Raw genomic sequence first — 288,358 nt, 5'->3', positions numbered from 1 at the left:
AGGACAGCCAGAGTGCCCCTGAAGTGTGGAGGACACACTCTCGCATTTGGAGAGCCTGGCCTATGGCCTGGAGAGGCCGGATTGAAGTCAGAGACACTGGAGGCAGGAAGACCCTCGGCTCAGGGGGCGGGTGGGGCTGAGCTGGGGCAGCAACAGCGAGAATGGGGCAGATGGGCTGCTCGGAGGAACACTTCTGAGACAGACCAGGCGGGACTGGGGCTGGGTGGCTATGGAGAAGGAGGGAGGCAAACAAAGGGTGTGGGAACATTCTGGAAACTGGGAGGACAAAGACACCCAGGAGAAGAGCAGGTGGGGGAGACAGTGAGGTCCTTTACAGGCACTTTGAGTCTGAGGCCCCGTGGGGCAGCCAGGAGGAGCGTCCAGGAAGAAGGTGGGGTTACTTGGGTGGGAGTCATCAGGGTGAACGGAGCTTCAAAGCTGATGATGGGTGAGGTCACCCACTAGAGGTGAAGTGAGGGGGGAGAGCCTTCACTCACACTGGGTGTCCCACCCAGACCAGACCTCTCCCCTGCATACCGTCACACACTTTCTCTCCTCCCCACATCCTTGACTGGGGACGGGTTGGGGCGGGAGGAGATGGATGGGAGGGGAAACCATCACTTGTCCTGCTGTCTGTCCTCTGAGAGTCACACAGTCATCTGGAGGAGATCTGTCCGTCTTGTCTCTGGTGAACTTCCAGGTGTCTTGTACATGCTTGAGGCACTAAACGTGAACTAGGCCAGGTGATTCTGGTAGTGTGGGGTCACGGGATGGAAGCGTCCAAGGGAGTGAGGTTTGGGGGCTCTCCTACCCCCACCACACCCCACACTCACACATCCACCTTCCTGTGCTCCCGAGCGAGGGCACAGAGTCCCACCTACTGACAGTTAGCAAGTTGCCTCACCTTCATCTATACATAGAGGTGCCAATAGTACCTAATAGAGAAACAGGCTCTAAAGGGATCACACAGATAAAGCCCTAAGGAATGAACGGGAGATGGGGTCAAGCTGTGGAGTGCATGTCCAGACAGACCCTAACTGGACACCGTTTGAGGGTGACACAGACTTCCATCTCCAAGTCTGTACAGTGGGGGTCGGAACTGCACGCAGTCATGTGAAGATTGAATATGCAAAAGGCCAGCACACAGTGGGCTTCCTATATGGTAGCTAGAAGAAGGGTTGGTGCCTCCTGACCCTCCTTCCTGGACCCGAGCACTGGACGGACTTCTGGGGTGTCGCCCCGACCTGGTCTCAGCTGGAGGCTGGAGCAGGAGGCCCATGGGCTCGGTCGCAGGGAGAGCTGAGTTGTGGAGCTGGCTCTGGCAACAAAAGGTATTTGCACCAGATAATGGGTAAAGTGTCTTGTTATTCCATTAACTTGTGTAACAATGACTGCGGCAGAGAGAAGGGAGTGCTGGAAACCCACAGGGTGGGCAGGAACTAGGATCGCTGATCAGCAATCAGACGGGGGGCTTCCAGGGGCCTGAGAAGCCTCGACAGGAGCTGCAGCAGGTGGCCTTTGGGCAGAGGGGTGTGGGTGAGGCTGGGCTTCAATCCTACACCCTCAGCCCCAGCTTCAAGGCAGGAGACCCAGCCAGCGGCAAAATCAAAAAGCACATCCCTGGCACCACCTCGCCAGCAGTCGGCGGCAGGTCACAGGAAGAGGGAAGAGCAAGCACAGAGCCCTGGGTTGGACTTGACCAGCATGTTCAAGGACAGGAAGGAGTCCTGTGTGGCTGAAGCAGAGTGGGCAGTGGGGATGGTACCACCTCAGGATGGAGAGGACTGAGGGACAGGGTGTATTGAGCGACGCCAGCCGTAGGACTTGGGTTTGATTTTAAGCACTACGGCAGGCCCTGGAGGTTCAAAAGCAGGGAAGGGAAGTGATCCAATTTAAATTGTTGAAAGGCCTCCTGGAGGCTGGTTGGGGATGGATTGCAGAAGAGCTGAGAGGAGGCTGATACAGCATCCCGGCGTGAGCAGATGGGGGGCAGTGAGGGTAGCTCTGAGGTGGAAAGAGACAAATGGACCAGAATTGGGTTCTAAAGGTCAACAATTGTCGTAAATGGATAAGGGGGTGAGGGAAGGAGGGGACAAGGATGAAATTAGATTATGGATGTGGGTAAAGGGTTTATTTAACATGGCACCTTGCATATAGTAAGTGCTTGATAAATATTGCCCATTGTAAGAGCAGAAAGTTCTGCACCAAGCCCAACCTGCCACCCAGACCCCCCCTGCCGACTCTGCTGGTGGAGTTTCTGGTCTCAGTTTCCTGGGTTGGGTCAGATGACCTCTAAGGGGAGAAGGAGGATTCTCCACCCTGGCAGGGTCGGGCAGTCATGCTGTGCAGTAAGTGCAGTGGCAGCGTGAACACCGGGCAAGGACTTGCCTGGACTTGCCCAGGGTCATTGGGCTTGCTAGAGGAAGAGAAAGACCTGGAAACCAAGTCTCCTGACTCTGAAACTCCCCTCTGGGATCTGAAAAGTCAACGATTCCCAGGTATGAATTCCAGCAGCACCTTCCCCCAGCATCTGCTGAGAAACTGGCTCTGAAGTTCATTTCCTGACCGTTCTCTGGACCCCAAGGCTTCAGCGGTACCAGCAGCCCAGCCTCAGAGCCTTTGTGTTTGCTGTACCCTGTTCCCCAGCCTTCCCATGACTGTCCCTCACTCTCTCGCCCCAGCAACCCTGCAGAGGTCTGCTGCAGAGCAGGCCGGCTTCACAGTCTACAGGATTTCCCAGTGCTGGGCAGGTGCTTGAGCAAACCCAAGGGTCAGGTCATTACCATTGCCTCATCCCCTTCCACAGCCCACTTGGAAGGACTCCCCAGCCCTATGCCAAGAGAGGCTGGCACAGCTGCCAGCACCCACTCTGTGGTACCACCAGCCCTCGTGTGGGCTGGCCCTGGCCTCTGGGGGCGGAGCCACACAGGCTAGACCCACCTTTCCTGCTGGCTCACAGCCCAGGCGGAATCCCCCTTTCTTCCTTCTTGCCCAGCTCGGATGTGAGTCAGGAAAGGTCCCACTGACATTTTTCCTCTCTCCTCCTCCCCAGCCCACGAGGGCATGAGCAAGCACAGCCCTATATGGCAGGGAAGAGAGGTGGAGCCAGCTGGAGCCAATGCCCAACCTGCCTTGCCTGGTAAGGTCATCCAGGAGCTCCAAGCCAGTGGGCATTCCTTCCTCCTACCTCTGAGGCTACCACCTTATGCTGGCCCCAGACTCAGGATATGGGCTTTACACTTAACCCCAGAGCCGTCCTGGCCTCACTCAGGGCCAAGTTCAGACAAGAGGCAATCAGGGGCTTAAGTGGCTGCCAGAGAAGGCTAGCTGTCTAGTTATTAAATGTTAAGTGGCGAGAGCCTAGGAAGGTATAATTGCAAATGAGACTTTGAAGCAGATGTTCCCAACAGCTTGGACCAGCACTTGTAGTTGGGACCAAAAGGGGATTGCACATCACCAAGCCAGGCTGCTGGCAACTGCCCTGTGTTTACTGGGCACCTGCTGGGTGCCAGGCTCTGAATTGGATGCTGCAGGTAAACATTGACCAGACATGACCTCAGCTTCAAGGGGTTCCTCGTCTAGTAAAGAAGACAGACAATGTAAGCAAAGACCCATAGCCTAAGGTGGTAAGTTCTGGGTCCCAGGGAAATACCTGTATGGGGTTGGAGAATAGAGGTTTCAGAGGAGAAATTGTGAAGGATACTTTCAATCAGTTAGTCATTCAACAAACATTTGTGGAAAACCTGTGTGCCAAACGTTGTTGTAGATTCTGGGAAATAAAGTATTACATAAGTCAAACTTTTTCCTTCATAGCACTTACAATTGAGTGGGAGCTTGCGCCCCATGGATGAATGAGTTTGCACCCTGAAGAAGAGGCAGAGGGGAACAAGCCCATGCCAAGATTTGGAGGCATGAAGATGTAAAATAGATTCAAGGTGAGTAGGGAGTTCAGTGTGGCTGGTCACACGTGGGAGGGAGAGATGGGATGGCTAGTAGTTGGGGCCTGAAAAGCTGCCACGCCAAAGAGTTCGACTGAGTCCTGGAGTTCAGAGTGAGTGGAGTGAGCCCCCTCAGGGACCATCCATGGCTCCCAGGATCCCTGGGATGGGACATAATCTGACCCTTTAAGCTGTCATCTTGAGAAGCGATGAGAGGAAGGAGACACCTCAGTGGACATCCTGGGGAGGGTGGCTGCCTGGTTGGTGCCCACTGCACCCCAGACTGGGTTACTGAGCCTCCACCGCTGAGGCCATCAGAGGAGCCCCGCCCCTAGGCTTTCCTCACACCTGCAGCCTGTTACACAAGTTCCTGAAAGGCTGAAAACATTTCCTGGGAACAAAGGCGCGTTTGTCTCAGATCCTGCAGAAGGTGGAGGGGTAATATGAGCCCAGACCATTCAGGAGACAAGTCCTTGCCCGAGGGAAGATTCCAGTTCAACATCCCCAAAAACGTCCCAGCTGACTGGGCCTCTCTCTCCACTGCTCTGCCTGATGTTGGGGGGGTGCGGTGGGGGGCGGTGTCAGGGTGGACTGGATGAACCTTCAAAGTCATTCCCTGGCCATGATTCTATACAAAGAAAAGCAAGAGAAGGGGGAGGGAGAGGAGAACAACATTTGAAGATGCTAAGATCCCAAGAGGATTAGAGTTCTTGAATATGCTTCTGAGAGTCTAGAGTTGCATGAGGCTGAGATTCTAGAATCCTATAGATGGAAAATTCTAGGATTCTAGGATCCTGTGATTCTAAGACGCTAGGTTGATTAGGGGAAGGAAAATGTCAGCCATCGTGTCCTCTTAATGAAAACCATGCATCTGGAGAGAACCCCAACCCTAACTCCAAAGCCAAGGAGGCTTGTTTTCCCCTTTCTGCCTTTAAATTGCCTTCTCACTCCTCCTCGGTGCTGCTCATCTGCATACCCCCCCCCCACACACAGTCCCTCCTCCAAGCCTGGCAGCCACACATTTGCCATCTGCATGTAACCCAGTGATTAGCGCAGCCCAGCCGAGCAGGGCAGGAGGGGTGTGGAACCCTTGCTGCCTGCCAGTCAGACGGCCTTAAGTCGACCAGGCTTCAGGGAGTTACCGGGCTCCCTGAAATGGCTGAGCAGGGGAGGGGAGACACACTCATGCAGACACACACACACAGAGCGAAACACACAAAGAAAGGCCCCAGGCACACAGGCACACAGAGACACAGAGAGAGACATGCACACCACACGTGGACATCTACAGACAGCACACACTCACACATGTGTAATACACACAATGCGAACAAACCAGAGGCAGACACACAACCCTACAGTGACACCCCCCCGAACACACAGACATGCAAAGACTCAGAGAAAGACATGTACAGCACACATGGATATTTGTAGTGCAACACACACACACACACACACATCCATAGAGACGCGCCACAACAGTAAAACACACAGTGGCAACTCACACATACACATATGTACAAACACATGCAAACAAACGCAAACAAATAGATGTACAATATATAGATGGACACACTCCCAGGAGGACACAGCACTGAGATGTTAGTATACCCTCCAAATGAGGAATGACAGGAATGTCACCCTTCCCATCCCCCTCGCATGTCTCTGCCACTCCCACCCATACATGGGACATTATTGAAGGCCTACCATGCACACAGCCTAGCTTTGGGCCCTTGGGAGACTGCAGAGCTAAGACACATGAAGTGGGAGGGAGCAGTTCAGTTAGGTTGTGGGAGCTCAGAGGAGCTGAAACACAGGTAGGCACCGAGTTCAGGAAACTGTTCCCAGAGCTGTACAAACTGGATTGCCCATAAAGGTAGTGAGCTCCCCACTGCTAGTGGCAATCTAGTGTAACAGAGAGGTTTGCATGTCAGATGAGAGAGGGAGTGATGGGGGAACTGAGGACTTTGAAATTCCTTCCAGCTCTAATAATCTCTATTTCTATCAGTTCCACCGGACTTTAAATCTGTCATCTTCAAAAACGTTTTAATCATATTCCCTATCAGTAAAAACGTTTTAAAAATGCACCCCAATGTACATTTATTTGTGTATTTTATAAATGTACTATATACTTTTAGACTAATATATACTTCATAGACAGACACGAAAATAGAAAAACTTGAACTAATAAGATCAAAATACATCTTTTTACACACCTTAAAGAACAGGCAGAATTAGAGGGAGTGATGCTTAACATTTATTGAGTACAGCAGGGCTGGAGTGTGGACCCCAGCAGGCTGGCTCTGGAGTCCGTTGCTCCCCCCAAGCTCCCAGGGAAGGGGTGGGGCTTGCCTGGGGCAGGAAAGAGCCATTGGTTCTTGTGAGCAACAGTTACAAGTGTCAGGCCCTCAGGCTCAAAGGACACCCCAAGGATTTAGGCTTGAAACTGAACAGCAGGTAGGATTCTCAGGCCACGGGCACAGTTGGGCACCTGCTACTCAAAGTGTGGTCCGTGGACGAGCAACTACAGCTTCACATGGGAGCTTGTTAGAAATGCAGAGTCTCAGGCTCCACCCGGACCTACTGAGTCAGAATCTACATTTAACTGGGTTAAAGTCTGGGAAGCCCTGGCTGACGGTAACCTCCTCTGGTCTGTGATCCTACCCATTGGGATGAGGGGAAGCAAGTTCACCCTTGGTCATTCTGGGGACTCCCTCCTCTCCAGAGTTTGCTCAGTTCCAGAGTCTTAGTGAGTCCCAGGAAATCTGAGGTGGTTTCCAGGAATCTGTCCACACTGCTTTTCCTGTAACTCCAAGTGAAAGCTGCGGGCCTTGCCTTGCCTGTGAGGCTGTGAGCCCTGCTTCCTCTCCAAGCTCACCTCCCCACCCCAGCCCACACAGCTGCCCATGTCCTTGACCGTGCCACCCCAGGGTCTTTGCACCGGCTGTTCCTTTCATTTTGTCGCTCTCCCTCTCACATCCTTCAGGAAACTCCATTCCCTGAGCAAGACCTTCACTGCCGCCCTGCACAGGATAGCAGCACCCCTCACCACCATCAGTCTGTGTCCCTCACCCTGCTTCCTTTTTCTCAGCAGCTACCGCTGCCCACATGGCATGCAGGGTATTTCATGACTCATGCGTTCATTTTCCCATCTCTCCCACTAGAATGTAAATGCCTCCAGCACCCAGCACAGCCCCTGGACCAAGGTAGCTGCTCAACAAATATCTGTTGACTGAATGCAGGCCATGAGAGTTGTCCCACTCCAGGGGTCCGCTAGCTCAGCAGCGCTGTGGGACTACAGAGCCTGTGTGGCGAGGCCAGAGGCCTTGGAACCCAGGTCTGGCCTCCCAGGGCCACCAGGAGGCCTGCCCTGAGGCCTTGTCCCGCGCCCCATTCCGTCGGGGGAAGGGCAGCACCCTCTCCCGTCTGGGACCCACCAGCAGCCACATGCAATACATCTGCCTCCCTCCAGCCTATCCCACTTCTCTCTGGCAACTTCTTCAAGTTTCAGACTTTACAAAAACCAAGAAGCTCTTACTCTCGGTACCCTTCTGCCAAATCCCTACGAGAGCTGTTTATTAAGTCCCAGTATTTGCTTGAAACTGGGGAGAAGAAACACTAGGAGGACAAACACAGACTAATACCTTCCAATTTGGCCTGTTAGCATCTAGGTGGGGAGACTTTGGGTCACCCTGTTTCCCTCTCTTCCCCTCAGTCTTCTTATCCATTCCATGGGGACCATTATTACTTTCTTTCTGGTCAGGGAAGAGGGTGGATTGTGGACAAAGATGAGGAGTAAAGGATTTGGTATCAGAAGATCTGGGTTCATCACCTTGCTTCCACTGGCCCGATATGTCACCCAGCAGTTTCTGCCTCTCCTGGAGCCTCTGTTTGCTCATCTGTGCAACTGGGTAGACATAAGTGGAACGAACTCCAGCTGGGCAAGGCTGACATGCAAGCCCAGTCTTTGCAGAGCATGGCTGTGAGGCTCCCATGGGGTAAGAGGCCAAGGAGCTCTGGAAATGAGTTCTGGGCGGACCTCCATCCCACCGCCCTCCTCCCTCCAGGGGCAGTGGCAGCGTGGTACCCGCATGGACACCCGCTGCCCTGAGGCCACAGTGCCAACTCATCAGAAGCTGGGAGCAGGGAGCATGGTGTGTGTTGCTTCACCTTCCCCTGAGAGCCAGGCCATTTCCTGCCCAGGGACAGATATTTCCTCTTGGGAATAGGAATGAGGCCAGCTGGAGTCCTGGCCTCCCCGCCTAGGAAGGAAACCCAAGTTCAAGGAGGACATCTGTTTCTTGAGGAAACTCAGGCCAAGCGGGGGCAGGGGGCAGAGGAACCTGCACCCCTCAGGGGACCCGCCAGCGCCTGTGGACAGAGCTGCTCCCTGTCGGGCTCCTTTCACTCTGTCAGCAGCTGGTGCTGGTGCGGAGGCCCCACTCTGCACAGACAAGTCTCCAGGTGCCGGACAGCAAACACAGAGACCCGCATGGAGCTCGAATCGGGTGGGGGAAAACTCCAGCGACCAAAGAGTATGTCATAGTTACATAGCACCAAGAAAAATAAAGTGGGCTGCGGGGTAAGAAATGATAGGACACTTTCAGAAAGGGTGGTCAGGACAGGCTTCTCCCAGGAGGGGACATCTGAGCAGAGACACAATGAAAGAGACGGGGCAAGCCGGGTGGTTAGCTGGGGAGAGTGGGTTCTAGGCACAGGGAGCAGCAAGTGCAAAGGCCCTAAGGCGGGCACCTGCTGGGTATATTTCTGGAATACGGAGAAGATGAGTATGGCTGGAGTGGAGCGAGCTGGGGGAGAGGGGGTAGGCGAGTTCGGAGACGGAGGAGTGGGTGAGATCACAAGGGGCCTTGTAGGTCACACGGAGAACTTTGGGGTTTATTCCAAGAGATGAGAGGCAAGGCTTTTGGAGGTTTTGACTGAAGGAAGGACAAGATGAGGAGTCCAGTGAGAGACAGGAAACCAGTGAGGAGATGGAAGGAAGCAGGTGGGAACAGAAGATAATACGGGTGGTAAGAAGTGATCAGATTCTGGCTCTCTTTTGATGGTTGAGCCAAGAGGATTGGCAGGCAGGACTGTGAGTGGGGCGGGGGCGAGGAACAGAGGGTTCAAGGAAGACACGAAGGTATTTCGCCCGAGCAACTGCAGGAATGGAAGAAGATGGGACAGAGGCACGTGCCAAACCGGCTTCTCACTGCCGTTTGCACTCTCCCTCTCTCTCTCTCTCTCTTTCTCTCTCTCCCTCCCTCACTCCCTTTATATCCATTAATCCTGCCCTCAACCTGTTTCCAGACGAGGAAATGGAGGCTGAGATCCACCCAAGACCACACAGCTAGTGAGGGACAGAACCTGGAGTTGAAAGCACGCCTCCCAGCCACCGAACTGTATTGTCCCATCACAACTGGAAAGAGACTCATCTGCTGATTCATTATTTCATTCACCAGATACTTTCATGCCTGCAACACGTCAGCAGGCCTGGTGCTCAGGCACCACAGAGAGGCCTGGAAATCAGCAAGCCCTTCCATGGTGATGGAGACCCAGGGAGTGTGCTGTGGGGCTTCCAGGCTCATAGCAAAGTACTACAGAAGTCAGAATGTGCAGAGGTTTGGAGCAGGGGCTGGGGAATGAGAACTCCTGGATTCAAAGTCCAACTCTGCAACTCACAAGCTGTGTGCTCTTGCACAAGTCCCTTAACCTCTCTGCGCCTCGGTATTCTCATCTGTGAAATGGGGATAAGAACTGTGTCCACGTAAGAAAGTTGGAGTGAGAGGAGCGTGAGAGAATCCACTGAAATCCTTCCGGCCTGGGGCTTAGTTAACAGTCCTACATTTTAGCTGTGATTAGTATTATCATCGGGCAGAGTCAGCACTTGAACACAGGTCCCCCAGTACACGCTGAGCCAATCAACTCTGTCTTGATGCCACCCTTGCATCTCCACCCTGCAGGGGACCCCCACCCAGAGGTGTAGGGGGAGGCTAGGCTCTGCACAGCTGGGCTCAGCTTCAGGCAGAGCCAGATCCCCAGAGCTTGAGAACAGTGTTTAGGGCCTGGCAGTGCAGTCCCACCCCTGACGAGCTCAGGCGAGCTTCCTGCCTGCCTGCCTGCCAAGTCGCTTAGTCGCTGACTTCCCCTGGAAAGCACTAATTACAGCACAGCTCCCCCAGGCCCTGGCTCTGTGATCTGTCAGAGCCCCGCAGCTTTGGGGCAATAGCTGCAGTCTCTGAACCAGTACTGTTGCCCCCTCTGCTTTCCCCTGGGCTGGGAGGACAGAAAACAGAGGGATAGACAACAGGAAAGCTGAAACTGGGCTCACAAAACAGTCCCACCCATCCATTCAGTGGTTCTTTGAGAACCACTGGACCAGCAGCAGCAGCATCACCTGGGACCTTGTTAGAAATGCAGATTCTCAGATCTTACCTGAGACCTACTGAATCAGAAACTCTGGGGGTGGGGCCCTGGGATCTATGGTTTAACAGTCCTTCCTGGTGAGGATGATACCTGCTCAGCTCTGATTCCTGTTCAGCTCTGGCCGGAAGGTGGGGGCTGTGGAAAGGTGATTACAAAGTAGGGTGCGTTGAAGCACAGGCTCAGAGAAACTCCTTCAAATCCAGACTCTGCCACGTCTTAGATGTCTTACCATGTGATCTTGGGCAGGTCACTTTTGTAATTGAATAGATATTTACTGATAACCTACTGTTCACTATTAAGGCCCTGGGGCCACAGTGCTGGGAGAAAACAATGACAACAGCCAACATCTTTTCCCAGATTAACTCATTTCCCTTACAAGAGACCTTTCAGGTCTGGTTCCATCAATCCCTGAATCTGGGTAAGTGAGGCACAGATGGGCACAGTAACTTGCCCCACAGCTGGTCTGAGGCAGTGCTGGGGTTTGAGCCATAGGATGTGCTCCCACAGCCGGGCACTGGGCCCCAGGGCTAGGCTGACCCGCAGCTAGTTAAGGAGATGGACAACATGCAATGCAGATGCACAACGCTGGCAAGCTGTGATGCATGCAATGAAGACAAAAGAAAGAAGGGAAGGAGGTAGAGCACATTGGGGTGGGGGGAGATGACTTTTATTTATTTATTTTTATTTATTTTTTTTAACATCTTTATTGGGGTATAATTGCTTTACAATGGTGTGTTAGTTTCTGCTTTATAAGAAAGTGAATCAGTTATACATATGTTCCCATATCTCTTCCCTCTTGCGTCTCCCTCCCTCCCACCCTCCCTATCCCACCCCTCCAGGCGGTCACAAGGGAGATGACTTTTAAAAGGGTGGTCTGGCAAGGTGACCTGTGAGCAGAGACCCCTCTAAGGCAGCTTAGAGGAATTATGAGTACCCAGGTGTGGTTTGAAAATGTCGCAAAAATATGCCTGGAAAGCATAGTAGATGCTGAAGAAATGGGAACTGTCGGTACTATTTGGAGAACTGAGCTCGAATCCTAACCGGCTTGGTCACTCACTAGCTGTGTGTCCCAGGTCCCGAGCAAGTCGCTCCATCCCTCTGAACTGCAGTTTCTGTGACCTCTGGAGATGACCCACCTAGAGGTCAGAGAACAGAGCCAGGTACAGTGAGGACAGTCCCTCCTCCGACCCCCCTCCCCAGCTCCTCTCCGGCCCCTCAGCAGCTCCTCTCCGGGGCGGTTGGTTCCCCATCCAGGCTGCCCAGGAGTCCTTGCTGGTTTTATTTTTATTGCTCTGGCTCCACAGCTGAGGCCTCTAACTCCAAATGGCTCCTCTTGCCCAGAAAAATAGGTCGTTGGCAGCTCCAGCCTCATGACAGGCTCCACACAAAGGTGGCTGGCGGGCCTGTGTGCTGACGCCAAGCCCAGGGTGACGGGAAGCGAGGAGCAGAGCCCACAGGGCTGGTGCCCGGCAGCACTGGGTTCCTGCAGGTTCCTGCGTGCCCTGGCAGTGACCCTGGTCCAGTTGCTTTCTGTCCCTGGGCTTGTTTCCTCACCTCTGGAGACACAGTGGGGTTGCTAAGGCTTCAAAGACATCAAAGGGCCTGGTACACACGGGGCACCATCACCCCACCTGCGGAGGCAAACTCCAGATATGCTTCTACCACAGTTGCTTTCACATTTGTGCCACCACTGACCCCTCGAGGAGGGGTAGACCTTGTTATTCCTATTTCACAGACGAAAAGACTGAGGGTCATAAAAAATTTTTCCCCAAGTCCAATGAGTCAAATAGGCAGTCTTGACTTCAAGGCCCTGACCCTCCCCTCCACACACTCATTCAAATCTTTCCGCCGATGCTGGACAACAGGGGAGGGATGTGGGCTGACCTCTGGCTGCTGAGTGGAGAACAGACAAGGGTGGGAAGAAGGAGCCCAGGTGGGAGATGATGGAGGCTCAGACCCAGGTGGTAGCAGGGAGGGGTGAGGGGTGCTTTGGTTCTGGATGTGGAGGGAAGGTCCAGCCCGGGGATGTGCTGACACATTGCTCCAGGGAGTGAGAGAGTTGAGGACCGATGCCTGGATGGAGTCACCTCTGGCTCCAGCTCACATTTTCCAGGTCTCTGCCCAAATATCACTTCTTCTGAGGCCTCCCCTGACGCCCTCCTCTCTCATTAGCCCTGGGCCCCTTCCCTGCTTTATTTACCCTGCAGCCTACCCCCATCCCACAGACCAGCTATTTTAGAGACTGACTTGCTTGCCCCGCCAGAACGTCAGTTCCTTGGGGTGGGGTTTTTGTCTGTTTTTCCTAACTGCTTCATCCCCAGTGCCCAGCCCAGTGCCTGGCACACAGCAGACGCTCAATAAACATGGATAAGCGTGTGAATGAATGAGATAGGTGCGAAGGCAGTTTTATTTTAATCTGGGGCAGCCCAAGATGCCTGCTATGAAGGGGGCTGATTCACCTCAATTATCAGCCATAACCTGTGTGACCTCAGGCAAATTGTCCCCCCACCTCATTATATCCAGCTGCCCACTGGTCTCAATGACCTCCCAGCCCTGACAGTCAGCCACGGGTGACTTTTATGTGGATGCTGGGTCAGGAGAACAAGGCCAGGGCCCCCACCTGGGGCGGAGGTGAGGGTGTTGGGAAGTCCTGCTGGGCGCCCTGGCCTAAGGTGCTGCATATAAATAGCAGCTAGTTCCACTATTATCCTTCCCTAATCCGCAGTTTCCTAATCCCGGGCAGGTTTGTGTGTGTGTGTGTGTGTGTACAGTGAACAGCAGAGCCTTCTGGAAGCCCAGGCCAGAGGCTGCCTCATCTCTGACCTTCAGTAGCGGCCCCGGCCCCCACTTCCACCCACATGGATTTGGGGGATGGATTTTCCCAGAAGCCCCACTGGTCACCTTCGTGGTCTCAGTCACATGTGGCCTTGAACAGCTAGAGACTCCCTACCCTCACCTCAGATACTAGGAGGATCCCAGAAAAACTCCTCACTGGTGTCCTGATTCCACACTCCCTGCCCTCCAGCCCACTCTCCACTTATAGCCAGAGTGGCCTTTTAAACACATAAGTCAGACCATGCTTAACACCCGCCAGCGATTTCTTTCCTGCAGAATAAATGCAGGCGCTTTACCAAGGCCTGCAAGGCCACCCAGCTGGACCACTCTCCCCCATCCTTCACTCGTTCCCCTCCAGCCAAGCTGGCCCCTGGGCCTTTACATGTGCTGGTTCCTCTTCCTGGAACAAATCCCCAAATCCTCACCCTGCTGTCCCTCTTTGTGATTCAGCTCCCAGCTTCTCCGGAGGCCTTACCCTTATCTAAATGAGTGCACCCTTCTCACTGTGTAAGCTCGACCTTCTGTTGTTCATTAATTATTTCTGCTTGTCTACCTATCTGTCTCCCCACTAGAATGTAAATTCCTTGTAGACAGGGACATGGCGTGGGTCACTGCTGTACTCCCCCACCCAAAGAAAAGAAAATCCCCTGGCACTTCAAATACTGCCCAGGTCCCTGTGGGTTCCCAAGGACTGCTGTCAAATGCTTGACTTATTTATCAAATGCTATGTGGCACTTGGTACATGCCAGGCACTTTTTAAAGTGTTGTATAAATATTAATTTATCTAAACCTCACACCAGTCTTTTTAGGTTGATACTCCTGTTGGCCTCATATCAGATGAGGAAACTGAGCCACAAAAATGACAAGGTATTTTCTCAAGTCTACACAGCTCACAAGAGGTGGCTGGCAGGATTTGAACCTAGGCAGCACCCTGCCTGCCTCCTTGTCTTAGCATCATACCAGGACCAGGCACTCGACAGGGAGGCTGGGGTAGGGTCCGGGGAGGCGGGGGAGAAGTGGGGGCTGTCACTGTACAAAGATCTTTAGCCTGGGAATCAGAAATTCAAATCTGGTTTCTACCCAGGCCTTGCTGTGTGGCCTTGGGCAAGTCCCCTCCCTCTCTGAGCCTCAATCCCCACACAGTTTATAGAACTGGCCTTTCTCCCACCTTGCTTCATATCTTCCTAATGGCTTTTTGAAGCCAAACGGCTACTGTTATTTACAATTAGCAGAGGGTCTTGGTCTCCCTTCCCTTCCACAGTCTGGAGCCTTCTTTGGCCAGGTGACCAGAGGATTCCCACCTGCTATCTCTGGCCTGGCTGCTATTGGGTACACAGCTTTCCCTCAAAGAAGGGGAGAAACAGAGGGAGAGATTGAGAAAGGGAGAATGGTTGCTTTTTTCTCACCAGCAGGCTCTGTCCTGTCTCCAGACCTCTGGCCCCTGCTCTCCTCCCATCCCCTCATCTTCCTCACCACCGGCCATCTTCCTGAAGCCCAGGCCTTCAAGTTCCCCCTGGCCCCGCACCCCTGCCTGGGCCTTCCGCACCCCTGAATCAGCCATCCTTGACAGAGAGGAACCTCCCTAAAAGAGCCCACTTGCCCAGGGAGGCCCGGACCCTTCCCTTCGGGTTTCCTGGCCACAGCCCCTCTTCTACTCCCTCTCCTCCCCGCGAGCTTTTCCAGGCGGTACTGAAGTCCTTCCTACACACACGCTATTTTTGTACCATCACTCTCTCCTTCCTCCCCCCTTCCCCCTACCTTCACTTACTTCCTGCTTTTCCTTCACCTCGGCCCAGCTCTGAAAGAATCGGGGCCCCTCTGGCCCTCACCCACCCCGAGAGGGGCCTTCGGCTTTGGGGCACAGGAGCAGGGCCACTGGGGAGGGGCGAAAGGCAGGCTCCCCCTTCATTCACTCCCCCGCTCCTTCGCCGCCTCCAGCCTCCCGCGGCCGGAGTCCGGAGGCGAGGGGAGGCCGGCCGCAACTTCCCCAGTCCACCTTAAGAGGACGATGTAACCGGCTCGCGGCGCTGACCTTAGAAAAACAAGTTTGCGCAAAGTGGAGCGAGGGGCCCGGGCTCTGGGCAGCTCCGGCGGCTCTTCCACCGTCTCGCAGCCCTCGCCGGCCCGGCGGCGCAGGTCCGAGCCCGGCTGGCCGAGGGAGGGGGCGAGGGGGAGGCGGTGAGGGGGAGGCGGTTCGGGGCCCGGGGCCGCCGCGCGGGCTTCTGAACTGGCATATTGTCGGAGCCCGGGCTCGTCCAGTCCTGAGCCGAGAGGGGCGCCCCCGGCGGGGGCCGCAGCCTGGGCCCGGGCCGGTGTGCGGGGGTGCCGGGGCCGCGCGCGCCGCCCTCCCTCCCGGGGCGCGCAGCCGGCGGGCGTTCGGCTGAGGTGCCGGCCGGGCTGGAGCCCCGCAGCTTCCCGCGCGGCCGGCGGGAGGAGGGGGAGGGGAAGGAGGGCGGGGGCCGTGGCCGGGACTATGGGCCAGAGGAGGCGAGCCACGGCGCCGCAAGGAGCCCGGGCGGGGCAGGTGGGCAGCGGCGGGGGCGGCCGGGCCCGCTGCCCCTCGCCCTGCCCTCGCGTCGGTCCTCCCTCTCCCGCGCTGTCTCGATCTGCGCGCCGCCTTGCTCACTCCGAGCTCGCTCGCTCGCTCGCTCTCTCCCCCTCTCTCGCCTCTCTGTGTCTCTGGCTCTCTGCCTGGCTCCCTTGGGTCTGTTTCCCTCTCCTGCCGCTTCTTTCGGGCCGTCCCTGGCTTCGTTTCTCGCGTGCTTGGGGTCTCTCCCCCTCTCCGCCTCTCGATCTCTCCGGGGGGCGGGGGGTTCTCCGAAAATCGCGGCGCTAACGGCGGCTCCTAAGCCGCTCCAGGCGCCCGTACCGGGGAGGGGGGGGGGACCCGGCCGCGAGGAGAGGAGAGGGGGGAGCCTTAGTCATTTCCCCGCTCCAGTCCGCGCCCGCCCGAGCGCGCACTCACGGCCGCTCTCCCTCCTCGCTCCGCAGCCGCGGCCCATGGAGCCCGCCCGCCCGGCCCCCGGCCGCCTCAGGCCGCTGCTCTGCCTGCTGCTCGCTGCGTACAGCGCCTGGTCAGGTAAGCACCCCCACCCCCCACCGCTGCCGTCCCCAGATTGCGGGTTCAGGCCTCTCAGACCGCCACTCGGCTAATGTCGAGCAGTATGGGGGAGAGGTGCCCGTAACCAGGGTTACAGATGCGGAAACTGAGGCCCAGAGAGGGACAACGACTTGCCCAAGGTCACACAGCCAAGGATGGAACACAGTCTCTCTCGACTCTGACTGTGCGACACTATGCTGGGCACCAGGACAGCCCCAGATGAGTTGGTTCACCAGCCCCTGCCCAATCTGTTGGCGGAGGCAGGCTGTCAGAAGCTTTCAGAGCAAGGCGCCCCTGGCTTCTCTAGAAGCTCTTATGTTTTCCACATGTTTGACTTCAGGGTCTAAGAGAAGGGGCAGAGGTCCTTCCAGTACTGACGGGATGGAACAGAAGCAGGCTGTTGCAATTAGGGAAGAGTGAGCTATCCCTCTTGTGCGCAGAGTAAAACAGTGTTAGTATGGGGGAGAGAAAGGAAGGGAGGCCAGGGTAACCCTGGGGTGAGCTGCTGCAATCCACAGGTCCTGATGTGGAAACACGGCGGATTGTCCCCGTGGTTGCCAAAGCCTCTTGCTGGATGGTCGTGCTCCCTGCTGCTCTCCGGCCCCTCCTCCTTCCTCCTCCCTTCCCCAGGCTTCCAGGCAACTCCCTGCAGCTCAGGTGCTCTGTGGGGCTGTTACCTGTGGCTCTGAGCGTGTCTTTTTGTTGGCCTACATCAAACACCTGGCTGTATCCAGCAGGCGGGCTCAGAAGTCTACCGTGTGTTCACCAAGGGGTGAGGTCACCATTCAGGAGCCCTGCTTCTTAAAGGGGTTTTGCAGCACCCTGAGTATCCTGGGAGGGGGTGGGGGGTGGAGAAACTGCGTTAAAGGAGTTGTTGGAGGGAGAATGGGGATCTTGTTTTTTTGGCTCCTTGAAGCCGTGTTGTCAGCAGAGGGGTCTCTGCACCTCCCCTCCCCTGAGGAAGGAGGTAAAGATGAGCTCAGTATGCACCTCCCCCCTCCTGCATTTGCCTAGAGACTGGTAACCATCTGATAGCTGTGAGAAACGGAGAACTAGCAAACAGTGGGTGGAGGGAGTGGTGGGGGTGGACAGCAGCTTCTCTCTGCCCCACAGTTTCCCCTGATCCCCGGAACCCACGCAGCCATCCCCCCACCTCCCCTCTCCCAGTCTTTCAATTACAGTTGGGTCCTCGCTGGACAAGAGGAGGTCCTGATAGATTTCATGGCTCTCTGGTGAGCCGGTGGCATCTCCGATCTACTCCTTCCTGCCTGAGCCGGCCATTTACACCCAGCAAAAGTCCGAGGCCCTGCCCTGCCGTCCTTCCTGGCCTGGAAGTGCACGAGGGTCTCTCTCAAGCGCTTAATTTTCCTGAAGCAGGGAACTGGGTCCAAGTTAATTTCTAAATGTCTATTCCAGACCCTTCTCTAACCAGGACCCCGTGGTTCCATCCCTGGCAAATGAGGGGTGATGCTGATTAATGAGTGGGCAGCTGCCTTTCCCAGGGCTACCTGGGAACACCAACACCCTTCTCGGGAGGAAATTCTCCCCGTTTTGCCTATAAAAACAATCTATAAAATGGTAAAGTTTAGGCCATAAAACTTCTGTTCCAATCCATTCAGTATCAATAGCCTGAAAAAGTGGGAGCAGCAGACGGGCAAAGATTAACTTGGAAATAAATAAATCTTAGGAGGTAAGAATAAACTTCTTGGTTGAGGGTGGTGGGGAGGGGGTGTCACCGCCAGAGGTCAAGCATCCCAGCATCCTTCACTCGGTTCTACAGGGTCCCGGTCACCCTCGCCCGTGGCATGGAATTCACCTGGTCTGGCTGAAGGATGGGCCTTCAGACCCTTCTCCCAGGGCTCCAGGCATGGGCTTTATGACAAAGCACAAGAGAGGCAGGACAGAAGGGCAGGAAGGTAGAAGGAGGCAGTTGTGCAATTTTCTAAGAAAATGGATTTGTTTGCGAAACTCAAATGTCAGGCTTAGGAAGACAGCTTTGGATTGAATGACTACTAGTGTCTCTGGCAGAACTGTCAGCCTGGGCAGTGTCACATGACTGCTGTGGCTTCACATGATCACTGTTTGGAGGGGGCTGGTCATGGGAATTATCTTGGTTGGGGGAGACAGGGAAAGAAGTTTCTAAAGATTGCTCTCAGCACAGATGCTGCCAAAGGGAAATTCTGAAAAGAGGCGGCGAAGTCACCAACCTGTGTTCTTGGAGCCAGCGTGAGGCCTGTTTCCTCAAACAGCTTCACCGAGGGAGATTGTGAGGCTGGCAGAAGGGCAAGGGGCCGGGGTGGGGACAGCTGGGCAGCCGGATTCTGCAGCACAGCAGCGGTGCCTGACACTGAGCCTGCAGGCTCCTCACTTTGGCCCCACCTAGGTCTGGCGACCTCTCGGACCCCTGCTGAACAGACTTCAGATAAACCCCCATTCACTCCTCGCTCTGACTTGGAGAAGGCCAGGCCAAAATGGGGGTCAGGCTTTGGGGGACAGCTGGCCCTCTGCTGAACCTCTCACCTGTCGGAAGAGCGTAGCATGCTGGTGACTCCTCTGTACTTCCCTAAGTGGTGAAGTTCATCTCACTTCCTGTTTCACAAGAAGAGAAAGGGGGGCGGAGTGCTTGGCCCCAAAGAACTCAGTCTGTGGAAGGTCCTTTAAGGCCTTGGTGTTCTCTGGGTACTTTCTTGCCATTAATTATTCCTTTACCAACCCCGTGGAGACTCGTGGTGTGATTCATCCAGCACGTATGAAGTCCTGATGGGAACCGTGTGTTGAGAGAAGGGAGGAGAACCAATGTTCCTTGAATGTTACCTGTATTCCAGGCTGTGTGCTGAGCGCCTCATCTGCGTAATCCCATCAATCAGCGAAGCAAAGCATGAGTTGGCTGTTATCCCCATTTTGCAGATGAGGAAAATAAAGTCCAGAACTGGGGAAGTAACCTGTCCAAGCAGTAAGTGGTAGGGAGCCTGGATTTTGAATCCTGGCCTCATGGCTAGGCAGCCTTTGAGGGAGGAAATTCAATGACTTAATCAGGGTTACTTAGTCCAAGCTGAAGAGAACCAGAGGGGCCCCCACCCAGCTCAGACAGAGGTTTGTGGAAGGGTTCCTTCTGGGGCAGAAGTTGTTAACTGAGCCATGGTCATTTCTCTGAAAGCGCCCAGAGGATGCAAGCACTGGCAGCCCCTTGGTCCTCATAAACGACAGCTCTGGGAGCAGTGTGGCTCCCATCAGAGCCCCCGATCTGGACAGCCGAGCTCTGGAGGCCCCAGAGCTGGAATCTTCCTCCCTGCATCTTCCTGGTGCCCTTTGCGACAGATGGAGAGGGGGTGTGTGAGAGGAAGGCAGTCTAAAACTGTTGTACAGATCCCACACACGCTCGCTTGCTGCTTCCAATGGCTCCGTGCGACAGATTATTTTCTTATTTGTAGTCCTGGACTGATGGAAGGTGCCCCCCCGCTCCGCCTCTTTTTAATGTGCTCAGATTTCTGGTCTGTCAACACAATTCTAATCATGTCACTCCCCTGCTCAAAACTGTTGAGTGGGTCCAAGTTTTCTTTTTTTAAAAAAAAAAACCTACAACAAGGCCTGGGCTCCCTCCCTGACAGGCCCTATTCCTCAGCTACATGTTTTCCAAAGAGCTGACCTGTTGAGATGCTTCTAAACGACCAGGCTTCCTCCCTGCAGCCAAAGCTTTCCTGGCAGCTCAAGTGCATTGGCATCTAAGAGGCCCTGAGAAGGCCTGCAGTTGTAGAAGCCCCATCCAGGCCTTGTTTGCTCCAGGGTTCCCTAGACATATGAACAAGAAGCATTGGGTTTGTTTAATGCCCATTAACACGCGGCCTAACCCAGTTTGGTAAATGCCTTCGTACAAATCCACACCCTCAGCTGAACTTTCTCATCTCTGTGCCTTCACTTATGCTGTTCCTGCCACCAGAGATGCCCTTCCCTGTACGTCCCTATCTTCATATGTCGGAATCCTACTCAGCCTTCCATTTGTGCTGCCTCATGTTCCGTGGGATCTCTTCCTCCTCTGAACGTTCACCCCAGGATTTATCTAAAGCTACTTATCACTTTCCCCTTGCTTTATCACATATGAGTGCATGTTTAACTCTGGTTCACATAGTGGTTCTGCATTGTAGCCTCTCCACATACAGACACAGCATACCCTACTTGGACAATTTATTGAGCTCTGTGTTTCGGTTTCCTCACCTGTAAAATGAAGTTGACATCAACAACTGTATTTCAGACACTAAGTCAGCCAACCCATGTATAACACTTGAAGCCATGCCTGGCAGGTAGTAAGTGCTCAGTACCAGTTTACTGCACGTTACGTTCAACCAGTGTTGTAATCGTCATTGTTTCGTTCTTTGGGTATTCTCATCTATGGGAGTGGGACTGATGTTGGAAAGCACCCAGCACAGCTCCTTGCACACAGTAGGTGCTCACAGAACAACAAAAGCTGTTGAGAGTGAACACGAGATTGGCACTTTTCCCTGTGGCTTTTGTGCGGTTGGGGAGGACAAGTTGCGCAGAGACCGACCAGCTGGTGTGATGGAATAGTTACTGGGACTGAGCGGCCACCATGGGCACAGCCTGCCTCTAGGTGTCTCTGTCCGGATCCACAGGGCTGGAATTGCCGATTCCTAGACCAGGAAAGCAGGAGGGGGCCTGAGAGAGCCATCAGTCAGCACCTCTTTGTGCAGCTGAGAAAACTGCAGCCCTGAGGGAGGAAGGGACCGGCCAGGCTCACACAGCAGGTCCCTGGCAAGGCCTGGGTGGCATGCCAAGCCCCCTGTCATCCAGGCCAAGGCTCTTTAAAACTGAGCTGTGCTGGAAGTTTCCATCGTTAAAGCTAGAAATCTGACAGGATCCCAAATTCCCTGGAAAATACCAAAGTAATAATAATGGGAAACATTGTTTCTGGCCACTTACTGGGCTCAGCACTGGGCATGTATGATCCCAGTGGGACTCACAGTTACCCTGGGTGATGTGCATGGTTGTAATCAAATCCATCTGACCAGTGAGGAAACTAGGCTCAGAGAAACAGAGCAACTTGCTCAAGGCCACACAGTAAGTGGCAGAGTCAGGATGACCATAGCACCCATGATGTACGCTCACTAGGCGTCACCTCGCCCTGACAGGTAGAAACACTGAGGCCCTGGGGTACTGGCGTCCTGCCCTCTTGGCACTCCTCGCATATTTCTGTCAATCAGTGTATCCTTCTGGGAGGCAGAGGCGGCGGGTGTTCCCAAGATGTGTTTCTGTCCCGTACTGAAGAAGGAATCATCTGTTTTCACAACTGAAACTGCTTTTCTGTTAACTTGGGCGTTCCTGGGACAGGTCTTTTGATGGAGCCCTCCGCAAGGTGGATTTTCCCTGCCAGGTGTCCTGCCAGGCCCTCGGTCCAGAGAGATGCAGAACAGCTGAGGTGGAAGCTGGCCATTCTACAGAATTGGTTCTTTGTGTCTGTGAGATTTCCTGGCACGTCCGACTGGGGGCGCAGAGTGTGAGATGGCTGCAGAGTAAGCCAGGAGCTGAGGGAGATCAGGTGCCCAGATCAGGGGGAGTTTGGAAGCCAGGAGTGAGGGATGAGCCTTTAGGCTAGGGGCCCGGAGCCGGAGCATGTGGGTGACGATGCCACGGTGGGTTCTAGTGCCCTCATTCTTCAGAGCCCACATTGTCCTCCAGAAGTGGCGGCCCATGCTGGAAAAAAGTAGTGCATGGTGTGCTAGGGACTAGCTGAGCTGTGAATGTGTGCTGCCTCTTCCTTATCTTTTTATTTTGGAAAATTTCAAACGTTTGCGAGATGAGGAATGGTGTGAGGAACCCCAGCTTCAACAGTCATCGGCCATTCATGTTTCACCTGCCCCTCATTTTTCTGGGGGTGGGGGGAGGAGGGAGGATTGTAAAGCAAATGGTAGACATCAGGCATCATTTCATCCATCAATGCTTGGATGTGTGCCATTGTCTACTCCTTACAGTGAGCCAAAAAGCATAGAATCCTTCATCCCCATTTTATGGGTAAGGAAACTGAGATTCCCCAAAGCTGAGTTGGACTCCTCCCAAGGCCACATAACCAGTGAGAGTTAAATAAAGCTGGATCCAAGGCTTGGTTTACTCAACCATTTTTCTGTCCTTATTATGGTCATTTTAATCACAAATATTCATTCAACAAATATTTTTGAGCATCTATGTGCCAGAGGTGGCTCTAGGTGCTAGGGATACAACTGCAAACAGACAAAAATACCTGCTCTCATGGCACTGACACTAGTGAGGAAGGAAAAACAGACCCAAGTAAACATTATGTCAGGTGGAGACAAGTGCCGTGAAGAGAACTAAAGCAGGTCGAGGGAATAGAAGGTTGAGTGGGGAGAGAGGGAGGGCATCTCTGAGGAGCAGAAGCCTGCATAAAACTGAGGGAGCAACCATGAGAATATCAGGGGAAGAGCAGGCCACACAGAAGGAGAAGCAAGTGCAAAGGCCCTGAGGCTGGGATGGGTTAACTGTGTTCCGGGAATAGCCAGTGAGTCTGGACTTAAGGGAGATAGGCAGTAGGGGAGTTAGGAGAGGTCAGGGCCAGACCAAGTAGGATCTGGTTCACTGAGCACTTGACATTGAACATGTGAGGTCATGTGGTATGATCACTACTCTGTACATCATCTCATTTAATTCTCACCACACAGTTCTGTAAGATGGGAACTGTTATTATACCATTGGACATATGAAGAAAGAGAGATTCAGAGAGGTGAAGTGACTTGCCTAAGGTCTTATAAGTGCAGAGGTAGGATTTGCGCTCAGACAGCTTATAAGTGCAGAGGTAGGATTTGCGCTCAGACCACTAAACACTGTAGTATCCTCATCACTGCTTTCCTGTTTTCACTCTTACCCCCTCCAGTTTCTTTACCCATAGCAGCTGGAGTGAATCAAATCCTCTTTGTCCTTCTCCAAACTTTTCAGTGGTTCCCACTCTGCCCTTAGAATAAAATCAAACTCCTTACAATGATCCATGAGACATGGCATTTTCTGGACCACATCCATCTCTCCAGCCCCAACCAGTACCACACTTGCCTTCCTCCATGGGCTTCAGCCACAGCAGTCTTCTTTCTGGCCTTCATATGCACCAGCTGCTTTCCTACCCCAGGGCTTTTGCACTTGCTGTTCTCTCCTATTGGAACACCTTCCTTGGTCTTTGCATTTTTCAGGTTTCAGTTGCAATCTCACCTCCTCGGAGATGCCTTTTACAACTGCCCCATTCTAAAAGTGGTTCTGCTTGTTATTCTCTATCGTGGCACCAAATTCGTTTGCACTCCTAACCATTTCTATATTTGTTTAATTATTTCAGCCCTGTCTCTCCCACTAGAATATAAGCTACATGAGAGTAGGAACTATGTCTTATTCACTGCTGGGCCTCCTGGGACCTTACACAGGGCCTGGTAACAGTAGGCAGATTAATACATATTGGTTGAATGAAGAAAGACACTCATTTTAAAAAGGGAGCTCAGAGCCATGAGGTCACACAGGCAGTAACCCTGGTTGGAAAGCAAACCTGTGCTCTAACCATTACACAGTCCTACCTCTGTAACGGGGGCCATGACCACACTGCAAATCCCTGCCTATCATGCTGAAATAGGGATCCCTAAAATATCAGGAAGCACAAAATATCAGTGCCAGCTGGGATGGAGGTAGGGGCCCAGAAACCCTGGGATTGGTACTTAAACTCTGGCTATATAGAACAGCTTGCCCCAGTGTAGACACCCTGGTGAACGAGCAGGCAAACCATGAAACATGACACAGTTCGTGCTACGCCCTTTTGGCCTTGATTTGGTTTGGAGGGCCTGACTCGGTGCCAGCCTCCCCCAGTGGGTCCTTCATTGCACAAGGCTGTGTGGTGCAGTGGGTGAAGTTGTGGGTGGAGTCAGACTGCTCCGCAGCCCTGTGACCTTGGCCAAGTGGCTGTACCTCTCTGAGCCTCAGTCTTGCCCTCTGTGAAGTGGGGGTGATGACAGCCTGTGTTGCCGGGTCCCTGCGGAGGCTGGTGAAGCCTGTCGTGCTCCTGATAATACCCGTGCTCAATGCTCATTAACCATCATTACTATTACTGTTATCTCTGTGTGGTCACCATTTTATGGTTGGAGCTCTACAGAGCAGGTGGAGGTCCTGCTCCATCACTTACCAGCCAGGACTTGGAACTCACTACACTGCCCCTCTGGGCCTCAGTTTCCCCTTCTGTGAAGTGGAGGCTCAGCTTGGCTGCTCTCCTGCTGGTCCCTTCCAGCTCAGATGCTCCAGCCAGGATGCCTCTCTCACCCTTCATCTTGATGGTACCCCAGACCCCCTCTCTAGCAGGGGAGGCAGTGGAGAGGTACCCACTTTGGGGCACATTCCTGAGTGAATCCAGCATGTGCTACTTCTTGGCTGTGTGCTCTGGAGCAGGTGTCTTGCCCTGCTCTGAGCCTCAGTTTCCTCATCTGTAAAACGGAAATGCTACCACTCTTTCCTCCTGCACAGGGACTGTTGAGGGTTAAGGGAATTAAGAGCTGTGGAAAGTGCTTTTGTGAACTGCAAAAAGCACTATAAAAGGCATCAGCGGATAGTGTCAGCTTGGGGAAAAATCTTGTCCGGAGACTGTCTGCTGTGGGCAGCAGAGTGTGCTGAAACCTTGGCAAATGTCATTTAATAAATGTGCGTTCCTTTTAAGGGGGCCGTTATCTCAGCTGGGAAAACGTGTGTGCGTCCTTGATAGCCTGAGAATCCAGAGTCCTGAGCCAGAGGGGACCCAGTCACAGGGCGAAGAGATTGCACGTGACTGACCTCAGTGTTTTGAGTCCTGCCTCTCAGGTCTCAGCTTCCTTACCTGTAGGAAGGGGCTGGTGACAACAGCACTTGCTTCACTAGGCCGTCATGACAGTTAAATAAATGAGGGCTCCCTGTTATGTGACCTCATCCACACGTTGTACCCATGAGGCCGTGGCCGGGCAGCACCAGGGCCTGTCCTAGAGTAACATCTGGGCCTGGAGGTTGGAAGGACACCCTGGGTGCTCAGCCTCTCCAAGCCTCACTTCCGGTCCTCAGCTTCTCCCTCTGCAAAATGGGGAGGTGGGAAGGAGGTCCTTAGGTTGTCAAGGAAGTGGATGGTGGGTGTTAGTGCCCCTGCATGCTCTCCCAGCCTCACCTGGCCCCCACCAGGCCTGGCGAATATGAAGGGTGCTTACAGCACACACGTATCCATAGTTCTTTCCCTGCTGCTTTGCAAAGAGGGCTGCGCTGCGAGCATTTCTTCATTGCCTCCAGATCCCGTCCAAACCTAGCAAATGCTCACCAGGGCTCTGACCCTCCCCGCCCCCCCGGCCTCCCGCCAACAGCGCATATAGCCTGCCCACAGGTCCAGCTCCAAGGGGTCTTGTGCAGACATTGGGGCAGAGCTAGTTCTGCCTCAGAGAGAATCCTTAGCTTCTCAGGCTTAAGGCTGGGATCCTCTGTCATCCTCTTCATCCTTAAATATCCACTGCATGGTGACACGGCCCTGCACGAGTGCTTCCTCTGTGCCAGGAGCAGCACTGAGCTCTTTACACACATTAGCCTGTTTCATCCTAGAAGAGCCCTAGTGTTATTATTATTATTATCATCATCATCATTCTCATTCTACAGATGAGAAACCAGAAGTCCAAAGGGGTTAAGACACTTCCTGTGGTCTCATGAGTGGCAGAGTTAGAATCCAAACCAGAACATGCATTCAACAAATGCCAGGCACTGGTATAAACCTGAAGGAAACTGCAGGGAACAAAACTAAATCCCTCTCAGAGGGCTTATAAGTAAATCTAGGGTAGGGAGATAGATGCTGATGAAACTGACAAATGCTTGTCATATGTCAGGTGATATGTATTGTAGATACAGGGTGATATGTGTTGTAGAAAAATAAAGCAGAGCAAGGGACATCAAGGGGGGTAGTGTTTTATATACCACGCCAAGGAAGGCCTCTTAGGCCAGAAGGAGGTGAGGCACCCAACATGCAGATATCTATGGGATGAGAGTGCCAGGCAGAGAGAATGGCAAGTGCAAAGGCCCTGAGGTGCGTAGAGAATCTGGCATGGTTGAGAGCAAGACTGCAGGGCCCTGGGGGCCACCGCAAGGATCCCGGGCCTCACTCTGAGTACAGTGAAGGGTGCAGGAGGGTTTTGCACAAAGGAATGATGTTACCTTAGGTTTTAGAGGCTCCTCTGGCTACAGGGAGGATACATGTTACACAGAGGTGAGGTGGAGCAGGGAAGCCGGTTTGGAAGCTGAGATGAGGATCTAGGTGAGGGACGGTGGTGCAGTAGAGGTGGTAGGGAGAGGTCAGAGTCTGGCCAGATCTTGGAAGGTGAGGCAGCAAGCTCTGCTAATAGTTGGCTGTGGGTCAGGAGAAAGATGCGAGTCGAGGAAACGTACAGATCTCAGGCCAGCTCTTCCAACCACTGAACATTTGGCCTTGGGGAGAGAGACGATGGTACCCCCTTGTTTACAGGTGAGAAAGTGGAGGCTTGAAGAAAAGTGACTCTACCAAGTCACTCCACTAGGGCTGACATATAAAGGTCTTCTGGCCCCAGAGCCCAAGCTATGGACTATCCTGGCACCTTAGGAGTTTACCTGCTGCATGGAAGGGGCTACCAGTGTCTGCCCTTTCCCTGCAAGGGAATGGACAGTACCCAGTTCTCTGAGTTGCTTGGAGTGGGGGTGAAGGAGAAAGTACCCTGGGCCCACTGGGCCCTCCCCCACTTTATTCACAAGGCCATGTGTATCCTCTTTTGTGCTGGTTCCAAGGCAGGTGCTAGTTTCCACCGCAGAACCTGGGGCATCTCCGCCCAATGGGTACCAGTAGACTGCTCCCAGTGATGACCTGCTGTTCAGATGGTAACTGAAGCCATCCTTTCAGGTGCTAGGTTAGCCCAGTCCCTAGCCCTTCCCCAGCTTGCTCACAGCCATTGAGCATGTCCCAAAGACTGTGCCCTGGTCCCTGAATTGTGGCAAGCCCTTTTCTCTCCTCCTCACCTTTGTGCAGAGGAAGAAAAGTTCCACCTTCTTGAGTGCCTTCCCTTCTCCCCAGCCTCTGTCAGCTTTCAAGATGCAGCTCAGGGACCACCACCTCCAGGATGTCTTCTCAGATCTCACCCATCTTCCAATACCGTATCCCCAAGCCTCTTCTTGCTCACTGATCACCCTGCACATGATCATTGCCTGTGTCCGGGACTCTGCCCCGCAGTGGTGGGGATCCGTCTTACTTGGCTCTGTGTCCTGTGGCATCTAGGACAGGGCCTAGCCATAGAGTGAGGTTTGAAAGGGCATGAATGAATCGTTCTGACTCCAGAGGAAAACCAGTGCCCCAAGCTCCCCAAATGGGAACTGCAGAGTCTACACAGCCATCACCCATGCAGCCCCCTCCTGAATGCATCCTGGGGACCGTCTGCCCCACCCAGGGTCATGAGCTTCAGCAGGGCATTTCCAGGCTGGCTTCTTTACCACTGTGCCCTACGGCTAGCACCCAGTCAGTAGGTGCTCAGTAAAGGTTTGAGTCTCTGGTCAAGGGCAGGACCCTGTGCCGGGGCCATGCAGCACTTTCCCACCAGGAGCCAGATTTGAGGGAAGCATCTCCCCTGCCCTCCTTCCTCTCTCACCACCCTGTATGTGCCAGGCATGTTCACCACTGGGTACACTCACACACTTGGGTGCATGGACACACGGTGTACACAGACAGTGGTCTCCACACACGCTGGGCCCCTGCTCCCCAGCACTTAAAGCACACACACCCTCACGTTCACACTCATGTATACACCATTTCCATCGCACACGTGCCCTCCCTGCGCGCGTGCGCGCACACACACACACACACTTGTGCGCACATCCCGCTCCTATCCTCCCCTACCCACACACATATTCTATGCACCCACATGCTCACACCCCTCCCCGATATCTGTCTGTTCACACCTTAGGTGCAGACAGACCCTCTCATGCCACCAACAGGTTCACACCCACATTCAGATACTCTCCTGGGCACAGTTCATGCCCTCCTCCTGCCCCTGGTCCCTGGTCCTCTTCTGACACACTTCTGAGCTGCACCAGAGCACGTTCCTGCACATACGAGCATCTTGTGCACATGCCCACCCATGCACATGTGTGTGAACACTTGTTCTTGGCGCACTTGTGCACTCGTGTACCCGCTCCTGCATCTGCCCTCTTTCACTCCTGTGTGCATACTCCCATCCACACTCCTGCACTACACACTCTCGTACAGAGACATCAGAGATACCAAAGGCAGCACCTGATGAGGTGCTGCTGTGTTGGGGGGATAAACCAGCAGCCCCCTGAGGATGGCCGAAAACGATCGAGGTCAGGAAAGGGGGATGCTGAGCTGTCCCAGCTGTGGGGGCCGCGGTGGATGCCATCTTGGGATGCTGAGCCCTGGGCACTGCCAGACCTCCGGCCATAGCCTCCCAAGCCCCAGGCTCCTTGAGTTTGTGGAAATCTGAGGCGTAACCTCCAGCCTGTCCCCAAGACCCCTGCCCTGGTGACCCACTGCTTCCAGGAGCAGGCAGGCTCCCATGCAAGTGCCAGTGAGCACCCATCAGGGAAAGGCTGGCTCTTGGGAAATGTGCATTTCAGCTTTGCCTCTGCATCTTTATGAAGCAGGAGGAATCACACCCAGAGATCACAGTGGCCCTGTTTCCCTCACGGCAAGTTTCAGTTCTAAGTTGATTTGTTTGTTCCATTAGAAAAGCACCCATGCTTATTTTTTCACTTCTGATGAAATTGTTTTCATCTTTTCTTTTTTGTTTTTTTTTTGCGGTACGCGGGCCTCTAACTGCTGTGGCCTCTCCCATTGCGGAGCACAGGCTCCGGACGCGCAGGCTCAGCAGCCGTGACTCACGGGCCCAGCCCCTCCGCGGCATGTGGGATCTTCCCAGACCGGGGCACGAACCCTTGTCCCCTGCATCGGCAGGCAGACTCTCAATCACTGCGCCACCAGGGAAGCCCTCATCTTTTCTTAATCTCAAAAACTACACATGATTGTTGTACAAAAAAAAAATCAAATATTTTTCCAAGTCCAATGGTCAGGTTTCAGTCCCCATCTTATTTCATCTCTCGCACCCTCCTTGGCCTATTCGTGGAGGACAAAGTGGGCGCGGTGGGAGGAAGCAGGTCATGGGGAGGGGGCAGGAGATGGGGTCAGAGGTGCCAGCAGGAGTCCCTGTCTAAAGGGTTGAGGCTCAGTCCAAATGTAGCATTGGAGTTGTTTCTTTAAAGTCTATCTTGTCTGCTCGTGTGCAAGCCCCATGAGGCCAGGACACAGCCGTTCTGCAGCCCTGAGCTGAGGGCCTGGCTCACAGCAGATCCTGGTAATTCATCACTGTCCAGCCATGCTGTGAGCTCCCTGCATCCTGTGGACAGAGTTCCTCGTACAACAAGTACACGGGGCAGTTCCACCCACTGTGCTGACTTCTTCCATTAGATAACTTACGTGTTTTATTTCATTGCTTAATATTCTTCCAAAAGCAACAAATGTTCACTACAAAAAAGAGAGAGACTTCAATATATTATTTGCTATAAAATAGAAAATATGCCTATCCCCGTGTCCACCCTGGTCCACGCTGGTCCCATTTCCCAGTCGTAACTTACCTCAACATTGTGATGTTAATCATTCTAGGCCTTTTCTCTAGACAATTAGATCAGTCAGTCTGCAGATGTTTATTGAGCATCTATTCTGCGCCAAGCACTGTATTTTCTTATTACCAAATGGGATACTGTAAATATTCTTTAATAGGCATCCAGTTTAGAAAATCTGAAAATACCCAAAATAGAAGGAAAAAAAGGAAAAACCCATTAGATTCATGATCCAAAGAGATTCATGATCCAAAGAGAGTTGTGTTTTATAGCTTTGTATTGTACCTTGCAGTTGTTTATTTATACGTAGTTTTAGTTTACAATGCCATGATCATACTGAAAGCAGTTTTCCTGCTTTTTCATTGCACAAGTAACACAAACAGAAGACGTAAAAGCAAAATCCCTTGGAAGTCTACTACTCACAGTTAATTACTACTAATCTTTAATGTCAGATATACATTTTTTTCAAAACTAGAAGTTTGGGATCACACTGAAAACATCACTCAGGAACTGACTCTGATCTTGTAGTCTATTTCTGTGTCCATAATTATAATCCTTACATGTAGGCTTGGTCATCATGTGAGTTCATCATCAGGGGATCAGCAGCCTCCTTTTCTTGGAAATTAGAATATTTCCAATTTTTTATTTTTATAACAACACCTGAATGAATGAAGCAAAATGTTTGCGCATATCCTTAGTAACCTGAGTATGATTTTACATATTTATTCACTCATATTTTAACAACATCAGAACGTTGATCACAGTTATCTTTGATGGTATTCTATGAGATTATTATTTTCCTTTTATACTTTTTTGTTTTCTCTAAATGCTTTGCAATAAACAGATTTTATTTGCTAACCACAGTATCATTTAAAATTATGCCATGCAAAAATTTCCAGACTGCTACAGTTTCACAGTGATGGTTTTTTATGGCTGCCTGTAATTCCATCTAGTGGACAGGCTACTGTTCACTTAACCTTCCTCTGTCATTGGCCACTTGGGTTTTTTCCCAACTTTTTCAAGATCATTACATGGGAACCCCACTCCATATCCGGGGTCATGTCCTCATGGAACAGCCCAGCAAGGGCTGGAGAACAGGTTTCACACCTGTGGTACCTCCTGCCACACTGCTTTCCCAAAAGGATGCGCCACTCTCCACTCCCACCAGCATCATGTGACGATGCCCAGCTGCCCTCCTCTCCCAGAGACAGTTCAGGCTGCTAAACCATCGCTTTCTCTGCCAGGAGGGCAGGAGAGAGCGGGAAATGGGTTTGTCAGTGATGCCAGCGCGATGACCCCAGGCCCAGAACCGCGGGAGTGATTTTTAACAAGGCCGATTCCCAGAACAGAACCTGCCGAGAAAAAGAAAAGCAAGCAAGCGAGGGAACGACTCTGCTGGAAACACACACACACAAGCAGATTAAAATAATATTTGGCACTTCTGTCGCACTTTTAAAATTCTTCAAACGCTTTATAAACACTAGCTAATTAATTAAGCCTCCTAAATCTGGCTGCAGTTGGTAGAGAGAGCTTGAGAGGAGCTAAAAAAGGCGGGGCGGGGGGGGCGGCCCCACACAACTCCAGATTTTATTGTGGCCTCCTGGCTGTGACTGCAGGCCTCCGGCTGCACAAGAATAGCCCTGCCCCAGCCGCAGGCCTGGCTCCGCACCTCCTCTTCTGCTCCCGCCTCCCTCGCCAGCTGCTGCCTCACAGCCCTGTGCGGTGGTATTGATAAGGATAATAATAACCACCATTGACGGCGTGTCTATGGGCCAGGCACAGTCCCGGGCTCCAGGCTCGCCATCTCCCAGACCTGCCTGTGACAGCCCCTTTAACAGATGAAGAAAGAGCCTCAGGGAGAGGATTTGCCCAGGAGCAAGTGAAATCCCTCCTTCCTTCATTAATGCGTTCATTCAACGTGTATTTATCAAGGGCCCGGTGTGTGCCAGGCAGTGTTCTAGGTAGGGGGCTGGAAACACTTCCTTGTGGATCCTTCGTCCTGCTTGGGGGGAACATGACAGTCCAGAGAAAATCAAGTATGTAATAATGTATCTGTGGTAATAATGGGAACAGAAACTAAAGTTTAACCAGCACCTGTGCTGCAGGCACTTATGTCCAGCTGTGTCCTCATGACTGTCTCGGGGGTGTGGGTGCCAGTACCCCACTTCGTGGGTGACGGAGTGGAGGCCCAGGGAGGGCGGGTGCTGAACTGGCTGAGGGTGGACCGTGCTCTCACGCAAGCCTGCTGGCCCCAGCGCCCGTGCTTCCTGCCGGTGGCGTTTCTAGTCCAGTCTCCAGTGTAGACGCAGCCCTTCGGGGATGGTCCTGCTGGGTGCTCGTGGCAGCTCTTGATGCTGCCCGGGATCTCCCGAGGTCCCTGCCTGCCCCTGTGGGCCTCCTCCGTGTGCCTCTCACACACCTGGTCAACAGTTCTACCCCAAGCCCCTGTCCTCTGCAGACAGCGGTTTCTTCCCTGCACCATGAGGGTCAGGCTGTCCTCAGGCTGCCACTCTGCATTTTCACTCACTGGCCATGAGAAACGGGCAATCCCTGGCATGGGAGTCAGGGCTGGGACCACAGGAAGGGGATGAGAGGCCTGTCCCGAGGCCCCGGGCTTACCTGCAGTGAAGGAGTCTGTGGCTGGGTAAATTCACAAGGTCTCTCTCCAGCTCAGCCGGAGGTGAGGGGCTGCTCGGGGCATCACTGCAACCCTGTCCAATGTACAAGGCAAGGTGGCCTCGGTCAGGACAGGACAGGGTCACATCAAGGGGCAGTGGAGCAACCAGGCAGAGACCAGTTGGCCCATCTGCACCTCTGCCAGGCTGCTGCCACTCCGTGTCTCTGTCTTATTCTCTCTTTCCCCCCGCCTCCTTCTCAGTCTCTCACTCCATCTCTGTCTGTCTGCCCCTCCCTCTGCCCGTCTCTGTGGTTCTCTCTCTGTCTCTCTGTGTGTGTGTATGTGTGTGTTTCTCCAAGGTCTTCATGATCTGTCCTTTCTGCCCACCCCACACCTTGTTCAGAATCAAGGCCCTGGCTGCACCTCACTCCAAGCATCTACAGCACCTCTCACAGCATCTTCACCAGGCCTGTCCATCTTCCTCCTGTGTCCCCCTCCCTCCCAACCTCCTCTACTGGGAGTCCCTGTTCATGTGCCCCAGTCCTCTCCAATTTGGGGCTCGGGTCCCTCCCCACCGCCAGCCTCTAGGACCCCTTCCAGCTGTCCAGCCTGGGAGCCCTGGAGGCCCAACCTGGGTCCAGCCCCTGTGTGTCCCAGCACCCAGCCTGGGCCTGGCCTGAAGGAGCATCAGCGAGATCTGGTGGGAGTGAAGTTTGAGCAGCTGACCCTCCTCATTTATTCATTGTGTGATGACAGTAGCTTTCCCTGTGCCCAGCTTGGTGCTAAGTGACTTCTGCGTGTGATCTCATTTTCTTTTCAGAACACGCAGAGACCTGAGGGTGGTCTACCCATCTTGTAGATGAGGAAACTGATACTAAAGCAATGCATAATCAGGTCATGGGTGAATAAAAAGTGAGCCAGGTCTCAAACCAGTTCAGATGGCTCCAAAGACCAGACCCTTCTTTTTGACACTGTCCTGGCCTAGGCATGTTGTTTGTTCCTACCAGAGATCCATGGAGAGGGGCCCATAGTAACTGACAGATAAGGAGACTGAGGCTCAGAGGGCAGTAAAGGGACCTGCCCAAACTAAAGGTATCAAGCAATATCAAGTGTGCAGTTGTCGAGCGTACTCACAGGCCTCCCTGTGGGATCTTCACGGTCGCCTGAGTGATAGCCAAGGTCACACAGCAATAAGCCTTGAGCCGGGACTCACACCCAAGTCCTTGTACTTCACAAGTCCACGGCCCGGACAAGCCCCAACTGCTGAGTACTTTTCCAGGGCCTGCTTCCTGAGCCAGACCCAAAACAGAATCTAAACTCCTTATGGAGCCCCCCCGCACACCATGCTGCCACCTACCTCTGAGCCTTTGCCCAGGCTGCTCCCCCTCTCAGGAACACTGTGCCCCTTTCTTTATTCCTGGTAAATTCAGATTTGAATTGAGAGCCCAGTTCTGACTTGCAGAGCAGGCTCAAGTACTCAAACCTACTCGCTGCCACATCATTTAAGCTCTCTGTGCCTCACTTTCCTCTCTTGTATTAGGGTCTCACGTTACAGGCTCGTTGTGCAGGTTGCATGTGATACACGTGCAAGGTGCTGGGTTCAGGTGTGGCTCATGGTGCACTAAGTCAATGAAAACTGTTGTTGATAAACACTTGAGAAAACCTACAGGATCACCTAAGGATGAATAAGTAACTGGATTGTGTTTCCCTCCAGGAGTGGCAGGTGAGGACGAGCTGCAGGTGATTCAGCCTGACGGGTCAGTTTCAGTTGCAGCAGGAGAGACGGCCACTCTGCGCTGCGACGTGACCTCCCTGTTCCCCGTGGGGCCCGTCAAGTGGTTCAGGGGCACAGGGCCAGGCCGGGAGTTAATCTACAGTCTCAAAGGAGACCCCTTCTCTCGAGTAACAACTGTTGCAGATACTACAAGGAGAAACAACATGGACTTTTCCATCCGCATCAGTAACATCACGCCAGCAGACACCGGTATGTACTACTGTGTGAAGTTCAAGAGAGGAAGCCCTGACGTGGAGGTTAAGTCTGGACCAGGCACTCATCTCACTGTGAGTGGTGAGTATGGCCTGGGTCTCTTTTGTCCCCCTGGTCTGTGACAACAAGTCAACAAGAATGCCCTCCATCCTTTGAGAAAAAAGAAAAAAAAGAAGGATCAAGTGCAGCAGTGGGTGTTTATATCATGATCTGATTTCACTCCCTTCTACAGATCAGGGAGACTGAGGCCTGCAGAGGTTGTGCTACTTGCTAAAGGCCCCACAACTGGTAAAGCTGGGAAAAGTCTGGAGCCCCAGTCTGCCTGGCTCCACAGCCCTTGCCTTTTCCATCCCATCTAGCCCTTTTGTTCCAGGGCTGAGGGAACTGAAGGTCTGAGCGACTTGCCCCGTCACAGCCCAGGTATCACCTCTTGCCTCCAGAGAGTGCTCCCCTCAATGTGGCTGAGTCTTCTCTTTATTCAGCACCTATTGAGCACCTACTGTGTGCCAGGCCCTGCTCCAGATGTTGTGGAAGCAGCAGTGAACAAAACAGACAAGGCTCTTCTCCCGTGGAACTTATGTTCTCTCCCCTTCCAAAGAGAAGTCTATTCAGGGCAGGGTTTCTTTATTTCCTCTTCAGAAACATCGCACTGAGAAGAAATTCCTAGAGGCATAGGTTCAGTGTTTACTCTGATGGCCCGGGCTAGAGGAGATGCCCAGAGGTTGGGTGTTTCCTGAGGGTCTGTTGGGAAAACCCTCCTGTGATTCAGGGACCGACTCACAGAGTCAGTGAAGGCTCCCAGCAGAGCTGGGTCATCTCAGAATGTCCCTCCCCAGGGAAGAGGTTCCCCATGTGGGTGACTTAGGGGCTGCCCCATTGAGGTAGCAAAGGTGCTCATTTAGAGTTTTCTCGCAAGGACCCTGGATCCTCTTCCTAACTCCTGAATCCTGGACTGTGACACAGGGAGGACCTTATACACCATCCAGTGCAACCCACAACATACACATGGGGAGCCTGAGGCCAAGACGTGACAGGGACCTAGACCACAGTCACATGGTCAGTGAGGGAATCCTTCCAGAACCCAATCTGATTCCAGGCCAGACTCCTTCCTGCACCACCATTGGAACTGGTTTCATGGAAGAGCCTGGCACATAGAGGGGACAAGGTTGAAGCTCCTTGAATTAACCATTGAACAGGGAACCTTTACATAGGTTTCCCCAAGGTTCAGAATGCCCCTCACATTCAGGCCCTGAGGCCCGAGGTGACTGGGAACCTCTCCCTATTTTTAGCCACAAATCCCTCATCCCATATCAGCACCTGGAGCTGCCCAGTGTTTCAGCAGCTGCAAAGCACTCAGCATATGGAGACAGCGTCTGTCAGTCTTTTGTTGACAAATATCAAGTTGTTCCCAAACTTAGGATATTAGAACAGCACTGCAGTGGATAATCTTGTCCTGCATCACTGTACTCAAGTGGGAGATGCCTGCTGGAGGTGGCATTGCTAGATCATGGACTATGTGTATTTTAATTCGTGTGGATATTGCCAAATTTCCCTCCTAGATGTGGTAGCAATCGAATCTCCCCATTACCCCTGGACGTAGGGAAGGCACCTTTATCCTGACTTTGCAGCTCTTACTAAACTTCCCAGCTGGTGGTTCCCTTGCTCAGCCAATCACAGCTAGTAAGTGGCTCCACTGCCACTCAGATCTGCTGCCTCCCAGGAGGCTGTTCGTCCTCGTCCCCAGGCCGCCTGCCCAGAGGATTCCCTGGATGAGAAGGGAGCGAGGGGAGGGGACGAGGGAACAGCAGCCTGACAGACGCTGACTCTTCCTCATGGCCTTTTCTCCCTATAACCAGTGCTCAGAAGGAAGGGCTGTCTGTTTTCCCTTCTACAGATAAGGACACTGAGGCTCAGAAAGGGATGTGGCTGGTGAGCAGGTAGGGGAGCCAAGACTGAACCCCCAGCGTCCTGACTCACACCCTGCTCTCTGTACCCCCACTGTGCTTGTCAAAGTGTAGAGAAAGCTTCAACCCTCTCCTATAAAATCCTGTATTGTTCTGTTCTTCAGTAATAACTATGAGAAGAAGTCCCGTGTGAGAGGCAGGACTACCTTTACAACCAGATCAGACAGATACTACAGTGTCTTGTGATGTCCTGAACATGTTCCTAAAAGACACACTTAAAAGCACCAGGAATCTTTTTTCCACCATTGTTGCGATCTTGCTTCTTCACTAGGCCTCATGGGGGAGCAACTCCGGGAAGTGCAGCGTGGACAGCACAGAGAGGGGCCAGTGCAGTCCCAGCAGCACCATGAACGCCCATTCCTGGCTCTGCAGGCCGAGGATGAGGAGGGGGAGGTGCTCCCTAGAGGGCGCTGGGGGCCCCGCGTGAGCAAGAGTTCATATTCTAGACTCAGGTGTCAGGGGCCCATGTCTTCCCTGTTGCTACAGGGTCCCCAGGCCTGGGCACTCAGAGGCCACTCCTCCCGGTACTTGCTTGAAGTCAAGAATCTCAGAGGGAAAAGGGGAGGGTGGTGGTCAGTGTGGGGCTTGTGAAGGTGGGGCGCCTGCTCTGCTGATGGCCATGAAAGCTTGGATGTGACAGGAAACACTTCTGGGACACAGTGGGCGGGTGAGGAGACAGTCCCTTAATTTCTCTCAGCCTCAGTTTTCTCATCTGTAAAATTGTGATCATCATGGTCTCCTTTCAGTAGAATTGGAAGGATTTGAGGTGCTCTGTCTAAATCACCAGCACAGAGTAGGGGCCCCCCAGTCGAGGTGTTTTTTCAAGGCTGTGACCCAGTTCCCTGTACTGGGCCCCATTTCCTCACATGTAGAAAGAGGATAATCACACAGCTTTTGCATTATGTCCTGAGGGTACAACGACCTGGTGACAGGACAGCCCCTCAGGGAGCGATGGTGCTGGCCTCCCAGGCTGTGTGATCTTGGGCATATCTCAGTTCCCTCTAGTCCTCAGTTTCCCCATCTGTGCAATGGTGGTAATCACGCTGCCTTTCAGGGGTCTGTGATGACTGAAGAGGATCTAGGAAGCCCTGGATGGAGTGGGTTGGGTGTCACTGAGCTCAGTGCACAGCAGTTGAGAGCCTGGGCCGAGCCCCCCTGCCTGGGCCTCCATCCCAGCTCTGCCCCGTCCCGGCTGTGGGACCTCTGACAAGTCCCTCCCCACACTGGGGCTCAGTGTCCTCGTCCATCAGTGACAGCACCGCCCCTGCAGAGCTGCTGCAGGGACTGAATGAAGGATACATGTCAAGAGCTTAGAGCAGAGCCTGGCACCCGGAACGTGTTCCACCAACGTGAGCTCTGATGTGCTGAAGCCAGAGGACCTCGGATGGGTCACTTTCCCTCCAGGACTAAGTACAACTGGAGTTGGGGTGGGGCTGGGTGCCTTCCAACCTCAGCTGCTCATTTGAATCACCTGGGAGACAGTGAAGAGCTCCCGTGACCCTATCCCCACCCTAGAAATTCTGATTTAATTGGCCAGATGTGGGCCTGGGCAGGTGAGTGTTTTAACTCCTGCAGAGGATGCTGGTGCCCAGCCAGGACAGAGGAGCCCTGATCTACATGTTCTCTGAGGTCACAGAGGGAAGGCTGTGGTTTTTCCCTGACAAAGGTGGGTCCCCCGTGGTGCCTGAGTTGTAAGAACACTTCTTCCGGGTGTGGGTGCTTCAGAATAGTCCAGGACAGTGACAGCTCTTAGGAGGCCCAAAGAAGTCAGCCTGAGTGGAGAGGCAGAGACATCTCCCCGGTGAACTCATCTGGGCTGAGAGGGGCTTCCTGTGCACTCAGACCACCCTGTTCAGACCCGAGCTTCATCTCTGGGGAAACTTTCCCATATTTTAAACACGTGTGTGTGTGTGTGTGTGTGTAAACAGGTGCTAGAATCCCTGTAGACCCTCTCTGCTCAGCCCAGAGCCCTCCTGTCAGTACACCACAGTGACACTGACCAAGTCTAACGTGTTCCCTCCTTTCAAAATGCTTCCAGCTTCTGTAAAGGGCTGGCCTGCAGGAAAATGCCTATGATCCCTTGTGTGTTTTGAAAGCCGGTTCCCCCAAATTTTTCCCTGAGGGGATTATTTTTAAAAAGAGGGAGAGAATCATAATTTGGTGGTTTCCTGCTCCTCTATTCATGTGGATTTTTCATGGCAACTGCAGGGAACAAGATTTGAGACTTTCCTTGTTTTTTCCATAATACTTTTGTTTTGCCTTCTTACTTAGAGAATAAATACATAGTTTCAGACCTAGGAATGACCAGATCTTATGATTAAGATGTTATTGTATTATTGATTAAGCAACTATATGCGAGGCTCTGTGTTTTACATACATCCTCACTCATCTTACCGAGTGGTGCTTTATCCACTTTGTCTAGAATCAGACACTGAGGCTTAAGTAAAGATCAGAGACCCTAAAATCAGTCAGTCTTGTGTGCAGTGAGATGAGCTCTGACCTTTCCTCGCTGGGTGCCCTTGGCCAGCTGCATCCTCCCTGAGCCTCATCCCATAAATGGGGCCACTCTTGAGCTTCCCTCTCAGGACTGATGTGGGGAATGAGAGAGCTGAGGTTCCTAGAGGAATCAGCCCAGCACCAGGCTCCCCAAAACTCTCTGTAAGTGCTAACTGATCACAGTGTCTGCTCCCTTTACTTATGTCCAGGATGCTGGTGTTTCTATGACTTGATTTATTCAAGTAACACCTCCTTACTATGTCCTCAAAATGTCTGATGAGTTTTAGGAAGCAGGTTAAATATTTACAAATGCAAATATTTATAATAGTTGCTGTCTGCCAACTTTTACAGGAGGTGTTACGTAATAACGAACAATTTGGAGACACCCTAGAGGACCCTTCTACAGGGAGAAACTGCCCTCACTTTTTTTTATATATATAAATTTATTTATTTATTTATGGCTGTGCTGGGTCTTCGTTTCTGTGCGAGGGCTTTCTCTAGTTGCGGCGAGCGGGGCCCACTCTTCATCGCGGTGTGCAGGCCTCTCACTATCGCGGCCTCTCTTGTTGCAGAGCACAGGCTCCAGACGCGCAAGCTCAGTAGTTGTGGCTCATGGGCCTAGCTGCTCCGCGGCATGTGGTATCTTCCCGGCCCAGGGCTCGAACCCGTGTCCCCTGCATTGGCAGGCGGATTCTTAACCACTGCGCCACTAGGGAAGCCCCTACCCTCACTTTTGATTTGCTGATTTGTGTACATTTTCAGGACACAAGAGGTGCTTCTGCTGCTTCATAGGCCTGTGTCTATGTCTCTTCTGATTTAATAACAATTAAGAAATTAACCGCCTTTGGTTTCTTAGCACTCAATGATCTTTGTTTCAACCTAAAACTGACCCAGGAGAGGAACCCAGATTCGAAAAACATCCCTTTGCTCCCTTCCTTTCAAATTCAAGGATTGGCACATTAGTCCTACTGGAATATTTGTGGAAAGAATGAAAACTATGCAGTAAATTCATAGATACCTGAAGGGATATAAATACAGTCTGGGTTAAAGAGGGATCTGTGTTTGTTTAATTTTGAGAATCATCTTGTGTTTTACTCATAGCAAAAATGCTCCCACTGCCTGATTTAACCCTCACTGCAGCCCGGGAAGGGTAATGCCTGCTGTCCCCTTTCACAGACGAGGAGCTGGGAGGTGCCATGGCCACAGCTCTCGTTGGACGGTCAGCCTGGCTCAGCTTCCATGTGGTCCCGCTATGACCCCGCTTCCCCTGCATTTACTTCTGTGAACACTTCTCCGAACTTACCTAAGTTTTCCAGGGGGAGCCCAGCTAGGAACAGTTAATAGGAGAGTGAGACCAATCGGTACTTTTGTTCCTTTGCCCAAACTGGTGGGAAATCACCTGGCAGATGTAAGAAGGTGGACTTTGAACTCAGGCCTGGAATTCGATGTCAGCCCTGCCCCTGACTCAGAGTCACCTCTGGGAACCTGTGTGTCTCCTCTGTCAGATGAGGATGATGACACTGCCCTCCCAGAACTATTTGAGGAATTTAAAACATAATATGTGTGGTGGTTCTTAACTGCGTCACATTTTCATCATTAGTGATGATAATTACAATCATGTTCATCATTTATAAATGTTCCTTTTGTAGCCAAACCCTCTCCTCCTGTGGTATCAGGACCCACAGTGAGGGTCACACCTGAGCAGACAGTGAGCTTCACCTGCAAATCCCACGGGTTCTCCCCCAGAAACATCTCCCTGAAATGGTTCAAAAATGGCAATGAGCTCTCAGCCTCCCAGACCGACGTGGAACCGGAGGGAAACAACGTTTCCTACAGCATCTCCAGCACAACCAAGGTGGTGCTGGCCCCGGGGGATGTTCGCTCCCAGGTCATCTGCGAGGTGACCCACATCACCCTGCAGGGAGACCCTCCTCTTCGTGGGACAGCCAACTTGTCTGAGACCATCCGAGGTAGAAGCCCCTCACGCCAGCCTAAGCCCGCACCTGCCCTCAAGGCCCCAGCCCCTTCCTCCTCCCTGCTTTTTGCTCCAGGCCTCAAATTGCCTGGAATCTACTTCCTGACAGTCCTGCCCCATCACCAGGCTCCTAGATGAGCTGGTCACTAACTACCGTTTTAACGGCAGCTGCCAGGTGGACACCCATCACGTGCCAAGCACTGTGCTGAGTAGTTTCCTTTACTTAATAGTTTCTCCAACTACTGAGCACCTACTATAAGCCAGGCCCCTATGTGCTTGGCGATCTCATATATTTTGCTGCAGTTATTATATTCCAACTGCATGCCAGGGGCTGTGCTTGTAGATGACACACATCATTAACCTACTAGGAGCCCAGTCCTCGAGCACCTACTGTGCGCCCTGCAGTGTGCTTATGATTTCATTTCTATGCAAAGACACCCCCGGTGTCTGAGCGCCTGCTGCATGCCTGGCTCTGTCCTCTAGTGACTCCCTTGCTGTGCTGGAAGCTGTTATCCAGCCCCTCTCCTGTGACCTGCTGGTTCCATAAGGTCAGAACTTCTGCCTATGCTGTTTCAGTTCCGCCTACCTTGACGATTACCCAACACCCCAAGGTGGGGAACCAGGTGAATGTCACCTGCCAGGTGAACAAGTTCTACCCCCAGCGCCTACAGCTGACCTGGTTGGAGAACGGAAATGTGTCCCGAATGGACATGGCCTCGACCCTCATAGAGAACAAGGACGGGACCTTTAACCAGACGAGCTCGCTCCTGGTGAACTCATCTGCCCACAGGGAGGCTGTGCTGCTCACCTGCCAGGTGGAGCATGACGGACAGCCGGCGATCACCAAAAACCACACCCTGGAGGCCTCTGCTCCCCAGAAGAACCAGGATGCAGATGAACGTATTGGTGAGGCCTCTACTCCAACTGACCCAGTTCTTTACCTTTTTTATTTAATATGAAAGGTAGTAATTCATGCTTATTATAGAACAATCTAGAAGTGAATAGATGTAAAGTAGAACTTTAGAGTGAGTTCCCGCCCCCAAACCCCACACCCCCAAGAGTGACCACTTGTTAGAATTTGGTATATTCTTTACAGATCTTTTGACGTAAATATCCATGAAAGAAAGAAAGTAGGGAAGGAGAGAGATCGTCCAGTCCATAGCGTCCTACCTCTTGCTTTCTTTCACTAACAATAATTGTTTTCACCATTCCATGTCTGCCCTCCTCCCTCCGGCTTGCTCTTTCTTACCTGGGCCTTGTCTCCCTGGCTGCCATCGCAAGGGTGCCCCACTGGGAGTAGGGATGGGGGCTTCAGGGTGTCTGTGGCTTATCGCAAGTAAAATCAGTGCTGCACTGAATGTCCTTGTACATATTCTGTTACATGCACAGCTATTTCTGTGGGACGATTCCCAGGGAACATTTCTAGGCCCATTTAAGGTGATGGTGATGCTGCCACCCTTCTGGGAGAGTGAAAGGTGTCAGCCCCCATCCAACCTGTTGTCGATGTGTCTCCCTTCTTTCTTCAAAACGGCAGCACCTAGTTGGCGTTTTGGTACCACTGTGGAATATTCCATCACCTGTACGCTTGTATGTAGCGACCCTTTGAATGGATTAGAATAGAGTCCATTTCCTTGCTTCGTGCATCCTTGAAGGAAACAGCTCTAAAGAAGCCTTGGGCCTGTCACGGTGCCCTTTGGTGCCACCAGTGGCTGGTTTTCACAGGATGAGCCCTGCCCCTGGAGACAGGTTGTGTGGATCCACTCCGCCTGTCACAGTCTTGCTGGGGAGCTTGGACAAGTCAGTGCCTGTCTCTGGGCTGCTCTGCCTGCTTCTGGCAATGTTGAGGGAGGTGACTCTGGTGATCCCCCAGCTTTGAGTCTCAGCTGCTAGGACCATAGCTGTCGCAGCATTATAGCTTCAGTGCTGGGTATGCAGTAGACACTCAGGAAATACTTTTAGAAAGAATGAAAGAGTGAATTAGCTGGTTGATGTGCGAGCTTAGTTTAGTTAGTGAGGTAATCCTCAGAGCTATCCAATGAGGTAGAGATTACTATTGGCCTCAGTAACATAAGCCAGTGTGTGAGGGGGGCTTAAATGACCTGCTCAAGGTCACACCACAGAGGGCAATGATTTGAACCCACGTGTCTGAGACCTGCTCCTGGCCTCCCACTGTGCCCTCATGTGGGGTCCCCTGCCTGTGCCCGGCGCCACCCCTGCCCTGTCTCCGTGTCCCATGTCCTGGGCTCAGCACTCCTAGGCCCAGGCCCTGGGCACGGACCAGGGCACAGTCTCGGGGCTCTGCATGTCCAGACGCACGTCCAGCACTCCTCGCCACCCCTGCCCCCTGCGCTGTGTGATGCCCCAGCTATGATTAGGAGCTCGCTGTGTGGCCGCCCCACGGCTCACTTAGATGAGGAGGAACATATGTCTGTTCCTCGGGAGGGAGATTCCCACCCATGCCCTGCAGCTGGGCCTCTCCGAGGCTGACGGCAGCGTTTCCCCCCTGTTACCTCAGCACGGTTTTTGCACTGCCAGTGGGTAACCCATGAGGGGAGGTGTGTGCAGACCCATGGACGTGCCCATGTGGCCTGAAATGTCTGAGCCAGTTGTTTTCCGTTAATGAAGCCTGCCTCGTGGTGAATAGGGGCAGTGGGTTTTCCTTTTTTTTTGTTTTAAATTTTTCTACAAGAAGCCTCTATTTTGTGTGGTCCTAGACAAGGCTGACAACTGGAACAGTATCTTCATCGTGGTGGGCGTAGTGTGTGCCCTGCTGGTGGCCCTGATGATCGCCGCCCTCTACCTCCTCCGAATCAGACAGAAGAAAGGTGGGTGCATCTCTCAGTTCCTCCTCATGAGTTTGCCCCTGGGCTGTCCTTCCCAGAGGGGGAGACCTCATGCAGTTTAAGCCATAAAGATGTCCAGTTACTCCCGGTAACAAGAAGTCCAAAGGTAACAGTGCCATGGCTGTGTGGGCCCTTCACCAGGCTGGAATCTGGGGGGGTCAGCACCCCCGCAGCCATCACTGCTCCAGGCCTCACATCCTCATGGGACCACTACCAAGGTGGCAAGCAGGGAGATGCCAGGGTGGCAAGAGGGCCTCAGGGAGGAAACAGTGTTTCCCAGGAGCCCCGGGCAGACTTCTGCTTTCCCCTTACCTGTCCAGGTTACATGCCCGGCACCCTGGCAGGAGGCTAGAAGGGAGTGGGGATAATACCACAACTTACTTCTGAGGCCGTTGGGAGGATTAAATGGCTGACTGTGGGTACAATGTTAGTAAGATGCCCAGCACACAGCAAGTGCTCAATAAATGTTAACTCCTGTCGTCAGTATTGTACATGAGCTGGAAACGTGAGCCACCTCCCTGGAAAGCTCCCTTCGCTGTGGCAAGGTGTGTGGCCTTGGACTGCAGCAGGAGGTATAAGTTCAAATCCAGGACATCGTCCCCTTGTTTGCATGCTCATGCATGTGCGTGGGCAAGCACATGTGTGTGTGTGTGTGTGTGTGTGTGTGTGTGTGTAGTTGTTGCTGTAGCCAGGCCTCTGACTCTAGAGTCAGAAAAACTAGGGTTCCAGACCCTTGTTTTACGCTCTAAACAATTTGGCCTCCATTTCCTCACCTGTAAAATGGGTGTGGCAGTGCCTGCCTTGGAGGCTAGTTATGAAACAAATAAGCTCATGTGAAACAGCAGCTCTGACACATTCTCAGACCTAAAAGGATACATGTTCTCTTTCCCACTCTTGAAGGAGACTATTTTAAGCCAGTGTTTCTGAAACTTTTTTGGCTACAAGTGATAGAAATACATTTCATGTCTCAACCCAATGCACACACACCCCATCTATAAAATTGGAACTCTGATATTTTCCTTTTTGTCATATTTTGTACTATATTCTTTTAAAAATGCTGGTTTTGACCCACCACGTGCCGCAGCTTATAAAGTGCAAAGTGTGGTCCCGAGCTGTGCTTCTGCACCCAGACCTCCAGGCAGAGCTCAACGGGCATGTTGCGCATCAGCCACGCACCCCTCCTGCACCCCCTTTCCTCTGGTCCCCAAGTTTCCCTCCCCGCTGGGCTGGCTGCAGGGACTCAGCTCTGAGACACTGCCTGAGCCTCCAGCTCCTGTCCAGGAGGGCTGGCGTCAGGGCCCGCATCTCTGGAATCCAGAATGATGCCAGATGATCTACAGGGTGGTTTCCCTAACATTCCTGGCGCCCCCGCACAGGAAGGACTCCTCCTCAGGTGGGGAAGCAGGGTCCGTTGCCCACCAAGAGTGACAAGCCAGCCCTTGGATGGAGCGTTCACGGTGTCCACTAGTGTCCCAGTCCCCTTTGGAGCCTCATCCCTGGCCTCCACGTCAGGCTCCGGCACATGTGAGCTCACTACCATGGGCCTGGGCATCAGTGACCCAGTGTTCCGGAGGGGGAGGGGGGTTGGAGAACTGCAGATGCTGGTGAAGGCCACCCAGCCCTGAGTGGTGCGTCTGCTTGTGTGCAGAGCCCAGCTCTCACACATAGGCTCTAGAGACAGTGACAACTGGCCCTCAGTCAGACCTTCTGATGTGCCAGGCACTGTTCACAGACCTAACCCCACTTTACAGATGAGGAAACTGAGGCATGGGAAAGTTATAAAACTTGCTCAGGGTCTCACAACTGGTGAGTGCTGAGGCCAGGATTCACACCTGGACAGTGGGTCTCCAGGGACTTTGTTTGAGACCACTCTGCACTTCACCTCCATCCTAATGAGACACCTCTTCTCCCTCATTGGTCCCTGGAGGTATCTGCCATCCTCTACCTCATACTCACAGTGAAATATCCTAATTTCAACTCTATCACTTACCAGTTGTGTGACCTTAGGGAGTCATCCAGTGTCCTTGGTATAAAATGGAGATGATTGGTCCCATCACTGGACTCCCTGAGATGACTCATGACCCAGCACTTGGCAACCCATCATCTTCCATTCAAATGTTAGATGCTGAGCTGCAGCATCTAACTGGTGTCACTCACCTAAAAATCCAGTACCTGCCCAGGCACCAAGCGTTAATGTGGCAGTGAGAATTCTTGCATTGTGGCAGCCCCCAGCCTGTTACGATGTGGTGCAGAGCACATTTGCCTGTGCACGTTGCTTTTTAATTACAGTTTTACAGCAAAATGGGAGTCAACTGGTGGCTGATCCCCAGGGCTTCTCTGTGGGATGCCCCATATCACAGGCTTAAAATCTCTGAGCCAGATGGACCCTTTCTTTCCTCCCAAGATCCTTTTTTGGAAAGTGGTGAGATGAAAATGGATGTCCAGCCCAACCCTGTGAGTTAAAGCACTGAAATCCAAGCTCAGAGAGGGAAAATGACCCACAGAGGGTCACACAGCAAGCGAGTCGGTGGCAGAAGTGGGATTCCCATTTACTCCCCTACCTAGCAGACCTGCTAAAACCTGTTCTCCAGCAGTGAAGGGCCCTGATGGGGACCCAGGCTTGCTGTAGGGTCTCTGGTAAGGTGTGTGATGGATGGAAGTGAGGCTCAGACAGAGGTAGGGCAGTTGACCCCTCCCAGGCTGAAGGCTGCTTTGGGATCTGACCTTTGGCAATTCCCAGAGATGGGAAAGCAGGAAGACCCAGCTCACTGGTCTTCCTCCATGGAAGATAATGGGCCGCCCACCCCAGTGGGGTAGACATGGGGTTTCCTGTGGTTTAGAGGTGATTTCAATAATTCCTCCCAACATCCTTGGAGGTAAACCTCTGCCTCCGCCCCTACACACACACACACACACACACACACACACACAAAGTTACGTGAGCAAAGTGTGTTTCTAGGTTAAATAACTGGCTTTTGTTTCTTCTCTCTTTCAGCCAAGGGCTCCACTTCCTCTACAAGGTAAGTGCATCACTGGGCTCGGGTGCTTTTGTAGTTATTTTGTTGTTTGCCTCCAACACTGCAAAGCATACTGCACACCCACTGCGCCAGTCAACTATTTCTTTCCTTTATAAGCTTCTCACCAGGTCCATCTGTAATTACCACCTCAAATGAGGGGATTTGAGGGGATTTCTGCACACAGAGGCACTGATTTCTTGCTTGCTGTCCACAGACAGTGAGACCCTGATCAAATCCCATCTGGACTGTGGCAGAAAACGCCTGCACATTCTGCCCCCGAATCCAAATTGTATACTCTGCTCTTTCCTTCGTTCACTAAATATTCATTGAGTGCTTTGGCACAGACGGCCCTGGCAATGCCGGCATGAGTGGGATAGAAGCATCTGTGCCCTCCTGAAGCCCGTGACCTGGTCAGAAGCTAAGCCGATGACATGACATCACAGATGGTACATTAGTTTGTTGGTTCGCATTATCGGTGGTTTTTGCTGAGTCTCTACTGTGCACCAGCTCTGTTCTGAGCACTCAGGATACAGCAGTGAACAAGAGTCAGTCTGGGCCTTCATGAGGCTCAGATGCCAGTGAGAGAAGCAGGCAGTAAGCCTGGAGGCAAAACAGTATAATGCCCCGTCAGGTGGTGACGAATCAAACACAGCAAGGGGATGGAGAATGCGGGGCAGGGAGGGCAGGGGCAGGGCCTCCTCTGAAGGGGACATATGAGCAGGGACCTGGAGCTGGGGACCTGTGAGGGGACACCTGCTGGGCGAGAGAGCAGGCGAGGCAAAGGCCCAAGGTGGGCAGTACTGGGAGGATACGGGAGGCCAGCCGTTGGAGCAGAAGGAGTGAAGGGACAGGAAGGGATGAGATCAGGAGGTGCAGGCCCACGTACCTTAGCTGTGGCCCATGCAGCAGATGGGTGACTAATCCAGACTTTGCAGCTTTAGGGAAGGCCCCCGACATTCACCCCAGCAGAGTAGAGGCAGCGCCCCATCATCTACCACGTGAATGTACCTGCATGGAAACATGAACGTCCACACCAAGGACGATAAATACAAACTATAAATAGCTTCATGTTGGTTCGGGACAGGTTTTGCCAGCAAATGGGTTTTGAAAATCTTCTGATATTTTTAGAGCTTTGTGGATTTCAGAATTGCAAAGCAGGACTGAGGATCTGGAGGGGAAGCCAGGGGTCTAGGGCCTGTGGCTGTTAGGACTCAGGGTTTTACTCCCGGTTGGATGAGGAGGCTTAGGAGGGAGATGATCTGACTTTGTTTTAAAAGCCATCACCCTGACCACTGTGTGTGGACCAAGGTAAAGGAGGTGAGGGTGGAGGCAGAGAGGCCAGAGAAGAGGCTGCTGCAGTTGTCCAAGCAGATGGTGGTGGCCTAGACCAGGGTGATGGGATGGGCTTAGAAATGGTCAGATTCTGGATATATTTCACAGGTAGAGCCAAGAGAACTTGCCGATGGATTGTAGGGTCAAGGACGATACCAAGGTTGGGGGCATCGGGGTGCTGTGTCCTGTGTTGGGGACCACAGATGCAGTGGGGAAATACTAGGCACTGCGGTTGCACACAGCAAGAGCATCTGACCTGTCTGAAGGGCCCTAGGAAGCACTATGTGTCCCTCCTGCCCCACAGCAGGAGTCTGTGGTGCCCTTGGGAGAGAGCCTTGCTTTCTGCTCTGACCTCCGCAGGTGGCTTCCTGCTCTGAGCCCTGGCCAGCCTCCCGGCTTCCCCATCCCTGAACAAGCAGAGCCACCACTCCAGCAAAACCAGGCTCCTCGCTGCCCCCAGGGAAACATGCTTCCTGTTGCCGGGCCTTCAACTGTCACACTTCCCACCGAAGTACACTCTTTCTCAAGGGCAAGGCTCAGCTTCCGCCCTTTGCCTAAAACCCCTCAGGGGCTCCCTGTGGCCCTCGAGGTAGTCCAGATGCCCTCCTGAGGCCCTCAAGCACCTCGTGGTCCAGCCCTGCTGCGCTGGACAGTTCTACTCCCAGCCACTCCTGGGGCTCACATTCCGTGCCTCAGCCAACGCTGCCCCCCTTCACCTCCTCCCTCACGCTGCATCCTCGCTCTCCTCGCCCTGTGCGCTGGGCCTCTCCCTGAGGTGTGCTCCCCACCCCTGCTCCTGAGCCACCCAGGGTCTGCACAGCTCCAGGGGGTGGCAGTCACGGCCGGCTCTGAACAGCGCCCCCTGGAGTTGTGCCACATGGAAGCTAGTGTAGGAGCCCCTCCTTTTACCTGGTTACCTCTTGCTTTTCCTTCTGGGGCTCAGCAAGGGTGTTACCTCCTCCAGGGACAGAGGCCCCTCCTGGGAGCTCTCCTGATGCCCCTGGATGGACACCCCGGTGTGTCCAAGTTGTCTCTGCACTTGTCCCCATAGTATAACCCACCCCTCTCGAAGGCAGGGGTTACTTCCCTCACGTTCACCGCTAATTGCTGCTGAACTTGGCACCATGCCTGGAATGGAATGGGTGCTCAGTAAAGGTTTGTTGAATAAATGAATGAACAAATGCCGTCCCAAACCACCATAGCAATCCCCGATCTCTAACTTCCTGAATCCCTAAAACTCTCCCTGTCAGTGGCTTCACAGCCCCAGATGTGGAAGGATCTCTCTTTTTTGTTTTGTTTTTATTGTTGTCACTATTTTTTTACATGTCATCTCCTCAATTAGACAGTACATTTCGGGAAGAAAAGGGGTGTGTCGATAATAATAATGACAACAGCATCAGCGGCTAACGTTTATCGGGCATTCACTGTGTTCCAGGCACAGATCTATGATTGTACCTATATTAGCCCATTGGTGATTTAATTATTGCAAAAATCCTATGATTTACTCTTGTCCCAGTTTAATTCAGCAGAGGTTCTGGAACTTGAGTGTGTAGCAGAATTCCCTGGAGGGCTTGTTAAAATGCAGATTACTGGCGCCACCCCCTGAGTTTCTGATGCGGAATTTGTATTCCTAACAAGTTCTCAGGTGGCACTGATGCTGCTGCTTCCGAGCTGGACTTTGAGAACCCCTGCTCTAGAAGCTTATTATTGTCCCCATGTTGTGGTTGAGGAAAGTGAGGCTCAGAGAAGTCGTGAGACCTTCCCAAGGTCCCACAGTTAGTAAGTGCTGAACCTCGAGTCAACCCAGATTTCTCTGACGCTGAAGCTGAGGCTGTTCATCACTGATGCAGTGCCTCTTGCTGCCTGTTTCTTCTTCCCCAGAGAAGCCAGCCGTTTTCTGCCTGTTTTTTATTTTTCCAGCATGAGCCTACCGAGGGAGCCGTGAGATCACTTGCTCCCTTTCATCTCTCTAAGCCAAAGCGTTAGCTAGTGAGCGGTAATGGTGCTTTCCCGTGCAGCCGCCAGCTTCAGCTAGGCTGACTGGGATCAGACGCTTTCCAGAGGACATTGGCATGGGTAACAACCCAGCACCCCGGGAGGGGGCGGAGCAGGGGAGGGGGCAATGCCACCACTTTGAGCTCAAAGGGCCCATCAGATTGCAGGGCCAGTGGGGAGACTGGCTATTTCTAACTCCCTAGGTTAGGACCGTACAAGAGAACGTTGTAATCTTCCTCAGCTCAGATGAGAGAAAAATGTGGCTCTGCTCCCTTAATTGGGCACTGGGGTTCATTCGGTCGGCCATTTGTTCACTTGTCAGACATTCACTGAATTTATTCTTGGAATATTTAAGGCTTCCCTGACTCTTTTCATTTATTCATCTGGATTGAGCGCCAGGCCTTAAGCCGGGGGATTGCAAAGAGTAGCAAAAAGGACACTAGCCCTGGTCTCGTGGCACTTTTGATCCCATGGGAGAGATGTTCATTCATTCAGCAAACATCTATGGCATGCTAATGGCGCACCGGCCCATTACTAGGTGTCAGGGCTCTGGTGGTGAATGACACGGGCCTAGTCCCTGCCCACATGGAGCTAGTGGTCCACAGGGAGGCAAGTTACCAAACAAGCTAGGAGGTTAATACACGATGTGCTGCAGGCACTGACTAAATAACACAAAGTCAGACGCAGAGCAGAGGTTGGGGGGGCAGGGGGTGGGTGTGCGGTGGGCGGTCAGGGAAGACCATCTAAGGAGGGGACATTTAGGAGACAGCTGAGGGGCGAGAAGGCTCTAGCCATGGGAATATCGGGAACAAGAGTAGACCAGGCAGAGGGAATGGCCAGTGCCAAGACCCCGAGGCAGGAGCAGTTGGACGTGTTCACAGACCATGGAGGAGGCAAGGGGGCCAGAGCTGAGTGATCGAGGGTGGAGACAGGATAGAGCATTGGGTGAGGGCACGTCACGCAGGCCAGGCAGTCAGGACTCGGAGACGGATTTCACTGCGTGGTGGGAAGGAGTTGAGGGTTTTAAGCAGAAAGATGATATGACATCGCAGATGCATTTTACATGTGGGGAGTGGAGTGCAGGCAGGGCAGGAATAGAGCAGAGACGCCAGAGGCTCCTCAGAAATTTAAAACCTGGATGGTGGTGATGACGGACTGGAGGGGTTCGATATGTACTTCGGAGGCAGAGTCGACAAACCTTGCAGTGGATTAGACACAGGTTTTAAAGGAGGAGGGAGGAGAATCGGGGGTGATTCCCACTTCCTTAGCCGAGCACAGGGATGAGTAACAGCAATGCCGTTCACTGAGACAGGAGGGACCGGAGGAGAGACAGACATGAAAAATGGATAACTGCTTCTGTTCTGTAATAATTGCTCTGAGAGAGGAGCCCAGTGTTCTGAGAATGGAGTTTGGGATTCAGTGAAGGTTTCCCTGAGAAAGAACTATTTGAAACAGCTCTGAGGGAAGAGAAGGAGTGAATCAGATGAAGAGGCAAGGAGGAATGAGTGTGCAGAGGCCCTGGGGCAGCCTGATTGTCATTCATTCCAAGTCAGTTTTGAGCACCCATACCTATGTGGTGAAGAAGCATGGCAGACAGCCAGACACACAAACCAGATGGGAAAATATGCAAGAAGTTTGAAATTGTCATGGAGGGGCAGCCCAGCCAGCCCAGCACTGTCAGAGCCTTCCCAAGGAAGTGACAACATAGTTGAGTCTTGAAGGATGAGCAAAGGTTAACCAAGAGGAAAAGTGGTTGAGGGGGTTCTTCAAGGCTGTTGTTGACATGTAAAGTGGGCCACATCAAGTAGCCCTTGAGAAATATTGGGTGAGTGAATAAGTGGGTGAATGAGGCCGAGGGAGTTAATGACCCCTAGGGAGGTCAGCCAGGGACAGACTGCACAGGGCTTACGAGCAGGGCGAGGCATTGGACTTGAACCAAAGGCAGTGGGAAGCCAGACCCGTTGGAAGCAGGAGGGGTATGGATGGAGACTGAGTGAGTGATGGTCCCCTCCAGACGGTGTCCCTGCTCCTGGAGGGCCGTTGCTTGGCCACGTGGGACCCGTCCTGCCCCAGAACTGCTTTCTGAGCCAAGTGCTCATGCCAAATCCATTAATAACCCCACTGCCAAGCCCCATTGCTCACTTCTGACATGATCCAGGCTAACATCCCCAGAGTGGCCAGCTTGAGAATTTACACAACTCCTGCAGAGCCAGTGGCTCTGGTTTGCTCACCACCTTGACTGTGACCCTGCAGTGAGCCAAGCCACGGCCTCCAATTACAGAATCAAGTGCTTGAAGAGCTTCTTTGATTAACCAGAACACTTGGTCCTTCTCTTTTCCTTTCTTAGTGGTGACTTAGATGTGTATAATGTAGAACATTGGGAAAACATGGGAAACTAAAAAGAAGAAAAAATACCACCCAAGGACCCCTGCTGTTAACATTTTACTATGTTTCCTTCCAGTGTTATCCACACATTTTTCATAATTGAAATCATTCCACAGAGAATTTTGCTTTTATACTTATCATTTTAATGTGATTTGTAATTTAAAAAAAAAAACTCCCTCATAAACCTTTTAAGTCTTTATCTACAAATCTATCCTAATTTCCTTAACCAGTCCCAGTTGGTGGAGCTGTGAGGTGTAAACCTTCCTCCCCCATCGCGTTCTGTGGTAAATGCCTCTGTGCATAAAGTTTTTTCTATATTTTGAATCCCCCCCCTCACCCGGCCAAGTGTGCGATTATGAGTCAAAAGATGAGGACAACTTCCAAGCTCTTGACTTTGCCAAGCAGCTTCCAGAAAACGTTGTCGGTCGGCCCCCCCCACCAGCAGTGTGTGAACCTGCCAGTTTCACTGCACCTTCCCCAGCACCGAGTATTATAATTTTTAAAGATCCTTGATGATAAAGTAGGTTAAACAAAAAAAAGGTAGTACATGCTGAAAAGCCCTTTGGTCCAAACATGTGATAAGCAGTTGTGTTTCTGTTGGGAATCGCTCATCCACGTCCCCCACCCATATAGGAAGTGGAACCTAAGTGTTATTCTTACCCATTTGCATGAGCACTGGAGATAGTGAGGGTATTTTTATCTGTGCGTCTCTTTCCTTTTTAGGTTGCATGAGCCCGAGAAGAACACTAGAGAAACAACCCAGGTACGGTGCTTGGTGAGATGCCCTTCCTGGGAAACAGGAACAGGCTGGGACAGACTCTCCCAGCTGGAGCAGAGGGAGGGGGGCACTCAGGAAAGCAAGGATCCTCCACCCCTGGCACCCGCCCACCCTGGCGAAGGAGTCTTAATTTAGAACAGGATCTGCAACTCCTGTTGATGCAAGGAAATCATACCACCGAGAGTCTGTCCCCGCCTGTCTGACTCAGTGCCAAACACTGCACAGCTTGGAAGGGCACCGTCCACCATGTGTTCTGTCTAAACGGTGCCCTGGAGTCGGGCTTAGTGTTCATCACGCCATCCAGCCTCCGTGCACGTGCCCAGCCAGTCCTTCCACAAGGAGCACCCTTGCAGCCCTGTGCCGCTCACACGGGGTAACGCACAGCACTGCGCTGCCTGTGCTGGTGGGAAGACCCCATGCCGTTAATGACCTCATGCAAGGGCACACTCCCTTGAGCTGGCACTTTCGCCCCAGCATCACTGAGGGGATTTCAAGGCACCATGGCTGGCTTGTCTCCAAGAACTCTGGCCCTGTCTGCACCAGCTGACGCTGTCAGACCTTGGAGGCAGAGGGCTCCTCTGAGCCTTGTAAGGAGACAGGCCCTACCCTGAACCTGGAATGAGAACATGGCAGCTGTCCTTGACATTTTCCTGGCAGTTGTCATCGTCGTATCTGTAGTCTGTTGAAGAGAGTCAGGGCTGGTGAGAGGCACGGTGCTTCGAGGCCAAAACTCTCCTGACCCAGCACAGCCCCACCCCACCCTTCCTGCCTCCAGCGGGTCCTGGGCATGAGCTCAGGTGGTGATTAGAAATCCAAGACCATTTCCAGTCATGGGACAGGAAGGCCTTCTCCCCCGTCATTTTACTTTCTGGGCCTTTCAAAGTCAAAGTTCTTTCTGGAACTTTGCAGGGAAAGAATGATGGTGAGAAGAGCACTGAAACCTATACAGAATTCAGTCAGTTGGGACTTCCTGAGCCCCTACTATGTGCCAGGCCCTGGGCAGTGAGCAAGGCTCTTGTGGAGCTTGTAGCCCCGTCACTAGGACTCCCAGTGCTGTGGGCCGTCGGAGCACAGCTTCAGAGGCCAGCAGACCTTGGCTCTTTTCTGGCTGTGTGACTTTGACCGAATTTAACTTCTCTGGCTCTCAGATGCTTCACCGTAAAATAGAGTAAATAATTCCTACCAAGCAGAGTTGTGTTAGGGCCTAAATCGGGTGATCCATGTGAGAGCAGGGCGCCTGTCAGCTGTTGGGGACTGAGGTTGTTTTTGTGCATCAGGTAGGATCATGGGCGTTGGTAGCTCCCCTCCACGTCTACAGCGCAGGTGCCAGGCACAGAAGGAGCAAAGTATGTCATTCATGATGGGTAATTTCAAGGCGGCAGTTGTGTGTAATAAGATGAGCATGTGGGAGAGGTTCAGGTTTGCCAGGTGGCAGATGACAGCTGACACGTGCTGAACATATGTGCACTTGGCATGAGCCAGGCTCCGTCCTAAGAGCTTTACCTGGACCATCTCATCGGATCCTCCCAGTGACCCTGGCAATAGATACTATTATTAGACCCACTTTACAGATAGGGAAACCAAGGCCCAGAGAGGCTAAGTGAACTGCCCAGTCCCTCAGCCAGAGAGAGCAGAACCAGGATTCATACTCCGACTTCTGCCTACAGAACATTTACCTCCTGTTCACTGCTGGCCTCATTCTCACACACCCCTGTCTTCTGTCCCCCAGTCCCCAGCTTCACTAGAAGCGGGGCTGAAACTGTTGCCATCCATTTATCCATCCACCACTCGTTCATTCGTTCATTTAACATCCATGGGGCTTCTTCTGTGCCAGCCTTGGTTTCTGCATCATAACAGATGCCTAGTGAATTTTTGTTGAATAAATGAGTGAATAAGTGAATGTCTGCTTCCACTGGGGGGTCAGCATCTTCTCAGACCTCCAAACAGGCACAGACAGCCCTAGGTGGCGGCTGCTGTGATGCAGAAGCACAGACTGAGGAAGCACAGAGACAGAGCTCTGGACCCAGCTGAGAGGAGGGTCTTAGGATGAAATTGACGGGGTGGATTGGGTTTCATTACAAGAAGAAGGAGGGCCGGACACTGTAGGCAGAGGAAAGAGCATCAGGAAAGGCAGGCGAGAACTGCAGGAGGGGGTGACGTTGAAGCAGGGACATGAGGCCACTACACTGACGGTTAGGAAGACCCTTCAGGCCATGTGAGGAAGAGGCTGATTGGAAGGGCATGGCTGGAGACAGATGACCTTGGCCGGAGAAGAGGGGGCATGAACTAGGGCTGAGCCGGTGGAGGCCAAGAAGAGACAGAAGCAACCAGACTTGGTACCGAGGGTGAGTGGCTGGGGGCTCCAGAATGACCTTCTCTCCATCTCACTTAGATCCAGGACAACAACGACATCACATATGCAGACCTGAACCTGCCCAAGGGGAAGAAGTCCACCCCCAAGGCCGACGAACCCAACAACCACACGGAGTATGCCAGCATTCAGGCCTGCCCACCACCTGTGTCCGAGGACACCCTCACCTACGCCGACCTGGACATGGTCCACCTCAACCGGAACCCTAAGCAGCCAGCCCCCAAGCCTGAGCCATCCTACTCAGAGTATGCCAGTGTCCAGGTCCAGAGGAAGTGAGCAGGGCCGTGGTCATCTCTAGGATCTGTCCCCATGAGCCTTCCTGTCCCGTTGCGGGCAACCTTGATGAGGACAGCCAGCCCAGTTCCTGGAGGGCCAGGGTGGGACAGGACCCAACAGTGAGGGTAGCTCTTGTCTCCCCAGCCCAGCTGGCTCTCCAGCATTTCCACGGGAGCCATGGCCCCTCTATGTGGCCACACATGGAGGCTAGTGTTGCCAGACTAGGCAGGGAACCGACCTGGGAGCTGGCCAGAGCCATCAGGGGTGCAAGAACTCTCACGCCTCTGTCCATCAACTGTGGGTCTTTGTCATGGTCTTGGAGACCACTGACTGCCTCCTTGACACTCTGCAGCCCGATCTTCCAGAGTGAGGAGGGAGAAAACCCACCTCCTCGTCCCAGCACCACCCACCTGGGGCTTTGGGGAAAGTTTTCCCTTTAGATCGAACTGCCCATCCATGGCGAAGAAGCTGGACGCGCATCCCGAGACTTGGTGCCGTGGCTGCCAGCAGTCCCGGTCTCCCCTCCCTGCACTGACCAGCCACAAGCCCCGGGGAGGAGAGGACCGTCTGAGGAACTCCTCCGCCACCAAGGACTGAGACAAAACGCCCCTCCTCCTCACGGCCCTCGAGACCTGGAGGACCTCCTACGGTGATACTCCACGTGGCCCCACCTCTCCCTTCCATACCTGAGCTCGCTTCCTTCAGCAAGCACTAACTCACAACCTCTCGCTGTGGACGCCTGTAAATTATTGAGAAATGTGAAATGTGCAATCTTGAAACTGAGGTGTTAGAAAATTTGATCTGTGGTGTTTTGTTCTGTATTTTTCTTAAAACAACAGCAGTGTTATCCTGGCTCTTTGTCATGTGTTGAAGTGTGTGGTTGGGTCTTGTGCAGTCTAAGGTTGAACGGTCGGTTGTCCTGGAGGGATGCTCTTACAGTGGAAACTGAGTTCCTCCCAGTCCCAGAGGCTTGAGGGTGGGGAAGAAGGTTCCAGGTTGGCTGCTTCATGGAGACACTTAGCCCTCTCTCCACGAGGCTGGTACTTCTGCCTTCCGAGCCCCCAGTGTGCTAAGTCTGAACCTGCCCATGCTTCTCCAGGCTGCCTCCTTCTCCGTCTGGCCAAGACCCAATGCCTCAGTCTGCTCACCTGTAAAGAGGGGAGCGGAAAGATGCCATCCCTCCCCTCCATCGCTCACAAGCACTTTAGGGCCATGCAGGGTAGGAAGCTGTGCCTGGATGTTTTCCCCATTCCAGCTCTCTGAGCTCATCTCTGAAGGTGGAATCTTCCATTTCTGCTCCCAAACCCTGTCGAAATCAAACTGGAACAAATCAAAGACAGCCAGGAGGACTGGGTAGCTGTGACGCCAGGAATGACCTACCTTCTGTCCCTCTGTCAAGAGGTTGGGCAGAGGCCGTGACCCTGTTATCCTCGGACCCCGCACCCCTCCATTTCAGTGTGGGGGCCTGGCTGGGCCCAGGGCAAGAAGATATTGCAAGCCCTGTTTATTCGGTCTTCACGTGTAACTGATCAGCTCTCAGAGCTGAGATGCCAATCTTCACTGCCCCCTGGGTCCAGCCATTTGATGCCCGAGGGATTCCTGGCTCACGCTGTCAGAGGCAGAAGCTGAGCCATGCTGCCCATCAGCAGGTCCTCCAGGTGGAACTCGGGGAGCCGAATGCAGACCCAGCTCTCTGGGGGACAGTGATCTGTTTTACATGATGGCATGCAGGAACTGGCTGAGCCAACAGGCCATGTGGGCAGCTCTGGCCCCACAAGCCAGAGCTTCTCTGTGGCATCTAGGAGCACAGTGGCTCGAGCTATTTCCAGATTCCAAAAGCTTGGCTTGTAAACCTTGATCTCCCTCTCTTCTGCCCAGAGACAGCACACGCATGTGAGCACACACACGCACACACACAGAATTTTAAAAAAATGTTTTCTTGGTGCCATTTTCATTTTATTTTATTTTGAATTTTGGAAGGGGAGTAAGGAAGGAGGCCAAGAAAGTCACGTAGTTTAGCTTCAGCCCGGCAGCCTGGAGATTCCCATACCTTGTGAACCGAACCCCAGGAAAAGGAAGCAGTCGAAACAACAGTATGGAAGGAGCATGGTTTCTGGAGTTTATTTTCAAACTGCGGGGAAGGAAACAGGCCCTATTTTGTATATAGTTGCAACTTAAACTTTTTGGCTTGCAAAATATTTTTGTAATAAAGATTTCTGGGTAACAACGGCCCCTCTGGGTGTTGAGTGTCCTTGTCTCTGTGAGTTTGTCCCTGCGCCCACGAGCCTGGGAGAAGATCATGTGGGCCCCAGGGCTTGGAAGTGACTTCAGCGTTTGATCCTCTCTTGTGTTTTATAGACACAAAGACTTTGTTTCCCCTGGCTCAGAGGGAGTCAGGGTAAGGCCACCCAAACACCTGCTTGAGCAGAATTCCAACAGAAAACCAAGTTTGAATCCCGGCTCTGCCACTTTGTAGCTGCGGGAACAAACCACTCACCTCTCTGAGACTCAGGCTGGTCATTGGCACAATGGGGACAATAATACCCCCTCTAGGTTTAGTGTGGGGATTAAAGGGGCTAGGGTGCTCGGCACATGGCAGGCCTTCACTAAGCGTTGGGTCTTCCTGCCCTAAACATTGCACAGTGGGGTCTGGTCACCCCTCACCACCTGTGGGATCTTGGACAAGCAGGTCACCCTCTCGGGGCACTTTCCTCCTCTACCAAATGTGGAAGCTAATGCTTGTCCTAGAATAACACTGCCAGATGATTCATGTCTCGTGCTAGTATATAGTAGGTGCTCAATAAATGTTAGTTTCTTTATGTCCCCTCCATAAGAATATTAATAATATTAATGACAGTTATATAATGATGGCAACATGACATTCATAGTTAGTGCTTACTGTGTGTCGGCGCTTTGCACTGATTAACCCCTTTATACCTCACAACGCCAGGTAAATAATAGTACTGACCTTGTTTATAGACAAGGCACAGAGAGGTGGTGTAACTTTTATGGGGTCACACAACTAATGAGTGATGTTGCTGAGACTCAAACTCTAGCTGCCAGCTTCAGAGCCCAACTTCTAGCCACTGAGTTAATATCAACACATTACATATGGGCACTGACTCTGCAAAATTATTAGCAGTAATAATAGCTAATGCCTGCTGTGGTGAGTAATATGCCAAATGCTTTACAGTTATTAACTCATTTAATCCCCCAACCACTATGTGAGGTAGGAACTCCTATTATCCCTGTTTTACAGATGAGTAAACCGAGGCACAGAGAAGCTAAGTCATTTCCCTAATGCCCCATGGCAGAGCCCAAGTAGTCTGCCTCTTCTTTCTTTCTCTTTTTTCTTTTTTCTTTGGCTGCATCAGGTCTTTAGTTGTGGCACGCGGGATCTTCGTTGAGGCGTGCAGCATCTTTCGTTGTGGCGTACAGGCTTCTCTCTAGTTGTGGCACACAGGCTCCAGGGCGCATGGGCTCTGCAGTTTGTGGTACATGGGCTCTCTTGTTGAGGTGCGCGAACTCAAGAGTTGTGGCTCGCGGGCTTAGTTGCCCCGCAGCATGTGGGATCCTAGCTCCCTGACCAGGGATCGAACTCACATCCCCTGCATTGTAAAGCAGATTCTTTACCACTGGACCGCCAGGGAAGTCTCTCCATCATGTTTAATTCTCCTAACTGTCCAGTAGTGGTGGTGGCTGTGCCCATTTTGCAGAGAGAGACAGAAATTTGAGGCTCAGAAGTGCACATGACCTGGCCAATCTCACACAATGAATCTTTAGTCAAGCTGGGACTTGCACTTGGATCCACAAGCCCACCCGGGATCAGCCCTGAGCCCTTGGCCTGGTCCATGTGACCACACAGAAGGCAAGGAGCTTCCTGCTGCGCTCAGAGAGGTCACCTGCCTCACCCTCCAGGACCTTGGCTGTGACAGAGAACTCAGCTCTCCTCCCTTGGCCCCAGCTTGTGAAATACATGTGCTGCTTGCAGGATGAGGTGTTCCAGGCATGAATACAGGCTGAGCAGGTGGGGAAATGCCTTCGTTCTCTGGGAAGGCAAGAGCGGGGGTGCCGACTGCACATCCAGGCGAGGAGACCCGGGGATGTAATTCACGCAGCACCTGGGCCTCACTTCTCCACAGCCCGTATCTCTAGGGCTGAGGTTGGCAGGCGAAATCTAAGTTCATGGGACCCAAGTGACCCTCTCCCTCCTGCCGGGAAATAAGTTAAGCATTCGGCATTTATCAGGCACTTCCTGGGTGTTCCTTGTGCAAAGGAGAGCGATAGGACCGCCGCAACCTGCCCCCATCCCTGAGGACCCGTGCTCTCCCTTCTGCAGACCTGCCCACTTTACATTATAATCACGAAAATCTCTGCCCCTTCTCAAGGTTCTAATGCCCAGCTGTAAAAGCGACTGCGTCTTCTAGCATATTCACACCAGCCAAGATTGGATCCACGTTAGTTTATTTTATTTAGTTTTAACATAAGCCCTTACACGTATCAGAAAGTCTCCTAAACTCTGTACAAATATTAACTTATTTAATATCAGTTCACTCCAGCCTCTTAACACACCTGTAAGGTAGGTCCTAAGATTATCCCCGGTTTAACAGAGAAACTGAAGCGCAGAGAGGTTATGAATTTTGTTCAAGAGCCACTGTCCCTCTGGACAGTGGTGCCACTGTGGGTATGGGTGGGCATTGGACGGGCATGATGGGGACAGGGGGTTGCTGGAGAGACAGCAGTGGCCACATACAGGGTTGGGGTGCACTGGACTCTATTGGGAGCCAGGAAACATCATGCGGTCTCAGGGTGGTCTCGCTCCCTTATCCGGTCACCAGCCAGCCAATGTACCCTTGGGCCTCCCCGGGGTTCAGCCTGCCACCACTGTGGTCCCCTCTGTCCCCCCCTTAACCATGGCACTGTGTTTGACTGGAATCTGGGTCTGTTTTCTGAATACAGGATTATGAAATTTAAAATGCTTTCCAAAGAGACATGGACCCCAGATGTTCAAAACCAGGCAACAGCTTGGTGACAAAGGTCAGAGGGGGGGCTATCCTTGGAGGACGTAGTGAAGGGGAGAAGGCCTAGGGGCCCTCTGGGGGCCCTCTAGGGGTGATGGGATGCTGTTTCCCCACCTGAGTGGTGGTTATGTGGGGACTTGCAGATATAAAAATCCATCAAGTACATACTCAATATCTGCATTTCTCTGCATACAAGATATACCTCAGCGTTTTAAGAAGACTGGTGCCCTGGTTCCCTGGGGATTCAACCCCACCCCCAACTTTGATGCCTGCCCCAACCTGACACTTTCTTAAGATGGAGCCCATGCCTTATCTTTTGTCCAGGAGCTCAGCCCAGGGCCTGGCCCAGGTGAGATATTAGGGAGCATTGCTGAATTCCTTTGAAAGATAACATCCAGGTGACCTCAACAGCACGAGAAACAGTGAGGAACCATTTATCTGTCATCACTTTGTCTACTGAGGCTCCCTTAATTACACCCCTCCTTCCCTCCTCACCCTGCGCCCAAAGCCCTCCTCTCTCCACCCAGGGGTGTCAAGACAGCTGCGCAGTCCTCACCCTGTGACCTTGGGCAAATGCCTTCGCCTCTGAGCCTCCATTTGGTCCCCTGTGAGATGGGGGAGTAGTAGTCTTCAGCTCAGGGGGCTCCAGTGAAGGTTAGATAGAGAATAGATCAGCCCTTTGCAACAGTGTGGTGCAGATGGCAGTCAACACGCACGCATATTCACACACGCCCACTCACACACATATACCTTCACACACACCCACACCCACATTCACACCCCCACTCTCACATGCCCCCCACACAGATTCACACACATTTATACACACAATCTCTCTCTCTCTCACACACACACACACACACACACACACACCCCAAGGCCAGGTTCTCAGAGGAGCTCAGCAATGGTGGCTCTCCTCTCCTGGCTGAAATGATTTCATCGAGTCCCTCCCTCCCTCATTAGCCTAGGATGGCTCCCTCTTACCAACTTTGGGGAATCCAACACCCCAGCCTGGTTTCCAGGGTCTCTTCCTTACACCCTACCTGGTCTATTTAAGGCTACTTCCTGCTCTTCCCCAGCCAGGCTGGTCTCCCTGTCCCAACAAATACCACATGGATCTGCCTCTGGCTGCCCTGGCCCCACAGAGAGTCACCTTCCCTTCCTCCAGTGACTAAGTACCACCCCCAACCAGACCATGAGCTCCCCACACCAGATCTTCATTTCCTACCTTTGGGATCCAGCCCCTGGGAGAAGGGGGACTGAAGCCCACAGGATTACAGGGAACTGAATTCTGTATTTCACTGAAACTTTACTTCCTTTGCAGATGGGTGCTATGATGTCCATTTCACAGATAAGAAAATTGAGGCTCAGAGAAGTGAAGAGATAAGGTCAAGATCACTCATTCAGCCAATAATTATTTCTCAGGCTGTGAACCTGGCCCTGTGCAAAATTCTGAGGATACAATGTTGACAAAAGATGACCATACCCTTGTGAGCCCATGAAGGGTGAGGGAGCCAGAGCTCCTAGTAATAATCCTAACACTGCATGAGCACCACTAGAACAAGGGGGTGTCAACTTGACATTTCAGGAAATGATAAAACATGACAAGTACAGAATAGCAAAGTCAAACTTGGGTATATATCCCAGAAAACTAACTGATCCTTTAGTGGGCCTTTTAAACAATGCCCCAGTATGGCAACGAAAGGAAGTGCCACCTTCTTTGCCTTATTTCTGAGTTTTGGACACTTTTTCCTATTAGGAGAAAGTACACAGGCCTCACTCAACCTGCATAGGGCAGAGAGGCTTCCTGGAGGGGTAATTCCTGAGCTGAGCCCTAAAGGATGAGTAAGAATGAGCCAGAGAAAGAGGGTGTGGAGGCACCGGTGCAGGCTCTGCCCTTCCCCGTGGGGGTTGGCCCTGTGTTACTCTCCCCATCACTCCCTCCACCGGCAACTCCAGCCTCCCGACACTTCCTGGCAGGAACCACAGGGCCTTTGCACATGCTGTTCCCCCTGCCTGGAACACTTGCTACGTCTTTCTGGCTTGTCTTCCAAATCAAAGATGGGCTGAGTTCCTTTGTTGAACACCACGGTAACAACCTGTCCAGAGCTTCTCCGTTGCAGCCCTGGTCACAATTTGTAAGTATACATTGACCTTGTGGTGACTTAACACTCCTCTCCTCCACTGCCCTGGGAGCTGCCTCAGGGCAAGGGGGTGCCAGCTTTGCTTACTAATGTAACTCCTGTGCTCAGCTCACAGGCTGTGTCCAATAAGAATTTGTTGGATGGATGGGAGGAGGGATGGAAGGATGGGAGGATGGAGGGAAGATGAATGGATAGATGGATAGATGCATGGGAGGATGGATGTCTGGATAGGAAGGAAAGAAGGATGGAAGGAAGGGATAGAAGGAGGGAAGAAAGGTGGGGAAAGAAGAGCATGCACAAAGGTCCCGAAATTGGAGACCGCACGGCACCTTAGGAGAAATAAAAGTGCCCCAGCTGGCAGGTTTGGAACTAGGACTCAAACCCCAGTCCGTCTGATTTTCCCAATGAGTCACTCTGCCTCTCATCATGATCCAGGGTTCAGAGCGATCACTTTTTAAAAAATTGATGCACGCTTCCCAACAGGCAAGGAGCCAGGGACCCTTGTCTGAGCCTTTGATGCCTCATCTGGGGAAACTGGTACCACACTTGGAAAACAGAATGAGAGATTGCAGGATCTTTCTCTGCCCTGAAATTGGGCAACCCAAGCACAGCTGGCAACTGGCCCGACGTGGAGAGCTGGTGGGGCTTGGCCGCTCAGCAGACGTGTCCTCCTGGCCCCACTTCAAGGACGACAGGCCAAACCTTCGTGGTGGAAGGGGCTGTTCCCAGGCGCCCGGGCCTCCTGCCCCCGCAGGCCCGCTCGGGGCAGGGTCAGCTGGTGTGGCAGCCGGCCGCATGGATCTGGGCCACAGACCTGTCTCCAGAGTGAGGCCGGGTGAGAGTTTAATGGTGAGAAGGCGATGGCCCGACTGAGGCTGTCGGCTCCGTTCTGCCCTGACTCCTTCCGTGCCAGTAAATGGAACCCATGCACATGCAGATGAAGGCATTACAGCTAATATTATGTGCGAGATGCAAAGCCTCTTGGGCAGCCAGGCCGGGAGCTGCCATTACTGCAAGACCTTTCACTGGAAAATTTTTCTTGGGGCAATTAAATCTTCAGCTGTCTCCTTGCAGGGAGTGCCAGCTTGCATTTTAATTATCCTTGAAAGAGAGAAGTAGGGGAAAGGACACAAGGAGAAGAATTAAAAAATAACAGTGTGCTTTATAAACACAGCCATCATCTCACGGCTGTGCATCTATTCAGAGGGCCCTCCCCAGTCGACCCCGCAAAGCCCTTGACCCTCTGGGCTCCAGGCTCCTGGTGACGTTGGAAGGGCCCCTCTCTGGGGACCAGGGGGAGGTGGTGGGAGAGCATGGCTTGAGTGCAGGATGCAGGGTCCTCTGTGCGGGGATCGGTGATGCGGCCACACTACTCAGGGTCCTGTTTCTCCTTCACCGCATTCTATGAGGTGGAAATTATTAACCTCATTTCACAGAAGAGGAAACTGAGACTGAGAATATCACTGGTAATAACATGAGTTACAGCAATAAAAAGGAACAAACTACCGATATACACAACAGCATGGATGAAAACACATTGAGAAAAAGGAGCCAGAGGCTGGAGCACACACTGTAAGACTCTGTTTATATAAAGTTCCAGAACCATCAAAACTGAGCTATGGAGACAGAGAGCAGACAAGTGGGGGCCAGGGGAGAGGGGGTTGACCGAATGGGCAGAGGGAACACTTGCGGAGGTGGGATTGTCCTCTGATTGAGATTGTGCTTACATAGGTGTATATATATCCATCAAAACTCATCAAATCGTATTCTTAAGATGAATGCCTGTTATTGTTTGTAAGTTACACCTTAATAAAGTTGATTTAATAATAAAATAATACGAGTTAATATTTATCTAGACCTTACTCTGTGCCTTGCCTTATTGTAAGTGCTTGCCACGTGCTGAGCCATTTATCCTTCACGCTGATCTGTGATGTAGGCACAGCGAGGGCCCCATTTCCCAGATGAGGAAACCGAGGCAGAGACGTTCAGAAACTTTCCTCAGTTGATGTGACTAGTAAGAAGAGGCAGAGCCTGGGTTCAAACCCAGACAGGCCGTCTCCGGAGCCTTATCGCCTTGAAAGCGAAGTTCAAAGTTACCCAACTAGTCCTAGAAGCAGGATTAAATCCCAGGGCCTTCAGCTTGAGCACTTGCACCAACCATACTGGTGTCCTTGGTCTTCCCTGAATTTGCCACACGTGCTTCTACCTCAGGGTTGTTGCCCTTAGTGTTCCTTCTGTCTGGAACGTTCATTATTTCCTCCCAGTCTGTGTCCAAATGTCACTATATCAGAAAGACCTTTCTTTATTCTTGACAGATGCCAAAACATGTAAAGACCTCCCGAAAATTTATCTATTGATGCCAACATATTTTTAGGTATTATGTTGTATATGCATTTTTGGAAAGTGAAAGGAAAAATTAAACTCTGTATTGTAATTTAAGCAATTAAAAATAACTATCTTTTATAAAGTTCAGTTATGCTAGGTGAATAAGTTTTAAAGATGTGCTGTACAACGTAGTGCCAATTGCTAACAGTATGGTATTGTGCACTCCAAAAAACGAAAACAAGAGGACACAAGGGAACTTTGGAAGGTGTTGCATATGTCTGTTATGTTGATTGTGGTGATGGTATCATGGGTGTTTGCACATGTCCAAACTCATCAAACTGCCCACATTAAATATGTGCATTTCTTTGTATATCAATTAGACTTCAATAAATCTGTTAAAAATAAATAAATAAATAAATCCCAGGGCCTTTCCAACATGACAAAACTGGCAGAAGGGGGCAATCCATTTATTCGAGAAATATTTACTCAGCACCTACTGCAAGTCATACTGTGTACACAGAGAGAGCAGCTGACAAGGTCCCAGGCCTTTGCGGGAAATGGCGGGGGGTGGGGGGAGGCATGAGGGAATCACCAAATAATTACAAAAATAGACGTGAATTTGCCGCTCAGAGGGAAGGTGCAGGAAACCAGATGCACAGTCCAGACTGGGAGCTGCCCACAAGCACTCCCTCACCCGTTTGTGCAGAAGCAGCTCTGCCCGGCAGGCAGGCACCAAAGGCCTGAGCCACCTGCTCCTAACTCGAATTCCCTTTCAAGCTGTGTATTCCGCTGAGGCAGGACAAGTTTTAGAGTCACATCTTTCAAGAGATGCAGCAAAGGCCCTTTGAAATTGACTGCCCCGCTCTTAGCACCTTGTGCCCAGAGCTCAGCTATGTCAAGAATGACCCCTGCGCATTCCCCTGGCTGGGCCACCCAGGGAGTCACATTCCAGCACAGTGGGAGCAGCTCGATGGGCGACAGCTGGGAGCCCTGGAGCCCCATGTGGACAGTGGCCTTGAACCAAGTACCCAGGCCCTGGGGAGACCCTGTGTGGCCTTGGATGCAGGAAACGGAACAAGGCTTTCAGGCAGCCAAGGTCAGGTCTGCTTCCCCAAACATTCATAACATTTGCTGTGACCTACCGTGTCTTGAGGCCCCGAGCTGGGCACTCTGGCGACATTATCCAATTGATTATTCTCAGTAGCTCTGGCCCACCACCCTGGGTTCCCAGGTGAGCACCGAGAAGGGAGCTGACTTGCCTGAGATCACACAGTGCCCTAAGAAAAGCATTGACATCTGGGCCCTTTGCCTGGCATCCCAGGGTCTCCTGAACCTCAACTCACCCCTCTCCGCCCCCTGAAATAATCACTCTACACCCATTTAGTGAATATATTTTTGGAAGTCAGACTCTGGATTCATTTTCTGGCTCTCGACTTTCCAGCTGTGTGATCTTAGGCAAGTTTCCTAACCTCTCTGTGAAAGTTTCCTCCTCTATAGAAAGGTGCCTAAAACTGTGCCTACCCCAAAGGGTTGCTGTGATGATCAAATGAGACAAGACAATGTAAAAGTGGTTATGACAGGGCTTCCCTGGTGGCGTGGTGGTTGAGAGTCCGCCTGCCGATGAAGGGGACGTGGGTTCGTGCCCCGGTCCGAGAAGATCCCACATGCTGCTGAGCGGCTGGGCCCGTGAGCCGTGGCCGCTGAGCCTGCGCGTCCGGGGCCTGTGCTCCGCAGTGGGAAAGGCCACAGCAGTGAGAGGCCCGCGTACCACAAAAAAAAAAAAAGTGGTTATAATGGGCCCAGATGATAATTAGCCCTCAAAAACTGGGAGCTATTCTTATTGTATAGGCTATTTTTTTTTTTTTTTTACATAAATGGGTTCATATCCAGCTACTTTATACACTTGGGGCAGGCACCTTTCCAGGTAACACATAGAGATATACTTCCTTATTGTAAAACTTCATAGTGTTCTTTTTATTTTTTTTAATTTTATTTATTTTTTATACAGCAGGTTCTTATTACTTATCTATTTTATACATATTAGTGAATACATGTCAATCCCAATCTCCTAATTCATACCACCACCACCAAACCCCCACCCCACTTTTCCCCCTTGGTGCCCATATGTTTGTTCTCTACATCTGTGTCTCTATTTCTGCCCTGCAAACTGGTTCATCTGTACCATTTTTCTAGATTCCACTTATATGCGTTAATGTACAATATTTGTTTTTCTCTTTCTGACTTACTTCACTCTGTATGAAAATCTCTAGGTCCATCCATGTCTCTATAAATGACCCAATTTCATTCCTTTTTATGGCTGAGTAATATTCCATTGAATATACGTACCACATCTTCTTTATACATTCATCTGTCGATGGGCATTTAGGTTGCTTCCATGACCTGGCTATTGTAAATAGTGCTGCAATGAACATTGGGGTGCATATGTCTATTTTTTTTAACATCTTTATTGGAGTGTAATTGCTTTACAATGTTGTGTTAGCTTCTGCTGCATAACAAAGTGAATCAGCTATATATATACATATATCTCCATAACCCCTCCCTCTTGCATCTCCCTCCCACCCTCCCTTATCACACCCCTCTAGGTGGTCACAAAGCACCGAGCTGATCTCCCTGTGCTATGCAGCTCCTTCCCACTACTTAACTATTTTACATTTGGTAGTGTATATATGTCCATGCCACTCTCTCACTTCTTTTTTTTTTTTAATTATTTTACTTATTTATTCATTTTTGGCTGCATTGGGTCTTCGTTGCTGCACGCAGTCTTTCCTTAGTTGCAGCGAGCGGGTGCTACTCTTCATTGTGGTGTGCAGGCTTCTCATTGTGGTGGCTTCTCTTGTTGCAGAGCACAGGCTCTAGGCGCACGGGCTTCAGTAGTTGTGGCACACAGACTCAGTAGTTGTGGCTTGCAGGCTCTAGAGTGCAGGCTCAGTAGTTGTGGTGCATGGGCTTAGTTGCTCTGTGGCATGTGGGATCTTCCTGGACCAGGGCTCGAACCCATATCCCCTACATTGGCAGGCGGATTCTTAACCACTGAACCACCAGGGAAGCCCTCACTCTCTCACTTCTTCCCAGCTTACCCTACCCCTTCCCCGTAACCTCAAGTCCATTCTCTAGGTCTGTGTCTTTATCCCTGTCCTGCAACTAGGTTCATCAGAACCATTTTCTTGTTTTTTTTTTAGATTTCATATATATGTGTTACCATACGGTATTTGTTTCTCTCTCTCTTTTTTTTTAAGGAATCAATGTTTTTCTCTTTCTGACTTACTTCACTCTGTATGGCAGACTCTAGGTCCATGCACCTCACTACAAATAACTCAATTTCATTTCTTTTTATGGCTGAGTAATATTCCATTGTACATATGTACCACATCTTCTTTATACATTCATCTGTCAACGGACACTTAGGTTGCTTCCATGTCCTGGCTATTATAAATAGTGCTGCAGTGAACATTGTGGTACATGTCCCTTCTTGAATTATGGTTTTCTCAGGGTATATGCCCAGTAGTGAGATTGCTGGGTCATATGGTAGTTCTATTTTTAGTTTTTTTTAAGGAACCTTCATACTGTTCTCCATAGTGGCTGTATCAATTTACATTCCCACCAACAGGGCAAGACGGTTCTGTTTCCTCCACACCCTCTCCGGCATTTATTGTTTGTAGATTTTTTGATGATGACCATTCTGACGGATGTGAGATGATACCTCATTGTAGCTTTGATTTGCATTTCTTTAATAATTAGTGATGTTGAGCATCTTTTCATGTGCCTCTTGGCCATCTGTATGTCTTCTTTAGAGAAATGTCTATTTAGGTCTTCTGCCCATTTTTGGATTTTTTTTTTTTTTTTTTTTAATATTGAGCTGCATGAGCTGTTTATATATCTTGGAGGTTAATCCTTTGTCCACTGATTCGCTTGCAAACATTTTCTCCCATTCTGAGGGTTGCCTTTTCATCTTGTTTATAGTTTCCTTTGCTGTGCAAAAGCTTTTAAGTTTCATTAGGTCCCATTTGTTTATATTTCCATTACTCTAGGAGGTGGGTCAAAATAGATCTTACTGTGATTTATGTCAAAGAGTGTTTCTCCTATATTTTCCTCTAAGAGTTTTATAGTGTCTGGTCTTACATTTAGGTCTCTAATCCATTTTGAGTTTATTTTTGTTTATGCTGTTAGGGAGTGTTCTAATTTCATTCTTTTACATGTAGCTGTCCAGTTTTCCCAGCACCACTTACTGAAGGGGCTGTCTTTTCTCCATTGCATATCTTTGCCCTCTTTGGCAAGAATATACAACTAATTATAGTTGGATAGCTGAGCATAGGTGCGTGGGTTTATCTCTGGGCTTCCTATCCTGTTCCATTGATCTATATTTCTGTTTTTCTGGAAATATCATACTGTCTTAATTACTGTAGCTTTATTGTATAGTCTGAATTTAGGGAGTCTGATTCCTCCTGCTCCATTTTTTTCCCTCAGGATTGCTTTGGCTATTTGGGGTCTTTTGTGTCTCCATACAAATTTTAAGATTTTTTGTTCTAGTTCTGTGAAAATTGCCATTGGTAATTTGTAAGGGATTGCATTGAACCTGTAGATTGCTTTGGGTAGTATAGTCATTTTCACAATATTGATTCTTTCAGTCCAAAAACATGGTATATCTCTCCAACTGTTTGTGTCATCTTTGATTTCTTTCATCAGTGTCTTATAGTTTTCTGCATACAGGGCTTTTACCTCCTTAGGTAGGTTTATTCCTAGGTTTTTTATTATGTTTCTTGTAATGGAGAATGGGATTGTTCCCTTAATTTCTCTTTCTGATTTTTCATTGTTAGTGTATAGGAATGCAAGATATTTCTGTGCATTAATTTTGTATCTTGCAACTTTACCAAATTCATTGATTAGCTCTAGTAGTTTTCTGGTGGCATCTTTAGAATTCTCTATGTATAGTATCATGTCATCTGCAAACAGTGACAGTTTTACTTCTTTTCCAATTTGTATTCCTTTTATTTCTTTTTCTTCTCTGATTGCTGTGGCTAGGACTTCCAAAACTATGTTGAATAACAGTGGCAAGAGTGGACATCCTTGTCTTTTTCCTGATCTTAGAGGAAATGCTTTCAGTTTTTCACCATTGAGAATGATGTTTGCTGTGGGTTTGTGTATATGGCCTTTATTATGTTGAGGTAGGTTCCCTCTATGCTCACTCTCTGGAGAGTTTTTATCATAGGTGGGTGTTGAATTTTGTCAAAAGCTTTTTCTGCATCTATTGAGATGATCATATAGTTTTTCTTCTTCAATTTGTTAATATGGTGTATCACATTGATTGATATGTGTATATTGAAGAATCCTTGCATCCCTGGGATAAATCCCACTTGATCATGGTATATGATCCTTTTAATGTGCTCTTGGATTCTGTTTGCTAGTATTTTGTTGAGGATGTTTGCATCTATATTCATCAATGATGATATTGGTCTGTAATTTTCTTTTTTTTGCAGTATCTTTGTCTGGTTTTGGTATCAGGGTGATGGTGGTCTCATAGAATGAGTTTGAGAGTGTTCCTTCCTCTGAAGTTTTTTGGAAGACTTTGAAAAGGATGGGTGTTAGCTCCTCCCTAAATGTTTGGTAGAATTCACCTGTGAAACCATCTGGTCCTGGACATCTGTTTGTTGGAAGATTTTTAATCACAGTTTCAATTTCATTACTTGTGATTGGTCTGTTCATATTTTCTATTTCTTCCTGGTTCAGTCTTGGAAGGCTATGCTTTTCTAAGAATTTGTCCATTTCTTCCAGGTTGTCCATTTTATTGACATAGAGTTGCTTGTAGTAGTCTCTTAGGATGCTTTGTATTTCTGCAGTGTCCGTTATAACTTCTCCTTTTTCATTTCTAATTTTATTGATTTGAATCCTCTCCCTCTTTTTCTTGACAGCTAAAAGATTTATCAATTTTGTTTATCTTCTGCAAGAACCAGCTTTTAGTTTTATTGATCTTTGCTGTCATTTTCTTTGTTTCTCTTTCATTTATTTCTGCTCTGATCTTTATGATTTCTTTCCTTCTACTAACTTTGGGCTTTGTTTGTTTTCTCTTTCTCTAGTTACTTTAGGTGTAAGGTTAGATTGTTTATTTGAGATTTTTCTTGTTTCCTTTTTTTTATATAAATTTATTTATTTTTGGCTGCATTGGGTCTTTGTTGCTGTGTGTGGGCTTTTCTCTAGTTGCAGCGAGCGGGGGCTACTCTTCTTTGTGGTGTATGAGCTTCTCATTGTGGTGGCTTCTCTTGTTGCAGAGCATGGGCTCTAGGCGCACAGTCTTCGGTAGTTGTGGCACGCGGGCTCTGGAGCCCAGGCTCAGTAGTTGTGGCACATGGGCTTAGTTGCTCCACAGCATGTGGAATCTTCCCAGGCCAGGGCTTGAACACATGTCCTCTGCATTGGCAGGCAGATTCTTAAGCACTGTGCCACCAGGCAAGCCCCTCTTTTTATTTCTTGAGGTAGGATTGTATTGCTATAAACTTCCCTCTTAGAACTGCTTTTACTGCATCCCATAGGTTTTAGATTGTCGTGTTTTCACTGTCATTTGTCTCTAGGTATTTTTTGATTTCCTCTTTGATTTCTTCAGTGATCTCTTGGTTATTTAGTAACGTATTGTTTAGCCTCCATGTTTGTGTGTTTTACGTTTTCTTCCTTGTAATTTATTTCTAATCTCATAGCATTGTGGTCAGAAAAGATGCTTGATAGAATTTCATTTTTCTGAAATTTACCAAGGCTTGATGTGTGACCCAGGATGTGATCTATCCTGGAGAATGTTCCATGTGCACTTGAGAAGAAAGTGTAATCTGCTGTTTTTGGGTGGAATGTCTAAATATCAATTAAATCTATCTGGTCTATTGTGTCATTTAAACCTTGTGTTTCCTTATTAATTTTCTGTCTGGATGATCTGTCCATTGGTGTAAGTGAGGTTTTAAAGTCCCCCACTATTATTGTGTTACTGTCAACTTCCTCTTTTAGAGCTGTTAGCATTTGCCTTATGTATTGATGTGCTCCTATGTTGGATGCATATAATTTATAATTGTTACACCTTCTTCTTGGATTGATCCCTTGATCATTATGCAGTGTCCTTCCTTGTCTCTTGTAACATTCTTTATTTTACAGTCTATTTTATCTGATATGAGTATTGCTACTCCAGCTTTCTTTTGATTTCCATTTGTATGGAATATCTTTTCCCATCCCCTCACTTTCAGTCTGTATGTGTCCCTAGGTCTGAAGTGTGTCACTTTTAGACAGCATTTATATGGGTCTTGTTTTGGTATCCATTCAGCATGCCTGTGTCTTTTGGCTGGAGCATTTAATGCATGCACATTTAAGGTAATTATCGATATGTATGTTCCTATTACCATTTTCTTAACGGTTTTGTATTTGTTTTTGTAGGTCCTTTTCTTCTCTTGTGTTTCCCACTTAGAGAAGTTCCTTTAGCATTTGTTATAGAGCTGGTGTGCTGGTGCTGAATTCTCTTAGCTTTTGCTTGTCTGTGAAGCTTTTTTGATTTCTCCATCGAATCTGAATGAAACCCTTGCTGGGTAGAGTCATCTTGGTTATAGGTTCTTCCTTTTCATCACTTTAAGTATATCACACCACTCCCTTCTGGCTTGTAGAGTTTCTGCTGAGAAATCAGCTGTTAATCTTATGAGGGTTCCCTTGTATGTTACTTGCTGTTTTTCCCTTGTTGTTTTAATAATTTTTCTTTGCCTTTAATTTTTGTCAATTTGACCACTATGAGTCTCAATGTGTTTCTCCTTGGGTTTATCTTGCCTGGGATTCTCTGTGCTTCCTGGACTTGGGTGGCTATTTCCTTTCCCATGTTAGGGAAGTTTTCAACTAAAATCTCTTCAAATATTTTCTTGGGTCCTTTCTCTCTTCTCTTTTATAATGCAAATGTTGTTGCATTTAATGTTGTCCCAAAGGTCTCTTGGGCTGTCTTCATTTCTTTTCATTCTTTTTTCTTTATTCTGTTCCACAGCAGTGAATTCCACCATTCTGTCTTCCAGGTCACTTATCCGTTCTTCTGCCTCAGTTATTCTGCTATTGATTCCTTCTAGTGTAGTTTTCATTTCAGTTATTGTATTGTTCATCTCTCTTTGTTTGTTCTTTAATTTTTCTAGATCTTTGTTAAACATTTCTTGCATCTTCTCGATCTTTGCCTCCATTCTTTTTCTGAGGTCCTGGATCATCTTCACTATCATTATTCTGAATTCTTTTTCTGGAAGGTTGCCTATCTCCATTTCATTTTGTTGTTTTTCTGGGGTTTTATCTTGTTCCTTCATCTGGTACATAGCCATCTGCCTTTTCATCTTGTCTATCTTTCTGTGAATGTGGTTTTTATTTCACAGGCTGCAGGATTGTAGTTCTTCCTGCTTCTGCTGCCTGCCCTCTGGTGGATGAGGCTATCTAAGAGGCTTATGCAAGTTTCCTGATGGGAGGGACTGGTGGTGGGTAGAGCTGGCTGTTGCTCTGTTGGGCAGATCTCAATGAAACTTTAATCTGCTTGTCTGCTGATGGGTGGGGCTGGGTTCCCTCCCTGTTCGTTGTTTGCCCTGAGGTGATCCAATGCTGGAGCCTACCCGGGCTCTTTGGTGGGGCTAATGGCAGCCTCTGGGACGGCTCAGGCCAAGGAGTACTTCCCAAAACTTCTGCTGCCAATGTCTCTGTCCCCGTGGTGAGCCAGAGCTGCCCCCTGCCTCTGCAGGAGACCCTCCAACACTAGCAGGTAGGCCTGGTTCAGTCTCCTATGGGATCACTGCTCCTTCCCCTGGGTTCCGATGCACACACTACTTTGTGTGTGCCCTCCAAGAGTGGAGTCTCTGTTTCCCCCAGTCCTGCTGAAGCCCTGCAATCAAATCCTACTAGCCTTCAAAGTCTGAGTCACTAGGAATTCCTCCTCCCGTTGCCAGGCCCCCAGGCTGGGAAGCCTGACATGTGGCTCAGAACCTTCACTGCAGTGGGTGGCCTTCTGTGGTTTAAGTGTTCTCCAGCTTGTGAGTTACCCACCCAGCAGTTATGGGATTTGATTTTACTGTGGTTGTGCCCCTCCTACCGACTCATTGTGGCTTCTCCTTTGTCTTTGCAAGTGGGGTATCATTTTTGGTGAGTTCCAGTGTCTTCCTGTCGATGAGTGTTCAGCAGTTAGTTGTGATTCTGGTGTTCTCAAAAGAGGGAGTGAGAGCATGTTTTTCTACTCCGCCATCTTGAACCAATTTAGGGACACACTTTTACTAAAAACTTATTTGTTGTTTATCTGAAATTTAAATTTAAATACAGGGCGTGGGCATCCTGTATTTTATCTGGCCATCCTATCTTCATCCCCCAGTAGATGCTTTTCCAGGGAGACCCACATACTTGAGTCTCTTCCACTTGCCTGACGCGACAAGAAGAACGTTCCTTTTAAGCACTCTATCAGCATGTGAGAGCCCTGGAGGATGGAGTGGGGCAGGCCGAGATTAGTCCTGGCAGGGCTCAGTTTCCCCCTCTTAGGCTACAGTGCGAAGCTGGGATGTCCCCACAGAACCTCAAGTCCATACACTGATCATCGCCACCTACAGGATAAAGTCCCGGTACCTTAATTGTGCATCCAAGGGCCTAGGTTCTCACCCCACCTCACCTCCTGCCCAGCTTACACAACCACCTAGGATCTGATATTCCCCAAAGACGATCTCTTCTCACCTGTCATTCTTTACCTCTACTCTTCTCCCTGCCTCGAATGCCTCTCCCTCCCTTGAACGCCATTTAAACTCCTATTGGCCCTTTACCGCCTCCTCCCAGAAGCTTCCCTGACAACAGCACTTCAGTTCTCTGTCCCTTTTGGCTTCTTTCACACCTTGATTCCAATGGAATCACTGCTTATTTGTGTTTAATATGGCCTTAAGACAAAAGAAAAGATGAATAATTAAGTAAGGCACCAGTGGCTCAGTGGGCTCGTGTATGTCCCGAGTGGATGGGAGATACAAGCAGGAAACTGCTCTCTGGGCCTTAGTCCCCCAGAGTCTCCCATCCTACAACTATCTGAGGATAAGTTTTAGACTTTAAAGATAAGTGTATTTTGTTTCTTTTTAAACTAGCAGTATAGAATGAGGAATCTGGCAGACCAGACTTGCCTAAATTCAGACTCCAGCTCTGCCACTTACTAACCTTGAGCAACTTGCTGGCCCCTCTGTGCCTCAGGCTCCTCATCTATAAAATGAGTGTAAGAAGAGCACCAACTTCATAAGGTGGTTGAGAGAATAAAACAAGTTTACCACATATGATGTGCTCACATCATTACAACCTCACGTTACACCAGGCCCGTGAACTCCTGGGAAGGAAGAGCACCCTCTCTGGGGCTGTGGGAATAACCCGACCATGCTGGACCCAGTGGGGGATGATGTGTTGGGCTCCAATCTGTTGTCTCCTAAGGACATGTCAAGTGTCATGTTTATGATGCTTGATCTTTGCTCCACTGAAGAGCACCCTCAGAGTAGAACCAGTGGATAGCCCTGGGCTAGAAACCTCATTCTGCCATTCCTAGGTGTGTAACCTTGAACAAGTCACATCAGCCTTGTTCATTTCACCTCTCAATAGACGCTGATGCCCACCTTGCAAGGCTGTGAGGAGTCAACACCTAGGCTAATACATTAAATACCTTGCTGCTTTGTTATTTTACTATGAGTAGTAAATGGCTGTTATCACACGGGGTTGCATTTTCAGTTTACACGTGGTTCCTCACCTCCCCCCACCACCACCCCTGACAACCTGGGAAACTTTGGGGACAAGCATTAGTTCCAATTAGCCCAGGTTTCCAAGGTCAAGTGTGTACTCAGAATCAAGGAGGCATCCACATATGTGGAAGGAAAGAGGGAAGGAAGGGAGGAAGGGAGGGAAGGAGAGAGGGAAGAAAAGATCGACCCCTTTCTCCTTCAGCCCCAGGCTTGTCTGACAGGCTTTGATCAGAGGAATGGATCAACAGGCCCCGTTCATTCTCATATCTCTTTCTGGAATCACAACTTAGGTTCGTAGCTGTCTATTATTATATGGTACAGTGCAGGGTAATTATATGCTGTGGTATAATTTGTTATAACTTAGGCTAAGGCCTATAACTGTGTAATTTATTATTACACAGTACAGTGTTGAATAATACGAAGAGTATGTAATTTATCTCAGGCTTATGAGCCTAACCTGTAATCCAAATGCAGCACACAGCCTCTGTGGATGAGTTAATGTTTCTAAGGAAACTTCAGCTTAAAGATTTCTTCATTTCTAACTGCTTTCCTTGGTTTCTCAGAACTACTCCTGGCCGTAAGTAGCTAAGTTCCTGGGACTGTCTGTTTTGAGTGCGGCTGAAATCTCAGGCAGCCCTGGGCCAGGCTGAGTGGGATTTACACATCAGGTCATAGAGAAGGAGGCCCAGGGCTGTCGTCCTGCCCACTGAACACCAGGAGGCCACCACTTGCCCAGGAGGGTGCCGGCCGCAGGTACAGAACCATGGTCAAAACCCAGTTTCCTGGGTCCCCAGCAGGACCCTTGGGCTTGCAATTTCTCTATGCACTTATTTGGTAACTATTCTTTTTTCTGTTCTCAGAACACTGGGAATATATCATCGACCCAGAAAAGGCTTCCGGAGCTTGAATTCTAGGAGTTGAGAGCTTACATCTCAAAGTTTCTCAAATTGTGGTCCCTGGATCTGCACCATCTGGGAGCTGTTTGGAAATCCAGAACTTCAGCCACCTTGATCTGCTGAATCAGAGTCTGCATTTTAACAAGACCCCCTGGTGATTCATACGTAGTCAGGATGCACTGCTTGAATTTCAACATGATTTTGGAAAACTATTTCCTTCTGTATCTCCCCCCACCCTGCAAATATATACCCACTCACTGAGCTTTAAAGAAGAGTTCCTTCTCCCTGGGGACATTTTTTCTTTTTTATAAGAACACGTCTTTTAGGCTTCCCTGGTGGTGCAGTGGTTGCAAGTCCGCCTGCCGATGCAGGGGGCACGGGTTCGTGCCCCGGTCTGGGAAGATCCCCACATGCCGCGGAGCGGCTGGGCCCGTGAGCCGTGGCCGCTGAGCCTGCACGTCCGGAGCCTGTGCTCTGCAACGGAAGAGGCCACAGCAGTGAGAGGCCCGCGTATCGCAAAAAAAAAAAAAAAGAACACGTCTTTTGCCTGGTCACAAATGTTCATTGTGAAACTTCTGGAAATAACAAGAACAACAAAAAAACCCACAAAGAAGAAAATCAGATCACCCAGAATGCCACCATCTAGATATGACGTTGTTGATATTTTAGGGACTAATTCATCATTTTTTTATCCATACCCATACATTTTTAAAATCCAAACTGCAAGGAAAAGTGGAATAGGGTAGAACCTGAAAGGCTTTGCTCAGACACACATTTCTGGGCCCCACCCCCAGAATTTCTAATCAGAAGGCCTGGGAATTGGCATTCCTAACAAGTTCCAGGTGATACGAAGCTCCTGGAGCAAGGATCACATTTTGGGAATTGACTCTGAGATCTGGTGTCAGGGGTTGGACCCCTTCACTGGCCGCCAGCCTGAGGGGAAGTCAGTCGGCCTCTCCATGCTCCAGCTTCTACCATCCACAAGGACAGCACCTGCCTCAGAAGATTATTGTAAGGACTAAACGGGTTAATTAAATAAGTAAAGCACACGGGAAGAATTAATTATGACTAATATGTGTATACTTTTATAATTGAGTTTTCTTAACTCAGAAATTGTTCATAAACGTTTTAAAGTCATTCTTCTGCGTATTTGTTTTTAAAGGTTGTGGGGTTGTTGTTTGAATGGATGCATATATCAAGTCCCCAGTTTTCAACTTTATAATATAAATAGTGCTGCAATGAGCATTCTCCTGGATAAATCATGGTGCACCTGTCCGATTATCTCCTTAGGATAGAATGTTCTAGTTGTGAAATTGCTTAGTCAAATGGGATGAACATATTTAAGACTTCTGATAAACTTTGCTAAATGGCCTTCCTGAAAAATAATACTGAGTTATAATGTCAGCAGCAGCATATGAGAGCATCTTTGTGTTGTTTTTTTAATTATGCTAATATTTTGTTTGTTAATTTGAATTTTTTTTTTTTTTTTTTTTTTTTTTTGCGGTACGTGGGCCTGTCACTGCTGTGGCCTCTCTCATTGCGGAGCACAGGCTCTGGACACGCAGGCTCAGCGGCCATGGCTCACGGGCCCAGCCGCTCAGCAGCATGTGGGATCTTCTCAGACCGGGGCACGAACCCGTGTCCCCTGCATCGGCAGGTGGACTCTCAACCACTGCGCCACCAGGGAAGCCCTAATTTGAATTTTTTTTGATGACTATTGAACTTGAATAGCCCCCCTCCAATATTCTAGGACTTGAAAAATTTTTTTAATCCCTCAAAGATTGTGTTTACATGACATCAACCAGCCCTTTTCCCCTCTAATGAACCGACTCCATCTTGACATCACTCCATGCTCCTCACCCCTGTGGTAGCGGAGGCCTCATCTCACGGTTAACAGCCGCCTGATTTGAATCCCACCTGAGCTGCTGGTAACATACCTCTCACTGAATAGACAGATGTGGACTAGAGAAGACATGAAACATTAAGAAAGCAAACAGAAGGAGAAAAGTCATTTGTTCCACAAAAATTTCCTCATCATCTCCCATAGGTCAGGCCCTCTGCTGAACACGAAGGGGTAGGGATGAAAGTACAGGAGTTTCAAAGTCGGAGGGGGAAGGGAAGAAGCATACGGGAAATACACAGAAAACACCGCAAAATGTAATAGTGCAGAAAGGGACAAAAGGGTAGGAATTTCACATACGAAATGGCACTGGCTTTGAAGTCAGAGAGGACCTGGGTTCAAATGCTGCTTCTTCCAACTCCTCACCTTGGGCAGGTGGCCTAACCTCTCTGAGTCTTAATTTCTTACATCTGTAAAACGTGAAGACTATTTTGAGGCTTAAATTAGTTAAAAGAAGAAGTAAAAAACCTAGAAAAAACTAGGTTATGAGTCTCAAAATGGCGCCCAGGGGTCAAATTTAGCCTGTGGAATGTGTTGTTTGCTCTATCCATTGCTTTGTTGTTGTTGTTTTTTAAATTTAAAGAATTTCTCCATCCTACTTGCCCAGTAGAAACACTTGGAGCTATACTGATTCCTTGAGAAGTGATCTGGGCTCATTCATTGACTTTCCTTCTGGCCAAGATGGAGTAAGGAGTGGAGTTTGTCCTCTCACCTGAAACCAAAACCTGGGCAAAATATAAGAAACAACAGTTTTCAAGACCTTGGACATCAGACAACAAAGGCAGTGATCACTGAGGGATAGAAAACAAAAGAGGGGAGCCCCCAGCCTACTATCTGGAGAGAGCTTTCAGACCACCATGCAGGAAAGCGGATCTAGGTGGAGCCCGGTGGTCTCCTTGAGGGAGAAGATGAAGCTAGGAGGCCAAGGCGGCTACAGTTCACGGGGCAGAGTGTCACTGAGGAGAGAGCTGTACAGAAAGAGAAAGAGGAAGTGGGAAGGACTGAGAGGAAAGAAAGGAAGAGAAAGAGCCAGCTCTGGAGATCTGCAGAGGAGCCCTCGAGTCTTCTGAGAACCGATGAGCACATTTGTATTAGCCAGGGTTTTCCGGAGAAACAGAAACAATAGGATATATAGAGAGAGAGATACAGTTGACCCCTGAACAACATGGGTTTGAAATGCACAGTTCCACTTATACACAAATTTTCAACTGTGTGAAGGATTGGCACCCCTAACTATTGTGTTGTTCAAAGGTCAACTGTATACGTAAGATGAGAGGAGATCTGTGTAGGAATTGTTTCATGTGGTTATGGAGGCCGAGAAGTCTCACGATCTGCCGTCTATGAGCTATGGAACCAGGAGAGCCAAGGAGTAATTCAGTCAGTCTGAATACCTGAGAAGCAGGGGAGCTGATAGTGCAAATCTCAACCCAAGTCCAAAAGCTAGGGGAAAAAAAAAAAGACAGGAAAAAAAAAAAGCCAAGAAGAAAGCGAGGGCCGCTAATGTCTGATGTCTGAGGGCAGAAGATGAGGGAATCTCGGCTTAAGCAAAGAGCAAATTCACCCTTCTTTCACTCTTTTGTCCTAGTCGAGTCCTTAGGGGATTGGATGTGGCCCACCTGCACTGCGAGGGCTGTCTTCTTTACTTAGTTCATCAATTCAAATGTTAACGTCTTCCAGAAACAGCCTCACAGACACACCAAAAAATAATGTTTTAACAGCTCTCTGGGCATCCCTCAGCCAAGTCAAGTTTATACAAAAAATTCACCATCACAACATGCATGTGTGGAAACTACCTGAGGTTGTGACCATCATAGGTTAACCCCTTGTCAATTTGGCACACATATAGTTAATCCCCAAATAAAGACAATAAAAGGTGTAATTCTGTCTAACATAAAATCACCCTGTATAGAACCAAAAATGCATTAATCCCTTCCACAGAAGAGGAAATAAAGTTCTTGTGTGATTTTTACTCTTCTCCTGATATCCCATAACTTAAATATTACTGTGATATAAAACTGACAATACTTAAATACTATGTAAAGTCAATACATCTTACGTCAAATGATCAGGTAATGAGAAAAGAGAAAAAAAGATATATGCTTAGTACATGTACATATACACACAAACATATTCTTAATAAAATAAGGAGGAAATATGACAAGTGGAGTCCTTATTTCTGGAACTGCATCTACTGGACCACATGGCCCGAATGGCAGGGCAGGTTGCACGGCAGCCTGGACCCACAGCAGAGTGTTCTCTTGTTCTTGGCCTCATTTAAAACTAGCAGCTTTTCAGGTCACTCAGTAAATGAGCTGGAGTTAACAGCCCCCAAAGAGAAATATGTTGCCACCAAAATCCAAAGAGGCCAGGTAGGCATTGTGCCTCTTTCTTGGCAGTAAGAGGGGCCAGATGCAGCAACTTATCCTTCACCTTAGAAGAGATAACTTGACATGCCCCACACCATTGGACCCCTAGAAATTTCATTGAGGTCGAAGGCCCCAAATTTTTGTCAAATTTACTTCCTACCCTCTGACACACAGATGTCTTACCATTAAATCTAGAGTAGTTGCTACTTCCGGCTCACTAGGCCCTGTTGGTATAATGTCATCAATGTAATGGATCAGTGTGATATCTTGTGGAAGAGAAAGGCAATCAAGATCCCTGCACACTAAACTATGACATAGGGCTGAAGAGTTAATGTACCCCTGCGGCAGGACAGGGAAGTTGTATTGCAAGCCGTGCTAGCCGAAAACGAACTGCTTCTAGTGGGCCTTCTAGGCATGTATGAAGAAAAACCTTTGCCAGGCACCAGGGGGGGTGTTAATTTGCTCAAGAAATGAAACCACATCTGGTACAGCAGCTGCAGTTGGAGTCACCACTTGGTTAAACTGATGATAATCCACTGTCATTCTCCAAGAAGCATCTCTCTTCTGCACAAGCCGAATAGGAGAGTTGAAGGAGGGCACGGTGGGAGTCACCACCCCTGCATCCTTCCAGTCCTTGATGGTGGTACTAATCTCGGCAATCCCTCCAGGGATGTGGTATTGCTTTTGAGTCACTATTTTCCTAAGTAGAGGCAGTTCCAGTGGCTTCCACTTGGCCTTTCCCACCATGACAGCCCTCACTCCACAGGTCAGGGAACCCATGTGGGGGTTCTCCAAGCTCCTAAGTATGTCAATTCCAATTTTGCATTCTAGCACCGGGGAAGTAAACACAAGACGGCTTCGGGGACCCGCCAAGAGATGGCTCTGATCTAAAACTCCATGGATCATCTGAACTTCATAAACCCCTACTCTGACTGGTGGACTGCTGTAATATTTTGAGTCTCCTGGAATTGTTGTCTTTTCAGAGCCAGTGTCCAGTAGTCCCCAAAAGGTCTAATCATTTCCTTTTCCCTAATAAACAGTTACCCTGGTAAAATGCTGTAGGTCTCTTTGGGGAAGCCAGGAAGAAAGATGAACAGTAAAAATTTTCAGTAGTGTACGGGGATCCTTCCTCAAGGTGCCCGGCCTCCTCTTCATTCGAGGGATACTGGGTCTGTAAACTGACTCAAATCTGGGTATTAACTGAGGGGCCACCACTCCGTTTTTATGATTCATGTTTGAATTTTGTTCACTTGACCTAGAACTCTTCTGTTTATACAGATAGAGCAAGAATTTAGTAGGTTCCCTACCTATTTCACTTCCAGGAACACCACCATTAACTAGCCTGGTATTGGCTAGGTCTACTCGAGTCACACTATTCTGATTCTTTGATTCTGCGGTCCACTGTGGTAACCACGCCCACCTTGTCTTTGGAGGTCGAGTATCACCACTTGGGCCCTGCCACTCCAGGATCCAATTGTTTCCACTGCATCTAGGTTTTCCAATTGGTTGGCTTCAGTTCCCACCACAAGGTCTAGCCTACAGAGGAGAGTGATCATGAAACTCTTCAAGGATGTTGGGACTCCTCTTACAAATTTATTTCTCAAAGTATTGGTGAAAGGTATGTCTCCTGGACTCTCCCAGTGTGAGAGAGTGGGTATTAATGACAAATCCACTCTAACATTCCAATTTCCCTAGGCCTCTGAACCCCTCCCTCTACATTAAATCAAAAACGGTCGGGCATTTCCAATTTGCCCACCACCTTTTGTTCCATGTTTCATCTGACCAACCAAGCAACTTGTTAGAGCTCTTCCTACCTCCCCAAACTGCAATTTTAAGTGCAGAATCTCTTGCTAAGTGAGCTCATGTCAGTAGATTTGGCCTGATCGAACTTTACATTCCTTCCACCATTATCCCATTCCTACACATGTTCCCAGGAGTTTTGTCTGTATAAATTGGAGAATTCAACTAGCTCTTTTGGGGTGTGGCTCAGCTCCTCAGTGGGTCGCACTTTGTACCTCACCTTTGGGGGCCTGCTGGAACTTGACTCTAGTTATAGGTCTGGAAGCAAAGAGGGGTGTTGGGGGTGGGTCCTGAGGAGAATCAGCATCGTCTTACATGAAAACTGCCTCCGGGGAGGCCATTATAGTTTTCTCAGGCAGTACGGGGTTAATCCCCTTAGCCAAAGGTGGAAAGGCCTATACCAAGGGGGTGGTGGGGAGGCCACTTCCACTGGCAAAGAAAACTCATTAGAATTTAGGGGTTTAATGTCCCCCCCTTCATCAGGGTCTTCCCACACTCCCCAACCCAAGTTATAGGATCCCATTCTTTCCCAATCAATGCCCTTATATTAACAGCAGTTACCAGATGAGGCTTAGTTCAACTTGCATTGTAATTCATCCAACCATAGGACGATGTTCTGCATTTGATTTTCAGGAATTTCAGTCCATTGGCTACAGGAGATAAGGCTCTCCTTCAGGGCACACCTAGATGCTCTTAGGTCATTTATGCAATGCTTGAGCTGAGAATTTGAATCCCTGAGCTCATCCTTTTCCTTCACCACCTTGACCAGTAACATTAGAAGCAACCAATCAGCGTTATTATATTCTTAGTTTTACAAAAACATTTGAAAGTATCATATTGAGAGTCATCCAGCTTTTTGCTTCTTGTAAGTGGTTGATTAGGAGTATCCAGTGTAGATACTTTGTGTATCTCTATATGCAGGTCACACCATGGACCATCAGTGCTCTCTTTACTATGAGATAGAGTCATTAATATATATAAATCTAATCATATTAGAGAATCAATTCCAGAAACCTCAGGACCAATTCAGAAAACTGGTCCTTAAAATTCTGTTCCTCTAGAACCACTCTTGGTACCAAAATCTGTATTAGTCAGGGTTTTCCAGAGAAACAGAACCAGTAGAATATATAGATATATTTGTGAGATCTATTATAAGAATTGGCTCATGAAATTATGGAGGCCAAGTAGTCCCACACTCTTGTCAACAAGCTAGAGAAATAGGAAAGCTGGTGATGTAATTCAGTCTGAGTCCAAAGGTCTGAGAAACAGGAGCACCAATTTCTGAGGGCAGGAGAAGATGCTCTCAGCTAAAGCAAAGAGAAAATGTGCCCTTCCTCTGCCTTTTGGTCTATTCAGCCCCTCAAGGAGTTGGATGATGCCCACCCACATTGGTGAGAGTGCTCTTCTTTACTCAGTCTACCTACTGATTCAAATGTTAATTTCTTCCAAAAACACCCTCACAGACACACACAGAAATAATGTTTTACCAATTTTCTGGGCATCCCTTAGTCAGTCAGGTTGACACATAAAATTAACCATCATAACATGCATGTGTAGAAACTACCTGGAGCCAGCAAAGAACCACTTTTAAAGATTATAGGGGGGTTCCCTGGTGGCGCAGTGGTTAAGAATCCTCCTGCCAATGCAGGGGACACAGATTCAATCCCTGGTCTGGGAAGATCCCACATGCCGCAGAGCAACTAAGCCCGCGTGCCGCAACTACTGAGCCTGCGCTCTAGAACATACAAGCCACAACTACTGAGGCTGCATGCTACAACTACTGAAGCTCACATGCCTAGAGCCCGTGCTTCACAACAAAAGAAGCCACTGCAGTGAGAAGCCCATGCACCACAACGAAGAGTAGGCCCCACTCACTGCAACTACAGAAAGCCTGCGTGCAGCAATGAAGACCCAATGCAACCATAAAAAAATAAATAAATTTATAAGATAAACATCACTCTGGTCTCATCTTACAAAGCTTAAAAACAAAGATTAAACTGATTCCAAGTAACTACAAACTATGGACTTTGGGTGATAATAATGTGTCAATGTAGGTTTATCAGTTGCAGCAAATGTATCACTCTGGTGGGAGATGTTAACAATGGAGGAGGCCCGTGCATGTGCAGGTGCAGGGGGTCTATGGAAAACCTTTGTACCTTCCTCACAATTTTGCTGTGAACTTAAAACTGCTCTTAAAAAATTAAGATTTTAAATATGAAGAAATGAGGTTATAGCTAAAAGGCCAACAAAGTAGATAAAATGGAATAATAAGAAAACAGGGGCAAAAAGGAGAAAGGAAACAAACAACAAATGGGACAAATAGAAAACAAATAGCAAGATGTTGGATTTAAACCCAGTCATATTAATTATCACATTAAATGTAAATGGTCTAAATGCCCCAATTAAAGGGGCAGAAATTGTCAGATTAAAAATCAAGACCCCATAATAGGCTTGGCCCCTTAAGGCACTTGAGTTTGCTCCCCTTGTAGTAAAGACTCAGGAAATGGTAAAAGCTAACTCTTACTGAACAGCTCCTATGTGCCTGGTAGCGTTTTAAGGGCTTGAGATGTATTATCTCATCTAATCCTCACAAGAGCCCCACAAGGCAGGTATTAATGTCACCCCTGTGTTATGGTTGAGGTTATAAACTGAGGCCCAAAGAAGTGAAGGAACGTGTTAAGGTCACCTCCTAGTCAGAGGTGGAGCCTGGCAGCCCCAGCAGCTGCTCTAACACCACAGTCTGCCACCTGTTGGATGTGTGGTCCCCTCCCTGTGGGGCCAAAACAGAAGGCAGGACCATCTGTGCAAGGCTGAGAACGGAGAAGACTTTTCAGCATGTGCTACAGGAATGTCAGTATAGAGTAGCGATGAGTTAGCCTTGGGAAGCAGCTGCTGGCACTTCTGAATGAAGCTTCATCTGCCACCACCTTCTCCCCACAAGGCCTTGGCTCAGATTCCAGAGTTCATCTGACTGACAGCTCAGCATCTGGGTAATCTCTGGGTGGCCTGCCCCACCCTGAGGTTGTTATTCTGCCATCAGTACTAGAGACAGGACCTCTCTGGGAAGACAAACACTTGGAAACCAGTTCCAAATGCCACAAGCAACCAGATTGTCCAAGCATCCCCAGGTGACTCAAGGTGGGCCTTTATCAAAGGTCAGCAGAGTTGCTCCAATGGCAGGATAAATGGTCCTCAGAGGACCCAGAAGAGTTATTGGTCTAATCCAGACCCAGGCATCCATAAAGATATTTTGTTCATTCTTCCATAGGAAATTTATTGAGCATCTTCTGTGTGCTAGGCACCATTCTAGGCTCTAGAATGCAGTGAGAACTGTGAAGAGGCTTTGCCTGCCAGGGCCTCACAGTCTAGTGGAGGGAGACAGACAGATGGAAGATAAATACTTGCAATAAAGCATGATGACTGGTGAAATAGCCATCATGACAAGGTACAATGAGCACACCCAGTCACAGTTTGAAGGGTGAGCAGGAGTCTTCTGGGGACACAGGGCAGGGAAAGCCATCAAAGACAGAGGGCTGGCAGCTGCAGAGGCAGAGGCGTAGGAGTGGGACATGCTGGGGAGCTTCTGGGGCTTTGGTAAGCATGGAGGGTATGTGTGAGGAGAGGCAGCCGGGCAAGCCTGGAGAAATGGAACACACCAGATGAGAAACGACTTTGAAAGCCTGGCCAGGGAGTTTGGACTTGACCCCCTGGTCTGGAACAAGGTGCCTTGAAGGGTTTTATGCAGGTGGATGACATGAGGCCATTGGCAGTTCATAGAGGCCACTCTGGAGGCAGAGGAATGGCCATGCAGGGGCTAAGAGAAGACACTAGAGGCAGAGAGAGGAGAGACAGGGCTGGTAAGAAGATGCTGGCAAAAGAAAACAGAGGTCTGAAACAGGCAGTGTCAGGCTGGCTAACAAGGAGGGTGTGGATGGAGTTAAGAGGTGGAACAGGAAGGAAATAGAGGCTTACCAGATGTGGGTGGAGAAGTGGAAGCTGGTGGGGGTGGAGGGCTGTGCTGGAGTTGATCTAGAAGGTATTTCTGCAGAGGCAGCCCTGCCCAGAGTATGACCATAGGCAGAGGGAAGGGCTAAACATGACTCTCCACTGCTGGCTCTGACATTGATCAGGAGAGGTGGGCTCTGTCACCAAGGACACTCTGGGGAGGCTGGGTTTCTTTTAGTCCTGCAGGGCTGGCCTCTCAGAGATGACAGAGACCAGAAGGGGATTAGGGCTGACAGAGCTCCAAACGTGGCCATCCTCACAACGTTAAAAGCCAAAAGTCTTAAGAGTCAATACCTGGGAGAGATGTGTGTGATTCCAGGCAGTCGGATCCTCCCTTCATTGCCTCCCTATCTTTTCCTTGGTTTATTTCTTAAGTGCCAGCCACACTTGCAGGTCTGCATTCACAAGACCTGCTCTGCCTCCAAGCATGTATACATGCTATTCCCTCTGCCTGAAATTTCTACTGTCTCCAGGATTCCCCCGCCACCAGATGACTTAGGATTCCCTCTGTGCTCTGCTGTCTCCTTGTCATAATTCTAATCACAGTAAAGTGGTGGCCTTTCTTTTTATTCACCACCACTGGATTAAACTGGGTTTTATTCACTTCTTGATTTTCAGAGTCAATATGAGGACTGAAAGGAGGGAGGTAGAGGGAGGCATGGATGAAGGGAGGGAGGAACTGATGGAAAAATGGTTGGAGGAATCAATGGATGAAAAAGTAGTTGGATGGATGGGTGGATGGATAAGTGGAGATATGGATGGAGGGAAGGATAAATGGATATGTGAGGAATAGGTGGAGCAATGGATGGACAGATGGAGAGCTATACAGTTAAGTGAATGTATGGATTAGTGAAGAGCTGAGTAAATGATTAATGGAGTAAGAGAAAGAGAAAATGATGAGTAGGGAAATAAATAAGCGAATAATCATAAAAATGAATGAGTGAGTAAATTGATGAGTGAGTGGGTGAACGAACAAGTAAATGAGGAAATAAGTGAGAGAATGAATAAATAAATAAATAAGCAAACTCTTTGCATGAATAAAATCAAAAACAAGTAGATGGATGAATGAGTTGATGAGAAAAAGTGGTGAATGAGGGAATGCCGTGGACAATCTGGGCCACCCAAGCAGTCATACCTTGGAACTGTGTCTGGTGCATAGTAGGTATTCAATAAGCATCTGTTAAATAAGTGAGTGAACCAATAGATGTTGGTAGACCAGTTGACCCAGTGCTGTGGCAAACACTGAGGCTGATTTAAAAGGCTTGGATTCTAATCCCAGCTCTTCACTTTACAGTTATGTCACTTTGAATTCATCCTTTTCCTTCTCTGAGCCTCTGTCTCCCCATCTGTAAAATGGGGTGATTGTCTTTGTCAAGGTTATTATAAAGATGCAATAACAAAAGCCATCTGGCAATAATAGGGGCTTAACAAAGATTAGGTCACTCCAGTCCCCCCACTGTTTTTGTACTACTTGAAATATCTACTGGATTTTTTTTTTTAATATTACAAAGCTCCTCTCTCACAGAAGCATGCTTTTCTCATTAGTACATCTGAGCAGCTGAATTTAACCCATAGCACCTTCCAGGATTCTGGTCTGTATTCATGAAATGCTCATCCACTCAGGCATTTCAATCTCAGTTGAGAGCCCTCAGCATTTATAGTTTATTATTGTTTCTTTTATCATAATCATTATTATCTAAAATTTCCCCCAGAGCTTCAGGCAAGGATAGGTGGACAAAATAAATTGGGCCTGTTTTTATCTTATTTTAAATTTTTAGTGGAGAAAAGATGGAATGAGTGGAGAAAGAAAAGTGCTTTGTTCTCGAGTGAGGCTTAAATTTCTGAAGCCAATTGCTCAAGCTCAGTCTCCTCTGGCGCAGATGAGAGCTGTGGCAGGCCTTATTTCCTTTGTTTTCCAGTGAGGAAATTGCTTAATCATTTGCAGCAAGAGAAAAGACGGCACTGAAGAACAGCCCATTTTAATAGGAAGCACAGAACTTTCTCATCTTAATTCTAACGACCGCCTATTTATATTAAATAGGCCCCTGAGCTCCAGTCTTAAACCCTCATTTTCTTGTCTCCTGGAGTTTGAACCACGAGACCACCTGGATGGTGGGGGAAAAAAAAAAACCCTCCCTCAACATATATTGCTCTGTCTCACCACGAGGGGGCGCTCCCAGATCAGACACAGGTGGCTGCCGTCCACTTGACTCTCTGCTGCCACCTTCTATGGATGCAGCACCTTTGCAGATCTACCCAGAAGAGGTGGAACAGGTAGCTCCTGATCCCTGAAGATCTCAGTGAAGACCAGATGCAGCTTTGAAGGCTGGAACAAGGTCACTACAGAGGAACCGGATGTTCCTTGAGACTTCCCTGGATCACTGCAAAAGATATCGGGCTACAGAGGAGGCAATGGGAACTAAATTGAGGGCCTACTATGTGCTGGGGCTTTACATAACTCAAGTCATTCACTCCGCAAACGCTGAGGGCCTTTGGTGGTGGCTATTCAGTATGGGTGGAAGCTGAGGACAGAGGTGGAAACTTGACCCTCGGATGAGTTTCGTTTGCAGGCAGCACCACTTTCCACATGTTACTAAGGAAGAAAGTGTCCCCAGCTGTGGACTAGCTTCAGCCTGATCCCAAGTGGTTCTGGAGTGTGAATTGCACCCACGCAAGGTGAGGGACTGGTCTTTTGCACCCAGGCCAGGGTGGGGGAGGGTAGACTTGCTGGGAAGAAGACAATTTTCTGGAGAAGAAGGCGGAAAAGGTAAAGTGAGTGCCTGAACTCAAAGCACTGGAGGAGGGGTGCGGCAGCCCAAAACGGGGATCTGGGTGTGGAGCCCACAGCACTGACTACAAAAGTCATTGGTGATGGTTTTCAGATTATTATTACGTCCAGGATTTGTCCCTTCCCAGGTACAGAGTGAGGAGGTGGCTCTCGGAGATGCCCTCTCTTCCAGAGCTCCTCTGAGGGCCTCGGTGGCAGCCCGGCTCATGCACGAGTATCTCCCAACATTTTCCTCTCTCCAAAGGAAAGCCTTCTGTGAAGATCCATGTGTAACCTTTGGAGAAATGTCTATTTAGGTCTTCTGCCCATTTTTGGATTGGGTTGTTTGCTTTTTTGTTATTGAGCTGCATGAGCTGCTTGTAAATTTTGGAGATTAATCCTTTGTCAGTTGCTTTATTTGCAAATATTTTCTCCCATTCTGAGGGTTGTCTTTTGGTCTTGTTTATGGTTTCCTTTGGTGTGCAAAAGCTTTTAAGTTTCATTAGGTCCCATTTGTTTATTTTTGTTTTTATTTCCATTTCTCTAGGAGGTGGGTCAAAAAGGATCTTGCTGTGATTGATGTCATAGAGTGTTCTGCCTCTTTTCCTCTAAGAGTTTTATAATGTCTGGCCTTACATTTAGGTCTTTTATCCATTTTGAGCTTATTTTTGTGTATGGTGTTAGGGAGTGTTCTAATTTCATTCTTTTACATGTAGCTGTCCAGTTTTCCCAGCACTACTTATTGAAGAGGCTGTCTTTTCTCCATTGTATATTCTTGCTTCCTTTATCAAAGATAAGGTGACCATATGTGCATGGGTTTATCTCTGGGTTTTCTATCCTGTTCCATTGATCTATATTTCTGTTTTTGTGCCAGTACCATACTGTCTTGATTACTGTAGGTTTGTAGTATAGTCTGAAGTAAATTGATACAGCCACTATGGAGAACAGTATGGAGGTTCCTTAAAAAACTAAAAATAGAACTACCATATGACCCAGCAATCCCACTGCTGGGCATATACCCTGAAAAAACCATAATTCAAAAAGAGTCATGTACCAAAATGTTCATTGCAGCTCTATTTACAATAGCCAGGACATGGAAGCAACCCCTAAGTGTCCATCGACAGATGAATGGAAAAGAAGATGTGGCACAACGGAATATTACTCAGCCATAAAAGGAAACGAAATTGAGTTATTTGTAGTGAGGTGGATGGACCTAGAGTCTGTCCTACAGAGTGAAGTAAGTCAGAAAGAGAAAAACAAATACCGTATGCTAACACATATATATGGAATCTTAAAAAAAAAAAAAAAAAAGAAAGAAAATGGTTCTGAAGAACCTAGGGACAGAACAGGAATAAAGACGACGCAGATGTAGAGAATGGACTTGAGGACGCAGGGAGAGGGAAGGGTAAGCTGGGATGAAGTGAGAGAGTGGCATGGACATATATACACTACCAAATGTAAAATAGATAACTAGTGGGAAGCAGCCGCAGAGCACAGGGAGATCAGCTCAGTGCTTTGTGACCACCTAGAGGGGTGGGATAGGGAGGGAGGGAGGGAGACGCAGAGAGAGGAGATATGGGGATATATGCATATGTATAGTTGATTCACTTTGTTATGAAGCAGAAACTAACATACCATTGTAAGGCAATTATACTTCAATAAAGATGTTTAAAAAAACAGGGTAAACTTGGGAGGTTGAGATGAGTGAGATGGGACAGTGGGGATCTGCCAGGGGCTCCTGCAGCCTGCATAGGCCCTTTGAGCTCACACACCTGTGCTGACCTGTAGGCAGTTGATTCCTTTGCTCTCGCTCTCTCCCCATCCAGTCAGTTGCCATGTCCTACCCCATCCTCTTAATGCTCCGCACCCAGATGGCATCACTGGGTAGCAAGCAGGGACTTTGGTGTTACCTGAGAAACCTCAACTGAGCTCCTGAGTAAGCTTGGGAGTTTCAGTGTTGGGGAGATTTTTTGTACACAGAAAAAGTTCCCTGTGAGTACTTGTTATTTAATTAATATTCATTGTATTACAGTAGCTTTAAAAAAAAAAGTAGTCATTCTTAAGCATTTAAGTTCAATTTACAAACCATTATTCTATTTCTATGCAGTCACTTTTAAGGGGCTTTTGATTAATGACCAATCCACTCATACTCAGTTAAATGATCCATCCTATTTGCAAACTTGGTTAATCAAATTATATTCAACACTTTACATACGACTTACTAATTTAACACATTCAATTTCCTTTTTTAAACACTTCCATTGCCTGACCTGACAAGCATAAATTTCCAGAGTACTTAAACTACTTTGGAAAATCTAATTTAAAAACTTATACATACAGTGAATCTCAAGATCTCTTACACATTCTGATACCATTTATAAATTTAGTGTAAGAAGATTTGTATGCTTCTCCACAGAAGAGTCATGAGTCTAAAATCAATTACACATTTTTAAATTGAAGTCAAAGGCTAATTTGTTCATACTCTAATATGCCAAAAGAAGTCTCTTCAATGTTATGAACACTTTGAATATCAAATACATAATGGTATGGGTTAGACTTCTAAACCTTTGCTGGGTTACAGGCATTTGCCTAGTGAAGGGACAGTCTCCCTCCTCAATGAATTGGGGTGACTTCCTTCAGTGTACTGTGCCAACTCAGGAGCAAAGGTTTCATATTGTGGCAGAAACTGCTGGATCCCAATATCCATGCTCTCCTTCCTCCTTAGAAATACAACTTTAGTTTCCAAACCAGCATTCGGCCACCTGAAATGAAGACAGTGTTTCCCAGCCTCCCTTGCAGCTAAGTGCAACCATGTGACTAAGATCTGGCCAGTGAGAGAAGCAGAAATGTTAAGTGCCAACTTCAGGAAACCTTTCTGAAAAGGCAACTGATGTGTGTGTCCTTCCCCCTCTCTTTTGTCCTTTCCTGAATCTTGCCACCTGGACGGTGGGTGTGATGGTTGGAGTCCAGCTACTCTTGGACCCAAAGGACCAGGACCCCCCTAAGGATGGTGGAGTGGTGAGCTGGGAGTATCCTGGGATAGGAGGACTTCATGGAGCAGAACGTCCATTTCAGCCTGTGGTAGATTGTTAGGAAGATCCCTGCTGTCCCGATGCCCCTGGGCAATGTGACTTTGCCCTCTTCCCATCAAGAGACAAAGTCTATTTCCCTCCCCTGAATCTGTACTGGTCCTGTGACTTGCTTTGATCAGTAACATGTGGTAGAATTGGCATTGAGTGACTTCTAAGGCGAGGCCATAGGGGCAACACACAGCTTCCACATTTGCCCTCTTGAAGTGCTGACCCAAGACCCCACGAGAGGATGAGGGTCCCAGCCGGGATCTCCGAGCTGCAGGGACGAGAGTAAGGCTGAGTGGGACCTCCCAGCCCAGGCTGCCCTCCAGCTGAGCCCAGGAGAAGCCCGTGGGAGGAGCTCCTCCAGTGCCCAGAATGGAAGAAATAAACTGGCATTGTTTTCAGCCACTAACTTTTAAGGCACTTTGTTTATGCAGAAAAGGCTGAATAAAACAGCCCTAGGCTGCCCACCTCTGACCTTTTCATGAGAAAGAAACTTTGTTCTTGTTGAAACCATTCTTGTCATGGGTCTCAGGTGAGCTGGGTCCTGATGCACCTGTGGACTAGAGGTTTACACTGGGACGTGACACCGCAGCGTCCAGGGTGACTCCCTCTGGCTGCTGACCGACAGGCTGAGCCTGTTTTGAATTGGTTGCCATGACAAAAAGGGAGTCCATTTCCTCTGAAGAGGAAATTGTCTCTTGGACAATTAGATTCTGGCCATACCCATTACCTAATTCTGGCTGACCTGAAACTACAACCCCCCACTCCAAACTCCCCGCCTTGCCCAGGAGGTCAAAGCTGACTTCCTCCGCTAATCTCCTTACAGCCTAATTAAATTCTTACCCTTGCTGTCTGCCCAGGCTTAGCTCAGATAGATATTCAGAGGCTGCCCTTTGGATTCTGCATCTCTCTCTTTCCGTGCTCTCTGCTACATCATCCCTGAAGTTGAGTTAGGCAGGACGGTGTGCCTTCTCCTGCACTGAGCCTCAGTTTCCTGATCTGTAAACAGAGACTGGATCAGACCTCATGGGGTTGCTGGGAGATCCCTGAGAAAACGTCTGCAAACACCTTGCAGTTCTCAGCCCCTTCGCTCTGTGCTTTAAGTCCCCGAATGACATTCCTGAGCGCTGGCAATAAAATCTCAGTGCTCGCTGCGGCCTGGAGGCCTGGCTGGCTCTCCACCTCCGCCACTGCACACACCACACACTGGGCTCACCCTCTTCCTCAAGCCCCTGTGTGTTCCTACCTCAGGGCCTTTGCCCTTGCTGTTCCTTCTGCCAGGGATATTCTCCCCTCAGCTCTTCCATGGCTGGCTCCTTCCCCAACCTTCAGGCCTTATTTTAGGTCTTCCCTGATCGTGTTGTCAAAAGAGCCAGCCCGTCCCATCTTATCCCATCAGAGGTAAGAAAAATAACCTTAATAATTATAACTTTAATAAAAATTAAAGCTCTTAGTTGAAAACATGTGCACACAAAAACCTGCACACAGATATTTATAGCAGCTTTATCCATAATTGCCAAAACCAAGATGTCCCTTGGTAGGTGAATGAAAAAATAAACTGCAGTACATCGGACAATGGAATATTATTCAACACTAAAAGGAAATGAGCTATCAAGCCATGAAAAGACATGAAGGAATCTTAAATGCATATGACTAAGTGAAAAAAGCCAGTCTGAAAAGACTACACACTGTGTAAGTCCAACTACATAACATTCTGGAAAAGGTAAAACTGTGGAGACAATAAAAGATCAGTGGTGGTTAGGGAGTGAAACTATCAGTATTATTCTCTATGATACTGGAGTAGTAGATACACGTTATTATACATTTGTAAAAACCCATAGAAAATACAACACAAGGAGTGAACCCAAATAATAATGTATCAATATGGGTTCATCAGTTGTAACAAAGGTATCACACAATTGCAAGACGTTAATAACAGAAAACTGTGTGTATTGGGGAGATGAAGGGGTATATGGGAACTCTGTACTTTCATTCATTTTCCTCTGTAAACCTAAAACTAAAAAAATAAAATGTATTAATTTTTTAAAAATTAAAGCATTGACAGCACTTGTATAGTTAAAATGGGGTTTTACTGTCATGATCTCATCCTCTAGAGCATGAACCCCAGAAGAACAGGAAGCTGGCCTTTAGTCCCCATGAAGAACAATGACTGAGCGAGTCAACTGACAGCACAAGGCAGCATCTGTCCCATGGAAAGGCAGAGCAGCACTGCTCCAACGCTTAAAACCCTCAGAGTAAATTCCAGACTCACTGCCAAGCGCACAAAGCCATGATCTCAGGCTACCTCAGCCCTCAATGAAAACCACTCCCTCAGCGATGATGGCCCCAGCTTTGCCACCAGGAACCCAAAGGAGAAAGTTTATAACATGCTTTGAAACCTTCTGATTCTATTAAAGGGAAAGGCTCCTTCAGACGCTCGTCTTTAACATCCCTCCATGCCTGCAAATCTTCCCTTTCTCTACCAGTCTTGGCCCCGTGCTGGTCCCTCACAATATTGTTCTTTGAACCATTGCTATACCATTTCTATTAATAGAATACGATACTGGCTTTCCACTCATGGTAGTAATATAACATTTCCTTCTTTAATCAATTCATTCACAGAAGTTTTTAAAAACTAAGTTGAGGGCTTCCCTGCTGGCGCAGTGGTTGAGAGTCCGCCGGCCGATGCAGGGGACACGGGTTCGTGCCCCAGTCCGGGAAGATCCCACATGCCGCGGAGTGGCTGGGCCCGTGAGCCATGGCCGCTGAGCCTGCGCGTCCGGAGCCTGTGCTCTGCAATGGGAGAGGCCACAACAGAAAGGTCCGCCACCAAAAAAAACAAAAAACAAAAAACAAAAAACCTAAGTTGAACTGAAGGAAAATGTTAAGTACAGGACAGTGTTGGCAGTGAGTAGCTGGGCAGGCAGCATATGGATATCTGAAGTTTGAGAAACACAACCAGGTAAATTCTGAGCATCCTTTTAACAAAGACTGATTGTGATTATATGGTTTGTTTAAGCTGATTGGCTGAAATATATCCATCACTGGGTTATTCACAACAGTAATAACAATAATATTAATAATAATGTAAGCAACTCAAATGTTCATCCCATAGGAAGGGCGGCCATATAATTGTTCATCCAGGACTCTTTTAAAAGTGAAAGAGGTGAGACTTCCCTGGTGGTGCAGTGGTTAAGAATCCGCCTGACAATGCAGGGGACACAGGTTCGAGCCCTGGTCTGGGAAGATCCCACATGCCGTGGAGCAACTAAGCCCATGCGCCACAACTACTGAGCCTGCGCTCTAGAGCCCGCGAACCACATCTACTGAGCCCACGTGCCACAACCACTGAACCCGCGTGCCTAGAGCCCATGCTCCGCAACAAGAGAAGCCACTGCAATGAGAAGCCCGCACACTGCAACGAAGAGTAGCCCCCGTTCGCTGCAACTAGAGAAAGCCCGCACACAGCAACGAAGACCCGACGCAGCCAAAAATAAGTAAATAAATAAATATCAAAAAAAAAAAGTGAAAGAGGTGCTATTAATAACAATGGAGCAAACGCACAACCTCAGGAATATCCCAGACGTGATGTTCAGTCCCTCTCCCATCAGGAAATACTTGAGTAAATTACAGTGTATCCAATTTGTGAACTATTATGATTATATAGATTTATAAATGACACTTACGAAGAATGTGTGAAAAATGCTTAAGACATATAATGCTAAATGAGAAAAGCATATCGTTCAGCGTTCAGAGACAAGCAGAGAACCCAGCCTGGGAGGAAATATGCCATAAGTGATCACAGCTATCCCTAAGAGATGGAATCAAAGGTGATATTTTTTTCTTCGTTGGAGGTTTGTGTAGAAATACGTATTCCTGACCTTGTTCCAGAAAACTCTGATTCAGCATATCTGAACATATCACTTCTTTGCTTAAAATCCTCTACTTACTCACTTGTTCTTAAAATAAAGCCTACTCACCACGGCATGACCTTCAGGTCTTGCATGATCAAGCTTCCTCTCCATGTCCCTGCTCAGCGCCCTGGCTTTCCTCTAGACTCTCCTGTGCACAGTGCTCCTCTCACCTCTGCCCAAGCTGCTCCTTCCACTGGAAACCCTCCCTGCACCCACCGACATCCCCACCTGGCCAACCCCTGCTCTTCCAGATCTCAGTTTCAAAGTGGCATCTTCAGGCCCCTGTTCTCCAGCCCTGCAGCTCCCTTTGTTACACACTCATCCCCAGAGTAACTCTTCATTCATTTTTCATAGTTACTTGCTCTACAAGGTCTTCCCTGCTGAGGGCAAAGATTATCCATGTTTGGATCCCCACCGGGCCTTGGCCCTGAGGCTCAGTAAACACTTGATATCTGAACACTGATGCTTTGCTGAGTTTTTCAAATGTTCCTAAGTGGGCAAGAGACACTGTTGTAATCTGTAAAGTCGATAAGACAATCGAATGGCAGTACTCCCTAGTGCATTAAAATGTAATCCGATTTGCAAAAATTTGATTTATACACTTTCCAATGACCCATCTTTTATGTAAAGCAAGTTCAAGGACTGTTCTCCCCTAAAGTTCAAAGCTCAGACTCCTGAGCCTACATTTTTAAAGGTTGAGATGGGTCGGGGGTGGGGAGTGTTTGCTGCGAGCTGGCTTCTGCAGACTGATTGCTTAAGTGCAACCCACCACCACTGAGAGTCCTGAGAGCTTGCTGCTGCCTGACTGTGGACCTGATGCCCATCTCTGTCCGTTAAGGAGAGAATGCTGGGCCTGGGGCCTTCCAGGAAAGAAAAGCTCCCATGTCATTCCTGATACCATGCATCCCTCACGTTCACTTTGGAGGGTACCATTTGCCAACAGGATCACGGAAAATTCCCTCATGCTCCCTGCAGCCTGCTCTCCACGTGGTAGCCAGGCTGATCCCCCTAAATCCATGTCAGATAATGTCTGTCTTGCACTTATAACCCTCCAGTGTGTCTCCTCATCCAAGGCAAAAAGTCAGGGTCCTTCCCATGGCCCATGAGTGGACAAGAATATCACATACTGCCCAAACCCGGGCACTCCGAGAACCAAGGGGGCTCTGCTAATCCCACGGGGTAACGGTGTAACACAGGACCCTGTGCTGAGATCCGGGAGGCCCTACGCGATTGGTGCCTGTCTGCTTCTGCAGCCTGTTTCCTACGCTTTGCATTCACTTGTCCCCTTCACTTCCTGACTCTTCTTTACACAACCACAAACCCTCCCTTGGGCCTTCGCACTTGCTGTTCCCCTGCCTGGAATGCTGCCCTGACCACTCATACCAGCAACTCTCCCCCTACCTCCCACACAACTCTGGTCAACTGTCCCCCCTTCAGACAGGCCTTTGTGACCCCTCTGAGTAACACCTCCTGCCCATCATCACCGGCATCCCCCTACCCTTTTATTTTCCTGCACAGCCCCCATACCCACCAGAAACATTGACGCATTCCTTCGTTTATAAAGGCGATTGGTCTTTCCCAGTAGAACGTGAGCCCCACGAAATAGGGACTCTGCCTATTCACCACTGAATTCCCTGCCTTTACCCCAGGGCAGGGTATACAGCAGGTGTTCAATAAACACTCATCAGGTTATGGGATGCATTCGAGTGAGGAGGGCATTTTAGCACTAATTACACAACAACTTTGGGCCATGGTCCCTGCATCTTCTCATGTGACCCCCCCACACTACCTGCCAGGGTAGGACTCATCACCCCCATTTTCAGGTAAGGAAGCTAAGGGTCCTTTGCTTTGCTCATCAGTTATTGACTCAGTGCCTGAAGCGGGGCAGGTATTACGTGTCAGTTCTCGAGGGGACAAAAGCCCTGATGATACCATCACATGGTTTTACAGATGAGAAATCTGTGTCCTGGAGAATTCAAAACCCATCTCCCACAGCCAGTTAGCACAGCCGGGACCACACTCAGACCCCAGGTCCCCAGACTCTCAGCCCAGGGCTCCTTCTCCAAATTCACACGCCGCATGGATCTTACCCGTGACAGGAGAGCGCTCCTGAGTCTCCCAGCACCACGTCAGGTCCCTCAGGAGCCACCCTGGGGTAGTGGGGAGTTAAGAGTGAGACAAGAGGGTATTTTCAGATGGCAAAACTCAAAGATGATTAAGGAGGAGGGGAGCCCCGGGGACAAAGAATAATGGGGCTTGGCTTAAGTTAGAGACAAGACAAAGAGGGTGGGAGTGCAACTCAGGTGCAAATTTACATATTATAAGAGTAATTACAAATCTTTGTTATCAATCTCCACTGCTATAATGGGAGACGACAGGGACCCAGCACATGAACCAGAGATGCCGAAGTGACACCTATTAGGGCACCATTGTTCCTCACACTGTCGTGGGGATTTTGTTGTCTTCAGCTTTGGGGCCTTTAATTAATAAGCCTCATCACTGGGCTCGTTGTGTGAAGGGCTTGGAGTTGGGGTGGGGGAGGGGTGATCCAAATGCAAGGGACCATGAGGACTGTCACGATCATTATGACAAGACTCTCCTCACTGGAGATGGCATAAGGCGTTGTCGTGGAGACCGGGCGCTTATTAATAACACGCTCATTTAAGGTTACTGGGATGTTGGCATCACTTAACCAACGCCTGTTCTGTGATCACTGCCCAGTGGCCTTGGTGACACGAACAAAGAACAAGAACTCCACAGGGCCTGTGATGTCTTTATTCCAATTCTTCCTCTGGCTTGCTCTCCATCGTCACAAACAGCTCATAAAAAAAGATCACCCCTCTGGGATGCTAGAAATGTTCTATATTGCAATCTGAATGGTGGTCACATGAGTGTGTACATATGTAAGAATCCACTGAGCTGCACACTTAAGATTAAGTACACTTTACAGCAGGGAGGCTATAACTTGATTTTTTTAAAAAAAAATTTTAATGTCCTTTTCTTACCACCAGGAGAATTTTGTCCTTTCTGAGCAAGGTGTGCGCCTTGCTCAGGTGACATCTGGAATAACATAATCAGAGGCACTGCCCCTCAAGAGGGGGCAGCAACAAGTGTCACACACCCCTGTGTGTCAGATGTGTCACAGACTTTACATTACTAACTCCTCACCTCTGTTCAGAGAAGTCAATCTTTTTCTCCCCATTTGACAGATTGAAAACTGAGGCTCAGTGAAGCACAGTGGCCTGCCCAGAGCCACCCAGGTAAGTGGGATCTGAGCCCAGGTCTCTGTGACCCCTCCCTGGCCACACTCTTTCCACCTTATGTGGACAACCCTCCTTGACCAAGAGAAATTCGTCCAAAAAAGGAAGTCCAGAACAATAGCGTTCTAGAATCCATAGCATATGGAGAAAATTTTAAAACCAAAAAGAGGAGTGTTTCTTATAAAAAAAAAAAAAAGGTCGCAAAGTAGTGGTCTCTGAGAGTAATGTGCCTCATCCTGAACACATTATTGTTTGTTCTGCTCAGTACTTAAAAAAAAAATTACTTGCCTACATTGAAAAAAAACCTGCAACCTAAATTTCTACAATCTTAAAAATCAAATCTGGCTACTCTAGGCCCACATTCCCCTGGTACACACCCTCCAGTTTTCCCTAGCCCACACCCAGCCACCCTCACTCAATAGGGTGGTGACCGTCCTGTTTGGTGGACTGGCATTCATTCGTTCTCCTACTGGGAACCATGCTCCAATTTTCCTCTCAAGAAGCACCCCCTTTCCCACTCCTCGTCCAGCTCCTTTGAGTTTGGTTGAATCCAACTCTGGCTCGGGCGGTGATCATGTGGTTCATTTCTGACCAATCAGAGCATCATAGTAATCTGTGCATAATGATGGGCATTAGCTCAGAATTGGACATTTGACCCATTTAGAGCCCATGAGGTGCAGTGAAACTCTAGTTGGGATTTGCTGTGAGAATAGCATGCTAGACTTGAACCTGCCTGGTATAGCCTGGAGCTGCTGTCAGCCATCTTAAAAGCATGTCCAACACAGAGGAGAGTAGAGGTGCTAGTGTCCTTATGGAGCCCCTGGATCAAGCTCTACCTGAAGCTAAAGATCCTGTCTCTTTCTTTTGTGTGAGCCGACAAATTCCCCTTTTTTGTTTTTCCTTTGCTTCTTTAACCTATTTGAGATGGTTAGGAGCCCTGTGTTTGCAAGTAATAGAAAAGCCTTCCTTAGAGAATCTCCTGGGCTAGCAGACAGCAGAATCAGGACCCAATGGGTAAAACTGACAGAAACCTAAATTTTAACCCAAGATAAAGATGGAACTTTCCAGTATGGAATCCTTAGCAGTAGCAATATGTTGTAAAGTCTAAGTCAATGAAAGTGTTCGAGCAGACTGAAATTTCTTATCAATGTGTCAATTTTGGCACAGGGTAGGTCGTTGGAGGAGATAATCCCAACCTTAGGTTCCTTCCAACTTGATCCTATGACTATCAAGGATGGAATATTCCTTGAGAAGGATTTCCTGAATACCTTAGGGAGATTCCTCCCCTACCCATGTTATCCATTATTACCAAATCCCAATTGTTTCCTTTACAACAATTACCAATATTTTAAATTTCATTTAAATTTATTTTTAATTTTATATTTATATTTGTTTACTTGTTTCTTTTCTGTCTCCCCCACTAGGCTGTAAATTCCATAAGTGCTGAGACCTTATCCATCTTATTTTCCTGTACCTCCAGCACCTGGCAAAATTACTTTGTTGAATCAATTACTTTGTTGAATGAATGAGGGAATGAATGAGGTCTCCCTGACTCTGTATTTTCTATGAAGTCACTAAGAAAGCCAGTGTCCAAGTGGAAGCCATGAGGTCTGTAGCCACTGAATCTTCTAGCTCTACTTAAAGACATCTATGCCATTTAAAGAAAGATGTCATTTTAGTGAAGGACACTGTGCCACCCATTCTCTAGAGTATTCTTCATCCCTAGCACACTCCCCCTTGTCTGGAAACACTTGTCCCTCCTGCCTGTTCAGCCAGCATAGGAGACAGCACCCCTCTTTCCTTTCCCCACTGTGTTGCTGGATGCTTGCGCTTTGTCACTGTTCCTTAAAACAATGTAAGAAAGAAAACTCTCATTTACTGAGTGCTCACTATGTCCTAGGAGCTTTGCATATTTGATCGCACCTAACCCCCACGGCCACCTTAAAAAATTGGTATTGTTCACCTTTAGTCTACAGAGGAGGGAACAAAGGCTCAGAGAGGTCAAATGACTTACTCAAGGTCAAACAGATTTTCAACTTTTCAACAAACTTTAGGGCTATGGCACCCTAAGTTTGTGCTCTTTCTTTTATCCTCATTTAGTTTTCTGACTTGAATGTGTGTGTATGTGTATATGTATATTTTTTCATTCCCCAGCTCTCTTTTCTGCAAAAGGTCTTATCACTCTTGGGCACTAAGGTGCACGTGCACGCGCACGCGCACACACACACACACACACACACACACACATCAGCGTCTTTCTTTTATTTATTGTACTGGAGGAGTTGGAAATACCACAGGCTTGCTAAGGACTAAGGAAATTCCAAGTAAATTGCAAAAGTGGGTTGTTGAAAAGCACACAAAGTAACTCGAAAACAATCTATACATTTCAGAACATCATGAGAGGTGAGGGTTGTGCATGAAGAGGTGTGCTCAGTAGCATCTTATACAAAATAACCAAACTCATGTTCATTTCCTCCCCATCCAGACCAGCTTCCTGGATCCACAAACCAAACCACAGTGCCTGGGGACAAGAGGGAGAGAAAGAGAGAAAGGGAGGGAGGGAGCGAGGGAGAGAGAGATTGAGAGATTTGAGAGACAGACAGAGACAGAGAAAGGCAGAGAGACAGAGAAGAGGACTTAGATTAAGGTCCCTGCCTCTGCTTCTGGGTCATTTGAATCAAGGGAACTCATTTGTCCTCAAGCATTTAATCATTTCATTCCTCTTTCTAGTTTTATTCCGAGGCATTAAGAGGAAAGAATCACCAGGGGAGCTAAAGAGGGCCTCTTCCTCTTTCTAGCTGTTGCTTCTGGATTCCCTGACCCAAGGCCCAATGCATATGTTTGTCCAGATGGCTTGGACTCTTGGAGGCTGATTCAGCTCCTCAAGAACACGAATGTGCTTAACCTCATCAACTTGACTCAGCGTCGGTTCATCCTGGGGTTGGAGTGTGATACCGATCAGTTTAATTTGTTTAATGAGGGATGAGGGAACTGGTCCACATTTTGAGTATGTTGCACAGAACAAATTGGTTTGCCTCGCTCCCCTCCTTGATCAATTCAGCATTCAGAAGGCGAGCTGCTCTCATTAACATTTTCCGAAAGGGATTTTCACTCCCTTCCTCTCCTGTGAGAAGTTGGACGCTGTCCAGCGTACCAACATGGACTGGAGCTCAGGAACTGGGTTCTCAAAAGGTGTGTTTCTAAACAATGTGAACTCAGAGTACAATAACTGAACACTTAACCCACTGGGAGCCCGAACTCTCTAGTGTAGGAATACCTGCTCCAATAAAAGGCAATGTTTAAGCTTTTTACCTAAAGCATGGTCTCCATTGTAGGGAGATCTTTTGAGGTCTGAGAATAAAATGTTAGGATTTTTATTTATCTATCTTGTTTTAAATTTCTACCTTTTGTATGTTTTATGATACATGCATATACTATATAAATGAATATATCTGCATGAGAGGGGGAATGCTCGTTTTTCTTCTGAGAGGGGCATTGGTCAGAATGCCTGATCATAGATCCAGAGAGATCAAGAGGTCAGTCTGGATTCCTGGAGTTGGAGAGTCACGTGAATGGGATTGATACCAAAAGCTGGTGGTGGTGGTAGTTTTAGAGTTGTAGGGCTGGAGCCAAGCGCTAAGCCTATTGGAGAGGGGAACCTCCATCCTCCCGCCTCACTGACCCAGACAAACACTGCACCCAGGCAGAAGAGAGGCAGGCTAGGTTTGGATGTCTTATAGACAATGCTGAACTGAGCGTAGGGATGGGGGCTATAGGGGCAGATGAATGCGTTCACTCCAATCTGGAAGGGCATTACGGGAAGCTCCTGACTCAACTCCACGATGGAGAGGTGTTTACACATCAAAAAGCTCTTCGTAATAGGCATTGGGGTCTTCCTGAGACCGAGTAACCACCTTGAACTGGCGCCGGAGAAAACCGCCATAGCGCTTCTGGTTGTCCCACTTGAGCTTGGGACGGACGCGTCGTAAGAATCCCCCATAGCGCTTGTACAGGTCCTCATGGCCCACCTTATCCCCATCTCCAGCCGCCTCTGAGCTCCTTTTGGGGTATTTGCGCAAAAAGCCCCCGTAACGTTTGACCTGCTCCTTGGGGTCCTCCTCATCGGAATCCAGTGTTCCAGCCTCCATGGCACCATCGTTCGGCTGGGCCCCCCCAGTCAGCTCAGACTCTGCTTCCTCCCCCAACCTGCCAGAGAGACCCCTGAGCTTCTCCGCCAGGCTGCTGCTTAGATCATTCTCCTCCGCTGGGGTTCTGAGAAGGAGCCTGTTTTTCTCCAGTTCCTTCCAGGAGGGCCCCGCATGCTTCGCCAGCTCACTGTAGGGCTCTTCCAAAGCTGCCTTGCTCTCCGAGTCTCCCTTGCCATTAAGCCCGAGGGTGAAGGGAGTGAGGGAAGACAGAAGGCCCTGGCACCTCTCCCACTCCTCAGCGGGCTGCAGGGCGGCCTGGCATTCCAGGGAGCAAATCTGAAAAAGACCCCAAAAGACCACAGTGGTAATACCACCACCATCAAACTGTCAAACTACAAGCCCCTGCCCCAGAGAGTCCCCTGTCCAGGTCTGAGAAAATTAAAAAACCACAACTAAGCCCCGGGCTGCCCACTTTAATGCTCCCAGTGGTACACAGAGGTAGGTGACTTTGCGCTCATGTGGAGGAAGAAGAAACAGACGTGGAGACGTGCAACAGCTTTCCCAAGGGCACCTGGCTACAGGTGACATTGCCAAAACTGGAGATAAGATCTTCCCATAGCACTCTGCCGTGCTCACCCATAATCTTCCACTTCTGACTCCAGAGGGAATAGTTGGTTCTCCCAACCTTTCCTAGGTGTGAAGGATGCTGCAATCACCTTATAGAGGGGATCAGAAGCAATGCAGAATGGTGGAAAGAACACATATGAGGGGATGTTTAAGGGTTCATCAAACCTGGAGGGATGATAGTATCTACTTCATAGCAGTAGGGAGGAGTTAAACGTGATGATGGTGATGATGATAACAATGACCACAAGGACAATACTAGACAGTACTGGAACTTGGACCCAGGTTCTAATGCCACGAATCACCATGTTTAACCACTGGGCTCTTTTGAGATCATATATGGGCAGCACCTGGTGCACTGTATGCATCCTAGTAAAGAGTGGCTAGAATTGTATATTCAATACTTTGCATCCTCAGTTCATGGAATCACCCCCATTTTGCAGATGAGGAAACTAAGGCTCAGAGAGGGGGTTCCAGGGTCATGGAACTAGAATTGGCAGAACTAAAGCTCACATTCTGTCCACCACACCCATGTACCTCTACTCTAGCTTGTCTGTTGTCATGGGAGAGGCACAGGGAGAAGTTTGACTCACAGTAAAGCCAGCAAGGCCAGCCAAGAGATGCTAAAGCCCCAGGAGAGGAGTCAGGCTCGGATCCTGACAACCAGATCCTGGCATCTAGGGGTGGTGAAAAGAGCTCCTTCCCTGCGAGTGACTAGATCTGGAGGTGCCTATCGGCCTGGTGGTGAGAAGCTCTGAAAAGTTCATCTAGGGCTGCTGACTCCCAAAGTCAGCACCACCTCATAAATGACACTCCTTGTTACCAGGCAACAGGCTCCCTGGAAACCTGAGTCCCAAACCTGAGTGAACCCATGGTGGTAAGATCTGGGGTGGGGACAGGAGGCTGGAAAACAAAGTCCCTGGCACCCAGGCTGACCATGGCAGGACATGCCTTGCACAGATGGGATGAGTCTATAGGACAGGCTCACAGCTGCCCAGGCCTGCTACCTTCCCTCTCTGGACTCCACACACAGATGGTCCCTTCCATCTGTGGAAACTCACAGGAGTCCCTGAAACTCACCAGGGAGTTGATGGGTTTGGGCCCATCCTGGGTCTTCACAACACACAAGGAGCACCGGGACAGGCAGTCTGCTGTGGCGGAGGGGAGCGCAAGGAGGCAGGCAGCCAGCACCAGCCCCTGCCACGCCATTCTGTCTTGGCTCTTCCTGCCGGAGAGGGAGAAAGAGGAAATGAAATCTGTGATTGCCTACTCTGTGGGGTGTGTCCTGAGCCTGCAAAGCCAGCTCCTGCTGGCAGCGCTGCACTGCAAGGCAGTCGTTCTTGTTACAGTGGGACAGTCAAGACAACAGAGGTCCAGGGAGGAGCAGTGGGTACCCAAGGCCAACGGCCAAAGAAGGGGCCTAACACGTGCTGAGTCCCTGCAACGTGCTAGGAGCTTTCCTATGTGTTCACATTCAATCTGCACAACAACTCTTAATGCGGGCTGTGCTATTAAACAGATGGGAAAGTTGAGGCTCAGGGAGGGGAAGTGATCGCTACCACAGCTAGGAAGTAGACAAAGATCTGTCAGGCATCAACCCACTCTGCCCATGCACCTGCCAGTAGACACGAGGCTATCTGCTTTTCTGCGTTCTCTGAGGTTTCCGTCCCCTTCCCTTTTCCCCTGCTCCCCAAGCTGTCCCCAGCTCAGTCCTTTCTGCTGTGGACCTTTCCCACCCCAGCACTTCTCCTTACTCCAGCCATAGCTCCACCTTCACCTGTCTCCATGCTGGCCCCCTGCCTCCAGCTCCTTCTCTGGTCCCTCCTGCCCACCTTGAAATGCCTTTCTCAGCATATCAATGCTGGGATCAGACCCATTGGGCTGGGTCAGGTCTGGCCCTTCTCCTAAATGTCAGGGACACCCTCAATTCCATCCCTACACCCAAGTCTTCAGCTCTGGGTTCCGACCACATCCAGCTACCTATAATTCCCCTAATGAATGGATCAGCGCCTGTCCCACCTCTGGCCCTTTGCATGCTAGTCCCTCTTCCTGGAAAACCCTGCTCTCCTCTTCTGTTACCTCTTGTTTAGGTCCTAGAGTAGATATTACCTCCTCCAGGCAGCTTTCCCTGATCTCCTAGGCTGGAAATGATGTTCCCCCTTGGTATTATCCCAGAAACTAGTGCCTCCTCCATTAAAATAGTCCACTACTTGGTAGTTACCTATGTAAGTCTTCAGACTTTGGTTTCATGAAGGCAGGAGCTGTGTCTTGTTTTCATCTCTGAAATACTTTCTCTGTGTTCCTCAAACATGCCAGGCTTTCCCCTACCTCAGGACCTTTGCACTTCCTGTTTCTCCATCTGTGGTACTGTGGCCTCAGATTTCCACATGGCTCACTCCTTCTTGTAACTGAATGAATTCAGTGTCCCATCACCAGGGAGGTATTTGCTGACCCCTGCGTTTAGCACAGCTTACTGGGTCTCTCTCGCATCCCCGTGCTTTCTTTGCATCGGAACACTCACCATCTCAGACTGTCCTACCGTTGGATGCTTGTCATTGTTGTTGTTTATTATCGTCTCCCCACTAGAATATTAGCTCCCTGTGAGCACAGACCCTAACTGGCATAGTCCCACTGTAACCAGCACCCACAAACCAGACCAGCATATAGTAGGCCCTCAATAAATCCTAGGCAGATGAATTAATGCTTCACAAAGAGTCTATTAAAAGCTGTCCCTTTCATACCTAGCTCCTTATAATCCAAATATCAAGATGCTGTCAAATGGGGGCACAGTGAAGAACTCCCAACTGGGAATGGGCAGTTTCCCCGAGACACCACCCGGGCATGGCTGCCACTCTCTCCCCACCCTGGTCCCTGTAGTCTGCAGCCTCCATCGCTGCTCTCAGGTACGGCTGTCCTCCCTCCCCTCTCCTAGTTCCCCTTCCTGCACACTGCCCTGTTTCCTCAGGTGATGAGGGGGGTTAGAAGACTCCACCCATGGCCCCAGGGCCCCATGCCATAGCTCAGAGCTAGTCTCAGAGCACACAGTAGGTTCCCCTCCAAAGCATGCCTGACAGGAGCCCAGGCACCATTGATGGAGCCCCTACTGTGCTTCAGGCCTTGACTGAGCCCCCGTGTCTGTCATCTCATTCATTCCTCCCCGTTGAGGAGGACACTTTCGGTTCAGTGAATTCCCCATGCACCCCCGTGAGTGGTGAAGCTGGTGTGCAGGCACAATCTTTTGGACTCCCCACACATGTGCCCATACATGACTACAATTTCTAGAACCAGTTTGATTCTCTAGCAGCTGAACCCTCCGTGAGGCCCAGAAGGCCCCATGCACAGAGCTGTTACTTGTATATTATTCTCAACCCATCTGCCATCTGTGAGAGGTGGGCATCATTATCCCCACTTGGTAGATGAGAAAGCTGGTGCTCAGAGAGGACTGGTGAATCTCCTGAGGTCACACAGCAGTTAAAGGCTCTTCTGCCTCTCTTGAGGCTGGGCTAGGTCTGCTCCCCTAAGCAGAGAAGCTCAGAGAAGAAACCTCGGGGAGCTGGACCTGTGTCCATCCACGCCTCTCTCCTTCCTCAAGTTTCTCTCACGCTCTGTCAACTGCTGAGCGGATTTGGGTTCCAGGCCAGTGAGCTGTGCCATTTATGTGCAGATACAAAGCCGGCAGCTCATGTTTTCTCTCCTATCAGTGATGGCTGGGCTGGGCTGGCCTGGTACAAGGTTAGCAAGGTCTTGCTCATCCACTGGGGAGGGGCAGCATCACCACCCTCTAACTCCTGGCCTAAAGCTTCCCGCCCAGCTTGGCTGCTACAGTAGGAAGCTCGATTTGAGATCTCATTGTCCCAGGCAAATACAGTGTCAGCATCCTTTCTTTTCATCCATTTCCTTTATATTTAATAATGATAGTTCTAGCTGATCTGATGGTTGGTGAGCACTCAGGCTGTCCTGAGTGATTCTCATGAAGGAACTCATTTATACTCACGGCAACTGTGTGGAGTGGGTACTGTTGTCATGCCCACTTCACAGATGAGGAAACTGAGATAAGACACCTGCAAAGACTCTAGAGCTAGTAAGCAGCAAAGCTGGGATTTGCCCCCAGGCAGTCTGGCTCCAGAGCCCCAAAGCCCACCTTTCTAACCATCCGGTACAGCCCCAGTCCCTTCAATGCACCTCCTCCCCAGCCTCCAGCTCCTCCCTCCTGGCTCCAGAGCCGCCTCCAATTTTGCCCCTGAGGCACCCTCCACACAAGCAGCCAGAGGACAGTTCTGAATGACAGTGTGACTGCACCCTGCCCTGTGTCCGAGTTCTCCATCCCCCCCGAGCCAGGCCCTCCAGGGCTTTCCTACCGAGGAGAGCTGCCATCGACCTGGCTCACTGTGTGCACGGCCCTGTGTTGAGACCTGTTCATATCTCAATGCAAGGGGTCCTCGTAGCAACGCCCAAAGGCTGGGACTGATATTCTCCCCACTCTGCAGTGAGGAAATGGAGGCACAGAGAGGTTACATCATCTGAACAAGGAATCCCAGCAAGGGCACAGCACCCAGACTGGATGTGAGCTCCGTCTGACCTGGACCTGACCAAACCTCCTGCAGTTCTACAACGAATGCCCCCTGTGCCCCATTGGCCCAAACTTTGGCACATGGAGCGCCTTTCTCATGCCGCCCATCCTCTCCGCTCTCCCTCTGGCCTGGCTAACCCTCATTGTTCTTCAAAACTCAGTCTCGGTGGCCTCCTTCAGGAATCCTGTCTGGATTAGGCTCCTCTTTTGAGCGCGCACAGCTCTCTGTCTATCACATAATTGCCGCTTTCTGAGGCTCCTGCCAGCTCGGACTTGGTAAGTGCAGAGTCCCTGAGGTGAAAGAGTATGTGTGTTTAAAGATGACCAGTAGGCCAGAGGGATGAGGGAGCACAAGAGAGGAGACGTGGGCAGAGGCCGGATGGTGTCAGCCCTTGCAGGCCAAGGTGGAGCTTGCATTTCATTCTAGAGTGATGGGAAAACTAAGGAAGTTTGAGTGATTGATGAATGAATGACTGAACGAATGGTGTCCCTAGCACCGAATGCAAGGTTAGAACAGAAACAAGAGCTCCACACGCATGTGTTGAGTGAATAACCAGGCAACCCTGGACCTCTCAGGAAGCCCCTTAGAATTTTTCTGGCTCATACTTTTGTGCCCCCAGAGAAATCTCACAGGTCTGCAGGGCATCTAAAACCAACACCTGCTAAAGAAATTGGCAAATGTTAACGAAACCATGGAGTGGGTGAGGGGAGGAAAGAGAAGAGGCAGATAGGAAAGGGGAGACAGGAGGGAGGGGAAAACCAGACCTAGAGAGTGAAATAAGGGGGTGGTGGGGGGAGAGGGACAGGGAGGAAGTGAAAACCAGTCAAAGACAGAGCAGCCAGCGAGAGGCAGAGGGAGAGAGGGAGGAAGAGAGACTAAAGTGGAGACACAGAGGCAGAGGAGAGAAAGTGAGCGCGGGAGGGCCATGAAGGGGGGAGACACAGAAAGAGCTAAGGCATTGGGGCGGGGGGTGGGGGTGGTCAGAGAGAAGGAAACAGACAGGAGCATGGGGGCTCCATTCCAACCTTACTTGGGCTACAGGAGATGGGAAAAGAAAGAGGCGAAATGGAGTGATAATACAGGGCCTGCAACCGAGGGGAAGCAAAAGGAGTTGAACGAATTAACTGTGTGGACGGCCTACTGCAGGCTGGGGCTGAGAGCTCTGTATCCATGGTCACATCAATCCAATAACAGAGCCTCCTCCTTGCCAGGCTGTCCGTTACCGCTTTACACGTATTATTCTAACCCTCACAACAACAGACACCCAGAGGTGAATGTTTTCATACCCATCGTACAGGGACAAGACTGAGGCTGGGAGAGGAGAAGTTGCTTGCTCAAGTCCACTTGGCTTGTTAAGTGGGAGAGTTAGGCCTCCAAATGGATCTACCCGGTCTCTAACAGAGACACATCAGCCCTGCGGTTTTCCCAAGCCATCCTGTTTCCTTCCTTGCGTAGGATAAACAAATTATTGAGCAACGTCAGATGAGCCCCGGGGTGGGGGTTGGGGGGAGAGTTTTCGCCTTTGCTGTGGGGATTAGCTTGGAAGTTGTACACGAGAGATAGCCCTGCTGGCTCATGGTCCCTGACTTGGCAGGAGCCAGGAGAAAAGGAACTTTGCTGTTGATCTCTGTGTAGGACGCGGAAGGGAGCTTGCTGGGTGAGCTCCAGGGGCAGTGAGTCAGTGCGCAAACCCCGGGGAGGGGCCAGGGTAGGGGGCTTGTGTGGCCTACGGTGAAGGAGCCTCCTAAACCCCCCCCACCCCCAGAGAAAAACCTCTCCACTTGCAGGTTTAGGAAGCGTTTCCTCAGCCACTACCTAGAGGCACATCGTGACAGCCCAGTGAGAGAGGCTGGTGCGGGAGGAGGGGAGGGTGCTTCTCCCCTCAGGGGAAAGAGCATTTTGGACTCCCCAGCCTCCATGATCCAATCCTTAGATCCAGTCTTTATAGGTACACATCCCATTGTTTCTGTTTCTCTGCAGAACCCTGATTCATACAACACCCGTCCCATGTGTTTACATAGTGTCTCGGCTGCTTTCTTGCGACAAGAGCACAGCTGAGTGTTGAAACGGGGACCACAGGGCCCGGAACACTCCAAATATTTACTATCTGGTCCTTTACAGAAAAAGTTTGCTGACCCCTTTTGTTACGTTTATAACCATTTTATCATTCTAATTACTCTAACAGTGTGGAAGCCGATTTTCTTGGGGAAATCAGAGCGGGATCACCCCCCTCTCCTAGCCTCAGTCTTCTCACCTGTCAGTGGGTTTGTATCACCTCCCGGCCGCGGTTCCTTAAGACACCCCTGGACGGCACCATTTAAAGGCCAACACACTGTAGACCCTTTCTTCACCAGGGGCCCAGAGTTCCTTGAAAGGGAAAGGCCTGCTGGCCCTCTTACCTCCTCCTGATATTTCTACATTGTAGTCGGAGGGCTCCGAGGAGCGGCCAGCATCTTTATTTAAAAACCCAGCATGGAATAATAATGGCTTGATTTAACATCGCAATTACCTCTCTGAGCACTTTATCGCATATGATTATCCCTATTTGATAGAAGAGGAAATGGGAAAAGGTAGAAATGAAGTCACTGGTTTAAGGTCACATCATGAGTCAGGAGGGAAATGGAGACAGAACTGGGACCTCCCACACCCTGGCCGTGACCCCAGCAAGCGCTGTGCTGCCGATCTGTGCCAGGCCCAGGGCCTCCCGTGGACCCTCCAGGGCAGCTTCCAGGTGGAAGAGCGGGGACCACGTGACAGAGCGCCCCAGGCCCTGAGCACCTGTGTGGCAGAGATGGGGTTCTGAGTCCGCCACAGCCCCAGTTTAGGGCACAGTGGCGGGCCTGTATCTCAATGACTACTTCCTCCTCCCCTCGGGAGGATCCGGTAGGCTGAGCACTAAGCCATTTACTCGATGGGGAAACGGAGACTTGGAAAAGCAAGATGACTGGGCCAAGAGGCCGGGCCACAGGGAGCAGGCTTAGGGTCTGCCTGAGACTAGTCCACAAACCAGCCGGAGCTCTAGGCACTGGGCTCCCCCCACTCCAGTTCACGGTCCTGAAGACAAGGCTGTTCTGGGACTTAAACCCCCCTGGAAAATACATAAAGTTCACCTTTGTGGGTTTCCAGTGGGCTGGCCAACAGAGTCCCCCCAAACTGGAAAAAAGTGTTTTTGTTAGGCCTTTAGAGTCATTAACAAAGAATGGATGATCAATCTGGGGGGACGGGGGGGGGGGGGACCACCCTGCAATTCACGGTCACGGTGTTCATTAAGTGTATTTTTGAAAGAATGTTATTTGAGAGCAAGATTCCTATGGAACTCCCACCCTTTGTTATGGGATGCGATTAAGAGATGGGGAGAAAAGCAGTGGACAGAGAGATGGAGGTGAAAAGACAGAGAGAGAGAGAGAGAGAGAGAGGATGAATGGGAAAGAGAATGGCAGAGAGTTGCATATGGAGAGAAAGAGATAAAGACGCCTAGAAAAGCAGAGAGTGAGATGACAGCCCATGTGGGAAAAGAAAATACACATGAGAAGCAGAGATGGGGAGGGGGCGAATGGGAATGAGAGGGAGAAGGTATAAGGAAGGGGAAGGGGGAGGAGAGGGGAAAAGAAGAGGGATGGAGAGAAGGCAGAGAGGAAGTGGATCTTGATCAGGAGGTTGACCTACTATGTGACTCACAAACACCAATTCCCTCCTCCCACGACCCTCTGATCTGCCCTGTGTTTCTAGTGGCCGGTGGACCAGTGGCCCAACCACATAATAACTGCTTTGTAACCTCTTGTCAGGTTAAATCAAACTGTCCAGTAATAGGCCAAGGGGCCAAATGCCTATGGGCACATTGCCCCCTGGTGAACACGCCTGCGGCCTGCAGTGACCACTCTAGCCAAGAGAATGTCTGGAAGGATTCAGGGAGAGGACTCCAGAGCCAGGAGATGTACCTCGTGGCCTTGGGCCTTTACCCTGCTGCCAGGAGCTTCCATCTGAGCTCCGGCTGGAGTGATTAATGACGTCTAACTTCATAGGACCCAGGGACACCTCTCCATCTCCAGGGCCTGATCCTGGGCTTACCTGGGTGTCTCCAGCAACGTTTACTGCCTGCCACAATGATGGCCAGCTCTGTCTCGCTGAAATCGTTTTAGCCCTTTTTCGGACCCAGTGAGATTAACCAACATTTATGGGCTGGGATGAGGGACAACGGTGAGAGATAATCAGCTAGCTGACTGCACTTTCTCAGACATGCGTTGGAATCAAGCCACCAACTATTGATCCCACTCAGAAGATGGAAGACATCTAATAAATACAATAATTGTGCAAGAATGACCCAAGAGGTGGGCCATGGGCGGGGAAGTTAGGAAGGATCGATCAAGAAGAGACTTCGAGATCCTGCGGTGGCAGCTGAAGACATAAAATCTTCTGTTGGTGTGGAGAGAAGGGGGTGGGGTTGGGAGAGGAGGGCCAGCCCCCCAAACAGAAATGTTAGACCTTAGATCATATTTCCTGGACGTAGCACACAGCATGATGGAGTGGGATGATCAAGGATGCTATCATAGGTTGGGGGAAGGGGAGGGCTCCAGTTCTGCCGCTTTGGACAGTGAAAACTAGAGCGGTCACACTAGCATTTCCTGAGTACCTACTAAATGCCAGGCCTATTACTGTATCCCATGGGAACCTCCAGTAACCTCAGGAGGTGAATGTTATTGTCCTTACTGCTCAGGGAGCGCTACTGTCCCCAGTCACACAGCAAATGAGTGGTAGGACCGGGGACCTGAACCCAGCACTGTCTCGGGTGTTATGAGACACACAGAGGTTATATGAAAATTCCCCGCTCCTCAAGAGCCTAAACCCTCCCCGCGTGTCTAGGGGATGGCAAATTTCTCGAACAGTTCCAGAGCTGGTCCCTTTGCCCACTCTGCTAGAACGTGCTGGGTACTGCTAAGAAGACTCTGAAGTATCCCTCTTCCAGCTGTAGCGGAAACATGGGATTCGCCTGCCACCCTCTAGCTCATCTGGGGCAAAGCCGTGGGCTTGAGATCCCTTCAGCAACCTCCCCCAGCAGCACAGCTCGCCCTGCTTGGGCTGCTGCAGCAGCTCCCCCACGCAGATCTCAAAGCCTGGAGATAAATGACCTGCAAAAATAGAACAAAAGGCAAGGTGGAGTGGGACGGGGTGGGGGGGGAGGGAGGGGAGAAGGTGAGGGGAAAAGAGATAGAAGGTGCAGCGATGGGAGGGGGAGCAGGGGAAAAAAATAAAGAGAAGCAGATTGACATTCTGAAACGTTTTTGCAACGGATCGTAACTGGAAAGCCTGTCAAATTAGAAAGACAAGCCTTGGTATATTTTCCCAACCCTTGGAAGAAAGACGCTAACGAAGACTTTCGGTCTGTGGGAGGGGAACTGAAATCAGATCCAATAACCTGAAGAGGTCGTTTCCTTGGGAAGCTTGGAGGCTTAATAAGGAATGTTTGTAAAGTTTGGAGAGATTCTAGGTAAAAGATACCCAGGAAAAAGTACGAGGTCACAGAATTTACTATTCAATCTTGGAGTCACAGCAGGCTTTTTTTTCCTGAAGCTCACCAGCCTTTCTTGCAAATCAAACTTTGAGATTCTATAATACTTTCTTTGAATGCGGATACCTTTACCGGTGAGAAAATGCCTTTCCCATCTGAGTTTCCTCCCTGCTTAACCTTGACTCCTCTGGCTGTAATTTACATGAAAGCAACAAGTCCTCTCAAAGTAAAATTGACAAGAAAAATCCTGCTAAGCCTGGGTCTCCTGGCATGTTGTCACTTTCTCTCCCCATTCCCCTCCCAGCAAAACAACCCCAAACTTCATTTCTGTGTAAAATTACATCATAGGAAGCCACTCAAGGCAGCACCCTGTCAGCGATTAAACACGATCCAAAAAGAATGAAAAGGCTGAACCTGGCTGTACCTTGATGTACACGATACATGGTAAATGCCAGAGCCCTGACGTCTCATTAATGTCCCCAAGCTCTTGTTCTTAAGTCCAGCGAGAATCACTGACCTTTAAAATTACTCTGATTAGCTAAACCTCTCCCTTCTTCCACCCAGGGCATCCCGTTCTCGCATGGGCACCACCATGGGGAGGCAGCCTCCCAGGGAACGAAGACCCCCACCTCCGGCCGAAACCGGGGAGTGGTCCTCTTGGGAGGGAGCGACCCGTCTGTTTAAGACAGGGCTGTACGGAGAGGGGAATTCCAAAGAGCAGTCCATCTCAAACTGATACGGCTTTTGTAAACTAGCCTCATAACTCTTATTACCTCTGCCAGATAATCAGACCCAAACCGGAAATTCCCCAGCCCAAGCTCCCACACTCTCCAGGTTCAGAGAATCAGGAAAAATAAATAAAACCAAGAGAGAGGGTTCCAACACCCTCTGGTTATTACCTGTGCTCCCCTTTGTCCCTGGGCAGCTTCTGGCCGAGCAGGTGGGAGGGTGGTGGCTGCAGGTGGCCGGAAGACCCAAGGATGGTCCTGACTCTGGTCCAGAAGGAGGTGCCAAAGGGGTGGCTGTGAGCACAGCCAAAGCCCCTTAGAATGGCAGTTCTGGTGCCTCAGCCCCGCTTTTATGGACTAGAACCTCCCCCTGTCGCTCAGTCCTTGCTCAGCACAGGCTGCTCAGAGCCAATGGGAAAGTAGCTCAGAGCAGTCAGAGACGCAGACCCCTGGGCCCTTCAACTCGAACTCCCTGGGCCCAGCACAATAGGCTTCTCTTCGTGACCGAGCGTGTGGAGGAGGCAGGCAGCCGCGCTGGGAGGGGGTGGTTTCTGGGTGTAGTGCTGTTTGTCACTTGAAATCCGGCCACTTCAGTCTTTGATGCATTTCCAGGAGAGTGTCACAGAAAAAGAGAGAGAGACGTGGGGAAGGACAGAGTGAGGAAGAGTTAGAGACACAGAGAGAGACTCAGAGAGAGAGACAGACAGACATATATAGAGACAGAGATAGAGATATAGAGACAGAGATAGAGATAAACAGACAGACAACTAGACATAGAGACAGGTGGAGACAGAACAAGATGAGAGAGTCAGAGAGAGACAGACAGACAGAGAGACGGGTGGACACAGACAGAGGGAGAGAGAGTCAAAGAAACAGAGAGCAAAACAGAAAGGTTCAGAGAGAATCAGTAACAGAGAGACTGTGTCAGATGACAGGGAGGGATACAGACAAAGCAGGGGAGAACGAGTCAGAAAAACACAGAGACACAAGGAGAGAGTCAGCTCCCAGAGATAAGGAAGCCCAAAGAGACAGGTAGAAACAGAGACAGAGGAAGAGGGATAAGGAAGCCAGGACACAAGACAAACTCAGAAGCCACACGACAAACAGATGCAGAGACAGAGGCTGCAAGAGTCCTGTGAGAAGAAAGACAAGAGGCAGAGGAAGCCAGCAGGGGCGTGCGTGGCCCTGTGTTGTGTGCTGTGGCAGCCGCGTGCATGGCTGGTGCATGCGTGTGCTGGAATGTTTTTGTGTGTACATTTGCCTGCAACCGACAGTTGACTCCGGTACATGCCTGAGCTGGTGCCAGGCACAACCAGCCCTGGCAAAAGCACAGCCCTTCCCCAGCAGCCAGGAGCTGCGGTTTACTTTTCTCTGGCGGCAACACAGAATGAATATCATGAAATCCTCCTCAAAATCTGGGCCACGATGTGCGTTTGCACGCACTCCAGGCGGGGAGGCAAACCCCCCTTGTGTGTACCTTGGCCCCATGCCAGCAGCAGCTTGAAGGCTGCACTCTTCATGGCTACAAATACCTTCCAGAAGATAGGGGGGTCTCTGAGTTTGGAAGAGAACATGCTTCTCCCGTCAATCAACAGCAGATAAGCAGTTTATGGTGGGTGGCACAGCTGTTTCACAAGTCAGGCAGGGGCTGCCCATTTCGTGGGTACCTATGCTGCATCGGGCAGTTAGCCAACCTTGCTGGGTTTAATCTCCATGACCTGGCCAGGTAGTGAATATTATTCACATTTTGCGGATGAGGAAAAAGAGGCTAGAGGGCTGAGAAACTTGCTTAAAGACACACAGCAAGTAAGTCACCAAGCGAGGATCCAAACTCAGGTTCATCTGACCCTGCTCACTCCCTCACCCTTCCTTCTCTGGGAATGTTCCTCCACCTGCCCAGTATAGCAGAGGCTACACTATTTAGGATGTGGATTTGATTCCCAGCTCTCGCTCACCAGGGAAGAGACCATAGACAAGTTTCCAGCCTCAGCTCCAGTTTGCTTATCTGTAAAATGGAGATAACAGTATCTAGATCTTGTGAGGCTGAAACAAGAGGACGTGCGACACAGCACATGATGAATGTCCCATGACCATTGGTCTTGATGATCAGTGATGTCATTCCCACTCTGATGCACCACACTTCTCCAGGGCATCGTCCTCTCTCTACACCTGGTTCATTACAAGCTGGAAGATGCGAGGGGCCGTTCACTGGGCACCTACTACGTTTCAGACACTTCTGCACGGTTCACTGTACACTCACAACAAGCAACAGGTGGTCTGCATACCGCAATGCATCCTCAAACCGATTAGGCAGCTGAAGTTCAAGGAGGCCCCAGACACACAGAGAGGGAGAAGGAGTTGAACCCAGCCCTTCGGGCCCCAAAGCTCGACTCCCACACATCCCCCTCCAGCTTTGAGATGAGGTCTCCCTCCTCCCTTCCAGAGAGGACTCTTTGGAATCTGATCTTGTCCCCCTTTCCTTCCTTGTCCCATTTCCCAGGCAGCATGTAGGGTCTGACAGGCAGAGGCAAAGACCCCAAGTACCAGGCCATGGCTGTGGCCGTGGCCGTGGCTGTGGCCCCAGTTCAGGGAGTGCCTGGCCGTACCTCAGGCCACCTCCCTTCCTGGCGACCCAGAGGGCTTGGCTAGAGAATGTTCACTGCCACCTGGGGATCTGGGAACTGGGGTAGCTTCTTAACCCCCAAAGCCAAATCCTCACCCCAGCGGCTCTCTGTCCTCCTTACTGTTCACCTCCTCTTCCCCTCTACCTCTATAAGCTCTTGGTAATAACCTCGAATAGAGAAAGGCCCTAAGATATGGGGTACCCATTCCCGGAAGCCAGCAGGCACTGGAAGAATAGAGGCATAGGGCCTCTCTTGACTATTATTCATCATAAAGAGAAGTAAAAACAGCAAGTGTAGAGATGCTGCAGAAAATCCTGCTTTAAGTCATTAATGTTTCATATCCTTCACCCCCGAGTCTATTGTCAGCCGCAAGAGCAAATGGCTCATTCACTTGCTTTTCCTTTCCTTCTGCAACGTCCTTTACACACACGCAGGACAAGGCCAGGAACAGCCTTCTCCCCTAGTCCTAGAGGAGTTCATCCTGAAGCTCACCCCCTCCAGGCTTGGCGATGCTCTGTCACGTCGCAGGCCCCACGGCAGCAGCACGTGGGATAGGAAACCACAGAACTGGAACAAACTCACTTGGACTCGAATCCCAATGCCCCCGCCGACTACCTGGTAGTGACTGGTGGATTCCTGGCCTCCCTGAGCCCCCGAGTCATCTGGAGACAGGGGGACGGCACCCGCCTAATGCAGGGTCAGGACTCACCTGAGCTCTGCCGTGTCCTCAGGGCACACGTCTCTGATTGAGATCTTGATGTGAACCAAAAGCAAAGGCTGAAGAGAAGGAGGTATTTGAAACCACCAGCCCTCAAACCGTTCTGTTGGGGAGGAATAAGGAAGAACTTGGCAGAAGATAGACAAGTGAAAAACTAAAGCCAGCTTTTCTTAAGGCCGCCCTACATGCCAGGCCCTGTTGTCAACCATTCACGGTTATTAACACACTTGATTTTCCCAACAACCCTGCAATTAGATGCGGTTCCCACCCCGCTTTACAGATAAGGGACAGAGGCTGCGTGAAGGTACGAAGTGGTGCAGCTAGAAAACGGCAGAGCCCGTGGACTCCAGGCTGTGCCCCAACCTGAGCTGTATTGCTTCCCAGCTTCTCCCCACCCTGGTTCCGTCTCATTCACAAAGATCTGTGTATTTCCTTTATCCACCTGTTGCACTGGAAGGTGGGGACAGCTGATGTGGTTCACTCGGGAGGATTCCAGTGGAAGTTAGGAATTTAGTCCCCACCCTCTGCTCAGCTTCCAGTCTTCACGCCACAGTGTGCCCAGTGCGGCTCTCAGAGGACCTGCACCAGCTGCTGGCTATGGGAGCCGCGTCTGTGTGTGGCCCCCACGGGACAGAGGAAGTCAGAAGCTGTGCTTAAGATGTAGCAATGCTCAGTCTCTCTCTCTCTCTCTCTCTCTCTCTCTCTCTCTCCCTCTCTCTCCCTCTCTCTCTCTCTCATACTCAGTCCAGGTTGGGGGGCAGATGTAGTAACAGGCCATTCCTAGAGTTATGACGAGTACAGGACTGGAAGGAGACTGGGATCACTGTGGGAACACAGAAGAAGGGCTCCCAACTCAGCCCAGTGGGGGCCTGGGGAGGAGCAGAGTCAGGGAGGTGAGAGCCAGGTGAACTGATGCAGGAGTAGCAATTGTCCAGGCAAAAGGAGGGAAGGGCATTCTGGGCAGAGGGAACAGCTCAGGCAAAGGCCTGGCAGCAAGGAGAGTTGAGGAGAAGTCATCGTTGACCGCCCTCTTTCTCTGGCCCCACATCCAAGTCAGCACACGTCTTCACTGTTTGTGGCTCCGTCGCCCGGGGCTGGCCCCCATCACTTCTCTCCTGGATGACTACCCCAGCCCTGTGTCCTCAGCAGCCAGAGAGTTTCTTTCAAAAATGTTAACTCAGATTATACTACACCCCTGTTTAAAACACTCCAGTGGTTTTCATCCCACTTGGAATAAGATCCACAGCCCTCACCTGCAGGTCCCGTTCTCTGCCCACCTCTGCTTCCTGCCCACTAACTGCTCTGTAGCCACCCTGGCTCCCTGCTGCTCCTCAGACGCACCGAACACGTTCCTACTGCAGAGACTTTGCACGTGCTGTGCCTTCCATCTGGAACACCCCTTGCCTTCCTGTTCAGTCCATCACTTCATTTAGGTTTTGGCTTCGATGTCACTTCCTCAAGCAGACCCCCTGCCCACCCTTTGCCCCAGCAGTCCTGATCCCTTGCCCAGCTCTATTTATCTTCACAGCATTTGTCCCTGGCTGATATGATACATCAGTTTGTCTGATTATCACCTGTACGCCCTGGTGGAGTGTAAACTGTGAGGGCAGGCACATTGTGATGGGGGACGTAGAACGGTACAGCTGCTGTGGAAAAAATGTTGGGTGGTTCCTCAAAATGTTAAATATAGCACCACCATATGGCCCAACAATTCTGCACCTAGGTGTATACCCAAAAGAATTGAAAATAGGGACTCAAGCAGATATTTGTCCAACAATGTTCTTAGCAGCATTATTCACAATAGCCAAAAGAGTAAAACAAACCAGCGTCTGTCAACAGATAAATGGATAAACAAAATGTACTCTACGTACAATGGACTATTATTCAGCCATAAAAAGGAATAAAGTTCTGACACTTGCTACAACACGGATGAACCTCGAAACATTATGTCAAATTCATAGTGACAGAAAGTAGAAAATAAGTTACTACGGGCTGGGAGGAAGTAGAAATAGTGAGTTATTGCTTAAAAGGCACAGAGTTTTTGTTTGGGATGATGAGAAAGTTCTGGAAATGGAGACCGATGATGGCTGCACAGCATTATGAATGTACTTAACGATACTAAATTTTACACTTAAAAATGGTGAAGATGGAGGGGGCAGGAAAGGCCTTGGGGAAGCAGGTGCCTGTTTTCCTGGTGGAGGAAAGCTCTCCAGTAGCAACGAGAAGGCAGAGGAAAAGCTGTGTTTCCTTTTCTCAGCCAAGAGTGCAGACAGATACCAACAGCTGAGCTGATGAACTGCAATTGGAGAGAACTTCCCTTTCCCAATGGGCCAAACCTCCCGTCCTCTCCTGTTTCGCCTCGGCTGGCAGCAGGACTTCATCACTGTGGCTAATAGCTTTCGCACATCTGCTTGACGGCCCTCATCCTACTGAGTCACCTCCATGTGTTACGTCATCTCATCCTTATAGCAAACCCCCATGGTGGGTGTGTTATTGCCTTCTTCCGTCAGAGGAAGACACTACACTCAGAGATGCAGTGACTCAGCTAAGGGCACACAGCCCTCAAATGGAAAAGAACCCAAGCTCAAGTTAATCTGATGCCAAAGCCCACGCTGTGAACTCCTACCTCACTGATGCCCAAGAGCAACACATGCATAAATGCCATTATTCACTGTGCCAGGCACGATGCCAGGAAGAAATGGTCTTTAATAAGCTCTCAGCAGCCCTCTGAGGGAAGCACTGTAAGTTCCACTTTGCAGGTAAAGAAACTGAGGCCCAGTGAGGTAAAGTGAGCTCCCACGTAGCACAGCACATTAGGGGTGAAGCCAGGACTTGCACCGAGGTCTGTCTCACTCCAAAGTGTGAGCCCCTCTCTGCTGTGTCACATCTCCCATGATGCTCCTCTGTCACTTCCAGCCACCTGGGAACAGGTCCTGAACCAGAATCCAACCAGCATTTGGCAAGAATGGACACCTGTTTACTGTGTTCTGAATCCTGAACTACAGGCCTCACGTTCACGACCACACACGGGGCCCCCTCTTGACCTCAGCCACAGTGCAACAAGAGGTCAGTGATGGGAAATGTTTCTGCCCAAACGAAAAAGGGAAAAGCCTTAAATCTCAAATCACTGAAACCTTATCACAGCCACCGTGTATCAGGTGCCTGCTGGGTGCTAGGTATTGTACTTTCCCTAAAACACCTCATTTATCCCTCACAACAGCCCTATGACATAGGTGTCATTAACTCCACTTTGCAAATGGGGATCTGAGCTCAGGGCAGTGCAGTCACTTGCCTGAGGTCGCACAGCCAGTAAGTGGTAGAGCCAGGAGCGTCTGCCTCAAAAGCCAGAGCTGTTTTCCCTCATCAAGCTGCCTCTGCAAAACCATCAGTTCTGAAATCCCTCCAGAGAAGCCTGGGCACCAGCAGGAGGAGAGGTCCACCAGGGGATCCCAGATATTAGACCTGAAATGAGATCCTTGATCTGAGAGCTGCCCCTCATCGCCCACAAGCTCCACCAGACACATGGTTCCTAATATCAGCTCTTAAGAAGGGAGTTTCTTTTTGCCAAAAGGCAAGGTTAAATTGCTTTTCTTCTTAATCTATGAATCTCACAGTTTCTCCTAAATCCTCTTGAACTGACAGGTTGCTACCTTTTCTGCATTCATTCCACAAAAAACGTTCCCAGAGAGTAGCTGCCAGAGGCCAGGTTCTCTGCTCAACACTGAGATGCATGGCTGAGAAGACCCAGTCCCTGCCTCCGGGGGCCGCAGTCTGGAGGGGACGACAGAAAGTAAACAGGTAATTTCAGCAGCACGTAGGAAAGTCTGAGATAAGGGTGACTGTGGAATCACAGAGGACAGGTTCCCAAGTCAGCCTGGTGGATCAGGGAAATCATCCTGGAGCTGGAGACCGAGGCTGGGTTTGGGAGACTGGGTAGGAGTATGCCGTGGTGATGGGTCAGGTGCACTGCAGAAGCAGGAGACATCCCTGGCTTTTATAAGCAAAAAGAGATTCAACATAGGGAACTGGGAAACTTTAACAGGTGTTGGCTGGGGGAGAGGTGGGTATGGAACTGCTGGAGGAGTAGACTGGGCCTCCGGGAGCGCTTCCAGAGCACTGCAGGGCCTCCAGCCACACAGCCAGAAAGCAGGCCAACAGGACGCAACCCCTGCCTGTCGTGCGTTCACGAACCCACCACCACCTTATGACCCAGGGGTCTGGAAGCTGGGGCCAGCCTCTCAGCACTCCCGGGGGTAGGCACTGGGCCCTGAGATGCTGCTGCAGGACCCCCACACCCCCACGACTACTCTGGCTGGACGAAGCGGCCAAAGCAGCGGCAAGACGGCCTCCATTTCATTCCATCACGTTGGTCGCACACAAGTCTAGCTATTGGCAGAACGTTAATTTGCACCCAGAACCCTAGCTGCACAGGAGTCTAGGGAAAATAGTTTTCACTTCTGCAGTCCAGGAAGGTACACAATAAAGAAGCAGAAGGAGGTGGGATTGGGAGCTGAGGACTGAGCAGGCACATCCGCCGCATAGAGGAAGGAAAGAAGAAAAGTGCCATAGGCCCGACGGACACATATCTCTTCCGCCCCTGCCCCCACTTCCCCCGCCCCACACCCCCTGCCTTGAGCCTTTTTGCAGGTCAACACTCCCCAGGTGGCGTGGGAGCCGCCCACAAAACTGCTGCCCCGTGGCCCACGCTGTCAGAGCGGGTAGAACCCACCAGACTAATGAATCCAAACTGTGATTTTAGTGATGGGGATACTGAGGTCCAGAGAGGAGGAGCTACTGTCGTAAGGCTGCTCAACCACGGAAGGGCCAGCCGGGCCTAGAACTCAGCTGTTGCCACCACATCACTCCGCTTCACATTCTGGGGCTCGCCCTGCCAGGGCTGGGGCTTGGCTGGAGCTGAGGCAGGTGGGAAAAGCTCAGCCTCTGGAGTCAGACCGGAGCTGTCTTCCTGGCTCTGCTCCTCCCAGCTGCATGGCCCCAGGCAAGTTACTTGAGCCCAGCTGCCTCTTCTATGAGCCGGGGCATAGTGGTAGCACAGAGCTGTGATGAGAACCCAGCTAATATATGTAAGAGGACATAGAGTAAGTACTCTCTAATGGAGCTAGTATGACTAGTTCTACAATACTCTTGTTCATTTATAAACTGCTATTATTATTATTAATAGTAGATAATCTTCCCCAGTTCAAGAGGAAAAAATTGTAAAGGTTTTAAGTGGTTTAACCTTCATTTCTTTTTCTTCTCCTACATCACAGCAGCATCAAAACACCTGCCCTGTAACTGCTTGCATCATCCTAGCCCACCGACACTTATCATTTTCCAGCTACACATCGAGATTCCTCCCCTCATAAAGGTCCTCAGAAATATACACCCAGAGACCCACAAGGATCCTCAGGCCCACACGCATAGAGTCACACCAAACACACACTGATGTACACACACACAGAGGAATGGACAGATAGTTAGACACACAAACTAACATAATCACGTACACAGATTGTTTTCACCAGCCAGCACTTCCAGACACTCTCTCTCTCTCTCTCTCTCTCTCTCATACACACACAGACACACACATAGTCACCACAGCAGCACACAAGCAAATAAACCCTCTGAGGCACACCTCACGCCCCCAGTTCTGTGGCACATCCAGGAATATTGAAAGTTGCAGGAAGGGCAGCTGGGAGGCCCTGTTTCTGACTTCCCTTTGAATAACTGGTCAGCGACAGCTCAGGGCTCCCCACAGCCCTTGTAGAAGGGCCTTTATCAGTCTAATTCCTAGTCTTCAGCCTGGGATCCAGCTCAGATAAAATAATTAATTTTCCATTATAGCCTCTCTCTCTCTGAGTCATCCTTACAAGTCCCTGGAATAATGGCATTTAAGAATGGAGCTTTCGGGCTTCCCTGATGGCACAGTGGTTAAGAATCCACCTGCCAGTGCAGGGGACACAGGTTTGAGCCCTGGTGTGGGAAGATCCCACATGTCACGGAGCAACTAAGCCCTTGCGCCACAACTACTGAAGCCTGCACGCCTAGAGCCCGTGCTCTGCAACAAGAGAAGCCACCGCAGTGAGAAGCTCTCGCACCGCGAGGAAGAATAGCCCTCGCTCTCCGCAACTGGAGAAAGCCCGCGCGCAGCAACGAAGACCCAGTGCGGCCAAAAATAAATAAATAAGTAAATAAATTTATATATTAAAAAAAGAAGAGTTTTCTGAACACCCCAAATCCGTACAGAAAAGTTCAGCTCCCTTGGTGAAGCACTTACGTGCCAGGGAGGGTGCATGGAGAAATGCAGTTTCCACATTTGAGAAAAGTAAGTGGGAGGGAATATCAGACAGCAGTGCAGTGCAGATCATCATTTAAGTAAAATCCCCGCAGGGCTCCTTGGCAGTGTTAAATCACTCTGTGCCGCTATGGAGGTGTCTCAAAACAGCTTCTCTCCTTTCTTCTGCTTTACCATTGAGAAAAACAGTGTGGAGTAGTGGGAACATGCTGGGGTTTGATCCTGGGCTCGAGTCTGATCACCATTTCTGGACTATGTAGCGTACCTCTCTGAGTAACAGCTACTTTGTCAACAAAGATTAAGAGCAAGGGTTCCAGAGTCAGACTGCCTCGCTCAGTCCCTGACTAGCTGTGTGATCTTTAGCAAATTACTTAATCTCTCCGGGCTTTAATTTTCTTACCTTTGAAATAGGAATAATAATGACACTTACCTCACAGGGTTTTTGCAAGTATAAATTAATACATGTAAAATGCTTAGGACAGTGCCTATTACAGACTCAGTGTTCAATAAGTGCTTGCTAGTATTCTTATCACTGCTACCTTCCAACATTGTTGGGAGGATTAAGAGAGATTAAAAATAAGACTGTGCCGTGGAAGAAGCAGAGATGTCAGGCGCTACCATTATCAAAGTTAGCTCTGTGGGGGACTGGTCTTTTTTTAAAAAGCCAAACATGAACTTTATGTTTGAGATCCAAGAAAAAATGGCACTGCAAGTGGCTTTGGGGTCAGACAGATTTGAGACTGAGTCCTATTTTATCCCTTAAGCGCTCTGTGACCCTGTGTAAGTTGCTTAAACTTTCCAAGCTTTAGTTTCTTATTTGTCAGATGAATAAACATTATTCTGCCAAAATCTCAAAGATGCTGATGATTGTGCAGCAACAAGGCCAGGGGTATAAAATTCCTTGCAACCTAGGACCAGTGAGGGAGGGACTCTTCTCGTCTGGTAGGATTTTGCTGGGGACTTGGTAGTCTTCTTATGGGGATGATAAGGAAATTCCAACTACTTCATATTCTTAGCAAAGATGCCTGGAATGTGCATTCCTTTCCCTGTGCCGTCTGGCAGAAAGTAGCCCACACTGCTTCACTCCTGTTACTGAACCTCAGTGGTGGGCGTGCTTTTCTAAAGTACCTATTGCTAAGGTGCAGCCCACTCTAGACCAGTGCTGTTCCTGTCTCTCAAGAGGCCCTATTGGAGAGCAGATAGAAATCAGAGGAAGTGGCTTTGCCTGAGCTTCTGCTATCTGGAGCTTCTTACTTGCCTTTAAACATTCCGGTTCCATCAGTTGACTCCTTCCCTCTTCTCCTCAGCTCCTAGAGCAAAGACTAGTATTAAACAATGATCTTTGGGGAGATCAGCTCTGTGCTTTGTGATCACCTAGAGAGGTGGGATAGGGAGGGTGGGAGGGAGGGAGACGCAAGAGGGAAGAGATATGGGGACATATGTATATGTCTAACTGATTCACTTCGTTATAAAGCAGAAACTAACACACCATTGTAAAGCAATGATACTCCAATAAAGACGTTAAAAAGAAATTCCCAAGCTGTAACGATAAAATACAAGGAATCGCATTATTAAAGCAAAACCAAAGCTGTGATATTAGAAGTCCTTGTTATTTTAAGAAGAACAAAATGTCATGTTTTTCCTTATCAAAATTTTTTTCTTACATAACTAACTCTGTGATAAACTCAGTCTGGACATTCTGTGAAAAAAAACAAAACAAACAAACAAACAAAACCAATGATCTTTGGGTACATAGTATGTACCCAGAAAATGTTGGCTGAATAAATAGTACATCACTAACTCCCACTAGCCTCCATTAATTAGATCTTTAGACATGGTGAGATCTATAAATCAGGAGCTCTAATTATCCTTGTGTCCCTGGTGGCATCCAGACTATTGTGGTTTATCCATGGCAGGTGCAGCAGTCACTGTCATTTTGTAAGTGTTTCTTCTATTCTGAGCATCTTGTTTTGTCCTCCTCAAGACACAGATGTGGTCTCTGTGCATTTACCCATCCTTTTCTAATGTCCTCTTTGATAAATCTGCTCCATCTGCATTGGCCTCTTTGCTGTTCCTTGGACATGCTATCTTCTTCCCACATCTTTTTGGTCTTCTTGTGCCCTCTGCCTGGAACACTGCCTTTCCCCAATATTTATATGTCTCATTATTTCAGTTAGTTCACATTTATGTTCAAATGTCACTCCTTAAAGAGGTCTCTCATAATCATCTTATCTAAGAGAGCATTTCCTATTATTATCTATCCTTTGCCTGGAATTATACTACACACTCATTTGTACATTTGTTTATTGTATGTCTCCCCCACTGGAATGTAAGTTCTGGGAAGTCAGTTACCTTGTCTTTCTTGTACTTGACTGTATCTGGAGTTCCTATAACAGTGCCAGACCATGGTAGGCACTCAATAAATATTTATAGAATGAATGAATGAACAAACATATTATCACTTGAAATACTGGTCAAAATGAACTCTTGGAACTCACCCAACTACAGACTGTGAATCTCAGGCCCTATGTCTCTGGTTTCCCCATAGCCAGTTCTGACTCAGATCTGCCCACATTCTTGGGTGACAGACATGGATGAAATCAGCTGGGGGAGGCATCTATGACTGATGCTTTTTCCTAGCCCAGGAATAAGCTGGAAAAGGGGCCCACCAATTTTCAACAACACTTTAAAATAGGACTTTATAGGGCTATGGGCTCCCAGTACCTCCCAGCATTGTAGAGATTATCACCCTGTGTGGTTATTAACCTATACCTGCAGTGTTTCCAGCTAGCAAGAAATGCAAGTGGGGACAGCTGGAAAAAGAAACATCAGCTTTGAATTCCAAGATATGGCAAAATGAAGATGTCACTATTAGCCAGTGAAAAGTTGGCTCATTCTTCCCCTCTCTACTCACTTCCCCTGGGCTCCATTTTCTGCCTCAGCACCTGCGCTGCCTCATATTGAGAAGCAGGAATTTGCTTTTCAGTACCACGGACAGCAATCTGCTGGCAGCCGGGAGGCAGAGTGAGCCAGAATTTGGGGCATACATGGAGCCAAACAAATATTGACTGAGCACATCCTGGGGCCAGGCACACTGGAGAATACAAAGATTTATGTGGTCTTGACCTTCAGATAACTTAATCTCTTCAGGTCATCAACATTCCTAGACTGATACAGCTGGGGCAAGGCCCCAAGCCTTCTGATACTTGAAAAGTGGGAAGAATCAAAGGGAAAATGTTTTCTTTTCCAACAATTGAATTTCACATATGTGCGTTCACATATGTCATCTAATTTTCTCACTAGACTACCACCCTCAAAGAGAACAGTTACTGCAATGTCCTATGCACTGTTACATTCCAAGTGCCCAGCAAGGTATATGGTAGATACTCAGTAGTTTTTGAATGGATGTGTGAAGGAATTCTTATAAAATCCCATTTTACTCTTTGTCTTTTTACCCTTATTTTACAGATGAGAAATCTGAGGCTGGGAAAACTACCTTCTCGTGACAGCTATTAAGTGGCAGAGCTTGGATTAGAAACCAGGGCTTCCAGATTTCACGCTAAACTGCCAATCAGAGGCACTTACTATGTGCTGGGCATTCTTGGGTCCTACAAAAAAGTTCTAGCCACAGAGAGACTAGTTCTTACCTTAACATAGACTTTGAGTAAATCCCAACCTTGAGTAAATCCCGTTTTTCTTTCTGGCATTAGTTTCCCCATATGTAAAATGAGGGAAGGAGGTTGGTGTGGACTAAGGGCTCCCCTCTCCCTGCACCCCCCCACCCCCAAACGGGATCAGGCATCTGCAGTAGTTGAGAAAGGATACCAGCAGGGGGCGTTATGAAATGAATTTGAAACGTCCTCCCCGTGCCTCAGCAGGGCGTCAAACGAGAAGTACTGTATTAATATCCCAACAGACTTCTGGCTCCTTTTTCATCTTCCTGCTATAACCAGAACTTGTGCGCAAGCCGTGCAGGCTCTATTCTTTTTAGAGTGCAACAAATGAACTTCAACCCCTCTTGAGAAGTGAGTAAAGAGGCAGCCCCAGGACACAGAGACAGTGGAATGAGGCTGCGGTGACTTATCACCCAGGAACCCACTAGCTGAGTAACTTTGGACAAAGCCCCAAGCAAAGATAACTGTTTAAATGGCTGCAGCAGCGGAAAAATCAGTTTGGTTGATTGATGTCCTGGGTTTCTAGCTAGTGGGTGGCTTCCAGCCACGGCTCTGCCTCAGCTCCCAGAATTACTCCAATAAGTGATTTGCTCATCCCTAACTCTTTCCAGGAGGCAGGGGAGGGGGATGAATCAGCTCTCTCCAAGCCTGATTGGGATTTAATGGGGGCCAGTGGGTATTTGTGCACTGGGTGGTGTGGGGAGAGGAGGAGCAGATCTGTCAGGCTTGGCAGATGTATCTGGCTCCTGCCTGGGGGTGTGGAGGAGAAAATAAAATAAGGAAAGAACTGATTGCAGAGTGAATATTTTTCAATTATTTGAAAAGAATGTGAATCAGATGTTTCATAAAGGCTGTTTTTCTAACCACATCTTAGTCACTGAACTCTAGATTTGTCAAGGATGGTCTCCAGATTGAAGAACAGTAATGGGAGGCTTGGGAGGTTTTGTTAAGGGGTCTAACTCAGTAGGAGGTATCTAGGATAATTGGAAGACAACAAGCTATGCAATTAGCCAGACCTGGGTTCAGATACTGGCTCTGCCATTGGCTGCCTATGGGACCTGGATCAAGTTGTTTAATCTTTCTGAAACTCAGTTACCTCATCTGTAAAATGGGATAATAATAACAATACTTACTTTTCCAGCTATCTGCTCCTGTATAAAGAAAAAAACACGTGAACACTTTGTGGCATAATAAATCAACCATTTTATTATACTCACAGATTCTTAGGAGGTCTGGAATTCAGACAGGACATAGCACATATGACCTGTTCCTGCTGCATGAAATCTGGGGTCTCAAATGGGAAAACCTAAATGGCTGGAGGTTGGTATGACCTGGAAGTTATTATTCACTCACATAGTTCTGGGCTGAGGTGACTCAAAGGCTGGGCTCATCTGGAACAGTGACTGGATTATTCGATGGGGTAGAGGCCTCCTAAAAACTCAAAAGTCTGGCTTAATCTTTTGAGTTCCCCAAATACAACCAGCTTTTCCAGGGATCAACTCAGGATGCATACATTCTCCTGTCATGTGTCTGCTCTGTGGTATAAAGAGAACAGATTTAAGGTTTCTCATTAGACCTGTGAAGTAATGAGTTCTTTCTCAATAGTTATATTTAAGCACAGGCTTCAGAGAGATGTTGTGCAAGAGATTTAAGTATTGGATAATGTGATCTTTAAGAACCCTTAAAGCCCTGATCGCTACTTGTAATCTTGTAGCTGTTAAAAAAAAAATCTAAGTATGGTATTGCCTCAATTTCCTCATCTTCAGAAGAGGGTATAAAGTAATGATTTCAGAGGATCCTTCCTGCTTGGTAACTACAACTGTTTTGTCAACAGCCTCCTTGTTGATAGATCCAAAGGGCCCTTTTCAGTCCTTATCTTGACTGATACCCCATAAGTATTTTACACTGCTAATTACTCTCTATTTCTTCAATCACTCACTTTCTGGACCTTCCAAGACAAAGGACTCTCCTCTGTCTCTCTGAGCACTCCTCTCATGCTCCTTCATGGGCCCCTTTTCCTTAAATGGGCTCCCTCTTTTCTTCTCTCTCTTGACACGCTCTCATTCACCACCACAGCTTCTATACCCACTAGATGCTTATGCATCAGTCAGAACTCTCATTTGAAAGATGTAGAAAGCCTGATCAAACATAATCTAGGAACTATGGGAAGTATTGGTTCACACGATTGAAAAGTCCAGAGACTGAGAACAGATTGCCCAGGGGCTTAATTTCCCCTGGACCCACTCATTCCCAACATCCCTCAGCTCTGCTTCCTCCCTTGCTGACATATTTTCAGGTAGCTATTTCTTCAGGGAAGGAAGATGGCAGCAGCATCTTCAGATCTTACTTCCTATTAGATTAACTCCAATTAGAAAGAAAGTGTGTCTCCCCAAGATGATGGGACAGAAGTATTGGATGGACCTCATTCTCATTGGCTAAATTCAGTTACAAATCTAACCCTGAACATTGAATCCCTGTGGCCAGGAGGAATGGAACAATAATTAGTTGAGTTTACCCAGGGCCCACTTGTAGAGTTGAAAGTGGGTTAGTGCCTCTCATGAGGTCCAGAGCTGGGGATGGGTTGCCAGAAGTAAACAAATGTTGAGTGGCAAAAACAACAGATGCCAAATACAACTGAAGACTTCCAAATCTATCCTTAAGCCCAAGACCCTTCTCTTAACTTTAGACCCATGTGACAAATTGCCTTCTGACATCTCCACTTGAATGTTTCACAAGTATCCCAAACTCTACATGTTCCAAACAATACTCAGTTCCCCTAGATCTTCTCCTCCATTTAAATTCACCCTAGTAGTGAATGACATCACCTTATACCAAGTTACCTAATCCAGAAACTTCAGTGTCATACTTAACTCCTTCCTTTCCCCACCCCCACATTGAATCAATCACCACATCATCTTGATCCTAGCAAACTGTTAAAAGTATGTAGGTATATTGTAATCCCTAGAACAACTACTAAAAACCCTATACAAAGAGACATAGTAAAATAAAAATGGAAAAATTTAAATGGAACACTAAAAAGTATTCAAAAGAGCACACACCTGGTTTCAGGACTTAATGAAGCTCAGTTTCTTGATGTCTCATCACAGAAAGAATTCAGTGAGAGACAAAGTGATAGGTAAGAAGTGGATTTATATAGAGAGAAACACACTACACAGACAGACTGTGGGCCATCTCAGGAGGTGAGAAAGGCACCAGCGTGTGGGGTTGTCAGTTTTTATAGGGTTGGGTAATTTCATAGACTAATGAGTGGGAGGAGTATTCCAGCTATTTCAGGAAGGGGTGGGGATTTCCAGGAATTGGGCCACCACCCACTTTTTTTTTTTTTTTTTTTTTTTCTGTACGCGGGCCTCTCACTGTTGCGGCCTCTCCCGTTGTGGAGCACAGGCTCCGGACGCGCAGGTTCAGCGTCCATGGCTCACGGGCCCAGCCGCTCCGCGACATGTGGGATCTTCACGGACCGGGGCACGAACCAGTGTCCCCTGCATCGGCAGGCGGACTCTCAAACACTGCGCCACCAGGGAAGCCCCGCACCATCCACTTTTTGATCCTTATGGTTGGCCTTGGAAAGCTTGCTGATAAAGTGAGGGGGGTGTATACTGAGGCTCAAGGTCTGGTGGAAGTCGAATTGCCGCCATCTTGGACCCATTTGGTTCTAATCAGTTTATGTCATGTCCTCGGGCTATGTCATTCTTTCAAAGGTTGTGACCTGCCCCCTTCCCTGCTGTTTCACAGTGGTTAGGACTCTGTGCTCTCACCACCCAGGTTCAATCACAAGCCGCGTGGCACGATCAAAAGAAAACAAAACACAAACAAAAATAACTGCTAAATAATCCATTGGTCAAAGAGGAAGTCTCAAGGGAAATTAGAAAATTTTGAAATGAAGGAAAATGAAACTACATCTCAAAATTTATGGGATACAACTAAAACAGTGTTAAGGGGGAAACTGTACATCATTAAATGCATATATGTGAAAAAAAAAGGTGTCAAGCCAACAATCTAAGATTCCACCTTAAGAAACTAGAAAAAAAAAGAGGAGCAAAATAAACCCAAAGCAATCAGAGGGAAGGAAATAATAAAGGTAGAAATAAAAATAAAGAATAATAAAAAATAAAGATGGATATAATAATATAATAATTAAGGCTAGAAATCAATGAAATTGAAAATAAGAAAAATAGAGAAAATTGATCAAACCAAAAGATGCTTCTGTAAAAATATCAATAAAATTGATAAATCTCTAGCCAGACTAACAAAGAATAAAAGGGAGGAGACAATTAACAATATCCAGAGTGAAGCGGAGAATAGCACTACCGACCCCACAGGCATAAATGGATAATAAGAAAATACTATGAACAACTCTATACACTTAAATTCAACAACTTAGTTGAAATGGACCAATTTCTTGAAAGCCACAAACTACCAAAACTCACCCAAGAAGAAATAGATGACCTTAATACTCTTATGTCTAAGAAATGAAATAAGTAGTTAAAAACATTCTGAACAATATGACTCCAGGCTCATATGGTTTCAAAAACTATTAGCAAATCACATATATACATCTATATATAATATATGTGTACACACACACAGGCACACAACCACACAGTAGATCTTCACCAAGTGAGGTTTATCTTGGGAGTACAATGCTCATTCAACATTTGAAAATCAATGTAATCCACAATACTAACATAGTAAAGAAAAAACCACATGATCATATTAACTAATGCAGAAAAAGTACTTAAGCCACACCCAAAATCCTCTTGTGACTTTTTTAAGACTCTCAGCAAACTAAGATTAGAAGGGAGCTTCCTTAACTTGATAAAGGGTATCTACAAAAAACTACAGCAAATGTCATAATGGTGAAAGATTAAATGCTTTCCCTGAGACTGGGAACAAGGCAAGAAGGTCCATTCTCACTATTCCTATTCAACATTGTACTGTAAGTCCTAGCCTTTGAAAAAAGGCAAGTAAAAGAAACAAAAGGCATATAAATTGGAAAGGAAGGGATAAAACTATCACTATCCACAGACAATAGGATTATCTATATAGGAAATTCCAAAGAATATACAGAAAGAAAAAGCTTCTAGAACTAATGGGTGAGTTTGGCAAGGTCACAAAATATAAGGTCAATATGTAGATTATTATTAATCATATTTCTATATACTACCAATAAACAACTAGAAACTGAAGTTTTAAAAATAGTACTATTTACAATAAATCCTTAAAAAGTAAAATATTTAGGCATAAACCTAACAAAACATGTATGGGATCTGTATGCTGAAAATTCCATGCTGAAGACCGAAATAAATGGAAAGATATACCATGTTCACTGATTAAAAGACAACATAGTTGTCAATTATCCCCAAACTAACTGCAGCAGGAATTTTTCTGTAGCTAAAGACAAGATGATTCTAAAATTGATATGAGTATGCAAAAGAACTAGAATAGTAAAAACAATTTTGATGACGAAAACAATGTTGGAGGGCTCACTTCACCCAATTTTAACATTTATTATAAAACTACAGTAATAAAGATATAGTGGTATTAACAAAAGCACAGACACATAGATCAATAGAACAGAATAGAGAGTACAGAAGAGGGAGCCACATAAATATGGTCAATTGCTTTTCAACAACGTTACAAAAGCAATTCAATGGAGAACAGATAGTCTTTTCAACAAACAGTGTTGGAACAATTGGACATTCACATGCAAAAATAAATAAATATGCAACTAGAGAAAGCCTGCACACAGCAATGAAAACCCAACGCAGCCAAAAATAAATAATAATAAATAAATAAATAAATAAAAATAATCCTCAACTGGTACTGCACATCTTATACAAAAATTAACTCAAAATGATCACAGAAGAATGTAAAACATAAGAACATTTAAAAGAAAACATAAGAGGGGCTTCCCTGGTGGCACAGTGGTTAAGCGTCAGCCTGCCAATGCAGGAGACACAGGTTTGAGCCCTGGTCCAGGAAGATCTCACATGCCACGGAACAACTAGGCCCATGCACCACAACTACGGAGCCTGCGCTCTAGAGCCTATGAGCCACAACCTCTGAGCCCACGTGCCACAACTACTGAAGCCTGCATGCCTAGAGTGCATGCTCTGCAACAGGAGAAGCCACTGTGATGAGAAGCCCGTGCACTGCAATGAAGAGTAGCCCTTGATCGCCACAACTAGAGAAAGCCCGCGCACAACAACAAAGACCCAACACAGCCAAAAATAAATAAATTTATTAAAAATAAAAAGAAAAGAAAACATAAGAGAAATGTTCATCATCTTCAGTTAAGCAAAGAGTTCATTTATATGACACCAAAAGCATGATCCATTAAAAATTACTGATAAGGATTGGGGCTTCCCTGGTGGCACAGTGGTTGAGAGTCTGCCTGCCGATGCAGGGGGACACGGGTTCGTGCCCCGGTCCGGGAAGATCCCACATGCCGCGGAGCAGCTGGGTCCGTGATCCATGGCCGCTGAGCCTGCACATCCGGAGCCTGTGCTCTGCAGCAGGAGAGGCCACAACAGTGAGAGGCCCGGCGTACTGCAAAAAAAAAAAAAAAAAAAAATTACTGATAAGGATAGAAAGCCCAGAGATAAACCCATGCACATATGGTCACCTTATTTTTGATAAAGGAGGCAAGAATATATAATGGAGAAAAGACATCCTCTTCAATAAATGGTGCTGGGAAAACTGGACAGCTATATGTAAAAGAATGAAATTAGAACACTCCCTAACACCAACACCACGCACAAAAATAAACTCAACATGGCTTAAAGACCTAAATGTAAGGCCAGACACTATAAAACTCTTAAAGGAAAACATAGGCAGAACACTCTATGACATAAATCACAGCAAGATCCTTTTTGATCCACCTCCAAGGGAAATGGAAATAAAAACAAAGATAAACAAATGGGACCTAATGAAACTTAAAAGCTTTTGCACAGCAAAGGAAAACATAAACAAGACGAAAAGACAACCCTCAGAATGGGAGAAAACATTTGCAAATGAAGCAACTGACAAAGGATTAATCTCCAAAATTTACAAGCAGCTCATGCAGCTCAATATCAAGAAAAACAAACAACCCAATCCAAAAATGGGCAGAAGACTTTAATAGACATTTCTCCAAAGAAGATATACAGATTATCAACAAACACATGAAAGGATGCTCAACATCACTAATCATTAGAGAAATGCAAATCAAAACTACAATGAGGTATCACCTCACACCAGTCAGAATGGCCATCATCAAAAAATCTACAAACAATAAATACTGGAGAGGGTGTGGAGAAAAGGGAACCCTCTTGCACTGTTGGTGGGCATGTAAATTGATACAGCCACTATGGAGAACAGTATGGAGGTTCCTTAAAAAACTACAAATAGAACTACCATATGACCCAGCAATGCCACTACTGGGCATATACCCTGAGAAAACCATAATTCAAAAAGAGTCATGTACCAAAATGTTCATTGCAGCTCTACTTACAATAGCCAGGACATGGAAGAAACCTAAGTGTCCATCAACAGATGAATGGATAAAGAAGATGTGGCATATATATACAATGGAATATTACTCAGCCATAAAAAGAAATGAAATTGAGTTATTTGTAGTGAGGTGGATGGACCTAGAGTCTGTCATACAGGGTGAAGTAAGTCAGAGAGAGAAAAACAAATACCATATGCTAACACATATATATGGAATCTAAAAAAAAAATAAAAGGCTCTGAAAAGCCTAAGGGCAGGACAGGAATAAAGATGTAGATGTAGAGAAAGGACTTGAGGACACGGGGAGTGGGAAGGGTAAGCTGGGACAAAGTGAGAGAGTGGCATGGACATATATACACTACCAAATGTAAAATAGCTAGTGGGAAGCAGCTGCATAGCTCAGGGAGACCAGGTCGGTGCTTTGTGACCACCCAGAGGGGTGGGATAGGGAGGTTGGGAGAGAGATGCAAGAGGGAGTGGATATGGGGATATATGTACATGTATAGGTGATTCACTTTGTTAAAAAGCAGAAACTAGCACACCATTGTAAAGCAATTATACTCCAATAAAGATGTTAAGAAAAATTACTGATAAATTGGACTTCATGAAAATTTTAAATGTTTGCTCTGGCAAGAGAATGAAAAACAAACTACATATGGGGAGAAAATATTGCAAAACATATATTTTGTAAAGCACTTGTATTCAAAATGTACAAAGAACTCTCAAAATTAAACAATAAGAAGACAAAAACATAGGCCAGATATTTTAACAGCTACTTTACCAGAAAGGATCTATGAATAGTAAATAAGCATATGAAAAGATGCCCAACATCAATAGCCCCTATGGAAATGCAAATTAAAACTGTATTGAGATACCATTATACACCTATTAGAATAGCTACAATGAAGGAAGGAAAAACTCAACAATATTAACTACTGATGAAGATTCAGAGCAACTGGAACTCTCATACATTATTGGTGGGAAGGAAATGGTACAGCCACTCTGTCCCTCAACCACTGATAAGTAAACTGTGGATCATATTACCACTAAGCAATAAAAAAGACGGAAATGTTGATACACATAACAATACGGATGTATTTCAGAAGCATTATGCTGAATGAAAAAAGTCAGTATCAGAAGGTTACATACTGCATCATCTCATTTATGTGACATCTATGTGGCAAAATTACAGGGACAAAGAAGAGATCCGTGGTTGTCAGGGGTTTCTGGTTTGTCTATAAAGGTGCAGCATGAGGAAACTTGGGAGGGATGATGGAGCTGTTCTGTATTTTGATTCTGGTTGTGGTTATATAAAAATTACAGGTATTAAATGTCATAAAACGGTATATCAAAAAAGTCATTGCCATTCTATCTAAATTTCTTAAAGCCTCAATAACAGAAAACTGTAGAGCAATGTCTACAAAATTCCAAACCAAAACCCCATAATTTTATACCCAGCCGTGTTCATTTTTATGAATGAAGTGGCAACACCCAGACATTATCAATGTGAGTCCAGGAAACACAGGAGCAATAAGACATTCTTGAAAATAGTACTTATTTATGAAATCCAGCCAACAAAGAGATAAATCAAAATTAAAAATTCAGGAAACAAAAGAACTAGTGGTGAGCACAGAATTATTTAAATATGTAATTAAGATTAAACAGCTCCAGTAATAATTATGATTGATTGCCAAAAAAGACATCAACATTCTAAATCTTGACAATATAAAAAATAACAAAAATTTGTAAGTTTGGGAAGAGAAAATAAAAAGAATTATATGGCTAATGCCATCATGTTTCATAACAGGGAGTAATTCCATACTCTCTAGAATAAAAACATAACTAAAAACTAATCTCTTGTGTTTTATAATTTTTTTCTTAACCTTAAAGTGATTTTAAAGTTTTTTATTTTGAAACAATTTTAGAATTATAGAAAAGTTGAAAACAATAGTACAGAGAATGTGGTATGCCCTTCATTAGTTTACATGACCACAGTACAATGATCAAAACCATTAAATCAGCACTGATATAACACTACTAACAGAACTATAGACTTTATTAAAATATCACCAATTTTCCCACTGATGTCCTTTTTCTGGTTCAGAATCCAATCCAGGATCCCATAATGCATTTAATTGTTTTATCTGGACTTCCCTGGTGGCGCAGTGGTTAAGAATCTGCCTGTCAATGCAGGGGGACACAGGTTCGAGCCCTGGTCTGGGAAGATCCCACATGCCGCAGAGCAACTAAGCCCATGCACCACAACTACTGAGCCTGCACTCTAGAGCCTACGAGCCACAACTGCTGAGCCCGTGTGCCACAACTACTGAAGCCCGTGTGCGTAGAGTCCACACTCCGCAACGAGAAGCCACTGCAATGAGAAGCCCGCGCACCGCAACAAAGAGTAGCCCCCGATCGCCACGCTAGAGAAAGCCTGCACGCAGCAATGAAAACCCAATGCAGCCTAAATAAATAAATAAATATAATTGTAATATCTCCCTAATAATTCCCTTAGAGTGATCATTAAGAAATAATATCCCTTGGGTGAAGAAAAATTACTCAAAAGTCAGCAGTTACTTAAATTTCACTTCAGTTTCTTTTTTTCTTCAAATTCAGGTAAAGTTAAATTATACTTTTATTTAAAACACTATTGCAATAACACCAGTGTCACATGAGTTGAATGATTAATATCTCAATATTCATCAGGAAAAAAAAAAAAAAGCTGATCAGATGCTGAGATGCTGTCTGAAAATCCTTATTAGCCAGAAAATAGCACAATGCCCAGGGACTATTGTAGGTGATGGGAAAACTTTGAAAAGCTTTCAGCACAGGAGTGATCAGATTTGTGTATTTCACAACATACCTGTGGCTGCCATGCAGAGGATGAACTAGAGAGCTAAACCTGGAGGAGGCGAGTTGGGAGGCTGTTATAATAAAACAGGTAGACAATTTGGAATCCGTTTGACTCTAAGTAACAGAAAATCCAAATAATGGTGGCTTACACAAAAGAAGGGTTTATTCTTCTCACAAGAAAAACAAAGGTCAGCAGTTACTGCTGTTAATATTTCACCAAGGATCCAGGCGGTTTTTGTTTGTCTTTTTGTTCTATTACATTGGCTTTTATCTTCATGGTTGTCACTTCATGGTCCAAGATGGCTCCCACAGCTCCAAACATCACATCCATGTTCAAAGAAAGAAAAACTCAGGACAGATATAAGGCTCTACTTCTATTTCTTTTACCTCCAGGAGACTTTTGCTTTCATCTCCTTGGTCAGAACTGTGTCTTCTAAGTGGAAAAGAGGCTCAGAAAGTGAGTAATCTGAGATTATACACATTACGGATGCAAACAAAATCATAATGTTTTTAGAATTGAAGAAGGAAGAAATGTGTATGTTGGATAAGCAATTAACAATGTCTGTCAGACAGGTATGAGTTTAAGAGCCCCAAACTATGTCAGTGAATGGGGCCTGGAGGTGAGCAGATACATCTGTGCGATATAGAAGACAGGAAGGGCAGAACTTGGTGACTGACTGGCTATCAGTTATGAGAAAGAGAGAGGAATGAAGGACGCCTCTCAGGTTTCTGAGTTGGTAGAAAAGGAGAACGGGGACGCTTGGACTGAAGGGGAAAATTCTACCCGCTATTTACTTGGGGTTCCAGATATACTGAACAACATTAAGAAAGTGTTCCTTGATTAATTTTAAATAAAAATCAAACATCCACCATCTAATAAGCAGATACAATAGACTAGGCGTGGTACCAAATGTTTTATATGCATTATCTCATTTAATCTTTATAACAACTCAGTGAGTTTGTTCTGTTTTGGTCACTGGAATACCACCAGTGTCCAGAAAATCACCTGACACATAATAGGTGCTCTAAAAATATTGAACAAAGGAAGAAAGAGGAGAAAAATCTGAGGCTCAGAGAAGTTAAATGGCTTGCCTAACCTGAGGTCATACATCTGTAGACTGGAAGAGCCAAGAGTTCAGCTTAGCTCCGTGCTTTTCTCCACGGTTCACAATCTTTCTGTTACAAAAAGCTGTGAAACTCCCATTTCTTCAGAGAAAATGGAACAACTGGGAAAAATGGAATCTTTTCAAGACACTGCGTGATCCAGCTTCTCAATGCCTCCCTAACCCAGTCTCCTGTCACTCTCCCCACCTTGTGGCACTCAGGTCACTTTGCTCCATTCAGTGGCTCCTAGGTCAATTTCCCCAGATGCCCCAGGATCTCTTAACACCACCTACCCCTTTTCTATAGCACTTCTTGGAGTCTATGACTAAAAAGATATTGGAATGATTATCTGTTTATTGCCTGAACTCATGCTAGAATGTAAGCTCCATGAAGGCAAAGTATCTGACTCATTCACTCTATTTATCCCCAGCCTTCAGCACAGTGTCTGGCACAGAGTAGGTGCTCAGTAAGCATTTTATGCCTGAAGGGATAGACAAATGAATGTGATGGATAGGTGGATATAATGGATGGATGACTGTAATGGATGGATGGATGAATAAACAGATAGATGGGTGGATCTTACAGATGAGGAGCCAGATGCGATGGATGGATGGGTGGATGGACGGACGAGAGGCATTCTCTCGACCACTATCCCTGAGGCTTCTCATCTCATATTCCCAGGTTTCCTGGCAGGCTGCCTCCTGCTACAGCTTTTGATTACTCCTCCTTCCTTTGCTGGCAAAGACTGCCTGGTTGGATCTTACCTGGGCCCACACTGCTGGGAAAGCAGCCAAAGAATCCAGATCTGACTTGGCTGTGCGGCAGCAAGAGGCTGTGGGCTGATGTGAATATATCCTCTCCCTGGGGAGAAGGTGGACTCAAGGCAATTACGCAGCAGAAAGGGCTCTGGAAGTAAATCTGTCTTGCACAAACAGGTTAGAGTTAAATTTGACCTGAGCCATGAATCATACTGTCAGTCTCCCATTCAACCGCATCATTGAGCCAGCAAACTTTGTGAGTGCTACTCTTTATATAGATACAAGTATATGTATTTATACAGAGGTATGTGCGCAACTGAAGCATTCTGATTAATTGTATCCTTGGTGAGAAAGACTTTTTTTCATCACTCTTTCTTTTGTGTTTAGTCAAAGCTGGTTCAAGGATGTAGAGGTGAAGGCCCTTGAAGGACTGGAAGTGCCAGGAGTGGGAGGAGAGAGCAATTCATTCAGCAAACATTTCCTGATACCGACTCTGGGAGGAGCGTTTGGGAATGGGAGTGCAGCGTTGGAGGGTATGAAAGTTAATAAGACGTGCTTTTCGCCCCCATGTTATTCAAAGTCTGGTGGGGCTGCTGACTGACAGGAGGAAGGATAGTGGGTGGTTAAGGATTTAGATTCTGAAATCAAATAGATGGAGATTCAAATACCAGCCTCATCATGTACTTGCTGCATGACCTTGGCAAGTTATTTGAAGTCTCTGAGCCCAAGCTCTCACCTCTATGGGTAAATATATATATATATATATATATATATATATATATATATATATATATATATATATATATATATATATTCTGTCTTCTGGAGTTTGAGTGAATCTGGAATAAGACAATGAATGTAAAGCCTGGCACAGAGTAAACACTCAAGAATCATCGTCATTATCGTCATAACTAAAGCTTTTTCAGTGTTCATTATGTGCCAGGGACAAAAAGCACTTATATGTAGTAACTCACTACTACTACTACTACTACTCCTACTACTACTACTACTACTACAGAGAGATATTATTATTCCCCTTCCCACAATCTCCCCATTTTTCAGATGAAAAAAATTGTGACATAAAGACTTGCCCAAGGTCACACTTCTACTAAATGGTGGAATCAGGCCTTGAACTCAGAAAACAAACCCAGATCCAGAGGGTCACAGATCCACCCCAGAATTCCTTTAGCACCCTCCTGGTACCCTTTTCTTAACTGTGATGATCCCCCTGGCCCAACTTTAAGGACAGAGGGAAAGTGCTTCTTTGACCCTTAGTTACTGTTGAGTGCCAGGTATTTTATATATAGGAGGTACAGTGCTGCATAGTGTTTATGGATTGAATCCATGCTCTTCTCTTATGTTGAAGAAAAGATTCGTAACAATAGTAATCAGATGAACAATCTAACTTGAGTTCATGGGGAGGGGAGGGGTCCTGAAGGGCTGGGCGGTAGCTGAGAACTGCCTGACCCCATAGGCACTCCAGGAGGAGGGAGGGAGAGAGGGAGGGAGGATGCACAAACACCTGGCAGCACCCCACCCCATCACCATGCCTAATTCACTTCAGAACCAGAATGTACTCCTCTCCTTGTCTCAGTGTCCACACCATAGCACTCACCTCCTGACACTAAGCCATGGTCTGGAGGGTCTCATGTTCCATCCAACCCAAGGAGCTTATCAGCTTATTCTTTTTTTATAAATTTATTTATTTTTGGCTGCGTTGGGTCTTTGTTGCTGCGTGTGGGCTTTTCTCTAGTTGCAGCGAGTGGGGGCTACTCTTCGTTGCAGTGTGTGAGCTTCTCATTGCGGTGGCTTCTCTTGTTGTGGAGCACGGGCTCTAGACATGCGGGCTTCAGTAGTTGTGGCACGTGGGCTCAGTAGTTGTGGCTCGCGGGCTCTAGGGCACAGGCTCAGCAGTTGTGGTGCATGGGCTTAGTTGCTCCGTGGCATGTGGGATCTTCCCGGACCAAGGCTCGAACCCTTGTTCCCTGCATTGGCAAGCGGATTCTTAACCACTGCGCCACCAGGGAAGTCCCAGCTTATTCTTTTAAACAATGACAGGGCTCTCCAGGTCCCACCCCAGTCCAGCAGAAACCAAACCTGTGGGGGTAGGACCCAGGCATTGGTATTTTTCTTAATCCCCACCCCACCTCCACCCCTGCCACCACCCATAACCATTTCTACTCCCCTTGAGTGGTTAACTCTCACTGGCCTTTTCAGTCTCACTTCCTCCAGGAAGACTTCCTGCTGTCATTCCATAACTCCTAGTTGGGTGCATCTCCTCTGAACTCCCGCAGCACACTTTGTGTCTACAGTATTCACACTTATTACCTTGGTGAAGTTGCGCATATACTATCTCTTCCTCTCTGAACCTTGAGTGTTACATCCATATTGTGTCTTATTATAGGCATGTGTCTCTCGAGTCTATACAAAGTCCTACCCATTGTAAAAGAGCTATAGTACCTGTGGAAGAAATGAGTGACCGAACATTGAGGATGCTTCTGGCTTTCTGCTCTTAAAAATAACAGTGAACATCTCCATAAATATGACTTTGCTTGTGTTTTAGAATATTTCCCTAGAAGTAGGGCTACTGGAACAGGGGCATAAAGAGTCAGGTGTCTCTTGTTATAGGCATATGTGTCTCACTCCACACTTTTCTCTTCCCCCTTCCTAATAAGACCCAGAATGTGTCACTCATAGAGTTTAGATGGGATTGACCCAACCCTCAATCCCTTGAGTAAATCTCTAGTTTAATCCAATCAGGATAACCTACTGCCTCCACCCACCAACTGCCACACACAGTGATGGATTCAGGGATGGTCACATGATCAAAGCCAGGCCCATCAGGGCCAACCAGACTCAGATCCACTGAATTTTCAAAATTCAGGAAAAGAAACTGAGGTGATCACATTGCTGCTGGATTAAGCCTCACCTGAAACTTACCACTCAGGTTTTGAGCTATGTTAAGTCAATAAATTCCCTTTCTTGTCTAAGCCACTTTAAATTGGATTTTTTGTTGTTTGTTTTATTTTCAAACTTACTTTCAAAAGCATCTTAACTCATGTACTACACTGCGTCCAAACTGTTTTTCAAAGAGTTGTCAACATTTGCAACTAGGCTGAAATTGTTTGTAACTTATTAGCTAAGACAGCTGCTTCTAAGAATTCAATAATTCAGGATATCGGGGGTCACAAAGACTCCAGGATTGATTCAATCATATTGCCACCCCCTCCACCACCACAGTGAGCAGTAGAATATGGAGTCAAGTGATGTCTGTCACCCCTAACCTGGAGGAGCAGGTAGATGAAAGACAAATTTCTGTTCCCAGATGGTGCTATGAATTTTCTTCTATGCCTGAAAATTTTAAGAGTAAACTTTTCCATTTTTTTTTAACATAAAACAACCCTTGATCATTACAGAAAATCAGAAAATATCTATATTTCAACTATCTACTGCTGTGTAATGAACCACTCCAAAATTTAGTAGCTTAAAATAACAATTTTATTAAGCTCCCACATTCTGTGGGTCAAGAATTTGGAAAAGGCACAGTGGGGATGGCATGTATTTGCTCCACCATGAACCCTCAACTGGGAAGACCAAATGTTGGGATTGACTTGATTGCTGGGGCAGAATTATCTAGAGGTAACTGGACTTACATGTCTGGCCTTTGATGCTGGCTGTAGGCTGGAACCTCAGCTGGGGCTGGAACACATATATATGGACTGTCCATGTGGCCTGGGCTTCCTCATAGCATGGCTGCCTCAGAATTTTTACATGGAAGCTCAAGGCACCAAGGCTTGTGTCCCAAAAAACTAGACCAAAACTTTATGGCCTTTTCTGACCCAGCACTGGAAGTCACATAGCATCACTTCCACCACATTCCAATGGGCATTCAGTCACTAGGGTCACTCCAGATTCAATGGGAGCGAACACAGACCCCGTCTTTTGCTGGCAAGGGTATCAAAGAATTTGCAGGCATATCTAAAAACTACCGCAATATTCAAGTAAAAAGAAGACAATAAGCAAAAACACAACCCTGCTCACCCAGAGAAAATCACAATCAACATCTGGGTGGCTACCTTTGCGGATATTTTTTTTATTGATTTTATAACACTGGATTAGGTTTTTTTTATATATAATTTTATTTATTTATTTGGCTGCACTGGGTCTTCATTGCTATGCGCAGGCTTTCTCTAGCTGAGGCGAGCAGGGGCTACTTTTCGTTGCGGTGCACGGGCTTCTCATTGTGGTGGCTTCTCTTGTTGTGGAGCATGGGCTCTAGGCATGCGGGCTTCAGTAGTTGTGGCACATGGGCTCAGTAGTTGTGGCTTGTGGGCTCAGTAGTTGTGGCTTGTGGGCTCTAGCGCGCAGGCTCAGTAGTTGTGGCACACGGACTTAGTTGCTCCGTGGCATGTGGGATCTTCCCGGACCAGGGCTGGAACCCATGTCCCCTGCATTGGCGGACGAATTCTTAACCACGGAGACACCAGGGAAGCCCCTTCAGGAAAGTCTTTGTTTCATCCCCTTATCTACTCTGCTTCTTCACTTGTTTGTCCAAGAGCTTTACTCACACAGAGCACTTTTAAGTTTTGTCAACATGAATAAAGACTTGGGAGCCGCAGGAAGCAGGCAAGAGGCTTACTGCGCACCTTCTGGGCAACCTCATCGGTTCTTGTTTTCTCTGTCCCTCTCAGGAGCAGAATACATTCCTCTCCCTGTCTGTACAGCAGCATAGGAATCTCCTTAGGTGGTTTAAACATGCCTTGATAAGGGCAAGTATGTGTCTGTCATCCTCCGCAGACTTATCGAAGTATTTATTTCCATACAAAAAACAGGGGAAAAAATGAAAAGAAAAATGTTCTTCCAGGCTTTTAACATCTATAAGGACAGGGGCTAATGCTGCCTCATTTTATAGGTGAGAAAGCCGAGGCTAAAAGAAATACAATAATTTGTTTGCTGTCCTACCCTCACACTTTCTCAGGAACTCTAAAAGGTGCTGCCATGGCAACACGAACTACCTACTGACCCTGAACTTGCAGCACGTCTTCCTGCTCCAGTGCCTTCCCTCATGCTGTTCCCTGTGCTTCTCACTGATGGCACCACAGTCTCCAATTCTCCCGGTATCTGCTGCACAAATAGACCCTAGCCCATCCTTCAACCTGCAGAACAGCACTCAGCCTGTAAAAGCTGGAGAGTTCCGACACAGACACACAGCCAAGTCAGCATGAAAGGTAGGAAAACGTGACCTTGAGACCGGTTCTGCCAGCACTCTCAACGCCTCGCCTTGAGAACAAGGAGCCTGGAGCAGCCCTCAAGTGGGGCACAGCTCCCTGGGGCCTGGGCAGGGATCAGCCTGTACCAAGGCTGACGACTGACTCATCCACCCAGATCCTTCCCATTTTTTCAGGGCAGGCAGTTCCTGATGCAGAGCTGAAAATTCTCCACTGCTTTATTGTGTGACTGTTCTTGGGGGCGGGGGCTTTGTGTAGATTTTTGAAAAGCAATTATGCTTATTACTGGTTAGGATTTCAGAAACCTTCTATGTTTGCTGAATGCATTAATTTGCAGCCCTTTCCATCACTCATGTTTCCTGACAGCCCCATTTTGCAGGTGGAAAAATATGCAGATGGAGAGCAGTGGAGAAAGGCTGTAACAAGAAATCAAAGACGTAAGAGAAATTCAAAGATGGAAAGAGAGCTTCCTGACGACATCATCAGTGCTTGTAGAGTTCCCAGGCCCTCACCTTGGAGATTTCAGTTATGTTAGCCAATAAATCCTCCCTTTTACTTAAAGTGGTTCGAGTTGAATTTCTCTCACTTGAAATCACAAGTCTTCTGACTATTATGCCTCTTGTATGTGTCTTTTAAAAAGGAAGTGTATATATATATACACACACACACATATACACACTAAATGTTAATATTATGTATATAACATTTTAGTTTGTTTTACAAAATAAAGTCTCATTTTAAAAAATTGAAACAAAAAAGCAAAAGAAAAAAATAAAATAAAAAATTGAAACCATACAGAACTATATAAGGTATGGAGTTGGGGTTAAGCATAACCAATGAAGCACATGCACTTCCTCTGCACCCTCCCAAATTCCCACTACAATTAAAGTAAAGAGATAAAAGAGGTGGCCCACAGGGTGGAGAGAATGAGGGAGAAGAGAACAGCAATAAAACATAGACATTATGCAACAAATGGGCAAACGGTGACTGACTCAGCCAACCTAAGAAAGCTGAACCCTGTGCAAGGCAGTGGAGAAGCAGAAAAGCCATCAGCTTTATGCTCTGGATCCCCCCAAAAGCCTCAGGAATTGGAGGTGTCATGGGCCTCTTAAAATGGGGTACAGATAGGGCAGGAAATGACAAGTTTGTAAAAAGTCTGTAAAAGAAGTGATTAGACCTCTGAGTGAGGACCCCTAGTCAGGCAGGTTAGAGGGTGTCTTTCAGGCGTGAAGCAAGAGACTCTGGCCTTGGGGGGTTCCATCCAGAAATCAGGAAGAGGCTGAGTTAAGAAAGAGATATAATCTGAAGGCTGAGGCCTCATTCTCCTCTCTACTCTGAGAGTCAGGATTTTACTCCACCAGGCAGGCAACTGGAAGGTTTCTACTCTGGGAAAAATGAGCAGCCTAAGAGAAAAGGCCCACAGGTACTCACAGCTGAGGTTCCCCACAAATAAACAGCCCAACCAATCAGGCCCTTCCCAATCAACACCTTTCTCCTATGCATTGTTTACATGTATAATCGCTTACAAAGGAGGGAAGGTTGTAATTACCCACACTGTTCTGCCACTTGCTTTCTTAATCTAATAATGTACTATGGACACAGCCCATGTCTGTACACATAAGTCTTTATGTGCAATAGACTTATATATGAAGTCTTCATGTATATGAAGAGTAGGATAGTCACACAGTCTCCAAGTATCACTGCACAGGTTACTTATTTACAGAGGGAGGGGGTTCCTGTACAATGATGAATCTGATGAACACTGCTCTAACCAAAGGGTCAAATTTGACATCATGAATGAGGGCCACTCTGATACCACACGTCTTTTTATGTGATGCACTAACAGGGACGCAACATTACTTCCAAGTCATTCCCACTAAAAACATACATCTTGAATCTAACCAGAAGGAAACAGACAAATCCAGAATGTGAGATAGCCTCCTAGACTCTTCAAAAAGATCAATATTATGGGAGGGGGGAAATGAACTGTTCTAGATTGAAGGTAACTAAAGAGATTTGACAACTAAATGTAGGGGAATTCTAGATTGGAAAGACACTAGCTAAAAAGGAACTTTGGGGGACAGTTGGAGAAATTTGAATATAGAATGTAACTTTGAATATATAATGTATAGAAATGTATTAATGAACGTATTAATGTCAAATTTCCTGAATGTAGTGCAAATATGGCAAAATATTAGCAATTGGTGAAACTGGGTAAAGGACGTATGGGGGTTTTTTGTACTTTTCTTGCCAGTCTTCAGTAGCCTTGAAATTTTTCAAAATAAAAAGCTGGTGGTTAAGGGAGTTGGCTCTGGAGTCTGAGCTACACAATGCATTTGGGAAGGTGACTCAACTTTTCCAAGCACCTTCTCTGTCAAAGGGTGATAATAATAGAACCTACCTCATGAGCCTGTTGAATTAAATGAGATGATGCCTGCAAAGTGCTTATCAGAGTTGCTGACATAGTAAATGTCAACTGTCATTATCATCTGCCTCGTTCTTTTTAATGGATACATAATTCCATTGTCTTGAGTTTCTCTTGATTTGACAGGAAAGTTATCACCCAGCTAATGAGTGCTGCTATTTTCTTGTTAGCACAAGATAAGGTGATCACAGTTTGTGCTGTCTGCTGTGTGATGGAGCAGCAGGAAGTCTTGCTCCAACTGTTGAATTTGGGTGCTTCACTGGTGGACACCTGTAGTTGTAGAGCCCCTCCCCCCACCTCCTTCGATTAATAGAAAGCCCTTTTCATCTGGGAACACATTCAATGTGGTTTGAATTGGATTAACTCTGCTTCCCCTACTGCCTCTGGGGTAGCCGCCCACCCAGGTTCAGATAAAGCTCTTTCCTCTCAGCAACAGTGGTTACTTTAAGGATAAGCATCATCTTACACAGGGTGCTTCCTGGGAAACCTTTGCCACCACGATCTGGAATACCTACAATGAACCAGAAATACAGAAGTGGACAGAGCCCAGACCTGGCCCCAGGAGACACTTGGGTCTAGAAGGGGAGACTGACAAGCTGCAGATCCAGGTCTCCAGAATCCCAGATCCCCCAAAGATCAATGCTTTTCACTTCTCTGTCATTGCATCAAATGGAGGCATCAGAATTGAACTTCCCAGAAACTGGCTTTATCTGCAAGGCAGAGATTTAAGTTTCTCTCCAGAAGATCTTGAAGGTAATTTCCAGGTAATTTCCTCCCAATTACCACTAGTTTCTCGTCAACACCATTCCCTTGGGAGGTATTAATAGAGGTGAGATGGTACTGGATGATAATGTCAGGGAACCTGCACTATTAAATAACTTCTGAAAATTCCCAAGGTTTAATGGCAATGTTTTCCTTTGAACTCCTAACTTCTTCTTTTTTTTTTTTAAAGCACTCTCCAGCTATTTCATTTTATTGTGTTCAGACCATCCTTTGACGCAAGTGGGATAAATATAGTCATATCCGTTCGTCTGATAGCAGAGGGGGTGGTGCAGTGTCACGGGGGAAAGCATGGGCTCTGGCATCAGACTTCCTGCATTCACTCTTGGCTCTGCCAGTTAGCAGCTTTGTAATCTTGGGCCAGTGACTCTGCTTCTTTGAGCCTCAGTTCCCTCATCAATAAAATGGAGTGAAAAAGTACCTGCTTAATAACATTGTGGTAAAGCTCAAGTGAAATAATGAATGCAAGAGGAAAACCTGGTACATAGTAAGGCCTCCGTAAATGACAGCTATTATTATTCTTGTTATTACCGACCGTTCGGGGTGACAGAGGTAGACAAGCAATCAGGGAGAGCTGCATGTGGTGTTAGGTATGGAGGTAGATACAAAGGGCCAAGAAAATTGTCCCTGCTCTCAAGGTGGGGAGAGAGGGAAAAGTGCAGTGGGAAGCGAAACAATAATGCAAACAATTATAAAGGAGTCCCCTATAAAATACGTTTCAAGGTAGCACTGATGCTCATACACACAGTACAGGCATCGGAGTGAGCTCTACAGGGCAAGAATGGGAACTAATTCATCTCTGGCTGGGAATCAGCCTAGAATCAAGCCCAAGGAGATGCTCAGGTGAACATAAGGACGTTTGTTACAGACAAATGTGGGTTTTTTTGCGGTACGCGGTCTTCTCACTGTTGTGGCCTCTCCCGTTGCGGAGCACAGGCTCCGGACGCGCAGGCTCAGCGGCCATGGCTCACGGGCCCAGCCGCTCCGCGGCACGTGGGATCTTCCCGGACCAGGGCACGAACCCGTGTCCCCTGCATCGGCAGGCGGACTCTCAACCACTGTGCCACCAGGGAAGCCCCAGACAAATGTGTTTTGAGAAGTGTCCTGCTACACTCTCGTAGGAAAATAACGTTAGAGGTCATGGAGTTGGCCTGATGTAGAATTCATGTCTATCTGATGCCAAAGCTCCTAATGTTTCTATGACATCCCACTGTCTTCATTGATTTCTCTCTACCTGTTCACAAGTTCTGAAGCATAATGGCTGCGCATCCTATACTGATGGAGAGGATGGAAGGGTGGGTAGATGGTGTATGGTGGGTAGATTGTGGAGAGATGGATGGGTGGTGCATGAATGGAAAGTAGAGGAGAGATGGAGGGACGGTAGGTGGATGAAAGGACGATGGTGGCTAGATAGATGTAGAGTGGATGGATGGGTAGATGGGGGCTGGAAGAATGGTAGGTGAATGAATAGTTGGATAGTTGAAAGATGAATGGATGGTGAGGAGATGGATGGACGGCAGATAAATGGACAGAGGCACAGACTTGCTTTATACGTAAAAGCTCCTGAGATATAACCTATAGGTTAAGCAGTAGCCCAGGGTGAAGTGTAACCAAGTACAGTTAGGTACTTAACAGCTCACTCTTTGTTAAAATAACAGCTACTTAATGATAACTGATAAGTACTGTAGTTCAGTACTTACTATGCACCAGAGCCTGTACTAAGCTCTTTACAGAGATCATCTCACAAAAGTCCTGAGATCATTGTAATTATATCCATAAGGAACCAGAGCTTAGAGAGGCCTGCTCCAAGGCGCACAGCAAGTAACTGGCAGAATCAGGACTCAGACTCAGGCTGCTGAAAACTCCAAGCTCCTGTTCTTAACCTCTGGGGTCAGTTCTGTGATTGACTTTTTCTTCACAAAAAAGTCTCATAGCACCAACTAGGAGTCAGGAAATATTCCCCAGGGGAGGAGACACCTGAGCTGAGTCTCAAAGGCCAGAAGAATAAAGAGCTTTTGAGATGGAAAGCACAGAGAGCCTAGCGCTGAGGAGGTGTAACAGCCCTTCCTACAGTGTGAGAGCGAAGCGGGAAAAAACATAAGCCTGGAAAGGTAGGCTAGGACCAAATCATGGAGGGTCTTGAACGCCATAGATAGAATAATTAATGGTAATATTAGTAGCAATGAATGCTATGAGACAAGCTCTCTGCTAAGTACTTTTACTTGTATTCTCTTATCTCATCCTCTCAAATATGTGAAACTAGTTGCTATAGTTATCCTGATTTGCAGCTGAGAAAGCTAAGCATGTGATTTAGTAACTTACTGAAGGTTATACAGCTAATAAGTGGCAAAGTCAAGACTTGAACCTAGGTCTCTCTGACTCCAAAGTTCACGCCCTGTACTGCCCCGTGTGAGCTTGAACTTTATCCATTCCACAAGGGTTTGGACTTCATCCTGTCCAAGAGGAAGGCATTGAAAGCTTTTAAACAGGGAAACAACCTGAAAAATGTGTGTATTAGAAATATCCCCTCCGGGACGTCCCTGGTGGCACAGTGGTTAAGAATCCATCTGCCAATGCAGGGAACACGGGTTCAATCCCTGGTCTGGGAAGATCCCACATGCCGCGGAGCAACTAAGCCCATGCACCACAACTACTGAGCTCGCACGCCTACAGCCCGTGCTCCACAACAAGAGAAGCCACTGCAATGAGAAGCCCGCGTACTGCAACGAAGAGTAGCCCCTGCTCACCACAACTAGACAAAGCCCGTGCGCAGCAATGAAGACCCAACACAGCCAAAAATAAATAAAATAAATAAATTTAAGAAAGAAAGAAATATCCCCTCTGATGATTATGCAAGTTGGACAGAGTAAGGCAAAACCGGTCTCTTCTGTAAGTCCATCTTTTCTGTGTGCCTGCCTTTGCCTAGACCTGCATCTTACGTCCCAGGTCCCTGAGCCCATTTACTGGATGGGAGGCCAAGACAACTGATTTGCTGTGTGACCCTAAGCAGGACCTGACCTCACTGGGCCTCATATTCCTTACAGGGTAGGAAGGGGCTACTCACAGATTCTTAGGGCTCTCTCCAGTTCTGACATTATTCTTCCCTCTGATGTTCTCTGGGATTATGTAGCTAAATGTGCCACTTTTAGCCATTCATGACACCCTCAAGGAAGTTGACATCTGCATTTTTTTTTTTTTGCACTATCATGGAGTGCCAATGGCTCTTCCTCCCAGTATAAAAGTGTTGTTTTTGGCCACTATTCAACATAAAGCTTTGTTCTCCTGACCCTCTGGTGTCATCGCTAGTTTGTCTCTACAGAATCCTCTTGAAGACACCTTTGCCTTCCAGAGCCACTAACTCCAAGGGGGGAGCTATTCATAAGCCTCTGACAGTATATAATTGCTGACTGCATCTAGCTGAGGAGTTGTCAGCAAGTAGCATTACACCGGAAATTGGCTCCCCAAATGCCCACAGAGGTGTCAACTGTCACTTCCTTGAGAAATGAGGAAAGTTTGCATTCCATTTAAATGTAGTCCAGGAACTAAATTGGGGGCAGGGAGGGTAGCTGTAAACCAAATGGTGAATATGTCCTCTGGCTTGTGCCCTGAAGAGTACTTGAGTAGGACTAGCCCCTCAGTCTTAGTGGAAGGGCAGATACTAAAGAGTGTGGGACAAGAGTGTGGTGCTCATGAGTGTGGGCTTTGGAGCCAGACTGCCTGGTTCAGAGCTCCGCTCCAGTTCTTACAGGTGATACAAACTTGAGCAAGTTACCTAACATGGCTGTGCCTCAGTTTCCCCATGTGGAAAATGTGGATATTGTGGGTTTAAGTGAGTCATTGTGTGTGAGGTCATAAGAACAGAGTTAAGCATGTAGTAACTGCTCAACAAAATGTTGGATATTATTATTATTAGGGTTCCAGGGGCCATCAGAGGCCCCACTAGCCTAAAGAAACAAGTATGCCATAAGGCTGTGATCCTCAAAGTGTGCTCCCATCCCAGCTTTACCAGCACCTTGTTACAAATGCAGATTCTCAGGCCCCACACTGACCCACTAATCAGACTCTCTGGGGGTGGAGGCCATGGATCTGGGCTTTACAGACACTCTGGTGACATTGATGCATGATGAAATCTGAGAACCATAATCATCCCTCCTTCCTCCTAAAACACCCCTCATGGTAACTCCTCTAAGATGGATAAACATGGCAGAGTGGCTATGACTTGGGCAGGTCTTTCCCTGAGCGTCACTTTTCCCCATTGTAAAATGGGTGAAAATACAGGGTTGTCGTGTGGAGGCAATGAAATTACGGAAATGACAAGACCTTATGGCCCATCCTACCTGTTTTGTCTTCCTGGAAGACCTTAGGAAAATGTCCCCGGGACATAAGGCTGTCCCCTGCTGATTTAGCAGTTTAGTTCACTGGCTTTGGAAACATACATATATTTACTGTAAAGAGAAAACCAACAGATAGGCGAGGCTCTGGGTGACTCCCAGCAGGTGGCTTCCTCCTCTCTAGGCTCCAGTTCCTCCCAGCCATTTGTAAACCTGGGAGCAGAGGGCCTCCAGACCAGATGACTGAGAGGGGAGGAATAGCTTCAGAATGACCAGGACTCAAATCTGGGCTCCAGCCGAGTGACATGGGCAATTTACCTCACCTCTCTGAGCCTTTCTGTAAAATGAAAATCATCATCTTCCCCATTCAAGGCTGTTGAGACACTAAATGAGATCTCTTGCCCAAGGGATTCCTACTAAGCACCTACTATGTGCAGGCCCTGTTCTGGCTCTGCAGATACGGTGATGACCAAGACCATGACCTGCCCTCATGTAGCTAACATTTTAGAGCTGGAGACAGATATTCCATGTCTAGTTACAAAGTTAATGACCGTATTACAACTGTTATGGATACATGATGACATAAGAGGGACCCAGTCTGATGTGTGGGGTTAAGGGCAGGTGAGGACCTGGTCTGAGAGCAGGTCTGAACTTAGTGGGAAAAACTGTAGCAAAAGTACAGAATCTTTAAGGCCACCTTGAGAATTTTGAGCAATAAGAAGCAATAAAGGATCAGCAGGAGCGTGAAGGGGGAGAGTGAAGTGATCAAATCAGAATTTTTCAAAGAACCCTCTTACTAAAAAAAACAAAAAAGGGCTTCCCTGGTGGTGCAGTGGTTGAGAGTCTGCCTGCTGATGCAGGGGACACGGGTTCGTGCCCCGGTCCGGGAAGATGCCGCGGAGCAGCTGGGCCCGTGAGCCATGGCTGCTGAGCCTGTGCGTCCGGAGCCTGTGCTCTGCAATGGGAGAGGCCCGCGTACCGCAAAAAAAAAAAAAAAAAAAAAACCATACCAAGTGCTGGTAAGGATGTGGAGCAACAGGAACTCTCATAGAGCTCTGTGCAAATGGTTACAACTATTTTGAAAATCATTATGTTGTACACCGGAAACTAATATGATGGTGTATGTCAGTTATGCCTCAATCTAAATAAATGAACAAACGAACAAATAAGAAAAGCAGTTTGGCAGCTTTGTTATGAAGTTAAAAATACTCTTACTGTGCAGCCCAGCAATCCCTCTAGGTACTTCCCCAGGTGAAATTAAACACATGTTCACACACACCAAAAAAATAATGGAGATGAACGTTTGCAGTGGTTTTATGTAAAATCATGAAACAATCCAGATGCCCACTGACTGGTCAGGGTGTAAATAAACCCTGTACATCCCTTCAATGCTCCTTAGCAGCAAAAAGAAACACGTCGCTGATACACATAACAACATGGATGAATCTCATAAGAATGTTGCTGAGTGAAACAGACTCAAAAGAGTACCTACTATATTATCTTATTTATAGGATACTTCAGAAAAGCCATAACTACATGGATAGAAAACAGATCAGTGGCTGCCAGGGGGTAAGTGGAGTTGGTGGGGTTGACTGCCAAGGGTCATGGGGGAATATTTTAGCGTGAAAGAATTGTTTTATATCTTGATTATAGTGGTGGTTACTTGACTGTGTGTGTTTGTCAAAATTCACAGAACTGAACACTATATAGTGTTCAGTGAATTTTATTGTTTATGAATAATAACTTTTAAAAACAACACATTTGTTACAGAGAGAGAATAGATTATGCTGGAGGACAATTAGAACACCTTTACAGGTAAGAGATAAGAGATGAAGGTGCCTGGGCTGGCATGTGGAAGTGAGGATAGAGAAGTGGGCAGACTCAAGAGTTAGTTAGGAGGGGAGGCAGCAGAAGGGTGGCATCTTACAGGATCATTCTCGTTGCTCTCTTTGTATCATTTATATGAGCCATAAGTATACATAGACAACTTCCAAATGTATACCTACAATTCCTGCCAGTTAGAACATTTTATGGCCTCATAGATTCATAAGGGGAAGGAGACAGGGACAGTCAGGTGAGTGGGCAGAGGCATCATTGGGGACCCAGTGGAACAGAAAGTCACATATGATCTCACTTATATGTGGAATCGAAATGGTGATCATTTCACAATACATAGAAATAGGGAATGATTATGTTGTACACAATATAATGTTGTATGTCAGTTATACCTCAATAAAAACATTTTCTTTCCTTCTTTCTTTTTTTTTTTTTTTTGACTGAGTCGGGTTTTAGTTGCGACACACGGGATCTTAAGCATGCGGGATTTTATCGTTACGGCGTGCTGTCTGCTCGTGTTTCTCTCCATTTGTGGCGTGTGGGTTTTCTCTCTCCAGTTGCGGAGTGCAGCCTCCAGGGCGTGTGAGCTCTGTAGTTTGTGGCACGCAGGCTCTCTCTTGGAGGCACATGAACTCAGTAGTTGGGGCACGCAGGCTTAGTTGCCCCACGGCTTGTGGGATCTTAGTTCCCCGACCAGGGATTGAAACCCACGTCCCCTGCGTTGGAAGGCGGATTCTTTACCACTGGACCACCAGGGAAGTCCCTAATTATTGTTTTTTAAAGACACACCTAAGGTGTGAACAGGGTCCTGAGTGATGGCTGCAGAGGGACAACCAGCCCCTGTTCATGAATAAGGAGACCAAGAGCACCATAGTGAGCAAATTCATTGACACTGTTGATCTTAATAGAGATTCCAGATCTAATGTGTCACCTCATGCCCCTGGAGATGTCTCTAACTGCTTACTTGGTGACTGACTAAAACTTGAACCAGCAGTGAGTGTCATCTAATGAGGTTGGGATGCCAGAGGCTGGATTTATATGCCTGAATTATATGGAGGAGGAAATTCAAAGGCATAGGGACATGAGAAGTTTTGACTGGATTTATCATGTGCAGCCTGCACACCCACCCACCAACTGTGTTCCATGAGAAGGCCCAGGAGACACTGCCTTGACTAAGGCCTCAAGAGGGGAGCACATGTGTCCCTGAAAGCTCTGTGGTTGATCTCTTTGAATGACAGATTCAACCACAGGGAATGTCACCATTGATACAGGCTCCCTGATTCCAATGAAAATGATGGGATCCTGAAGTAGCAGAAGACAAATGGCAGCGCTTAACTAAGACCAGGTGGGCACATCTATCTTAAAGGGCAGTAGGGAATGTCCCAGTAAGTAGAATGTCTTGGTCCACAGAGGTCTTTGATAATATTTAATTGATCATGGAGTCCTACGAATGAAATAGATGGGCACCCTACTAGAGAACTGTTTGACTTCTGTAACAGGAAAAATTCTAGATCTGGTAGCCAAAAATCTGGCAGTCTCGACTGTGAAGAGTCATGGCTCTCACTCAGTTTTGAAACCTATGTCAATTCACACACAAAGAGCCCTTCTATTGTAGGGGATGTGGGGTATTACTGGAGAATGGCTCTGCACTATTGTCTCAGGTACACACAGTGAATCTTCCTCTAAGCATTCCCCCAAATGACCTGCAGCCATTTGCTAGAGTGACTGTGTTAGAAGGAAAAAGAAATTTTCAGAGATTACTATCCACGGGCCCTGAACTGATGCTAATTCCTGGGGACCCAAAATGCTACTGTGGTCCAAAATGGGGGTTGTAGTGTCAAGTGATAGCATTGCAGCTCAAGTCAGACTCATGGTAGACCCAGTCTGTCCACAAATCTACCCTGTGGGTTATGTTCTCAGTTTCTAAATTTGTTATATAAATAGACATACTTGACAACTTGCAGAATCCCCATATTGGCTCCCTGAGCAATGGGATGAGGATCATTATGGTAGGAAAGACTAAGCAGAAACACTTGGCACTTCCCCTCTTACTGCTGTGGTGAATCTGAAGCAACACCACATCACTGGGGAAATTGCAAAGATGAATGCCTTTGAAATCTTGAAAAAAGTAGGAATACTGTTACTTATTATATCTCCCATTTAGCTTTCCAGTTTCTCCTATGCAGAAGTCAGATGGATCTTGAAAAATGAGATCCTAACTATTATAAACTTCATCAGGTGGTGATTCCCACCGCAGTTGCTGTTTCAGGTGTAGTATCTTTACTGAAACAATCAACACGGCCCCGGCACTTAGTAAGCAGCTACTTATGCCTAATGCCTCCCTGCACCCCATACCAATGTATAAGGACAATCAGAAGCAGCTTGCTTTTACCTATCAGGGACAACAGTCTACCTTCCCAGCCATGCCTCAAGAATACATCAATTCTTCTGTTCTCTGCCATAACATAATCCACAGAGATCTTGATTGTCTTGAGAGTCCACAAAGCATCACACTGGGCCACTGCATTGATGACACTTTGCTCACTGGATCTGATGAACAGAAAGTAACGAGTATTTTAGACACCTTAGAAGGACATATATGAACAAAGGGTGAGAGATAAAGTGTTGGGGATCCAATGGTCTGAAGTATGTCAAGATTATCTCCTCTAAGGTGAAAAACAGGTTACACTACCTTGCACCACTTACAATGAAAATAGATACAGTACTTAGTAGGCCTTTTTTGGACTTTGGAGATGATATATATCACATGTAAGTGTGAGACTGGACCCATCTAAGAGTTATCTGTAAGTCAGTTTCAAGTGAAAACCAGAGCAAGAGAAGGCTCTACAGCAAGTTTGGGCTGCGATAGAAGCCACTCTACCAGCTTGGCCTTATGATCTAGCACAGCTAATGATATCTGAAGTGCCTATGGCAAATAGGGATGCTCTGTGGAGCCTCTGAAAAGTACCAATAGGAGAATCACAGCACAGACCCCTAGGATTTTGGAGCAAATCTATGACCTCTTCCACATCTGTTCTGTTCTATTCTCCTTTTTAGAAACAGCTTCTGACTTGCCACTGGGCCTCGGTAGAGACTGAACACCTAATCACAGGACATATGGCCTGAGCTTCTCATCATGAACTGGGTGCTGCCTGACCCATCTAAACATAAGCTTGCACACATGCAATATAAATCTGTCATAAAATGGAAACAGTGTATAAGAGGCCAAGCTTGCACAGGTCCAGAAGGTACAAGTAGATTGCACAAGCAGATGTGGCTCAGACTCCTTTGACATCAACTTCTATTGCATCACCTCCCTTCTCTTAATCAATGCCTTTGGCTTCCTGGGGTGCTTTTTTTTTTATAACCAGTTGACTAAGGAAGAGAAAACTCAATTCTCTTTTTGCATACAGATGAGTATGCAAAAAATTCTGGTACCACCTCAATGTGGACAACCGCTGCACAACAGCCCTACTCATGGGTGATCCTGAGGGGCAATAATAAAGGAAAATCTTCCCAATGGGCAAAATTTCAAGTAATACATCTGGCTGTCTACTATGTCTAGAGTGAGAGAAGGCCAGAAGGATCTATATTAATCCATGGGCAGACCATATATTTTGGCCATACGGTCATGAACTTAGAAGAAACATAATTGGAAGTTTGGTGAAAAAGCAGTCTAGGGAAGAAGCAGATGAATGAACCCCCTCAGAATGGGCGCACACCATGAGGATATTTGTGCCCATATGAATGCCTCCACAAAGGGTATCCACTGCAGAGGAGGTTCTTAATAATCAGGTAGACCAAATGATGCATTCAGTGAATGTCAGTCATCCCCTTTCCCAAGCCACCCCAGTGCATGCTTAATGAGTCCATTAACAAAGTTGTCATGGAGACAGAAGTGGAAGCTATGCATAGGATCAACAACATGAATTTCCCCTTAAGGTCAACTTGGCTAAAGCTACTGCTGAGTGCCTAATCTATCAAGAGAAGAGATCAAACTGAGTTCCCAATAGACACCATTCCTTGGGGAAACTAGCCAAACACCTGGTAGCAGGTTGACTACATTGGATCTCTTCCACCTTGGAAGGAGCTGAGATCCATCCTCCTGGGAAAAGGTACATGTTCTGGATATCGATTTGCCTTCTCTGACCATAATGCATCCGCCAGAATCATCATCTGTGGACTCACTGAATGCTTTAGCTACCATCTTGGCATTCCCTGTAGTATTAATTCTGATCAAGGAACTCATTTCATAGCAAAGAAAGTGCAGAAATGGAATCATGCCCATGGAATTAATTGCTCTTGCCACACACCCTATCACCTGGAAGTGGCTGGACTAATTGGAAGGTGGAATAGCTTGCTGGAGACTCAGTTACTGCACCAGTTGTAAGTCGACATCCTGAAAGGAATGGGTTCTGTCTTACAGGATACTGTATGTGCTTTGAATCAGAGACCACTGATCCTGGTTATGAAGAACCATAAATAATAAAGAGATAGAAGTAGAAGTGTCTCCTCTCCCTATGATACCCAACAACATACTTTCCAACTCAGGAACCTTGAACTCTGGTGGTTTGGAGGTCTTAGTCTCCAGGGTGGGAATACTTCAACCAGAGGACACAAGAACAGTTCCATTGAATGATACTGTTAACCTGGCAAGCTTTTTTTTGTTTTTTGTTTTTAATTTTTTAAATTTATTTATGGCTGTGTTGGGTCTTCATTTCTGTGCGAGGGCTTTCTCTAGTTGCGGCAAGTGGGGGCCACTCTTCAATGCGGTGCGCGGGCCTCTCACTATCGCGGCCTCTCTTGTTGCGGAGCACAGGCTCCAGACGCGCAGGCTCAGTAGTTGTGGCTGACGGGCCTAGTTGCTCCGCGGCAGGTGGGATCTTCCCAGACCAGGGCTCGAACCCGTGTCCCCTGCATTGGCAGGCAGATTCTCAACCACTGTGCCACCAGGGAAGCCCAACCTGGCAGTTTTGAGCTCCTTATGCCACTGAAGCAAACAGCAGAAAGTGGGTTATTTACAGGATAGAATGATTGATCTTGATAACCAAGAGGAAATTGGATTGCAGCTAAAAAATGGGGACAAGAAGAACTATGTCTAGAATGCAGTGGATTTTCTGGGTCATCAATGTTAAGGTAAAACTATAGCAAATGAACAAACAAAAAGTAGAATAACCGGGGACTCAGACCCTTCGAGAAGGATGGTTTGGGTCACTCCATCAAATGAAGAATTTTAATTAGCTCAGGTCCTGTCTGAGAGCAAGGAAAATGAAGAATATGTAGCAAAGAAGGAAGCCATAGACATCAACTGTGAGCTCACGACCAATTACAGCCAAAGACTGTAATATGGAACTCTGCATATATTCTCTTTGCTTGTTATATATATGTGCTTATTTTTTTATTTTTTAAATTTATTTAATTAATTCATTTATTCATTCATTTATTTTTGGTTGTGTTGGGTCTTCGTTGCTGCGCGCAGGTTTTCTCTAGTTGCGGCCAGTGGGGACTATTCTTCGTTGTGGTGTGTGGGCTTCTCATTGTGGTGGCTTCCCTTGTTGCGAAGCACGGGCTCTAGGCGCACGGGCTTCAGTAGTTGTGGCATGCAGGCTCAGTAGTTGTGGCTCACGGGCTCTAGAGCGCAGGCTCAGTAGTTGTGGTGCATGGGCTTAGCTGCTCCGTGGCATGTGGGATCTTCCCAGACCAGGGGTCGAACCTGTGTCCCCTGCATTGGCAGGCGGATTCTTTTTTTTTTTTTTTTGCTGTCCGCGGGCCTCTCACTGTTGTGGCCTCTCCCGTTGCAGAGCACAGGCTCCGGACGCGCAGGCTCAGCGGCCATGGCTCACGGGCCCAGCCGCTCCACAGCATGTGGGATCTTCCCAGACCAGGGCACGAACCCGTGTCTCCTGCATCGGCAGGCGGACTCTCAACCACTGCGCCACCAGGGAAGCCCCGGCAAGCGGATTCTTAACCACTGTGCCACCAGGGAAGTCCCTGTGCTTATTTTTATATGCTACTTTATTCTTCTTATTTTTGTCTTATGTAAAATTTTAACCTTAATTTTACAATTCGGTCTTTAGGTAACAGACTTTTCCATGGGATTGTGAAGAACAATTAATATAACTAGCAATGGACACAGGGAACTCTGCTCAATATTCTGTAATAACCTAAATGGGAAAAGACTTGATACATGTATAACTGAATTACTTTGCTGTACACCTGAAACTAACACAACATTTTTAGTCAACTATACTCCAATATAAAGTTTAAAAAAACCAAACTAGCAATGGATACCATGACCATGGGGATCACGCTTCTCCTCACTTTGGGGAAAGGGTGAGAACTTCTTCACTTGTAACAAGGATAAATATATCTTATTAGATAGGAAGCTTAATCCCATTGGGAATTTTTGAGAGACAGTGCAGCACTGACACCTCAGGGTTATCCCCCTGGGTCATGGCAGACAGGGTATTTCTGCACAAACGCCCATCAGTCGTCAGTGGTTGAAAGCTGCTGGGAAGGGGATTGTTAACGTCCCAGTCCTCCCAGCCTGACAGCCTGACAGTAACAGGAAATTCTTGGGCAAAGAAATGCAGGTGTCAGCCGTCGGAAGTTGCTGAGGTGGTGAGGGCAAAAGGATACGGGTGAGGCCCTGACAGTGTCTGCTATACCGACGTTTCTTTCTCTACAAAATGGGAAGGAGAATTTTCACCTCACAGGGTTGCCTCTGTGCTGCTGAACTGCACACTCCAGGGGTTTCTATTGGTAACTTGGAGGCCCTGAGCTGCTGTGAAGATGAAAGGAGGTGGTATAGAGCAAGTGCCTGACACACAGCAGGCCCTCAGTATGCGTCCATTCCCTTCCCTTTTTTCATTTTAATAATTGCTTCACCATGTGGAGGACTTACTCAGTGTCAGACACTACACTCAGTGCTACCCACACCCACGATACAGGTATTAACCTCCTTATACAGAAGAGGAAACAAAGGCTCAGAGGGCTTAAGTCACTTTGTCCACTCCCTGAGCACATAAGCACCGTGTCTGTCTGACTCCAGGGCCCTTGCTCTTAACCTCTACCCTGCCCTGCGCTGCCAAGGGCTGATTCTGACACGCTGCCCAGTTGTGCTTTTTTCAGAGCTCGGGTGCCAGATGCCTCAATCAGCACCCTCCCTCAGACATGACCCAGATTTGCTGTGGGAGAAGCTGTTGCCAGGAACTGGCAGGTCTTCTACTTCTGCTCTGCCTTCTTAACTGGTGTCCCACCAAGATAACTCAGATGGATGGGAGAAGTCTTCTTTCTACCTGCCCCAGGCTTTGGTCTCTTCGGCCCACACGTGTCCCAGAGGCATCATGAAGCATCACCTCTTGAGCACCTCCTTGGGGGAATTAATTTTGAGTCTAGGCCTCAAGGCTTGAAGAGACAAGAAACACGGCAAGGCTTTTTGTTCTGTCAAACTAGTTCACCGAACACAGAAGAAATGGACATTCTGCCCACTTTCTGCCTCTCTGCCTTGGAAGACCCAAGCTGTGGCTGCTCACCTTTTCCTCATTGGGTTCTTAGTCCAGCAGGGGCAGACTGAGCATGTGCTTAGGGTACCAGCAAGCAGGGCACCAAAAGCGAGAGTAGGGAAGTACAAGCAGTGCACTAAGCAAGAAGTGATCCCTATATTTAGGGTGTGTGTCTGACATCGTGGGTTGGCTCACTCAGCTCCATTTGTGCATGCTTTACTGCAGATCAAAAGTTGGCAAACTCGAGTCTACAGACCGGGTCCTTGAGACACCTGTATTCCAAAATGGATGCACTGTTTGGAAGCCAGAAGTGAGGTGGAGAATGTATTTCCACTCTCTGCACTGGTAAGCATATGCTGGGAGCATTTGTTTTTTCCTGCAGCAGTGATAGCAGAGGTCCAGAGTGATGGGTGCCTTGCACTGTATTACTGAGAGGAAGGTTATGGACATGCGTTCTCTTGCCATCAATCAAGGCAGAGGCAGCGTGGTCCTGGAACCAACAGTAGTAGCACAGTTTCCTGATCTGTGCCTCTCAGCTGAGGGAACGTGGTCCTGGAGCCAGCAATTGGGACAGGGACCTCCTGAAGCTCCATCCTCCCAACCATAGAGGATTTAGAAGCTCCCTTGGTGCACCAATGTTGTTGATATATTCTGGGGGACATTCCTGGAAGTTCTATCTAGAACCTGCTTGTCCAGCACATCCAACAATCCTGCAAGCACCTAATCCCCTGTATCAAGTCTCTTTCAGTTTAACCTGGTCTGGTTATCTGCAGCAGAACCTGACTAATATTGGGTGCTTGTGATGTACCAGGACCTGTGCTAAGTTCTTTACATTTAATCTTCACAATGGCCTTCTGAGTTCACTATAGTCAGTTACTTGGTGGCAAGCAACAGAACCAACCTTGACTAATTTAAGCAGAAAATGAGCTCACTGAAAAGATATTAGTTAACCCAGTGAATCACTGGGAAGGGAAAGCCTAGAGAACTAGGCTTGGAAACTCTGCAACCAAAAACACAGCCTGAACTGTGCCACAGAGCTAGTCTAATGAGAACACTGCTTCCGTGTGGTTCCGGGTCCCGGTCCTGCACACCACCGCCCCACCAGAACTGCTCACTGGACACACTGCAGGCTTGGAATGTACCACTGCTCCCCGGAAATGCGGTACTGTAGTCATTGCTGCCTCTGCCACAAGTTCTCCACCCCTCCCTCATCTCTGTTTTCCCAGCCCCTGATTTGAAGCATAGGACACATCTTATTGGCTGAGCCAGGTCACATGTTCAAACGCAGTTCCAAAGAGCCTGAGACCCAGAGACCAACCTTTGCGGCTTTCTCTGCTTCTCACTCTCTTCCACACATCAGCAATGCCTCTTGCACCTTCATCTGATGAGGACTGTTGGTCCCCATCTGGGTTAAGCATTGCCCTTGCCCATTGGTTCTTTAGAAATGAAAATATGCTAGATTTCTTGTTGGCAACTCAGCACCATTCCTCCCCGTCTACACTCTCCCCCATTGCAGGGACTAGAAGCATGGAGGGGACATTCCCAGGAATCCCTTGCCAACAGGTTTGCACCGGGATCTGCCAATGAAAGGCACTCACATCAGATCTGGGAAGCAGAAGAGAAGCAGAAGGCACATTGTGCTCCCCTGCACTGGTGGACAGACACGTGGGCTCCAGGGACGGCTACACGGGGTCCTGCAGCAGCCTCTAGATATTCTCTCTTAAGTGTGGGAGCTACAGTCAATTGTGCAGCTACAGGCAACAAGGCCTACACTGAAAGGAGCTCTGGGAAACACATATACTGCCTCATTTAATCCTCACAACAACCCTACGAGGAAGAGGTTATTCAAAATCCCATTTTACAGGTAGGTAAGTAGGGGTTCAGAGAGGTTTAACAGTTGCCCTGGGTCACAGGTCTGTGTGACAGTAGAGCTCATGTTCACTTTCTCTTATCCCTGACATCCCGCCTGGCTCACTCCTACCCCTCATTTGCAAAGCAGACAGAGGAAGGTGTAGGAGAGGGCAGAGACCAGCCGGAAGGGCGAGAGGTCTGCAGCCAGGCAGTGCTCAAAGCACAAACTATCCTTGGAATGTCGGAAATTTCTGTTGGAAAGTCCTTCTGAGCCTGAGGCACATTCTTCTAAAGAACTTTCTTGATTTGAAAAATCCTGTGCTTTGAGGATGGAATTGAATGTGTGGGAACAGCCAAAGGTCACTGGGTACCACAGCTGCAGAGTAAGGAAGCAGATCAAGCTAGGCAGTACCACTGCAGATTGAGAGCCAGCCACGGCTCACACAGAAATAAGCCCGAAAGGCAGGCAGTGCTGTCAGGGCCATGGCAGCTAAGTGGTCTAAAGTCACCCATTAGCTGTGCAACCTTGGGGAAGTCACTTCACCTCTCTGAGACTCAGTGTTCTCATCAACCCTCTGTCTGAGAGGCAGAAAATTATAGTGGTTAGGATTGCTGCCTTTCAAATCAGACAACTGAGTCTTTGGTTCTGCCTCCTCCTGCATGGTTTGGGGCAAGTTCTCCAATTTCTGTGCCTGTTTTCCATATCTGTAAAAGGAGGATAAGAGTACCTATGAAACAGGGTTACTGGAACAATTAAATTAAGTGAATTGGAAAAGGATTTTGAACTGCAGTAGGCATATAGCAAGCACTCAGTAAATGTTAGCTATTGTTTTTCTTACCTTAGAGGGAAATATGAGGACTAAACGGCACAGCATGTGTGAAAGTTTCCACATATAATTCAGCTTATTAGATCAGCTCAGAAAACAGTGGTATTCTTGTTATCTAATCCTGCGTAATAAACCACTCCAAAATGTAGTGACTTAAAATAACAATAGTCAATTACTTTGCTCACAAATCTGTGATTTGGGCAGGGATTAGCAGAGTTGGCTTATCTCTGCTCCATGAAGCACGAGCTGGGGCAGTTAGAGTAGAGCTGGAGGATTCACTTCCAAGATGGCCCACTCCCATGGGTAGCAGGTTGGTGCTAACTGATGGCTAGGAGTTCATCTGGGGCTGTAGACCAGTGGCCTACATTATCTCTACATGGACCTCTCCACAGGGCTGCTTGGGCTTCCTCACAGCATGGCAGCTGCATTCTAAGAGCAAGTGCAAAAGATAGAATATGGAGCTTCCAGTCTCTTAAGGTCTTGGCCCACAAACAGGCACAATTTCACTTCTGTGTTCTGTTCGTCAAGCAGTTACTGAACCTGCCCAGGGTCAAGGGGAGGCACATAGATCCCTCCTCTTGAAGGGAAAGAATGTCAAAGAATTTGCAGCCATCTTTAATCGACTACAGATAGTTTGTGTTTTCACTCCAAGCACTGGCCCCAGGTACACATACACAGACATAGACATAAACTCTTCTTTCCTAAACCATGCCCCAACCGAGAGGCAGATGATCAAAGTGGGAAAGAGAGACACAAGCACCCCCACGCAACTGGATAAATCCTACTTGTTGTTTAGGATTCCACAGAAGAGAGTCTGTGAGTCTCCCATCTCCCAAGATCCCCTGTGAAGTGCCTGCTCTGCATCCCCAGTATTCCTGCCGTGCCTTCCCTGGAGCTGGTCAGGGAGCTGATCATTGTATTGGGGGCTATAAATAAGAGTGGAGAAGCCCATAGTCTGTGGAACCTCTGCGTGGCTTCCTGCACTCCCTCAGCCTTGGGTGTCTCATCTGGAAAATGGGCATGATAAGCTCCACATTATAAAACCATCCTGTTGATTAACTGAGGTCAAGAGTAGGTAGGGTGGAGTAAATTAACAAGCCACCAATTAGGCTCATTTTTTAAAACGTGGCATATTGTTCATTTCAGAAACAGATCTCTGACTCTCCAGGTCCTCACCCTACTAGGGTGTGGTAAGTGGACAGGGGTCAGAAGACTTTAAATAACCAATTCGAAGTATGGCTTTCTAAAATAGAAACTGAATATGTACACACATGGTATAATCTCAACTATGTAAAAAGATAGAGACTAGAAGGAAATAAGGCAAAGTGTTCACAGTGGTTGATCCTGGAGGGTGGATTATAGGTGATTTTTTTCCTGCTGCTTCTTTATAATGTTTTTACATGTATGTCCCCACATCTTATCAGTTTATGTGTGACTTTTATAATAAAGACATATATATTAAATGAATAAATATAGGATAGCACACTCTGACACACACCCCACACACAGTCCCACACAATTGTGTCTTTCTATGGAGCAGGCTTTCCACAAGATGATGCTGTCAGCGTTTGGGCCAGACGATTCTTCCCTGAGCTGAAGTGAGCCCTGCATTGCCCCTCGCCTGTGTACCTGCCAGGAGCACTTCCCACTGCCAACAAAGAACACCCCCGCATTATGTAGAAAAACGTTCTTATTTTTCAGAGATGCATTTGCGGTGAAATATCAGACTGTTTGTAATTTACTTTAAACTACTTCAGAAAAAATAGATAAAACAATTATGGCCAAAAAATTCCCCATGACAATTGAAAGATCTAAGTGATGAGGTATGTGTATTTGTTCAATTTTTTTTTTTACATTGCCGTTTGAAAGTTTTCATGATAAAAAAGCGGGGGGAATGCCCCACCTATTTCTGAAGGTCTCCTATCGGTGTGCTACCACCCCTAGTGGAAAACCTGTATTTTCATTTTGTATCAGCTTCATTTTCATAAATGTTGTGTCTGATTTTCAATTTAAAACCCCTCTGGGTCTGCCATTTCTTCTTCAAATGTTTCCTTTTCGGCTTCCTTCTCCTGAAGACGATATCTGGATGTAGGGGAAATGTCCTCGTGGCAATAGGGAAAGGCGGCCCTCCTGGTTTTTTTTGAGTCCTTGCTGGTTTCATGAGGTACCCCTTGCCCTGCCTGCTCAGTGGGGCCTGATGGCACAAGTTGCTAAAGTCCACAGCCACTGAAACTCGTGATCCGTTCTCACTGGCATTGACTCAATGCCACCACCTATCTCCTGGGCACCTGAGCACCTCTGAATCTCAGCTGCATCCTCCATCCAGCCCCGCCTTGGCTGGCCACCCTACCGCCCCTCACACTCACTGTTTTTCCTGCATCTCAGCAATCTCCTCTTTTCCTCACCGTGAGCACATAAGGGCTTCTGGACCTCTTTCATGCCGCGTGCATCCTGAGGTGATTCCTAACATAGATGACAAAAGTGGGATGGGACAAGATGCAGTAATGAGGAAGCCCAACCATCCATCCTTACCTTACATGTATATGGCATTTTACAGACTTCAGGTACACGCTCCTTTCAATAGCAAACCGTCTCTGAGTGCTTACTCTGTGCCAGACACTGTTCTGAGGGTCTGGGCCCCCCACCTCACTACATATACACACCAGGTGTCTGCTGATATGTGAAAGGGCAGACAAGTCATGTTGCAGCTATACCAGTGAATATCAAGCAGATGTTAAAAAGAATTAAATTAATTGATATGTTCTCATAAGGAAAGCTATCCAAGGTATGTTGTTCAATGAAAAGGAAAGTTTCAATATAATAGGTGGGGTAGGCTATGAGCCCTTTTCCATGAAAAGAAATTTATATTAATGAGAACTGAAAACAACACACTTTTCTGTTCCTGTGTTAAATAATACTGGGACCAAGTAATAGTTTAGGGGTTTGCTCCAGGAAGTACCCACTCTTTGAAGATAAGACAGATAAAAACTAAACACCTTACTTATCAAAACAGAAAACTTGCTCATCTAGACTCATTTCAATGCCCTTGCCCCTCTGCATTCACTAATCCAAAGTTCTTATAAATTCTGCCCAATTCCAACCAGCTACCTGCCTTATGTGACCCATCTTAAAACCATCCAGTGCAACCTTTAAAACCCTGTAAGTATCCTTCCTTAATGTCTTCACTTGGAGGTACTACTAAGACTTTTTCAAGGTGTTATTCTCCCTTTCTGCAGTAAATTTAATATATTTCGTTTTGTTTGATCATCAGGTTTTTTCTGGTGGTCTTTGAGGGAATCAGTGATCAATAATTATAATAATTTAATATGTGCTGAGAACCCAGCTGATTGTTTTATAGACCAATCCTACTCTGTGAGATTTTTAATCTTATTCCCATTTTACAGATGAAGAAATTGAGGATTTGAATTTGAGCAACTTGCCAAATATTACACAGGGAATAAGTGACAGAGATCACATTGAAACCAAGAAGTCTGGTTCCACAGCCTGAGATCATAGCCCTTTAATACCGCCTCTGTTTTAGTTATTATGACTATGTAACAAAGCACTCAAAATCTCAGTGGCTCAAAAAACAAACACAACATTTATTGTGCTCATGAACCCTCCATGTGGGCAGGGCTTGGGGGGATGCGTGCCTCGGCTCCACGCAGCATCAGCTGAGGTGGCTCGAAGGCCGGGCGCTGGGATCATCCGGAGGCTCATTCTTTCCCCCATCCAGCAATTAATGCTGACTGTCAGCTGGGACCTCAGCTGGCAACCAGTCAGAACACTTGCATGTGGTTCTTCATGTGCCCTGGGGTTCCTCACAATGTGGTGCTGGGTTCCCATGGTAAGCACCCCAAAAGAAAGAGATTTCCAGGAGAATCCATTTTGCCTTTTATGACCTGGCCTTGGAAGCCATGCAGCATCACTTCTGCCACATCCCATCTGTCAAGGCAGTCACAAGGCCCTCCCCACGTTCAAAGGGAGAGGATGTAGATTTACCTAGTGATGGGGAGTGCCAATATCAGAAAGACCATAGAAGACCAGAAATATTGCTGTGGTCATTTTTGGAAATACAGTCTTCCACAGACCCACATATTCGGTGTACATGTATGTAAAACCTGAAGTGATGTATAACAAATAGCTATCATTATTTCTGGGGATAATAGAGGGTCTTTTATTTTCTATAACATTTAAATTTTTGTAACGGGTGTGTAAAAAAACTATGGCAACATTGTTTGTCAAAGACTTAGTGTCCATTCTCAAGAAGCTTGCACTGAAGGTGAGCATACTGACCACTACCTATTTCTTCTCCTATGTCCATTTGCTGCCTCTTGCTGACCTACCTTGTTCCCCAGGAGGCTGACCTCTACAGACTGTATCACCTGGAATCCTTTGCCTTCTGTCTTCTGGTTGGGTTGATCCAATGGGAGCTGAAGGAAATCAGAGGGTAAGAAAAAGGATAGGGTGTTTATTCTCCCCTCCCTACCTGCCCATGGTTCTCCCTATGGCTATGTTCCCCTATAGCCCATAGTATATGTTGGACAGCCTCTCCTCCACAGCTACTGGTCTCACTGTGTTCCAGTAACACTTCCTTCATCTCTATCCTTCAGACCCAAGAATGGTAATGGCTTGCCTCCATGGCTAGTCCCTGGGGTACCTCATCATCCCTTAATCCTGTCTATTCCTCTGTAATTGTCTCTTCATTAAACTCTCTTCAATTAAGCCCTTTAAGTGCACCCTCTGTTCCCTGATTAATAAGGCACTGATGGAGACAAGCATGCAAACAATGACATTACAGTGTACTGATTGCTTTCAAAGGCATGAATAGAAAAAGAATATCTAGGTTTTAGTGGAAGAATCAGAGGAGACATCCCAAAGAAAATGATACTTCAATTGAGACAAAAAAGATGAGTCAGTGTTCACTGGTTTATGAAAAAGAGAAGAACTTTCCAACCCTATGGGGTTTCCATGGATAAGGAAATAGGCCCAGAGAAGTTGGGTGACTTACCGTGGCCACACAGGGAGTAGCATAGATTCAAGCCTTCTGCTTAATCCATCACCCTACAGGGCAAGTTTGTTATATCAGTTGAGATGTTTTTAGCTGCAAGTAACCAGAAAAAAATGCCTTAAGCAGTAAGGAAAATATGTAACACATTTATATAATCTTGTTTATAATAAGAAGACAAATGTAAGGTAGCTCCACAGTTGATTAAATAAAATCAGACGTTCAGCCAAGCCATCAAGAAGAGCTAAGTAAATGGATTGGAAGACGGTGTTGCTAAGTCAGTCCTCCTTACATTGACTTATAGATTTAGTACAATCACAATCAAATTCCTAAGTTTAGGTACTGAAATTTTCAAATCAATTCTAAAATTTATATGGAAATACAATGGACCTAGAGCAGCCTAGACAATCTTGACAAAGAACATACACCACCAGATATCAATGCTTAACATCAAGCTATAGTAACTAAGCCAGGGTGGTATTGATACAAGGATAGACAAATAGACCAATGGAACAGAATTGGGAATCCAGAAATGAACTGAAACATGTATGTTCACTTGATTTACAACAAGGGTGCCACTGCAATTCAGTGGTGCTGGAAAAACTGGATATCCATACAGAAAATAATCTGTATGGGAAAAAATATTTACCCAACACTATACATAAAAATTAATGTGTTGGGGCTTCCCTGGTGGTGCAGTGGTTGGGAACCCACCTGCCAGTGCAGGAGATGCGGGTTCGAGCCCTGGTCTGGGAAGATCCCACATGCCGTGGAGCAACTAAGCCCAGGAGCCACAGCTACTGAGGCTGCGCTCTAGAGCCTGCGAGCCACAACTACTGAGCCTGCATGGCACAACTACTGAGGCCTGTGCGCCTGGAGCCCCTGCTCCGCAATGAGAGGCCACTGCCATGAGAAGCCCACACACTGAAATGAAGAGTAGCCCCCGCTTGCCGCAATTAGGGAAAGCCCGCGCGCAACAACGAAGACCCAATGAAGTCAAAGATAAATAAAATAAATAAATAAATGAATTTATTTTAAAAACTTAATTAATGTGGTATGGATGACAGACCTAAATGTAAATGTTAAAAAGAATCAGGCTTGGGCTTCCCTGGTGGCGCAGTGGTTGAGAGTCTGCCTGCCGATGCAGGAGACACGGGTTCGTGCCCCGGTCCGGGAGGATCCCACATGCCGCGGAGTGGCTGGGGCCGTGAGCCATGGCCGCTGAGCCTGTGCGTCTGGAGCCTGTGCTCCGCAACGGGAGAGGCCACAACAGTGAGAGGCCCGCGTACCGCAAAAAAAAAAAAAAAAAAAAAGAATCAGGCTTGTAAAGGAAAAGACAGGAAAATATCCCCATGATCTTGAGGGTAAGCAAATATCTCCGAAACAGAGCACAAAAAACACCATGCTGAACACACTGATAACTTGAACTTCATTAAATATAATATGCTCATCAGAACACATTACTAAGCAAGTGAAGAAATAATCTACAGACTGAGAGGAGACACTTGCATTTCGTATATCTGACCAAGGACATATCCAAAACGTAAACAAACTCCTACAAATCAGTAACAGAGGACAAAACAACCCACTTTTAAGAAAGGGAAAAAGACTTAAACAGGCACCTCTTAGAAGAGGAAATGACCAAAAAGCACTTGAAAAGGTCATCAGAGAAATGCAAACTAAAACTACAATCCGATACCACTACTAAACAACCAGAATTAAAGGCTGACAATACCAAGTGTTGGTGAGAATATAGAACAATCAAAAATATCACACTTCTAAAATATATATATATCACACTTCTGGTGGGAGTGTAAATTGGTTAAACCACTTTGGTAAACTGTTTGGCAGTATCTAACTAAAGCTAAATAAATAGCTATTCACCCTATGTCAGTGATTTCACTACTAGGTATATGCACAAGAGAAATGAGGACATATATCCACCCAAAGATAGATACATAGAATGTTCATAGTATCTTTTCTTTTTATAACATCCAAAAACTGGAAATAACTCAAATGTCTATCAACAGGAAATGGATAAACTGTGGTACCAATGGAACACTATACATTGGTTTGATAAACTTTTGATATACATAAAAACATGAATGAATCTCAAAGAAAACATGTTGAACAAAGAAGCCCAACACAGAACAGTATGTACTGTATGAATCCATTCATGTGAAGTTCAAGGGCAGTTAAGTAATTTATGGAGATAGGAATCAGAAGAGTGGGTATTGGCTATTGACTGGGAAGGGGCAGGAGAGAGCCCTCTGGAGCGCTGGAAATGTTCTGTATCTTGATCTGGTAGTGCTTACATGAGTGTGTACATACATAAAATTTAGCCATGCTGTACACTTAAGATTTTCATACTTTATTGTATGGAAATTATACTTTAGGTTTAAAAACATGTTACCAAGGATTTTCACTGTCATCCTCAGCATGTGGACATTTTCCCCATATAATCATAAAGTAACGGCTGCAATATCCAGGCATCACACACAGTCAAGAATATGTCTGGGGGAAGAGGAGACCCTCTTCTCCTGAGTCTCTTTGAAAAGTAAAGAAACATTTCCCAGAAACACACACCACACCCCCAGCAGATGCCTCTTGACATCTTATTGGCCACAATTGCATCACATGTCCTGGCTTAACCCAATCACTGGTGAGGAAAATGGGACGGTCCAGATGAGAGTTTACCTTTCTCCTGGTCAGGTGGGAAAGAGAGGAAACTCTTGCTGGGTGAGTAATAAATTCTAAGCTCATAGCAGTGAGTTCCTGGACAAGGAACTGGGCTTGCCCCAGAGAGTTTACCTCACAGGGATAAAGCAGCATTTCATCCCTTACAACTGCTTTTATTCTTTAAAAAAAAAAATCTTTTTTCTCAAAATGCATGTATCTTCATTGTTTTTCTGATTATGTGATTAATGTTCATGGTAAAATTTCAATTAATAAGTGGAAATCAGCTATAACTAATTCTCCCCCTCACCACACCACGATAGTAACTATTAAAAGTTTGATTCATGGTCTTCCACAATTTTTTCTTGGCATATATGTTGTATTATATATTTACATAATTTTTAACCTAAAACAAGAGCACACCATATATGTCAAACACTATCATTTGCCTACACAACAAACACTTTCCATCATTTTGTCTGCTAAGAACCTTAATATTCTTCAGGTGTCTAGTGACCAGATACTTCAGGGAAAATAGCCCCTTCCCTAGCCCCAGAAGATGAACTATGATTAGTGTAAAATAGTGGTTCTGACCCCTGCTGCCCATCAAAAATACTTAGGGGGGACTCCCTGGTGGTGCAGTGGTTAAGATTCCATGTTCCCAATGCAGGGGCCCCGAGTTCGATCCCTGGTGAGGGAACTAGATCCCACATACATGTTGCAGCTAAGAGTTCGCATGCCACAACTAAGGAGCCGGTGTGCTGCAACTAGGGAGCCTGCCTGCCACAACTGGGACCTGGTGTGACCAAATGAATGAATGAATGAACAAACAAATAAATTAAATATTTTTAAAAATACCTAGGGAATCAAAAACATATACTAAGCCCCAGGTCCCACCCCCAGAGATACTGCTCACAACTGGTCTGTTGTGAGCTCAGGCATCAAGACTTTGCAGGTATTGCTAACATGCAGCGGGGGCTGAGATCTACGGGGTTCAACTCTTGGTGATGCTCCCATTCCCCTTGCCACTGACTGGCTTAAGAATGGGGCACATGGCCCAGTTCTTGCCATGAGCAATGAGGGGAAATTTGATGGAGGTTCTGGGAGAGATTTCCTCAGTCTCAGAGAAGGACATGCATAAGGTCTTTTCTGCCTCTACACATTGACAGCAGAGTGCCTTTCCTGGAGCAATGGCTGTCATCTTGGGGCCATGAGGGGAATGAGACTAAGAGGATGAGCCAATGACCTGGAGATGGCAGAGCAGGACTATGGAAGGGACTTGAGTTCTTGATGATGTCATCATGCTACTGAATCAGCCAACTCGGGAAATACTCTACTTGTCAACTTCTTGAGTGAGATAATAAGATTTCATTAATGTTTCCACCATTTTGAGTTACATACAGCCAAAAGCTTCCTGACTAGTATAGTATAAAACTGTTTATAACCTGCTTTTTAGCTTAGATTTTTAAAAAACTTTTATTGCAGTTTTGCATTTCTTGCTAATTTGTTCCCAGCCCCCCATTCTGGGGATCATCCATTAGAAGGAAGGATTAAGAACTGGTCAGGCAGTTGCGGGCTCCATCTGGGAATCTGGAAATTAGCTACTCTCCCAAGATTGGGGGTTCTGGGGGCCAGAAGGGGGAGATCCTAAAAGAGGGAAGGCCCAGCTCAGCTGCAGGAGCAAGGGGTCCAGTGGTTGTGCCAGATGAGGTCAGGGTCTAGAGAGTCCCTGCAAGGGTCAGCAAGTAGGCAACTCCAGGGCCCTGGGGGAGAGAAAGGGTGAAACTGGAACTGGGGACCAGAGAGCCCATGGAGATAGGAATTGGCTTCAGGGCAGCAGGGTCCCCTCCCAGTCCTGGCATATCCCACTTAATATCAGTAATTGGGTCCTAAAAAACAGATATTCTTTATGAAAATGCCAAAAGGAAACTTATTCCCATTACATTAAATAGGAAAAATTATACACACATTAGCTCAAAACCCTCAACCAATTTCCTGAAATTTTAGTAAAACTCAGGAAAATGTACACACCACATACACACACACACACACACACATTTTTTAAAACTATATAGGAGGGACTTCCAGGAAGATGGCGGAAGAGTAAGACGCGGAGATCACCTTCCTCCCCACAGATACACCAGAAATACATCTACGCGTGGAACAACTCCTACAGAGCACCTACTGAACGCTGGCAGAAGACCTCAGACCTCCCAAAAGGCAAGGAACCCCCCACGTACCTGGTTAGGGCAAAAGAAAAAACTAAACAGAGACAAAAGGATAGGGACGGGTCCTGCACCAGCGGGAGAGAGCTGTGAAGGAGGAAAAGTGTCCACACACTAGGAAGCACCTTCGCGGGTGGAGACTTCGGGAGGCGGAGTGGGGGAGCTTGGGAGCCGCGGAGGAGAGCACAGCAACAGGGCTGCGGAGGGCAAAGCGGGGAGATTCCCACACAGAGGATCGGGCCGACCGGCACTCACCAGCCGAGGGGCTTGTCTGCTCGCCCGCCGGGGCGGGCGGGACTGGGAGCTGAGGCTCTGGCTTTTGTCGGAGCGCCGGGAGAGGACTGAAGCTTGGCGACGTGAACACAGCCTGCAGGGCGTTAATGCACCGCGGCTAGCCGGGAGAGAGTCCGGGGAAAAGTCTGGACCTGCCGAAGAGGCAAGAGACTTTTACGTCCCTCTTTGTTTCCTGGTGCACGAAGAGAGGGGATTAAGAACGCTGCTTGAGAGAGCTCCAGGGACGGGCGCGAGCCGCGACTAAAAGTGCGGAGCCCAGAGACAGACATGAGACGCTAAGGCCGCTGCTGCCGCCACCAGGAGGCCTGTGTGCGAACACAGGTCACTATGCACACGCCCTTCCGGGGAGCCTGTGCAGCCAGCCACTGCCAGGGTCCCGGGATCCAGGGACAACTCCCCCGGGAGAACGCGCGGCGCGCCTCAGGCTGCAACGTCACTGCGGCCTCTGCCGCCGCAGGCCCGCCCCACACTCCGTGACCCTCCCTACCCCCCGGCCTGAGTGAGCCAGAGCCTCCGAATCAGCGGCTCCTTTAACCCCGTCCTGTCTGAGCAAAGAACAGACGCCCTCCGGCGACCTACGCGCACAGGCGGGGCCAAATCCAAAGCGGAGCCCCTGGGAGCTGTGAGAACAAAGAAGAGAAAGGGAAATCTCTTCCAGCAGCCACAGAAGCAGCGGATTAAAACTCCACAATCAACTTGATATACCCTGCATCTGTGGAATACCTGAATAGACAACGAATCATCTCAAATTAAGGAGCCCTGTGGATGAAAGGCTCTTGGTGCTGCAGCCAGGAGTCAGTGCTGTGCCTCTGAGGTGGGAGAGCCAACTTCAGGACACTGGTCCACAAGAGACCTCCCAGCTGCACATAATATCAAACAGCAAAAATCTCCGAGAGATCTCCATCTCAAGCCAGCACCCAGCTTCACTCAACGACCAGCAAGCTACAGTGCTGGACATCCTATGCCAAACAACTAGCAAGACAGGAACACAACCCCACCCATTAGCAGAGAGGCTGCCCAAAATCATAATAAGTCTACAGATACCCCAAAACACACCACCAGACGTGGACCTGCCCACCAGAAAGACAAGATCCAGCCTCATCCACCAGAACACAGGCACTAGTACCCTCCACCAGGAAGCCTACACAACCCACTGAACCAACCTTAGCCACTGGGGACAGACACAAAAAACAACAGGAACTACGAACCTTCAGCCTGCAAAAAAGGAGACCCCAAACACAGTAAGATAAGCAAAATGAAAAGACAGAAAAACACACAGCAGATGAAGGAGCAAGATAAAAACCCACCAGACCTAACAAATGAAGAGGAAATAGGCAGTCTACCTGAAAAAGAATTCAGAATAATGATAGTAAGGTTGATCCGAAATCTTGGAGATAGAATGGACAATAGAATGGACAAAATGCAAGAATCAGTTAACAAGGACCTAGAAGAACTAAAGATGAAACAAGCAATGATGAACAACACAATAAATGAAATTAAAAGTACTCTAGATGGGATCAATAGCAGAATAACTGAGGCAGAAGAACGGATAAGTGACCTGGAAGATAAAATAGTGGAAATAACTACTGCAGAGCAGAATAAAGAAAAAAGAATGAAAAGAACTGAGGACAGTCTCAGAGACCTCTGGGACAATATTAAACGCACCGACATTCGAATTATAGGGGTTCCAGAAGAAGAAGAGAAAAAGAAAGGGACTGAGAAAATATTTGAAGAGATTATAGTTGAAAACTTCCCTAATATGGGAAAGGAAATAGTTAATCAAGTCCAGGAAGCACAGAGAGTCCCATACAGGATAAATCCAAGGAGAAATACGCCAAGACACATATTAATCAAACTGTCAAAAATTAAATACAAAGAAAACATATTAAAAGCAGCAAGGGAAAAACAACAAATAACACACAAGGGAATCCCCATAAGGTTAACAGCTGATCTTTCAGCAGAAACTCTGCAAGCCAGAAGGGAGTGGCAGGACATACTGAAAGTGTTGAAGGAGAAAAACCTGCAACCAAGATTACTCTACCCAGCAAGGATCTCATTCAGATTTGATGGAGAAATTAAAACCTTTACAGACAAGCAAAAGCTGAGAGAGTTCAGCACCACCAAACCAGCTCTACAACAACTGCTAAAGGAACTTCTCTAGGCAAGAAACACAAAAGAAGGAAAAGACCTACAATAACGAACCCAAAACAATTAAGAAAATGGGAATGGGAACACACATATCGATAATTACCTTAAATGTAAATGGACTAAATGCTCCCACCAAAAGACACAGATTGGCTGAATGGATACAAAAACAAGACCCATATATTTGCTGTCTACAAGAGACCCACTTCAGACCTAGAGACACATACAGACTGAAAGTAAGGGGATGGAAAAAGGTATTCCATGCAAATGGAAACCAAAAGAAAGCTGGAGTAGCAATTCTCATATCAGACAAAATAGACTTTAAAACAAAGACTATTAGAAGAGACAAAGAAGGACACTACATAATGATCAAGGGATCGATCCAAGAGGAAGATATAACAATTGTAAATATTTATGCACCCAACATAGGTGCACCTCAATACATAAGGCAAATACTGACAACCATAAAAGGGGAAATCGACAGTAACACATTCATAGTAGGGGACTTTAACACCCCACTTTCACCAATGGACAGATCATCCAAAATGAAAATAAATAAGGAAACACAAGCTTTAAATGATACATTAAACGAGATGGAGTTAATTGATATTTATAGGACATTCCATCCAAAAACAACAGAATACACATTTTTCTCAAGTGCTCATGGAACATTCTCCAGGATAGATCATATCTTGGGTCACAAATCAAGCCTTGGTAAATTTAAGAAAATTGAAATTGTATCAAGTATCTTTTCCGACCACAATGCTATGAGACTCGATATCAATTACAGGAGAAGATCTGTAAAAAATACAAACACATGGAGGCTAAACAATACACTACTTAATAACGAAGTGATCACTGAAGAAATCAAAGAGGAAATCAAAAAATACCTAGAAACAAATGACAATGGAGACACGACGACTCAAAATCTATGGGATACAGCAAAAGCAGTTCTAAGAGGGAAGTTTATAGCAATACAATCTTACCTTAAGAAACAGGAAACATCTCGAATAAACAACCTAACCTTCCACCTAAAGCAATTAGAGAAAGAAGAACAAAAAAACCCCAAAGTTAGCAGGAGGAAAGAAATCATAAAAATCAGATCAGAAATAAATGAAAAAGAAATGAAGGAAACGATAGCAAAGATCAATAAAACTAAAAGCTGGTTCTTTGAAAGGATAAACAAAATTGATAAACCATTAGCCAGGCTTATCAAGAAAAAAAGGGAGAAGACTCAAATCAATAGAATTAGAAATGAAAAAGGAGAAGTAACAACTGACACTGCAGAAATACAAAAGATCATGAGAGATTACTACAAGCAACTCTATGCCAATAAAATGGACAACCTGGAAGAAATGGACAAATTCTTAGAAAGACACAACCTGCCAAGACTGAATCAGGAAGAAATAGAAAATATGAACAGACCAATCACAAGCACTGAAATTGAAACTGTGATTAAAAATCTTCCAACAAGCAAAAGCCCAGGACCAGATGGCTTCACAGGCAAATTCTATCAAACATTTAGAGAAGAGCTATCACCTATCCTTCTCAGACTCTTCCAAAATATAGCAGAGGGAGGAACACTCCCCAACTCATTCTACGAGGCCACCATCACCCTGATACCAAAACCAGACAAGGATGCCACAAAGAAAGAAAACTACAGGCCAATATCACTGATGAACATAGATGCAAAGATCCTCAACAAAATACTAGCAAACAGAATCCAACAGCACATTAAACGGATCATACACCATGATCAAGTGGGGTTTATTCCAGGAATGCAAGGATTCTTCAATATACGCAAATCAATCAACGTGATACACCATATTAACAAATTGAAGGAGAAAAACCATATGATCATCTCAATAGATGCAGAGAAAGCTTTTGACAAAATTCAACACCAATTTATGATAAAAACCCTGCAGAAAGTAGGCATAGAGGGAACTTTCCTCAACATAATAAAGGCTATATATGACAAACCCACAGCCAATATCGTCCTCAATGGTGTAAAACTGAAAGCATTTCCACTAAGATCAGGAACAAGACAAGGTTGCCCACTCTCACCACTCTTATTCAACATAGTTTTGGAAGTTTTAGCCACAGCAATCAGAGAAGAAAAGGAAATAAAAGGAATCCAAATCGGAAAAGAAGAAGTAAAGCTGTCACTGTTTGCAGATGACATGATACTATACATAGAGAATCCTAAAGATGCTACCAGAAAACTACTAGAGCTAATCAATGAATTTGGTAAAGTGGCAGGATACAAAATTAATCCACAGAAATCTCTGGCATTCCTATACACTAAGGATGAAAAATCTGAAAGTGAAATCAAGAAAACACTCCCATTTACCATTGCAACAAAAAGAATAAAATACCTAGGAATAAACCTACCTAAGGAGACAAAAGACCTGTATGCAGAAAATTATAAGACACTGTTGAAAGAAATTAAAGATGATACAAATAGATGGAGAGATATACCATGTTCTTGGATTGGAAGAATCAACATTGTGAAAATGACTCTACTACCCAAAGCAATCTACAGATTCAATGCAATCCCTATGAAACTACCACTGGCATTTTTCACAGAACTAGAACAAAAAATTTCACAATTTGTATGGAAACACAAAAGACCCCGAATAGCCAAAGCAATCTTGAGAACGAAAAATGGAGCTGGAGGAATCAGGCTTCCTGACTTCAGACTATACTACAAAGCTACAGTAATCAAGACAGTATGGTACTGGCACAAAAACAGAAATATAGATCAATGGAACAGGATAGAAAGCCCAGAGATAAACCCACGCACATATGGTCACCTTATCTTTGACAAAGGAGGCAGAAATGTACAGTGGAGAAAGGACAGCCTATTCAATAAGTGGTGCTGGGAAAACTGGACAGCTACATGTAAAAGTATGAGATTAGATCACTCCCTAACACCATACACAAAAATAAGCTCAAAATGGATTAAAGACCTAAATGTAAGGCCAGAAACTATCAAACTCTTAGAGGAAAACATAGGCAGAACACTCTATGACATAAATCACAGCAAGGTCCTTTTTGACCCACCTCCTAAAGAAATGGAAATAAAAACAAAAGTAAACAAATGGGACCTAATGAAACTTAAAAGGTTTTGCACAGCAAAGGAAACCATAAAGAAGACCAAAAGACAACCCTCAGAATGGGAGAAAATATTTGCAAATGAAGCAACTGACAAAGGATTAATCTCCAAAATTTATAAGCAGCTCATGCAGCTTAATAACAAAAAAACAAACAACCCAATCCAAAAATGGGCAGAAGACCTAAATAGACATTTCTCCAAAGAAGATATACAGAGTGCCAACAAACACATGAAAGAATGCTCAACATCACTAATCATTAGAGAAATGCAAATCAAAACTACAATGAGATATCATCTCACACCAGTCAGAATGGCCATCATCAAAAAATCTACAAACAATAAATGCTGGAGAGGGTGTGGAGAAAAGGGAACCCTCTTACACTGTTGGTGGGAATGTAAATTGATACAGCCACTATGGAGAACAGTATGGAGGTTCCTTAAAAAGCTACAAATAGAACTACCATATGACCCAGCAATCCCACTACTGGGCATATACCCTGAGAAAACCATAATTCAAAAAGAGTCATGTTCCAAAATGTTCATTGCAGCTCTATTTACAATAGCCCAGAGATGGAAACAACCTAAGTGTCCATCATCGGATGAATGGATAAAGAAGATGTGGCACATATATACAATGGAATATTACTCAGCCATAAAAAGAGACGAAATTGAGCTATTTGTAATGAGGTGGATAGACCTAGAGTCTGTCATACAGAGTGAAGTAAGTCAGAAAGAGAGAGACAAATACCGTATGCTAACACATATATATGGAATTTAAGAAAAAAAAAATGTCATGAAAAACCTAGGGGTGAAACAGGAATAAAGACACAGACTTACTAGAGAATGGACTTGAGGCTATGGGGAGGGGGAAGGGTAAACGGTGACAAAGCGATAAAGAGGCATGGACATATATACACTACCAAACGTAAGGTAGATAGCTAGTGGGAAGCAGCTGCATAGCACAGGGAGATCAGCTCGGTGCTTTGTGACCGCCTGGAGGGGTGGGATAGGGAGGGTGGGAGGGAGGGAGATGCAGGCGGGAAGAGATATGGGAATATATGTATATATATAACTGATTCATTTTGTTATGGGGCAGAAACTAACATACCATTGTAAAGCAATTATACTCCAATAAAGATGTTAAAAAAAAAAAAACTATATATGTTAGGCTGTAAGATGCTTAGCATTACTTCCAGATCATCCAACCAATTAAATTGGTTGCTAAACGTTTGCTTAGGGTATAGTGACATGGCCTCTCCCTCTGCTACCAACAGCCAAGGTGCACAAACCCTCTGTTATCAGTTGATTTTTTTATTGTATCTTCTTTTATTTGATTCATCTACTGGTACATAATTTTTATCATTTGCTTCATTGGTACATAATTTTTATCATTTGCTTTTAGAAAGAGAGAAATAAAAACAATTGTATAGGGATTGTGTTCGGAAGCATATGGCAGAAAATATGAGAAAAGAGGCATGAACAACTGAAAGGCTTTTATGTCTCATGTAGCAAGGAGCCCTAGGTATGCCTCCTCTTTCCTTCTTTACTCTCTGTCACAGTGCAAAGACTTTCATCTTCAGCTTTGTTGCCTCAGAATTGTTTGATGTTTGCTGTACCTCTAGGCAACACGTCAATGTTCCAGACAGGAAGAATGGACAAGGGACAAAAAGGCCAAACAGGTCAAGAAAGTGGGATCTGTTCCCCTACAAAAGCCTTCCTGGGCGTCTCACACAGTGACTTCTACTGCACTTATCAGCCAGAATCCCTCGGTACTAGAGGGTCTGGGTCACTTGCTTGATTTTTCAATACTTCTACATGTAATTCTGAGCTATCGATTTTATTTGGGATAAAATGTGAGACATTTGTCTCCCAAGTAATTTGGTTTAAAATGTTCTATTGAGTTTTAGGGATGTAAATATAAATGCCTTCCTATACAAACATTTGCCCCCAAAAAGTTGCTATTGAGACACTATCAAGTTTGTGTGTTATAAATGAAGAGTCATTCTACTGGGAAAACATTAACCAGGGAAACATTCTGCAGGATATGCCTTAATACTATGGAGGTTTTCTCTTACATACAACTCTACTTTATTTTTGGCAACAGTTACATAGTAGACATGTCATTGTGTATGCCATAATGGATGTAAACTGTTCTCTATCGTTGGACATTTAGAATGTTTCCAATTTTTCACAATTATAAACAAAACTGCATTGAACATCTTTGTACAAGCATCCTTACACATTTGTCCAGTTACTTCTCTGAGATAAATTAAACCCTTGATATGAAATGGCTGGGCTGAAGTTTCTACAAATTAAAATTTTTTGATCCATATTGCCAAATTGCCCTCCAGAAAGGTTGTACCAACTCCACTATGTCTCCATTGCTGGAGCAATGAACGTGCATTACAGTGGCACGCTGGCCCACTAGATGGGAAGGAGGATGGATGGCTCTGTTAACATTGCGTTTGGAAGCAGAGAGCTTCATAGTTCAGGTGCCAATTACATTTGGAAATGAGATTAGCACATGGAATCTTCCCACTCATCTCTCTGGAGTTTCAAGATTCCATTCCTGGGCAGATGAAACAATAAAACAAAACTGGTGAAATGAAGTTAATGTGGACCCATGACATTTACACTGATAAATGTTCCCATTTAGGACAGACTTTCAGGGTAGCTTGCTCAGCTCTGACTTGAAGGAGTGTCAACATCACACTCAGTCCCCAATTTTTCCCAATCACTGACCCTTTCTTCCTAAAACACACATGTTGATCCCATCAGCTCCCTTCATAAAGTATGTTATGATGCCCCACCCCAAATGTTCTTCAGAATGATGCCTAACATCCTAATAGAACAAGTGCTGTTGTTCACTACATAGTAATAACAACAGCATCACTACATAGTACTACACTACATAGTAACAACACATAGTAATTCACTACAGCATCAAGAATAGTATAAAAGTTAGCGCTTACATAATGGGGAGTTATTGCTTAGTGAAAACAGAGTTTCAGTTTGGGATGATGAGAAAGTTCTGAAGATGGATGGTGGTAATGGTTGCACAACAATGTGAATGTACTTAATGCCTCTGAATTGGACACTTAAGGATGGTTCAAATGATAAATTCTATGTTATGTATATTTTACCACAATGAAAAAAAAAAAAAATCACTGACTTCCAGTTTCCAGTCCAGCATGTAAGGAACTCAGAAGTTCTCACTCTGTCTTAACAGAAAGTAAAAAGCTGAAAAATCGACTCTTAGGTCTGTAAGAGAAATGAGGTCACAGGGCAAATTTCAGTCCCCATAATTGGAGAAAGAGGTAGATACAGAGAGTCGAACTTACTGGAGCAGAAACCTCCACAGAACCAGTGCCAGGGTAGGAAAACCTGAACTGTAATCGACAGATTGCTGGAAGCTCAGCATGCATAAGACTGAGAGATAGAAACGCTAGGGGAGGAGCCCCCACACTTCATGAGTTTCACCGCTGGGAGCTCAGCCAGGCTCTCACAGTGAATATTGGAATTTCAGTGAATATGGGAGAGAAATCCCTTCATGATTCTGGCAGGGGGAGAGGAAATATACTGTATTTTAGAAGATGCCAGAGCATTCTCTTCTTCTTAACAGAAGACCAGCCTTCAAGAGAAAGTATTTTACCAGAGCCTAACCTATTGGGGTTTTATCAGAGGCTATTTGACCTGGGGGAAGGGAAATACCCAACTCCAGCCCTCTCTACACATTCTGCCCCATCTAAGGGAGGGAGGGAAAAACTGAGACGTGCTTATGAAGCTCACAGCCAGAGACATGGGCTCACTAGAAGACTGAGACATAATTGTAGGACTATAGAACGCTTCCACTCCTGCCACGTTACCACCACTTCGCTAAAAACCTGTTTACCAGGTTCCTTTTATCCAGCCTGACTTTCAACAAAAAAATTACAAGGCATACTAAAAGGCAAAAACACAGTTTGATGAGACAGACAAAATGTCAGAACCCGACTCAGAAAGAGAAGGGATGCTGGAATGGCCAGACTGGGAATATAGAATAACTTTGATCAATATGCTAAGGGCTCTAATGGAAAAAGTAGACCACATGCAAGAACAGATGGGCAATGTAAGCAGAGAGATGGAAATTCTAAGAAATAATGAAAAAGAAATGTTAGAGATTAAAACCTCTGTAACAGAAATGAAGTGGTCTCTGCCTTCCATGAAGACTGAAAACATGAGAAATTCTCCAAATATAGAGAAAGGGTTCAGATGCAGGGTGGCCCCCAAATAAAAATAAAATGTCTATTCCACATATCATGTGGTTTAGGGCTGGAATGACTCAGACACTTCACACCCTTCTCCTGACAGATGTTAGCATCTGGTGCTGAATCAGAGGGGGGAGGTGTTGCCTTGACCTTGATTTCCCTTTACCAAGTTTAAGTTCATGTTCGCAGTATTCAAAACAGCCTCAGTAAGCCTAGCCTTAGTAGGTAACCTAAGGACAGAGGCAAAAAGAGTTTTAATAATTGCCCTATCTTCCCCTGTTTCTTTTTCCAGCCAGCTCACTCTGCCTTCTGCTGAGCTTTAAAGTGTAACTCAAAGACCTGAGCTGATCTACTCCTGAGCACTCATCCAGCCCAGCTCTCAGCTCAATTAACAAGTGCTCTATACTGGGACTGGGCAAGCAGGTGCTGCCGGGATATTATTACTCAGCTCTCCAGCTAGGCTGTTGGGAGAAGAGGGGCTTTTGCATCCAGAGGCAGTAGACACATCCCCTTAAAGGAGATGAGGAAGGTGTACAGAGGTCTGAGGATGCACCAAGGGATCACCCAACCCAGAAGGGAGGTTGGGGTCAGGGGAGACTTCCTAGAAAACCCAATGTTTCTGATGAGTCTAGAAGGAAGACTAGGAATTAATTCCACTATAAAGGTAAAGTTGATGCAGTCAAAGTACCTGTGTGGGCAGAGTTCCCGAGGTGTAAGAGGGCAAAATACACTCAAGGAATGAGCGCCACAAGAGAGCTTAGAAATCCAATCAATAAGTGGCGCATCACTTCTTAGTGCATCTCAGACCCCCAGGGGATCTGGTGGGTTCTACCCCAGACTTGAGCCCATATGCACACACTGACACCCGCCGTCCAGGGATACCCAGTTAAGACCCTTTACATAAGTCAATCCTTCATTCACAGATGCCCAAACAGGCCAAGAGAATGTCAAAATGGCAGTCACAGCAAAGCACTGCCTCTCAGGCAGTATTTCCCTTGGTCTCTCTTGTTCAGACTGGAAACTTACCTCAAGTGACTAATGATCTTTATTTTAAAGTGAAGCAGGTGAAAGCTGACTGAAAGCTTGGCAAGCATGAAGAGGGCATGAAACTGATGTGATTCACTGTAGGGTAAGTAAGTGGCCAGCCAGATTTTTCTGAGAAGACTCAAATATCACAATAGCCAGTCTTTTCTCTGGGGCAGTTGGGTTTCTTTATAAAGTGAAGCTCAAATCCCCTGCTTGCTGCAGCGGGGTGGGGTGCGCAGGGCTTGTTGCTTAATCAGCCTAGGTGTAAATATTCTGGAGCTCGGCTGGGAACAGACTGGGGGTGTCATCATTCAGGAGGCAGCTTTTTAGTCAACCCATAAGTCTAGTCCAGCCCCCACCATGCCCCTGCCCCCACCTTTTCCCTATACGGTGGCCACTAAATCTGGGACCTCTTGGGTTCAATTTCTCTAGAGCTTCGATCCCAGGTATCCTCTGAAGGGTGAGTGCCTGACTGCAAGGGGTCAAGATACCCCACAACAGAGACTTTGGGTCAATTCTCCTGCTTCATCTCCACCTCCTGCCCTACCTGGTTCTCCCAGCTCCTGAGCCTTCCGGGATTCTGGGGTGAATAGGCTCTTCCTCGATATATGCCCCTCCTTAGACTGAATGGTTTGACCCTCCTCCATTTTGTCAAATCGCTTGCCACTCCCCAACCCAGTTCCTGTCTCCATTTATTGTCTCAGGGTTGGAGCTGTCTCCTGGTTTCATCAAAGATAGAGAGGGTGTTTGCATGTTCTCCTTGTGTCCGGTGTGGCTTTTATAAGAAGAGAACAGGATAGAAACAAGACTCAGCCACTCTTGAATATGATTAATAGTACAGAACTGCACACTTAAGAACAGTGAAGATGCTAAATTTAATGTTATGTGTTTTTTTGCCGAAATTAAAAACAAAACAAAAGTCAGCCATCTTAAAACCAGAAGTCTCCCCATTGAGTTTTCTGCGAATTTTGAAAAACAAACACAACAAACATTTCCTTGAAAATCTATTTACATATAGAATGTGGATATTTTGGTTCCTTCTATACAGTTTATTGAGACAATTAAAGGGAATATCTAAAGCTGTGGTTCTCAAAGTGTGGTCTTCAGACCAGTAGCATCAGCATCACTTGGAAATTTGTTAGAAATGCAAATTCTCAGGTCCTACGCTAGACCTACTAAATCAGAAATTCTGCAATCTGTGTTTTAAAAGGCTCTCGGTAACTAAATATTGAGTATCAGTTTTGTGACGGTTGATGTATAGTTAAAATTTGAGAATCACTCATCTAGAGCAATATGGGGGGGAAAGAATGAAATTAAGCATAGGCTGAACATCAAAGGAAGGATCTAACTCCATCACATGGAGAAAAGGTAAATGGAATGATGAAAGGGTAGGAGGAGGTAATTAATGGACTGACGACAATGTGCCAGATACCTTGCTTGCCAGTTTACATACATCTCATTTAATCCTCAGTTTCCTTGAAAAGAAAGAATTATCCCCCCATTTTACAGATAAGAAAACTGAGGCTTAGGAAAGGTAACTTAGCTAGTTAAGGAGGATTTCAATCAAGGTCTGCCTGATTTCTTAGGTCCTTCTCTTTATTTTCCATACTTCCCTCTTTTAAAACTCACCCCATCACTGAGAGTATCTCTGGCTATGGGAGACAAAGGAAAGCAACAAGACTTCCCCTCTGCTTGGTAAAATCCTATCCATTCTCCAAAGCAGAACTCAAATGTCATCTCTTCTGGGAAGTCTTCCAGAACTACCTTGCTCAAAGTTAACCTTTCCATAGCACTTTGCACATACCTGTCTTGGAGTACCTCATACACCTTATTGTAGTTCTTGAATCTTTGGTTCCAGGATCCCTTAGAAATTATTGACATTCATAGGCAAATGAACCTTGACCTAAACCTCACAACTTAACAAAAAAATTAATCAAAATGGATTAAAGATTGGATGTAAAATGTTACACTACAAAACTTTTAGAGAAAAAAAATAGGAGAAAATCTTTAGGACCTAGGGCTAGGTGAAGTGTTCTTAGACTTAATACCAAAAGCATGATCCATAAAGGAAAAAAAAAAGATAAATTGGATCATTTAAAAATGAAAACCCTTTGTTCTGAGAAAGAGCCTGTGAAGAGGACAAAAACACTGGGAGAAAATGTTTGCAGACCACATAACTGACAACGGCCTGGTATCTAGAATACATAAAGAACTCTCAAAACTCAAGAGTGAAAACAAACAATCCAATCAGAAAATGGGTAAAAGACATGGACAGACATTGCACTGTAAAGGATATACAGCTGGCAAACAAGCATATGAAAATATTTTCAACATCATTACCATCAGGAAATGCAAATTAAAATCACAATGAGGTATCACTACACAACTATTGGAATGGGTAAAAGAATAAATACTAATAACACCAAATGCTGGTGAGGATGCAGAGAAACCAGAAACTCATAAAGTGCTGGTAGGAATGTAAAATGGTTCAGCCACTCTGGAAAACGTACAGTGACTTCTTACACAATTAAGCATGTGCTTACCATACTACCCAGCAATTGTACTTTGGGGCACTTATCCCAGAGAAGTAAAAACTTACATTCATACAAAAACCTGTCCATGAATGTTCATAACAACTTTATTCATAATAGCCAGAAATCAGAAACAATCCTAATGTCCTTCCACAGGAGAACAATTAAACAAACGGTGGTGCCTCCATGCCTAGAACACTCCTCAGCCGTTGCAGGGAACACACTAGTGATACATGCAACAACATGGATGGATCGCGAGGGAACTATGCTGAGTGAGAGGGCCAACCTCAAAAGGTTACAGAGTGAATTATTCCACTTATATAATATTCTTGAACTGACAAAATAATAGAGCGGGAGAATAGGGGTTAGGGAGCGGAGAGGGAAGGAGGTGGCTGTGGCTACAGGAAGGCAGCACGAGGGATCCTTGCGAGGGGACTACTGCTCTGTATCTTGACTCTGGTAGAGGTCGCGCAAATGTACACATGCAATAGAGTTGCACAGAATTAAACACACACACACATACATGTAAAACTGGTGATATCTGGATAAGATGGGTGGATTGTATCACTGCCAATTTCCTCTTTGTGATATTGTACTAAAGTTATGCATGATGTTACCACCGGGGGAGACGGGGTGAAGGGTACACAGATCTCTCCATATTATTTCTTATAATTGCACGTGAATCTACAGTGATCTCAAAATGAAAAGTTTAAATAAAGAACTGAGGGCCACAAAGAGATTTTCATTTATGTAGGCTATATCAACTGGTATTTACTATATTTGAAATTAAAATAGAAACTTTTTTTTTTTTTTTTGCAGTACGCGGGCCTCTCACTGTTGTGGCCTCTCCCGCTGCGGAGCACAGGCTCCAGACGCGCAGGCTCAGCGGCCATGGCTCACGGGCCCAGCCTCTCTGCGGCATGTGGGATCTTCCCGGACTGGGGCACGAACCCGTGTCCCCTGCATCGGCAGGTGAACTCTCAACCACGGTGCCACGAGGGAAGCCCTGTCCGTATTCTTATTAAAATAATACGGCTTCGCTAAAAGTGTCTCTTGAAAGGAAAGAGAAGATTGTTGCCAGGCAAGTGGAGGAACACAGAGCACCTGAAGGCATTGCATTAGGTAAGATGGTCAATTGTGATCATGCAAACCTCAGGTAACACTGAGCTAAATAAAATGGAAGTTTATCTTTTTCTGTTTTCACAGTCTAGGCTAAGTGGTCTTCTGGCTTCTGTGGTCACCCCACAGTGTCAGGGTCCCAGACGCATCCCTCCTGATGCTCCACCACACCTGAGGCCCAGCCCTCACCTGTTTTCGTGGTTCAGAACCACCACGTCTGCCTTCCAGCCGGTGGAAGTAGGCAAGCAGAAGGCTGGGTGGGCATGCTCCTTCCTTCAGAGGGTACAATTCGGAAGTTGCACACTTCATAAACCATCTGCCAGAACATAGTTTCAAGGGAGTCTGGGAAATGCAATTTTAAAATGCGAGCTTTGGCATTTCCCTGGTGGTCCAGTGGTTAAGACTCCACGCTTCTACTGCAGGGGGCATGGGTTTGATCCCTGGTCAGGGAACTAAGATCCCACATGCCGCGTGGGGCGGCCAAAAAGAGAGAGAGAAAAAAAAGAATAAAATGCGAGCTTCTATTGCTCTATAAGAAATTGGGGGACAACTAGAGGTTTCTGTTCCAAGCACAGAGGTGAGAAAGTGGAGGGAGGTTTGAGAAGCCAGTAGCTAGGTGTGTTTAGAAGTTGTGGGACACAGAAGGAAATATAGTAGGAAAGGTGGGTTGGAGCCACATGGTGGAAAGGGGCCACTTCATTCTGTAAGGCAGTGGTTTCAAACTTGAGTGCACAACAGCATCACCCGAGGGCTTGTTGAAGCTTAGCCCCGCCTGCAGAGTGTCTGATTTAATAGGTCTGCAGAGGAGCCTGAAAATGTACATTCCTAACCAGTTCGAGGGGATGCTGGCACTGCTAGTCCAAGAACTTTGATAAATGTGGAACCACAGAAAGTTTTAGAGAGGAGAGCAAGATGACAAGGCCTGTATTTCAAAAAGCTGATTCTGTTACAACGACAGGGAACAAGCTGTACTAGAGCTTCCCAGAGCAGTAGAGCTTCTCACCCTCTTGATCCTTAATGTTCCTGAGAAACTTCACTCAAGAAAACCAGGGATGATAAAGAGCCTGCAAAGCAGAGTTCACAGGAATCCAGTGCCCAAGGGCCACTCTCACACCTGAGTTTTTCCATCAGTAATAATAATGAGGACCATTTACCTATCCAGGGTGCCAGATGGCACAGATTGAAAAGTCGGACCACGTCCCAAGGCTGTGGGGATTCATGGACTCGCCTACACCATGGGTTGGAGAGAAAATTGGTACAACTCCTGAAAGGCAATGTGACAATCAAACCAGAACTCTAAATGCCTATACCCTTTGACCCAATGGTTCCATTTCCAAGAATTGAGTCTACAGATACACTCGTGTTTGTGTGCAAAAGACAGGTTATTCAATGCCCATTGTGCTGGCAAGGGATGGGGAAAAACCTGAATGTCACCCACAGAGGGCTGGTTAAATAAACCATGGTGCATCCAAAAATGGAGAAATGGGCAGCCCTTAAAAATGACAAGTTAGGGGCTTCCCTGGTGGCGCAGTGGCTGAGAGTCCGCCTGCCGATGCAGGGGACACGGGTTCGTGCCCCGGTCCGGGAAGATCCCACATGCCGCGGAGCGGCTGGGCCTGTGAGCCATGGCCGCTGAGCCTACATGTCCGGAGCCTGTGCTCCGCAGCAGGAGAGGCCACAGCAGTGAGAGGCCTGCGTACTGCAAAAAAATAAAAAAAAATAACAAGTTAGATCTATGTAAGCCAGTTTATAATAATCATAGATAGATATAGAGATAGAGAAGTATATGTCTTGTTGTGTGTGTGTGTGTGTGTGTGTGTGTGTGTGTGTGTGTGTGTGTGCGCGTGCACGTGTCAAGGGGCAGGACACTGTTGTAAAATGCTGCCGTTTAAAAATATATACAGGACTTCCCTGGTGGCACAGTGGTTAAGAATCCGCCTGCCAATGCAAGGCACACGGGTTCAAGCCCTGGTCTGGGAAGATCCCACATGCCGCAGAGCAACTAAGCCCGTGTGCCACAACTACTGAACCTGTGCTCTAGAGCCCATGAGCCACAACTACTGAGCCCGTGCGCCGCAACTACTGAAGCCCATGCGCCTAGAGCCTGTGCTCTACAACAAGAGAAGCCACCTCAACAAGCCCACGCACTGCAACGAAGAGTCGCCCCGCTCGCTGCAACTAGAGAAAGCCCACACGCAGCTACGAGGACCCAACGCAGCCAAAATAAAAATGTGTGTGAGTGTGTGTATATATATAAATACATATATATTTATATATATACACATTTGTGGGACTTCCCTGGTGGTCCAGTGGGTAAGACTACTCCACACTCCCAATGCAGGGGGCCCGGGGTTTGATCCCTGGTCAGGGAACTAGATCCCACATGCGTGCTCCAACTAAAGGTCCCGCATGCCACAACTAAGAGCCAGTACAGCCAAAATTAATTAATTAATTAAAAACAAATATACCTATTAAATATATATATACACATTTGTATACATGTATATATGGTTATATATGCAGAGCACATCTTTGAAAGGATTCTGAGAAACAGTCTGCCTTTCAGGATAGGAATTGGAATGGAAGTCCAGGTTGAGAAGGAAACTTACTTTTTACTGTAAACTTTTTTGTTTGATTTTTTTCAACCTGGTATATGCATTACTTTTCTAAATAAGTAAACATAGAAGCAGTGCCATGTGCTTTACATGCTTTATCTCACTAAGTTTTCAGAAAACCTAGAAGGGAAGTACTTTTGCTATTCACAAGGTACAGGGAGGTTAAATTATTTGGGGGAGGGGCCGAGGGGGGATAGAAGGAACCTTGATTTGTAAGGTTTGCCAGTTTCCATGGTGTAAATACTCCCTACCTGGCTGATTTCCAGCTGCTGCTGTGATGTCACTGAGCAGTGCTGGGGAGAGATGTGCACGAACAGCTCTCAGGAGCCTGGGGGAAGCAGCTCCAGCACAGCCTTGTAGGAGAACTTGCACCCCCAAACAAGCTACCATTGACTCTTCCCACCTCATACCTGAAGGGGTTGTCTTTCAAGAACAAAACAAATGTAAGCAAATATGCCACTTCAGGACCTAAGAGCAGCTTCCAGGGGTCTTTATAGATGCTGGGGCATTTGTTTATGGTATAAACAACCTGCCTTGTTTTACAATAAATTTGAAACAGAAACCCAGAAATTAAAATTAAGCATCTGGGTTTTATATTTGCAAATTGCTTTGCCATTCTCTTTATGAAATACTGCACACAGCTATACAAGCATAAGGCAATAGAAGAACAATAAATTAATCAGTGTTAGTGTTCTGTCAACACAGCCCCACATTCTTATCAGGGCCAGCAATCTAAATTAGGAAAGTGGTTTAGAAACTTACCCGGTGCTTTTATGGGAGAGGGTGGGTGAGAGGATCAGATAGACTGGGGTTCAAGTTGTGTTCCAGTTCTGCCACTTGTGAGGTGCCTCGGGCAAGTCACCCCACCTCTGAGTTTCAAGTTACTCATGTGTTAAGTGAGGATAGTGCCCACTATACAGATCTGTACAGGCAAGTTTGCCAAGTTTAACAGATAAGGTTAATGTGTCGTTTACACCTGGATATAAGGCAGGATGGTTTTCCCCAAAAATTATCCCTCAGAAGAAAGTGGGAGTTGCCTTATATTTAAGTTCTTACGAAGCCTCACAGTCTTTCATATTCCCTAGACTCTCTCAATAACTTTAAACAACGAAGTATTGTTTGCAAAAGACCAATTTATAGAAGTCACCTGAAGGAAGGGGTTTAAAAAAAAAAAAACCCAGTTTTTGACACAGATGTAGTCATTATACTAGGGGCTGATCTCATACCCCTTGTAAAGATGCAAGCCTTATAAAGAGGACTTTAAAAGTAATCCATTAAATGTTAGGATGTTGTGATCACAAATATAAACCAATAGGGCAAACAGAAGAACAACACTGTCCTAAGACTGAGTGAACTGGGACTTTAAGGATAAAATATGTCAATGACAGCATTATATAAAGGCTCAGAAAGTGCTGGATCACAAACAAATTAGGAGTGAAATGTATGTGATCTAGAAAGTGAGTTGGGTGATTCAGAAACTATCCCTAGTGATAATAAAGATATGAGATCAAAGATGCACAGGACAAGATGAAATAAAGCTGTTTTGTAAAGTGTCAGATTAGGAAAAAACCCAATATTTCTAAATTAATATATTAGTTATTAATATATAATATATTTAAATAACAGTATTTAAATAATATATTAATAATCTTGAAAGCATGTGCATACCTAAAATAATAAATTAAATATTATACATAGACATTTGATTATTTCATCTACAGCCTTAAGAATTTATATATTCAAGACGGCCCTCCAAATATTTTCTTTTTTGCAACCTTCTCACTGTGAAATATGGGAGGATATTTTATATCCCCACTTTATATTGGGGATCACCTAACATTGAGACATGTATGTACAAACACTTAAAACCCACAAAGCTCTGTGTGGTTTGTGACAGGTACTGTTACAGTTGTTAATATTATTTTTATCACGATTGCTCTCCCACAAGCTGGGCTGTTTGGTTGTGCTGTTCTAAGCATTACCTGGATTGGAATTTCCTGATCATCCACATCCTACCTGTGTGATCTTGGGCAAGTTGCCTAAACTCTCTGTGCCTCAGTTTCCTCATCTATAATACAGAGATAATAATATCAATAGTATCTCAGAGGGTTAAGAATTCAGTAAGTTAGTATATGTAAGAAGTGTATGAATCAGTGCCTAGTAAGTACTTCTTAATTGTTTGTTGGAATCATTATTTTCACCAATGGAAAACTATAACTATTTAGAAACATAGCAGTTTTCCTCACAACACCAGATTTTACCAGCAGAGAACTTGTCTTATTCATCTCTGGATCCCCAACTCACACACAGGGCCTAATGCCCACTAAATGTTGGTTGAACCAATAATAGTAAGTTCTATAGAGGAAGAGAGACAGTGTATAATGTTCAGGCCCTGCATAGCACCTGGTTCCATTAGTTGAAAGAGGAAATTTTGAGTGTTGATACCTATGGCGCAGCCTCATTTCTCTCTGGCCAACCAAAATCTAAAGGAAAGTCACAGTGCAATAGAGCCAGAAAAGACTGAGCACTGGCTGCTTCTTTCTGGTCCTCACAAGACTCTATGTTCCTCCATCACAGGAACTGGGTTTCATTCATCTCAGTCCCTAATCCAGCAAACAGTAGGAACTTAATCAGTACTCACTGAGCAAATGAGCGATGAGATGCAGTCTGCATTATTGCACATTCTTTTTAAACTGAATTTTATTGTTTTTTCATATCTACAAAAAAGTACTTAAAAACTAATACCAAAAATATGTACGTAAAACGTTCAAATAATACAGAAGTGTTGAAAGAATCACCTAAAGAGAATTCTTCTTGGCATCTAGAGTATTATTTATCCAAATATTTCCTTTATGTATGTAGAAACTAACACGTAAGTACATGTAACATGTAAGTACCACGAGCTTTGGAATCAGGTATGCCTTGGTTTGAAACCAAGCTCCATCACTTCTTAGTGCTATGGCCTTGAAAAAGTCACATAACCTCTCTGTGCCTCAGTTTCTATGGAAAATGGAGATAATAATGAAACTTACCCTACAGTGTATTGGAATAAATAAATTAATACGTACAGAGCACTTAGGACAGCTCCCAATACAGAAAAACAACTCAACGAAGGCTAGCAACTATTTATATATATTTAAACAAAATTTGAGGTTATACTATAGATCCTAGTTTACATTTGCTTTTTATATAACAATAAGTTGTGAATACTTGTTCACAACATATACAATATGTTGTGAATACTTGTTCTGTAGCATATACAGAGCTAACTCCTTTTTGATGGCTACATTATATGCAAATATGTGGCTGTATGTAACTAATCCCATCTCTGGCACTTGAGTATTTCTAATATTTTATTATTACAAATGACCACAATAAAAATTCTTGCAGCACATATATTTTCCACTAATGGGTAAGTATTTCTATAGGATAAATCCTAGAAATGAGATTGCTGGTTCAAAGTGTATGGATTTTTAAATATATTAATAGACAAATTTTCAAATTGCCTTCCTAAAAGGCTGTATGCTTCATACTTTGATCAATGAGTGTACTTTGGTGCCTTATGGTTGTGTACCTTTCAACCAGATTCCCCAATAGTTTATTTTGAATGTCCCAGTAGTTATAGAATCAAGGACTTTGCCCTGCTAGCTCACTGTATTCCTTTACCTTTCTAAAAACCATAAACAACTCCTAAGAACTTAGCAACCAATTTTCTGCAGCAAATACTCAGATGATAGCCTGACAAAGAATTTCTATGACATTCCAGAAGGGAGAGGAGGAAAGGTTGGAATTTCGGAGCCCTGAAGTGGCTGATGGGAAGAACATGTGAAATGAGAACAATCCGTTAAGTTTGGGAAACAGGGTGGCTGTATCTGCTTCCATCTTTGTTTTCTGTGACTCAGACCCTTGTTAAATAAACAAGAGGCCCTCTCTGTTGAGTCTCAGTGGGTGCAATATCTCTAGTGTGGTGTCCCCAGGGTGTGATTTGGGTACTTAACTACTTGTTAATCGCTTCTAGGCGATTCAAGGACAAGAGGAGCACCTCATGGCCAGAAGCTGAACAGCGCCACCAAGCTGACAGGCTGTTTCAGTGGTGGCCAAAGCCCACACCCACTCTTATTTTTAATTTCAATTTCAATCCAAGTAATAAATATACATAATGTTTAAGAGTTAATTACTACTACGAGTTAGATACTATTACAAAGCTTATAACAAAAATCCCCTTTCTCACCACTAAGTCCCATCCCATGAAGCAATAACTCATTCTATGTTTACTTCTTTATACCTGACTATGGTGTCACTTCAAGATTGACCTTTTCTATTAACTTACAGCGATGGAGAATAAAAATTTAGTCTCTCCCTCCCTCTCTCTCTCTCTCTCTCTCACACACACACACACACACACACACACACACACACACACACACACACACACCCTCCTGCTCCAATTTTCCCAAAATAATTATATCATAATTTCTGGTTAAATCAATGTACTGTTCTTACATTATAATGACAGTGTAATATTATTTCCAGCTGAGTGTTGTAGTTTATGATGATTACAATGTTCTTCTTACAAATTGTCTTTGTTTTCTTGGCTTTAATAATCACCTTGGCTTATTTGCTTAGTTTTCTGTGAGTAGCTCCAATCCATCCTCAAATTCTTTGCCAGAACTCCAATCCTCTACAATTGCCTCAGCTTTGCGCTCAGTCTAGGGGCAGTATAGTGTAATGCAGTGGTTCTCAAAGTGTGCTTCCCAGACCAACAACGTTAGCATCAGCATCACCTGGGACCTAGTGAGGCATGAAAATAATCAAGCCCTACCCAGGACTTACTGGTTAGCCGCTCTGGGGGTGGGGTCCAGCAATCTAGGTGATGCTGAGGTGCACTTGAGCTGGAGAACCGCGGTTTGTGTAAAAGTTAAGAGTTTGGGCACCAAAACCCAAGGCTGCTGGGGATCAGATTTCAGCGATTCCACTTGCTTGTAATGTGACAGCTTCCAAGTTCAATCTTCCCATTCATAAAATGGGGTCAACCGTATCTCCCTGTAATTGTTGTGAGCTTTGGGCTGTTAGGAAGCATGACAGGCTCCAGTTTTTCTTGCGGACAGCCCTCCTGGAGCCTCTGAAATCCAGTTCTATCATGCGAGGGGAGTTCAAGCCAATGGCATAGCCTCCCCACAGCCCTCCCCAGCGTCCCCCACTCAGAGTACACCCTCCACTGAGGCACCCACCTCAAGCTTCCATCCTTCAGAACATCCACAGCCCCTCTGAGGTCCCCCTCCCATACCCCATATCAGCTTCTCTCCCCTTAACCCCTTCCCATCCTCAGCTCCCCTGCTACAACCGCCATTTCAGACGATTCTCTGCCAGGGCCCGGTGCCACCTCCAGCCCCCAACCCTCAACTCCCAAGCCCCCTCCTCATTCCCACTACCCTCTGACCCAGCCCACTGGAGCAGTCTCAGCCTTCTCCCAGCTTCCATCCCTTCCACACTCCTCCACTCACCCAACCTTTCCTTCCCAGCCCAGAGCCTACTGCTTTCCCAGAGAACCCCTCCCCCCACCTCAGGGCCAGCTGCCCCTTGGGCGTTCTTACCCACTGAAGTAGTGGGGATGGGAAGGGAGCATCACCATTCTGCTTCCACTACTCTTCCCTATTCCCTGCGCTGCAGTCACACTGGCCGCTTTGGGTGCTACATCTCAGGACCTTTGCACCTGCTCTTCCCCCTGACATGGAATGTTCTTCTAGTTGGTATGCATTACTGCTCCTTAGCAGTAATTCCCACCCAAAGGTGACCACTGATATGATTTCTGCAGCCACAGATCAGTGTAGCTTGCCTTTACATTAATGGAATCAAATAGTATGTACTCTTTTTCCCCATTTTTTTTACAACTTTATTGAGGTAAAGCTGCAAAAATGATGTACAAAAACTGCACTTATTTAAAGTGTACAGTGTACACTCTGAAGTGTTTTGAACATATTCCCCCCTTGAAAGTATTACAAGGTAATTTCAAGATAACGAACATATCCATCCCCTCAAAAAGTTTCTCAAGTCCCTTTGTATTCCATCCCCTCTCCCCCACCCCAACTACTAATCTGCTTTCTGTCACCATAAATTCGTTTGCATTTTCAAGAATTGTATATAGAATCATCCAGTATATACCCTTTTGTTCCTGACTTCTTTCACTTAGCATAATTATTTTGATTCATCCATGTTGTATCAATACTTCATTCCTTTTTTTTTTCCCCCCATTGAACAGCATTTCTTGGTACAAAAATACCACAATTTGGTTATCCCTTCATTTATTGATGAACATTGGAGTGTTTTCCAGTTTGGGACTTATAGAAAAAGCCACTATAAACATCCTTATGCAAGTGTATTAGTGAACACAGGTTTTCATTTATCTTGGGTAAATACCTAGGCATGCAATTACTGGGCTATAGGGTAGATATATATTTAACTTTATAAGAAACCACCAAACCTTTTTTCTCCAAAGTGGTTGTACCATTTCACATTCTCACCCATTGGCTTAAATTTGACATCAGTCATGTTCCTGACAGCTTCTGTACTTACTCCCTCTGCCTGAAATGCCTTTCCACTAGTTTTAGCATGGCTGGCTTGAGGTCTCAGCTTGTGTCACTGTTATAGATTTAGTTGTTATAGACTGGTATAGACTTAATTCCCCCCTTCCCACCATTGCCAAAATCATATGTGGAATTCACAACCCCCAGTACCTTAGAATGTATCAATAATACATTTGGGGATAAAGTCTTTAAAGGGGTGATTAAGTTAAATGAGCCAGTTAGGGTAGGCCCTAATCCAATACGACTGTGTCCTTATAAGAAGAGGAAAAGATATCCCCACAGAGAAAATGTCTTATGAGGACACAGCCAGAAGGCAAGCCGTCTACAAACTAAGGACAGAGGTCTCAGGAGAAACCAAACCTGCCAACACTCTGATCTTGGACTTCTAGCCTCCACAGCTGTGAGAAAATAAATTCCGTTAAGCCACCCAGTCAGTGGTATTTTGTTATGGCAGCCCTAGCAAACTAATACAGAGGCCTTTCAATCAGCATTTTGTAACCATGGGAGTAACTGACTCAGGCAAGAACCATAAATGAATGCTAAAACCAGTGGGTGAGAGTCTGATGAAGAACAGGGTAGTCTCAAAATATCTTCCCACAAGACACTTAATAATTACAAAGGGAAAAATAGTAACTTTTCAGTGTAGTACCTTGGCAGACACCACCTTAACCAAATGATCAAAGTGAACATCATCAGTATTGGAATAAAAATATGCCATGTGCCTCCTGATGTGGTACACTGAGGACACAACTCCTTTCAGTGCCATTCCTACCAAAAATGCATAACCTAATTCTAATCATGAGAAAATACCAGACAAATCTAAACTTAGGGACATCTACAAAATAACTCACCAGTACTCTTCAAAAATGTTAAGGTCAGGGCTTCCCTGGTGGCGCAGTGGTTGAGAGTCCGCCTGCCAATGCAGGGGACACAGGTTCGTGCCCCGGTCCGGGGAGATCCCACATGCCGCGGAGCGGCTAGGCCCGTAAGCCATGGCCGCTGAGCCTGCGCGTCCGGAGGCTGTGCTCCGCAACGGGAGAGGCCACAACAGTGAGACGCCCGTGTACCGCAAAAAAAAAAAAAAAAAAAAAAAAAGTTAAGGTCGTAAAGGACAAAGAAAAGCTGAATAATTAACTGCCTTTCTAGAGTAAAGGAAACTCTGGAGTCATGACAACTAAATGCAAAGTGATCCTGACTGGATCGTAGGAAGTAGCTATATTATTGGGACAATTAGCAAAATTTAAATATGGAAGACATATTAAAGAATTGCATTATTGTCAAAATTCTTGATTTTGATAATTGTACTGAGATTTTGCAAGAGAATATCCATGTTCTTAGGAAGAACACACAGAAATATTTAGGAATGAAAGGGGAATGATGTCTGAAATTTAGTCTAAAGTGGTTTTGGGGGAAAAGAAAATACAAAAACATATTATATATAATACATACATAAACAAATACACAAGAGAGAATATGATAATGCAAATGTAGTAAAATATAACAAATTATTATTATGGTTAAAAATATGAGATTCTTTACTATTCTTGTAATTTATATGTAAATTTGAAATTTTATCCAAAAAAAGTTAAGTTTTTAGTGACCACACTAACAAAGTGGCCTGTTCCCAACCCCCAGGCACTCTTTAGCTCATTCTTTTCCTCTATTACACTTACATTGTCAAAAATGATCCTATGTATTTATTTAATAATATCTAACATTTAATGTGTGCAAGGCCCTGTCCTATTCTAAGCGCTTTAACTGTCTAACCTCAGTGAATCCTTCAACTACTGTTCTTCCCATATTACAGATGAGGACAAGAGACACTTAAGAAAGTGTTATTTGCACAAAGTCACCCATATGATTTGACGAGGCACAGAACCTCAACTAAGGTAGAGACTGTCTTGTTCGCCGCTCTTTCCCCAACAATTTAGAACAAAAACGGTGCCTAGCACATTACAGTGCTCAATATCTGTAGATTCAGTTTACAAATATGGAGCACCTACTCGGCACTGAGGTACAAAGCAGTAACAAAATATTTAAAGATTCATGTCTAAATGGAGCTTACATTCAGCACTCTCAGCCCTGCACCCAATTAGCCACTTCAGATTTATATCAAAATCTAAATATTTATATATTAATATTTATTTATATATTAATATTTTATATAATATATATATTTTTTATTTGGGGCTATCAACCCTGGGAGGCAAGGCCGAGTCTATCCATTTTTCAGAAGGGGAAACTGAGGCTCCAAGTGGGGCAATGTTTTGCCCAGGATCAAGCGGCTTAATAGGAGACTGGGCGTGGATTCCATCCCAGTGCGGGCGGTTCCCAGGCAAGACCTATGAATCAATTAAACCGACCAATCCAATCAACCAATCAGTATTTATTAGGGCCTACTGGGTACAGCTCCTCTTCATGCAGCGCAGGCAAGGAAGAGAGGAGGTTGCGGTGCGCAGGCGGCTGCGGAGACCGGAGGCCGCTGCCCGATCGCGGGAATTTGGCGCCAGTTTTTTGTTGGTTGGGTGTTCTCGCCTGTGATTGGGCCCCGGCCCCGCGTGGGCTCACCCGGCTGCTACTGGTAGGCCGACCTTGGCAGGACCCCGGCGGCGCAGTACTCGGCTGGCCTCCCGGGGGATGGGCCACCAGGAGCCCCCGCTGGCCCGAGTGCGGGCGGGACGTGCGGCTTATATAAAAAGGTTACGTAAAGGGCTCAGCTGGCGCGAACACGTGGAGAGCCGCGGGAGCCCTGACGCCCAGTTGTCCCTCGAGAGCACCGCTGCCGTCACCCGTACAGCAACAGGCTCTGTCGCACGCCCGACCCGGGCCACGGTCTCTCGCCCGGCTAGGTACCCGAAGCAGCCCTGGCCCGGAGCGGACCACCCCCAGCTGGGGGCCTTAGAGGGGAAACGCGCTGCCCGGAAGTGGAAGGGCGCAGGCCAGGTAAGGGCGCGGTCCGCGGAGTGAAAGCTAGCACCCAAACTGGAACTACGCCCGCCGCCTCGGGCGTCTGGGGAGGGCAGTTGGGCCCCCGGTTGGGCGCGCTCAGGGACTCCGGACTTTCAAGCCAACCCCTTACACCCGCAGCCCGGCGGGACTTGGGTCGATCCGCTGGGCTCGGCTCCGGCTTAATTCAATGGACTGTTTACACCCGGGAGAACACAGGGCGGGACGCGGGGAGGGGCATCCCAGAGGGAGCCAAGCGGAAAAAAGATCTCCACAGTCCGAATTTCTTCTTAAGGGCGATTTTCATAAGTCACGAAAGCTGCGAGTCCTTGTTTCTCGTATTGCTATACAATAAATTAACTGAAAAGGCAGGGAGTTTCTGCTTTTCTTTCCGGCCCCCCCTCTGAGCCAGTGCCCCGTGGTTTCGTCTTTCCCGCTTTCCCCTCCCCTCCCCCGTTCAGTCAGCAGCCGTGCCTTCCGTCTTAAAGGGGCCGTGGCGGCCAGAGGAGGTGGTGGGACGCCCTGAGGCCTGCGCTGCTTGCCTCCCGGCCTTGGCCTGGTTGTTTAACCGATTCTTTCGCCCGCAGGTCACAATCCAGGGTCCCGCTCCTCCGCGTCCCGGGGCCGGACGGAGGGATGAGGCAGGGGGGTCCCGGGCAGCGCCGTTGCTGCTCCCCCCGCCGCCCGCAGCCATGGAAACGGGGGAGGAGGACGGCGCCCGCAGAGGTACACAAAGCCCCGAGCGGAAAAGGCGAAGCCCAGTGCCGCGGGCGCTCAGCGCGAAGCTGAGGCCGGCGGCTGTGGCCCAGGCCATGGATCCGGTGGCGGCCGAGGCCCCGGGCGAGGCCTACCTGGCGCGGCGGCGGCCGGAGGGCGGCGGCGGGTCGGCGCGGCCGCGCTACAGCCTTTTGGCGGAGATCGGGCGCGGCAGCTACGGCGTGGTGTACGAGGCAGTGGCCGGGCGCAGCGGGGCCCGGGTGGCGGTCAAGAAGATCCGCTGCGACGCCCCCGAGAACGTGGAGCTGGCGCTAGCCGAATTCTGGGCCCTGACCAGCCTCAAGCGGCGCCACCAAAACGTCGTGCAGTTTGAGGAGTGCGTCCTGCAGCGCAACGGGCTAGCCCAGCGCATGAGCCACGGCAACAAGAGCTCACAGCTTTACCTGCGCCTGGTGGAAACCTCGCTCAAAGGTAGGAATGCTGAGGGCCGCCCTGGCCACGCATGGCCTGGACCCACGAATCTGCTGGGCTCGGCCCAAACTGACCCCTAGACCCTGGTCCCGGTTCTGTCGCCCTGGACCCGACACACCCTCCTTTCCGGGGCAGATATTCGGGCCGCCCTCTCCTCTCCGGATCCATGATTAGTCCCCGGCACTAATGTTAGCTGGTATTTTAATAACAAGGGCTCATTAAGTGCTAACCATTGTCGTAGGAAGTGCTCCATAAGTGTGAACCATTACTATGAAACGTGTAGCACTTTTAAGGTCGGACTTGGGAGTGGAGGGCGTTGGGTTCAGAGTCGGTGGAAGAACTGCCGAGCCCCCTCACACTCTAGGGCCTCTTCTGTTTCCCTCCCAAAGCAAACAAAAAAACTTTGCTGGACTCACCCACACCCGCTCCCTGTCTGGTTCCAAAAATCCTGACACCCTCCGGCTCCACCCGGCTAACTCTTGTTTCCTGGTCTTCCTTTTCCTCTGAGACCCCCCCCACCCCCCACCAGCCCTTCATCCCAGGGCAGTCAAGCAAACCGGCAGTTTTCAGCCTAGGTCCTCTAGGGGCCTGCAGAATAATAACTCCACAGGTGGGTCGAGAGCTGTCACACAACACACCTAACATCTTTTTCTTCCCTTTTACAGCCACCCTCTGAGGCTGGCTTCCAAGTGGTTTTATTTATAGGGACGATGGGGCTCAGTGAAGCAAGGGGATTTTGCAGTCCTGGGAGGGCTAGTCCTGGTTTCGGGGTTTTAACTGCAGTTAGGGAGTGTGTGCATCCTGAGTGCTCACGTGCCTTGTTCAAACTACAAGTAGCCAAGGGTCTGTTCATAGAAGAGAGAGCCAGTGGACTAGGAAGGCCTGAGGAGACTTCCTCAGGGGAGAAGTTGCTAATCTGAGACCCAGCTCTGCCCTAGATCTCTTACAGAGTGACTTGAGGTATAACTTGAAAAGTAAATCCTCTTCTCTTTCTGTAAGTGGAGAAACTAAGGTTTAGAGGTGAACGAACCTAAGTTGATGAAGGTTAATCAGCTTGTAAGGGAGGTATGGTTGTACTCCTGGTTTGTTTACAATTTTTCATAGCTTAAGCGATGTGAACTCAGATCCGTCTTGATTCAAGGCCTCAATCCTTTTAAAAGGTGTAATGGTTTCCTCCCTCCCCAAAGGATGATCTAGATCTGACCTTAGTAAGAGCAGGTAGGATTTGGGGTGGGGTTGGATAGGGCGTTTTGTTTGGAGCTTTTGCCTGACTATAAGATCCTCCAGGCCCATCCCAAGAGAACTCCTGGTCCTGTTTCAGGTCAGTTGTTTGACAGCGGATTGAGGACATGCTCAATATTACCCGGGGTCCTTTTTCAAAATAGGCTTCTACTTTTTATGCCCATCCCTGCCCCATCCATCCTGAAAAGCCCACCCTCTCTCCAGGGTAAATATATTTGTTTTGAAAAGACTTTCCAGGAGATTCTTTCAGCTTACCTGTATTCTACAGGCTCTTCACTTCACTCTCAGACTGTCTTTTCTGTGGTTAATGAATGGTCTGGACTTCCAACTTACATGACTGCCTTGGGATGTAGGAGTTTGCTTTTCCAAAGGATCCTCTTCTATCCTCAGCTCATTGATACCAGTTTTGAAACTTCAACCTGGGTTGGAAGTCTTTGCTTTGTGTCCCTACGTATACTGTTCAAACTTTCCTCACTTGTAGAATTTGTCAAAACTCCGCAGTAAACAGTGGCAGCATAACACAGGCTTTGGGGTTAGACTCACTTTTAGTCATAGTTTGTCTCAGCTGACTGCATGGGACAAGTTGTTTCAAACCTGTGGGGAGCATTCCTTTACTAATAGGGTGAGGGTTCCTCTGTCATAGGGTTGCTGTGCAGCCTGGGAATGTCAACAAGTGCTCCAGATGAGGAGAAATTTGCTGCTTCAGTAAGTTCAGGCTACGTTTTGAATCTTCTTCCACTGTCATCCCCTTCGAAATTCACAATGTTCCTGTTCAAGTTTCCCAAACTTGACCATGGAACACATTCTGTTTCCTGTACTGTAGGCAGCGCCAAGTTGACAGAAACACTGGTATTTTCTTCCTCCCTTTGTGAACTAAAACTGAGGCCTAAAAGAAACGAAGTATTTTGCTTTAGCCCACATACTTAATATGTCCCTTTTAGTTATTTGGAGTCTTAAATATATGAGCCTCTACTATGGGTCAGTTAGTATTCTGGGCTTAGGGAGAGAGCAGTAAAGACGATGCATGTTGCCTCTGCTTATAAACTGATATTCAGATTTACGTGTCAAGTGTAAAGTTAACAAGCAGTTAATAGGCGTTAAGCTTTTTGCTATCAGTATTAAAGTGGAGAACAAATATCCAAATTACTCCAGGTTAAGTTTTCCTGACTTCAGCTTCCAAAATTTAGCAGTCCTGATATGCCGCCGGGGCAGATTCCTTCTAGTTTGCAAGTAATCTGGTTCAGCTCTGTCTGTAAACAGATGCGGTCACCTCTTGCCCCGACTCCTGCAATTTAGGATAATTTTGAATAGACTGCAAAGTGTTAATCTGCCTTAAAGTCTCAATGAACCACATCCACAAACTTTTACTGAGGTCCCTATGGTGGTATTTGCAGAGGAAAAAAAAAAACTCTTTGTCCCAAAGGAATTAATTTGAAGTTTGAGGACATGTAGAAGACTCAAATGCTAATCAAGGTCATGGAAGAAAAGGCAAGTTGGCTCATTAATGGCTTTGTTCTGTGTTGTACATATTAACAAGAATGAGAATCAGGAGTTAGCCAGAAGTTAGCAGAGAAGGTGGGCTTTGAAAGAAGGGGGCCTAGGAACACATGAATAGGTAGAGAAGAGACTGCTATTTATTTCACAGTTTGGCCAAATAGAGAACAAATAGAGAATGGTTGTCTGTCTCCTTTCTCCTCCCCCCTCTCCAAGTATCAACTCCACTAGAAGGCATTTCTCTAGTTTTAAAAAATTATGTATGAATAAACCAATATCAAAAAAGGGGTAAGGGGACTTCTTAATGCAGTTCTTCATCTTCTCCACTTAAATAGACTTCTGTGTCTTATGTCCTTCCTTTCTCTCTGAACAAAGACCAAAAAGTCCTACCCAGAGCATTAAATAGAGAACAGAAGTTTCAGACAGTCAGTAGTGAGCCATCTTAGATGTCTGATCTGGCCTTCTGTTTCACAGGGAAGGAAATTGAAGCCCAGAAAAGAGACAGGACTTGCCCCAGATGAGTTAGTGGTAGTATTCAAACCAGTCTCCCAGGCTTTTTTAAACCAGATTAACAATCCTGTAAATTATTTGGTTGATGGGTTGGTGGCTTTGTTTAACTTTTAAGAACTTTTAATTAAAAAAGGGTTAACAGTTTGCTTTTATCCCCTTGTTTCCATTGCCAAAGGACCCTGTCCTGATTGCACCTAAAACTGAATTCAAGATTACTGCCACTTAGACAGCAGGCATGCCAGAGCTCATTGTCAAACTCAGAAATTCTGATGCTCTCTACAAAGTGCACACTGATCCTTATACAAATAGCAGCAAATAAAGACAAAAAAAAAAAAATCCACAACAAACTGTCAAGGCTCATAAAACTGAATAATTAGAAGTTTGGAAAAGCCAGGAACCTAGCTTATCCCAACTTGGTAAAACGTGACATGTTCCGCTTGACCAATTATTTGACGTTTGCTGTACTCAAGATACCTGGAGGGGCTTTCACATGGGTGGGAATCTTGGCCCTTGCGAGGCAGTCTTGTCTGCACGCCGATGCACGGTGTGACTGTGAGCCATACACTGCACTAGAAGAAGCTATGCAGAGTTTCCTCCACGAGGCATGCAGAAGGCTTGGCCATGACAGTCGTGCAAGGTCATGAGTGGTGGGTGTCCCAGAAAACAGTAGAGGTTCCCTCTGGGAGCATAGAGGCCTGGGGAAGCAAGGAAGGAGGTAGACCTCAGGAAGCTGAGGGGGAGCCAGTGTCTTAGTGGATGGGTTGTTGGCCTGCAAACTCCTCTCAGCCCATTGAGAGCCCAGGGAAATCTTGGGCTCAGAGCTGGGTGCCCCCTTCCCAGGATGCTGGAAAGCACCTCTGAATTCTCTACTGCAGCTTTGGGGTCTCAGAGTTTAGAGATCCCTGGGTAAAGGCAGGGAGCTGAATGGTAGTCTTCGGCTACCCTGACCTAGATATAAAGGCAGCATTTAGGGTCCCGGGAAATGAATGGGATACAGTAGAACATTGGTATTGACTGGGAGTCGGAAGGTCTTAGTCCCAGTTTCACCCTGTTAATAAAAGCTAAAACTCACTGATTGCTGTGTGCCAAGAGCTGTTCTAAAGGCTTTATGCCTCTTAACTGTTTCAGTCTTCGTAACCACCTTTTGAAGTCAATACTATAATTATCCCTATTTTACGAGTGAGACAACTTGAGGCGCTGAGGTTAGTGACATTGCCCGATGTATAGCAGCTAAGCAGAACCAAGCCAGGCTCCAAGCCCCGGCATTCTGGATTGAGTCCGCTTTCCTTCACAGCTGCGCTGCACTCTTGGGACAGGTGGCTTAAGTTCTGGGCTCTCCTGTTTTTCTTGTTGTTAAATGGGTGTAATCATATTTTACTCAGAAGCTAATGGCTACTATCTATTTTCAATTATGTGTTAACCAGTACTTGTGGCACTGCTGATTTCTACTGGTGCCTCCCCTAGGTCTCAGCTGCCAGGGACCCTCTGCCTCCTTTCTGTTCTGCTCTCGATTGTCTTGGGACAACCACACAGACTTTCCTTTTCTCTTGCTACTGACAGACTGCTTTCCTTCTGTGTGCATTGGGGGTTTTAGATACCAGCCCCAGGAGATAGAAGCAACACTTACTTGAGAGCTTTGATTAATTGGCATTGTATTGGGTAGGGCTTTTTACAGTGTAAGTACACTCTCAAAGAGAGCTTAGCTTCCCAATAGAACATCAGTTTATTTTCAGCTCGAACTTGGCTTTTGGTGGTATTTAGCCACGGGCCCTCCTCAGTAACTCACAAATTCTGGATGCTTACATAGTTGTCTTAATCTAAACATTCTTCATGCCCTATACTAGAATGTTCTCTGATATTTCTCTGTTTTAAGCCTCTCCAGCTAACAGTTCTCATCTTGATTCATTTCACCCAGTTATTGATCACCTACTCAATGTGTGTGAGGTGCATTGCGGGAGCCCAGAGACATGGTCTCGTTCCGCTGTGGTGCCCAGTCTAAGGGAGGAGGTGGGCACAGCACAACCAATGATACTTCACTGCAGCCCGTGAGAGGTGCTTTAGGGGGGACAGCTGGCAGGAATGTGGACTAAGTTTAGAGGAGGGAAGGAGGAGTTGTAAAAGGGTAAACCAGAAGTGAGCCTGGCACGCAGTAAGGCTAGGCATGTGGCAAGGACCATTGCACATGGAGAGAGAAACAACCAGGACTGCCCTACTCCCCAGTCTGCCTGGCCAGTGGAATCTGTATTTTTAACAAGAGCCTTGCAATGTTCCAAGTCCTAATAGCTAACCTTAGATTTTTATGGTTCATCCTCTCATTTAATCCTCTCCACTTTAGGTTGGAGTTTTTGTAACCTGGTTTTACACACAAGAAAATCAAGATCCATTAAGTCAAGTAACTTGTCCATTCCCACAGTGGTGAAAGGTCAGGCTCTAGGTTTATATCCAGTTGTCTTTGCAATTTTTAACATGATTAACACCCAGTAGTTGTCTGCTCTGGTGTCCAGGCACCTTGCAAGAGGCTTCGTATGTCACAATTAAGCCTCCCAACAGCCCATTGAGGTAAGTGTCTCTTCCCAATTTATGGAAAATGAAATATTCATGGGGTCTTTTTTAGCAGTTTGCCCAGGGTCACATTAGCCATGAAAGTGTGGGAGTGGGTGGTTTTGACCCCAGGCCTGGCTGGCTCCTTCTCCTTTCCCCCTGGGCCTGAGAGTTCCTAACTGGCCTCTTGGCCTCTACAGGACACTGCATCTTGCCCTGGCAGCCACCCTGAGCGGGTGTGTTCTGTAGTGCACAAAGACATTTGATTAATGAAGTACTTTGAATTGAACACACCCTGTGGTGTTGACACTGGACCCAGCCTCTTTATAGTGACACAGCTCAAGGTCATTGAGGCTGGGAGGAGGGCTTGGTCTATGTGCTCATTTTGGGAGAATGTGCTGAATGGTCCTCATCTTCAGCATCTTCTCAGGACTGATCTTCTGAACCACTTCTTTAGTTAAAAGTTGTATATTAAAATTTTTATTTAATCAGCAGGGATAGCTATGGTCATAACAAATTCAAACCTCATTTCTGGATTCCTTTATAATATTTTCTTAAACATAACTTTCAAATTTTATATCTTATGTCTCACTTCACATTAAACATGCTTATGATGTGTTATGTGATCTTCTCTTTTGGCTTTTTAAGTAAATTTTGTTTAAGTAAAACATGGCCCTTTAAGCATTCAACTAAGTGGCAATGCCATTATTAACCATTAATTACTCGTGGACAGTGGTTCTAACTCCTTACTTGTACTGTGCTGTGTGGAATACCAGTTCTGTGTGTCTTTAGTGCTTGGTGTGCCCTTTTGTTGCTGGTAGTGGTAGGTTTTTGTTTTTGTTTTGCCTTTTTGGTACTCTTCTTTTAGAATAAATTCCTGGAGTGGGATTTTTATGTCGTGTTGAGCATTTTGAAGACTTGTGATAAATATTGCTGAATTGTTTATCTCAGCATGCTTATCAAAATCATAATTAATCCTCTGTGAAAAATGAATCAGTGAGTTATGTGGTTGGCCTATCAATACTGGAGACTTAAGGAACATTGAACTCCTTGGGGGCGTCCATAAGAGTACTTAAGGAGGAACTGTCACAGTGGGAAGTGGAACATCCAGGTGTTAACTTCTGCTGCAGGCAGTGAGAGGCAGCAGTAAAGCATCAGGGTTAGGAATCCAGGCTGTGGAGACTCTGGGGTCTGCCTCTGTGAGACTGTAGTGAGACCGAAGGCAAGTTATTTAATCTTTGAGCCTCAGTTTCCTCACTTGTGAAAGGGTCATGTACGTAGATGCAAGTTGGGAGTAAGAAGAGAGGATTGGCTTCTTCCTTCCTTCCATCACATGTGAAGTGACGAGTTGCTCAGTTCTGTTGATTCTAAACCTCCAAGACCTTTCTCCCATCCCCTTCCTGCCTCCTCCCTGGCCAGCCCTCACTTCTTCAGCTTTCAGGACCTCCTGATGCATCTCTTGGCCTCTAGTCTGTCTTCCACTTCTAACTCCTCTTGCCTCCAGAGGGAACCTGTTTCGTCGATTCTCAGACGTGTTCTTCCACATGTTAACATCTCTGAAATCAGAACTCAGTCAGTGGCAAACCAGAGTGTTGTCAACAGCTTGGATGTCTTACCTAAACGGTACATCTAACTTTACATTGGTGACTTATTAGTTTCAATAAGCAGCTTATCTTTCTAAAATACTTCAAGAACTTTTAGTCACTTCCCATTTCTTAGAGTTCACATTCTTGTAGTCTGCCAGATACCATTATGAGCAGACTCTAGCTTCACCTCCAGCCTCATTTCTCCCCATCTCCTACCACATCTCTTCTGTGATTACCCCAGGTTACGTGGGTCCCTCGCTGCACGCTTACACCCCCCTGTGTCGTGTGCTCACTCTCTTCACCCCAGGAAACACAGTGCATGAGCTGCTTACTCTCAGCCTGCCCTTCTCTCGTCCTAACCACCCTTCCCTACCCCTCAGGCAGAGCTGCCTCCTCTTCCTTATTCTCGTAGCTGCAGTCATTCTGCTTCCAATGGCTGGAAGCCTTCATAAGGGCAGAGGCTTTTGCTCATCGCATGTTTGGGGTCTGCCAAGCAGTGCATGCTCTAGCATAACTGTGTACTTATACTAGAGCATAGCAGATGCCAGCCATTATATAGGGGAGGGATAAACAACAAGGTTCTGCTGTACAGCACAGGGAGCTGTGTTCACTATCCTGTGGCAAACCATAATGGAAAAGAACATGTACATGTATAACTGTGTCACTTTGCTGTACAGCAGAGATCGGCACAACATTGTAAATCAACTATATTTCAATATAAAAAAAAAGTCGAATTTCTGGAGGATGCTTGGAAATAGGCTTATAAAATTCTGAGTATTTTGTATCCCTTTCCAGGAAGTGCCTGCCTTTCCACAGCTCATACTGACTTACCGTCATGCTGAGCCTCCTGACCTCAAGTTTCTGAATACAGCCCATTTTGTTGGGAGACTTCAGCCACTGCTTATGCCCATGAGTAATGAGATGCGAGGCACCTGCTTGATTTTTTTTAACTTTATTTTTTAAAATTTATTTATTTGGCAGCGCCGGGACTTAGTTGCAGCACTTGGGATCTTGATTGCCGAGTGTGGGATCTTTTAGTTACAGCATGTGGGACCTAGATCCCTGACCAGGGATCGAACCCAGGGATCACTCCTGCATTGGGAGCACCAAGTCTTAGCCACTGGACCACCAGGGAAGTCCCTTGCTTGATTTTTTTTTTTTTGTTTCCCTTTGAACTGTGGCATAGGATATGTTTTGAAATACAGAGTTTATTTTGTGGTCTTCTGGCTACTGGACTTGGGAAAGGTAATAAAACGCCCCTGAAGGTAGGCCTGCCGCTGATCAAAGTGCATTTCTTTGCCCCCTGTAACCTGGGAGTTAGCACATTCTGGTGGAGGGATGTGGCTGTGCAGGATCGCACCTTACCAACCACTCACGGCTGTGATAAATAGTTCCTGGAACCCGGTGGGCTCTCAAAGGTTGATTTGCCACAAATCCTTATCACCTTCAAATAACACTCTCTTTTCTACAGCTCTGGGCAGCTAAATTTTCAGCCCTTTTTAGTCTTACAGAACTGTCAGATTTATACCAAACAAGGGAATTATAAAACTTAAGTAAATTTTGTTTGTTTCTATCAGTTCAAAAAACTGAATTTCATGTGAGGATTCTCCTAGTGTCTGCATCTGTTTGTTCCAGTTTTACATCCCAAAACTGGGGAAGTAACCACAGGGTGGCTTCAGTGACCCACTGGGGTCGCTGTGAAACAGACCTGAGCTGAAACTCCACTGGTCACCTGACCTCTATTGGCCCCCTACCCTGACTGGACCATGGTGACGTTTTGAGTCTCCAGGAATTTGTGTCAGCTTAGAACCAGTGTTCGATAATCCCTGGAAGTTTGACCATTTTCCCTTCCCCAGTGCGCAGTCACCCTGGTAAATAATGAGACTTGGGCTTTGGCAGGTCAGAAGAGGAAAGTTACCTGGGAAATCAGGCACATGTCGAGTAGGTTAGCTTTCAGGCTGGGTCCTAAGGTACACATTCAGATGCACCTGCACAGATGTGGGGAGAGGGGTCACCTTTTACGTAGAGAGGTCACCCCAAATAAAAGTGGCCTGCTCTGGCTAGAATATGGATTTTAGCTATTACAGCCTGAGAAATGTGATATCATCATCCATTTTCATTTTCTGATCTCAGTTTCATCTTTTGCCTAACGTGTGAAAGCTGTATTCTCTGGCCTCCAGCACTGAGAGTATTGAAATCCGTGACTTGCCAGGACTTGGCTGGGGTCTGGTGGGAATGATGATGTAGGAGATGGTAAAGGATGTGATTCCCCCAAAGTACCTTATACTCTGCCGACTGTGACTTAACTCAGGAGTATGTGGTGTAAGTGTCATTCTCATTTGATGGATGAGAAGACTGAGTCTCAGAGGTTCAGGGACTTGCCCCAGGTTCTAGCTATCTTCCCATCATACTCAGTCTCGAAACCACCCAGTAAACCGGGGGCAGAATTGGGGTCTCAAGCTAGACTCCTGTCTTCTGGTCTCCTATTACTCTTCTGTTACTGTGTGCTCTTCTACTACTTGCTTCTCAACAGAAATGCACCCAGTGCGTTGAGTGCCGCATTCCCTCCTTCCATCTGGCTGTGATGAGAGGTAGCTGAGAGGCCCAGTAGACAATCTGCCTGAAGGAAAGGGCTGGAATTCTTACATGCCTCTTATGTTTTTTGTGGGCAGTTGGGATTCCTTCATGAAAACACATACTGCAGCTTCTCATGAAATAAGCCCAAGGTCCTACCCTGTGCAAAGTGCTTTTTGTCTCTGGGACAAGTAGCTACGTCCCCCACTTTCCATTCTGTCATGCTCACTGATGCTTTGTCTGCTTCCTGTCCAGTTCTGTCATCTCTACAAACAGCCCCCTTCTTTGGCGTCTCCTGACCTTAGCTCATTCCCCAGAGCAAGTCCCTCGATCCCAGGTCTCATCTACCCACTCACTCACTGACTGAGGGCACTTTTTTACCTTTTTTTTTTCTTTCCCTGGATTCTCATAACCTGGACTTATATGTAGTCTGTTTTACAGAGTTGTTGTCTTTTTATTTCAATTGCCATAGTTACCAACTTTGTGTATAAAATAATCATCATTCCCCACCCTTTATTTCCCCACCAGAAGTTTCACTGTTTTCTGATGTGGCCTTTGCAGAAGGAATTTGATGCCTTTTTAATAGTTTCCTTTCTGGCTCTACCACCCCCAAACATTTCTTGCTCTCCTTTTTATGGGTCTTTACTCGGGAGTCTAGGTTGATTGATCAGGGCTCAGATCACCACTTCATTTTGCAGTCTTTTATTTATTTATTTATTTTTAATTTATTTTTGGCTGCGTTGCGTCTTTGTTGCTGCATGCGGGCTTTCTCTAGTTGCAGTGAGCGGGGGCTACTCTTCGTTGCAGTGCATGGGCTTCTTATGGTGGTGGCTTCTCTTGTTGCGGAGCATGGGCTCTAGGCACAGCGGGCTTCAGTAGTTCCGGCTCAAGGTCTTAGTTGCTCAGCGGCCTGTGGGATCTTCCTGGACCAGGACTTGAACCCGTGTCCCCTGAATTGGCAAGCAGATTCTTAACCACTGTGCCACCAGGGAAGTCCCTGGGGTCCTTTTAGATAGAACCTCAGCCTACTGGAGCAGATGACCTAGAAAGAGGATTATGAGATGGGAAACAACTGATTTAAAAAAAAAAATCTGCCCTAAACTAGTTCTACCTGTATGACTTTTGATTGTGAGCAGTGTAAACAAATTATATAATTACAGGGGAAATGTGGTCTGTCAGATCGTGGTCAAAAACCTAAAGCTGGGCTTCCCTGGTGGCACAGTGGTTGAGAGTCCGCCTGCCGACGCAGGGGACACGGGTTCGTGCCCCGGTCCAGGAGGATCACGCGTGCCGCGGAGCGGCTGGGCCCGTGAGCCATGGCCTCTGGGCCTGTGCGTCCGGAGCCTGTGTTCCGCAACGGGAGAGGCCACAACAGTGAGAGGCCCGCGTACCACAAAAAAAACAAAACAAAACAAAACAGAAAAACCTAAAGCTTTTGCCTTGTCCGTCTAGTCATCTTCTTGGATCAACCTAGAACTTCCAGACCACTGGCTTTTTGTAGGCTATGTTCCTTGGTAATTTCGGGGCTTAGCAACATCTCATCTGGATCACCCATTCTCTTTGTAATAAAGTAAATGACTAGTGAAAGAAACCCTCTGGCAGAGGCTGTGTGAGGGGTTGCAGCCTTCATTTTTGGTAGAATGGAGACACTGTACGGGGTATCAGAGGACTTTTCCTCAGGGTCTGGCTCAGTCACGAATGATCCATGTGACCACCTGGGGCTGACCCAGCCTCATCAGCAGGATGAGACACCTGCCTACTTAGGCTCAAGCTTTTTGGGCTCTTGCAGTCACCAAATAACTTCATGCTAAGGCTTCAGTGTACCGTTAATTGCTTTATAAAGTGTATTGGGATTTGTTTGGAGATGCCAGTCAGCAGCTTTCCTGGAGTTTCTGTGGTTCAAAAGGAAAGACTTTCTGAGGAAGGCAGAGCTGGAGTTTCAAGTTTCCACATAACTTGATGACATCTTACATCCACTTCAGACTTCCTATGTACACCTCTCTGGTCCGTTTATTCCTGTGCCTCGTTATCCATCCCATCTCAGCCTAGAGTTTCCTTCTGGCTTCTCCCTGCTGATTTACTGCCTGTCTCTTAGGGGTCACTCAAGTCCTGCCCCTTCGGACTTCTTTAGATCTGGTGACTCCTACCCACCCTTCACTGTTCGTAAAACTTGACCTTGATGCAGATGCACAGCTAATGATGCTTGCTGTTTTAAACATCCGTTATCTCCTTCAAACTAAACTTCATAGAGATGGGCCTGTCACTTATCTAACTTGTGCTAGGCATGTGGTGGGCTACCAGAAAACACTGAGTTGGAGTGTGTCTGAAATAAACTTGTAGTGCCATTCTAGTTGCATCGGCAAGAATCCCTACACTAGGCAGGAAGGAAGGAAGGGAGGGAAGGTCTTTGGCTTAGCATGGAGTAACAGACATTTGACGGTCTTCTCACATATTTTCCCTCGTCTCAGCAGCAGCCCTGGGAGACGTGGGTGGTATGGTGCTGGCTGTTTGGAGACAGTATAATGAAACACAGTGGCGCTGCAGTCATGGATTTGAGTCTGTTAACTCTTAAGTCGCTGTGAGCCTCAGGTTCTTCATTTTATTAGATGGGGCTATTTCTTCCTACCTCCTAGGGTGGTAGTAAATATTAAATTGAACGTCAGGTGCCAGTGTTGGTACTCTGTGTTACACATGGCCATTTACAGGTGAAGAAGCAAAAGTGGAAACTGGGAAAGGTGAACTAAGTTGCCTCCTGGCTAATCATCAGTAAACCAGGGTTCCCTTATCTTGTTATCACTTGACTCACCCTGTATGAGTAGAGATGGGCCTTGTTGTGCAGAGTTGGCTCCGTGCCAGTTATGCTGGTCCTCTTGGATTGGAGCGATCGTCATCACTGTCACTCCTACTCTAATATGCTACAGCCCTTTAGTCTACAAGTGGTGTGACTGTGTCCATCTCACTTGGGCTCTTTCTGGTCTTCCCTTGATTTAGGAGAAAGGATCCTGGGTTATGCTGAGGAGCCCTGCTATCTCTGGTTTGTCATGGAGTTCTGTGAAGGTGGAGACCTGAATCAGTATGTCCTGTCCCGGAGGCCGGACCCAGCCACCAACAAGAGCTTCATGCTACAGCTCACGAGCGCCATTGCCTTCCTGCACAAAAACCACATCGTGCACAGGGACCTAAAGCCAGACAACATCCTCATCACAGAGCGGTCTGGCACCCCCATCCTCAAGGTGGCAGACTTTGGACTAAGCAAGGTCTGTGCTGGGCTGGCCCCCCGAGGTAAAGAGGGCAATCAAGACAACAAAAATGTGAATGTGAATAAATACTGGCTGTCCTCAGCCTGTGGCTCAGACTTCTACATGGCCCCTGAAGTCTGGGAGGGACACTACACAGCCAAGGCTGACATCTTTGCCCTGGGCATTATCATCTGGGCAATGATAGAAAGAATCACTTTCATTGACTCTGAGACCAAGAAGGAGCTCCTGGGGACCTATATCAAACAGGGGACTGAGATCGTCCCTGTTGGTGAGGCGCTGCTAGAAAACCCAAAGATGGAGTTGCACATCCCCCAGAAACGCAGGACTTCCATGTCTGAGGGGATCAAGCAGCTCTTGAAAGATATGTTAGCTGCTAACCCACAGGACCGGCCTGATGCCTTTGAACTTGAAACCAGAATGGACCAGGTCACATGTGCTGCTTAAAATTCAGGGCAAAGCATCTTGGGTGTTTTTAAACTAGGTGAGTGTACTTCTTTTTGTTCTGCATGCACACTTCCTGGACTACTGGATTCTTCAATCTGAGCCCAGGGAGATGGGGGGTATGGAGTTGGGGGCAAATGCAGTGTTGAAGAGAACTAAGTGCTGGTTACCAAAGATTCCTCCCAAGTCTCAATGAAGAAATTGAGGGGTTATTTGAGTACAAATGAGAAAGTCTAGGGAAGTTTTGAGTAGACATTGCATTTGAGCTGAGTCTCTTAAGTTTTTTAGAAATACTTTCTCATCAATAAATGCTTACTGTAGAAAATGTGCAAAAGAAGTACGGACATTTTTTTCAGCATATAAACACTGTCCCCAATTTGTATCCTTCCTACTCGCACATCCAATTCTGCATAGTTTAGATCATGCTCTTTTAGGTTTAGTTTCCTGCTCTTCCATTCAGCTCTAACCCAAGCATTTTCCATGTCATACTTTGAAAGCATGGCCTTCAGTACTTGACATTCTATTATAGGTACAGTAACGTAACCATTCTCCCACTTCAGATAGCACATGTCCATTTCTCCATTTTAGATACTATAAACAGTGTGTGAGTGACTATTCTTTTAGAGAAATCTTTGCTTATTTAACAGATTGATTGTGGGCTTTCATTTGTCAAGTACCGTGCTAGGCTCTGGGATAACAGTGGTAAGCAAAATCAGAAAACATACCCCATCCTCATGACTTCTGCGGCTTAGTCAAGGAGAGAGACATTAAATCAGTATTTATCATAGTTGCTTTGCAACGAACGTAAGGAAATTGACCTTTCAGGGAATAGTGCCCAGAAGCAAGAGTAGGGAATTGGAAGCTGAGGGGAGCATCCCAGGTAAAAGGCCTAGCCTCTGCAAGGGACCTGAAGCCAGCGGGAGCCTAGCATATTGGAGAGCCTCCAGCAGTTTGGAGTAGTGAAGGATGTAGTAGACAGGTGGTAGTTGGGGAGGACAGTGGCCTGCTGGAGCGTGGATAGAGCTGAGGTGGATAATCCAAAAGTGTGTACCAGGAACAGCACTGGTAGTTCAGTTGGACCAGAGTCTGAGATGTGAGCAAGGGAAATAAGACTAGAAATAAGGTGAAACATGGGACCCTGGAATTTGACCTTGACTTAGTAGGCATTTGGGAGCCATATGCAAAGCAGAGCAGAGCAATGTAGCATTAAGAGCTTCAGCATATGTAAGCTGATTTGAACCGGAGATTGGGAGACCAGTTGGACCAATTATTTGATTCACGCTAGTAAGGGATGTTGTTGAACCTAAATGTAGTAGCACTGAGGATAGAGGAGTGCTTGGATCTTTGGGGCAGAATTGGCAAGGCAACTGGCCAATATTGAAGTAGAAGGAAGTAATAGATGTTGGGAGATTAATGTCAGTAGATATACATGCTGGCTAGCGTATTGGTCAGGTTTGATTCATTTTCCTTAAAGGGAATGGAAAAGAAAAGAACATTGAATACTTACCATGAATGCTAGGTATTTTCACATGTACCATTTTGTTTCACCTTTGCAACCCTGCAAGGGTTAAGTCATTTACCCACGATCCTACTAATTTAAGGGCAGGTATATCTTAACTCATGTTCCTTCTCCCCCCCAGCCCCTTTTTTCTTAGTATCAAGATGGCAAACTGGAAATAAGCTAGACTTAGATTTTGCTGAAGGCTTGAGAGGAGGTGATAGGGGGTGGAAGCAGATCCCAGTGGTCATGAGGAAGGAGCCTCAGCACCTGGGGCACAGAGCCCTCCATTACCTAGGTGGGTTCTTAGTCCCTTCTTTCCCTTCATCACCCTCACATTTCTGGTTGGTATTGGTTAATGCTGATTTGAACCTGGTTATGCTTCAGTATTCAGTGAACTTACTTCTCAAATGAGTCACTCCAGGTTTAATTCTTCCATTCCACAAACATGATCTTCCAGGTGCCAGGCCAGTTTGTCCTACTGCCCAGTGAGTAAGAGAACAGCGTTCTTAAAGCTAGGTTTGGGGTAGTACCATGTTCGAGCCTAAAAAGCGTTGGCTAGACAGTATTTTAATTGTATTTCATGCTGTCACTTTCCATTTCCATCTCATCTTTTCTACTTTAAAAAAACCTCTTAGAATTCAAGTTTGCCCTGGGGTAGAAAGAAGGTTGTCATTGGAAGAGGGATCTGAATTTGGGTTAGGATTATGGGGTTGTCATAACTAATTGAAATCATGGCTCCCACTTGGACATCCACACTTGGGATTTGTGCTTTGTTGCAGGGCAAAGTTAAAGTTAAAGCTTAATAGCAGTGATTGCTTCAGGTAGGAGAAATAGGTGACCTTGGGATGAGAAAAGATCAGAAACATAGTTACGGCCAAGTGTCCCAGACTCTGACAACTATTGAGGACAGTGCTTGGTCAGTTGGTACCTATGCTGCCCTGTCCTAGCTGGGCACTTAGAACTGTGGGCCGGGTCCAGGGCCCTGGTCTTTGTGACCAGGAGCTGAGCCTTGTAGTGCCAGAGGTTCAAATCAGTTGTGGTATAAATGAGTATTTGGCTGGTTAGAGAATCAGAGGCTTGAGCTGGGAGGAACTATTGAGTCTAAACTCCCCTCTCTCCCAATCAAGCTTTATAGATGGAGAAGCTAATTCCATATATTCATTCAACACATTTATTGAGAAACTATTTGCCAGGGACTATTTCAGGCACAGAAGATACATTAGTGAGCAAAACCAACAAAAATTCTTACAGTTGTAGAGCTTACATCTACTGGGGAGACAGACATAACTTAGCTGTGGGTTAGTGGAGGGATATAGACCAGGATAAGGGAGATCAGAATGCAGGGAGGTGAGGGATGGAGGTATACTTCCAAGTGGAAGAGATCAGGGATGGTCTTAAGACAGTGACCTTTGAGCAAAGGTTAGAAGGAGTAGAGGGAGTGAACCATGAGGATTTCTGGAGGAAAAACATCCCAGACAGAGGCAATAGCCATTATAATAGCTTGAAGGCTAGATAGAGTGAGCAGGGAGGAGAGTATAGGAAAAGAAGCTAGAGAGGTAATTAGGAGTCAACTAGAATAGCCCTTGTAGGCCACTGTGAGGATTTTGGCTTTTAATCTTCTGGTCATTGGTGTGTTTTCAGCTGTATGATGTTTGATCTTTTGAAAGGATCACTGTACCTGCTGTGCTAAAAGTAAACTGAAGGGAGCAAGTGAGGGGACAAGATGGGAGGCTACTATGATAACCCAGGTGAGAGATAATGGTGGCTTTGAACAGTGGAACAGGGGAGGTAATGATTGGATTTTGGGTGAATTTTGAAGTCAACCAACACGGTTTCATGCTAGATTGAACATAAGATGTGAGAGAGAGGAATTAAGGATGACTACAAGTTCTTGGCCTTGGAAGCCATTGGAAGGATAGAGAGGATCAAATGAGATGGGGAAGAACAGATTTGACTGGAGAAAGTTAGGTCTTGGTCATCTGAAAGTTTGGAATGCCTGTTTAGAATCCAAGTACAGAAGTTGAGGGACTTCCCTGGTGGTCCAGTGGTTAGGACTCCACACTTCCACTGCAGGGTGCATTGGTTCCATCCCTGGTCAGGGAACTAAGATCCTGCATACCCATGCAGCTCGGCAGAAAAAGAAAAATAATCACTGGTGACCAAGTACAGAGGTCGAGTAGGCTGTTGTATGAGTCTAGAATTCAGAGGAGAGAATGGTCTAGAGGTACAAATTTTGAGATGACCAAGGTTCTAAAGTGGGCATAGAGAAGATTTCAAAGCAAAACAGCTTGGAGAGAAGGAAAGGAAGCCAGAGGTATAGGAGACCTGGGCATGGTGTCCTGGAAGCCAGGTGGAGAAAAGACCTCAGGAGGAGGAAGGAATCAGCCGTGGCGTGTTCTATAGGTAGGCTGAGTGAGATGAGATGAGACTGGCCACTGACCATTGGATTTAGCGATTGGGAAGTCATTAGTGTTCGTGAGCAATTTTGGTGGCTCATAATGAGGAGAACCCTAACTAGAGTGGGTTTCAGAGAGAATGAAGGGGTGGAATTGGAGACCGTGAGAGAGTAGGCCAACGATTCTCAAAGCTTTTGGTCTGAAGGCCCCATTGCACTCCTGAAATTGAGGATTCCAGAGTTTTTGTTTTGGGTTATATCTACGGGTATTGGTATTAGAAATTAAAACTGAGAAATGTTTTAAACATTCCTTTCAAATGAATAGTAATTCAGTTACATATTAACATACATAATTTATGAAAAATGACTTTTCAAAAACGTATTTAGTGAGTAGAGTGGCATTGTTTTATATTTTTGCAAATCTTAACAACTGCCTTGATAGTCAGCTGGATTCTTATTTGCTTTTGCTTTGTAGACTGGTGCTATGTCACTCATCATGTAACTTCTGGAAAACTTCACAGTACACTTGTGAGAGAATGAAAGTGGAAAAGGCAAATAACTATGAAAAGTTTTGGCTTCGTGTACTGCTGAGCTACAAACCACATTTTGATGCCTCTTCCTGAGGAATTTTACTGTGAAGGGGAGCTGAGAAGTAGGGAGAGACCTAGAAAAAAGGGACTTATTCAAGGTCCCAAATGAAGGGGCAGAACTTGTGTGTCCTGATTCCTGGCCAGCTTTCCTATGAAACTTTTTGTCGTGGGTCAGACTCTAGCTGCATAAAGGAAACCCAGTCGTTCCCAGTAACAGCGTGGTGAAGGAATGGTGAAGGAACGCCTCAGCAATCTAGGATTGTAGATTTCAGAGTAATGTTTAAATTGGGGCTAAATGGTTTCAGTTTTTTGCAACCATGAATGGAATTGCACTTTGGGTTGGAAACATGGGATTCCTCTGAAAGGAGTGTTGCCTCGTGGACTGTCCAGAATCGAGTCCCACTTCTGTGCTTTACTGGTTCTGTGACCTCAGGCAAGTTATTTTACCTCTCTGGGTTTCATCATCCATAAAGTGGAGTAGATCATACTTATCTGATTGAGGTTGTTGGGGGAGTTGCAAGAGGCTGTGTAAGTGCCCCGTAGAAACAGTCTAAGTGAGATGCTGGACGGCACAGTCTTAGATGCACGCTTGGGCTTGAGGTGGAAGCACTGTCTTCCGTTCCTCTGAAGATGGTGGTCTTTAGTTGCCTTGTTTCTGAGGATTGCCAAATAGCTTTCTTCTTTGAAACAAAGCTATAGTCAAGGCAACTCTGTCCAATTGCTTGTTCCAGAAAAATGTCTCTGTTTTTAAAGGTTACTCAGTGAGGGGTCCTAGCTCTCTCTTACTTGTCACTTTTTGAAGATGTTTAATAATCCCTAATGGTTCCTACCATCCATCCAAAAGCCTTACCCAAAGCAGGAAGCCAGCCAGACTGATGTTCCAGGTACCACTGCCCACATGTTACCGGGGAGGTTGCTGTGGGATAAGGGACTCTGCATTCATGGCCAAGTTTGCTGTCTAATACACAAACCTCAGTTACCTAGGGCCTTTTGAAGCCAGGGCCTTGAATGATGTTTATTTGGAGTGGGCAGCTCAGGTCTGCTGAAGGAAATCAGATGTTGTTGTGACCTAAGGGGTCACAGAGAATGTTCTTTGTACCATATGCGATCTTGGTAGCTGCCCAACATCAGAAAGAAATCGGGCCTAATTTCTTGTTGAAGTAATAAATGATATATTATTCCCTGGCCTAGGGTCCAAAGATGTGGCTCTGGGCTAACATGTTGGGTATCCAGTTGGCCCCTTGACCTGGGCTTCAGATTTTGTTTCTGTTTTATGAGATCTGAGGTTTTTTAACGTGAGGATTCCTAAACCCCTAGTCGAACCCCTTTGCTGGAGATTCAAAAGCTTTTTCAGCTCATCTCACGGGCAGCAAGCAGCACATATGCTTACACTGAAGCTGTAGAAACCAATTCAGGTCATTCGCTTCCTTTCGGCTGGAATTATACCCAAATTGTGTCACATTATAGGTATCGAGTTAATCAAAAGTAAGACTAAAAACTTAAAAATGGGGGGGAAATGTTTAGTTAATGTGGTTTGTTTTAAACAACAGAGTCTTCAAAACAGAATCTGGGGTAGGGGGGCGGGTGATGGTAAATTTTTAAAAGATTTTAAGTGCGAAATTGGGAACCCAAGACTAGAGAGGTCTCCAGGCCCCATCTCTGAGTGTGACTTCCTGACCCAGCCATCGGAACTAACCCAGGAACACATAAGACAGGCCTTTCTCTCACAGGACTGCCCTCCCTGTGGGAAGGGGCAGGATGAGACCATGGGTGAGACCTAGCTTCTGAGAATGTAAGACCCCCACTTGGAGCCTCACCTCCTGAGTCTAGAAGGCTAAGGCTTTGATGGAGGGCAACAGTGCCAGAGATGATGATAATTAATGGACATCCCTGGGCTGGGTGCTTTATGACCATTATTTCATTTACTGCTTTTCAAGTAAGTTCCTGAAGCTCTCAGAGCTAGTTAAGGGTCAAAGCCTAGATTTCAACCCAGGCCCAAGTCCATGGCTGTAACCAGTATGGTGTATTGCCTCATGGAATTGCCTGTAAATCTCAAATGTTTTCAAAATTCAACAAACAGTTGAGCCTCACGTATATTGCGCGGCACTAGATGGGGCCGGAAATGCATTCTGAGTTGAGTAAGGTGGGCCGGAGGAGCCTGGCACTTAGTTGGTTTCCAGTTGGGAGGTTGTTTCTTCTACTCTGAGAAGGTTCAGAGTGTGCTGGCAAACACCTAGGTAGCCCAAAGGACAGCGATGGAGGAAGACTTCCCGGAGAGGGTGTGACTGCCGAAGAGACCCAAGTCAGAAGTCTGATTCTCACAGCCCAGAGGCTCATCCCTCTTAGTGTCTGGTGGAGCCTTGAACTGCCCAAAGGGAGGATGGGAGGAGCAGAAGAGGGAAGTGCCAGCCTCACCTTGAAGTGGATGATTAGGTCCTTGGAAAGAACGGAAGTTTTAGTTAGATTTGGGGGCGGGGGTGTTGGTATTCAGCCAGTGACTGTTAATTCTTAGATCCAAGCAGAACTAGAACTGCTGAGCATCTTTTGAGTCCCTGTCTATAACTGGAGGCCCCAGCCTTGCTTCTACCCTGTCTCACTAGACTTCACGGGGCTGTGTGAGAGCAGAGGGTTGTGGGTTTGCTGCTCTTTTCCCTGGGAATGTAAAGCTCAGCGTTCACTGAAGACCTGGCAGTTCTAGGAACCATTGGTGTGCAGGCCATCCCTTGGTTCTGGGTCTGTCTACTGGTGTTTCTTGGGAGATCCCCCAGGTGGGGAAGGCTGGTATTTGTAAGGCCAGGTAGCTCCCTGGGCGCCAGCTTTTGCCCCCGCTGTTGCCCTCTCTGTCTGTCACTCCTGCTGTCTCAACACAAGGAAACTGAGCTGTCTGTTATGTAATGGGGCTGGTTGCCCACAAGGATAATCTGTCCCTTGAAGCTCTGCAGGACATCAAAGCATTCATGAGGGGACAGGCCTGCCCCAGGGCTGTTGTTGCTCACATTCTCCTCCTCCCTGGCATCCTTGGCTCCTGTCAGCCTAGGCAGCATCCCTTTGGGCAAATCAGAATAGCGCCTGTAATCCTCCAGCTGTGAGCAAAGCTGCCTGACGGTTGGGGTCTTTCCAACTCCCATTTTCTCTTACGCTAGGGACACAGATACTCCCTCCAACAATAACAGCTCTGGTTCTAAAAACCTGTTTTGAGGGGCCCTCTGACTTGTGCAGGGCAGAGGCCCTGCCCTTTTATCTCCAGCCCTGAATTAAGTACTTTTACATAGAGTATCTTATTATCACATCATCTGCGTAAGTGTTCTGTTATCTGCCATCATTGTGCAGATGAGGAAGCTGAGAATCATTTTGACACAGTTTTCAGAGGCAGGATTTGAAACCTGATAGCTGACTGGAAATTCCACTGTTCTATCCTGCCTCCTACAGCTTCTTTGAAAGCAGCTTTTGATGGGTTTATAGGTGGGTTCCCCCTCCTATTATCTCCACACGAGAGGCCCCCAGGTATTAGTGTCGGTGCTGCCCGTGGGCATCTTTCAGAGTCTGACAGTCTCGGCACAGCACACCGCAGCAGGGCCACCTTCTGCTCCTTCAGGTGAGATCACCTGTGTGTTGATTCCTCTTGTGTCACACTGATACAGCCTCAAACATGGGCAGGCGAGGCAAGGCTGGGATGGTGAGGCACCCACATAACCAAGGGCCGGGTGACAGTGGCAGAAGCCACACAAGCAGGCAGAGGTTAAAATTCCCAAAAGGTTGGAAAGCGGGAGACCCAAAGTGCATCCCCTTTGGGGGCAGCAGGAAAGCACTGGCACCGAGGGGGTGCTGACAGGACAGTCTATGTACCAGGACAAGGAAGGGCTCTGATGTGACCCAAAGGCACCCTGTTGTCTCTGTTCCCCGGGACCTGGCAGAAGCCCGTTCTGAGTGAGCTTAGCCTGGACACTTAAGGTTGATGAGGATCCAAAGCAAAATGGCAGGGTTGCTGGGTTTCTCCCTGACCCATCTTCCAGCTCATTTATTGACTCTTGGCCAAAGCCGAGGGCTTTCATGATTCGTCCCTGTTGTTGATGTGGCTGCCTGCAGCCCTGCGTTGAAAGATTCTGAAGCCAAGTCAGATTTGGTGAGCAGGAGCCCTCGTATGACAGGCGCTTGCCCAGCGGTGGTCTTGGTAGTGTAGACCCCAGTGCTGTCCTCTAGGAGCTCACAGGTTAGCTGTGGACCTAAGACAACATTTAGTTGTAGAAATACAGGAAGCCTGGAGAGAGTGGAGGGAAAGCTTCCTGGAGAAGGTGGTGCCTTGGGCTGGTTCTTGAAGATAGGTTTAGGGGCACCTTGTAAGCCAGGTGGTGAGTGAGGAGGTCACATCTCAGGGATTGTGTGAAACTCGCCCTGGCACACTGAGGCTTTGCTGGGTACAGGACTCAGCTGGTAAGGGGAGAGGGGACTGTCGTTGTAGTGAAGTCCCGTCGGAGGGGCATTCAAGATGAGGACCTGGAGAGAATGCCCAGGGTTCTGTCTTGATAAACTAGGGCAGCAACATATAAGCTCCCAGCCGCTCTTTTCATTTCTACTAGTGAGTCTTCTGTGATTTTACAGAATCAAAGGAAATGGAGACCTCCTCCAGCATTTCTAGGATTCAGAGGCATGCAGGCCTTAAAACTGCCGGCAAAGTTTAAAATAAATCAATACCGTAAAATACTGCAGTGAATTTCCCAACTTTAAAGGAATTACGCTTTCAGTTACAGGTGCCAGGGGAAAGCTGTAACTCAGCCTGCATTGTACACAGGTCAGAATTCTGTATTTTGTTTCTTTGTAAAAGGAAGTGATGTCTAGGGACTCAGGAGGAGTGGATTAGAGCCACCCAGGCACACCTTAGGGCATAATGAAGAAGATGAAAATGCTTCTATTTTCCCAGGCTGCATAAAGGAGCCAGAAGTGGGGCCTGGGCAGGTAATCTTATGAATGGTAGGTAACCTTGGCTTTTTATAATTCCAAGGCCTGGCACTGGAGCAGTAGTGGAAGGCAGGTGGGCTCTGGTACATCATGTTGGATTTTGGTATTGACCCTCTGTTCCAGTGGGAAAGACACAGATGATGTGAGCCAATTGACTCATTCCGTGTTTACTTCCATCCTTTTGTAAAAAGGAAGCCCTTAAATGTCATGTACAGCACCCTTTTGTTTTTTTCCTGCTTTTTTCGTACATGTCTAAGGCATGTCCTCCCAGAGAGTTCCAGTCTAGGGCAAAGCTAAGGCATGGACTGAAAAAAGGGTAGTGCTGTCAGATCTTGGCAGAATACATGGGCCTTTCCAGCCCAGCCCAGCCTTGTACCAGACATAAGGAGAGCTGGAAGTGACAACTAAAGACTCATTTGTTGTTAGTAACCAGATTGCAGGCTTGGATGTGATGAATGTTTGGAAGGAGCCCTTGGTTTCATGGGACAGCGGAAATGAGTGTGAATGTACCACACCCGAGACCAAAGAACAGGGTGACTTTCACCTTCCAAAAAAAAATTGCTTGGGAGTTTAGGCCAGTTGCCTAAACTGAAATCCAGATGGCACCACTGAGGAGATCCAGAGAGCCTCCTCCCTCCCCGACCCTGAGCATCTCGGGGCATGGGCACCAACCAGGTGTAGCATGGAGAGCCTTTGGGAGCACATCACTCCAGCCCAGTGTTTTGGAAGTCCTATAGCAGGGGGACACCTGTCCCCAGAAGTCCAGTTTCCCACCTACTCTTAGAATTTCGTTGAGATGGTCATACGATAGTGATGACATAGGCAGACCCAGATGTGCATCTTCAGAATCCACAGACTCATGTTACACACCCTGGGTAAAGTTTAGAAAGACTGCTTCCATTTTATCAGTGGAAGGAACTGAGGGTGTCAGGAGTAAGAAGTTTTCTACTTAACAGATCCAGAGTCTATCCTGTGACCTTGAAGACATCAACATGCTATTGCCACATTCCTCCCTGCTCCCCCTCACCAGCTCGCACCCCCCCCCAGCACACACACGGTGACCACGACAAACTTCAGCACTGTTGGTTCTCAAAGTATGGTCCCCAGACTGGCAGCATCTCCAGGAAACTTCTTAAAAATAACGTATTTCTGGGCTTCCCTGGTGGCTCAGTCGTTGAGAGTCCTCCTGCCAATGCAGGGGACACGGGTTCATGACCCGGTCCGGGAAGATCCCACATGCCACGGAGAGGCTGGGCCCGTGAGCCATGGCCGCTGAGCCTGCGCATCCGGAGCCCGTGCTCCGCAACGGAAGAGGCCACAACAGTGAGAGGCCCGCGTACCGCAAAAAAAAAAAAAAAAAAAAAAAAAAAAAAACATATTTCTGACGCCACCTCAGACCTACAGAGCTGGAAGCTGGGGGTGAGTGTTTCAACAGGAACCTCCAGGTGATGCTGATGGCACGCTCAGGTTTGAAAACTGCCCTGGCAGAAGAGGGTAAAGACACCATCTGCCTAGCATCCTACAGTTCTACCCTTAGAAAGCTTGCATCGAGGCCTGAGAACTAGGAGGGCCTGCCAGCTTCTAATTGGGGCTCTATCTTCTGTACTTACGTAGCACGGGGCTTTGGACAGGTCACGCCCTGTAGGTTGTCGTTTCCTCATCCAGAAAACCAGAGTATAAAAGGTGGTCCTCTTTCCCCTCGTCCCTCAGCCCCGGTGCGTTCAAGTTCCACAGTGGGTGTGGTTCTAGGACGGGGACTCCTCTAATTCTTGCTTAGCTTCTGCCTTGTGCATTTGTCTTGAGGATGAGGCCCTGTGGCCATCTGCTCCTGGGGGGAGGAGGAGGAGGAAAACAATTGAACTTCTCCTTGGGCTTCCCAGGCCCTGGGGAAGTGGGCTTCTAAGCCATGATAACAGTGAGCGTGTAGGGGTGCCCTCCGGAGAGTCATTCAGAGACATAACAGATCCCTGCGAGGCCGCTGTGATAGGACAGGAGGTCACTGTTAGAGGAAGGGGAAGTTGAGGGGCAGCAGGCATAGGAAAGGGGGAAGCAGTGGGGTTGGAGTTGGGCTTACGTCTCTGAGTGGAGTGTTAGACGTGGCTTTGAACCAGACTGGGAAACTTCACTTATTCTTTCCAGGCATGTATTAAGTACCTACTGTGTGCCTGGTGTGGGCCATGGAGATAAATATTGCTCCCAGCCTCAGTCCATCTAAACCTTAGGCATCTCTCTGAGTCTTGGAGTCCTCGTTTATAAAGTGAGGTTGCCAGCACTTAACCCATGGGCTTTTTGTGAGTAAATGAAAAATTCATGTAAAACTAGCCTAGGGGTGCTGGGTATGCAGTAGGTACTCCACAGCTGTTGAGTCCTGCCGTTCTTTCATACCAGTTGTTGGCCATACTGGTAACAGAGCTAGAAGTTGTATCTCAGAATATATGCAGGTTCTTGGCTCCCCCTCACCCCCCCCCCAAAAAAAACACTGAACGTAAAGCGCCTTCATGGGCACGGAGTGACCTCCATAGACCCAGGGTTGCCTTCACAGCCTTTATTTGATGGCTGAGTCTTGCTGTGTTTTGTTCTAACCCCCTTTGTAATCAGCTTCTCATTAGTTGACTGATGTATCTTACTCTTCTGAGTCTGTATTTGCATATTCATTCTGCTGTAATTATGTCTCAAGGACATAGCATTTTGTTTTTGTATTTACTTTTGCTTTTTAGAGCTGAAAACCTGTGCTGTCACATGGGCAGGCTGGTGGTTCTGCCAAAGAGCAGCTTTCTAGCGCTGGCATCTCACTGGTTTTGTTTTTTTTTAATAGTTATATAACATTAGAACCATGATTGCTGGCTATAAAATTGATTTTGAGAGCCACTTTAATTTGTAAATTGGGAAATACTTTCTATTTGGGGTTAAGGAAAGGAGTACAGGGGACGGAGGTAGAGGGAGAAGGTCTCTACCAGGAGCAGAGGGGTGGCCCTTCCCTTAAGGTCAATCCTTCAGCTGTCCTGCCGTGCCTTGGTTTGAATTCTGTATAGGCCTTGGGGTGGAGGATGGCCCCACCTGCCTTCCACCAGATCTCCTTTCAGGAACCCAGGAGAGTCCTTTTCTGCCCTTGTTTAGCAAATGCTTAAGGAGAGCTTTTGCGGAGAGCTTTTGCAGCTTGCTGGGGATCTTGCATGCACTTGTTTCTGTGTAGGATCAAGCCTGCTACAGCCTGGAGCCTTTATCATCTGTAAGGCATGGTGGGGAGGTGCCAGGGAGCACTTTCTCTTACCTAAACTTACTGAGCCCGGGCTGTTTGCCAGGTTCATACTCTTCCCGTTTACTGTCTCGTTGAATGCTCACGTGCATCCTAGGTACGGTGTCCGCCCTGCTCCCACTCCAGAGAGTGATTTGCCCCACTGGCCACGTGGCTAGCGCGTGCCAGCTCCAGGCTAAAGCTCGGGTGTCCGTGCTCTTTTCCATCGAGCTTCCAAAGATGTTGCAGCACGGTACTGTCTCAGTGCTCCCAGGAGCTCAGAGGACCGAGTACTGGCTTTTTGTTGAAGAAGTAAGTAACAGCAACCTGTAGGACGTGTGACTTAAGATGGCCCTTTGAAGAATGGAGAGCAGACAAGGGTCTTCTAAGCAGGAGACACAATGTGAGCAAAAGCAGAACACTGAGAATTTGTGGAAAGAGCAGATCTTTGGTTTGGTTCACGCAGAGGCTTAAGTTGGAGAGTGAAGTAGCGCCAAGTTGCCAAGAGCCTTGACTGTCAGCCTAAGAAAGGTGAACTTCATCCTACAGAAAAGGTGGCGGTGATGTACAAGGCTGGAGTTTTGGCAGATAAGTTGGTCACAATGAGGGGAGAGCTGTAAGCCCCCTAGGGGAGGGAGATAAGATGCTGCACCTGACAGTGCCGGTCTCCAGAAGGTGCAAGACTGCACTGGCACCTGCCCGAGCACAGGAGGGGAGAAAGGGCCACCACTGACCAGGGCGATTACAGACCCTGTGCTTCCATTTTTGCTTTTGAATCTGATATGCTGATTAACCTAGGTTTGAATCACCTCTCTGCCTCTTATCAGCAGGGTGCCTTGGGCAAGTCATCTAACTTTTCTGGGCCCCCATTTCCTAATCCATTAAATGATGCTCCTTTAACAGTGATGCTCACTGTATGCTGTTGTAAGGACAAAATGCACAAGAAACAAAGTACCCAGTGCAACTCCTAACACACAGCGGGAGTTCAGTAAAATGGTGGCTGCCTCTGTGTAGCTCCCTTGTTCTATTTTTGCCGGATCTCATAGGTTAATCATTCGTTTCTGCTTCACTTCTCACTAACAATTTGCAGTGCCCTTCTTTTCCCTAAGAGAGCGCCAAACCCCTTAGCAAGTGCCCCCAGTGAGTTCCCCTCAGCACACTGGGCTTTGGACTGCTTGCTGTAACCAGAGTCCATATGGTCTCCTTCGGCCCCAACCACTCTGGGCATGACCTTGTTTGAGCCACGCCGTTCATAACCACAAATTGTCCTGTCCCCATATAGAGGAGCCACCTCTCCCCTTTAGCTCTGACAACTCCTTAGACATCTTCCTCCTGGCTAAGGGCCCAAGAGGGGAGGAGATCTCTCCCAGCAGCCCAGCCTCCCCCTAAGCCCTTTCTCTGCTAATCACAGCAGCCGCAGCTGAACCCCAGTCTCTTTGGGGGCCAGCTGAGGCTGTTGGCAGCCTTCATTTCATCCCCACACTTAATAAGTTGAGGAAGAGAATTAGGGTATCCCCGCAGCTGACTGCCAATTACCAGGGCTGTTTCTGGAGACAAAAAGTTCCCCCTTAGTTTGTCTTGAGTGAGTTCCACCCATACCTGTTTACCAACTGAGTTGGTTAAGGGACACACCAACCCCCAGGCCCTGACAGCCTGGTGACTTCCCAAGGCCAAAAAGACTGGGTTTAATTGGATCTGCATCCTCAGACGTAGATGGTGACTCAGCGTGCAGATCCCCAGAGACCTCCAAATCTCAGAATCTTAGGTCTTGCCCAGTGATTCTTCTTTTTGTGCATTTGGCAGACTTAAATACTAGCATTTTGGGCAGCACACTTCAGGGATTCGGAAGGTTTAAAACAATATCAAGCAAGTCAGCAATGGTGACACCACGACCACGGCTAAAATACGACCGAGTCTCCTTATCTAGGAGCTTCGCAGTGACTGCTTGCTGAAGTTTGCATAGAACCAGTCGCTGGCCTGACTGAACCTGGGACGTTCTAGAGATAAAGCTGCCATGTGTTTGCATCCACATGCCATCCTGGCTTTAAGCTCTGTCCACTCCCTGTCTCCCAGTGAGCCATGCCCTGCCGTATCCTGGGCCTGCCGCTTGCAGCCATGAGAGCCTGTGTCCTCGTTGTGCTGCGTGGGCTGCAGGTTGGGCTCAGCTGACACACATAGAGCCCACCTCCTCTTGGTGACATTCGTCCACTTTAAGGGAGACTCAGGTTCTGCTTGAAAGCCTGTAGAAGAGGGACCTCACCATCCTGCTGTTCTGTTTGGAAGGGCCCTGGTGCAGGAGCTGGAGTCGCCCTCCCACCCTAACCCCCCATCACAGCGCCCAGGCCTCTTTTGCCTGGGAAGCCCGCATAGCACTCCTGTGCTGCCTTCTGGTTAGGGTGTTTCCTCAATCGAGAAGGAGCCTACAAAGCTCGTCTTGATTCTCAGTACTCCTTGGGTCCTGAGAATCTGAATGTTGAGGATATTCCTCCAGAAAAACTCACGTGACTTACACACACTGAGATGCTTCCTGTGCCTTCAAGGGGATTTCTGTGTGTGCATCCTTGGAGTTAGAAGGACCCTGGGTAAGGACCCCTGGTCCCAAGCCCCTCAGCACATGAAGAAACCAGGTCCCCAGAGAAGAGTGGGGAGAGCTCGATGAGACTGGAAGCCGGCTTTCCCACCCGTACTCTCAACACTGGGCGGGTCAGTGTCTCTTTTTAACAACAACAACAAAATATATATATATATATATATATATATATATATTTATTTATTTTTATGTATGTATGTATGGCTGCATTGGGTCTTCGTTGCTGCGCACAGGCTTTCTCTAGTTGTGGTGAGCGGGCACTACTCTTCATTGTGGTACACAGGCTTCTCATTGCAGTGGCTTCTCTTGTTGAGGAGCACAGGCTCTAGGCGCATGGGCTTCAGTAGTTGCGGCGCGCAGGGTTAGTTGCTCCACGGCACGTGGGATCTTCCCGGACCAGGGCTCGAACCCGTGTCCCCTGCATTGGCAGGCAGATTCTTAACCACTGCACCACCAGGGAAGTCCCAGTGTGTCTTAAGAGGCTGCCATGCGGGGGTACACTCCTCTGGTTGTGTCTGTGCTGTCACAGCCTGCATGACAGTGTGCCTTTCAGAGAACTCACTGGGCACTTGCTCTGGACGAGTATAAGTAGGTGAGGAGGATGTGAAAGATGGGAGGGGTGGCCTCTCAGGCAAAGGACAAGTCCTCTGGCTGCACAAGGGCAGGTGCTTAGTTCCTCATGGGGCTGCCCTGTCCTACTGCCTGTTTCCATAGTCCATGTCCTTCCATTGTGGAGAATGGGAGACCGCCAGGTATGAACTCCACCACCTCTTGAGCCCCTTGTCAGCTAAGGAGAGTTGTTGGACATTTCTGCCATTTTGCAGATGGCTGGGCGTGGAAGGAGGCCACAGTGGTTCTTTAACATCTGAGAAGTCCAAAGAGTTGAGGCCAAACCCAAGTCTTCCAGTCCTTCTCATTAACCTCTTACTGTGGCTGACTTAGACTGGGGACATTCTCTGAAGCCAGGCCGGCTCCAGCTAGCTGCAGCTGGATTTCAAGCTCCCTCTCCAGATGAAACAGTCTGTTTGCAGACTGCGGGCTGTGTCCTTCCCCTGTGAGGGCCAGCCTCCTGTGGGGAAGTGGGTACAGGGGGAGTCACGGAGGAGCCTCCTGGTTCTGTCACTGATAGGCTGTGTTGTGTCAGGAAAACCCTTCCTCCCCGTGTGCCCATTTCGCCCACTGGGCTCTGAGGGTAGGGTGGGGACACAGTGGAGCGCGGGAGAAAAATAGTGCCAGTGGGGGCTGGAGAGGCGGCCAACCTCCTGGGGTGGGGTGGCATCCCTCTGTGCACCTGGCTTGTTGGGATGTTTGGTAGGAACTCAACCAAAGGCAGGGGTTTTATAGCCATATTTTTATGTTAAACTCCTGTCTTGCTGAATGAATGATTCCGTGAAGTTTGTGAATTAACTTTTTTTTTTTTTTTTTTTTTGCGATACGTGGGCCTCTCACTGTTGTGGCCTCTCCCGTTGCGGAGCACAGGCTCCGGACACGCAGGCTCAGCGGCCATGGCTCACGGGCCCAGCCGCTCCGCGGCATGTGGGATCTTCCCAGACCGGGGCACAAACCCGCGTCCCCTGCATCGGCAGGCGGACTCTCAACCACTGCACCACCAGGGAAGCCTGTGAATTAACTTTTTATTGCCATATGCTAACTCCCAATTCCTATCAGTCACCCACTATTCGAGCTCCTTCTGTGCTTGGCAACCTGAGAGTCTTCAGAGGAGCAGAGGGTTGTCCCTGTCCCCCAGGAAGCTTGTAGTTAGGGGGTGGTGAGAGGACGCGCAGCATGGTTAGTGGGGGGTCTGTGGTCTTCCTGTTCCTACTCACCAGAGAACAGAGAAGAGTCCCTACCGAGGCTGGGCCCCTGGGAATGCTTCCTGGAGGAGGCAAGCACCATCCGAGCTGACGGCAAGGGGAAGGGGCGTGCAACCAGACTCGCAGTTCCTGAGGCCCGAAGCAGGAAGGACACTGTCTCCTCCAGGGAAGACTAACATGAGGCCAATTTATCTTGTCTGGAATTTTTGCCTGAGCGAATGACTTGTGAGGTTTTTGGTTTTGGGGATGTGATTTAAGGCTGCCATCGCAGCTTGATTAAGTACCTCCTGCGTATCTCACTGACACCGTTACAAAGACTGTCACTGAGCTTCACACGCTGCAAGGTAGACATTTCCACATTGTAGGTTAAGAAAACAGACTTGATAAAGATGAGAGCTAGTAATTGGCTGAGCTGGGGTTTAAACCTTAGATCTTCCTATTCCAAAGCCCAAGCCCTTGACAGAGCACCAGACTACCTGTGCTCTTTGAATGGTACTCCCACCACACTGGGGACCTGCTCCTGCACTTCTGCCTTGTTTTGGTCCCCTGGTCAGGACTCAGAGACCGCAAACACAGCACCACGGCCTTCCAGGTTGTTGTCCCTATCTGCTGTGAAGCTCCTGCTGGGTAAGCTTCGGTGCTTTCTGACCTCCCATCCCTTACCCTAACGCCATTCCCCTTCTGTAAACCTGGAGACTGAAGGCACCATTATCCCATTTATAATGTCTACTTCATTTTCTTTTACCCTGATGACAGGACCTCGTATGCTGTGCCATGAGCCACCCACAGCACAGTCGTCCCTGGCTTTGCCCTGCTGTGAGCACCACTGTTGCTCAGCTGAGCCTTAGAGCAATGATGCACCAAGCTTGGCTCCCTGGCCTCAGTCCCTCTGACAGATTAGGGCAGACAGTAGTGCCAGAGCCGCTGATTCCCCCAGAGTGGTATGTTGGTATCTGAGTATGAAAAGCCAGCTGTCTGGTGTATGAAACAAATGAAAAATGACTCATTTTGAAGCTAATCTTGCTTAGAAGGAGAGGCCTGCCCCCTGTGACCCTGAGATTACCTTGCCTCTGGGCTTCTGCAGCATGATATGCTGAAAATAAATAACCTGAGCCTCAGTTTGCTCATCTGTAAAATGGGGATAATTCCTACATGGTCCTTTGCCTGGACAAAGGAGGCTTTGCATATCAGGCCTTGCATAGTGTCTAGTTTATCACAGGCATCATTAACTACAGTGATAAGACCAGGCTGTATGTTAGGGGAGCTTAGGTAAGGGTGAGTTCTTGGCTTCCCACCCAGTAAACCACGACTTGAGTATGCCAGTCAGATGACTTTCTTTCCTGTTAAATAGGTGAGAGGCAGAGAGGAATAGAGAAAACTAGACTTTAGATTTGAATCCCAGTTAACCATTTACTACCCATTTAACCTTTTGCAACTTGCTAAGTAACTTCTGAGACTAAAATTCCTCATCCGTGGGGAGAGCCTTGTTCATGGATAGATGTGTCTGTATAAAGTAAAGAGTATTGTGAGGACTCTTGCTCAGCGTTCCTGCTTACCCTAGCACAGACCACAAACTCGAGTGCCACCCTGAAGCCTGCAGGAGCCCTCCTGAGGAGCACCAGTGGTCACCTGGGGAACTGGCCCACCCTTTGAACCAGTAGCTGTGACACTTCTGTGCGAAGCCACAGAAAATTGGTCCTCTCAAACAGCCAGGTGGTATTTCTGATTTCTAGGTCCCTGGACTTCAAAAAATCCACCTTTAGGGGACCTCCCTGGCGGTCCAGTGGTTAAGACTTCACCTTCCAATGTCCCACATGCCTCACGGCCAAAAAACCAAAACATAAAACTGAAGCGATATTGTAACAAATTCAATAAGGATTTTAAAACTGGTCCACATCAAAAAAAAAAAAAAATCCACCTTTAGGCCTGAGCAGGTCGAAAGGTGCTGAGGATGCTTCTGCTCCCATCTGGCTGTCCTTGGGGCATTATGGTAAAGGTGTGGCAGTGGAGAGCTACCCTTCCCTTCCCCTTCCACCATCACCTTCACTGCCCTCATTCTTAAATCTCCCATTTTGAAAACACAGGAGAGAAAGTTCCTGAATTAAACTTTGACTCCGGATAAGTTATACATAGTTGAGTGTGTGACCCCGCTAGAAACCAAAAAGACCATCAACGTAACTAATAACAAGTAGAGCTCCCTGACTGCCCCACTGCTGGGGATCCTCATTCCTTACAGCTGACCCCAGAGCGGAACTGGAAGCATCCCCATTTGCTAGGAAGGAAAAGGAGGCTCGGATAATGTAAACTGCTAGTGAGCGGCAGAGCTCAAATCTGAACCCAGGACTGTTCACCACAGCCTGCACTGGAGTAAAAGTGCAGAGTTAAAGCTTAGCTGTGGGATTTCCCTGGTGGCACAGTGGTTAAGAATCTGCCTGCCAATGCAGGGGACACGGGTTCGAGCCCTGATCCAGGAAGATCTCACATGCCGCGGAGTGACTAAGCCCATGTGCCACAACTACTGAGCCTGCGCTCTAGAGCCCACGAGCCACAACTACTGAGCCCGCGTGCCACCACTACTGAAGCCCACGCACCTAGAGCCTGTGCTCCACAACAAGAGAAGCCACTGCAATGAAAAGCCCTTGCACTGCAACAAAGAGTAGCCCCCGCTCGCCACAACTAGAGAAAGCCTGCACACAGCAATGAAGACCCAATGCAGCCAAAATAAATAACTTAAAAAAAAATAAAAATAAAATAAAGCTTAGCTGTGGCTCCCAGAGATTTTTAAATCCTGTGGTTGCCAAACTTACACATTTTGAAGGACAGTACAATTTCAAAGCCGGGGGTGGGGGTAGGAGATGGAAGAACAGTTTTTTAAACCACTCCCATATACTTTCATCGTCATTTCATCAAAGAAATGACATTTTGACCAAGGTAGGAAGGCCATACTTTTAGAATGAAGGGTAATCTTTTGTTCACCCAGCCATTCCCAGTCTGCGAGCTGAAGACATGGGGAGGGAGTTGGCCGTGGGAGCCCATTGGGTCCCCAGCCCCATGGCTGCCTGCTCCCACCTCAGCTTTCCCCAGCCTCTGTTCTCCAACCTGCTGATGGCCTTAATGGGAGCAGTTTGGTTCCTCAGTCTCCTTGGACAGAAGGGACAACTGCTTGGCTGGCAGAGGAACTTGCCAGAAGGCTGCTCACCACCTGGTTGGCACTGCATCCCCCTTTGTGCTCTGGACCCCAGACCCATGCAGAGGTACTTCAGCCAAGCCTTCTGGAAGCCTTCTCTGAGGGAATCTGTTTATAGGTGAAGGGATTAAATGGGTTTTAACCTCCACTTAAGCTCTTTTTGTCTCTCTAGGAAGGGATTTTACATTACAAAGTTACATGTTAAAAGCAGGAGCTTTGGAGTGAGTCAGACCTAGGTTCAACCCTTTTTTCTACCACTTACTAGCCATGCACATCTTGTCTCTGAACTTTAATTTCCTCATCTCTAGAACTGGGGCAACAGCAGCTCCTACCTAGTAGGGTGGTTGAGTGAGATGAGGCAGTAGATGTAAAACACTTGGGTCCATGACACAGCCCACAACTACTGAGCCTGCGCACCACAACTACTGAAGCCCATGCGCCTAGAGCCTGTGCTCCTCAACAAGAGAAGCCACTGCAATGAGAAGCCCGTGCACCACAATGAAGAGTAGCCCCCGCTCGCCACAACTAGAGAAAGCCTGTGCGCAGCAACGAAGACCCAATGCAGCCAAAGATAAATATATATATATATATATATATATACACATATAAATTTTTTTTTTTTTTTTTTAAAGAGACACTGACCCGCCCAGTGTTGAGAGTACAGGTAGGAAAGCCGGCTTCCAGTCTCATCGAGCTCTCCCCACTCTTCTCTGGGGACCTGGTTTCTTCATGTGCTGAGGGGCTTGGGACCAGGGGTCCTTACCCAGGGTCCTTCTAACTCCAAGGATGCACACACAGAAATCCCCTTGAAGGCACAGGAAGCATCTCAGTGTGTATAAGTCACGTGAGTTTTTCTGGGGGAATATCCTCAACATTCAGATTCTCAGGACCCAAGGAGTACTGAGAATCAAGACGAGTTTGTAGGCTCCTTCTCGATTGAGGAAACACCCTAACCAGAAGGCAGCACAGGAGTGCTATGCGGGCTTCCCAGGCAAAAGAGGCCTGGGCGCTGTGATGGGGGGTTAGGGTGGGAGGGCGACTCCAGCTCCTGCACCAGGGCCCTTCCAAACAGAACAGCAGGATGGTGAGGTCCCTCTTCTACAGGCTTTCAAGCAGAACCTGAGTCTCCCTTAAAGTGGACGAATGTCACCAAGAGGAGGTGGGCTCTATGTGTGTCAGCTGAGCCCAACCTGCAGCCCACGCAGCACAACGAGGACACAGGCTCTCATGGCTGCAAGCGGCAGGCCCAGGATACGGCAGGGCATGGCTCACTGGGAGACAATGGATAAAGGTAGGACACTTTTATATGTAACAACTTGGTAAGGCTGTCAGCCCTCCTACACAGCCTTACCAGGTTGTTACATAGAAAAGTGTCCTACCTTTATCCATTGTAGAACATGCCTGCACATATTCAATGCTGAGTACGTGATTGCTGTTACGATCATCATAGAGAAATAAGGAGCTCGGATGTACTGAGGGAACTTAGTCCGAGAGCTGAAATAAGAAAGGGAAGCATTTGCCAGCACCTTCCTGGACACCTTTCCCGCAGGGGACCATCTCAAATGCAGGCTGTTAGAGCCACGGCAGAGCCGGCTCTGGAAGCACTAAATGGAGGCTCGTAGTAGAAAGGCTGTGGGCAGTGAGGCTGGAGAAGATGGGGCTGAGTGCCAGTCCTGCTGCTCTGGTGTGGGGCAAGTGGCTCCATCTCTGGGCCTGTTCACTCGTTAACTCCTCGCTGGATGAGCTTGTCAGGCAGGTGAGAGATGGGAGTGCACTACAGGCGTCACCTGCAGGTTAACCACATCACTGCTTTTCATTGTGCTCAGAGGGGTGGCTTTGCCCTCTAGGAGGGCTCTGTGCTCAGAAGTCAGCGTTCCAACTGAAAGGGACATGGCAAGTCCTGACTGACGCCGGCAATCAGGCAGTCGAGCCATAGCCCAGGCAGTCGGAGTGGAGGTGTGGCATCTACTAGGACGAAGGGCAAGGGCCCACTGGGCTGGGACCTAAACCATTCATTGTTCCAGCAGGTGCCTGGGAGGGCCTGCTGCTGCTTTACCCCAGAGCCACGTGGTCTGAGCCCTTCCTACCTGGGGCTGTAGAAAGCCCCACCCTGCCCACCCACCCCCCACCCCCCCTTTCCAGGGAGGTCGCAGCTATTGGCTCCCTGGGGGAAGGTACACCTTCTCTAATGGAAGACGGGAAAGGAATGCAAAGCCGGGGTTCTCTCTGGAAGAAGGAACCCTATTTCTCTTGTCCCTGCCCACTGGGCAGAAGGAGGCGAACCTGTCCTGAGGCGTCCTACCAGGAGGGCCAGAGCCAGTGCCAAAGCTGGAGGGAGGGAGTGTGGAGGAGCCTGTGGGAAATGTCAGCCGCTTCCTGGCAGGAGAGCCAGGGTTAGAGTGGTCATGACGCTGGTGTCAGGCACTCTGGCAGTGCTGGGTGCTTGGTGTGACCTTTTGCAGGCACAGTCTGTTCTGCTAGTTTATTATGTAAAGAGACTTCTGCCTCCCTGTCGACACCGCTTTTCTGCTGCCGTGCGTCACCTTCCTGCTGTGATGGTCATCCGTTTGAGGTTGTCCTCAGCTTGGGTCCAACCAGGGGAGGTAGGAAAGCAGTGTTAAACAGGTCATAACTGGTTCCAAAGATTATCTTAGCAAATCACACATGACCATACAACTTCCCGGGCCTTTCTTCTTTCTCACAAGCACTTAGCATCTTAGATGGTGAGGTTCCCCCAAGCCCTCCCTCCCCCAATCTTCTGGTTGCTCTGCTTCATCTACTGAAAGCAACAGGGAGAAGGCCCTTAGGCCTGCTGAATAAAGCTAGGTTTGAGGTGGCTGCTGGACCGTCACAGGATGTGCTCATGATGATTGTATTTTTCCAAGTCAAAACTGGCATATAAGACCCACCAGTGGATGTTTGTTGAGGGGAATTAACAAGTAGGGAAACAGAAGCAGTAGAATAAAAGGCTGGGCCTGAGATCAAATACTTGGATCAAATACTTTTCCAATGCCTTTATCATCCATCCCCACTTGATTCCACACATGGACCCTGAGTCACCCCTCACCTGTGCAGTGGAGGAAGGAATCACACAGTCTAGCCTCTCGTCTGACAGGTGTGGAAGATTCTCCACTGTCCACTGTGTGTGGAAGAGGCCAAAGAAGAGCCTGGGTCTGGTCTCTGGGACCCCTCGCTACTCCAGAGACCTTTCTCATGGGGCTGCCAGCTTTCTTTATTCATTAAATACACTTTTTTTTCCCATTAAAAAGTGAAGTGTGGGGCTTCCCTGGTGGCACAGTGGTTGAGAGTCCGCCTGCCGATGCAGGGGACACGGGTTTGTGCCCCGGTCCTGGAAGATCCCACATGCCGCGGAGCGGCTGGGCCCGTGAGCCATGGCCGCTAAGCCTGCGCGTCCGGAGCCTGTGCTCCACAACGGGAGAGGCCACAACAGTGAGAGGCCCGCGTACCGCAAAAAAAAAAAGTGAAGTGTGACAATATGACGTGTACTCAGTATTAAAAATACAGAGGGAGAGTGGAGGAAGAGGAAAATCCACCGATGACAAGTATAACATTTTGATGTATTTTCTTGCCAGATTTCCTATACTTGGAGGTTTTTATTTTTTACATAGATATGGTCATATGTCACAGAACTTCATAGCCTGCTTTTTTCCACTTAACCCATGGAAATGCTTCTGCCATACTGTTGTTCAAAATGCCACACAGGGCTTCCCTGGTGGCGCAGTGGTTGAGAGTCCGCCTGCCGATGCAGGGGACACGGGTTCGTGCCCCGGTCCGGGAAGATCCCACATGCCGTGGAGCGGCTGGGCCCGTGAGCCATGGCCGCTGAGCCTGCGCGTCCGGAGCCTGTGCTCCGCAACGGGAGAGGCCGCAACAGTGAGAGGCCCGCATACCGCAAAAAAAAAAAAAAAAAAAAGCCACACAGCTTTCTCATTTCCTCTGTAATGTATCATTGAGTAGATGGGTCATTTGCTTCAATCTCTCGTTTTTGGATTTGCGATTATTACCTCAATTTAAATACTACTTCAGTGGACATCTTTATTCATAAAGTCCTTTTCGTATTTAGGATAATCAGTTAGACTAGATTTCCAGAAGTGTAATTATAGGGTCTCAATCCATTTGAAGCTCTGAAAACGTTGCCAAATTGCTTCCTAGAAGGCTTTGTCACACTCCTCCAGTGGAGTGCGTGTCCTTGCCGTGGCACCTTCGCCCGGCTGGAAGCAGTTTGGATGGTTCACTGGCTGAGGACCGCGGCCTGTTAAGCCTGACACGTTCATAATTTCTGGTTGGGGACAAATGGCTGGGAGAGGATGGGATGTCGAGGAGTTGGGTCCTGCCGTGGGCCAGGTACTTCACAGTCGGTATTCCACTCAAACCTCGAAAACGAGCCCCCATTTCTCAGAGGAGGAAATGAAGGCTGACCGGGAGAAGTAAAACTGTCCAATATTGCAGTACCCTGCTGCCTCTCGTGAGGACTAGCCAGGCATCTCCCTGGGACCTGAGGATGACAGGCCAGTGTGATATGACTGTACAGGCGGCAGGCAATGGTGGGGAGGACGCAGGGCTGGGGGGCATACCTGTCAGGCTGCAGCGAGCTTACTGAGCCTTGAAGCCAGTGGGGGGATTTCACACACACTGAGTAAGACTGTCTGATTAAGTCATTCAGGATGAGAGTGGGCACTTGGAAACTCTGATGAGACAATGGGTCGCCACGGAGCATTGCTGCCCTGGGTGGCCCGCCTGCCCAGTATTAGGGCTATACTTAGCTCTAATCAGGCTCAGACTGGGAAAGTTGGGCTGGGCAGGGTGGGGGCTGGCCCAGGGCTAATCTCTGCGGGTTCTTGTATTCTAGGCCTCCATTAGAACAGGTCCCTGAAAGGCTGGCCGCTGGTCTCGTTCTGAGGCCTGGCACCAAGGCCATTCCCAAATAATAGCTAATAACAGTACAGCCAGGCACTGTTGTAAGTTTTCCATGTATTAGTTCATTTGGTCCTTGTAGTAACCTGTGATGTGGTACAGGTGACAAGACCAAAGAACCAGAGGACTCAAATTTGCCCACAGTCCAGTGGCAGAGACTGTGGACTGGACCACAGTTCTGGCTGCAGCCTCCTTCCTAAGCACGGCAGTGCCCTGCAGCCTGGGGCCCAGCGGGCGGCTCAGAGACCAACACTATCCCTGCCTGTGGGACTCTGGCCCCTCTGTGACCTGGGGGGGTAGCCTAGTGCAGGTTCTCAGAGGCCTGAGCCTCACTTCTCTTGTCTCTGAAATGGGGTAAGAGGGTTGCTGTGAACTTCCAGTGCAGCATGATTGGTCACAGAGGGGGAGGGGGGGAGGGAACTCGGGCTGCCAAGGCTGCGGGGACGGAACGCTTGGGTCCTGGGGCATCTTTCTCCTAGCAGTGCGGGGAAGCCAGGACAGAGGGGTGGGGCTCGTGCTCGGATTTGTAGCGGGGGTCAGCGTGCCTGGAGTCTGGAGTCTGCCCCTCCAGTGACGTGACTTGGGGCGTGGTGCTTAAGCCGCACCACAGTTTATCTGAAAAGGGGGATAACATGTCCGTGGCGTGGTGGTTGTAGTGAGGCTGGATTCACTCCATAGAGAGCGCTTAGAACCCAGCTCCCCCGGCTCCCAGCACAGCACGGCTCCGGAGTTCATCGGGGTTGGGTGCTGGTACCTAGTGGGGGCTCTGGAGCTTGGAGGTGCCCCATGCCCACTGACCCACGTCCACTCTCCCTGCCTTCTGTCTTTCAGGTTGATCCTCGGGACCCACAGTCTCATCATGTCTCACACAGAGGACGGCAGAGGGTACAGGCGGTGGCTTGGCCGGTTGGCGATCTCCCAACAGCTGGATCTCCAGCAATGTGAAGCTTTTGTTTGGGTTTTCCCCCTCCTTTTAGTTTTGCTTAATTTTTTTATTTTTTATTTTTTTGTCTTCCTCCCCCCCCCCTTTTTTTTAAAAAATTTAAACGATTAAGACTTCAGAAGAACAGGAAGCTATGCTGTGGACAGGCATCAATTTCTTTAAAGAAACTCAATATGGACAAAGCATATGTATAAATTTCATTTTTAATTTTTATAAGGGGTTAGGGAGCTATTTTGTTTTTGTCCTTTATTTTTCCTGTCTCCTTTCTTTTACCCATCTCTTAGTTCTGCTTATAACACCTCACTTCCCCAGAGAAGGCCTGCCCCTCCATGCAGAATTTGGGGATTTCTCCTGGAATGGGGGACATGAAGCCAGAAGGAGGCCTCTGTGCTGCCTCCCCACCAGGTGCAGGAACTGCTGGACTCCCTGGTGGCCTGCTCCTGGCTGGCCCTTGGGCCTTGGAGATGATCAGAGGCCAAGAACCACCTGGAAGGGGAGGACCAGGGCTTGGCCAGGAGAACTCGAGAAAGAAGATCTGTATTTTGGGTTTGTCCTCTTTAAGCAGTTGGAAGCCCAGGGCCACACCAGGACTTACAGAGGGAATCCATTCCCTCTACTGCCCTTTAAAACCAGGAGTTCTGAGGGGGGAAGGGACAGAGGGTGATCATCTCGTACTTCCTGGCGTTTGAACGGCCAGCCCACCCCAGCTCTACAAGCCTACCTTTCTGTTAGTGATCTTCCTCCCAGAGGATGATTCCCAGAGAAAACTGTGTGCCAAACCTCTGCCTGGGACACAGGTGGGTCTTCGGCGGGCATCTGTCACTCCTGTGAGCTCAGCACCCATCACCTCCTGCCTCCTGGATCGTCGTCTTCCCAGATGTACCCGCCAGATGTCCAGGTCGTCAGACACCGCCTGAGTCCCCAAGACCCAGTTGTGACCATTGCCATAGGAACAGGGTGTCCTGAACCGGCTGCCACTGTCGTCTCCTCACAGTGAGGGGTGTGCCCTGCGTGCCGGCCCCGTGGTGTCACGTATGGTGACAGTGCCGAGCATCCTCTCCCTCACTGCAGGGACTTACTGTTAGGGGCTCCCCTCAGTGTAAATGTGTCTGATGGGAAAGGATGGACCTGGCTGACGGGGTGGACCATGGCCATTAGGTGCCTGTGGGCTTGTTGGCTGTGACCCTGTGACCCCACCTCCAGTGTCTGTCTGTAGCCTTTCTTCCGTTCTCCAACGACTCTTGCAACCTCCCTACTCCTGGGCTTCTGAAGCGGGGTGTCCTCTCCCCTTGCCAGGAGAAGGAGAGCTGTCCCTGTTGCCCCTCACCTGGCTTCTCACCCCATTACAGCAAAGCAAGGAAGGGAAAAGGAATTCTTTTGTGTTTAGTTGTTTTTGTTTGTTTTCTCTAAACCAGCATAGGATGGATAGGGGAGATGTTGGAGAGCATTTAAGTTGGTATGTGACCAAGGAGGGCTTCCCCCCAGAGCCGCAGCCCTTTGGCCCTGGGAGTTTAGGAGAGACCAGCACAGCATCAGCCCAGACTTGCAAACTCAGCAATATGTTTGCTCACATTCTTTCCGCCTTTTCTCAAGTCCTCTTCCTCCTCCTGGGCAGATGGCTAGCTGTGCTTAGCAGGATTCAGCAGGGCAGCAGGAGGTGACTAGGCCCTTCCCTCCCCTCCCTCAGCCGAAATTCTTTGTCATCACCTGTCTCTTGTCTCTTCCCTCTGACTTCTCAGACAACCTAGAGTCTACTCTGAGCTGCAGCTGGGAGAGCACATCCCCTAACTGCAGTGTGCACCCCTTCTCTGCCCCATCTCCCCGCCTTCCCTCTGGGGCAGCTGTCTGTCTGTCCATGAGCACGTGGGAAAAACAGTCCCCGGACTTGGCACCCTCACCTGTCCCTGGCCGCAGCCCACACTCTGAAGTCCTAGTGAGGGTTCAAGCCTAACAGGTTATTTACCTTTTGCTTATCCTTCCCTTCCGCCCTCCCCAGGTCTCTTAGCTCTGACTAAGGTCTTGGAGCTGTAGGTCACAGGTGGCCATACCTTTCGGGTGAGGTGGGCAGCCTCCACGTACCCTTGTCTTGCAGGACTCCCAGCCCGTCCTTGCTTGGTGGCAGGACCTCCTTCCCTAGCTCCTGAGGCCTACCTTGTTAGCCCCAAGTGCCTGTCTCTCTTCTCCCTCCCCTGTTCTCCACTTCATCCACCTTGGACACCCAGCACCCGGGTGGAAGTCAGCCCGAAGTCAAGGCTGGCTCTGCCCAGTCGGCAGACTAGCCTCGGTTAGGCCCAGGTAGCCGTCCTCTCCCTTAGCCACTGTTCACCTCTTCCCACTGGAGTCAGCCTTGTCATCTCTTCCTGCCTTTTACCTGGGTCTCGGGCCTGGCAGCCGCTCTGGGGAGCATCATCTCAGTGCCACCAATTTGTTAGTCCTGTCCAAGTTCTAGGAGTTTCCAACCCTTAAAATAGCAGTCAGTTATTCTTGTCTCCTGGGATCTGTGAAAAGGATAGCCTTTGGAGGGAGGATCTGGGCCTCAGCCCTACGGATCTGAGCTCCATTCCCCCTCAGTGAGAGGAATCAGCAAGACAGATCATAGTGCCTTATTCCATTGCCCTCCCCGCCCGGCCGCCTGGCTCAGTTGGCAGGACAAGGCTTCTTTCTCCCTCTTGGTGTTCATCTGCCACTCAAACTCTCACCCCTCGCCACAGATAGCCTCGTGGGAGGATGGATGCCCCGGTCTTTGCCCCATCCCTTCCTAAGAGCTGCAACCAGGCACGTGACCCCCAGCCACCACAGGGCGCTCACTAGCAGCTTCTGCTGAGGACAGGGCTGTGCTGCAGACAGGTGCACTCTCGGCCACCTCCTCCCCAGCACGTCCCACCTCTTACCTCCAGCCCAGAGGATGCAGTCTCTTCCTTGGAGACCAGCTCCATCTGACCCCCTCCTGGGCCCCAGGACTAAGGTCGCAGGCCTTAGCACCCTCTCATCCCAGAGGCACTGGGACAAGAGAATGGAATTCTTTCCTCTCACCCACATGTGGTTCGTGCCCCCATGGCTGCCTTTCTGAGGGAGTGTATTAAATGTTTACTTAAGAAATACCATGTTTACAGCTGGAGGAGAAACGTGCCCCATGCTGGGTGGAGATTTGACTCTCTGGACGGCGCCTGGCTCCTTTATGGCACTGCCAGTGGTGACCCCAGAGCGAATGAAGGCAGGGGACCGGGGCACAGGCCCTGCACCCCCTCTGCCCCCGACCCTGCGGTGCTAAGACCACTCACCACCTTCCTCACAGCCTCATTCCCCGCCCCTCATTCTCTTCCTCCGGGATCTCGCTCCTTAACTTAGGCGTCTCCTAGAAAACCAGTGTTTGGAGCAATAAGATAATTTTTTTTTGCTTGAGTCTTTTTCTAAGAAAAGGAAAAGAGCGGGCATTGTGGGAATCTTCTTTCTTTTCCTGCTGTTGGCTGTTCACTTTTTTAGAAGACAGATCTTACTTGGGTGGATGTCTGGGTTTCAGCCTTAGGAAGCTTGGAGAGGTAGGAGTCGGGCCTCCACCCCTAACTCGGCTCCGCCGCCCGGGCTCCCAGCCCTACCCACCAAGTGCGCCACCCACCTTTGCTCCTCATGTGCCGCTCCCTCCCTGCCCATCCTGGGGGCACTGGTGGCTCTGCCTCTGAGTGGGGCTCAGGTTCTTGTTCCTTCCCTGTCCTGGGCCTGTCTGGGGGCCCAGCTGCTGGAGTCTCGTAGGACCTGGCAACCTGAGAAGAGCTGAGCTTACACTGCTCCGCTCTCCAGGCCCCTGGCTCGTGGCTGAGGCGCAGCCTTCGGGACAGTGCGGACTGTCTCTGATCCTGCCCTGCCAGGCTTAGATGGCCAGGGCTCCTGTCTGGAGAGATGCCCTGGGAGGCGGGGGACCAGGCTGATGTCAGCACCCGTAGCCGAGGGCTGAGTCCACTGCCAGCAGCTCCAGGAGTCCTTAGACGGGGGGTAATGGGAAGGAGGCCCCCGCGTCTTTTTCCCTGAGAGGCCGCAGGAGGAAGGGAGTTCATTTAGCGACATTTTAAAGAAATCGTCTTGTGTACCAGGCGCCTCTTTCCATCAGAGCAGGAGAGAATGTTGCTGCAATGATTCATATTCGTGTGGGGCCAACTTGGGTGTGAGGGAGGGTTTAACCCAGGCACAAGGTTAGTTTCAAAGACTAGTTAATAAATCTATTTTCTTTATTTTCTTTTTTTGCACAGAAGCTGGTAATCTAGGACCTACGTGTGAACAACTTTATATATGAATATTTTTTGTACTTGGTTTACTTGGGTTGGTATGATACATTATATTTAAGTTCCTTGAACACTGTGGATCCCCCTAATGTGTATGAATGACTGAGGCTTTGTAAATTAAGGGACGTTTGTGTGAATAAAGTTATTTGATGGGGTCAAAGAAGCCATACGTGATTTGAAAAGAAGTGCTTTGTGGTTTTGTCGCCTCCTGTTTGGAGGAGCTTGTTTGGGTCCTGGTTGCGTGAGCAGCAGGAGAAGAGGACACTCGGCTGCTTGATGAGAAGACGCCTGTTGGCCTTGGGTGGTCCTCCCCATCCACACCTGGGACAGGAAACCACACCAGGCCTGGTCTGCTCTCCCCAGGGGCCCAGGGCCCAGCCAGCATTGCCAGCCCCCCAGACATCCAAAGGCCCTTCCAGCCCCAGCTCTGTGCTTCTGCAAGTTCTGCCCTCAGGGATTTTTAATGTAGAGATGAGTCTCCCAACCATGGCAGCAAGGGCAAGGGGACATTTTTGGAAAGCTCAGCTGGGAGCCAGGCTCTCAAAGGAGCTGGACGAAACAGCTCTGTAGGTGAGGGGGTAGCACCCGTGTCTGGGGACCAGTGATTGGCCGGGGGGTGGGGGAGGGGCGCAGGGCAGAGCACATAGCCCATCTATCTCCCTCCGCCTGGCCAGCAGAAACCACATTCCATACGGAGTGAGGACTGGCTTTTATTAAAAGTCGGGCACTTCTGTTACCTTCGCTGGCCTGTGTGGTAGGTGCGGTGTGTGCCCCTTCGCTGAGGAGAAAACTAAAGCCCAGAGAAATCCAGACTGTTGAGTGCTTGGCGCACCAGGAAAAGCCACGTGCCACATGCCGGCTGGGACAGGCGCTTCAGCCTGGCTGCATGTCCCTTTCCTCGCGTACCCGTGTACAGTGGTGGTGGGTGATAACTACCTTCAGAGCAGCTGAGGGCTCATAAAAACCTAGTATTGGGCCCAGCACTTAATAGGCTCTCAACAAATGGTTCCATAGTTGCTTTTCCCAAAGAGGCAGGTTTGGGATCCTCCCGGAGCCTGCTGAACTCCAGACCCTGACTCCTGGCACTGCACTGCCTCAGTAAAGCTTAAACGTCTGGAAAGGGTTGGTGTTTGACGTGGGACCCACCACCTGGGCTCTTCCGGAGGAGACTTGGTGAGCCCAGGAATAATAGAGCTGCAGGAGGACAGAGTCAGGACTTTGGAATGTAGGTTTAGAGGAGAAGATAAGACGGGGCTCCCTGCCTAATCTGAAAGTGAACAGGCTGCATTCCAGGCCCGGGCTTTGGTGTCCAGTGGCTGCTGGGGATGAAGCTTCTGGCAAAGGATACTTCTGTGGTTAGCCTGGGCAGTAGCCTGGAGCTAGGAGAACAACCCACAAGTACATTTTTTTTTAAATAACTGCTGAGGTAATTCACCCTTTTGAAGTGTACACGACAGTGGTTTTTAGCATATTCAGAGTTGTGCAACCATCACCACTGTCTAATTCCAGAACATTTTTATCGCCTCAAAAAAGAAACCCATGCCTATTTGCAGTCCTCCCCTCCCAAGCACGCTCCTCCCACCCCCCAGCCGTAGGCAACCAGTAATCTGCCTTTTGTGTCTATGGATTTGCCTGTTCTGGACATTCCATATAAATGGAATCACACAGTGTGTGGCCTTTTGTGTCTGGCCTCTTTCACTTCATCAAGTTTTCAGGCTCATCCACGTCATTAGCACATACCAGTGCATCGTTCCTTCTTATTGCTGAATAGTATTCCATTGCATGGAAATACCACATTTTATGTATCCACTCACCAGTTGATAGACATTGGGATTTTTTCCATTTTTTTTGGCTATTACAAATAATGCTAATATGAAGATTCATGTACAGGTTTTTACGTGGACCTGTGTTTTTAATGCTCTTCAGCACATACATACTTGGCAGTAGACTGACTACGTCATATGGTAAAGAAGCATAATTTCCGAGAAGCTGCCACATTGCTTTCCAAAGAGGGTGCACCATTTTACATTCCCACCAGCCATGTGCTAGGGTTTCACCTTCTCCACATCCTTGCCCACACTTGTTACTGTCTTTTGTGGTCGTCCTAGTGGGCGTTACAGATGTCTTCACCACTATACTGCTAACGGCGGGTAAGGGAGAATAGTAGATAGCTACTTTAGATTCAGATCCAGTCAGTGCTCCAGCAGGCGTGGGGTGCAGAGAACGTTCTGGACGTGCGTTCAGAGGACGCACGCTATCTCTGCTGTTTTGTTGGCTCCTTGACCTTGAGGCAGATCGCCTTTCTGACTTGATTTTCTCATCTGCAAAATAGTAAATATCCCCTTCATATGATGGTTGGCAGGACTGAAGGTTTTCACGCCACATACGTGGTGGGTGCTCCAGAGCATTTCCTTCTCTCCCCATGCCTTGGGCACTGTGGGGTTAATTAGGGCCGGGATCAGAAATGGAGGGGCTCTGAGGGGCTCACTGTGTGCCGGGTTTGGGCGTGGTGATGAGGAACGTGGGACGCATCACTGTGACACGGGGTCTCTCAAGGCCAGGCTCTACCGAGGAGAGAGTGCGTCACCCAGGCCCTGGAGGGAGGGATCTGGAGAGCTCCTCTCCCATGGAAGGAGAGGTCACACATCCGGGCGGGCCCTCACTGCCTGTCCCCGCCGACCCTGCTCCCACAAGTCCCTCCGACTCCAGCCTCTGGCTCAGTCTTTGGGTAGATAGCTGCTCCCAGCCACCTACTCGGTGCTTGTGAACCAGGTAGGCCCTGCGGGCCAGGAGCTCCAGATCCAGAGGAGGAAGGACTCAGAGAAGACAGGTGCACCATGGTGTGCCCGGCCTGAGACAGAGGGAAGTTCCCAGGCTGTGGAGCGAGCGTGGTGGGAACGTGCTGGACGAGGTGAGTCCGGAGGCTTGATCCAACCTGCGCTTGGTCCAACCTGCTGTCTGACCCGGGCCCCCAGCCCTTTCCAGGCTGTGCTGCGGCCCCCAGCCTGCAGTGCCCTGACAGACTGCAGTGGGCACAGCACCCCAGCCTTTGTTAGTCTTTTGACTTGGAGAGTTGCTGCATCTTCCCACCTCCCAGGAGGTCTTTGCCTCATCGTATCCCCCCTGAGGACCCAAAGGAGGGCCTGTGGCATTGAGACCCACCCCTCAATCCAGCCTCCACACAGATTTCCTTTTAAATCATCAGAACAGGTCATGGCCCAAACCTGCTGAGGCTCCACTGCACTTAGGGGATCACCCAGACCCTCTCCTTGGCCTATAGGCCCTTCTCCATCTTCCTCCTCTAACTCCCCAGACCCTCTTGCTACCAGCGCCCCTCAGGCTCTACCCTCTAGCCATCTCAACCTTACTGCTGTCCTTTAAGCATACACAGGACATGTCCGTCTCAGGGCCTTTGCACTTGCTGTTCCTGCCGCCTGGAAGGCATTACTTCATTGCTTCATTTAGGTCTCTGCTCATGCACTTGAGAGGGCTCTCCTGGGCCCCTTATTTAAAGGAACGCCTCATCATCACCTCTCTCTCTTTAACGTGCTTTCTTTTTCCTTAGGGCAGTTACCACTAGCAGAAAGTTCTATGTTACGTACATGTATATAATACATACACAAGCGTGTCTGTGAATGTATGTAAGTAATCTCCCCATCCTTAAACAGTGCCCGATATGGCCCATAGTAGGCGTTCACTACATGTTTACATAGTACATGCATGAGAGCACATCGCATCTGCAGGAACATGGCCCCGTGGAAGGAACTTGCTCAGGGGCCTGCAGGGCAGGAGCAGCCCCATCGCATGAGCCCCGGGCTCCTGAGCCCGTTCCACCCTCTTGGCCTGGCCTGCAACTCTTCTCCGTTCCTGAGGTTTAGTCACAGTCCATTTCATTCCTGCCAACCCTGAGAAGTGGAATGAAACCACCTACTTGAGAAGGAATCACCAGATGTGGATGATGATACTACTGGGCTTTAATTTCTTTCATCTGGAACAGGGATCCGCCAACTTTTTCTGTCAAGGGCCAAAAAGTAAGCACTTCAGCTCTCAGATTCTAATTCCCGGGGCTTCGCGGGCCCTGGGCCCCTGTTGCCGCCGCCCAGCTCTGCCGTTTTCCCACGCGAGCAGCCACGCACAGTAGGCAAGCAGGTGAGTGTGGCTGTGAGCCCATCAGACTTTAGTTGTGGACACTGGAGTTTGGATTTCATATGACTGGCACCACAGTATCACAAAATATTATTTTTCTTCAACCATTTCAAAATGTAAAAACCACACATCCAGAGCAGTCTACGGCTGGGCCTGTGGTAGACAGCATGGCCTGGAACTGATGGGTCCAGCTCAGGGATGTGGCCCTGGGTCATGTGTCACGTCCACAGGGGTGAATAAGAGGTCATGTAGGGTGATGGGGGAGAACCAGGCCCAGAGGCTCTGCTTCATCTCTAGCTGGTCTTTCGGCCGCAGCTCTGGGTGTGGGGGAGGGAAGGACAATGCGGGGAGATGGACATCACCCACCACCTGACATATGTTCATAAATTTAGAAGCAGAAAAGTATGAGAAAACAATTGGAACAGGAGTCAAGAAGCCTGAATCCAGATCCAGCACTGCCTCCAACCAGCCGCGGGTTGTGGCAAGGTCTCTCGTCTCTGGGTCGGATGGTGGGCTCAGGGCCAGACAGAGGCTGGGATTACCGCTTTATGCTGACAGCCCTGTGACCATGACCTGTGACTCTCTGAACCTGTTTCCTCACCTGTGAGATGGCAATAATACCATTACCCCACTTCGTAGATTCTTCTGAGTATTAATGATAGTGCATGTATATTCCATAGCGTAGTGCCTCACAGGCAGTAAACTGGCCATAAATGATATTGATAATCCTTTTTACAGAGGAAAAACATCCTTTAAGGTGCTCCTCAAAAAAAGAGTGGGAGGCTCAAAGTTCAAATACTGTTAAGGAAAGCTCCCCTCCACGTCCCAATGTACAGTAAAGGTTATGAGAGGTGCTGTAGTGAGTTCTGTTTCTCAAGCTTCTTGGATCATCATTTCTTCCACATTGAACGCCTATTAACATCTCCTGACACTAGTGTTCTGGGAAAATGCTTTGAGGCCCACTTTGAGAGATGCTAAACAGATCATCTTTGCAGCTCTCAGATCCTAATTCCCTGTCAGGGGACTTCAGCCGTCCATCATGTTTCACATGGGGCTGGAATCACTTCCCTCTTGCAAAAGCCTCCAATAATCGCTTCTGTTGGGTCAACTGGTTCCTTGAGGGCAGACCAAAATATGAGGAATTTAATAACCATGGTCTGGGTCCCCTGCCAAAGTGCTGTAGGGCCCCAGTTCAGACAACTCGAATGTGGTGAGAACACAGAGAGCAGTTCCCCCAGCCAGCAGACCAAGGCCACTGCCAAAGCCCTCGCATTCCTGGTTCCCACGCTGGCAGAGCCCAGCCGCTCTCTGCTGGGAGGCTCCTGTAGTTAGTGGAGCCGCACACACTCCCCGCTGTGAGACTGCCTGGTTCACACCAACTGGCTCTACCTCTTTAAGGACTCAGTTTCCTCATATGTAAAATGGAGATAATAACTGCACCTGTGTCTGTGAGGCTTCGGTATGGCTGCCTAAACAGGAGACACAAAAGGGAAGTTAGTTCCTCTCTCACATACAAGAAGTGTGAGGTAGCAATCCAGGGCTCTGGTGCTGATTCCATGGAGTCATCAGGGGTCTCCTTCTGGCTTCCTGCTCCAACATCTTCAGCAAGTGGCTTCCACCTTTAAGGTTGCCTCCCGGTCCAGGAAGCCGGCTGGAGTTTCAGGCGTTTTCTCCTTATCCCAGGTGATAGCAAAGAGGGAGGGAGGGAGGAAGAGAGCTTGCCTCTCCTTTTATGGGGACTTCGCTGAAGTCCCACACCACCCTTCCACTTACCTCTCACTGGCTAGACCTTAGCACTGGGTCACAAGGAGGCTGGGACACAAGGGGGCAGTGGATCTCTCACTAAGGTTGAGGGGAGACTGGGTGTTGGGTAGGCAAGTAGCGAGTGTGCCTATGGCTCCTTCTAATAAAGGTTAGGTACTACCATTATCAATAACAGCGCTACAGACCTGGGCTCAAAAAGAAAGGAAATAACCAAATTAGCCAGAAGAGATCCAGGGTGCCTTATTCAGAGCTGGGACAGTGGCCACCTGTGTGGCGCGAGCGGGGGAACCACCCGATGCTGGGTATTTAGTTAATACATATGTATCGAGTGCCTCTATGTGTCAGCACTCTTCTAAGGCTGAGGATAGAGAAGAGATGGGTGAAGAGGCAGTATTTTGTGGCAATTAAGAGCGTGGGGTCTGAAATACAGTGCCTGGTTAGAGTCCCAGGTCTGCCACTTCCTGTGTGATCCTTGGCAACTTATTTAACCTCTCTGGGCTTCGTTGTCTTCACCTCTAAGTTGGAGAAGATGATAAACACCATCACAAGATTATTCTGAGAGTTCGATGAACTAATACCAATAAAGTGTTTTGAACACTGAATAAAAGCACTGTGATCTCTTCAATGGACTCACGGAGCTCCTCGACACCTACTTCGCTTTCTTCCTGCCGCCTTGAGCATTCACTGAGCACCCACTCTGCTGGGCGCTGCAGATTCATAGATGAAATACATCTAGACCTGATTCCCCCATCACAAGCTGACAGTCCTGAAGGCAGCTAGGCAGAGGTGGGGGGTCAGGCGAGGGGCACACAGAGGACATATCCTGAGAACGTTGGTCCAGGCAAGATGGATCTAAGGGGCTAAGAGACTTGGGGCCAGTCTCTGGTGGGATGCAGCCTGTCCATGTCTGTGTCCCATAGTTCTGGACAGGCAGCCAGGCCTGTGGACAGGACTCTGGGGGACGAGGTCACCCAATTCCAGCACAGAAAAGCCGTCCTTTGTTTTCCCAAGTCATCAGATGGACAGTAATCTGGGAACAAAAGATGGTTAGCTGTGGATGCCTGTGGAGCTGAGCCAGTTGCCTTCACCTCAGAGGCCAGCCAGTTCTCTGCTCTCAGGGCCCCAGACTCACTTCCCAGGGCAGTTTCTTTGACACTTTCTCTCTGCTCCACCCTTTCTTCAGACCCTCACATACCCTCCCCAGCCAGCTTTGGAGGGTGGTTAAAACAGTGAGCTCTGCCCACCTATGTCAGGTATTAATTATTGCCTCTCAGTTCTAAATGCTCCTTCAATGTATGCTGTATGATTAGCAACAGAATTCCTTTACGCATTTCTTCTTTAAAGTGAACATGAATTTAAGCTCTCAGTAGAAGACTCTGGAAGGACATGGCAGGAGGAAAAGGCTTCCTGCAATTTCCAGCTCAGGGCGGGAGGTCTGCGGTGGATTCCAACCCTAGCCATGGGCAACAGAATGCGATCCGTCTGCAACTTTGCAGCCTTGGCCCAGTGATAACTTTTCCAGAGCCCTCTTGAAACTGCAGCTCCTTCGTGGCCTGCACGCAGTTGCCTGTGGCCTGGAGCATCTCACAGACCCAGTAGTGTCCCCTCTGCAAACCTGTGTGTGTGGTCCGGTTAGCCTGCAGTCCACCTGCCCCGCACATGCCCATTCTCCCAGTGCCCGAGACACTGCTGGCTAAAGGCCTGCTGTACCCACACGTATACATTGGAGGGTTGCCTATTGCTTGCTCAGGAATTCCAGACCAGCTCCACCCTGGCTAAATCATCAAATTTCTCTGCTATCTGGCGGCTGAACTATACCTTTTCCAACAAGGTCTAAACCCCTTCCAAGTTTGTCCTTCCTTGGGCGTTTGTGAAAAAACTACCACTAACATCATACTTAATGGTAAAAGACTGAATGCTTTCCCCCTAAGATCAGAACAAGAAAGGATGTCCACTCTTACCATTCAACACTATACTGGAGTTTCTAGCCAGTGCAAAGAGGCAAGAAGTAAAACTAAAGAAAGAAAAAGCATGAGATTAGAAAGAAGTAAAACTCTTGATTAGTACATGACATTTATATAGAAAATCCAATAGAATCTAAAAAAAAGCTACTAGAATTAATTGAGTTTAGCAAGGTTCCAGGATATAAGATCAATATACAACAATCAATTGTATTTCCCTATGCCAGCAATGAAAAATTGGGAATTGAATTAGAAAAAATAATGCCATTTACAATATCATCAAAAAAAATGAACTACTTAGGGATAAAACATATGAAAGACTTTTACAGTGAAAACTATAAAACACTGCTGAGAGAAATTAAAGAGAACCTACAAATGGAGAGATATAAAAAGTCGATTCTCATTTGTAGATCTCGCATTCGCGAATTCACTTACTCTCTAAAGTTCATTTGCGACCCCAAGTCAGTGATGGCAATGCTGCCACAGATTCACAGGCTACCCAGGGCAGCACAACGCGCATGTTCCCAGCTGAGGTCAATAAAGTGACACTCTTGTCTTCTTTTTTTTTTTAATAAATAAATTTATTTATTTATTTATTGGCTGTGTTGTGTCTTCGTTGCTGCGCGGGCTTTCTCTAGTTGCGGCGAGTGGGGGCTACTCTTCGTTGCGGTGCGAGGGCTTCTCATTGCTGTGGCTTCTCTTGTTGCGGAGTACAGGCTCTAGGCGCACGGGCTTCAGTAGTTGTGGCGCATGGGCTCTAGAGTGCAGGCTCAGTAGTTGTGGTGCACAGGCGTAGTTGCTCCGCGGCATGTGGGATCTTCCCGGACCAGGGCTCGAACCTGTGTCCCCTGCATTGGCAGGCAGATTCTTAACCACTGCACCACCAGGGAGGTCCCCGACTCTCTGTCTTCTTGTTTCAGACTCTTAGTAAGTGTCCTTTTCCCAGTCTATTTGGCACTATGTTTTTCACATTTGTCCTTTTTGTTGGTGATTTTAAAATGACCCCCAAGCATAGTGCTGAAGTGCTCTCTGGTGCTCTTTTGTGCAAGAAGTCTGGGAGGTGCCTTAACAAAAACTCCTGTGTTAGATAAACTTTGTTCAGGCCTGAGTTATAATGCTGTTGGCTGTGAATTCAATGTGAATAAATCAACAGTAGATATGACAAAAGATACCTTTAAACAGAAACACACATAAAACAAGTTTACTTATCGATCAGTTGACAAAACTGTGATTAGAGGTTCACAGGAAACTAACCCTGTATTTTCCCTAGGAGCGATGGCTCAGTATTCACCAATTCGGTGTTCATGGTGATTGTATAGACAATAGCTACTGGGAATAAAGAGACTCAGCTGTATTTGTTCATGGGTCAGAGAACTCAATATTAAGATGGCAATTTTCCCCAGATTGATTTATAGATTCAATGCAATTCCAATCAAAATCTCAGCAGGATTTTCTGTAGAAACGGACAAGCTGATTTTAAAGTTCATATGGAAATATAAAGGACCTAAAATGGTCAAAACAGATTTTAAAAAGAACTAAGTTAGAAGGCTAACATTATCTGATTTCAAGAATTATTATGAAGCTACAGTAATCAGAACAGTATTGTATTGGCATAAAGAGAGACGTGTATATCAATATAACAGAATAGAGTCCAAAAATAGACCCACACGTATTTGGCCAACTGATTTTTGACAAAGTTATGAAGGCAATTCCATGGAAAAAGAATAGCATTTTTAACAAATGGTACTGGAACAACTGGATAAACATTTTTTTTTAATTCAATTTATGCCTCAAACCGTGTACAAAATTTAACTCAAAGTGGACCACAGAGGGACTTCCCTGGTGGTCCAGCGGTTAAGAATCCACGCTTCCACTGCAGGGGGCACGGGTGCAATCCCTGGTCGAGGAACTATGATCCCACATGCCATGCTGTGCGGCCAAAAAAAAGAAAGAAATGGATCATAGACTTAAGTGTAAAATGTGAAACAATAAAACTTCTGGAAGAAAACATAGGAAAATCTTTGTGTTAGCTAGGCAAGTAGCTCTTAAATATGCCACCAATAGCACAGTCCATAAAGGAACAAATGAACGGATTGAACTACATCAAAATATAAAACTTCTGCACTTCAAGAGTCACTTAAGAGAATGAGAAGACAAGACACAGACTGGGAAAAAAACTTTACAAAGCATATATTTAATAAAAAAGACTTGTATCTGGAATATTTAAAGAACTCTCAAAACTGAACAATAAGAAAACAAACAATCCAATAAAAATTTGGCAAGAGATTTGAAAAGACATGTAACAAGAGAAAATAAACAAATGACAAATAGTACATGAAAAGATGCTCAAGATCACTTGTCATTAATTTAAAAATTAAATTAAACCCCAATGAGATAATCACTACACACCTAATGTAATGGCTAAAATTAAAAACACTGACCATGGCAATCATGGTGGGTATGTGGAGGAACGGGAACTCCTATACACTGCTGGAAGGAATGGAAAATGGTATCACCTCACTGAAAACACTTTGATAGTTTCTTAAAACTTGAACGTATGACTCCCATATGATCAAGCTATTCCACTCCTAGGCACTTACCCAAAAGAAAAATAAATAGGGACTTTCCTGGTGGCTCAGTGGTTAAGAATCCGCCTGCCAATGTAAGGGACAGGGGTTCGAACCCTGGTCTGGGAAGATCCCACATGCCACGGAACAAGGAAGCCCACGTACCACAACTACTGAGCCTGCACTCTAGACCACACGAGCAACAACTACTAAAGCCCGCATGCCTAGAGCCCGTGCTCTGCAACAAGAGAAGCCACCACAGTGAGAAGCCCGTGCACCACAAAGAAGAGTGGCCCCCGCTTGCCGCAACTAGAGAAAGCCCACATGCAGCAAAGAGGACACAACGCAGCCATAAATAAATAAATAAATTAATTAATTAATTAAAATTTTAAAAAAGAGTAGTGGTACTGATATGTATTTATAAAAAGAAAAAAGAAAAAATATATATGTCCATACAAAGACTTACATGAATGCTCATAGAAGCTTTATTTGTAATAGTCACAAACTGGAAACAACCCAGATGTTCATCAACTTATCAACATACAGATAAGCAAATTGTGATATATCCATACAATGGAGTGCTACTCAGCAACAGAAAGGAATGAACTCAATACACACAATAACATGGATGAATCTCAAAGTACCATGCTGAGTGAAAGGAACTAGACTTAAAAGCAACCAGAGGGACTTCCCTGGTGGCGCAGTGGTTAAGAATCTGCCTACCAATGCAGGGATCATGGGTTCGAGCCCTGGTCCGGGAAGATCCCACATGCTGCGGAGCAAACTAAGCCTGTGCGCCACAACTGCTAAGCCTGTGCTCTAGAGCCTGTGAGCCACAACTGCTGAGCCCACGTGCCACAACTACTGAAGCCCGGGCGACTAGAGCCCGTGCTCCGCAACGAGAGAAGCAATAAGAAGGCAGCGCACCGCAACGAAGAGCAGCTCCCGCTTGCCGCAACTAGAGAAAGCCTGTGTGCAACAACGAAGACCCAACGCAGCCAAAAATAAATAAATAAAATAAATTTATTAAAAAAAAAAAAGCAACCAGACATTAAAAAAAAAATACAAAAAAGTGATTCTGTATATACTGTCAACTGAAAAAAAATGCACAACCTGAAAGTTGAGAGTTATGTTTTATTCGGCGGACTTTCTGAGAACTTAAACCCAGGACACAGCATCTCAGATAACGCTGAGAAAACTGTTCCAAAGAGGCAAGGGGGTTAAGCCAGATATACAGAAGTTTTTACAGCAAAAGACCAGGTAGTCAGAACATCAAAGGATTACTGTTAATAAAAGAAAACCAGACATCTCAAGTTAAGGAATTTAGTGATTTTCTATGTATGGGAAGATGCAAGAGGCTGGGCTCACTGAAATCATTCCTCCTGTGTTTTCTCACCCTGAGTTTCCTCAGGGTGCACGTGAGGGTGGCTGCAGTGGCTGACTGCTAGATGGGCTTGGCAGTCGGCAGCCCCCGTTTGTCTCTATCCTGAGTTCCCTCAGGGCTCACCGTCTGGGCAGCTGTAATGTGATGGCATGATGGCTACAACATCTTTTGTTTACTGAAATGGCAGGCAATGTTTTAGTTCTCATATATAAAGCTCTAGAAAATGCAAACTAATCAATAGTAACTGAAAGCAGGTCAGTGGTTGCCTGGGGATGGTGAAGGGCTGGAGGGAGGACTATGAAATGAGAATGGGAACGCACCAGGAGGTTTTTGGGAGTGATGGATGTGTTCACTATCTTGAATACGGACATGGTTTCCCGGATGTATTCACATAAACAATTATTAAATTGCACACTTTAAATGTGTCAACTATGCCTCAATAAAATTGTTATTTTAAAAAGTTGGGAGACATAAGAGTCAGCTTGAAGGGACCCCCACAGGTCAAACTTGGAACAATTTGAACATCAAAATGAACAATGATGATAATGGCTTTTTAATACATTGAATAGTAATAATAATAAAAGAATCCATAAGTGCGTGGTAATCTTACAAAAAAAGGGAGGGGAGGGAGAGAAAAATTTTCTTTACAGAAGAATGTAGAAAGGGTAATAGAATTAGGAAAATTCCCATATTGCAGCCACCAATGCAATGATTGATTCAGGCAAGGTACCAATAGCTGCTCAAATCACTGTGTGAAAATTTGGGGAAAATTTGCACAGTATACTCACACAGTCTCAAATATCATCATTCATTAAACAGATGAATTGTTTACAAAGGGAAAGATTAACTTTACAATGGAGAGATCTGCTGGAACCACTTTAATCAAATGATCACATTTAACATCACTGATGACAGGACAAACTGGCATGACTCCTTCCTTATATAATGTGCTGGGGAGGACACGACCTCACCTCTGTAGTGTTATTGCCCAAAATGTTCCACCCAAATCTAATCTAATCACGAGGAAACAATCAGATTCGCCCAAATGGAGGGACATTCAACATGACAACGGGGCTGTCTCTTTAAATCTGTCGATGTCATAAAAGGAAAAATAGGTGGTGTGGGTGGTGCAGTGTACACGGTTCATTCTAGGTTAGGCACTAAAGCAAGTGATGTTCCTAATCTTGATGGACTCTGAGATTGAAATAAAGTCCAAATAAAACAGCTATAAAGGACATTATCAAGACATTTGGGGAATTCAGAATATGGGCTATAAGATGATAGACTATATGCTGATTTTATTGCAACAATGTATTGTAACAATTTGAAACATATTGGTTATTTTGGTGTTTGGTGTTTTTGTTGTAGAGAAGAATGCCCTTGTTTCTGGGCGATACATGGGTACGTGCTGAAGTATGATAGCTCTACCTTTATACCTCCATACTCTCTCTCTCTCTCTCTCTCTCCCCCCTTCCCTCTCTCTCTCACTCTGTCCTTCCAGGGAGAGAGAGAGGGAAGGGAAGGAGGAAGAGAGAGAAGGACGGGAGGGGGAGAGAGAGAGAGAGAGGGAGTGCATTGTGATAAATACTAACAATTGGTGAGTCTAGCTGAAGGGTATATGGGTGTTCATTGCATGTTTCTTAACTTTTCTGTTGGTGCAAAGTTGGAGTTGGAGTTAAAAGTTGGAGGAGAACGGGTAGGGGTTGCTTGGCAAGTTGTCTTAGGACTCAGACCTTTGCCCACCAGGCAGTACCGGGCGCTTCTTTCTCTTCTCAGCAGCCACAGCCCTGCCTGGCCTGTCCGGCCAGGGCCACTGGGGGCAGGGCGCTTGTCCCCTCCTGCCCAGTTCCTCTTGCTCCTGGAGCCCCTGGGGGAGCTCAGAATAAAGCGTGGGCAAATCTCGGGGGACGGGGCAGGTGTGGAGAAGCAGCCCAGGGACTTCGGACGTCCCCTCCAGCCCCTGCCACAGCCTCAAGTGGTGAGAGGCCACCAGCTCTGCTCGTAGATAGGAAACTGTGTACCTTCAGCCCGGCTCACCCTCAGAAATCCTGTGTGCCAACTCAAGTCCTACCGTGGCACACAGGCCCTGGGTCTGCCGCTGTCCCCTCCCTGCCCATCTTCTCTCCTCCTGGCCTCACCCATGCTGCTCCAGCCCCACCAGCGTCTGTGCTGTTTTGAGGACACACATCAGGGCTGTGCCCCTCTCAGGGCTTTGTACTTATTGCTCTCTGGAAATGCCCTCCCCACCCCTGTGCCAGCTCCCAGTGCCCTCCCTCCCCTCCTGTCATCCTCCTCCTTGCTGGCTTTGTCTTGTCTTTGTCCTGAGCGCACCTCACCATGTCACCTGCCATCCATCTGTCGTGTATTTTGCCCTCCTGTCCTACAAGAATGTCACTTCCCCAGGGCAGTCGGCTTGTCTGTTCCTTCACTGCTGTATTCCCAGCACCTAGAAGGGTGCCTGCGACATAGTAGGTGCTCAATAAAGACTTCTGGAGTGGACTTCCCTGGTGGCGCAGTGGTTGGGAATCCGCCTGACAATGTAGGGGACACGGGTTCGAACCCTGGTCTGGGAAGATCCCACATGCTGCGGAGCAACTAAGCCCGTGCACCACAACTACTGAGCCTGTGCTCTAGAGCCCGCAAGCCACAGCTGAAGCCCGCGCGCTTGAGGGCCCGTGCTCTGCAGCAAGAGAAGCCACCGCAATGAGAAGCCTGTGCACTGCAATGAAGAGTAGCCCCCACTCGCCACAACTAGAGAAAGTCTGTGCACAGCAATGAAGACCCAACGCAGCCAAAAATAAATAAATAAATAACAGCTTTATAAAAGAAAGAAAGAAGGGGGCTTCCCTGGTGGCGCAGTGGTTGAGAGTCCGCCTACCGATGCAGGGGACACGGGTTCGTGCCCCGGTCCGGGAATATCCCACATGCCGTGGAGCGGCTGGGCCCGTGAGCCATGGCCACTGAGCCTGCGTGTCCAGAGACTGTGCTCCGCAACGGAAGAGGCCACAACAGTGAGAGGCCCGCGTACCACAAAAAAGAAAGAAAGAAAGGAAAAGACAGATTGCATTTTAAAAAAAGAGAGAGAAACTTCTGGGGTGACTGACGCCAAAGCCAGTCCCTGCTTCCCTCTGGACAGTGGTGTGTGTGTATGTGCATGCATGTACATGTGTGTTAGGCGGGCAGGGGTGCTGAGACCCATCTCCTGGGTGTAGGCAGAGTTCTCAGAGGGTTGGGTGGGTGCCACCTGCAGCATCAACAAATTACATAATCTGGCACCCGGCAGGGTGAGAGGGGCAGGCAGGGCCTTTATTATGTGTTTGCCCAGAGAAGCTTCCCCAGCCACATCCTGAGCTGCCAACCCTTCAGCTTTGTGCTCCCTAATCGCCCCGACAGGCCCCACAGCCCATTCACCGTGCCCACTGGCCCTGAAAGGAGGCTGCACGGATGCCCAGGGCCTGGGAGGAGCTGGGGTGCTGGTATGTCCCGGACGCTGTTGGCCGAGGCCCTTTCCCCGAACGGGCAGTGGGGACCCTGAGAGGCTGCCTGTCCCCCTGCCCACACACACCTGGGCTGCAGGTGCTCACTTGAGACTCTGCCTTCTGCTCCCTGACCTTTCCTGTGCTGGGACTCATGGCCTGAGCTGCCAGGAGAGGCACAGCCTAGGCCCCAGGCCTCCACTGCCCACAGCATGACCCAGGCAGGGCAGGGGCTCTGCCAGCCTCAGCGTCCTCTTCTGCCCCCAGGGAGTGGTACTGGTGACTGACCTTACAGCACCATGCACGCACGTCAGGGGCCGGGCTCCCTCTCACAGTCATGGAGCGAGGGTCACGGTCACGGAGGGGTCTCTCTGAGCCAGGCCCACGCAGACCGCTGGGGACCCAGAATCATCAGCGCATCCCGCCCGCTTCTGCCTTCTTGGCACTTAGAGCCCAGTGCAGGGAGACAGATATACATAAACAAACACAAGTATGCAGCAGGCAGTTGAGTGCTGGGAAGGAGAGAAATCAGGGCAATGGGACGGAGGGGTCAGGGTGGCAGGGCAGGTTCCCTGAAGAGGTGCTGTTTGAGCAGAGGCCTGGCTGGAGTGAGGGGTGAGACAGGCGGTGGCTTGGGAGAGGAAGCAAGCGCCAAGGCCCTGAGTCGGGGGCTGGATGAGTGGGAGGCCGGTGCTGCAGCAGCCACAGGCCGAGGGTACAACCAATGCCCTCCCTCACCCACCCTCTTCTTCCCACCCCCAAGGGCGAGGAGACAGTGTCGCCCTCAGCACTTGCCGGGTAATAGCTTACTTGCTCCCTTGTGCATCTGCTCTATGAGGCAGACACTCCCACTGTACAGATGAGAAAACCAAGGCACAAAGAATGAAGTGACTTGCCTAAAGTCAGCCAGCTGGTAAGTGGCAGAGCCGGGGTTTGAACCCAGGCAGTCCTGCTCCAGAGCCTAAGCCTACCCTTGGCTGCAGTCAGGACTGAGGGAGGCTGAGGCCACAGAAAGTGCTTGATAGACATCGCTCGCTCATCCTTGCCTCTGTACAGGGTACTGCCACCTGGAATGGCTTGTTAGGACACTGTTGTCCCTGACTCTGTGATTTACTCTTATTGTGCCCATTTTACAGATGAGGAAACCAAGGTCAAGAGCTGTTAAGTCATTAGCCAATTTCAAACGATTGGAAAGAGGTAGAACAGGGATTGGACTTGGGTCTGTCTGATGCCAGAGCTCATGCAGAGCCAGAAGACCAGTAAGTGTGCAGAGAGGGAGGGGGAGGGGGAAGGGGGCAGGAAACCCCAGGGGGCAGCGGACCAGGCAGGGGGAGGGGAAACCAAATCCAAGGCTTATTTTACAATTTGGGGTTTTCTTCTGGATGGTAAAAGCAGTTCATTGTTGAGGGGACCACTGCGTTCCGCCACCTGAAACATCAATAGCTGAAATAATTGAGGGCCTCTGTCTGACCACTCGGTCCCTGAAAAGAATTTTCAGGTAGGTTTCAGCTGGGAGAGCTGGGTTCTACTTAGAATGTAAAATGCGTGTGTGAAGTGTTTTCTCTGAAGTGGGAATAGGTAATTGATTTTTTAAAGAAGGCGAATTTTCTGGGCCCTGGAAAGCGCTCTCAGGTCCTTTTTGTATTTTCCTGTGCATAAAGACAGTTATCCCAGGTCAGCTCTCCACACAGGAAATGAGACTCGCTAATTTTTTTTTTTTTTTTTTTTTGCGGTACGCGGGCCTCTCACTGCTGTGGCCTCTCCCGTTGCGGAGCACAGGCTCCGGACGCGCAGGCTCAGCGGCCGTGGCTCACGGGCCCAGCCGCTCCGCGGCATGTGGGATCTTCCCGGACCGGGGCACGAACCCGTGTCCCCTGCATCGGCAGGCGGACTCTCAATCACTGTGCCACCAGGGAAGCCCGTTAATTTTACACAAGTGTTTCACTATGGCTTTTCCTTATTGCAAGGAGGATTATCGTATCAGCTTGTTTCACATCAGAGAGAAAAATCAGGCTCTGCTTTAACCAGTGGATCGAGGCGAGAGATTCCAGGCGGTTGGGAAATCCTTGCTCTGCCTCTACCCAGGGCTGCTAGGCGTTACTCTCCCTCTCTGTGCCTCGGTTTCCTTGTCTGGACAATGGTGATCATCACCACTAACAATCGCTGCCGGCAGTGGATGGTAAGAATGGCCACACGGTGCCCCTCCCTCTGTCCGTGCTCTTTGGTGGTTCCCCTTCACCCTGACTCCGGGCATGGCCACGTGACTTGCTATGGCCAACGGGACAGTTGCAAATGCAACACAAGCAGAGGTTTCAAAGCACGTGCTGCTCTTTGAGGCTCTGAGGCCACCCGTTGAAGAGCCTGAGCTAGCCTGCTGGAGTAGACAGAGCCCAGCTATCCCAGCTGAGGTCCCAGACCAACCAACCCGTCAATGGCCAGACAGGTGATGAAGGCCATCCTAGACCATCTAGCTCTGAGGAGCTGGTTCAGATCAGAACTCTCCAGTAGACCCACAGGATTGTGAGAAATAAATACTTGTTTTAATCCACTAAATTTGGGGGGACTGTCTTGCTCCACAACAGCAGCGAACTGATATATCACCTCTTGGTCTTGTACGTGTTAGGTTCTTTGGTACTTGGGTAAAATGGGAATTTATTGAGAGATTATTGGAGATCACAGAATTGCAGTGAAACCTGGAAAACCAGGCTTGGAATCAGGCAGGAACCAGAATAGTAGCTACCAGACTGTCAGGGCCCTGCCTGTGGGAGGGGCCACTCCACCAAAGCCTTTGTCCTTGCATCATCTGCTCAGAAGTCAAAGGCCCTATACACGGTCACATGTCCCACCTTGGCTGTACCATGAAGCAGGGAAGAAGCAGAGCCTGAGGAAAAGACACCCACAGGGCAATGAGAAAGTGTGAAACCTTCGGAGACAGCCTATCTGAGCTCAAATCCCAGGCTGCTGCGGTCAAGCAAATTAATCTTTGATCCCGTTTTGGCCCTGTGTAAATGCTGCCTCAGTGTTCTGGGTTTACTGCAAACATAAGATAAAGTGATATGTGCAAACCACTTAGGACAGAACCTGGCATTCAGAAAGCACTCAATAAATGCTGGTTGGTATTATTTTTACTATATTCTGCAGAGGGAGGGGAGAACTACAGAAATTATCTTACGTGATTTGTCAAATCACGAGGATTCCACACAACGTGGGAAAGGTAATTCCCGCAAAGGAAATCGGGGTTCTGCTAGGAAGGAGAGGATGGATACTGGGTGACCCCAAATGACAGATGTTCCAGCTTGGGGTGTTGTGAAGACTTGGCTTCATCATTTCTGGGACTGAACCGAGCATTGTACAGGGAGATGGACCTCGTCCCTGCCCCCCAGGGCGCACCTTCTGGTTGTGGGGAGGCTGGCACTGAACAAGTGATCCGATAAATAACATGAGGATTCCTGAGGACACCAAATACCAAGACGAACGGGAAAGAAATGAACAGGGTGCTGCTTAGGTAACGTGATGGGGTAAAGGAAAATGTTCATGTACTGGTGTAAAGAGAGTACTTAGCGTCTTAGCTGCTGCCTGGTGTATAGAAAGCCTCTCTGTATTCCATCCGTGTCATTTCCCATCCCCTGCCCCTGGGAAGCTCCTGGCTGGGGACTCAGGAACCCTGGCTCCTGGTCCTTGCTGTGCTCCTCAGGCAAACCCCTTCCCCTCTGTGAGCCTTGCTTTTCACATTGATGGGATTAAGGTGCTGAATCAGTCAGCAGTTTTTCAAAAATTTTAGCCTTCCTGTGTTCCTGTGAGACCCAAATAAAATGGATGAAAGTGGGGGAGGAGTTCGACTTGTGAGTCAGCTTCTCTGTCACCTCCCCTCTGAGGCCCCGAGACACTTCTGCAGACACCTGAGGTGCCTAGCAGTCCCACCTGCAAACCACAAGGTACATAAATAATGTCTTGGAGCAGACAGGGGCAGCAGGAATCCTCATTTTGCTCTTGCTGTGTGATCTTGGGTTGGTCACTTGACATCTCTGAACCATCTGCATCATCTCTCCAGTGGGGATGGAATTTAGGAGATAGATCTGTGTTCTAGAGCCCACGCTCCACCACTGACTTGCTCTGTGTCTTGGCGAGCTCCTTCCCTTCGCTGGGCCCCAAACATGATGGGACTCCTCACTCCCCAGCCCCCCACCTGGATTTGCCTGTCAAGAAGCATGGCAAATTAAGGAGTCCCCAGAGCACAGCCTGCCCCCTCCTCCCTCCCAGGCTTGATGGAGGAGGGAAATCTAGGAGAACACTGGCAGCCCCACAGCCCAGAAATAACAGGACAGCTGGTGGGCAGCTGACCCCCGGGCACAGGGACTGAGCTGAGGCCTGTTGCCTGGCAACAGGCACCATCACACACCGTGGGTGGCCACGGGTTCCAGTGGTGGCCCATGTCACCGGCCCAGACCACACCACCATCCCTGAAGCCTGGGTAAGCCTGGAGAGCAGGGCTGGAGCAGAGGAGGATGGAGGGATTGGCCCCATGAGGTCTGAGCTGGTCAGACAGGCCAGGGAGCCAGACAGAGAGGCCCCAGGCAGAAATAGGCCTTTCAAATGCGAAGTGGCCTCTGACACAGCTGCTCCCACTTAGAGAGCTTCCCGCGCTGCAGGACCTTTCCCTGTGGCCCTCCTAGAAGTACACAGGTGCTACTGTGTAGTTATTATCATCCTTAATCCTGAGGAGAACCAGCAAATGGGGATCGTCCTCCCCTCTGCACAGGTGAGGAAACTGAGACTCAGCCTGGCCCAGTGTGCGGCCCAGGATCAGGTGGTGGGTCGGCAGGCGGCCCCCCTCGACTGTGGCCTGAAGAGACAGAGTGGAGGGGTCGGAGGTCGTGGGTAGGCTTCAGAGTGAGTTTGGTGGGAGAGGAGGAAGATGAGGTGGAGAGAGATGGTGCTTGTGGGCCTCATGCCTCCCAGGTCCCGGAGATATAAGGTCTAGGGTGCAACTGCGGCGGAGGGGAAGGTCCCCAGAGGTGAAGTGGTCAAGGCCCTGAACTTCCTGGGGTGGGAGGAGCCCACGTGGCACCTGGGCGGTGGCTCTGGCAGGCCGTCCCCTCCGTGGACACCCTCAGGTCATGAACCTAGAAGCACTGAGCCTCTGGGCGCCGACCTATCTTCAGACCCCACCTCACCCCTTCCGTGGCCAGCCCAGCTTGGGTCTCTAGGGACTGCTTCAGCGTAGGGGACACAGACCAGGCAGTACACGTGGCACAGGCCCCAGGCCAGGCTTCCACAACTCTGCTCGCTGTCTGTGTGACCCTCCACAGATGAAGCCACCCTCAATTGCTGTGTGACAAACCACCCCACAACTTGAAACAGCAGCACTTCTTGTGTGCCTGAAAGTGCAATTTGGCAGGGCCGGCACAGACCACTCATCTCTGCTCCTGTTGGCTTTAGCCTGGTGCTCAGGGGCTGGGGCTCGATTCTCCCGAAGGCTTCTTCACGCCGGGCTGGGTGGTAGCTGCTGGCTGTGGCCTGAGTGGCTCTCCATGGGGCCTCGCTTCCAAGAGGAAGAGTCCCAGGAGAGTCTGTCTCTCTGTCTCCAAAGCCCATTGCTACCCCACCACCCCGGGAAGGATTGAATGTGCGGTAACAAAGCATAGGGCGGAGGAGAGGCAGCTGCCTGGAGCTGACAGGTCCCCGCACAGGATCCAAGCGGACTGAGTCCCTGAAGCCTGGGTAAGCCTGGAGAGCAGGGCTGGAGCAGAGGAGGCGGGGGCGGGGGTGGGGGGGTGGGGACTCGGCCCCAGGAGGTCTGAGCTGGTCAGGCCAGGGAGCCAGACAGAGAGGCCCCAGGCAGAAACAGGCCTTTCAAACACAGCTGCTCCCACTTAGAAGCTGAGCCGTCCAGGCCAAGAGCCCAGGAGTGCCCTTGATTCCTCCTCTCGCCCACCGTCAAGCGGCCTCCACAGTGCGGGGGTCCACATCAGTCCCCCAGCTCCATGGTCACACTGGGGTGCAGCCACCATCAGCTCTTGCCTGGACCCTTGCAGGAAGCGCCTCACTGTCTACCCTGCCCAGTTCCCAGTCATTTTCCACTCAGCAGCCAGAGAATTTTTTAAACTGTAAACCAACATCACATCACTCCCTGTTTAAAAAGTCTGAGGACTTCTTAGAATAAGATTTAAGCTCTTCAAACCTAGGCTCCTACAGGTGTCGCCATCGACCTTTTGCCCTCTTCACTCGCTCCGTCTGGAATGAGCTGCCGCATCTTTGCTTGTCTGATTCCTTCTAGTCCTTCTGGACTCAGCTTCAGTGTCACCTCCTTGGAGAGGTGCTCTCCGCCCACCTGGCCTAAATGAGTCCTGACCCCCACCTGAGGTCATCTTTCCCACCCTGTGACGTCACTGGTTTGTTGGCTTGCTTTTTTCTTTGTCTTCCCTCTACCCAGCCCTGGCTTCATGAGGGCAGGGACCACATTCGTCATGCTCACTGCTGTGTCCTAAGCATCTGAGCAGGGCTTGGGGAAGAGTGGACGCTTAATAAACACTTGTGAATGAGCGACAGAGTTGAATGAATAAATGCACTCATGACACACATATTCTCAGTTAGGGCACTCAGTCGCATGCTCAGACCCTCTCCCACACTTGCAAACATATGCCCTCATCCACGCCTGGCTTACATGTTCAGAAGCTCCCAGACGCATCCTGCCCAGAAACTCGGAGAGCCTCGGGTACCTGCAGCCAGGGACGCTGCCGCCCCCTCCTGGCCCAATCTAGGAAGTGCAGCCAGGTTCAGGACGCCGGCCTGAGGCTCACCCTAACTCCTTCCTTGCAGGTACTGGGGACTCCTGCCAGCCCCCTCCCAGGTGGGGTCTCGCTATCATTTCTGGGCTTTCCCTCCCTACCCGGGCCTTTGGCCCCAGGCCTGAACCTCAAAATGTTCTCACCAGGTGTGCAGAAGGAAGGCGGAAAGGAGAAGTGGGAAACAGTGTGACTCAGGGAAGTCAGCTCACCGCTTCACCTCTCCAAGCCAGATTTCAGGATCATTGTCAGAGGCCTGGTACGGTAGGGTGCAGTCAGCCTTTGTACTTCATACGTTCGTAATCAGATGTGAAAGGCTTTGAACGAAGCCCTGGGTTTTATCCTGGGTTCATAGGGAGCCACCACAAGTTTTTGAGCAAGGAAGGGGCAGGATCTAGAAAATAGACCAGACCATGTGTGTCCATTTGTTCATTTATCCATTCATCCAACAGCCTATGGGAATCCAGCAGCGACAAGACGGAGGTGATGGTGGCCTTCACGGAGCATGGTCTGGGGTGACATGTGTAGGAGGGGGATTTGGACTCAGAGGGGCATCACCCCAGTCCTAGGCATGGTGAGTCCTGGGGTGAGAAGAGACTCAGATTAGAGCCCCAGCTCCTGCCCAGGTATCCCTGTGGGCAGAGCAGAGAGGAGGGTCTGCTGAGCCACTGATTAGTGCAGCCCCGGGCACAGGGCCAAGCTGGGTGCTGCTCAGCCCCTTTCCAGCCTGCCTGATTCAAGATCCACATCTGTTGATTTTTTTCCAGTCCAATCAAATAGATGCAAATCTCATGCAAATATATGCAAGAGGTCCTAATTCAAGGTATGTTAAATAAATGTATTATGGTCTGCCTGCTGCAATTATAGTTAAAGTCAGCATTCAGGATGTGACCGACATGAAATAATGAGCTGATTTTAGTATCAGGCAGCGTAATCACATGGGAGACAAGATGAGGCAGAGGTCCAGAGACCCAGACATGCCATGTGGGGAAAGGCACACACAGGCAGGTGTTTGCAGAAGATTCACTGTGCTCAGGAGGTAAGAAAAGACGAAGGGACAAATTTCATTTCTCACCCGGGTTTAAAGCTTCCGTCCTTCCTTTGAAGGAACATGGAAGAGGAGTTAGACATCCTGGGCACTCATCCCTAACTGGGCTGCCTGGTAACTCTGTAATTTCCAACTAGTCCCTTCCCCAATCTGTTTTCTCATCTGTATAATGGGTACAATGACAAGGAAGCATGAAGGAGACTATGGCAGGTGTCTCAGGTTAGGTCCCCAGAGGTTGACCCTGAGACAAGGATTCCAGTGAGAGTAAAGATTCCATATAATAGAAGATGACATGATATGATATACTATAATTACTGTGAAGCATTCCCAGGAAAGCTGGTAGAGGATGGAAAATCAAGAGAGAAGATGAACAGAAGTCAAGCAATGATGTGTCATCTCAAAGTCCCACTTTGGACTGATCTGGCAACAGTGTTCTGGAGTTACTGTAGATGGCATCTCAGAGGTGTCACATTTGGCGGGCAAAGGAGCTGGGGTATTTATACCCCTGTACTCATCAGTGATTAGAGGAAGTAACTTCCTCTCAGGCATACATACATCTCCAGGCACTTCCTTCTCCATAAATGCAGGCCAAGAGCAGTCCTCTGAAAGACATGGGTGCCGGCTGCTGGGAGTGAAATCACACTGGGAGCTGGCACCCAAGGGATCGTCTGCTATAGGAGGGAAGTGCTCTGGAAACTGTGAAGTGCTGTACCAGGTCCTCATTCCCGGCTCTCATCTGAGCCACTGATCACCCTCACTTCTCACTTCTGGGCAAGTGAGAGCAACAATCCATGTGAATTGCCATGAAGGTAGGAGGACTTGAGAAATGCGAACTGTGGTGATGAGACTGTGTGGAAGCAGCCACCTCATACGCTGCTGGTGGGAGTGTAAACTGGCGTAACTGCTGTGGAGGGCTGTGTCGCAGGATCCATCAAAATTACAAATACACAAATCCTTCAACCCAGCAATTTTATTTCTAGGATGTTTTCCAGTGTATATCCTCACACACACATGAAACAACATATCCACAAGTTCATCTATTGCAGCTCTATTTGTAATAGCAAAGAAATTTAAATAACCTTATTATGCATACCCATATAATGGAATATCCTGCCAAAAAACAAACAAGAGAATGAACAAGTCCTCTCTATACTTTTACTGGATGATCCCCAAGCCCTATAGTTAGCTATAGGGCTTCCCTGGTGGCGCAGTGGTTGAGAATCTGCCTGCCAATGCAGGGGACACGGGTTCGAGCCCTGGTCTGGGAAGATCCCATGTGCCGTGGAGCAACTAGGCCCATGAGCCACAACTACTGGGCCTGCGCATCTGGAGCTTGTGCTCCGCAACAAGAGAGGCCGCGATAGTGAGAGGCCCGTGCACCGCGATGAAGAGTGGCCCCCACTTGCTGCAACTAGAGAAAGCCCTTGCACAGAAACGAAGACCCAGCACGGCCATAAATAAATAAATAAATAAATAAATAAATAAAAATCAGGATAAAGAACTCTCTGTATATTTATTTAATAAACTCTTGTATAGCCAAGTATTGTTATATGTGTTTTTTAAATATGAATTCACCTAGTCTTCCCAAGAATTCTGTGAGATGGGAGTTATTATAATACCCATTTTGCAGATGAGGAAACTGAGAAACCGAGAGGTTAAGTAACTTGACCAAGGTCATGAAACGAGTAAATGGCGCAGCCAGGATTTGAAGGGCGGAGGAGCCAAAGAATCTGCGCTTTTTATCACTATGTTATATTTCTTCTCTGTAGCTGGAGATTACTCCTAACCAATCATTAGAACTCTGTTTTCCTAAGCAGTGATTGGTTTGAGAAGGGCACATGCCACACTTCTGGCCAATGAGATGTGAGAGGCTGTCTGGCAGGGGTGGTGGCGGGATGTTGGGGGGAACACTTCTAGGAAAGGTTTTCTTATTAATTAAAAGAGATGTCCAGGGAGTTCCCTGGTGGCCTAGTGATTAGGATTCTGGGCTTTCACTGCCATGGCCCGGGTTCAATCCCTGGTGGGGGAACTGAGATTCCAGAAGCCGCACAGTGCAGCCAAAAAAAAAAAAGACTGTCCAGAGAACATAGTCTCTGCTCTTCCTGATGTTTGCGTTGTGAAGTTGTCAATGGAAGCGCCACCTAGCGACCGGGAGGGGCCAAGCCTGAAGACAGGCCCACGCACTGATGGAGGGCTGGATCCTTACAAAGCCATCAAGCCACTGAAATAGCCAGCCCTGGGCCTCCTGCTTTGTGATATAGGAGGCATCTTTACTGCTTCATGTTGTCAAACTTGAGCAGCAGTAACATCGCAGTTAAATCACAGATGGCTGGACCGCACCCCTGGTGTTTCTGATTCAGTAGGCAAAGCCAAAAATTTACATTTCTGTACACGTTCCCAGTGATGCAGACGCTGGCTGGTCTGAGGACCACACTTTGAGAACCACTGTTTAAAGCATTTTGAGTTAAGGTTTCTGTTCCATGAAGCCAAAAGCATCTTGAGGCATCCTGTGACATGGAGCTGTGTGCCTCCCAAATCCTCTGGGTCAGGGAGGCAACACGGGTGATGGAAGGAGCACCAGACAGAAGTCAGGAGCCTGGGATGCTTCATCCCTCCCTTGTGAAGACCCTTCTCCGCAGGGCCTTCTTCCCCATCTATATAATGGGAAAGAGGTTGGATGAGATTATGGCTAACCTTCGGTCTGGCTTTGACACTCTCTGTTCCAGGATTCACTGGAACGAGCAGTCTGATCCTGGGGACCCAGGTGGTATCAAGCCAGGCCCCTCCGTTGTCTATCAGCTCCTCTCTCCCTCTCGCCAGGGCCTCTGCGGCTCCCACAGCATCAGGTGCTGGGAGGCAGAGGCAGTGCCACGGTCATTTTTATCGTTACAGTTCTGGGCAGAAAGCTCATTTGGAGCCTGTGTTTGAGCTGGGAGGAGAGGCCGGAGCCAAGTCTCTCCCCACAGGGGTTCCATCTCCCCCGCTTGAGCTGGGGTGCATCACCAGCCAGCATCTGAGGGGTGCGATGCCTGGGCCTGTGGGAGCCACTCCGAGGGACTCTCACTTTGAAGGTGTTGGGTGAACACAGACTTTGGCGCAATTTCTCCCTCCATAGCAATCAGTCACTGAGAACTGGCTTCTAACTCCCAAACGTCGTTCAGATCTGCCAGGTTCTCCCTGTCTCTCTAGCCTGGGTCCTTGGAAGCTGCTCTAACTGGGCTCTCTGCCTCTGGTCTTGCCCCAAGCCCTCCTGCCCCACAATGAACCCCTCTGGATAAAGTCTACAGCCCTGAGCATGGAACACCCACACGGCCCTTCACATCTGGCGCCCACCACCTTCTCTGGCATCCCTGCGCCCTCTACACTCCAACTGGACCAAAGTACTACAGTTTCCAGAATGTTCTAGGCTCTCTCTCACCTCTGAGCCTGGAACATGTGCTTTGCATTCCCCCAGCCCACCGTGCAGCCTCTCAGGACTCAGGGTGGACCCCACACCAGCAAGTACCAGATGTGTGATTTGCTGGGCCTGGTGCAAAATAAAAGCATGGGGGCCCTGTTCAAAATGTATTAAGAATTTCAAGATGCAACAGCAAAGCATTAAACCAAGTTTGCGGCCCTGCTAAGCTAGGGCCCCGTGTGACTGTACATGTTGCAGACCCCTGAAGCCCACCCTGCTCTAGGCTGTCACCCCACTGTCTGCACCCAGGGTCTCCTCTGTGCTCCGCAGCCCTCTGTGTGTCCTGGTCTTGGTAATGACCACCAGCAGTGATTGTCTATTTTTCTCCTCCCACTAGACTGTGAGTACCAGGGGGCAGGACTTGCATCTATCTTGTTCCCCAAATGTCCCAGCTGCCTGGTGCAGAGCTTGGCAGTAGGCACTCCTTAAAGATCTGTTGAATTGTCAGTCAACGCATAAACAATCTGTTCAAATATTTTTGCAGAGCCTCTGATGTGCCAGGCACGCTTCTAGGTGTGGGGGCTGAATCCCTGAGTCAAACAGAGACCCTTGCTCTTGTAGAGTTTATGTTCTAGCAACTGAGACACACCTTAACTGTCTTAGGTTGGTCCAGGGAGGAGCAGACCCCGAGTCTAGGATCTGAGTGCTAACGGGGTGTTTGAGAGGAACAGGAAGCACCGGAGGGGACGGGGAAGTGAAACAGGAAAGGGAGAGAAGCCACACAAGGAAGTGAAACAGCAGGTGACTGTGAGCACAGGGGTTCGCCTCCACGGGGACTCTGAGAAGTCTCCCACCCGAGGGGCGAGAAAGATGGGAAGACTGGTCCACTACCTCCCATTCTCCAGCATCACCTGAATGCCCTGGCCCGGCCCAAGTGCAGCCTGAGCTGTGCCTGCTGGAGGGGATCTTCAGGCAGAGTCCTGGGTGTTGCAGCCACTGGCAGGGAGTGGGCTGGGTGAGCAGTGAGGGAGACGGGCAGGCTGGACATGCAATAAACAATGACCGCAACAAATAAGTAAATGTGTTATAGGTGAGACATAGCGGTGAGTGGAGCAGAGTAAGGGGGCGGGTGTGCATGTGGGGAGGGGCTGCAGAGCCCACTGGATCTGGAACTGAACCCCCCACACCGTCAGCCCACCCTCAGCCTCAGCAGCAGCTGGTGTCCCCACCCACCCTCCCCCTCCCCAACGCCATAGTGTTTTTCTTTTAGCCCTTAATGTGGCCCATATATTGCAATTTCATAGGCACCAATGGCGTGAGAGACAAGGACGTAAATTGCTAGAGAATTTTTTTTTAATTAATTTATTAGTTATATTTGGTTGCATTGGATCTTCGTTGCTGTGCGTGGGCTTCCTCTAGTTGTGGTGAGCGGGGGCTACTCTTCGTGGCAGTGCGCAGACTTCTCATTGCGGTGACGTCTCTTGTTGCTGAGCGCAGGCTCTAGGCCGTGCGGGCTTCAGTAGTTGCAGCACGTGGGCTCAGCAGTTGTGGCTCGCAGGCTCTAGAGCACAGGCTCAGTAGTTGTGGCACACGGGCTTAGTTGCTCCATGGCATGTGGGATCGTCCCGGACCAGGGCTCGAACCCGTGTCCCCTGCATTGGCAGGCAGGTTCTTAACCACTGTGCCACTTTAATTCGGCCTCTGACAATCCCCACACTGGCCTGATGGCCTGGAGAGCCCGTCTCCCCTCCCGCTGGGCCTGACAGCCTGGAGCAGAGGTTAGCTGGCTCCCACCTTCTGGGAAGAGCTGCTAATGAAAGGAGGGAAAGGAGGCACTGGCCCAGCTCCTGGCAGTGGTATGGCTTCCAGGAGTTGCAAGGGAAGGGAACTGAGGCCAGTGCATGGGCAGGGCAGCAGTCAGCCTCCACAGAGCACACCCCCGGCTGGCAGCACTGCGAAATCACATTTGTTTAATTTTGCTTTGACTTGCCTCCCTCAGCAGAAACAGGACTTTGAAGTCCAGGGCCAGACAGGGTTTAATTTGCTTGTGGGAGGGGCTGGATCACCAATTCCCTTGTGAGCCAGCACCTTGGCCCCTCCCACTGCCCCCCACAATAATTCATGGAAGAACTATGAGCCCTGGCGTGGAGAGCACATAACTCACATTCCCAGTTGTCTTCAAAGTTTGTTCGCATCTATGATCTCATTTGCCTCCACACAACCTCATGGATTTGGCAGAAGTACGATTTCCTCTTTCAGAAGGAGGGCAGTGGACACTGACACAGGTTAAGACAAGGCAACGAAGCTGGTCTAGAACCTAATTCCTGAGCTTTGACCCAGTGCCTTGTCTGTCACAGCAGGCTGTGTCCACCTTCCGTGAGCCTCTGGTGAGGCTGAGATCTTGGGGAAGCATTTTTTAAACGTTTTTTAAGAACTGAAATATAACATAGATTAAAAAACAAACACAAATCAGTGCACAGCTCAGTGAATTTCACAAAATTCACTGTAGATTCAATATCCAGTTCAAGAAACAGAACATTTCCCCAGAAGCTCCAAACTTTGGTGTCACCACCAAGTCACAATCCCTGGGAAAATCTTTTACCTTCAGCTTGACTTTTAGTGGCCACTTTACCCTCAGGGCAAGAATTTCCATTCTTGAGGGGAAAACCCCACCGTTTCCAGAAAGACATAGTTTAATGATATAAGAACACTGGGCTGGGGTCTGGAGATCGGGGTTCTAGGACTTGGGCTGTGCCACTTCTCTTGCCTGGACCTCAGTTTCCCCATCTGGACAACGTAGTGATTTCCTCAGGAACTGGACCTGAAACCCCTCTCTGTGAGCCTGAAGTTGTCGGCACCCTTGACTTTAGGTTCTCTATAGGACACAAGCTCTCTGCGGCAGCTGGCAGCTGAGAGTCATACTGACCCCTAGTAACTGGCCTGTGGGGCCCAGGCTCAGCACATGTGTGTCCCCTTTGGTGGTTGCTAATAAAAACCCACAATGGGAGTGGCTTGTGTTTAGGATGTAAGCTGAGAATGCCATTTAATCGCCAATACCTGCTAACTTTTACCGCATGCTTGCTGTACCCTAGCAACTCCACCAAGCGCTTTACACGCTTGCAGATCTCATCTCATCTCCCAACAGTTCAATGAGTAGATATTCTTCTTCCCTCTAATACATAAGCTAGGGTCCTTTTGGCTGCAAGAAAAAGACTGCCCTTTTAGAAAAGGAAATCTCCCTATAACATATAGTCAAGACTGAGGAAGGCAGTTCTGCATTGTGGAGCATCTCACAGGTGTTTTCTATGACCAGATTTTTCTGTCTTTCTGTCCAATCATCCTTGTCTGTTCCAGTCAATTACAAATGGTCCCATGAAGAGATGAGTCTATTTTCCCAACTTCTGAATCTGGGCCAGCCTCTTACTGTCTTTGATCAACAGAATGCAATGGAAGTAAGGATGTGAAAATTCTAAGCCTCGGCCCCGGGAGACCTTGATGTAAGCCATCCCTGCTGAGCCCAGCCCAAATTTCTGACCCCAGAATCCTGAGCAAATAAATGATTACTGTGTTAAGCCACTACAGTTGGGGATTTTTTTTAATTGGCAAAAACTGATACAGCTGTGTTGGCTTTTTGTCCTCAGGTTTGTCATCACTCGCATGGTTATAAAATAGCTGCTGTAGCTTTATAAAACCAAAGTCAAGACAGGAGGAAGGGGATGGATCAAAAAGGGACCATTTTCTCAAAATGTTCTTTTCTTTTTTCTGGGACAAAAATCTTACTAACAGCCTTCATGCTTCCCAGTAACCTCATTAGAACCTGGTCTTTCGTTCATTCCTCACCAGTCATTTGCTAAGGGACACAGCACCATGATAAATATTACCACTCATGTGGTGGCAGGTCCTGCCCTCAGGGAGCTTACAGTCTCAGTAAAGTGAACTTATAATACAAGGCAGCTAGCAAATGCAGATGTAAAGCCCAGATGGTTAAGGCTGCAGGAGCTCAGAGGAGCAGAAGCTCCATGAGTAATCCAGGAAAGCTTCCTGGAAGAGGCACCTCCAGGGTATGGACCTGAGAGATTATGTGCTGGTCAGTTTCAGAGAACAGAATTACTCTTGCTAATTTGTGCGGAAAGGAGTCTACACCAGAGTAGTAAGTGGCTTACAGAATTTGTGGAAGAATTGAGAAACAACCTCTAGGCTCACCTTCTGGAAGTGATTCCCAAAGTCATGCTGCAGAACTGGGCCACCAAGCAAGTTACTGTCCCTACCACAATGAGGAAGCTGCCTGCAGAAGTGAGAAACAGGGCTTCTCTGGTGGTGGAGTGGTTAAGAATCCACCTGCCAATGCAGGAGACACGGGTTCGAGCCCTGATCCAGGAAGATCCCACATGCCACAGAGCAACTAAGCCCGTGCGCCACAACTACTGAGCCTGCGCTCTAGAGACCGCGAGCCACAACTACTGAGCCCGTGTGCCACAACTACTGAAGCCCGTGCACTTAGAGCCCGTGCTCCCAACAAGAGAAGCCACCACAATGAGAATCCTGTGCCCCACAACGAAGAGTAGCCCCCGCTTGCCGCAACCAGAGAAAAGCCCGCGTGCAGCAATGAAGACCCAACGCAGCCACTTATTAAAAAAAAAAAAGTGAGAAACAGTTGTTCTGCTTGCTGGCTCCAGAACCATATTGCCTTTGCTGTGACCCACGTGGGCAAAGTAAATGCCTGTGTCCTGCCCCCCTCCCCACCTCACTCAGTTCTACATTTAAGTCTTGCACAAGTGCATCTGATGGGTCAGATGAAATTACATCCAAATCTCTAGCTGCACAAGAGTCTGAGACATGTGTTCCTAGCTTTCCATTCGCTGCAGTAGAGAAAGTCACACTGGAAGTAGGTTCAGCTAGATATTGTTAGAATTCACCAGCAAAACTACTTGAGGTAGAATATTCTTTGTGGGAAGTTTTACGTTAACAAACTCAATGTCTTTAACAGCTATAGAGCTACTCATATCTTCTGTTCCATCTTGTGTCAGTTTTGTTATTTTTGTTCATTTTGGAATTTTCTCATTCCATCTAAATTGTTAAATTTGTTAGCTAGTCTAGATTATAATCAAACCAATCCACTGTGTCCACTACACATGAATAAACATTGCTCTCTTCAGAATTGGGAGATGCTGGATGGCTTTCACATGTTTGTACTGGAACTAATTCAGCTGCTTAGATGTTGACGAGGTATGGAGGGGTAAGGGGACACACCAGAAGCCTCTCTGTGGCCAGTCCAGCTCCTTAGGTGGGGATGAAAGGTCCCATGTCTGTCCATCCACAACTACAGAAGTAAAAATGTCTGATGTGTTGGAGACAGGGGAGGAGAGGGGTTTAGTGTTTCTTGAGTACAGAGGACAGTTTTGGGAATGCCTTGCCTAAATTTCTGTGGAGACCGTTCACCCAAACCATAGGGTATGACACAGGCTGTCATGTTTAAGCAATGTGACCCCAGCCCACCCCAGCCCCCATAGCTGATTGGACCAGGGGTAGACTCTTGATCCTGGCTGAACCAGTCTCTTTCCTGGAAATATAGATTTGGGACCAAGAGTTTAGTTTGGGCTGATCTCTTGAATGGAGGAGCTCTAAAAACATTATGGTTCTTGGTGGCCGTGGCAGAGAAGGACAAGTATAGCAGAGATGCAGCGAGTAACATGGGGAGAAAGTTTCTTGGAGGCCTGGGTCCCAAATCTGTGCCATGCCTTTGTCCTTGGAGCTCCAGGAGAAAGGTTTCTATCCTGTAATTATTTTCCCTTAAGCAAACTTGCAGGCGGAGCAGCGTTGCTGTTATTTACAACCAACAATCCTAACTATTGTAACTGGGTTAGAGAAGACTGAGGGTTGGAACTCAGAGACATATTGGCCCCCAAACCACCCTCATCATCTTCCTTAATTCAGCTAATTAGAACAAAGTGGTATGAGGATCATGGCAGAGAGAGGAGAAATATTTGTTGAAGTATATATAGTGTGTGTATATAATATATATGCAAATTAATGTGTTATTTTTCATGCTCATTGCATATAAGCAAAAAGGTGAAAACCCTTTGTAATCTCACCCTGAGTAGGTATATGCATACAGAACACCACGACAAAGAGGGGCATGGTAAACTTTTATGATTAGCTGAGCTTTGCCGTAAGTATCAGCAAAGAGAACCTCGTGAGTGATGTAGACTAGGGTAAGCTGTTCCTTTCTCAAGGTGGTCAGGACAAAATAGTTTCAAACCAGTGTATTCTGGTCTAGTCTCACCCGATCCCCATCAACTGCTGAAATTCAGGAATTAATTGAGCCCTCTACCACCCATAACTAAAGTTGGGCATGTAGCAAAACAAAATTGTATTCACGTTTGGCATCAGAACTTCTTTTGTGGGGAGTAGGAGTGGGGAAGATACCTTGGGAAATAACTAAGGGTAGAAAGTGAGGGCTTAAGTGTTGGCAGGGTCAGGGCACCAATGAGGAAAAGTCAAACTGCCCTGCCTGAGATGTGTGCTTTTTCCCAGGAAGGGGGTTGGAAAGGAGAGAGAAGAAAGTGGAGGAGGGAAGGGGATTTGCTGCAGAGACAGTTGGGCCTGAGCTGTGGAGGGCAAAAGGCCTGGAGGAAGCCCCTGTCGCTAGGAGACCGATTGGAGTTCAAGAACATTGTTGGGTACCGAAATGCAACCTTGCTTACAGAATGCTGTACAGTGCAACTCCTCTCTATCACTCCCACAGTTTATTAAAGTCTGCTCTTTTAACAGGTTCTTTGTGTGGATTGGTTTTCTTTCCTTTGGCAGGGGATGGTGGTGATGGTAATAGAGGATTGAGCAGTATGGGAACATTTGAAGGCACCCATGTTGAAGCAGAGATAACACTTGGGGAAGCAGGAGTTCGAAGCCAGAATTGACATTGAGGGTGTCAATCATACTCCTACCCCACCCTGGAAATTCACAGATACCTTAAGGAAATCTTTAACAAGGCTAGGAGCCAAGGGTTCTAGCAAATCTTATTAAGATCTCAAGAGGTAGGGAGGCCCAGCCAATATAGGTTTTAAATAAAACATTAAAAATTGCAACTACAAGCACCATCCCCCAAACACAATAGCAGTAGCACCTGAAGGTTGAGGTAGCCATACCCAGGAAGATTGTGTACCCAGACCCATGGCTTGGATCACAACTGGTCTTAGCCAATCTCAACAGTCCTGTTCCCCACTTTCCCAGCTAAGGGTGGCCTCATGCCACAGTTCTGATGAATGAGACCTATGCAAAATTCTGCTGACTTGGGTGTAGGGTGGATTTGGGGGTTCTTAAAGCTTTTGCTTTCTTCTTCTGCCTTGAACACAGACACGATGGTTGGTGTAATGGCCACCATTTTGTTACCATGAGGGAAAGGTCAAGAAAATCACAAAGATATGTGTCCTGACACAGCTGAGCTGCTGAACCAAAACCAACAGCCACCTATCTCTGGTCTCATTATATTAGAACAATAAATCTCTATTGGATTATAGCCTTCAGAGTCAAATTGTCTGTTTCTTGCACTAAACACATTTCTAAATGGGTACAGAGGTGGCTGAAGGAAACTGCCCCCCAAATGACTTGACTTTACTCATGTTTGAGAATTAAAGACAAATTCAGAGGACAATTTAATCAGATGCCTGGAACCAACAGGCTCAGCTCCAGCCCTGGTGAGAACAGAGAAGAACTGCCAAATCTCATTATCGAAGGCACAGAACAGCCCTCCAGTGAAGCATCAAAGTTAATAGTGTATCTCAAACTCATCCACAAGCAAAGCCAAGGCAGCAAAATGAAGCCAGTGATGGATGCTGCCATATCAGCTGTTTGCTTGCTATGGTTTTAGTCCCTTCATCATCAACAACTTCAGGATCCCGCTAGAGAAATGGATGATCAAACAGGAGAGCTGGGAAAGGGTATGCCACTTCTAGCTTGAGGGAATAAGAGCAGGCATTCGTGCGCAAGAAAAATCAATCAAGAGTAGGCAGCTATAGCCACTATTTTATTTATGAGAAAACAGACGGGATGAGAGTTTCAAGGGCTTTGGATATAAACTAATTGATGTATTCATCAAGTATTTATTAAGTACCTATGGTGTACCAGTTCCCATGCTCCTTGTCGCAAGATACTCTTGAGTGTAGCGGAGTCAATAAACCAAGCATACAAATAACTACAACATAAAACAAAGGGATCTTGGTAGAGGAGCAAAATGTGTTGGAGTCCTGGGAAGTGAGGTAACTTTGTATCCAGTGGACGGGAGGAAGAGATTCAGTTCAGCTGCAAAATTGCTATTGGGGGTACCTATGACATGAGCATATAAAAATAAAAGGAAAAGGAACAGATTTATCCATGATGCAGGGGCTCTGTTCCTGATTGGTCCCCAGCAAATAGAACATGTTAAATGAGCATATTTCTTAGTCACCTACAGAGTTTGAGAGGCACTATGCTGGGCACTTTTGGTATCTGGGTAAAGAGGTTACTGCCATTTTTTCAAAAGGGGACTGACATCCAGAAAAGAGAGGTATTGTCCATGGGTGCTATGTCAGGGTTTGAATCCAGATATACCCGAATCCAAATCCAGGCTCAATACACAACATTACACTGACTCCTTTTACTCATCAGGACACCTTCAGGGAATCCAACTGAATCAAACTACCCTGCCTGAGATGTGTGCAAAAAAGGGGATTTACAGAACCATGTAACCAAAGAGTTTACTGTGGGTTCAGGTAAGAGTTGCTCCAGCAGTTCAAATGAACTCACCAAAGGCCTAATTTCTTTTGATCTCACAATGCTGTGTTGTTTAGCTTTTCCTCTGGCTCCACAATTGCCCCATCACAAAAATAGGTCCAGGTTCTCCTCTGTACACCATGGTCCCATTGTTCTGTACTTCATATCATCTACACTATTGACTAAAGGAAGAGAGAAGATATACCCTGGTAGCCCTTGTAGAAAGGAGAGAAAACCAACTTCACCTTTCCAGGAATTCTGGCAAACATTTTCTCGCATGTCATTGGCTCTGGTGGGTCATGTGCCTACTCCCAAAAATATCAGTGTGTGTTCCCTGAGGATGACTTTTATAAACAGAAAAGACTATTTTTGGTTACTTTAAAATTTGCATTTAGTATTAAACATATTAAGGTTAGAAATTAAAAACCTAGTTCTTTAAACTGTGAAGTTCAACTTATAAATCTTTATTCTACCTCTAGATCTAGCAGACTTTAATCATCAATTTTAGGGGGCCTTTGCAATTAACTTAAACATATCAAACTGCACTATTAAATTTAATATAGTTGATTTTATTTTTGAGTACTTTCATTATCTAATAAATAAAACTTAAATATATAAGTAATACTTGCAATATGGTGACTTTTAAGGCTTCTTACATGTTTCAAATCAGTTTACAAACTTAATAAAATCACTTACACTGGTGGCGCAGTGGTTAAGAATCCACCTGCCAATGCAGGGGACACAGGTTTGAGCCCTGGTCCCGGAAGGTCCCACATGCCATGGAGCAACTAAGCCTGCCAGCCACAACTACTGAGCCCACATGCCACAACTACTGAAGTCTGCACGCCTAGAGCCCATTCTCCGCAACAAGAGAAGTCACCGCAATGAGAAGCCCGCACACCGCAAAGGAGAGTAGCCCCTGCTTGCTGCAACTAGAGAAAGTCCATGCGAAGTAACGAAGACTCACCACAGCCAAAAGTAAATTAATTTTAAAAATATCACACTTTTTAATATAAAATCATAAATCTAAATCAATTACTCAATTACATTTTTAATTGGAATCATAAATTGATCTCTTGTACACTCCAATATGCCAAATAATTTTAAACATTACTAGTACTTTAAAAATACCAAATATACATAAATATTCCTGAACCAAACACACAAAAAGTATTCAATGTGAGTATGGTTTACTTCATTATTTCTATTAACAATGTTAAAACTTCTTGGGGTTAAAAGACACTTCCCCGCTTAGGAAACATGGCCTTCTAAGCAAGGCAGATCCCTGTCTCAGGGTAAAGGGTATAGATGGACTTGCAAAGATTGAGCTGAGGTCTAAACACCCATCAGGCCATCCATCAGGCCTGAGCTGCTGATGGAATGTGCTGAAACCTACTTAGAGTTGCCATAGTAGAGATTCCATAATTTCTAGAGAGGTTGTGGTAGAGTAGTAATGATGGGGGAGAAGAGGAGGGCTTCAGTCATGTAGGATATTTTGGGCCATCATAGGACTTTGGCTCTCTAAGGGGAAACCCTTACATAGTTCTGAGCAGAGAAGTGGTAGTCTCCTTATTTTAATGGTGAACCTGAGACCCAGTTGTTGCCAATGAGTTGTGAGAGGAAATCTGCCCGAGGGCTTCTGGGAAAGGTTTCCTTGACCTTAAAAGAAAGCATGAGAAAGAACCACCCCCCCACACACACACATACACACACATTTTTATTTTCTTCTAGACATTGTCCCATGAAAATGTGATGCCTGGAGCCAGGGCAATTATCTTGTGATGATTAAGAAGCTACCTACCTGAAGGGGGCTTCCCTGGTGGCGCAATGGTTGAGGGTCCGCCTGCCGATGCAGGGGACGCGGGTTCGTGCCCCGGTCCGGGAAGACCCCACATGCCGCGGAGCGGCTAGGCCCGTGAGCCATGGCCGCTGAGCCTGCGCGTCCGGAGCCTGTGCTCCGCAACGGGAGAGGCCACAGCAGTGAGAGGCCCGCGTACCGCAAAAAAAAAAAAAAAAAAAAAAAAAAAAAAAAAGAAGCTACCTGAAAACAATCTGACTCTAAACATGGCAAAGGTGAAACTTCTTTTTTTAACAGCTTTCTTGAGATATAATTCGCATACCACACAATTGGCTCTTTTAAATTCAGTGGTTTTAAATATATTCACAGAGTTGTGCAATCATCCCCTCAAATAATTTGGGACTTTTTACCACCACAAATGTAAACCCTTTACCCATTAGCACTCTTAATTTCTTCATACCACTTTTCATTTCCTCTCAACCTCCTCAATTCTAACCAAGCATTAAATTACTTTCTGTCTCTATAGATTTGCCTTTTCTGGACATTTTGTATAAATGGAATCATATAATATGTGGTCTTTTGTGACTGGCTTCTTTTACTTAGCATGTTTTCAAGGCTCATACATGTTGGAACCTGCGTCAATATTTCGCTCCTTTTTATTGCTGAATTAATTATATTCCATCATATAGCTATACCACATTTTAAAAAATCCATTCATTAGTTGATGGACACTTGGGTTGTTTGCACTTTTTGCCTAACTATGAATAATGCTGCTATGAAAATTTGTACACGATTTTTTGTGTGGACATATGTTTCAGTTTCTCTTGGGTATGTACCTGTAAGTGGAATTGCTGCGTCATATGGCAAATTTGTGTAAACACAAAATCTTTTGAGGACTTGCCTGACTCTTTTGCAAAGTGACTGCACATTTTACATCCCCACTGCCAATGTACAAGAGTAACAATTTCACCACATCCTTGCTAGTTCTTGTTATTGTCTGTCTTTTTTACTACAGCCATCCTAATGGTGGGAAGAGATGTCTCATGGTTTTGATCTGTAGTTTCCTAATGGTGGATGGTGTTGCATCTTTTCATGTGATAGTGGTCATTTGTTTATCTTCTTCAGAGAAATGTCTATTCATTCATGTTTTTAGCCCATTTTTAAATTGGGTTATTTGTCTTTTATTTTTGAGTGGAAGAGTTCTTTATATATTCCGGATATTAGTCCTTTTTTATATTTGTGATTTGCAAATACTTTCTCTCATTCCTTGTATTGTCTTTTCCACTTTCTTGATGATGCCCTTTGTAAGCACAAAAGTTATTACTTTTAATGAAGTGCAGTTTATCTTTTTTTTTTTTTTAATCTACCAAACGTTTCTGGTATTATGTATAAGAAGGCCTTGCCTAACTTTAGGTCATGAAAATGTACTCCTTTTTTTTCCTGAGTTTTATACGCTTAACTCTTACATTTACATCTATTATCAATTCTGAGTTAATTTTGGTGGACGATGTGAGGTAGAGATCCAACTTCATTCCTTTGTGTGAGGCAAAGGAATCCAGTTGTCTCAGCATCATTTGTTGAAAAGACTCTTCTTCACCCATTGAATTTTCTTGGGACCAATGTTGAAAATCAATAGATGATCAATGTAGGAGTTTATTTCTTACCTCTCGACTTTATTCCATTGATCTTTCTATCTATCCTATGCCAGTACTACATTGTCTTGATCACTGTAACTTTGGGGTAAATTTTGAATTCAGGAAGTGCAAGTCCTCAACCTTGTTCTTCTTTTTCAAGATTGTTTTGACTATTTGGGGTCCCATGAGATTCCATATGTATTTTAGGGTCACCTTGTCAATTTCTGGAAGACAGATAACTTGGATTTGTTAGGGATTGTATTGACTCTATAGATCAATTGAGGATTGTTGCCTTCTTAATATTAAGTCTTCTAATTCATCACCATTGAATGTTGTTCCATTTATTTAGGAATTTAGAGCAAAAGTCTTGTATGTATTTTGTAAAATTTACTTCTAAGTATTTTTCCCTTTTGATACTAATGTAAATGGAATTGTTTTATTAATTTTATTTCATATTGTTCATTGCTAGTGTAGAGAAATAAAACTGATTTGTATACCTTGTATCCTGCAGACTTGGCAAACTCATTCATTGTAATAGACTTTAATGGTTTTCTTAGAATTTCCTTTATACAAAATTTTGTCATGTAAAAATATAGGTTTACTTGCTATAGAATTCTTTCCTTCCCCTCACAGCACTTTAAATATGACATCCCACTGCCCTCTGAACTTCATAGTTTCTGATGAGAAATCAGCTGTTAATATTATTGATGATCGCGTATAAGTGATGAATTGCTGCTTTCTTGCCGCTTTCAACATTCTCTCCCTGTCTTCACCTTTCAAGAGTTTGAATATAGTGTGTCTAACGTAGATCTTTTTGAGTTTATCCTGTTTGGATTTCACTGAGCTTCTTGCACATTTAATGTTTTTTAACAAATTTGGAAAGTTTTTTGGCCACAGTTTCTTCAGATATTCTCTTTGCTTTTGTGTCCCTTTTTTTCTCTCCTATCTGTCTGGACTCCCATTATGTATACATTGGTAGACTTGGTGGTACCTCACATGCCTCTAAGCAACTCTTCATTTTAATTTCTGCTTTTCTTTTCCTGTTTGTTCTTCATTGTACAGTCTATATCAATCTATCTTCAAATTCACTAATTATTTTTTTCTGCCAGCACAAATCTACTGCTGACTCCTGCTGGTGAGGTCTTTCAATTCAGTTATTACATTTTCAACTCCAGAATTTCCACCTGATTCTTTTTTTGGTAATTCCTATCTCTTTACTGTTATGCTCTATTCAATGAGACATTATAATTACAGCTTCTATTATTTCTCTTTTTTAGAGTAAAACCAAAACATGTTTATTTAGAGCTGTTATTAAATTACTAATTTAAAAAGAAGTTTTTAATAATTTATTTTTAATATCAAATATAGCTATGATCTTGGTGTTTTCTTTGTTTTTTTTTTTTTTTTGCAGTACGCAGGCCTCTCACTGTTGTGGCCTCTCCTGTTGCAGAACACAGGCTCCGGACGCGCAGGCTCAGCAGCCATGGCTCACGGGAGCAGCCGCTCCGCGGCATGTGGGATCTTCCCAGACCGGGGCACGAACCCGTGTCCCCTGCAGCGGCAGGTGGACCCTCAACCACTGCGCCACCAGGAAAGTCCCTATGATCTTGTTTTATTGTTTATAAGGAGACCCTGCTCTTAGACTGTTGCATACAAAAAAAGGCAACAGTGAATAAAAGTAGTCTTGTTTTCTTTATTAAATTTAATTTTATTTATTTTTTTATACAGCAGGTTCTTATTAGTTATCAATTTAATACATATTATTGTAT

At 47.6% G+C, this 288,358-nt stretch overlaps 3 protein-coding genes across 13 annotated transcripts; 2 read left to right on the top strand and 1 right to left on the bottom strand.

Moving 5' to 3' along the window:
* The first annotated feature begins 14,960 nt into the window (after positions 1-14,960).
* Positions 14,961-58,204, top strand: LOC137207631 (tyrosine-protein phosphatase non-receptor type substrate 1-like). Of its 4 annotated transcripts, none has more exons than XM_067707687.1 (9): positions 14,961-15,335; positions 16,191-16,278; positions 34,269-34,622; positions 40,651-40,971; positions 41,553-41,882; positions 43,691-43,801; positions 46,815-46,839; positions 53,272-53,311; positions 55,719-58,204. In XM_067707687.1, the coding sequence occupies exons 2-9, from the start codon at positions 16,200-16,202 to the stop codon at positions 55,971-55,973; spliced, it is 1,515 nt and encodes a 504-aa protein (XP_067563788.1). In that variant the 5' UTR covers positions 14,961-15,335; positions 16,191-16,199; the 3' UTR covers positions 55,974-58,204. The 4 variants fall into 4 exon arrangements, with proteins under 4 accessions (XP_067563788.1, XP_067563790.1, XP_067563787.1 ...); XM_067707689.1 differs by lacking the exon at positions 14,961-15,335 and adding an exon at positions 15,478-15,584; XM_067707686.1 differs by lacking the exon at positions 14,961-15,335 and adding an exon at positions 15,643-15,723.
* Positions 58,205-102,440: 44,236 nt separating this feature from the next.
* On the bottom strand, positions 102,441-202,079 carry PDYN (prodynorphin). Of its 6 annotated transcripts, XM_067707684.1 has the most exons (7): positions 132,141-132,528; positions 130,435-130,512; positions 130,215-130,232; positions 126,897-126,947; positions 126,662-126,717; positions 106,046-106,186; positions 102,441-104,677 (listed from the first exon to the last, which is right to left on the bottom strand). In XM_067707684.1, exons 6-7 carry the CDS (start codon positions 106,172-106,174, stop codon positions 104,048-104,050), a joined length of 759 nt encoding a protein of 252 aa, XP_067563785.1. In that variant the 5' UTR covers positions 106,175-106,186; positions 126,662-126,717; positions 126,897-126,947; positions 130,215-130,232; positions 130,435-130,512; positions 132,141-132,528; the 3' UTR covers positions 102,441-104,047. The 6 variants fall into 6 exon arrangements, with proteins under 6 accessions (XP_067563785.1, XP_067563781.1, XP_067563784.1 ...); XM_067707680.1 differs by lacking the exons at positions 126,662-126,717; positions 126,897-126,947; positions 130,215-130,232; positions 130,435-130,512; positions 132,141-132,528 and adding exons at positions 168,458-168,554; positions 170,438-170,524; positions 171,103-171,195; positions 200,528-202,079 and having other exon boundaries at positions 106,046-106,190; XM_067707683.1 differs by lacking the exon at positions 126,897-126,947 and having other exon boundaries at positions 130,435-130,616.
* Positions 202,080-202,158: 79 nt separating this feature from the next.
* Positions 202,159-248,044, top strand: STK35 (serine/threonine kinase 35). Of its 3 annotated transcripts, XR_010935187.1 has the most exons (5): positions 202,164-202,619; positions 203,210-203,810; positions 216,749-217,498; positions 243,493-243,602; positions 247,849-248,044. XR_010935187.1 is itself a non-coding variant. In XM_067707679.1 (4 exons), the coding sequence occupies exons 1-3, from the start codon at positions 202,314-202,316 to the stop codon at positions 217,459-217,461; spliced, it is 1,620 nt and encodes a 539-aa protein (XP_067563780.1). In that variant the 5' UTR covers positions 202,159-202,313; the 3' UTR covers positions 217,462-217,498; positions 221,830-232,248. The 3 variants fall into 3 exon arrangements, 2 of the variants coding, with proteins under 2 accessions (XP_067563780.1, XP_067563779.1); XM_067707679.1 differs by lacking the exons at positions 243,493-243,602; positions 247,849-248,044 and adding an exon at positions 221,830-232,248 and having other exon boundaries at positions 202,159-202,619; XM_067707678.1 differs by lacking the exons at positions 243,493-243,602; positions 247,849-248,044 and having other exon boundaries at positions 202,161-202,619; positions 216,749-217,783.
* Positions 248,045-288,358: the final 40,314 nt, after the last annotated feature.

Source organism: Pseudorca crassidens, chromosome 15, assembly GCF_039906515.1.
Source record: "Pseudorca crassidens isolate mPseCra1 chromosome 15, mPseCra1.hap1, whole genome shotgun sequence".
NCBI lineage: Eukaryota > Metazoa > Chordata > Mammalia > Artiodactyla > Delphinidae > Pseudorca > Pseudorca crassidens.
The sequence above is the reverse complement of the archived record's forward strand: the minus strand, read 5'-3'. Positions and strand labels throughout refer to the sequence as shown.

Bases quoted from the DNA above. Each gene is read 5' to 3' on its own strand.
- STK35 (XM_067707679.1), top strand. From the start codon at position 202,314: ATGGGCCACCAGGAGCCCCCGCTGGCCCGAGTGCGGGCGGGACGTGCG. The intron at 202,620-203,209 runs GTAAGGGCGCGG...TTTCGCCCGCAG, and splicing joins AGTGGAAGGGCGCAGGCCAG to GTCACAATCCAGGGTCCCGC. The intron at 203,811-216,748 runs GTAGGAATGCTG...CCCTTGATTTAG, and splicing joins GGTGGAAACCTCGCTCAAAG to GAGAAAGGATCCTGGGTTAT.
- LOC137207631 (XM_067707686.1), top strand. From the start codon at position 15,673: ATGGGCCAGAGGAGGCGAGCCACGGCGCCGCAAGGAGCCCGGGCGGGG. The intron at 34,623-40,650 runs GTGAGTATGGCC...TTCCTTTTGTAG, and splicing joins CACTCATCTCACTGTGAGTG to CCAAACCCTCTCCTCCTGTG. The intron at 43,802-46,814 runs GTGGGTGCATCT...TCTCTCTTTCAG, and splicing joins CCGAATCAGACAGAAGAAAG to CCAAGGGCTCCACTTCCTCT.
- PDYN (XM_067707680.1), bottom strand. The intron at 104,678-106,045 runs GTGAGTTTCAGG...GGTCTTTTTCAG, and splicing joins CCAAACCCATCAACTCCCTG to ATTTGCTCCCTGGAATGCCA.